Source organism: Fringilla coelebs (genome assembly GCF_963513975.1).
Source record: "Fringilla coelebs genome assembly, chromosome: 1".
NCBI classification, from domain to species: domain Eukaryota; kingdom Metazoa; phylum Chordata; class Aves; order Passeriformes; family Fringillidae; genus Fringilla; species Fringilla coelebs.
In genome coordinates, this window is record NC_140028.1 from 37,902,924 (window position 1) to 38,191,281 (window position 288,358).

At 41.2% G+C, this 288,358-nt stretch overlaps 2 protein-coding genes across 9 annotated transcripts; both read right to left on the reverse strand.

Annotated features, from left to right (window-relative positions):
• Nucleotides 1-81,461: 81,461 nt before the first annotated feature.
• Nucleotides 81,462-214,767, reverse strand: CHD7 (chromodomain helicase DNA binding protein 7). 8 transcript variants are annotated; one of them, XM_084222135.1, is made up of 39 exons: nucleotides 213,779-214,767; nucleotides 211,586-211,690; nucleotides 171,170-173,030; nucleotides 140,663-141,084; nucleotides 131,524-131,659; nucleotides 128,060-128,197; nucleotides 126,922-126,987; nucleotides 121,962-122,017; nucleotides 120,468-120,582; nucleotides 119,008-119,091; nucleotides 117,962-118,099; nucleotides 117,744-117,865; nucleotides 117,084-117,327; nucleotides 112,305-112,481; nucleotides 110,826-110,969; nucleotides 108,345-108,600; nucleotides 103,640-103,850; nucleotides 102,964-103,159; nucleotides 102,567-102,734; nucleotides 101,744-101,923; nucleotides 101,421-101,531; nucleotides 101,119-101,324; nucleotides 100,001-100,200; nucleotides 99,250-99,409; nucleotides 96,112-96,201; nucleotides 95,422-95,525; nucleotides 93,921-94,050; nucleotides 93,569-93,641; nucleotides 93,296-93,350; nucleotides 92,348-92,576; nucleotides 91,971-92,179; nucleotides 91,153-91,830; nucleotides 90,603-90,763; nucleotides 88,731-88,958; nucleotides 88,060-88,503; nucleotides 87,232-87,453; nucleotides 86,685-86,825; nucleotides 86,107-86,211; nucleotides 81,462-85,322 (listed from the first exon to the last, which is right to left on the reverse strand). In XM_084222135.1, exons 3-39 carry the CDS (start codon nucleotides 172,853-172,855, stop codon nucleotides 84,369-84,371), a joined length of 9,039 nt encoding a protein of 3,012 aa, XP_084078261.1. In that variant the 5' UTR covers nucleotides 172,856-173,030; nucleotides 211,586-211,690; nucleotides 213,779-214,767; the 3' UTR covers nucleotides 81,462-84,368. The 8 variants fall into 8 exon arrangements, with proteins under 8 accessions (XP_084078261.1, XP_084078262.1, XP_084078264.1 ...); XM_084222136.1 differs by having other exon boundaries at nucleotides 90,603-90,760; nucleotides 131,524-131,662; XM_084222138.1 differs by having other exon boundaries at nucleotides 86,685-86,792; nucleotides 131,524-131,662.
• Nucleotides 214,768-233,927: 19,160 nt separating this feature from the next.
• On the reverse strand, nucleotides 233,928-276,412 carry RAB2A (RAB2A, member RAS oncogene family). Its single transcript, XM_084201851.1, has 8 exons — nucleotides 276,221-276,412; nucleotides 264,103-264,174; nucleotides 260,006-260,073; nucleotides 250,403-250,485; nucleotides 248,969-249,061; nucleotides 245,365-245,476; nucleotides 236,364-236,432; nucleotides 233,928-234,215 (listed from the first exon to the last, which is right to left on the reverse strand). Exons 1-8 carry the CDS (start codon nucleotides 276,264-276,266, stop codon nucleotides 234,120-234,122), a joined length of 639 nt encoding a protein of 212 aa, XP_084057977.1. The 5' UTR covers nucleotides 276,267-276,412; the 3' UTR covers nucleotides 233,928-234,119.
• Nucleotides 276,413-288,358: the final 11,946 nt, after the last annotated feature.

The window sequence follows — 288,358 nt, forward strand, 5'->3', positions numbered from 1 at the left end:
GTCCCTGGCTGGGGATGGAACATCCAGGCACCCATTGTGAAACTAATTACAATAAAGCTAAGTCAATCTTTTAAATAAATAACTCTTTGTGTCCTAAGGAATAAAGAGAAAAGGCCTCATCTTTCAGTCTCTGACTTTTCATCAGCCCCTTTGGGCAGAACTGGATCCTCACTCTGACCTCCTGCAGATGCCCATGCACATGCCTGAGGCTGTCTGAGAACACGGTTTGGCCTCTGGTGGACTTCAAGCAAAGTTATGTGCATGCAGAGAAAATTCAGACTTACAGAGAGGCTGGAAACTTGCAGAAAACATAAGCCCCAGGAAAAATGAGCGGTCTGAAAACATTGCATACACTCTTCAGAAGATGCAACCTGAAGACTTGTTCTTTGAAGGTGAGATGGCATCCAGGGAAATGTCCTGGAGCTTAAATAACATGTTCCGCTTGGGAGGTTCAGTGTGGAGGGGTGGTGGGTATTCAAAGCATGCTGTTCCTGCTCTATACTTGGCAGTGACCCCAAGCAGAGGCATAGCCACCCTTATCTCCCCTGGTGTGTGTAAAGCCAGAGCCAACATCACCTTCTTTGTTGTCCCATTCCTTCCCACCTCCATCCCCGCACGTCCCTAGAAGAGAGGTGTGGGTCCTGCTGAAAGCCATTTTCCAGGGCTGCTGCAGTACCACGTAGGGTGTCCCTCTGGACTTCTGTGATGTGTGTGGGTGCTGTAAGCAGCCACCTGCAGTCCAGCCTCCTCTCTTACTAGGTTCTGCCCTGGACAAGCAGTACTCCCTCACTGATAAAGAAAATTATCATCAGGAAATTAAATTCCTCAAGCTTCTAGTGCACGTTCAAAAGAATCATTAATCAGCTGTGTGAAGGAAGGATGGATGCTCTGGTCCACTGTAGGCATATATGTAATTTGGAGGTGCAGTGCAACATCACAGATACCATTAATTAGAAGAGCAGCCATTCTCTGAACTTTGAGCTCCTATTTCTTTTAACTGTAGGAAGCCCACTTGGCATATGGCTTACAGATCAGGGTACTTCCCATTCTGATGATTACACCAGGCTTCAACAATTCCACAGAGTTCTCTAGGAACACATGCCTGGGAAACTACAGGGGAGTGTTCAGCAGGTATGAACAAAGCCTCGAAGATAATTCCCTAGAACCAGGGAGGCATCCATCTTTCAATAGGATGAAATTAAATACGGAGCAAATGTCACTAAAACAATCTCAGCCTTTTCAGAAGTTGATCCTCAGCTGTTATCAACTGAGAGAATTGCACCATTTTACAAGGAGCAACCTCAGACCCAGCTGGGTATCTGACTAAAGATTGCAACATATTAAGTACAAGTCAGAGAATTGGAAATAAATTCCTCTCACTGAAAGTGGTGTAAACCTGGAGTAATACCACTGATGTCAGCTGAGTAACACAGACTGCCACCACTGTGCTTTTAAGAACTTGGTATTTGATCTCATTCTTTTTCATGAATTCACCTTAGAAGCCCATCAGGCATAGTCAGTTCTTTTGTCTTTCCTATGCTGCTACTGCTGTAATTAATCTTTTTCCAACCACCCTATTGGCAATTTCCCTAATGCACACATCCTCCCTCTCCCTCCCTCCCTCTCCTTCTCTTTCTCCTCCAATTCCTCTCTGCTGTGCACTTCCTCCCTCACCAGCCTTTTGGGAACACACCATCTTTTCTCTTAGCCTGTGAGCCAGATTGTCTTTAAACTCTTCTTATAAAGGTACAGAAGTCTTTTACTCAGATGTATCTGTGCCCTGAATATGAGCTTGGTTATTGAAATGGTGATTTAAATTAAACTTTCACATTAACATTAGTACTAATATAGCTACTTGGCAGTGTGGGTGTAAGTAAAATCTTGTTAATACACTTTAAGTTCTGACCAGAGGGGAACATGCTATTATTTTAAATAATCTCTTTTTTTTTCCTATCTAAAAATCTTAAAGAAAGTAACTCATTTTGAATCACATGAACTATTTGAAACTACAAATAATTTGTTAGTATATTTTTAGCTATCAAATTGAAGCTTATTTCAAAGCAAAATATTTTCAAGCAAATAAAATCAAGATGGGTTTTTTCCTAAAAAAAAAAAAAAACTGAGATGAAAAACTAATTTTCTAAAAAATACTGAAGTGAAAATTCTGACCAGTAAAACAAAATCAGCATCTGAAATGTAATTTTAGTTATCCCCAAAAAAGAGATTCATTTGGAAAAGCATCTTTCAAATATTCTGCTCTGGGCAGGAAAACAGTCCTTCAATTCTGGTTTGCTTTTATCATGTGCTGTAGGCAAAGCAAGGACTGAGGGCTTTTGCCTGGACTGGTGGGTCAGTGAACTCCTGCGAGGGAAGTGAGTGTGGCCAGGTGACACCTGCTCACCAGTGCCTCGTGCTCTCACAGGTGCTGGAGTCTGGGGGACTTGCCTGCCACTTGCCCTTGCCCATTGGACCTCTTGTTTCTATTAACAGTCTCCCTCCCTATATGACAATGGCAGGGATGTCTTTGTACAACCCACCCAGTTTCACAATCTACTGATGATGTGATTCTTCACCAAAATAAAGAGGCAGGAAATTTAAATGAAAACTTTTAATAAATTCTCATAATAATAATAGTGTATAGACAGATTGATATGTATACTACAGCACTTTCCCAAATTGCTTTTTTCCCTTACCAAGCAACCCCTTTGCTGCCTCTGTGATGATAGGTGTAGTCTCTAATTGCCTCTATCAGGCCTGTGAACCATCTAAATCCTCCTCTTCCTGAAGGAACCCCCCCATCCTTTCTTGATCCAGGTGTCACGCCGTGCACTGCACACCCTAACAGTACAAATAACATTAGAGACACTGGGGTGGAAGTGCACAGGCAGCACATCTCACCCACACAGGTGCACACTCCCTGGACACTGAGGTGACTGCAACCACTTTTTTCCAGGTGCTCTTTCATCCAAGTCCATCTTTAGAAGCCAACAGAAAATGTGGTCACTGATCACTTGAACAGCAGGAAGGCAGACATTCCACTGCTATTTGTGTTACTGTGGGATAACACTGATCCTCATGACCAGAAAGGTTAACTCCAGAAGATTTTACACCACTTTCTGTAATGGGCACTTCCCACATGGATGTTGGTGGCTGTCCAAAGACTGGATAATGACCAAGTAGTATTTTCATAACTTTCAATTCTCACTCACAGGCATTGAACTTATTCCTGACAATGATGTTCCCAGCACAATTTTTATTTCTTCAGTGGTAAGCATGACTTTAGTGGAAAAAGCAGCAATAATAGACCTTGAGCTCTTCTATTACCCCACCACTGACATCTGGTTTGACAATGATAGTCCAGACAGAAACAGATTTGGAATTTGGTATACATTGCAGACAATGATGGAAATTTTCCTCCGGACTTCCTGAAGGTGTCAGGGCTGAACTGTCCTAGTGCTGAACTCCTTGCACAGTTTGTTGGAGGTCCTGGCCCTCCTAGATCCATAGGACAGGGCTTTTTGAGACATTTTGTCCTCATGCTTCTGTTCTGCTGTCAGTGACTGGTGCATAAGGACTCTGAAACCCTCACAGCTGAAGTGAGAGGTCCCCAAGTGGTCTGTACAATCCCCTCATCAGTGTGTGAGATCACCCTCTGAACATCACCAGAAAGTTCTATACCTTGTCCCATGTTATCTTACCATTCCCAGCCTCACACCAGCTTTGGGCTCTCTATCTCATAATCATTGGGTCTGCTGAAGGCAATGATGGGATGATGTTTGCTTTCTGTAGGGTCAGCCCTGTCTGCATTTGCTCCGCAGTTCCCCACAGAGGAGCAGGCAGTCACCATTAGAACCACAGTATGAAAGAGTTCAAAGGTGTGCTTTAGCTTTTCAGAAGCCAAAATACTGTGGCAGTACTTTTTGACATCACTAAATGTGTATAGCTCGAGAGAAGTACAGCAGAGTGGGCACATGCAAACAAGCTTGAATGTCCAGACCCAGGCAAACCCTGTGGTAAAGGGTCAGTGATGCTTTTCCTGCCTTCTATTTGCCTCTTCCCTGCTTTCCAAGTTTCACTGTGCACCTCTCTTTAAATTAATTTCTGCCCAATGTTGGTTTGTTACACTGAGTGGATTTTTTTCTGAGCCTGTTAAGGAAATGCAGAGGCTGCCTTCATTCAGATTGTTCAACAATCTCATCCATAACCTCTCCCTAACAGGTGTTCAACACATCCCAACAGGATACATTTATCCTGAAGCTTCCTTACCGCTTTAAACAAAACCTCATATTCCCTGTGCCTTCCCTTTCTCCTCCCTTTGATCCATCCTTTTTTAAGCCTTGTTTGTGCTATTAATAATCGAGAGTTCAGCGCTGTCAGCACATTCAGCACAGCAGAGAACAAAGGGCAGAAAACAGCCCCACCCAAAATGAGTTTACAGCCTAATGAAGGCAAACAAAACCCTCCACTTGGCTGGCTGCACAGGGCGGCAGGCTGAATGGGAACTCCTGGGCTGGGATGGGGCGGCGGGGGGAGGAGGGGCATGTCCTTCAAAAACCACAATTTTAAGTGGACAAGAGCCTGCTTATTCACAAAAGAAAAGAGTTTAGGGGGAAAGTTCCTGAAAGTGAAAATGAAAGCCTGATGAAGCAATTTTTGGGCAAAGGGACGCCAGACAGATGGAGATAGGGAGATGGGTGGGTGCAAAATGTAAGTGAGGAGAGATATGCAGCCTAAATAGCTAATCAGTAAGAGGGCAAAGGCACCCAGACACCCTGCGAAGACACACTCATAAAGAACCAGGGACAGATGGAGCCAGAGCTGTGCAGAGCCTTTGAAGGAGCAGATAAGCAGGTTGAATTTAATGGGGGAATGTGAGAGGTTGTAACTGAAGAGCTGAGGACACAGAGGATCATTAAGAATTTGCAAGGAGTATTGAGCACTGCATGAGGAGCTCGGAAAATCTCCTGTGTTTGAAGGTTTTAAGGACAAGTTAGATAAACATCTGTTGGGAATGCTGTAGATGTGGCTGATCCTGCCCTGGAGCAAATGATGGGCCTGATGACCTTTTGAGCTCCCTTCCCTTTTCTATGTGGGTGTGGTAGGCCAGGAAGATAATTTGCCAGATGGTAAATACATTTTTGCCCAGATTGCAGCTGAATGAGGAGTACTGATTTGAGGGACGAGGGGGTCCCAGCCCGTACCACTGTGCAAAGGTATCACATGAAAGCTGGAAAGGAGGAGAAGGAATTAGGTTACTGCACAGTCTTTTCTGCTGAGCGTCAGCCAAGTACATCAATGGGAGGGAATGGAAGAAAAGAGGAGATGAAAAATGGGTCAAAGATTGCAAGTGTAAATTCAGTTGTGTTCGATATGATGAAATCGTTCCTATGAAAACTATTGTATCGTTGAATGCCACTGTGTATTCACTCACAAGGCCATAAGTATGTCTTTCCCAGACTAGCTATAATAGAGATCCTCATGTCTCTACTCTAAAGAGACAATGCCAAGGGGGTCAGCAGAAGCAAGGAGAAGCACTCTACTCCAGCTAGTCTGCAGGTGAAGTAGAAAGGCAAGAAGAGTCAGCGGCAAAACAAAGGAATCGGGTATTAGAACACACACACACACAGGAGACACTGAGATGGCAACAAGACAGGTTTAAAGTAGGGAACAGAAAGATAAGCTTTTGTAATAGGAAGATCCTCTTTATTGGCCAGACCAACTATACTAAAGTGAGCTGAATGAAACTTTTGGTTTAAACAATTCGGTGCTGCAGAGAAAATATTTTCTACATTCTTACATTTCAGAGCCATTACATTTTCTACATTTCTACATTCTTAAATGGCTCTGAAAGGAGCTCAAAGACTGCATCCAGAATGAGGAGGAAATCCAGGTAGTGGAAAGGCATCGAGGCACTGTGGTTTTACTTTATTAACCTTCCCTAGATTCCCATGCCTCTTATATTATTTAAAAAGATGAGTCAAATTTTAGACTCTCTAGCAAGCTCTATGTGCACATGCATACGCAGGGAAATTTTTACATTGAGTCCTTGAGGAAACAAAATGTAAACCTGATGAAAACTGTATTCCTCTAGTGGGATACAAGGAGATAGAACAACTATTGAGAACTGGACAGAGAAAGTACCAGAGCTAGACTATTACACTGAGGATTCCCTCCTGGTGTCAGGCATGAGATTTGCTTCTGAAATGCAGGGTAAATCCTCAAAGTCAGGAGCAGGGTTTAGCCCAGGGCTTAGCTGCAGTAAGATAAGGCCTTTGGGCCTCCAGAGTCTGGGCACTATCATAACCATCTGTGAGAGTCCTCTTGTGTCACTCTTGCAGTTCATACTGGTAATGGAGAAGGAAAGAAAATAAAAGAAATTATTAGAATACAGTTGATATAAAGCTGAGTTTGAGTTGATAAGTAGATGACAGCAATGTCAGAGCAATGGAGGAAGACTAGAATCAGAATGGGCAGGCAGTGGGTCAAGGACGAGGAGACGGCCATGAGAGCTATCAGCAAGGACAGGGGAATGGGTTGCCAAGGGATTACCAGGCAATGGAAAAAAAACAGGCTACAAACAGAGCAAAAATAACAAAGAATCCCTGAATGATTAGTCATAAATGAAAGGCTGAGAAGGAAGAAAGCACAATCAAAGATATCTGAGGTAAAAATAATCAATGAGAAATTGATTGTTTGAGTTATCATTGGTGACTTGGTAGTCACAGACTGAGGAAGATGAAAATAGCAAGAAGCCATGGCAGCAGCCAGAAAAGGTCATATTGACCTTGACCAACACCTTGTGGGTTGACGAAGGTGCCTCATTTCAGCCCCATAGCAGACTAATGGATGGAAGATTCAAGGGAAGTCATGTGCACTTTCACAAGGTTTGAAGTCAAAGGTAGATAAAAGTTGTTGAAGAAGAAAAAGTCTAGATTAGATTTTATAAGAAGAGATGAGGGGTGGGTCAGATGACAGAGGGAAAAGAAATTTAAATGTTGGGAAAGTAAACTGTCTGTGACCTGGAAGATAAGAATGAACTCAGCTCTTTCAGGTCTTTGTTCATGGTTATGTATGCTATCTCTTAGCATTTCTAAAACCGAAAACATCTTCACTCGGAAGTAGTGGCAACATTTAGAGGCTGCTGCACTAATGACAAGAGAACTCTAAGCTATTTAGAGAAGTCAGGGAGATTGCTACTGAAAAGAGGCTCCTGGCTCACCAGCCAGTCACCAGCCAGACCTCTGCTGCTAGAGAACAAGCACTGTTTAGGCAGTCAGCTTCCACATCCCATCTGCATAGCTTCAATAAAGTGTCCAAAGTCCATCCAGAGTGGCTTTGAAACAGTATCAAAATTATGTCTCTTCTTCTCTCTCTCTCTATTTATTGCAGAGGAAGCAAGGATCACAGCTTTCTGTCAGTGACTCACCACCTGTACCTGGATGTTATTTCAGCTAGTTTTTCTGCCTCCATTTTGCCCAGCAGTAGGTATAATACAGTGCTAATCTCACTGAAAACCAGTAGGAATTCTCATCCAGAGCTAAAAATCACAGACCTCACTTTTCCATGCAGCAGAAGCAAATCTGCTATCTTTGGTGTGTGTGAATGTGTGTGTGTGCGTGTTTGTGTGTATGTATATGTTGGTGTATATATATAGATATATGCATGAATCATAAGTGATCTATCATCATTAATTCATTAGATATTCATTGTAATTACCTGCTTGTGATGAATTAATTTGTCATTAATTTAGATGTCACATGTACAGTACTTTTTCAAGGATTGCCATATGATTCAACCTTAATTAATGTACCTCTAAAGCAAAATGCTAACAATCAATTCACATTACTGGGATGCTTAGGCTGTCAGCAGGAGCATGTTTATTATGATTATTATTATTTATGGACACAAGGCAGAAGACATTACAATATTTGCAATCATCTGTATGTTCCATACAGTAGGATATTTTAGTCCCAACATAGCTATATATCTGTATGGCCTTCCTTAGCCAATTTGTCTAATCGATTTGTGAATGTCCTTATCTTTAAAGATGTCACCTTGTATTTACAATCATTGGCAGGTCATTATCCATAAAGATACCTCAACTAATTTTTTTCTTCAGTAATGAATCCTATTACTTAGCCAAGGTACACCAGAATCTCTTTTCACTCTCTTATGGTCCTTTTTGGGGGTGGAAGAATTTATAAAGATGTATCAAAGGTTTAAAAACAATCCATGAGATATTTGTATTCCAGAATGGGTCTTATGTGAATAATGAAGTGACACTCAATTTAGAGAAGGCTTTATTACTAAAATAGGAAATCTTATTTCAATCATATCTTGATTCAGTTGAACTCCAGTTCAGTTTTCTCAGTGCTGTAGTAAGAACACCAAGTACAAACATTGATTACAGTAAGATATACAGAAGCATCAAATAAGAACAAGAAATATTTCTGTTCAAACGCACCTCATCCTTCACCATAAGAAAGCACAAAAGCTATCAAACCGGGAGCATTTTGAACTCTATTGGGAACTATGAACTCTATTTAAATTAAATGTAAATAACTAAAACCAACGTGAAGCTGCAATACATAAAGAATGTACTGCAGGATACAATGAGATATGGAATTTCTGCTTTATTTAGGCTTCCATATTATTCCTACAATGATTTTGGATACATCATTATTCCTTGTAGCCCTTTTGGTTCTTCAATTTCCAAATCCTGGGAACAGTATACTTATGCCTGCTGAGTTCTTTTTTCACAAGTTTTGTTTCCATTTTCCTCTGATGCAATGTTGCATTTTGTGTAAAGGCAGTGAATAGTTTATTGTAAAATAGAGGATTAATATTAATGCATACTCGTAACAGCTTTTATCAGGAATACAGTGTGAGCCTCCTTGAAAGATTTTTTTTGTCCTTTTCTTGGGGTATGACAGTATGATGTATATGATCTATCATGCTCATTTCCTTCACGCATTCTTAGCCCTACTGGAGCAGCCTCAGAGTGATGGTAATCTTATGAAAACTCAAAATGATTTGTTTATTACTGAAGGTTTATTTAAGGCTGTCACCATGACCTATATCCATTAGTAACCTCAAGAATTCTTAAAGGGACACAGGTCCCATTACCTGCTATTTTCAGCTGTACTCCATGATAGCAGAAAGCTAAGGCTGTTGCTTCTAAGAGCTTTTGATAAATTATATTGCTATCCTTCCCTCCCCATCAACCTTCTATGTTCTATAGATGTCTTGCCTGGAAAAATGTTTAATCCCTCCCATATCACTCAAGCAGCACATATAGGGGCATTGAAAGAAGGGAAATGAGGTAGCAACATCCGTGTATTCCAGTGTATTGGTTTTCAGCAATTTGACTCCACAGGCGAATTGTTTTGAATAAAAAAGAGCAGGAGCCCAGATTCACTCAGAGGACATGATGACCTAGCTCAGCACCAAGGTCCACTACCTACATGGCCTTCACATTTACAAGTTTACCCCATTTACCACAGCTCCCTTACAGATGAGCCACCTAAGGTACCCCCTTTCTTCCAAGAGGGCTGTGCAGCCACCAGAAAAGCCCCTGTCCTGCTCCCTAAGCTGGTCTTCCAGGCCCAGAGCACGGTCACATGAGGGCTTTATGCAGCAAAGGTGGAAGAGAAAATAGCAGAGTTCCTCACCATCTCTAGGCTTCATATTTAGTACCTTAATTGTCATACAGAAAAGTATAAATATTTTTGCACATTGTTTTGAAGAATTTCATCCCATTTCCCCAGATGAAACCCTAAGTTATGATCTCTTGCCACTGCAGTCAGTCCTGTCAAAGACATTATACTTTGCATTTCACTTACATTCAGATGAGAGCCAGGGCTACATTCTGACTAGCTACTACATGATCCTCCTGGCATACCTTTAGGCTGAATGACTGTTCCAGTTCATGACATCTGAGGTGCAAGTGAGGCAACAGCTTCAGGTTTTGGCAGAAAAGGGCAGGCACTAACCCCAGAGAGGACCTGCAGCCATGAGTTCTGGGTAGCGAGGAGTGGCCACCCCTTCTGCGAGCATAGTCAGGAGCTATTTAGGATCTTCACTAAGGATGGTCAGGGATAGGGCTATCCTATAACATCCCACAGCTATATTATATGGAACTGTACCACAACAAAGTGATGTGGCTGCCACCTGCCCTGCACTGAGTATTTTCTCTATTCTGGGAGTAAAAGACTTGGGTTTAGGCTCTCTTCAGCCTCAGAGGCACAAAACCCATGTCCCAGGTTAAAACCCTGTCCACCAAACTGTGACAAGACAATCTATCCCAAGCCTGCAGCATAAGAATAGTAGGGTTTTCTCCTGGCATTGAGACTCAGTGTTAGGGAATTCCAGAAAGAAACCCCAGTTATATACACACAGGAGCAGAGGATGACTCAGTAAGGGACCTCAGGAAGTCTCTCATCTCAGCTATGAGATCAGAATAGACTGGCCATGCCCTTGTTCATTCTGGTTTTGAGACCCTCCGAAGATGGAGATTACAGCCTCTGAGTGACCACTGCTTGGCTCTTATAATGGGGGGAAAAGGTTTATCTTATACCCACCTGACACTCCTTTATGTCACCCCTTGATTTTCTGACTTGTACCTCTGTGGAGAACCTGGATTTGTCTCCTCAATAACAGGAGGCAGGCTTCTAGGAAAAATAGAGTTTTGCTCCTTAAGTCCTGACTCAGTCCACAGCAGTCAGGGTCCTCTGAAGTAACTGTAGATCCTTCAGTCTGTGTCATTAGGTAGGGTCTTCAGACCTCAACCACCTTAGTGTGCACAGTGATCCAACTTTGAAAGAAAGACAAGAAAACTGGAAAGTGCTGTCACACCAGGTATGCCATGGTGTTTATTATGTCCTTCTAACCCTCAGTCCTCATAAAAGTGGCAATAACTTTCTTGCTATGCCCTTGTGGTAGGAAATTATGTAAAAGACGGGCACCAGCAAAGATAGTCATAGTCACAGTCTTTGGCACACGTAGTTTTCATAATTCTCCATAAATGACTCCTAAGTGGAATGCGCAGACCCATCTAATAGAAAGGTGACTATCTACACAGAACAAACACTTCTGAGGAAATCAGGGAAATCAGAAAACTTCCAGGTTAAGATTAGGCAAAATCGATTGGCATTTTCCACAGATTCACACCCGCAGCTTCCTGTTCAGCATGCTGATTTCTGTATTTCCTATTCTCAGGCATCTAATTCTTCTGCACTAGATAAGCAAGTCTGTCATCTCACCTGGGCTAGAATTCCCCCAAGATGATATGACATAAAAGAGCAAAGGTTTACTGTATGAGTTCACCTTGAGAATGTAGTTCAAAATTACAGGGTTTACCTCCACAGTCCAGACTATCTCAGTTAGCACATATGCTCTTCCTGCCTGGCTAAATCAACTTATTCCCCTCTGAGATCTCATCTCTTGTCTTTTCTGTCTGAAATCTCCTGGTTTATTTTACCTTATTCATGGACCTGGCTACATTGAGCTCTGCATAAATCTGCTGAGGGATTAAAGAAATACTATTAAGCTACATTTAATATTCTAGCATGGGAGAAAACAGAATCCTTCTTCTCCTGTCTTCTTTCCTGTAGAGGGAGAGAAAAATCTGCTGCCCTTTTGTAACCTGACTTCACACAATGCAACTCTTTACCTCTGAGTCCTGGTATAAGGGTTGAGATCACAGGCTTGAATCATCCCTGAGCTTGGTTTGTGAACTTGTATGTCTCATAGAAGACAGGCATGAACAGGCCTGTGACACAAAGTTAATCTCCAGAGTCAAGAGGTTGGATCATTTGAAGTCTGTAGGCTGTAAAGCTGTACATAAGGAAAGTATACACAATGTAACTCTTTACAGTGGTAGCAAGGGGTTACAGATAGACTGGATAATCTTAAAGGTTTCTTCCAAACTCGATTCTGTGTTTCTGTGAATGTCATCCATGCATCCAGCTCAAAACATGGCTCTGCATCCAAGTGGCAGTGGTCACCTGGCCAAAGATACCCATATCCTAGAATTCACTTTAGCTGATCAGCTAGCAAAAAAAAAAAAAAAAAAAAAATACAAACCACTAACTGGAAGGATCAAGGTGCCTGACTCTCATTTCCCTAAGAGTTAGGAATGCCTACAACACAACTTAAAGCCCAAGCTTCAAAGTACCTTTGGGCATGGAGGTCCCTGGATACAGGTGATCAGCAAAGCAAACCACACAGGTTTAGGACTATAGGCCTGTGGCAACACTCTGTAGCCATGCAGAACTATATCATGTCTGCAACAGCTGGGCTAAAGAATTTCATACACAATTACAAACTTTATCCAGACCTTTACAAATATTTTGTGTTAGTCTATAAAATGGAGTTGTTTGCAAAATTCAAGGGGATAATTAAAAAAAAATCTTTTAGAGAATATTTTTATGTAAGAAGGAAAAAGAATTTTTTTCTGTCTTAAGACAAAACACAGGCTAACATAATGACTGTGCTAATAAGGTTCATTGATAGAGTATACAATTAAATGTGTCTACAAATGTCTAAATGTGACAATGATATTAATAAATAATGAGAAGAGGAGTTACTTTCAAATAAATTACTATTTTAGTCATACCAAATTCAGGACCCAAGGGTACAAAGACAAAAATAAGGACTCCTCAAAAATCTCCATTCTTTCTCATTATAAGGGTATGATAGCCCATATGGTGAGAAATGATTTTTAAAGTTTGCAGATTTCACCCTTCAACTGTTGGGAAACATGTTTTCTTTAGCAGCAAGGCAAATTGAGGCATTATTTGAAATTCTTACTGGGTAAGGAAACTTAGACTCACTTTTAGTGATAAGAAAGCGGCCCTTCTTTGGGACACTACAATTCCAATCACAGCAAATGGCCCGCAAGGACCATCTGTTGCTCTGTTGAAATGCCTGAATAAGAGGGTGAAAGAAGAGGAGATAGCTGATAAATTAGACCTTTCCTGAAACATCTATGTGCATAAATGTTACATCTAAAATAGCTTCATGCTGTCAAAAGAGGATAAGCAACTCTTCTGGTATGGCTTGGCAAAGCATGGGTGGAAACTTCTAATGGAGTGCTGTGTTTGAAAGGAAATTTAAAGTCCAGATAGGTTGTTAGGAATGCTACATAGAGCTGTGTGCCTATGTAGCTTTGGACTACCTTTCTATAAGCCCTGATTTAGCTGGGCTGCAAATAAATTGCTTGCATAGATGAAGAAATCACAGTGTGAAATCGTATGCCTGGTGCTATGCAGGAGGTCAGAGCAGATGAACACAACAGCCCTTCTGGCCTCACAATCTATGGAGTCTACCAAATCTTGCAGGAGGTAGTCTCTATGCAGACAAAAAACATAAAAAATCACCTACATTGTTACAGTAACAATATATGAAAAATGAGGAATCTTAAAAAATATGAATTAGTCAGAGGTCATTTTTTATTTAATGAACCACATATATATGTGTAAATGGCAGAGGTAAATTAAACTGATTCTTAGAGTCAATCACCTACCAGCTTTGTCCAAACTATAGAAATTATTTAGTCTAAATTCCTGTATATTTATATATTTTGGAATAAAACTCAAACAGCAGCATTGGTGGGTACTATCACAGAAAGGCCTTTCCAAACCGCCAGCATCTGCCTCTAAACATTAACTGGCTTGCTCACAACTGAAATGCACACAAGAAAGATTGGCACCTGCTAATGAAAATATTGCTTCCTGGCTATGTTGGGTAAACATCAGTTTGATTAAATCATTTTGGGTTTAATAAAGAAGAATGAGTTAGGGTTAGGAGAAACACCGCACAAGTGGCTGGATCCCCATCAGGTGCAAGGGATATGAATATACATATATATATATATGTGTGTGTGTATGTGTGTGTGGACTCTCTAGTGCATGTTTTTGCCTGCCGTGTGCTCGGCGGAGCCCTGGGCGGCCGGGGGGCCGGGGTCGGCGGTGCCGGTGGCAGCGGACGGCCCGGAGCGGGGCCGGGCGGGTCCCCCGCGCTGTGCCCGCACCCCAGTCCCGCCTGGCCGGGCAGAAAGCGGGGCGGCAGCCGGCAGATGGAGCACAAGGCCAGAAACCGGGCTGGGGAACGCGCTGGGGGGAAGGGGGGAGCTGCAAAACTGCCCGGTCCTTTGATTCATAAAATACATAAATCCGCCGGGATGAATAATAACAGGAAAAAGCAGTGACTGTGCGCTTCCCACGAGGGGAAAATACTCAGAAGTCTCAGCACCCGCACGGTGACTGCCTGTCTTTAGCCTGGAATTCATGTTTGGACGGCAGCTCCGCAGGGTGATTGCTGAGATTCGCGCACCTTCTCCGCGTTCCTCTATCTGTTTCACTCGCCTTCGTGGAAAAGTGTGTTCCCATCGCCACCCTGCAAATTAACAGCATAGAATGCCGTGACTGCTGCTCGGTGTTGTAAGACCTACCATGCACAGTCAGTGCAGCAGCTTATAAAGTCCACGAAGTAGACTAGTTCTGTTTTTTAAAAGAGCATAAAAGACAAAAAAAAAAAAAAGGCATTTTCAGGAGCCCTTAAAAAAAAAAAAAGTTTTTAGATAAATGGCCCATAGGCAGAGATAAAGCCCTGAATTTCAAGGTCCTATAACTCTCACAGAAGCTTCATCATCATTGTCACAGCTGACGTACAACATTGATTTTTGTGCTATTATCCAGACCGGCCAGGACATAATGTGTGAACATCTACCACCTATTTTTCCACTGGCTTTTATTTCTAATGTGCCCCAGACTCCGAGCAAATGTGAATCTGAGCCCCTTAGTTCAGTCAAATTTATTATCCTTAAGGGAGGGGGACCGAAATCACAATTGTAAGTGCTCCCTCCACTCACACACGCATGCACGCACACACACACTAGATGTGCTGTCTGTGCACCACTCCCCTATTGTTTTCACTGTAACTGATTTTGGCACCAGCTCTTTAGCACTTTGGAAGGGCCTTCATTAGCACTGGGACACTGTCCAAAAGGAATCCAGAAAAATCAACACATGGCTGCTCTTGTTCTCATGATAAATGACAGCTTTGGCTGAAAAACAACAACAGTAAGGAAGCAAAACAAAACCCAAAAAGCAACAAGGGTAGCCATAATGTGAATAGGAGAAGTCAGACATGACTAACTCAGCCTGGATGAGGGAACGGGCTTGGCTAGGAGGGGGCAGGGGAATTCCTCCCTGGGTACTGTATTAAAAAAGTGGTTTGGTTTGGCCTTTACGCTGACATGGGGGGCTCGTTCTCGGAGGGGAGCGGAAAAACGCTGCCAGACCCGACCACACCACTTCGATGACGTGAAGCAAAGGGCACCAGCACAGTGCACTATGAAATAAAATGTCTGCCATCCTCAGGAGGAGGAAGAGGGACCCATGTCCCCTGTGTAAAGCAGAGCTTACAAATGCAGAGAATGTATTAGGCTGCCGTATTAACCCATTTATTCCCCAATGGCTGTGTTTACACTCAAATCCTGAAGTGCTTACTCAGGCAAAACTCCCAGTTGACCTAGTCCTGAAGGCTTTAATCAGGAAGTATGCCCAATGACTTCAATGGGAGCTTTGTCTCAATAACTATTCAGGATATGGCCCATAGGGATCTTGAAACTAGAACTAATTGAATTTTTTGCACAACATGCCTTTTCACTTGAAAAGAACCCTTTTTATCCAAAAACAGTTCTTCACAAAATGCATCAGTCATTTTTCCTTACTATTGGAAATTTTCTATCATATTTTACCAGAATGCTTGCAAACTTCTTACTTTGTACAGCTTAAAATAAAAAAAAAAGAAATTTAAAAAGCTGTGGAAAAATGAAATCCTTATGGACATTGCTTTTTAGCTAAGAAAACAAAAAGACAGCAAATAGCTTTGAAACAATGTTGATGAAAACTGTGGAAAACACTAGAGAATGTCACAAGAAAAAGTAAAGTCTTTTTTTAAAGCAAGGAAAATTGGCTTAGTGAGTTTATTTTGATGCTAGTGTTAAAAATTCATTCCTTGCATTTTGATTTCTTACATTAAGAGCTACGATACACTACTAGTGAATACACAACTTTGCATACGTAGTTATCTTAAATCACCACAGACAATTTTTAAACTCATTTGTAGCCTTTAAAAACAAAACAAGTGTCAGCCCTGACCTGTGAAATCTTCCATACACTTAAGCATAGGAGCTATAGGGAGTCCTTCCAGTTGTACAAAATTCAACAAATATTTTAGTATAGAATGACATTTAGAACAGAAGATAGATGTGGAAAGAAGCACTGTAAAGAAAATTTTGAGGCAAACATCCACAAACCTGTGAAAAGATGTACAAACCCATCCTAACTGTGACAAAAGTCTCCTGGACTGCTGAAAAAGTAGGGTTTGTGCCTTTATTTTAAAGTCTGAGAATAGCCTGCTTTTCCAAAAATGTATTTCAGGGTCTGGAGTCCAATTCAAAAAAGTTTTTAAATACATTTTGACCTTATCTTTTCAAATGAGAACTTCTATTGAATTTCAGGGGGAAAGGAAACAAAAGAACAAGCTAAAAATCTGCTGCATATAAACCAAAGTAACATTTTCCAAAAATCCTCCTTGAGCTCTGCACACCGCGCATCTCATCCCAACTTGGCACATATCAGATGGCTGGTCAACACCGACCCATGAGAATACACACAGGACCCTCACACATCAGCTGCATTACAACTTGTTCATTACCACGCACAGCATCCCACATTGATCATGAATATATATTATTAGGAAACAGGCTGTACCCTGATGAGAAGGAGTTTGGAAATTGTCCTGCTTGAAATTCACATAAGAAGTACATTTCTGATAGGTGCTTAGCCTGTTGACTTAATATGGTTAAAAGCTAAGCAAGTATTATATTGGAGCTTGCACCTGGATCTCTATCCATTCAAAAATATTTAGAGACAAGTCCTATTAACTGATTTTTATTTTGCTGCAAAACAAAAGGCCTGAGGAGATTTGCTGAAAGATCCCCTCTGGTCTCTGAATTTAAATCAAGTTTGGGTCGGGCATTTGTTCTGAAACAGCATGAAACAGTACACCTCAGTGTTTTCAGATAAGGTTCATGTAAAGCTAGATCTTTGCAGAGCTATAATTCAAACAAAAATCCAGGGACACCAGTAGACTTGAGTTTATGCTTTCCCATATCTCCCTTGTGAAGCTAAATCACTGGGAACAGTCAGTTGAGTGACTTCTAAATTCCCCTTCACACCCACCCAATTAAACTTTTATCATATGGGTTGATCCTGTGATATAAAACACAAGTGTGTCTTAATGCAATTTGAAGTCACAGGCAGCCTTCTGGGAGAAGGGCAGATGCCTGATGTACCTTAAGCTGATGTATTGGATGCTGTTTTTTCCTGCTTTATGCCATTAGTACACTTGTTCACCATCTCCCCTACCACATTGCCATCAGGGAGATCTAAGCTTGGCAGCAGGCTGGGATCCCTGCCTCTAAGCTGAAAGAGGTTGAGCTATTTGCAGAAATAATGCTTTCCAGACGTACTAAACAGCACTCATCTTTCCAGATGGAGGGGCATTAGTGTTGCTTCCAGCCATCTCTTCACCTTCTGGTGTACTTGCCACTCCTCCTGTATGCACCACGAGCCTTATGCTTCAAATACCTCTCCTGCATGCTGAGAAACTCTGCAAGCTGCCTGCACCTTGCAGCCCTTGGAGCCAGCTGGAGGAGGCATATAGCCTATCCCATTTTAGTGTGGGACTCCTGTCAGATGGGAAATGGGGCAGGAGGGAAATGGGGGGCTCTGAAAAGAGCCAGAAGTTCAAGGGCCCTTTTTTTCTCCCGTGATCTGTATTCCTACTTAAAGGATTTAAAAAGGAGAGGATTTGGCAGGTAGAGGATCTGCTGAAGAGAAGCGTTGATAGCAGCCAAGCTAAAGGGGGGAGGAGAGAGAGAGAGGGAGAAAGTCAGTGATGAAGAGGTAACGGCCCCACTGCTAAACCAAAGCTTTTAATGGTCCCACAAGACCTGCTGACTGTCTGGTCCAATGACTAACGGCTAAGAGCCAAGCCTTGAACATGCAGATCTTGGATCTGTGGCACACCAGGCTACATCAACCCCGACGAGGTCATCTGGATCACATGAATGCTTCAAGTCAAACAGCTGAAAAAAAATTTATTTTTTCTTTTTTTTTTTTTTTTCTTTTTTTGTTCTTCATGTGAATCCCCAGTGGAAGAAATCCACCGAACAAGCATGTTGATTTTGGCAAAGGCACACACAGTCACTCTGTTCTAAAGATGAGCTGACACGTGCAGATTCACAGATTAGCCATTTCTAAAGGTTAATTAAATATTGCCATTGTTTTCCAAGCTATTAATGTATGTTATTCTATTTTTCTCTGTTAAAGAACATCTGGGTTTTGGAGCTAAAAAATATGCAACCCTTCGTCCCCCTTCAAAAAAGGTCTTAAAAAACACACACAGAGTGTCTCCTTTCAAAATATGGCATGACCGTCTTCAGAGTCACATTACAAAGTTGAGAAAAAAAATCTTTGAAAAAATATTAGGAAAAATGTTCTTCCATAGATCAAAACATTTGATGTGCATTCTTGTCTACCGAGCATGTCTCAGAACCAGCTCACACAGTAAATGAGCTGTAGAAGAGGCTCCTGGTATTAGTCAGCCCTTCGTTATTTGCTGAAGTTACTCAAAGTGATTATATTCTGATATGTTCCTGCTCCATCCTTTGGTGCCAGGATGTATGACAGCCAGTTTTGTTTACAATGCTGGCACTATTGGGTAAATTAAGTGGATCTGCACAGCTTTCCTTATCCCTGTCCTGTGTCCTTCCTCAGCAGTTTGGGCTCAGTTTGTGAACAGACTTGAGGTGAAAAAAGGAATGAGTAGGATTAAGAGAATGGAAGTACACAAATGCTGATTTGGTAGAGTTTTCTTGGCAGGGATGTAAATGACTACAGAAGACTCAAGTCAGTCCTACCCAAGCGATCAAGCTTGGCAGCAGAAGCAAAAGAAAGCTAAGCTTTGCTTGCAGCTTTATTCTGCTGTTCCTGTGATATGTGAGACAAACCAGCTTCATTCCTTGCACCAAAACTCCTTCATTACATCTCCATGCCTCCACATCTCCATGTGCTATGCAGTCTGAAAAACCAACATGATAACATTTGCCTCCTCTTTGCACAGATAATAATAACTGCTTAAGATGCACTTAAAAAAGGGAATTCAATCCAGTACCTTCTGTACCTCCATTTACCTCTCTGTCGAGAAGTGACAGTCACATGCAGGTAATTTACAGTTGTGTCAGAAAGTTCAAGCTATTAATGCAAAAAAGTGCTTGAAAATTCTTAGTTGTAAGAAACACAGAAACATAAAATATTGTTCTCAGGATGAGAGTGTGATTTTTCATATTCCATGGCTACTTCTCATCAACCAGGCTTTGAACTTCAACTTATGCTGTCTGTAATAACCAAAGTCCCTTGCAAATCCTAAAGAGATTAACCCTCCCTGCTCCTTATTCTGACCCCAACTCTGTTCAGGTCCCAGTCATCACCTAGGGTATAGTCTCACCAACTTATGAATGAACTAAACCTGCTGATGATACAAATCAAAGACCAGTGATGGTCTAACTCACATTCTTCTGCATGACCTTATCATCTTTGCAGCCAAGCTGTAGTACTACCTGACCCCTTTTTCACCCCCTCTCTAGGATGTCAAACTGTGGTGGATCACTTCCCCTGTTTACCTGGCCGCACTAGCAAGAGATGAAGGGAACTCTGTACTGTCTTCTGCAACCCTCTATAGGGATCAAGGGCCAGAAAAACAAGGGCATAGAACTCATGGTGGGAGGTAACCCTGGCTTGGAGCAAGACCAACCAGCATTTGCAGTGTGCCTGCCATATCCTGTGCTGCCATGTACTCTACACCACCATGTGCAGTTGGTTTCCCTACTGCCCAGTGCTATTACATTCCTGCTGGGATCACAATAGTCAGATGAAATGAGAATAACTCTGTTATTTATTTCTGTTGCGTTCTACTTGGAAGGATTGACAATTCCTTCTATCAAGCATTTCACTAGTCGACAAAAAGTTATCCATATTACAGTCCCTCTTCTGACCCACAAGTTAGCAAACAATAAATCTTAATTACACTTAAATGCTAGAAATTTGCAATGAATGGGGCCACATTAGTCAGTTGTGAATTGGTCCTGACTCCTGTCTCTGCTTTGGCTGGAGATGCAGCTGCAGGAATACATAAATTAGTTTTTTATTTGTTTGTGCCAGTAGAATCAGTTGCAGTTGTTTCTTAAGAGCATTTCCAGTATTAGTGGGCTTACTGGCATTCATCCTATTAGCATCTCTGGTGCAGGTGCCATCTGGAAAGTTTTATTTTAAAAGACTTTTAGTATTGTACTTAGGTTAATAAGAAAGCATTATTTTTAAATATCGCGGCAGTTTTCCAGAGTGCAGCTCAGTCTCATGACATCTGCTCAGTGGATACTTGTTACCTTTGGGTTTATTGAAAGAAACCCTCTGAATAACCTTTTTGTTAGCAATCTGCTTTATAGGCCCTGCAATGGAATAGCGCTGGAGTGCAAATGGAGTTGCAAGCAGAAGGGATTTTCTAAGCTGCAACAAGCTCTTTGGTATTCCAGTATTTATGCGTCATAATGTTCAATAAAATCACACAGACCTCCTCCCCACTTCCCTCTTTGTGATATTCTGCCATCTTTATTCAAGAACTGGAGCTCAGTTGACTGCCCAGCCAAGCTCCACGGCTGCCATGCAGTTCCCCCTTTGGAAATGGGGGTCTGGGGAGACTTCACCACAGCAACACAGGCAAATCTATCGTGTCTTGTTTTAAACACTGCAATGAGACCAATCTTAAGTGGCCGCTCCTACTGGTTGGGAGCACTGGCAAATTACACCGAATGAGTAATGGCTTATTCGCAATAAATTAAAAGAATCACGCACTTCATTTCCAAATTTCATCCATTCCAATATTTAGCCTTCAACAGGAAAATGATTCAATGGAAATCCTGTTGGTGAACAGAAGAGTTTCATTTATACTGAGCAAAGTGAGTGCCATTGCCAGAAAAACCCTCATACCCTTCATGAAATTCACCTTTATTAGTAGCTGACAGAGTATGGCTGGCAACCCAAACTAGCTATTCAGCAGCTCCCATTAAAGAAACATCCTTTACAAAAGCATCAGCTGAAGATTGTGCTCCTGTTTGGAGACATCATTCTCAATATACAAAGCCAAATTTTGCAGAGTCAAGAGCAAGAAAGTTGCAACCATAAACCAAAGTGAAGGGATTGAAATGGTCTTTTCCTATGAAACAGTGGTGTAAGAACTAAGTGCCACTCGAAGTCTTAGTCAGGGCCAAAACTTCTGCCTGGGTTGGTTCTGGTGTGGTTCCACAGAAATCAAAACAACAAAAGTGCAGAGGCTCAGCTGGTTCACAATTCCTAGGTGTTTTTTCTACAATTCAGTGTAAGTTCTATTCTGGTATAAGGCCTGGTTCTTTTGAAATATGGTTGAGTAAAAATTAAAGAAATAATATTCTCAGAAGCTGTTTCAGGACTTCTGTAAGCACTAGGAAAATGATTCTAACTGAATGAAGCAGAAACTCTAGATTTGTGAGTGTTCCTAGCATACAAACTGCAGAAAAAAATACAAACTTAGGAGGCTCCTAAAGGTGCACCATCTGTACTAAAATAGCGAATAGTACAGGAGTCGCCATTGGACAGACCACCAAAATAACTGGGTTCTGCTTAAGCTTCAGTCAAAGAACACAGACTGAAGTAATAAAAATTGTGTTTGGGAGTGGTAGTGGATAGTTTTCTATCCAAACCTTGGATTAAGGTTCATTTCTAAAGAAGGCAAAGTTTAGTTAATCTTGGAAGAAAGAATGTCACCAGTCAGCTGACACCAGTGTGATGCTGTCATTCTTTTATATGGTTCTTTTCTTCTGGTGCCATACCTGACTTTATGAATAATTTACTAGATAAAAGTTTATTGACAAAGTCTAGAAGAGAGAGTTGAGTTCAGCTTTGTGGTTTAGACAATAGCTGCTAGAAAGATGGATTTCAAAGTGAGGTAACAAACAAGAGATATAAGAAATATTCTAGGAGATATTTTAGAAGTCTTGAGAATGTTAATTCTGGATGCAAAACCAAAATGTTGTCTCTAGCGACTGGGCAAGGGTGCTCAGAAAGAATAACTAAAAAAGCAGGTGGAATATGCAAATCAATTGAAACCAAGATGAACAAAGGCAGATTGTTTTAAATAGAGAGCAATAACTTTGGTAGCAAGGTCATATTGGTAAATTTTTATACTGCCTGTAAGGAAAACTTTCTCCACTTGGATGAATATATTTCCTCCCATGTTTTTCCACACTGTGTCAGGATCCCTACAGATGTAGGGATCTATGATTCCAAGTGCTACTCAGCCAAGCAACAGCAGTGTCATCAGGTGCAGTGACTCTAGGTCTGCACAGAGTATCTGGCTGCAGGACTGGGAGATCAGGTCCAGGCAGTCCGGGAGCTGGATCAGAGCTGATGACCATCTGTACTAAGTCTGTCAGCCAAAACCGTCTTGGACAGTACAGAGCTGGAGAATGATCATGTCTTTGTCTCTTTTTGATCTTTCAGATTACCCTGGGAATCAGGGGAGCTACTGGAAAGGCACAATACAGGACTCAGAAGGAGAAAAACAATCTGATAAAAATCCTGGACCTGAGCCTCCTTGGAGCAGAAGATCTTATTCTTGGAAACAAATGCATCTGTTCTGGACCCTTCCCACTGTTGCCTTAATATATAAAAGTTAGTATTTACTACTTATGAATTGCCTCTTCCGGAGGATTCTGCATTTTTTTCAGGCTCTTGAAGATGAAGGACCATTTGGATTCTCCCAGTAGATGTCATCCAGGTCTGATTGTGAAGCCTTCATGGAAATGATCTCTCATAATATAAATCAGTCACAACTCTGTGAAGTGTTATCCTGCTGAGGTTTGAGATCAGAATTCTCTTCAGGCCATTTCTCTATCTTCCACCTCCAGGAAATTTGTATCTAATTTCATAACATAGTTCCTGGGCCAAAGTTCTCTGACTACAAAGGTCATAAAAAATTAGTGGCAAAATGTTAGTGATGCGGCTGTGATTAAAGTCCTTATCAAGGAAAAGATTTCCCATGTACTTTTATGTTCGAGCCACTAAACCAGTTCTGCAACATGTGGCACTGAGAGTTTCCTGTATAGTTGATGTCTTATCTGAGAAAAGACTGACTTGACTCAGAGCTAATGAGGCTGCAGACTAAGTCCATAAGGCAAATTCACATATATTAGGCTGGCATGAGATCTAGTAATAGGGTGTTGGAATAATTTTGATACCCACAGGAATTGAAGCACTTGTAATAAAGGAAATATGCCAACAAGGAACTAAGATTTTACTGATCTGGAGGTAGTCATTAGCCCCATAGGCTGAGAAAGAACTAGCAACAGCTAATAGATGCAGAGAGATGTGCATATTTATGTGATCTGAATGCCATGCCTTCTTAGATGGGTACTTGTCACTGCTGGGAATTTTATAACAATATTTTTGTTTAAGAGAGGGCCAAATAGCAGGGGTCTTTGCATACAATCATTTGACCTGCCTCCAATCTACTCCGCTCTTTCTTGTTTTCTTGTCTCTCAGTCAAGAGCTGACAAATCTGGCACTCGGTACAAACAGCAGATGGGACAGCCTCCAGTGTTTGTTTCAATGCCACCAATAGTCATCAAAGGTGAGGAAACTAAGCAAGAACCCCAAACACACACCCTTTCTTTATTCTTTACTAACTACACAGAGAAACATACAACCCAGGGCTGCTGCTGTTTAGTGAAATCCACACTTGAGTACAGACATGGTAAAGTAAGATCCACTCTCCTACAGATCTAAAAAGCAGCAGCATGTTTACAGCTGCTCCTCAAGCTTCTTGGGGGAGGAAAGGTGAGAGGAGAGGTGAGAGGGACAAGTTCTGACCTGCTCCAGGAACAGGGGCTGGAGGCAGTTCACAGGGACACTGACAATGCAAGGTGGAAAGAGAGGAGGAACAAATGAATGCATTTCCAAACGCAGAGTAGCTTTTGCCAAAAGCAAATCCATTAGCAAGATCCTTTGAAGAAAATGTGTAGGTAAGAACCATTAACCACTCCTGGGAGATAAAGCATTGGCATTGAATATTTACTCTACATAGAAATGTATTCCTATATTCCTGACATGGTAAAACAAGCCTAGGACTCCAGCTCACTTATGATCCCCCACTGTTATTCCCTCTTTTCTTATGCTCGCCCAGCTGTGGAAAAAAGAAAAGAAAAAGAAAAAAAACCCCAAACAACTCTATTAATGGAAAACATCTTTACTCCATTGGAACCAAGAGGTGTGCACTGTCCCTGAATATAGCTCCAAGGGATTGAAGAATGCAGGTAATTTCCAGCTGTCCAATACCCATCTAAGTTTCTTTCAGTTTGAGTGTCACAGTGGTGACACCACTCTGACCCTCACCCTGGCACCACTTCTGAGCTGTTCTCCATGTATTAACAGTGGTTTTTGATACAGGATCAAATGCTAATGATTCCACCTAGAGTATGCCAGTAACACCTAACTCTACCAGAAATATATCCAAAGTTACAGGCTCTGACTGCAGATCCCAGTGATCCTACTGAGTGATTTTGAGTGTTTGCCTGAGTTCCCACCATATCTTCAGACTACAAGTCCGTAGGCACATGTCTGGGCATGGCTGGAGCATGTCCTCCAAAGGATGCTGAGATTCAAATATCAGGTAGACACTTGGTCTCAGACTGTCCACAAGACATCTACAAAGAGAGCAAGTGGACAGGGTACATATTTATGAAACCACATATATCTATTTTTCACAGTCCTCTGAAACTGCCTAATCCAAAGGAAGACCCATCAGTGCTCATCTCAAAGTGTTCAGTTAGCACTACGTCTCGGTTTATTTTAGCTCTTCATCTGCAAATCTGCTACAGCACACCACATAAAACACCTTTTTTCCTTTGCAGCCTTTTTCCCCTAGGCTGACCTCCAGATGTGTAGATAGGGGAAACGGTGGCAGAGGAACAACGCTGCGCTTATCCGCTTCCTGCTGCTGACAGGCCTGCATGGCTTTACCTAAGGCTTGACCCCTATCTCTCCTGCACAGCTGCCCCAGCAGATGCTGTGCCCATCGTGGAGATGTGCTACTCATCAAGATAAAAGGAATAAGAATCTATCTCAAAGCACTTAGGTATGATTAAATAAAGGAGGCCATTTCCTGTGCTGCTAATCTGGTGCCTTTCAAAATCACTAACTTCACTTTTTTTTAAAGTTACCATCTTTTAATTCTCCTGGGTCTCCTCTATAGTTCTCCTCCTCCTTCCTGGGAAGGGGTGATCCACTTCATGATACGAGAGTGGCTCACAGGGCTGATTAAACTGAACTCTGTGCAACACAAACAGCAATTTTTCATGTACAAAATGAAAGAATTGTACTGCTCTCTCTTTTGAGTTTTGCCTGGGTCAGGATACCCAATTAACCTGCAGGCTCTTGTACTGGCAGCTACCTGCTCTTCACTTTGAAATCAAGTCACTCTCCTGTTTTGGGAGCTCTGCTGCTCTGGAAGTCTTCCTGTCCTTTAATATGACAGAACAAAGCTGAAGCATCTACTGTGAAAAAGTGAAAAAAACAGACTCATTCAATATGGCCTCTTATTTTTTGTTTGAGTATTGCAGTCTAAAGTTCAATAACATCTTAACTGCTTGGCCACTAAGAGACAAGGTATTTTAGAACTCTAATATCTGATGAGTATGTACAAAGTCAAGTAAACCTCTAGGCTGTATCTTCCCACAAACAAGAAACCTCCATACATGTCTGGGTTTTTGTGTGTGTGTGTGTCATTCACAGATATTCAATCAGATTACAGACCTTGCTGGGCTTTCTTCATCAAATATCAGATCTTACATACAATTTCCCATGGAATGCTCTAACGTTTGGTAGTCCTTTTTTCTTTTTTAATAAAACACCTCAGAATTTGCATATTTATCAACATGCGAGCATGTGAGAGTGAAGCAGTGATTGTGACTAAGCTGACTGTCATCAGCAATAGCCACACCAAATGTGAGGAAGGACTGCATAGGCAGCGAAGTCCAATCTGTTCTAGGCATAATACAACCCCAAAGCTTCAACCATGGGGCTTGACACTTGAAGTGCAACAGACATCTGATTGCAGCGAAGGCATCCCTTGCCTTTGCTTTGGAGTGCTGATCTGTGCATGTGTCTGCTGAGCAAAGACATAGCAAAAAAAGGGTTGACTGTATCTGACAAAGTGTCAGATGCAGGGAGCATGTGCTGCACAGAGCACAATGCATATCTCCATCTCAGCCTAGATGGGAATGTGACTGCCATAACTTGTTCAGAGCCCGTCTTTACTGCGACCTCCTTAGGGTCACCACTCGTATGTGGGTAGTTAAAATCTACAGAAACCATATGCAACTGATATTTCTCTGCTGCAAAGTTTAGCACAGAACACAGTTATTTACACACTGAGTCTGACTTTCCCATATCTTATGCCATGAACAGCCTTTTACATTTGTGCAAAGGATTGATAAGCTACCACCAAGACAGCATGGTAATAAAAGTTGCAAGAAATAGAGATTGAGATTGCTGGCTCACAGAGATCTGTGTCTTTCAAAATTATTTTCTTTTCTATAAATACAGACTTCTAGCCAGAGCTAATTAATGATTTGAAGCTGGAGATTTGGGAAACAAAGGAACAGCTAAACCAATGTTCTTTTCTCTTCCTCTGTCAGACTCTACTCAGTGTGATTTCAAAATACATGCAGTGCTTTGGAGTGGACATTTTTGTCCCAGCTTTTAAATCCACACAGATTGCAAGGCTATGCCATACCTTGAAATGCACTTGTATGTGTGAGAATATCCTGCACTGGCTGCATGGAGGCTGATTGCTAAATTTCCCAGGAACCTTAGTTTTTCTGCAGCCTAGAGCTTCTCATCATTAGAATTCCCCAGGTTTCCACCTCCTTCCTCGACAGCCATCTGTCCTGTCCACACTCCAGCTGCAGTCAGACATCCCTCACCACTTACACCTGATCTTTTGACTCTATGCACCTGAAACAATTCTCGCTCAATCTATCAAGCAACACACATTTAGACAATCAGGGAAGCTCTTCCAAAAGCTATGAACAAATTGCCCAGTTTAAAATCACCACTCCCTTTCCATGATATCCCAGGCAGGGTTAAAATGGAGGGGAAGATTTATTTGAGGAAGAAAATTCCAGTGCATTTCAATACCACAGTGCATCCTGATGGAACTGTGTTTGTAAAGGTTTGAACTTCTCTGACAGTTGTTCCTTTGATGCTTGATGCTTTCTGTTGTGATATTCTCATGGAATTATAGAATCATTAATGTTGGAAAAGACTTCCAAGATCATAGTCTAACCTTTGACCAAACAGCACCACATCAACTAAACTAAAGCACTAAGTGCCATGTCCAGTCACCTCTTAAACACTTTTGAGGATTCCACCACTTCCCTGGGAAGTTTGTTCCAACATTTAGCCACTGTTTTGGTGGGCAAAGTTAGCAGATCAGAGTTTAACATGCAAAGGAAGGTGGTGTCTACACAGAAGGATACTGAAGAAAGGGAGACCAGCACAAGGAGCACTTGTGGCCATCAGAGTGTTGCAGATTGTCACTAAAGAGTTGTGGGATACGAGACTTGGAGAAGAAGCTGCTGTGCTTTGAGCTTACCTTGTCTCAAAGCCTAAGGACCTTATAACATGTCTTTTTTTCCCCCCACCCCCTCCTGTTTCCATCTTTATATTCCATACTGAAATGCATGCTAGATTATTTTCAGTATTTTGCCCACAAAACCTCTTCCAACTTCTTTTTTGACGCAATCCTCTTTAAACCCTTCCAAACAGCAGTCTTTGGTTAGTTTATAGCTCAGGCTAGAACGAGCTGTTCTGTATCAGCAAGAAATCTGTTGCAGGACAGATTCCAGCATGATTACAAGAGATGAGTAAAGCTCAAAAGGCCTAAGATCTGGTTGGGTTTCCATGATGCCAAACCTCTGGGGATCATTTCTTCCTGCTGGAGAATCTGATTTTAGAAATAACAAGAACAGGGAGTATTGTTTTTAATGCTGTTTTCTACTCCTGGTTTTAGACCAAATTTGATAGTGCAGAGGTGTTTAATTACTGTAATGAACAAATAAAACAGTTTTTCAGCCTGGAGATAGATTTGCTTGTGGTTTGTTTTCCATTCTCAATTTTAATTTTATCATTGAATAAGGCGGCCTATCTCTAGAAGTCTGTTGCATCGTAGACATATCAGAGCATGCCAAATTGAGAAAATCTGACTCCTTTTACTAGTTTGGTCACTACCCCAGCAGCCACAGTTTCTATTACACACTTTCTATTAATAATTTTTTTGCTCTCTATTAATATTCTATTAATATTTTATTTGCTTTTTTCACTAAAGGGCAGTGTCTGTTTTTAATTCCTGTTAAACTGCCACCAACTTCCATGGAGCAACTCCAGATTTACATTGGTTGTCATTACGTGCTGTTACAGCACCAAGTTCTTAGCAATAACTTAATTAAAATTAGTTTTGCTGATGTTAGTCCTCATTTTTCTTCCAGTCAAATAAAAGAAATCATAAAGGAGATTTCTTTACTGGTCATCCTGTAGAGCCTGCCTCTGCCTCTCAGATCTTTCCTCTCTCCATCTTTCTTGTGCCCAGTCTTCCCTCATCAGTCCCTCTCACACACATTGTTATGTAGTAACGGGGTCAGTAGGAAACATAGAGTTCAGCACTATAGAAGTGGAAACAGAAAGCAGCCATGGGCAATTAACCAGGGCTGTGACTGCTTATGTTTGGTTCCTGCTTCCATTTCTGTTTCCATGGAAATGGACATCAGATCATTGGAAAGAAAGTAAATTTTCTACTTCTCCTCACCTTCATATCAGCCAAGCTATACAATCCAAATAAATCTAAACTTATCTAATTAAACGTGAATTTAGAAATCTCTTCATTTCATTGAAATAAATTGACAAAACCAGCATTGCTTTTGAAATAGTCAGATGTTGTTGGCCGTCCTTTGGGAAAGGAGTAGGTAAGTTTACCCACCCCTTTTTGCTTTGTAAGGTATGGAAACATGCAAGCATCCATCTTACCCCTTGCTCTGTGCTCCTGCCTGCCCATTAATATTGTTGTGCTGAACAGTACTCATCACTTGCCCATTAGGGGTCATTTAAGCATAAATGACCCCCCTTACAGAGACTGTGTGGGTTAAAGACCTCTTCTTTGTCTGGCTGCTAAAGCTTTGAGGTTCATTTGTATTGCAGAGCAGCTGCATAAAAAAGGTTCAAGCCCACCTTTAAAGGTCATATGGTCTCAGAGGAGGAGCTTTGACCTAGAAGTGTTTCCCAGGTGAAAAGCTCAGGGTTTGGAACAAAGAAAAAAAGTGAGTTTTAAGCTTTCACATTCCTGTGAACGACTCCGAAAGATAAGACCTGTGTCATTTGTAAACAACAATATTGGAGACTGAGCGCTTCATTTCTCCTTTAGAGGTGAAGATGATCTGCAAATCTGCCACACCTGTAAAGGAGTAACAATAATTTTCAGTTTGGCTTCTGGCAGGACAGATCAGTCACACAAAAACAAAAGAAAGGTCCCATGTCACAAGTCCATGTTCATCCAGAAGTAGCAATTGTCTTTACTGGTCAGACAATGAAGGCATACTTTTGTCTTTATACTTTTCATACTTCATACATGCTTCATACTTTTTTCTCAAAGAAGCTCTATAATTCTGTTAAATCCAATGAACTAATGAAAACTTCCTGAGACACAAGAGTACAAAATAACAACTCCGCTTGAATTGGCACCACACTTTGCAATTTGCAGTGATTGAAAGTAGAAATATCATTACGGTATTAATGCAAACTCAATGCCATTAAATTACCTGTTTTCTAATGAGGTTCATTTTACAGCAGGAAGAGGGAAAAGCTGCCATTCCCAGCATCCGCCAAAGTGTTAATTTCTGAAGTCCAGTAACAAGAATAGTAAGAAAGCAAGCAGTCAAAGTGGATCTATATAGGATGGTAGATTTAAACTGTTTAATTACTGTAGCTGTAGCTGGTTATTGCTAATGCATGGATCACAAAAGCGTCACTCCTGCAGAAATCAGTCATGCGAGGGATATCAGGAATTACAGATACTTCACCAATGTGAGGGATTTGGTCTGGTTCTTTAAAGTGATTTCCTCCAGTGACAAAAGCCCCATGCCTGATACAAATGCAGAGTATGTGACAAATTTACTTTAAAGAAAAGCAGCCTGTAACCTAATCATAGTCAGTCCTAAAATATACTTTTTTTAATGGCCTGTATCAAAGTGTTCAGTCATGTAGATTTTTTTAAATTTAAATTCACCTCTGTCAGATGGATAAAGTACTGAAGCTGCATTGTCAGATGCTAGCATGTCTTGGGGATGTGGAGAAAGCCAGATAAAGGCTACCTAAATGTCGTCAACGGTATAAGGTTTGATTTTTCCTCTCTAACCAGAAGGCGAGCTTCAAACTCTTTTTCTGCTATAATCCCAGTCATTATAGTTGCCATCATGAACATGAACACAATCTCTTAGACTGAGCTATCTGTATGAGTTTCTTGCCCCCAAAGGCATTGCACATGCATTTAAAACATAAAACAAACACACAGGCCATTAAAACTGGTATGATCACCCACAAAACAACATGGACTGGGATCTAACTTCACACCACTGGAGTCATTCATAAAGCACTGGAAAATTGGAGCATTACAGAGTGTACGGAGAAGCCTGTTAAGTATTACTTTGGTTTGCACAGAAAGGCAGGGAGCAAGGTGCAAAATATTTAAGGGGCAGATTAAAAGAAAAAAAAATAGCTGGAATTGTGGGTTGTAGTCTAGATTACAGTAGAAGGTTTTCACTGACAGGACTTCCTAGAAGTGATGCAATACATGCTGATGAATAAATAGGTACTGGCCATATTTATTCAACAATAAAGTCATGCAAGACAAATTGTATTTTTCTGACAAAACTGCATCTATACTTTAGCTTTTTTCTTCAGTAGTTTAAAGAAATGATAATACCCTCAATTGCTGTTACAATCAAGCCCCTAGTTTTAGATCCTGTCTAATTGTCATTTTGTAGATTAGATCCCCAGGGACCCTTCTGCTATTGGTTTTGTTCATACCTTAAGAGACTTTTTTCAAGTAATAAGAAAGATTTAAAGTAGATGTCTCTTAAATGATAATAAATACCTGGAGAAGAATGAGGGAATACATTAAAGCTGAATCACTGTTGTGTCACACCAATTTTCCCCTTTTACTCCCGAGATTCCACTGAAATCAATGAAGTTACAGTTACTTAAAGCTGTAGGACTACATGAGGGAGCCAAGTACACCACACTGCAATGATGAGAACTTACTGGCAGACTTGCTTGGAATCAAATATGTCCCCTTAAATTTCCTTCTATTTTCCCAATCTTGTAGCAGCAAAGCAAAACAAGAAGTTCACTGTGCAGTCAAAACAAAATCTTTTTCCTCTGGTCTAAGTATTTAGCCAATACAGTATCACAGAAACATTGATTTCTGTTCCCAGCCTTAGAATCCTCCTGATAGTTTCCTACAGAACCAAAGACCCAGCACAATCTCTTCTTTTATGGCTAAGAAAATGCTAGGAGAATCGTTATCCCTGGGAAAGATTTCTCTGATGGACGAGGAAGGACTGTTCATTAGTGTCATGAATGATGCTGCCTCTTTTTTATGCAACTTGCATTCACTGATGCTGGCACTGTCAGAGCCTCCAACTGTGTGCACAATTCAGTTCATCGAACAAGGCAGCATCCTTTCCAGATACACTCAACGTGCGCTATTATGATGGGGAAATTCATTCCACGGAGGAGAAACATGAATTATTTCAATTCTCACCAAAAAAAAAAAAAGAAAAAAAAAAAGAAAAAAAAAAAGGCACAGTCTGTGCCTTCTTTTTCCATGCTATTAGAGAGATTATCAGGAAAAAATAAACACAGCAGTTGCTCAAGGTCCCACACAAACAAAAACAAGGACTGCAGGCCACTCCATACACAGTGCTGAGCCATTGTTCTTGTTTACTTGTAAGAGGTAAAAAACCCACATTTTTCAATTATTATTTATTTTAATAATTATTCTAAGCTGACAGGGAAATTTTTCAAAATTTTGAGCATGAAAATTGGCCCCAAATATTCTCAGTTCTAAGTATACTCTGTTTTCAGCTCCTTCAGTTCAGCCATTTCCTTTTGGTGTATTTAGTGTGGCAGTGACACACCAATTTGTCTGCAGGGAATGGCTGCCTATCACTAATGCTGAATGTAGGCAGAGGCCAGTCCCACGCTCCTGAGTCACCTGCAGAGCTCAAGGTGCATGAACAAATTACATCTGGTCCCTAAGCACCAAGGACCACATCCAAAAAAAGGAGCTACAACACGCGTCTCTGTGTGTGCCTTGGTGCCTGCCATACGAGAGAGCCTGGAGCTAACGGCAGGGAAGCAGATACATCTACTCGGAGAAGCAGAGAGCCCTGCAGAGATAATAGCTCACATCCCAGAAGCTGGGTAGGTGCTTTACATCAGTAATGCTGACACAGGGCAAAAAGCCCAGTTTTCTCCTTAGGGATGAGACAGTACCCTCCCAGCACGGTGCCTGGTTCCCATTTGGCCAGGAATCTGCTGTTCAGGACAGGCAGGGCTTGAGGATGGGCTGGTTTCTGTACCCCCTTCACCCTTGCCTCCTCCAGAAGACAAGGAAAATGTGCAGCTGGGGCATAGAATTTTTGAGATAGCAGCATTTGGCCCTGGTCCACAGAACTCCATGACTTCACTTTAAAAGCGTTGGACTGAACAAGGAGCCATCATAGCTTACCTCCAGGAAAACCCTGAGGATGTGGGATGGGAATAGATCTGAGTCCCTCTCCTCTCCAGAGCTTAGTTATTTTACTCTATGTATTTTCTCATTTTGGATGCCCCTTTCAGAAAGATGTCTCTTTCCTGCAGAACTGAGCAGTGCCATAGAGGGTGTTGAGAGAAAAAGCCCCATGACACTGAAATCCTCCATCTTTTGCAGCAGTTGAACAGTCCCACCCAAAGTGCTCTGCCCCCTCTTCTGCCTGATGGGATTTCCTTCTCTGTGTGGAGAACTCTCAGTCTCTCTATCGGTAAGGCATTCAGGGTGGAAAAAACACCCTTATCTTCTTTACAAAGCAGCCATGTCTCACAGGAAATACATACATATATATATTTGTTAGCTAAAGTAGACAAAACATGAGAATAAAGAAAAAAACCTTTGGCCTAATGGCCAAAGAAGGATCAGATCTGGCAGAGCACAGCAGGCAGATAGGAAGTGTCCTTGTGAGACTGAGCCCTGCAACAAGATAAGTGGATGAACGCACTGTTCATCATTTCTAATCCAACTTAAATGTCAGATAAGTACCCTGCTGCACAGCCTGGTCAAGGCAGAAGCACTGGTTAGGCATGCTTCAAAATGGCATTAAATGCCTTAGAACTTCAATGGCAAAGTCTGAAGGACTTGCATGGCCCAAGTGCCTCTAAGGCCATACAGGATCTGAACATGAATTTCAGGGAGCTTAATACTCCAGTCTTTAATTTAATTCCAGTTAGTTTTATCATGCCTAATTTTCCCCATTTGTCTGGTGCAAGATGGTGCTACACCTGGGATGGAGAATCTATACAGAGGCACATTCCCCAGCCTTTGCTCACAGGGAGTCTTCCTGAAAAGAGGAGGAATCTCTGATAAACCACTTGAGAACCACCTGATAAGGACTTCTTTGGGTCCTTTGAGACAGCTGCCAGCTTTAAAAAAAAAACAAACAATCCAATGAAAATGCACGGGACCAACAGAGTGGACTGGAATGTGGAGCATTAATTTTTCCACTTATCAGCCATCAAGGTAAAGGGAAGGAAGGGAATAAATTATATGTCTGAAACATTTGTATGGAAACTTTTCCAAGCTAGATAAAAATTCAATTATTTATTACTTCAGGAAATACTCTAACATCAACCAGTGACCCCTAGCTGGTGTCAATGCTTCCCCAAAAGGATTGCCATTCAAAAAGCTTTATGATTACCACATAAAGTTTAATCAGTGCATTAAAAATAAATTAAAGATTTGCTAATTGTAATGTAATTAGCTTAATATAATTACATTGCTCAGTGACTGAGAATTTTATTGTTATTGTGAGATCTTTTCTCATTTGGGGAGCCTGAAGTTAAGTGGCACGATATTGACAACCGTTTCTTCCCTTAATATCCAGTTTCAGGAATGGGCTGAATTTTTTACCTGAATCTTGCAATTTATCACAATCAGTATCATCACAAATTACAGAAAGCATCCAGTTACATGATAACTTCTAAATGAAGTGTCTGCAACCAGGGCAGTAGCAGCCTCGGCTGTTAATTTGTCATATTTCATAGCTAGCCTGACACCCTGTCCAATTTGCTTGTAAGCTTTATCACAAAGACAGCTATGAGAGCTGCCTCTGACTCTGAGCAGGATGGGGGAGATGGACAGAAATTCAGCAGCAGCAGCAGCTTTGCACTTCGAGTTCCCTGGTTTTGCATACAATGCAGATGAAAATAAACATGCCTGTGTCTTGATGATGTTTGTTTTCTCCATTAAAATCTCTCCCTTCTTTTCTCTGCTCCCCCCTTCCTCATTAAGACAAGCAATTTTTTTTCTTTAAGACTCCCTGCTGACCATAATTCGATGGTTATAGTAATTTATTAATAGTTAGAGGAGTTATAAGAAATAAGAGGGATAACAGTACTCAGGGAGCATCATTACCTGTCTCGCACAGGCTCTCAATTTCAATCCAAAGCATGTCCTCCTCTCAAAATCACCTGCAAGTTTTTCCTTTTGGGCAGAAGTTGTGCAGCACTATAAAAATGGCCATGAATATCCCTTCAGGATATTGGTCTCTCCTCTCCTGTTATCTTCCAGATGCTCTGAGGCCCTCAATCAATTTGCATTGATTTAAGCAACATCATTCAATACATATTATCAATCTGATCTGAAGGGAATTGTGCGAAGAGCAGGTCTTCTTTTCTGCTCCTGACATGCCAAACACAACCTAAGATGCTACGAAACACAAAAAATGGTTTCTAACAGACCAACAGGTGTTAAATGATGCCTGGACTTACAAAATGGAAGAAACCACATTTTCATTCGTCTAACACTTTAAAGTCAGGCTGGCCAACTTGGAGTGCAGAGTGAATGTTAGCTTGGATGGATTTTGTTGATAGTATTGGGTCCAGGAACAATTTTTAAGATCCTGGTCTGAGTGCCTGCAACACCAACCACTTCAAACAATTTCAGGGTACAACCAATACCAGCCTGACATCCTTGGGTTTTTCTGCATAATGAAAAATAAGCCTCTCCTTGAGGTAGGAGATATTATTCTCCTTTCTACACTTGCTCCATCAATACCTGTCCTTCTCATCCTGTTACTGGCTGCCCAGCTTTGCTACTGGGCTGAGGACTCCACCAGGATATCTAGCAGACAGGCTCTGCGGAGCTCACCTCTCCCGCCTCTAGGTGGTTTTGCAGATCTGTCCCCTATTACACCAGCAACCAAGAGAGAATGAGTAGGAAATTAGCAGAGAGCATTCCAGTCTTTACAGCTGAGCCTCCAGAGGGGCTATAAAACCTCTCATGCTGTCGGGGAGTCAAGGATAAACAGAGAGCTTGTGGTGCCTGCAATTAAAAGGAGGAATTTGAGAATGGGGACTGCCCAAGGACACAGAGGCTAAAATGAGGCAGAAGAATGACAGGACAGAGAAGAATCAAATAAGGTAGGAATCAGTCATGAAAAGCCACAACTGTAAAAAATGGCAGAAAGAAGGTAAAAATTTGGAGAAATTTTCAAGTTTGAAGGAGCTTATTTGAACCAAGTGACCATATGTCGGTCTCCTGAGGTTTTGCCTTTCATGTTGAACTGCAAGCCCACTGATTCTGTAGGATGCAGTCTTCAGCACATGGCTACCACTGTGAGTGAGTCATTTGGTACAGTTCCTGTGGCAAGAATCCCAAATATGTCAGGCCTGGACTAAAAAGCAAGATGGAGAATGAACACACCTGAAGGCACATTTGGCACTTTAATTCTGAGCAGATATCACTTCTAATTATAGCCAGCCTTATGCCAGCTTACTACCGTTCAAGCGCTTGTGGGTTCGCACATCGAGTGCCAGATTTAATCCATTCAAGGTAAAGCGCAAGAGAACCAATTGCATTTTGCATGCCTTCTACCTGAATGATTTGCTTTGTTGTTCCCAGTTTGCAGTTTGACTTGAAGATTTGCACCCCTCTGGTTAGTTCTGGTCGGCTTCTCTGCAGCCACAGGGGCATATTTTTCAGCTGAATGAAGCCCAGCTGGCAGGCTCAATTTGCCCCACCAATGAGTCATATCTTTCTCTAATTTCACCTGCATGAGAGAATTGCAGCTTCCTCTCCTTATTCCTTGAATTCAAATTCTTCCTGCAAAAAGAAGGTTCAAGCCCACCCTAGCACACGGAGCCGTAACCCTGCTTGGCTGGAGGACAGTGGCAAAGCTGAAGAGACACACACTAGTGAACGTTACTTAAATAGGAAATTTAGTTATGGAAAGCCTTTCCCAGTCTGCTCCTGTATCAGATTTTTATATGATGCCTAGTGTTTCACAAGGACCAATGCTTAGCACTCCACAAGGACACGTTGTTTTCCAGCATGATTTAGGGCTTGGAGCAGAGGGATGGTTTAATACAATCATGCATCAGTTTCCTTTCCAAACAGCACTGTGAAACATAGAACAGAAGGAGGATTGCCTCTTTACCCCATAAATCCACTTAAGCTTGGATTATGAGCCATATTCACCCAATTTTTGCCGGGAGCTTAAGGCAGCACCATGCTTCTGTTGCTCTGAGGGATGATGGGAAGCTGGGGCGGGATTCAGGAGGCTCCAAATTTCCAGAAGTGCAATGGCCACATTCTTCGATGTGCAGGGGTCAGACAGTGTAAGATCAGCCACACTGAAATGGAAATGGATGAAGTGCACAAAGAGCAGGCAGAAGGGTTTGTTTTAGTAACTAGTAGCCTTCAGAGCATGTGTTTTTAGCAGCGCTGCCACACTGAGTTGACAAAGAAATAAAAGGGAATACTTCCCCACACACAAATCTATATTGATCCAAATATGGATCTTGTTTCAGTTTAGAGAACAACTAGCACTGATGCTGTCAAACAGACCCATCTGGAATTATTTCAGAAGCTCCATTTTCCACCCTTATGCACAAAGAGAGAGAGAAATGGAGAAAAGAAAGGAAAGAGGGGAGGAGAAAATAGAAAGAGGAAAAGAAAAAGAAAAGGAGAGGGAAAGGGAAATAAAAGGAAAAAGAAATAGAGCCTGGCCAGTGGCAGGCTGTGTGAAACCTCTGCACATATCACCTGCTCCGAGCACTGTCCTTCCCTTATTCATCCCTAATGAGTCGGTTCAATTGTGCAAGGTAGTTCCTAATTACCTCTCTCTCCTGTTTCTCTCTTTCCCCCCGAGAATGGTCTTTCCAAGAACTTACTTCACATGCACACACCTGGTACTGTGAGATAGGGAGCCTCACCATGGATACCAGCCCCCCATTCCCAGCCCGACCCATGCTCCTGGGATTCGAGCAACTATCTCCAGGAGCTGTAAACTCCAGATGTGCCTTACCTACTGCCTGGAGACACCTGCAGGGTTCTGTGTGTGAACCCTGCTCACAACTATTATTCTGCACTCACACACACACACACACACACACACACAAGAACTGGCTATGCAGATCAAGCTCTGAGAAATGAAATAAAGCAAAATGGTAATCTTAATCTTCCCTTTAATATCCTACCCTGTGCCAGATAAGAGCAGCTGTGCTCACACAATGTGTCCAACTGGACATGATAAATAGCCTGGGAGAAAAGCAAAATACACACAGACACACAAATATATATGTGCATACACACATGCTCTAAGGAATTTAAAATATGTTTGTTCACAGAAGTGGTGGCCTCCAGCTCACAGCTTCCTTGATTAAGAGAAGGGTTTATTAGAAATAAAAATGGCCTGCCAGGGTTGGAATCGTACATAAAATCTTAGAGTAAATATCTGCATGGGTAGCCTGAAGGGTTAAGCTTACCAATGCACAAATACTGACTGGCTCTCCTCCTGTTACAGTGTAAATGCTGATTGGAAGGAAGAGATCATTCTAGGTCAGTATGTCCTTTACATTGTGAATAGCTTGACAGGGGCTAATAAACTCCTCTGCCTGTGGCACCAATAAGTTATTATATATTCCTGGGCATCACATGCAATTTTTTATTTACACATGTTTAATTGTTTGGTTTGATTTTAAAGAGGTGAAGCAGGACGATCCGGGTCAAGAAACATGCTTAAGCCAGAGGATGCCAAAGGCTCCACTCTCCCGGTCTTAGCCTATGGTAGAGAATAACATCCTGGTTGCTGCTCCCTGCACCAGGACTTTACATGGCAGCTGGGCATTGGGTGGGTCAGCACAGCTGACTTCTTCCAGGGACCCAAAGGGTGTATGCATGGCTACCCACTCCTGCTGCAAAGCAATCCCAGCTGCTTTGAGCAATTCTTCGTGAATTGACATGATTGTGAAACTAGCAGATTTCAAGTTTCTTTCCTGAGTGGTCACTGCTCTGCAGCCTGCTGCCGAGTGAGCCATGCCCCAGAGCAGCCTGCTTTGCTGCTGCCTGCACTGCACTGCATTTCACACCGATGAGGTAATTCCACTGCAGATGAGGTAACCCTGCGAGTTGCCCACCAGCTAGAAGAGGCTACCCTATGATTCCTCATGTAACACGCAGCACGGTCCCCCCGGAGGAGAGCTGACAGCTGCGCTCTACCCATGCCGAGCTGGTGGCCAGCAGCGGCCCCGGGGAGCCCCGGCCCGCCCGCGGGGCCTTCGCGCCTCAGCGAGAGCCGCCAGGCGCCTGCCAGGCCTGTGCCACACACCGCTCACCAACACGCTCTCTGACAGGGGTCCCTGCTCCCCCGGAGCTCCTGCCAGGCCTGTGCCACACACCGCTCACCAACACGCTCTCTGACGGGGGTCCCTGCTCCCCTGGCGCTCCTGCAGCCTGTGCCACACACTGCTCACCAACACGCTCTCTGACAGGGTCCCTGCTCCCCCGGAGCTCCTGCAGCCTGTGCCACACACCGCTCACCAACACGCTCTCTGACAGGGTCCCTGCTCCCCCGGCGCTCCTGCAGCCTGTGCCACACACCGCTCACCAACACGCTCTCTGACAGGGTCCCTGCTCCCCCGGCGCTCCTGCAGCCAGGTTCCCCATTCAGACGGCTCTTTGTCTTCCCACACCAGGGTTTCGGGACGCGTGTGCCTTTTCACGCCCTGGTGAGGAGGTGCATCTCTTCGGAACGATTTCCTGCTGCGGCTGCGGGCGTCAGACCTGGGGGAAATCCCTCCTTCCCTTGCACAGGAGGTGCGGGGAGAGATGGGGCAGGGGTGCTGCAGGGCAGCAGCGCGGGGAGCTGCCCTGGCAATCCCCAGTGGTTTGGAGTGCAAGCGCTGCCATTTTGTGTGAGTGCACTTTGCACAGGTGATGTTCCTAGAAAGTCCCCTAATTTGCAAACAGCATGAAAAATTACTTTTGTGGTTAGGCAGTGTTGATGGCTGCAACCCTCTTCCACCTACAAGTGTACATGTCAGAGGATCTGTAAGCCTCTGCTCACCCTGCTGGCAAAAAGCTAAAGCCAAAGCTCCCAAACCCAATACCTTGTCTTCAGAGTCTGGAATCATTGCCATTTACAGTCCTTAGCTAGCCAAGGAACCCTACTAGCTCTTCTGTGTTAAGTATTCCCAGCGCTGTTTCCTGCCTGGGTAGTAGGCAAAGCAGACCTGTGTGATGAATGCATGAGGAGAGGGAGAAATTCTCAAGGAAAAGAGAGCAGGACACAGGCTTGTCAACTCCCTAAGCTCAGAGTTCATCTGCACCCTGCTCAGTGCCAGGAGTTCTCAAAGCCTCCTTGTGACTGACAGGGCAGCTGGGATCAAATCATACCACACCTCCCAGTAAGTACCTGCGTCTCCATGGACTCTACTTAACCACAAAAACTGCGTTTGAGAAGTTTGTTTTAACAAACTTCCTCTCAGCAGTGGCAGTCACTGATCTGGAAATCTGTTCTGCGCAGACCTCGACCCAAACTGCATGTGACAAGTGACCCAGAAGGACCCTGAGGACTAACATGTCATTAGAAGCAGGAAAGCAGCTAGGATGAACATCTCCTGTTCCACTCCTAGGTTACAAACCTCAGGTCCCTTGGTCTGTCCAGTCTGGAGGAGGTCTAACCAAGCACTCCTGGTAAGTACAGCATGCCTGTACCAAGCACCCAAAGGACGCTGTTTCCCTCCACCCTGGGGGTGTGAGGATCAAGGAGCTCCTGGCTAGAGGGAAAGGAATTCCATCACCTTCTGGTGAGTTTATTTTGCCAAAAATGGGAACTACTATGCGCAAACCCTGGAGGAAGTCATCATTCTCTTTCCCCTACCTCCCAGAGCAGCTGCTTACACAAGGAACAGGTCAAAACAAATTACTGTTATAACTGGAGTATATGAAGGGACACAAATCCATTACTGCTGGAGCTGAGCTCACCTCACTTTACAAGGGCTGAGGTCAGGAATCTTCCCTCTCCTCTGAGCTCACAAGATGCCAGAGGGACAGACAGATTTCCTAAAGTCCACCTAAAAGGGATTCAAAAAAGCCTGGGGAGAAGTGGGGCCACATCATATTCCCATCCCCCTCAGCCTGGAGAGCCATCAGGCTCTGCACCAGCAAACCTGCATCACAGCCCCACGGAACTGTGCAGTGGGACATGTGTTGGACTCCAGACACCACAGCTAGATTTTTAAAAGATGTGGCTAACTTCATAAGCTCTAGCAGTTGCTGTCATGCATAATGAGGTACAGTTAATCATTTCTTTGCCTCATGCTGTAGCTGGATCATCTGCTACAGATGACTTTCCCCTTTTGTAGGGAATAGCTAAATGCATCAGGTCTTACACATCCCTCTCTCAGACTGGGTGCTGGTCACTGTTCAGGGAACACCAAGCCCTGCAGAGTCAGAACTTCCCTCTGCTTCAAAGGAACCTGTGAACAGCAGATGGCAGGGGCATGCCTGCCATGACAGACCCCAGGCCCTTGTCTGCATGCCACACACACCTTTCAGATGTGCACTGGTTTAAAAGGCAACACATGGCCTCATCAAGGCTTGTGCTCTCCCAGACTAGTGTGTGAGCAGCTCAGGTGGGATTCGCTGCTCTCACCCCTGCTTGCAGTGTAAATTTTACCATCCAAGCTTGTCATTCTCCCTCACAGTTTGGGAGAGAGATAGGCATCCTGTGGGCACAGCCATTTCAGAAATGGTTATAGCCCAGGATGAACTGCCCTTCAAAGGTGCCATAATGGGTCTCTAAGGTCATTAGCTTGGACCCATCCCCGGAGGAAGCCATGAGTTTGGTCAGATCAGACCCAGCCTTTGAACCTGCTCGGCAGCCAGGTTGGCACCCCCAGCACTGCCCATGTGGAACAGATCCTCAGCCCCAGGGCAGAGATCCCAAACCTCTGCTGCTCTGCTTCAGGACACAACTTCCCCTCTGAAGGCCTGAATACAGGTGCTGTAAGGCAGGCAGGGCATTAATTATGGCAGAAACTGATGGAGAACCAGCAGGAAAAGAGTTAAGAGAGCCAGGGCTTGTTGCTATCCAGGAACCCAGGCTACCTCACCTCCCAGGATAACCATCAGCCAGACCTTTCTCAAGCCTTTTTTGGCAGGCTTCGTTGTCAGAAAACCACCTGTTACTTGGGAGAGATTCAAATGCATAATGAATTAAAAAAGCATATTGTGTGTTACTATCTAGCCCCCAGACAGATGTGTTATTTAAGTGTGGGTATGATCTGTGCTGTTAATTTTAAACAACATATGATCAAAGATCATGTCTGGCTTTGTGCTTTGCTTCCTTTCAGGTTCTGGCTTGTGTGTCCATGCCAGACAGTTGTGGTTTCTGTCATATGGCAGGAAAAGCTTATTTTACATGCTGCCTAAATTTATATTTTATTGCACATTAAAGCAGCCCATTGGAATTAAGTTATCACATTGTTTATAATGGTAAGCGAATCATGGCTGTAAAAAGAGAGTACCACACAAAGTGATTTTTTAGAAATACCTACTCCCTACACTCAGGACTTTCAGCCATTTTAAAGACAACAGCAGAGAGAAGAGCAAGACTGAAATATATAAACCACATCACCGCTCCTATGGGAAGGCTGGAAACTGTTGGAAATGGCAGTACTGCCAACCAATCAGTCCAGAAGCGCCAGTCGGGCCCTTGGCAGACAGGGAGACATGCTTAACAGATCATGAGATTTTTAAAAAAAATAATACAGTTGAGGTTCTTTTATTTGCTTCTCAGCCTGAGCCTTCAGGTTTTGCTGCCCAGGTAAAATAGCTCGACATCTGCCCTGGATGAATAGCTAAGTAAATTAACTGACCAAAATTAGGAAGAGCAGCCCTGTGTGATTGTTCAGCTCCACCTCAGAGGCAATGCATGTTTGAAGATGTCAGGTAAAGCAACAGGAGCTCTGGCACACTCAGAGTGGTACAGGGGTACATTTCTTGGTGGATACCTAACTACACTGCTTTCTAAAAAACCTACACAATTTAGGGCAGATGTAAAGCACAGCAAAAAAAGTCATTCTTGCTGATGAAGAATCACTGTGCAGGTTAGGGGTTTCATCACCAGCATTTGAGGATACAGAGATAATATCAGTTCAGACTTTCTGGATAAATATATGAAGCAAGATTCATCATAAGAGAACTGAAAGTGAGAGTACTGGTTTGACATCAGTAAATAGGGAGGCAGACCCAGCTCTCATCTGCACCAAGGTAAATGCAATGCTGCTGCCATGGCAAGCACACAGGCAGTGAGCAGTCGCTGCCAGTTGCCCACCTCAGAAATGTGTTGGAGTTCCAGCCCTCCTTTCACTAACAGAAGGCAAGCAAAGCTTCTGCTAGGCTGCAGACAGCTGCCAGGCTTTGACCACCCTGCTGGGGAGGCAACAATCCTCTGACACACAAGTTACTCAGGTTTATTACAGGAATCAGTCATCTCTTCTGCCCAGGTGTGCTGGGAGTACTGCTCTGACTAAAGGCTAGGGGTGTTCTGCCCCTGCTCTACCCGGGCCAGGGATTTTGGCCCAGATTTCCTTCCCAGCCTTTTCATCAGCTAAGAAACTGTTCTTTCTCTGTTGCAGGGTTTCATCTCTGCCCACTTCAGGTGCAGAGGAGGCCTCATGGTTCCCCAACATCAGTGTCCTCCCGGTCCCACACAGATGCATGAACAGGGCTAGCCACTGACTGCCACTATCCCTGTGAGAGGCAGGCCAGCCCTCGATCTCAGCTGTCAGAGAAATAAATAAAACAAAAAGACATGAACTCTCCCCTTCCAAGGCTGTATTAAGAGTGGCTCCAGCCAGCCAGCCAGCCCTCAGCTGCAGTGGACTGCTCTCCAGCCACTTGGAAGAGATACTACCCATCCTCCCTGCTGGGGAAAAATCACCCTAAAACATCTCCATGGAGGGGACCCAGAGAGGAGCTATCTGTGATACATCTGTAAAGGCTGTCCCCACCTCTGGGAGCCAGGCTAAAATGCTGTGCAAAGGCACAGAGGTGAAACAGTGAGCATGGGTTAAAGGGATTGCTCTGTGCTGATTTAACATAGAATAATCCTGCTCCGGGGCTGCTACTTTTTGAAGACCTGAAAACACCCTCATCCACACACACAGAGTACTGAACAGGAGAGTATAAGGGGTAAGAAGGGATTGTTTGAGACATGATACCAGAGCTGAGGAGAGGATTTTAAAGAGCACAAACTCATTTCATATGGGTGAGTGCTGGCGACACTAGGAGAAATTCAATGGATTATGTTGCACCAGAGGTCAGAATATAATTGTCCCTTCTGGCCTTTAAAACCTGTGAATGTATAGAGGAACCTTGAAATGACCAGATTCCTCAGGAATTTGATTCCTGGGGTTTATTTATTTATTTTCTTACCAGCTGCCAGACACAGCATGCTCCTAGACAAATAAGGAGTAGTAGCTATGGGGTGACTATATCAGTAGTGCTAATCTCTTGTGGGCCTTCCTGGTAGAATATCTATCTGCCTCAGATGAGACAAGGTTAAGGGATATAAGACAGTTTCATCTTAAAATACTAAGAACTACACTGCTATTTCAGAAGTGACTAGGTGTTAGGGAGAACTAAACAACTTGGAGCACAAGTATTCTCCTAGATTTTTTTTTAAAAAGAACTTTCCCAGCCCCCATATTAAATAGCTCTCTGCTGTCCTAGCAAAGGGCCAAAGACCTAAAGATAGGTCCACTAATTGCTGTTTCCCTTTGTCCCTTAGCTCTAGAGATTCCCAACTTCTACATTATTACTTCATCATTTTAATTGTGCAAGAAGCTTTTCACAGAATAAATTAGAATAAAATAATACTAATACAAAAATAAACAGTTATTAGTATCTAGGTAGCACCATTTTTAGAGCAGGCACTTTGTGAAGGCTTATTAGCCAACACTTCTGTCTGCACATGCTCACGCTGGGCAGCCTCATTCTGCAAACCAGGGACACACCCTGTGACCTGCACTCACACCGAGGAGCCGTGCCAGGAAAGCCCACTGCCGTCTCCTGAGACATGCACTAAAGAAAGGACAGAAAACTAAGTGACTGGGGGCTGTTCCAGCTCTGAAATGGGGAGAGAAAACCAAGAAAGTTTAAGGTGCCTTACAGCTATTGTTGCCTTCTCCGTAACCCTGGAGGTACAGGACCCAATCTACTCTATAGCTGATATCCACACGGGGAAGCAACTTGGAAACAGCTGACCCTCTGATACTATGCAAAGACATTCAGCAGACCAATTTACCAGTGTCATTCATTTGCACCTTTCAACTTAATGATACCTTACAGGGAAGAAAAATTCAAATTAAAAATTGAAGCTATTAATATATCTTTGAAAATGGTAACGGAACAAGATTAAGACCAATAGGAGGCCACTAATCTTGGCATACTTCTGATTTTGTACCCTTTAAATCACTGTAATACCTTGTTCAAATTCCAATATAAATAGGATTTTTTTATGAGGGTGTTACTGTTCCTGGTGCATCAAAAGCCATAATATATTTTACAAGTCCTAGAGCTGAGAATCCTCACTCCCAAAATAGACCTCCTCACCAGATGATATTAACACAGCTGACAAAATAACATTACGTTGAAAAATACATCTGTAGAAAGTAAAATAGAAAAGCTGAAAAACTTTCTCCTATAACTGTTGGAAGGGTTCAAGGGGCTTGCAAGGTAAGTAGAATGCATTTTACAACTTTCTAGCAGAGATACTGCAAGGTAACCATGTCCTCTTCCTTCTGCTACTTCTGCCTTCCTGGTGACTACCGACGGGCAGACTCACATATACACAACAAGCGTCAGTCAAGAGCAGGCAGCAGGAGGGAACTGCTCCTAACCACCTAACTGCATCTTTAAATTTCGCTTCTCCCTGCCCTCCATTATATCTGTCTGCCTTTGGAAATGGTAACAGAATGCGTGTTTCTCTGGAAGGGAGGAGGGGACCCAAACAAACCCTGAAGCAATCCCAAATTTCCTTGGTAGGGGGGAAAAAAAAAATCTATTCTCCGGAGAGCAAACCTTCAGTGAATCATTTTTCCACTGCTCTGACATGTCAAATACTCCAGTGATTCACCAGTCATGGAACTCTGATTCACCTGTAATAAACAGGGCTGATTGCTTCCCAGAAGCACTGAGGTTTGCATCATTCTCTAAAGGCTCCACTTCCTCCACGCAGCTTCTCGCCTCCCTGCCACACACCGAAGCCACAGCAGCAGCCAGGGCAGTGACAGGGAGCAAGAAGTCCAGACTACTGGTTTTTGATCAAGGGGACAAAAGAGAAGACAGTCTTGGATAAATGAACAGCACAAGGAAAAGTTAGGAGGGCCCATGGATCTTCCTTTGTTGCTGTTTAAGCATGAAAATGGGAGGGACAGAAAAGAAAAGGGACAGGAGAAGTTTGGTATTTATTTGTGCCTTTCACTGGGTTCATCTCCCTGCCCGCACAGGACACAGTTTCTCCAAGAGGGAGCACCAGAAATAGAACTGACATTACATCTAATGAGCTTTTTGGTGGCATATTCATTAAGCTTGTAGAAAGGGTAAAGAAATGCAGGAAGCTAAGTCTTGGAAAGGCTCCAACTGGACCCCTTTGACTCATTAAAGGAGGGAGTAAAATGAACCATGCCCCAGGGCAATCGTAAAAGGATAAGTAGGAAAGCAGGAAAGGGTCAATTCATTAAGGACTGTGGGACCCCAGCGGTTCTGGCTGGGCAGTGTGGGGATAGGACCACGGGATGGCTGGGGCACGATGGAGCCCAGCACCAGGGATGTCCACTTGCCCTTGGCATGCTGGAAGAGCCACTGGTGTTTTGTTCTGACTGAGTCTGAAAAGGCAGCCGTGCGGGGATCTCAGAAAGCCCTTGCTCCCCACAATTGCCATGAGTTCCCCATCTACCACCATCAACAGCTTTCCTGCCTTCATCTCTGGCTTGGACTGGCCTTCCTGCCTGCCAAAGGGAGGGGGAAGGGGGGAAAAGTCACGCAGACCCTCCCGAGCCTTGCAGGGGCAGGGGGAGGGAGGAGGAGGCAACTCAATTGAGCAGCTTCGCGGGGGGCCCCAGATTTTCTCAAACCAGTCACGCCAGCTGCAGCCCAGCCATGATGAGAAAGGAGAGGAGACAGTGCGGCAACGGCTCCTACGACCCCGAGGGAGGAGGAGGAGGAGGCGGCCCAGGCTGCTAAACTGACACCAGGCAAAAGTTGGCCACGTTTTCCCCCAGCCACGGAGGAATAGCGCAGGCAAGTCAGATGTGACCGTGCTACAGGAGCCAGGAGAAAATAAAAACAAGTGACAGCTGACTCTTGAGGACTTTTGTAGGGGGTGAAGGGGGAGAGAGGGCGAGGAGGGAGGGAGAGACCTGCAAATACTGGGGGAAGGGCAGAGCGCAGCCCAGGAGCCTTCTGCAGCAGCAGATGGAGAGGGAAGCTACCGCTGATTCCTGCAGAGTCAGGGAAGGAGAGAGACAGCATTGCACCGAGGTGATCACATGAATAGGGAATGAAAGCGCAGAACAAAGAAGGGGTTTTGGGGAGAGGGAGCAGGAATTCTTCACAGGACCCCCAGGGCTGGGGCATCCCAGTGCGGTGCCCTGGAGTGCTGCGGTGGGGGCAAACCTGCAGGGGAGCTTGGGCACAGCCAGCTGAGGCTGCTGGAGAACAGAGTCAGTGCGAGCAGAGGAGCCATAGAGGAGACGTTTGTGCAGTTACCGCGGGCTAATACCCGACAGAAGAGCTAATTCCTCAGATCAGGATGCAAGCACATGGTGGAAAGTCTAAATTCCCTTGCTCTGAGCTCCTCTAACCTGCTGCAGGATGAAGCCGCAGAGGCTGCGAATAAGTGCTGCCTGTCTTTCTGCTGGTCCTGAGGTCCCCGATGTGCCTGCGATGATTGTTATGACAGTCATTCTCGATGTGATTGGCACCTCCCGGTTAGATCAAGGTCACTGTTAGAACACATCTTTTCATTAAAATGGCCGAGAGCCTGTCAATGACCACAGGCCATGGCTAATTAAGGGAGGACCCAACGCCCCCAGAGGGGTCAGTAATCGGGGCTGATGCTGAGCCACCCACCCGAAAGGACCCGGCAGAGCGATCCTGCCCCCAGCGCCCTTGCGCGCAGGGAGGACATACCCACCCCCGGCATGCCGGGCCACCCACCATCCTCTCTGCTGCCTCACCTGAGCAACAGCATCGCCTCCTGTCACACAGCTCACAGGAGCATCCTGGGCACCTGCAGATGGCCCTTGTGTCTACCTAGGTTATGGATCCTTCAGAGGGTAAGGACGGATGACAACAGACTCCTTACAGTGCGATCAGGTGCACATTTGAGGGACTAAGACCCATAAGTAAGCTTTAGATTTGAAGAAAATCCTTTTACAAAAATGTCTAATTATCACCACAGTGTAATAATAGCTAATTCCTGGGACAGTATGAGGTTGTCTCTGTGCAGACCTTAGCAAACATGACAAGGTCTTCTTAGAAAAGGACATGACTGGAATGGGTTCACACTTCTCGGGTAGATTTTCAGGTCGAACTCCAATACAGGTGGGATGCAATACACTCACTAAAGAATTATTTGGTGTCAAACACTATGGTTAAGCCATACTCTGCCAGAAATTCTACAAATAATTTGGATAGTACCTCCCCATTGTCTTAGTTTGGCTAAACAGCTTATCAAAAAAAGTCAGTTTCTTCTCCAGCTAAAAAAAAAATCTATTTCTTGAAAATTGAGGGACAACGTTTTATTCCAAAGGCTGCTGTTTCTTTCAGTTCTGTGTCACAGCACTTCCGTCCAGATTCTTTCCTAGGGCTCTCTTATTTATTTTCCCACCACTAAACCATAGTGGAACAGTTCCTCATCATGGGAAAATGGGACTCTGGGCTGCCTCCAGACTGCCACGAATAACATATATTTACTTTTGCTATCAAGACAAGCCATACTGCCTTGTGTTCTCTTGCTGCCAAATTCCTCCCAGTTCAACACCAGTTGTACCTTACAGACAGGTTGTGCTAATCTCAAGGGAGCTGTGTGAGCCTCTTGGAATGCAGTTCCACACAAGTTTGTTTGATGATGAGCTTTCCCCTATTTTGGCAAAGTATTTCCCCTTTGTGTCCAGCTCAGAACAAAAAGATGTTTTGGAATTATTGCCGCGTCCAGATGTGCCTTCCTTGTTTTGTGTCTGTGGAGGCCCTGCCCAACTTCCATCTAGAGATGAAAGAGAACCAGTTATTGGAATTTGGCAACAGGACAGGGGGGAATGGCTTTAAACTGACAGAGGGCAGGTTTAGATTTGATATTAGGAAAAAAAATCTTCACTGTAAGGGTGTTAAAACACTGGACATGGGTGTCCAGAGAAGTTGTGCATGCCTCATCTCTGGAAGTGTTCAAGGCCAGGTTGGATGGGGCCTTGAGAAACCTGGTCGAGTGGAAGGCTCTTGTCAGGGTCATTCAAACTTGGCAATCTTTAAAGTCCCTTCCAACCCAAGCCATTCTATGATTCCATATGAAGCCTATTCTATGTGGTTCTGTGGCATCACACATTTCTAGCCCACTGAATATGGAAAGGAAGTTTGACTTCCTAAACACCATCTGATATACCTTCAACAGGTTCCTGATTGAGGAGTGGGAAACTCAATCCCCTCCCCCTGCCCCCAACCAACAAATGCTTTTTCAGCCTTCCCTTCAGTTTCTCCCAGCTACCGTGGTTTACTGCTTCCATATTAGGCCCTCCACCTGAAGATAGTTTTGTAGAATATCCAGTCCAGTTGGAACCTGGCCTCGTTGCTTTGCACAAGGTTAATGATGACAATAATGATGTTTAATTTTGACTGTGATTGTGGGTGAATAGCAAAAGACACAGCAGGGACTTACTTACTCCCTTGCTCAGGAGATGTGCTTTCCAATGCAACTTGTTAAAAGTGTGTTTTAAAGAATCTTTTTTTAATTGCTTTGAAAAGAAGGTAAGCCATGTGTAATTCAGTCAGAATCTCACTCTGATCTATAACTGCCTAATCCAGGCCAGGACTTCAAGAAAGCCATTACAGTGACACTAGGCACCTACTGTGAGAGCCAGTCTGGGAGCTAGACAGCTAGGAAAAACTACAGCTTTGGTCTGTGTCCAGCAGCCTAAATAAAAAGTTTCCTTTCCATGCTTTGCATTCATCACAAAAGAGCAGTAGCTATCTCTTTTATACAGTAAATATGTACTGCCACAGAAACATTTCACATTAAAGTCACGCGGGTAAAAGCTCAAGCACGGGATGTTAATAATGAGGTATTGTAATTATGTTATCTCAGATGAATTTCTCCTTTTTAATGACACATGGTATTCATGCAGAAATGTAAATCCCAAACATACAAAGAGTGTTTGTTGCTTTCTCCTCTCCCTCATTAAAGCATCGTAGAATTGGCTTTAGAAAAATAGAGTTTAGAAAAAATTATTTTGGTATAAATATATATGTTCATGTATATAAGTGTGTGTATATAATTGTGATTGTTTATTTACTTTTCATTGTCTGTTTGCACTTTGATGATGTTTTATGATTTTTCACAAAGATGTCAATGCTAAAACTGAGATTTTTCTGTTATTCATGAGACTCCAGAGGCTTGGGCTTAAGTAAAGTACCAAATGTTATGAGTTCATGATGAGGTACAAGACTGGCCAACATTAGTAATATTTTACAAGATAAATTGTAGATACTAAGCCAGCAAAGAAAGAAATACCTTGAAAACACAACTCACCTGAAATGCCTCTGTGTTACCATTACAAGGAATTGAACAGCTGCGCCTTGTGACTTCAGTATTAACAGTGCTTTTCTAATAGTTTGCTATGCACTCAGTCTTTGCGATGATGTTTAAAAAAGAGAGAAAGAAAGAAAATCGAGCACTGAAGTTCAGCAGTCTCAGAGGGGAATACAGTGGGGAGTAGCAAATTTTGAGCAGTGCTAATTCCCATGCTGCTAATTGGACAGAGGCCATTTCCTGCATGCTAAAGTCAAACAGGACAGGAGCATATGGGCTTTCAGAGAGAGAGCTGGGTCTTTGCAATGGAAAAGAAAACACACACTAAAAAACCACCCTAGAAGCCCCACAGAATATTGGTGATTGCAGAGAAATTACAGACAAATTACAAACTTAAAAGCTGTATGCACAGATGCTGCTCCTATTGCTTCTGGGAGAACTGTGCCTTTGAAGAGATGGTACTTGCTCCTTGGGGATATGCCATTTTCAGTGCCCAGTATTCTCTCTTGGCCCTACTGTTAAAGGGAATAGGGTTTGATTTGTTTTCTTTATTAATTTTTAATTATTTTTTCACTTTATCTGCATTTCTTATAGGTTTCAGTGGCAGGATGAGATCCTCATTGCTAAGCTTTCCTGAGAGAAGCCAGTGTAGCTCTCATGGGCTGGAGGGTTACAAGCTCTGTAATGTTGCAGAGGGGACAGACCTGCCCTACAGGGCTGAAAGTCTTAGGACTCCACGTCAGTCAGCCACAGTCTTTTATTCAGCTAGGTCATATTCAGCCAAGCAAAACATTTATTATCAATGGAAACTGTATCAGGACAAGTATCAAACATTACCTGCTCTTCTTTAAACATGTTAAATCCAAGCACAAAAGACTTGAAAAATTATTTTAGGACAGACATAAGGAGGTAACACTTGAGACAGGGCTGGGATCCTAAGGGTGAGAGGAATGCTCTAGGAGGAGATGCTGATGGGGTCTCTTCCCTGTATCTTCCTGCAAAGAAGCTGATGTAGGGCAGGGTCAAAAACGGGGCACTAAAAGAACATCATTCAGATCCATTGTGGCAAGGATGGTGATGGTCCAAAAGAGTTGAATTTCTTCTGTTAGCTGCTAATCAAAGATGCCTCTTTACTTAATTTGACCGTTTATTCTGCCTACATCAGTCTCTCCTACACAACACCCTGCCAAATACAGATGCACAGAAAGTGCTGTGCAGGGACTGAGCATGGAAAATTTCAGCTGCCAGAGTGGGTGTTTTAGAAAGTCAATAGCCACGGAACAGAGGGACACAATGGCTCTCATGACAGAGCCAGTCGCAACGGGCAGCATTGAGCAGCAGCATCCCTGTTAGAGGAGTGAACCTGCTGCATCTCCATCCAGCTTCTGCCTGCAGCCGCAGCTGCCAGCTGACCGCCTGGTTTAGCTGCTGCTGGGACTCCCTCAGTGGCTGTCACACCTGCTCTGCCCTCCCTTGGAAAGCTGCCAGAGGAGAGAGCAGACAAAGGACGAGCAGCACAGCTGGAGCTGCTGGAAGCTGCACGCTACCCGGGTTGGTTCAGCACTCGCCCAACACCCCTCTTCCGTAGGAAGCCTCTTTCCTGACGCTGAGTTCTGCTCTTCAAGCTCCCTCGTGCTTATCCCTTGCCGTCGTTTTTAAGGCATTACTGCAGAATTCCTTTGTGGTTTTCAGGATTATTATCGCTGTTTCTCACTGGTTTAGCTGCTGCACTCGATGCATCCTCATTGCTGGCTGTGCCCACAAAGCCCTCTTAGGTGGCCTGCCTTGGTGCTCGCACTTGTTTCCATGGCCCAGGACAGCAGGGCCCTGCTGGAGCACATGGGCACCAGAGCAGCAGAGAAGGGGTTAATAAAGGGTTTAATACCAAGAGGCCACACAGCAAAGCCCAAGTTAGGGCCAGCAGCACCCCTCCCCCCGGCCTCCATCCTGCTGCAGGAGCCCTGGCAGGGATGCAGCACTCAAGTGCTTCTTTCCCCACTTCCCTCCTGCCCCACTTGTGTGATGTAAAGCAATCCTTTTGTTTCCTCTTTAAGACATTAGCCTCAGGGGCCATTACAGGGAAAAAAAGGTAGCTGAGGCTCTTTTATCTGAAGGAATCCATTAGGAGTGGGGGTCTTTTCCTTCCTGCATGCCCAGGGAGCAGCTCCTGCCTTTGCACTGCTCCGGGGACATCTCCTTGCTTCATGGTCACCTCCTCCCCGCCCCATGGCCATCTCCTCCCTGTTCCAGGGACATCACAGCACTGCTCCAAGGACATCTCCTTCCTGCACCATGGCCTCCTCCTCGCAGTTTATGGCCAGCTGCTCATCCCAATCCAAAATGGGTCAAACGGTGTCACTTTGCAGAAAGGATGAGTCTGCTGTTCAGAGCCCCCTGAAAGCTGAGGCTGAAAGGAGGAGGAGGATGTGTTTTTAAATACACCCCAGTGTAACAGATTGGCTTTCTCTTTGCTGACATTTTGGGTGACTGAGGGGTATTTAGTGCTCTGGCACGTCTTTGTGGCTATAGAAAGCAGAAACTCATTCTTACTCTGTTTATTCTTGCACCAAAAGCAGCAGGCCCTGTGCATTTGCAAGATTCCAGGACCTGAGGCTTTAAATAAAACCCCTGATATTTTGATACTCTTAATAAACTTGAAACCACTGAAATAATAATAAAAAAAGGAAAAAAAAAAAAGGACAGGAAAACTAATTATATAGTGGGGGGGAGGGGCTCTTTTTGAGCATACCCTTAGCACTTCCCCAAATCAGGAATCACAGAACAAACATTTGTGCTGTACAGTGCATGCCAACAGGACCCACAAGGACCTACCTTAGGCTAATATAAATTGCCTGAGTTCCAGGAAGGCATGAGCAACAGATAGGAGCCTGCCCCAACCTCACCGGAGACCAAGCAGCCGTGGTCAGCCCAGAGCCAAAGCAAGCCCGCCTGCCCAAGTGGGTGTATTTACCCAGGCTTGGTGTTAACTGCTAGCACCATTATGTGGCTTTACCGCAGATAGGAGCTGGCTTGCACGGCAGTGATTCAGAAGACAAGCAGGGCGAGGACACCGAAATAATCCTAGCTAAATACAGTGTTCAGCACAAAAGATGCAGATTAGGGTAGAAAAGGTGCCAGCGTGCCTCGCTCCTGTTTAAGTTGTGAGATATTGGATGCAGTTGAAAGGCCTTACTCAGCACCTGCCTGTATCCACGCAAGGGGAAGCACCTCTGGAAGCCTTCCCCATAGGCACAGTCACGATGGGCACCACGGAATAGTTAAAAATAGAGGGAACAAATGAGAGCAGCTGCCAGACCCATGGTGGGAGCATGCGTGTGAGCAGAAATACATGAGAGCCCTCAGCCAGAGCTGGTGTGAGCAGGAGCATATTCATGTCTCCTTGTCAAAGTCATCGGGGAGAGAAATGCCAGTGGGCTGACAGCAGGAGATCACCTCCCTGGGCCCTGCCCTGTCCTGCCCTGCACTGCCCTGCACTGCCCTGCACTGCCCTGCCTTATGGTGGCTTTAGGAGGGAGGTGGAGGGTGAGGGAAGGAAGGAGGTACAGGCTTCCCTCTCCAGTTTTGTTGCTTTAGAAAACGTGGGGTTGTGGGGAAAGCCATAGGGGGGATTCACACTTTGTTCTTCAAAAATCAATGGTTGTACGTGCCTTGAACCCACGTGCTCATTCTCCAGAATATTTCAAGTTCACGCAATAGGCCCAGAGTATAAAAAATAAATGTAGGAGGACTCCTGCCAGGGAGGACACATGGGAGGGCCAGTGTCTCTGCTGCTGCCCATTCTGACAGGTCTCCCTCTGCTGTATCGTAAATGTCCTCCCCACTTGCCATATGTCACACATACCCTCCCTGGGCTCACCAGCACAATTATGCTGGGCCTCAGCACAGCCAGGGGACAACATCACTTTCCCGTCAGTTCAGTGCTGTTGCCGGTGGCTGGGGAAATGAGTGACCCCCAGCTAGCTGTGTCACAGCCAGCAGAGAGTGGGAACAGGGTTGAGTCCAGTTGCTCCAGGCAAGACAAGTAGAAACATAAAGGTAGCAGGAACAGCACTGGTGTGAAAAATATTTAAACATGTATGATATTGCAGAAGCGACCTCTTTTGCTATGGTGATCCTACTTCAGCACAGGCTAGTGCCACAAAACAAGTGGAGATGTGTGTTGTCTGCTGGGAGGACAGCACATGAACACTGACCCAAGCAGCCCCTCTGGTAGGGCTCAGGTGCCAGGATCCACAGCTCAGGTCCGGTGTCCCGCTGTGCAAACTCATCAGCAAAGTGTCTACACCAATCTGAGCAAGTTTACACAGGGAGAGGGTCCTACAGCAAGTGTATGTTTTGTGTTTGGGTTTTGTGCTGAGGAATAAGATGCAGGAAGGGGGAGGTGGGTGCCTCACACACATGCCAGCTGCAGCAACAGCCTGGTGGGAAGCGGGCACCAGCAAGCACGCAGACCTCAGGACAGCCCCTGAGCACGTCCATGGGTGCCTGCGAGGATGTGTTAAAAGCAGCCTGATTTCCAAGCCTGGGCATACCCCTGTGGATTCCCTTCAAAGTAGGAAAGTGACGAGCAAGCCCATAGCTGCCCATTGACTAGACCTCCTGGCCGCACCTTTTCCAGGGCTGTGCTGCCAGCCCCTCAGCACTTCAGGGTGCCGTGGCTGAGCATGACTCCTCCACAGCCATGAAGTGGGTGTCTTCTCTCTTCTGGCATGGCAGAAACTCACCAGTCAGCCACGGAGCTACATCTGGTGCTGGAGGTAGTGTAGGTGTCTTGCTTATCCTAGGCTGATGTTCCCAGCAAGGCTGGTGAGCAAACAGAGGTTTATTGCCTCCAGTCAGGGAGGATGGCTGCTCAGGCCTGCCCGCCATTGTCTCAGCCATGTATGTGCTCCTCCAACCATGTAAGTCAGGCTGATAAGAGCCAGGGAGAACTGCAAGGGATTTTGAAGAGAGTTAATATAAATAAAACAGGTAATCTTTAGGAGAATTGCAAAAAAGGCTTGTCTTTCTCTATCTGGAGAGTTACTGAGAGAAACTGTCCTAGCAAAGAGCTCCCATAAGACATTGGAGGGATGTGATGGAAACCCCACCATTTGAGATGTGATTGACTGGACAAAACATTGAAAATATGACGGCTCCGAAGCTGCCAGAAAAATACATCAGAGCTGATCTCATCTATGACAAGTGTATTATGTACTTATGGATGGATCTATACAATTCCCCACATTTGACCCAGGGTCACAGGCATAAAACAGTGGGAGTCACTATAAACACACTTATAATGATTTGGGAAATTCTTCTCTTCCTTCCATTCATTAAAGAATACTATTTTGTTTCTCTTTCCACTACTTTACTCACAAAGAATTTGAACCTCAGCAGATTAGGGTTTGCAGAACTTTGTGGGGTTTGGAAAAGACTTTAAAATTCAAGCCACTTACTGGAGGAATCTGCTCTGCCAAGATGTGGAGAAAATGTACTCCTTATCCTTGGGAATCGCTTCTATATCTCATTGGTGTGCAAACAATAAACAACACTAAGGGTGATGTTTCTGACAGTCCTTGCAGCCTCATGAGCAGGATTTATGCTGGGTGCCTGTTACACATTGCTGTCACAGTCCTGTTGCTTCATGTGCAATTATACTCAATCTTGGGAAGGTGCACCTGGCATTTTTGCCAAACACTGCTCTGTGCAGAGGCCATATGAAGATGATGCTGTGTGAAGGGATAGAGAACTTTTTTCACCTGCTCTCTGCCCCAGTTACAAGCAATTCCTGGGACAGAGGCCAGACATACTGGGAAAAAGGGCTCAGGGAGTCCAGTTAGCCTAGCTGGTGGGCTTGCACACCTTGGCAAATAGAAAATAGCTAATACCCAGAACTTGTTTAACCCAGCATGTTTTAACCTGTTTGGGTGTCAGCTCTGGAGCCTGACCTTGGGTGCTCCCAACCCTCAGGAGAACATTGTGCTCTTTCTGCAGTGGTGCCCTCAGCTGCAAGTGCCCAGGGCTGAGGTGGCCTGCAAGAAGTAGGTGGGCTTTCCTCAGCCCTTCCTCAGCCACTTCACCCTTGCACTCACAGAGGCAGGAAGGTTGCTGCCAGTCAAATCTCCAGGCACTGCAGCAGCTGGGGCTGGACTGCCTTGACCTAGACTTTGAGCCACTCATTTCTCCTCCACTGGGGAATGGCTCTCTGGGGCCTTTGACATCTGCTGCCTCTTGCCCAGGCTGCAATGCTGATTATTGGAGCTGGCATGGGTTCAAGAAGGGACTGCAATATTTTATTGTGCCAGTGCTGGTTTTCTGAAACCTACCCCAGAGGCTAGGAGGATGGATGGATGGATAGGGAAGAGGTGGACGCGGTTCTCCATATCTCTGTAGCATGGGGAGGCCTCCCATTCCCAAGGGTGTTGCAACCAAAGCACCAGTATCCAGTGGGAAGGGCATTTTGCTTGCACTTGACAAGCAGCTGTGTCAGGAGAACACATCACTATGAAAGGGGAAGAGGATGCTTTCCTTGGCTTGGCTGGGCTGGAGGCAGGATTGGGAAGAAATCCTCCTGACAGACAGAAAAGTAGGCAAGGGAGGGAGATAGGAAAACCAGGAAAGTTCAAACAGGAAGGCAACGTCAACAGGCAAACAGCATAACAGAGGTCACCTGTTGGAAAAGCTCCAGGAAAGTTCCCACTTATTCAGGGAGTCAAGAATGCGTTGAGTCAAAGTCTATTAGGAAATTAATCTGGTGGGCTGAGTGGGAGGTGCCTGCCTCTATTTTACCCTCAAAAATACTTTGGATAGTGTCTCACAGCTACTGCCCTGAAAGGCCAAGAAACCCATTGCAAATTGCTGTATGATCCCCAGGACAGCACTGCCCTCAGCCAGGAGTGATTTGTCAGCAGGAGGACAGGGAACAGTGGAAACAGGAGCCTCGGACTCCTCCCTAATTCAAGAGGGGAGATTTTTCCCAGCAGGATCTTGACAAACCCAGCAAACAACCCAACAGCACACCACTGAGGCCATGTCAGTCCACAGTCTCCCATCCCACACTCACACACCTTGGGGACAGAGCCCTCATCTTTTGTGAGTGCTTTCTCAGCACTGACCAGGGAAAACCTGAGGGACACGAGAGATGGACCTGTAAAGTCATTGCTGGGAGGAAAGTGGCTGCATCTATGAGGAGGGCTGGGGCTATAACAGCTCACCCCATGAATACCATTGCAAACACCACACCAGAGCAGTAAGGTCTCCATTAGATGGTTTCCCAAGGCTTTACAGTTCAGCTATAAAACTGTGTACTGGGACAAAAGTTGGCAGCATGGGAACAAAGTTGTGGAATCATTTTTCCTCTGCAGATTTGCTTCAGCCACTCAGCCCTGACCCTGCTCAAGAACTGAGCTGGAGTGATGACATTTGAGCACTGCATGGCCAAAAAACCTACATGTGCAAGGAGAAGTAGAGAAGAATCCTGTGCAGGATCGACATTACCAAGCTGTCTTGTGCCTCCGGGATAGCTCTGTGCTGAAAGAAGACAATAAATAACAGTGACTGATGGCAGTAGCAGCATGCCCTGTGCAGAGGGCTCTGTGGAGGACACCAGCAGGATCTGCAGGCACAGGGTCCTGAAGGCAGGAGGGTGGCTGGAGGTGCCCAGGTGGTGCCCAGTCCCAGGCACTACCGCCTCCCACAGAAGCAAATTAATGCCTCCCCTCCCTCTCTCCCTCTCTGCTTCCCACCCGCTCCTCGCACCACCTCTGTGGCCACCGGAGAGGGAGCCCGGGGGGCGCCCGGTGGCGCAGGGACACAGGTGCCTGTCACCTGCTCCCGGCGCCAGCTGGGGTAGAGGAGGATGGGGCCAGCAGCCTGGTCTCCCTCATGCCCTTTTCCTGCCTGACTGGGGGAAGAGTCTGAACCCTGCAAGAGGGGAAGTCAGTTTCTAAAAACCACAGCCATTTGCAAGGCGTAGGGGGTGGAGTATTTGAAATTGCTTGAAATAGTTTTTTAAAATAAAAAAGGGGAATGAGTGGAGGGAGAAGAGGGAGAGGGAGAGGGAGAGGGAGAGGGAGAGGGAGAGGGAGAGGGAGAGGGAGAGGGAGAGGGAGAGGGAGAGGGAGAGGGAGAGGGAGAGGGAGAGGGAGAGGGAGAGGGAGAGGGAGAGGGAGAGGGAGCAGAGCTGCTGTGTTCCAGGTGGAAAGCAGCCCCAGGTTCAGTAAATGGCACTGGCAGGAGATAGACCAAACTGCCAAGGTCACATGGTGACCACAGCGGTTTGCACCCTCTGACATCCCCTGGGCTGCAGGGTCCCCACTGTCCCCAAAGCTGTGTCAATTCCAACAGTGCCCCAACACAGGGGCAAGCAGGTCTTCTTGTCCCTGTAATCCATGGGCGGCTGGGAAACCAACACCTCACTGGCACTTCCCCTGGCCTCCTGCTTCTCCCTGTCCAACTTCAGCTCCTTTCCCTTGAAATCGAGTTAAGGGAGGCCTGGGCTTTTCCTTTGCACAGATGAGGTGGGGGGTGCTGCGGGGGAGGGGTTGCTATAATTGGATCACTCACTGTGTGACTAATCACAGTGCCGGTAACCACAGTGACTGTGGTTTTAACCTTACTTGGTCATTCCCAAGCCACCGGATGACCCAGCCATCTGCAGCAGGGCAGGCAGAGCCGTGGTGTGGGGCCGGGGCACGCACCCCACAGCCTCACTGCCAGCCTCTGTGTGGGTAGGGCGGGGGGACATTGGCACCAGTCCTTTTGCCATCCCTGTGCTGGTGGCCTTCTGGGCAGGTGTGGGTAAGTTGGGAGCGTGGCCAGAGAGCAGACAGGACCAGGAGTTTGTGGTGGGGATGGGCTGCAGCCAAAAAATCCAGCTCCAGATGTGAAATTGGAGTGTTCCCCAGAGGAGGGGCTCAGGCTTGGCCCAGGCACAGACCCATAACTCTGCGCTTCTGTGTCTGGATGTGACTGGTGACATCCGTGCTTGCTGCAGCGGTGGCATCTGACTGCCCTCAACTTGCCCTGGTGCATCTATTTCTGGCAAGAGAGAAACAGCTAGATTATGGATGGTAGATCAGATTAAGTTTTGATTCTTATTCATTTGAGTAAGAACAATCCTTAAAAGCCATTATTAACCTCTTTACCTTTAATTACCCAGCCAATTGCTGGGCATCCTGGCAGTCTTGCTTTTACCAGATGACCTGAACTTGAACACGGATAGGGGCAGCACTGCGTGGGCTGCCACTGTTTGTTGGGAAGCAGAGCTGCAGTGAGGTGTGTCAGGGCACTCACTTTTCTCTGTAACAAATACAGGGCAGCAAGATGAGGCCAGGGCACCCCCACCTGCCCCGTGCAAACGCAGCCACACGGGAGAGCCGGGCGGCTGCTGCCACCGTCGCTCCTTTTGAGCCCTGTGTTCAGTTTCTCCAAAGGAGGACGGAAGGAAGCAACAAATGGGAAGGAAACGGGCCTGCTTGTGAAATCCAAAACCGGATCGGTAAGAAAAACATCATAAATTATGGATCCCCTGGAGCCGCCGGCAGCCTGTCACTGTGCATGATCTGTCTCCATTGTACTTTTCTGTGTGGGTGAAACTGTTGTAAACTAACACAGGGCGAGCTTTTTCTGCCGAGGATCGCTGCCCACTGCTGGAAGAGCCCTCTGCCTTCCAGCACAAACAGGCCATTGCAAACCAAATGTTTCGTGTAACCGATAGCAGCCCCAGCGGATAGGCAAGCCCTTGAAGAGGGTGAAGGGGAATGAGGCTTTCAGCTGATCCTGCTCACTGGAGCTTAGCACCGGTGGACGCGCCAGCTGCAAGGACGGGGACGAGCAGCCTGGGCCAGCACAAGGCTGCCCATTGTTCCCCAATACACTGCTGGAAAAGACAACCGGATAAGGGGAGACGAGTGGCAGCACCGCAGTGCGGGACACCCGTGCTGGGGAGCCGAGGGGCCCTGTCCTGACCCCCAGTCCCAGCTCCCAGGGGCGGTGTGGGGGGCGCATGGGGAGCATCCAGTAGATGGTCCTCCCAGAGCAACAGGGGTTATGGGTTGTGGGGAGGGGGATTTTCAGCCCCCCAGCTGCACCAGCCTGTCTCGGATACCAGATGCAAGTGGGCAGGGGGAGGAGGGGAACGGGAGCAGAGAACGAACTCAAGGTCAAATAGCGAGGGGAGGGGAAGGAAGAGGAGGTGGCGGGGAGGGGAGGGGACGGGAGGGGAGGAAGGGTGTCCCCCATGCGGGTGGCGAATCGCTCTTTATCCACCCTCCTTCCCCCCTTTCCACACGCCAACCACAGAGGCAGCCTCTCTCATCAGGATATTTATGAACACAAGCACAAATGGGAGGCTGAGGGGAGGCAAAAAAAAAAAAAAAGAAAAAGAAAAACACCAACAACCACCCAACCCTATTTTGCTCGTTCTCTTTCTTCAAAGAGCAGATGTGCTGTGGCCTGCAAACCGAGAAGGACACTCCCTTGCTGTTAGCTAATTTAGACTGACATGTTAGGGTTTTGTGGTTCGAAACAAGAAGTTTAGTAATCAGCCACTAACATTAACCAACACCTCTCACACAACCGCCCGCACTGGGCTCGAGCATCCTTATACGTAATGGGAAGAAGACAAAAAAAATATTTTTTTTTTTCCCTTTTGCATAAGACAGTGCTGCGGTACTGCTGGCAAGTCCCTGGCCAGGAGCTGATCCAGCAGCCCGCTCTCACGGAAGGCCAAAGAACAGCAGTGGCAAGGAAAAGGCTGTCTCATCACCCTGGTGCTCGCCAAATGCGTGCTCCCCCCAGGGATTCAAAGAAATCAGTCTTTCTAGCAGGTTTATATAATTTTAAGGGGTCTTGTCTCTCCTTCTAAGCCACATTCCTGCTTATTTTCTCTGTTTCTGGCCATGGTTCAGCAGCTCATGAGAAGGTGGGCTAGTCCCTCATTGAAGATTCAAATGCACTTCTCTGCCAAATTGACCTGCTGTTATCCCCCCTTTCAGCTACTGTAACCAACACCACACAAACAATGAATTATGAGATTAGAGTTACAGAAAAATGGCCTCATTCTGCAGATGTTGTGTCTGGAACCGGCTGCTGCGGATTGGTGTTTGTTGTGTCATCTCCTTCACTTCCCTCCCCTCCTCCTCACAGTCCCACCTTCACCAGGTGATGGTGGGAGCCAAGGACCCTGTTATGCAAAGGGTTAATTAGCATCTTCCAACTGTAATACACCTCCCCCAAAAAAGAAGGAAAAAGAGGGGAAATGAGTGAGAGAGAAACACATCATCAATAAGAGGATAGCCATTGTACAGGCAGACAAGCAAATAATTGAGCTGGAATTTTAAATGCTGTAGCAGAATTATTTTAAGAGATGCTGGAGTTTCACATGGAAGCTGCGTGGTGGGGACAGCACAATGCAGGGAGGCTGGAGAGGGCACACAGGGCTCCTTTGTTGTGTGGGTGTCTTTTGGGAGAGGCAGGGGTGTGGGTGTGCATGTGTGTGTGTGTGAGAGTGTGCACCCGTGTGGGGGTGTCACACAGGTGTGTGGGGGTGTCACACAGGTGTGTGGGGGTGTCACACAGGTGTGTGGGGTGTCACACAGCTGTGTGGGGGTGTCACACAGGTGTGTGGGGTGTCACACAGGTGTGTGGGGTGTCACACAGCTGTGTGGGGGTGTCACACAGGTGTGTGGGGTGTCACACAGCTGTGTGGGGGTGTCACACAGGTGTGGCACACTGCTGTTGGTGGCTCGGCATCACAGCACCTGTGGACTGAAAGCCCCATGCCACGGTAGCATCAGGACACAGCCCTGCAGACTCCAAAGGACTTTTGCTACCTGAGGAGCTTCAGGGTGCACTGGTTGGTTTTTTGGGGTATTTTTTTTTCCCACAGTGGATCCAAATTTTCAGGTGCTAAAAAGTGGTGCTTTTAAAGGACATTTGGGGACAAGAAAATTTTACAAAATTAAACAAACGCCTTATACTCCCGATGCTGCTGAGAGTTTTGCTGTTGACTACAGCTGGGAAAGGAATTTGCCTAGGAAGCCAGTGACTGATGTGGATTGAGCCTGGCAGATACACTTCATCATTCTTCTTTTTCCCACTATGCAAGGATTACACAGCTCAATAATTATATTATATGTGCAATTTTTAATGCACATTAGGGAGTGATGAATGGAAATAAAAGCTTCCTGCATGCCGAAGGACCAAAGTTATGCTCTTGGTTAATGGTGGGACAGCTTTGTTTCAAAGTCAGTTGGAGCTATTTGCCAATTTCATCATATTTTAGGGGAATAGCTTTGACAAATAAATAAAACCAAAAAAATCGCCAGGATTTAATTTGGAGTTTTCAAATTAAAGTATCAACAATTTTCAAAATGAAGAAAACTCAATTCTGTGTTTTAAAATTATGTTTCACTTTGGAAATTATTTATGTTTACGGACTTTACAAGGCAAAACAAAATGAAATTATCTTTGTTGGAGTAAAATTATTTTTTACTTATTTCCTATGTTGCCTTTTTTAACAGTACAATGAAACCTCTTTTCTTTGTTGTTGTTGTTTATGTAAGACAGAGTGATGGGTGCCTCAGCCCACCTGGCTCTCTCCCCCAAAGCAGAAGGAGTTGTCACTGCAGGGGAAAGTAATTGTCCACATGATGACAATAACTGTGAGTTCATCAGGATGCAGCCAAGTACCCCTATGAACTCATAGGTCAGGCACCATGGAAGTGGGATGAGTGCAGTGAGGCTAGCAGAGGATGGAGGGCCTCCAAACTTCTCCCTCCTCCACTGCTCACTACCCAGCCTGCATGGAACATCCCCTCTGCCTCTCCAGAAAAAGCCTGGGTGTCATCTTGCATCAGGAAGCTGGGAGTTTCTGCACTGAAGAGCAGATGGCTCCTTGCCCCAAAGTGGGGCAGTCCCATGTCCTCCAGAGAAGACACAAGTGTCTCTCTGAATTGCCTCGGGTTGTATCCATCCTTCCGCTGCCCCCCACGGGCACGCTGTGGTGCTGTGTGTGCCTTTTTAGTAACTGGGACTGCCGTGACACTCCAGAGGATGAGAAAGCACAAGACAGGGACAGGAAAGCGGCTGCAAGAGGAAGCCCCATGGAGATGCTGCATCTGCTCCATCTCTTTCTTTTCTGCTGGTATTTTATTCTCTCAGCTAAAACGAACAGCAAGTTGCAGGATTTAGCTTGATCTTCTGTGTTTTCTGCAGATTTCTCTGCCTATCATCACATCCTGTTGTGCTCCAGGCAATGTGTACTTCTGGGCTTTGTTTGACACCAGGCTGCACAGGCTAGAGCTATAGGTAGGCTCTGGTACATTAAAAATAGGTAGTGTTCCTTGAGGAGAAACACAGTTTTCTGAGAGGCTGCAGTCCTGTTAGGCAGCAGGTTCAAGGTCCTCTTCTCCCTGTGTTTCTGATCTCAACTTCTCAACAGCATCAGTTCTCTTTTCACCCAATGCTTTTGCCCATTGTTTTTATTTCCATTTTCTTAAGGTAAACTCAAATTGACATTCTCATCCCAGTCCTGTGCTGGTAAGACAGGTTATAAGCATCAGCCTCCCTATTAGCAAATTCAACTAATAATATGACAAAGCAACATTTGATAAATACCAGTGTTTAAGACCCAACAGTGACAGAAAAGGACATTAGATTCCAGCAGCCTGAGGTCCTTATCCCCTCTTTAGTTCCTTTGTCTGTATTCACAGGAAGTGTTTTCTCCTGTGCTATTGAGAGGTTTTGTATCCTCCAGAACATTTGCCCTGGACATTTCAGTAGAGCTTAAGTTTATGTATTTCAGTGGAGTTTGAAATCATGCTCAGAGGCAGCCCAGGAGAAAGAGATGAGGAGGAAAAAAATTAGAAAGGTGCTCAGGAGCTTAATATGTTCACAGTTGTATGGTAACTACCCCCCAGCCCATTAATCTGGTATTGCCATGTCTATGCAGAAAGAATTACTTCAGTTTTCTTGGAATTTGGATTGTTCCATAGGGATTTATGAGCTTGTGTTATGGCTGAACAAAATCTATTTGGTTTCATTTGAAATATTCAGGTCAAATGGTTGCATTTGGTTAAACCCCTCTGTAAGAATCAAAAAGGAGGCTGGATTTCTGGTTGCATTCCTGCTTTTCTTCCCCTCCCCCACCCCTTCAAACAACCAGTCACTCATGAGGAAAGCTCCAGCAAGAAAACCTAGAATTAATTTGAGAAAGTTACAGGGAACGATAAAAAGGTCCAGTAATGGAAATTGCATTAACTTGAGTGCTCAAATCCACTATTAATCGCAATCCCCGTGCTAAGAAGATGCCATTTGGTGCTACGATCCTCTCAGCAATACCCACTGATAGGTCAGAGAGGTCATTCCCAGCAAGGGGACTGTTGTGGTCACAAGTGTTTTGGCTGGATGGTGCCAGGACTGCCATGGCATCAACTTGATTCCATCTGCTTTGTGCTGTAGCCGCTTTCCTTCATTCAGGTAATATATGAGCATTCAGGCACCTGGCAGAATCCATTGCTTGACTTTAATCTTTTTTTTTTTTTTAATCTGCATTTGAGTTACAGCTCTAACCTTTGCAGCAGCATATTTTTTAACCCTTTTCAGAATCACCCCATGGCTCACACATGGCATCTCTGCTATTTGGTATTCTGTCTCTTGGTTGCTACCCATATGCATTTTAATCTCTCACTGCTCATATTGTCCTTATATAGATGCCATACTAAACTCCTCCCCATCAACTACAGCAGTGAACACCTGTTCTCACATCATTAACTTTATGTGCTTAAATTCTTCAAGAATATCACTCCTGTCCTGTAGCACTGCTGCGTGTTGAACCCTGATGGATAATCTGTAAAATCTGCAAAATAGGATGTAATATGGAGGATTCTCCATCTAGATTCACCTGCTTGTTCCCAAACTTACTGTTTTAATTTGTAATATATATGCTTGTCTCTTTGGGAATAAGTTTATTAAGCATCTGGGGTAAAAAAAAAAAATTAAAAATCCCAGTTTATCCATCCATTATTCTTCCAGCTCAACTGGTGGTAAATCAACAGCCTTAATAAAGTGTTGAATTTTCCAAATGAACAAAAACCACTTCAGGACTCCTGGAGGACAGCACAAGAGTCTTTCCAAATCTCCATACAGCCAGCATCAACGTCATCACCTTCAAGGCTCCCAATTATTTTTTTTTAACTCGGGTGGCAATTTGCACAGGAGCACCTTGATGTGCAGCCTGGTGCTTGCTGTCCCTCATCCGACATATCTGCTTCCCGTCAGCAGCAGTATCACAGATCCTGGGGCCAGTCCCCTCCCTCCCTCCTTCCCTCCCTCCTCTTTCCTGAGCCTTCCCCAGGAGGTGCCGAGTGGGCTCTCTCCACGTGACGGGAGCAGCTGCACTCTTGCTCAGCCCCCCTCGCTCCCCCTGCGCTGCAGCTGCAGCCCATCCTGCCTACAAAGGACGAGGAGCTAACTTTTTGTGGCATATGCTGCTACAGTCGGCTTTGCTGCATCTTTTGTCTGGATTTGTTGTCTTCAAAATAGCTGAAGCCCCTTTGCTTTCTCAGCATTCACTGAGCCTGAGCACTCAGCCAGCACATACATTAGTATTTTGTCTTTGTAAGCACTCGTGGCTGCTGTGAATGCAGCCGGGAGTTGTTAGATCTGGGACATCCTGGCACCCTCTTCCCTTCTCTCACATCACAACCTGGTGCTTCCTGCTCAGAGAACTGACCTCAGTCAGGCACCTGCTTGACTATCAGGCCCTCCCATGCCACCCCATCTCATCCCATCCTCAGGTCATCACCAGGGGCTTGCACCTTCACCTTTGCTGTGCTGGGGTCCCTGTTCAGCCCTCCAGACCTATGTGATGATTTATGACCTGAGACCCTTCCCTTCCCAGCATCCCCCTGAGCTTTGCCTTTGCAGTGTTGCAAAGATTCCAAGGTTAGCAAGAGCAAACCTTTTTCCTCTCCTTCTGTCTGTAATGCTCCCAGAAAGGTTTTGGAAGACTTGCTTAAGAATTATTTAGGAACGACAGATGTGCCTTCTTCACAGCCTGATGTGCAGGGAGGTTTGCCCATGATGTAAAGGTCACCTTTACAAAGAGGAGTGGTGCTGGCAGCCCTCTGGCATCTTCAACAACGTGTGTGCCTCCCAGGGTTTTGGGCATGTGGGTGTCAGGGCACTCACCAGGAGCCCTGAAAGCAGCACGCCACCTGAGTTGTGCACACAGGGGGATTTGGAAAGCTTCCACAGCCACAAAACTCACTGTGACTTCTGGGGAGAGTATCCGCATATGTGATCCCAAATTTTCTGTGATCTCAAGTATTTTTTAGAATACATAGGAAAATATTGTCCTTTTCTAAACTTCCACGGTGTTCCGAAATGCAACTCTTGCTTTTCTCAGATCTGTCTTTAAAGCCAGAGGGAGTGGGAAGGCTTCCTTACACCCACAGACAAATGTGGCTCATGCGTAGGAAAAGAGAGACTTTACAAAATAACACCAAAACACCTCATGTGGTGTTGTCACATATGAGAATACAAACACAGCTTTGGTGCAAAACTGTTTTATGCCAGGGAGTCTGGAAGTAGCTGGTGTGGATAAATGAGTTTCAGAGGCAGTTAAGTATGTGCATATTAGGTGAGAAGTCTTATGCTCAGGAGAACCTTACAGTGCTGCATTACACACGTTAGCAGCTGCAAAAATCACAAATGTGCATTTAAAAACAAGAATTGGAGGAAACGGTGGGGTTTTTTTGTCAGCATGCACGGAGAAAATGAAATATTTTTCACTCAAACTTTTCATGGTGCCTCGTTTATTCTGCATACTCTGTGCATAATACTAGTCTTATTAACCTCTGCCTCCTGCACTCACCCATCAAGTACAATAAAATGGCTCCTCTGATGTCCTTGGTCTGCAGGGAGTTTTCAGAAATGGCATCTGTGCTGACATTGAAATAATCTGCAGTCTGAGGCAAGTATGCAAGTTATTGACGAGGCTGCCTGGCAGTGGCGGTCAGCTCTGTGAACTGCTCTGTTCTTGTTTACTTAAAATCCTTTTCCTTCCTCTCTTTATTTGAGAACACAGTATGGCATGCCACAATGCTATCTCATAGCAGTCCCACACACAGAAGGGCTGGCCAGGGACCGTGGCCCAATATTCACAGTGTCACAGAGGATTCATTGCTCTCTGCTCCTCCACCAGAGGCTGTGGGCTTTCAGTGCCTCTGAAAATCCGGTTTCTGCTCTTGGTCTCCTGGCATCGGTCCCACGGCAGGGTCACAGTGAGAGCAGATTATACCCACCACATGACAGGAGTCAATTCCTACTGACTCCAGGTAGCCGGCGCTGCCACCGTTTCAATCAGTGTGCTGGTAATTAAAAATTGGGCAAGATCCAGCCCCTTCCACCTGATACATTGGGCAAAAGCGTCTGGATGAGATGGATGAAGGGGTCCCGAGGCACAGATGGCTTTTCACAGGTCCCGCACAGCCTCCATGGGGAGCTGGAGCCCTGTGGAGGCTGTGCACAGCTCAGCCCGTCTCTTCCAGCAGCCTGCAGGGCAGGAATGAACCCAAAAAAATGCACACTGGGGACCGCACCACAGTGGGGGACTGCACGGGCTAGAGCAGAGCAGGACACAAGCAGGCACGTAGGGAGCAGCAAAAAGTCATGGGACTGAATTTGGCCGTCCTTCAGTTGATACAGACCACAGGAAGAACAGCTCTATCTCATAGTAATTCCCTGCACTTTTCAGTACAACAATAAACATGTATTTATACAAAGACATCAGCATGAGACTTTTCTCTGATTGCACTTCCAGTCTGCTGTGGCTGAGAAATACAGAGCATAAAGTTAAACCCCCAGAAACATCATTAGCAAGCCATAGTATCTGGCCTCTCAGCACACCCCTGACTGCTCCCCGCTTACCCCTTACAGAAAGAGGTACAAAACCAGAACAGGGAGCCACTGTTGCCCAGATCCTGTACAGCCACTTCCAGCCTGTCAAAAATTACGGCGCAGTCACAGCATATTGAGATAAACCTGGTGCTCCAGCTTTGAGCCTTTGATCTTCAGCTGGTTTGCAAAGAGAGAAAGAAGAAAAAGGTTAATCACAAACAGCTGATGGCAAAGTTGCTGGTCAGGCAGAAAAATGGCAGATTCCCCTATAACACACCTCCCAGAACAGGAGCTTTCATCAGAAAGCAGTTGCCTCCCCATTGCAGGAAATGGCTGCATGACAGGTATTTCCAGAGAGATGAGCAGATTAAACTAGTTTTCCATTTAATGTGAGCATTGGCTCATTAGGGATACCAAGGAAGGATATTCCTTGGTAGGAGCTCACAAGTCTAGTGGGTGTTTATAACACGAGCTGCGTGATTTTTCCAGCTAAGCTGCAATTTCAGTTTCTACCCTGAGGGTTACACCCGGAGACAAAAAAGGGATGCTGAAAGCTCTCTAACTACCTGTGTGTCTGTGTGTTTGCCCTGGATCTCAACCCCTTTTTGCATAGGCTCATTCACCTCTGGGTAGACGCAGCAGCCTGGCCCTCACTGCTCCTTCCATTAGCTCTTGTCTCAGCCAGCCTGGCCAAACCTCTGCTTGGTGGCATGCCAGTGCTGTCTTCTTTACCATGAAACCCTTCCCCACTGTCTGTGCCAGGGCTTCTTCTCCATTGTATCCTTTTGGGGAAACAGTGACAATTGGAGCTTAGTGGCCTTACAAGAAAAGTGAGGTCGCCCTTGCTCCCAACACGGTGCCCAGCTGCCGGCGCTGGCTCGTCCACTGCCCCATAGGACCTCGAGCTGGTGGCACAGGACACTCACCAAGGAGGTGTTGGTACCACTGCCTCATTTCTCACCAGGCCACTCAGCCACTACTGGAGGCTAAGGCTATCGTGAAGAAGAGGAAGTAAAAGCTGGTCTCTGCTCACTCCAGTGCTCACTAAAAATCCCATAATGAGGAGAAAACCTGGACTTTGCTCCAGGCTCAGGCCTTTCCTGGTTCCATCTCAGTTTGCCGCTGAGATAGGCAGCGCTGGGTGAAACAAAGAGGGAGCAAGAGCAGCTGCGGGAAGATTTCCAGAGAATAAATATTTCTATTATTTCCCAGCCTGACTGGAAGCATTCATGGGCTGTGAGGAGATGGTTACTCCCTCCACTGCCTCACTTATCTCAGCCGCTCTAGGTGGTGGTTGCAGCAAATGGCGCGCGGGCGAGATAACAGCGGCTTTAAAGGGCTGCTGCCTCCCGGGGAAAGGGAGATGCTGACTCAGCTGCTGGAAAAATCAAGCAAAACATGGAAAAGGCACAAAAGTTTGTTCACAGCCTGAAGAGGAGAAAATAAGGGAGGGATTCTGAGAATAGGAAGACGCTGAATTCAGGGTGCATCCGCTGGCGAGGGGAGGGGGGAGGCCGGGCCAGCCAACAATGGAGCAAAACAAAACAACACAAAGGCAGGAAATGCAGAAGTTCAGGTTCATACCAAAGTTCAGGTTCACACAGTGTAGCTGGGGCAGCTGCCCCACGCAAGGCACAAGTACAGCACCTCCTGTGGCCGCTGCACACCACAACACGGCTGTGCCCACCTGGGTTTGGGAGGGAGGGGGGTCTGTCCCCGCACAATTTGGTTGTGTTGGTTTTGTTTTTGTTTTAAATAAGCATGTAGCACCTAGTAAGAGAGCTGTGGAGCTAAGCTGGTGCTGTGAATGGCACAGCATACAAAGTACCCACACAAAGATGGTTTTATAGTACACTGGAGAAGCAGAGTATTTTATTCAAAGACAAAAATTATTAAAACATCAAAACAGTGGATGTCCCCTGTGACTTCTGCTTTCTGAAGATTTGTTAACTCACTAGACAAGATTTGCAGTCCAGCTACTTTAGCTCTGATGAAATAACCAGACTAGTGTAGAAGCTGAAGTCCACGATACTGTGCATATTCAATGCTCATATTTCTATAAGCATTTAGGGAGGTAACATTAGGTACCAAAGCAGGGCCATATTGGCAGTTACTTTTCACTCACTACTAATTGTGTGTGGGGCTTTGGTATAATGTTCATAGTAAATAATATTTGCAGAGGCCTCTTAACCAGAAAGTCTTCCCAGTTTTATTTCCATTGCAGAAACCAGCACCTCTGGCTGCTGAGCAAGGCAGCAGAGAAATGGCTGCTGGCATAAGGGACAAAACCACATGAAGCTCGACTTGGTCAGCAGGTGTAGTTAGAACCAGAGATAAAATTGGGTATGTAGACTTCCAAATAACACATATATGGGAAGTGAACTCATCTGCATGGCTGGGGGCTGAGCTTTGAACAGCTGCTCTTGGCCCTCCAACACAGTGACAGTGGTTCCCAGGGCCGTGCTTTGTGAAACCTCTCCAGTCAGCAGAGGGTTTGGAAAGGACGCTGGATGCTCTCAGCCCACCGGGAACTACTCCTGCGGTGGCATCACCCTTCCTCCTACAGAGGTGAGGTACAGCTCCCAGAGACTGAGCAGGAGAGGGCTGCTTTGCATCCCGGGGCTTCTCTCTGTCCTTTTGGAGATGCCGCTGCCAGTTTTTGGGGCTGCATGCTGCTCGCAGCTGAGCCCCCCCGCCCGGCTTTGCTTCTGCCAGAGCAGCTGAGCTCATTAGCATGTAAAGGAAACGAAACTGCGGCTCCCGCTCTGCTCTGGGTGCAAACCAGGGGACCACAGAGCCGCGTAGGAGACCCGCAGATCCCTGTGCATCTCCGACCCCCGTAGAAAGCAGGAAGCTGTAACCATTTCTGATGGGGAGGCACCATTTGCCGAAAAGACTCTGGCAAGAGAGAGATGCTTTGCTCCCATTTGGCATCCCTCTGCCACTGGAAAAGGAGGAGTAGAGCCCTGTGGAGGGGACCCTCTCACTGGAGCCAAGCAGCCAAAGTCCTCTGGGCAGCCGGGGGTCTTATCCAGTGTCTGTAAATCTCCACATAAATTTGTGGCACAATATAGAAGTTTAAAAAGAAGGAAGAGGCTTCTGTTCTATAAGGAAAGGAAGTGGTGGGGAAAGGAGTAGAGACAGGCTTAATTTGTGCAGTAGCCTGGAAAGAGTCCATAGGGAGTTTAAAAAGCAATTGTATTTTGGATCCTGAAATTAAGCAGCAAGCCGCTCGCTGTTTGGCTGAGGGTGAAGTGGTCAAATGTCATGACATGTGAGGGAAAACAGCAGCTTTCCATCCCCTGTGGGAGTGCTGGAGTGAGGGGTTTGGATGGGGAGGGAGGGTTACTGCACCAGAGGAATAAAAAAAAAAAAACCCAAACCAAACAAAAAAAACCCAACAACAACAACAAAAAAGAGGACAGGAAAGCATGGACGGAAATTTCAGCAGAAGGCCCAAGCCTACCACAGCAGCAACAGAGAGGCTGTAGTGTGGCTGGAGAAAGGAAGAGGATGCATGGGGCAGAGGGGGAAGGGTGAGGGGGAAGGAGGGCTGGGGATTATAAACCACAGTCAGCTTAATTTCATTCCTCAGGAAAATAAAAAAACTGTTAGTAGGCACACAGATGAGAACAAGGAGATGAGATTCAGCCAAGACGGGTTTGTTAAGAACATATTGCCTCCAATCAAATTAATTTCCTTGTGTGGTAAAGTAATAGGCTTTGTGGATATACTTGAGGTTAGCAAGGCTTTTGACAGAGTCTCACAAACATCCTCCTAAGCAAACTGGGGAAGCACACTCTAACTTGAGGTCCTGCGCATGACGGAAAATCAAATTGGAAACTGTATGAAAGGATTTAGCTTATAGTTCAAAGCAGATTCTTCAAGGTCTCTCCCAGGACCTGGCACAAACAGCATTCAGCAAGGAACAGAGGCCACGCCTTCATGGAGATGCTTAAAATATTTTAAACAGCAATGTTCATGTTTGAAAAAGGTCTTCATTCAAAGTAATGCAGCGGAGAGACATCCTTGCGATCTGGTGAGAAGCAGAACAAGACTGGAATCAGGCAGAAATAAGACATGGAGGTGTGACCAGCCAGGGGGCCACTGAGAGGACATTCTGGGAAACAGGACCACAAAATGACAGAACATCATGGCAAAAGAGGAGAGCTGGTTAACAGGAGGCATGAATGGGAAGAGCTGAAGCCCCAGATGAAGCGACCTGGCTACATGAACTGTCCTAGCCCCAGCACGGGGCCAGCGCCGGGATGTGCCTGGAGACTGACTAAGGGAGAAGTCTGGAAGGGACAACCTGTAGAGGGAGACTGGGCCAATCATGGAGCATTCTGAGGACAATGGACTGAAGGGAAACACAGCCCATTTCCAAACTAGAGCGTGCTGCTGCCAAAGAAAAGGGATTGTTTGGTTCTCCGTGTTCACAGAGAACAAGAGCAATGCAAAAAGCAAAAACTGCAGCAAGGAGAGTAAGGTAAAATGCAAGGGAAGCACAGCATGGTTTGTGGGACCTTTGTCTCTCAAGGTCTTTAAGAACTGGTTAAGTGAATATGAACAGAAGAGCATGAAGGGTGGTTGGCCCTCTTTTAGGCCATTGGGTTGGTTCCAAAGGCCCCTGCCAGGCCAATGAGAGGCCAACACACTTTGACATAGTAGTGAAACAAAATGGTTGAGCACAAGCCCTTCAATAATAACTCCAGGTATACAGTCTAATAGCGTAATAGGATGGTTTAGGTTATTTTGTTTAGGACCTGGATGCTGTAATCCATTGTCAGGATTAGCTTTACTACTACCTTCACTATGGGTGAATTTTCACCCTGGGTTTCCAGCTCCCTCTGCCATCTTCTGCAACTTTCAATAAAATGTTTATATCACCCATTTTTATTGTCTTTTTCTCTCCTTCTTTGTCAGCTGCTCTGTGAAATGCCCAAGAGAGCCTGGCCCTCTTAAAATCACACACAAACACATAAGGGCTCAAACAGCTTTTCCTGTACCCATAGGCACCACTGCCTACACTCAGGTCAACAAATCCTATTATCTTCATGTTTTGCTTTGCTGACATTTATGAATGCCATTGCTTAGTTAAAGAAAATTTTATTGGGCTAAGAAAGCATGATATGGTGATGTTCATTACTGATATAACTTCTCCTTTCATTCATCATAGCCATAATTAATTTTCTAGCTTGGATATAGGCTGAGATTTAAAGCCATCCTTGTGAAATGAATTAGCCCCTTTTCTCATCTTATTTGGAGTTCCCTATTGTGAATATACTCCAAGTGTAATAGAGAAGCAATTTATGAGAATGAAATCTCATCTGTGTCCTATTCCTTGCCCTCTCTCTGGTGATTTTAATTTGCTGGGGTGCCTCTTGCCATTTGTTTAGAGGCCGGGCTGCATTTGTTATTATAAGTTCAACAGGTTGTTTTGCATACATTAATGCACAGCAGGGAGCAGAGACAGACCTTGGATGCGTGACTTCAAACAGCCAAGGCACGCAGTTGGGGTCTGTGGGTGAGGGGTGCTGCTGCACGTAACCTTCAGCACCAAGGAAATCCTTACTGAAGGCCCACAGTAGTCCAAAACTCAAATCCCAGTAAGCCACAGATCAGTCCTTGAGGAAGAGGTGGACACAGCAACTTGTGGGCATGAAGCTTGAGCTGACCCTGGCACCAGCACACCTCCTGTCATGCCCAGATGGGTGAGTTCACACAGCTGAAAATGCAAAGATGGGATGGATCAACTATTTTCATCCAAAGTCTGCTATTAGTGCATCTGGTAAGATTTCAAGACATCTCTCTGAAATGAATTAGCCCCATTCCTTATCTTATTTGGAGCTCCCTTTTGTGACTATAAATCCCGGCAGTATGTGGAGAAAGCTGCCGAATTCCCGGGCATGAGCAGGCAGCTTCAAGGGAGCTCAGGAAAACTGAAGGGAAGAAGTAAAGGTGTTTGCAAAGCAGTGCCCTGCAGTGGCAATTCTCTGAGGCACTGCTCAGGGACTCTGGTGTCTGCAAGCAGCTACAGCTCCTCAGGCCTCAGCAGAAGAACTTGCACCTTTGGCTTGTGTCAGGAAGTTCCAATTCCCTTGGTGTACCAAGGGGTAACTATTCAGCAATATTAAAAAGGCCCATGGCATCAAATGGTGGCTTCAAGCCTTCAAACAACAAAAACCATCTTCCATAGAAGAGCAGATCCTGGCAATCACAGTTACAAGGGTCCTCTTGCAGCAGGACATGTGGATGTAGCTGGATCCAGGGAGGAAATAACCATGGCCACCAGCAGTGTTCCTGCCAGTGGCTGGAACTGCTGCACAGGGTCATGTTTTGTGACTGCCATGCTGAATTGAAAATAAAAATTAGCCTCGGTAACTTTTCACATGATTTTTGCCTTTGGAAAGTGGCTGCATTTGATTTTCCAGAAAACTGGCATATAGCTAATTAAAACTGCACATATCATCCTAACATTATATCCTCACTACTGAACTTCTAACCTGACATAAATGCATTGCATACTATAACCTGTTTCTCCTGATTATTAACCTTGAACATGGCAACCTATAAATCATCAGTGAAACAGCTGGTGCTCAGCATTGCCCCAAAGGTGTATGATTACGATCATTTTATATATATCTTGCTATGCAGACATGAAAAATTCATTGAAGAGCTTGGTATTGTAGGACTTATTGTAATGAATTTTCTTTAAAACATAGATCATACTTAAAATAGGTGTCTGCTCATTATAATGTAGCCATTTATATCTTCTTAAATTACTTGTGTGGAGCTTGGCTGATTTCTAAAATTTAAATGTAATTCCTAAACAAATTCAGAGTGGTCAGTTTGCCTGTACTTCAGGTTGACATTTTCATTTTTAGTTTTATGCTTTATTTCTATGAGGGTAAGGACTTACACCTGCAAAAACATTGAGAGGATTACAGATTTTTTTCCCTGCAATACTTGGTGTTACATCCATCACTACTGGGATTTCAGCAGCTGCCGTTGGCATTTTAGCTGTGGGGACAGTAGCGCAAGATTCACCTGAGGTTTGGTGCCAGCAAGCACACGAATTGTACAATTGTAAGTCAGTAATAGAACCAAAGGGAATAAACATAACATAAAACAGATATAAAGCCACAACCTGAAAATAAAGTTTTAAAAGCCACGAAATCTGATGGCCAGGAACTCAAGGAACATGCGGAGGTAGTCCAGAGGTAGCAGGTCGTCCGGTGACATTTTGGTTTTTGGGATGGCATCCTCACCTTTTCCATCCTCCCAACAGCCATGTGCATAAACACAGCCTGTGTCAGCTAAAAATGTGCTCAGTGATTTAAAGCTACCCAGCACCCATCTAGTGAGCACTGAGAAGCCTGTGCCACGTGTTCCCATCCTACACACATTTTACAGAGAGGCTCTAACTGTTTGTGTTTAAACTTGAGTGGTTGTTGGCAGGTGACGGGAATCATGAGAGAGGCACTGCATTTTGCTACTGAATCATACCATCAGTTTATCATCTTGCAGAAGAAACCATTCTTTATCATAAAATTATGAGAGGATTTTATCACTTGTGGCTCCCCTCCCTCCTGCAGCTGCTCAGCCAGAAACCCTGCCTAGGATGGGATGGTGCGAGAGCCGCTTTGCACCAGCTCTTCCCATGCATTTTGCTCAACATAACAGTGTCAATTGAGGGAGACTCTCCCTGCCCTTGCTGCAGCCTCCATTGACAAAGTTCACCAATACCTGCAGAGCTCCACCAAGGACTCTTGTACTATATCAGCCACAGACCCCTTCAGTCTTCACCTTGCACCCCAGGGACATCACTGCCACCTTAAACCTGGCAGAAAAACCACAGTATTCCACAGAAACCTCTACGTTCCTCCTTGAACTCCTGGTTCTGATTTTCCCTGTGACAATTTTTGTTTACTGCAAGCAGCAGACACAAAGACATTTGCGTGCAACCTTATTGCACATTGGTCATCAAAGAGATCTGTGCAGATTTAATTTGCTTTTGCCTGCTCACAACATATTCTCCCTTACCTCTCAGAAAGAGTGAAGACAAGCATAAAAACCAGCTCCACAATTGCTTGCAGATTATTTCAGTAGTGCAAACAGTAAAGGCTCAACAAGAAAACCTGATACCACTGCACGCAAATGTTGCTTGGGTCATCAGAGGCATGAGGCCTAAGAAGAGATCTAAAAAGCCACCTCTCCATGAGGAATAAGTGAAGCACATGGCAGAGAAGCATAATTTGTTCCAATTTTGTTAAGATTCTCTTGGCATGTGAACTCACAACTGCTTAAGGAAGACTTCATTAAATGGTGTGCAAGGAAGCCCAGTCATCCTTTAACTTGTTTATAATGAAATTCACTGATAGAAACAGTTTTGCAAATCCCAGTCCAAATCCAGGTTAAAAGAAGCCACCTCTGAAATGGTTGTGGTGAAATGCTGCCCACATTGCAGTGCTGTTACTGAATGGCGTGATCCCTACTAGCCATCAGCAGCAGAGAAGCCGATCCAAAATCATTGGAGACTGTTACATAGGAAGGGTGCCAAGAAGAGCTGACAAACATGAGGTATTTAGCAGCACGTACTGAAAACAGGCTGAAAGACATTTTGGAGCTTTCCTCTCATGGTTTCTAGAAAATTGCTGTTTTCCTTTGGATTAAATATAAGTATACAGTAGGCAAGAAATTATGGCAGTTTTTCACATGGCAAGGGAAACTAATAGAGCAATGAAAAGCCTGCTCAATTCAAACACTGAGTGTTAAAGCGAGCAGATATCTTTTTCTTTTCCTGAATGATCCTTTTCAGTGCAGTTGTATAGAGCCAATGAGAGGTGCTCCTTGGTAGAAACTGGTACTTGGAAAGCTAGACTTTAGGCCTTTTCAAAACTACCAATTTCTGCTAGAAGACCAGTAGACACTAGAAGCCTCATCTAACCATTTCTTGCTATCTGATAGAAAGTGGACAAGGATGGAAAATCCAGGAAATTATCTTCTCTCTGCCTGTCCTCGATGTATCCACAAGCTCCCTTACTGAGTCAGCTGTAAGCAAAGCCAAGGAAGCACAAAGGAAGGGCTTTTCAGCACACCTGCATGACCAGGGAGAAAGAGAAGCTGTTAGCTTAAGAGTATACTAAAGTTTTAGCAATCTACCATCTTAATTTCAGATCTACCCTACCAGCAGAGCAATGTGTGCAGCAGAAGACTTTTGAAGAGAACACAGAGCTGTAATGATGCAAATCTTGCCTCTTAGCCTAAGCCTGCAGCTTTACTAACTGTATTAGTCAGATGAAGCGGCTGCACCATCATATCCAGGGATGACCAAAGGAATATTAAAGAAACATGAACTACCACCATCCTGAAGAAGTCAGCATACTGATTTATGTTCCCATTTCTGTGATGTACTATGCAGTCAGAACAAAAAGCGGCCCCAAGGTCAAGTGGTAGCAAGTTGTGCAGCGAAAGCAATAGCCACGGCCCTGCCTTGACAGTGGGCACTCAATGGGATAATAAGAAGCGAGACCCACAGCTTGGCACGCAGTTTTCCATGGAAGTTGGAGACAGAGGAGAGAAGGCGGCAGATTCGGTACCTCACAGCCGGGTATCAGGTTTGCCATCGTACTGTGGCAGCCACTGATTGAGGGGGGCCGTACCAGGACAGCCCAAGATGTAATGAAGACTGTCATGTTCAAGGATGAGCTGGAGTTCTACCCAGGCAGTCCTAATCAGGGTGGTTTGAGTGCTGCATGATTGTTGCTAACATTAGCCTCACAACATCTCTGTGAAGAAGGCAAGTGTCATTCTCCATTCGGAAGATTGGAAACCGCAATTAAAGCAACCGCCTCAGGGAAGCAGACAGAATTAGAAATTGAATCTGGAGTCCTGGTCTGCTGATTCGCCCACGGGTTCACCTTTCAAACTTGGGAGCGGGCAAGGTAAAACAGTCAGAGGGCACCTTTTACCTGCAGCCCCAGAGACGCTCCCTCAGACTCCAGCCATAGCTCCAGCCTAATCAAACAGGCACAAAAGAGCAAACGCTGCTTGCAAAACAAAGCGCGTACCCCACTGGTCACTAGAGTGCTACAAGCTGGAATCAATGCGATGATTGTGACAGCTGAGAACAAATTCAGCTATGTTTGACAACTTCCAGAAAATATTGGCAGAGGACAGGGAGTCTGCACTGCCCAGCAGCACCTTTGTGAATTGATTAGCCATATAGCAGATGGCAAGCCTGCTGCAGACTGAGACAGCAGAAGATGGCCAGTCTGGTTGAGAAGAACTTGAAGACGACTGGGAAGAAAAAGCATGTCCTTACAGTGACAGCCCAAAATGATATTTCAGAAATGTCACATACATGGCAGATGAGGAACAGGACTGATTTTTAACATTTTCTTCAGCTATTTATTACCAGCACCTGTCTGGCTCATAAAACAAAATTACATAGCTTAGTTTAAACCCTTCAGTTTCAGCTCTTTCCTTCACAAAAAATCCTTAATATTAATTTTTTTTCTTTTAAAATATTCTTCTAAACAGGACTCAAGTAACTCTTCCCAGAATCAACTGATATGTTTGAGAGAACGTCTACGCTTTCTCTGAAAGCAGGCAAGCCTTGAAAGTTTCATTTTAGGAAAATATATTCTGGACAAAGAGCAAAGACTTTGCTGTCCTCCTCCTGCCACATATTTTTGGGAGGGGTTTGGCACATGTTTGGGGAAAATTAATATTTTTTAATGGTTTTAGGAAATGCCTTAGGCAATTCAGAGTCTGCACAGCTGCTCATCAGTAGCCAGCCATGGCTGAAAGAGCAGAAACTATGGTTCAGAAAAATATGCTATCTTTGTCTGGTGCAGAACAATGCTGCTGCAGTGAGATACAATGGCCGTCTCTTATTTTCTACTAGCCCTTAGAAGGGTGGAGGGAGGGGGGAAGATGGGAAAAAAAAAGGGGAAGGATCATGGAGTTTCCTTGCAGGGCCTCTGAGCGGAGGGAGGGAACATCAGCTCTGCACTCACAGATATGCAAATCCTTCCCCAGGCCCAACAATAGCAGAAACCCTGTGGGAGGAGGAGACCATGGCACTGCTGCTCCCAACTCCTTTGCCTGCAAAGCCCACAGGTTCCTGGCAGTTCCCGAGAACTGGAAGGCCAATGGATCATCCAGGAAGAGGAGAGCTGTAAAGCTGTGGTATCAGAGTTGGCCGCTCTTTCCCCATGGAGCCGTGCACCATCGCCAGACACTTTAAAGCTTACAGTTTGCCTGCCATTCAGTTCATGGGTGGGTGCAACAGCTGCAACAGCCCAGAAGATTGATGAATCCATGGTTAGCGTCTCTATATTGCCCCTTAGGTTAACAAGGAACATGTATAAAAAGCTAGAACTAAAAGAAGAAAACACTTTCTGTGGCGAGACCCCAGTTAACAGTATTTGCATCAGCATACTCCAAGCAAACTTTCTAAATGGAGGGATGGGGGTTTTGTTTCTAATGTAACTACAATTACAGGACTTAATGAAGTTTCTGACTTCCAGCTATCACCAATGTCTAAATTTCTTAAGCAAAGACTGAGGGAGGACAAGTAACAGATTGGAAACTACCTGCACTAAGCTACTGCAACAGAAATAGCTCAAATGATTAAGTTCTGGTGGTTTTACCAGTGCTGTTAGCAATCCATAGGACCTGGAAAAATAAAAACATCCAGTGACATGGATTTATCTCCTTCTAGAAAATATGTATTTTACACTATAGTTCCTTATACTAGTAAGTGTTTGCTCTTTTGCACCAAATCTATTATCTAAAACTGCATGCAGACTGAGCTGGGACATTTACCCTGCATTCCAAGAGAGGTCTTCATAAGTCCCATCAAACCTTGATCATAACAACTGTCAGTCATACAACTGAATTTCCTTCACACATTCTCCTCAGAACAGCTGGCTCAAGCTACTAATTAGACTAGATGCCTAAAACATCACCTGTCTATGTAAGAAGCCATCTCCAGGTCTCTGCAAGGCATCACTTGAAGCCAAAAGGGTACAAGAGGTTATATGCACAGCACAGAAGCAAAAGCTGTAGCCAGCACTCTTTCCCGCTGAGGAGTCAGAAACATTCATGGGCTGGCACCTTTCAGGTGCCCAGAAAACAGTGTGGAGGCAGCGGGTCTGAGGACACTCACGTATCCTGACACTTCCTGACCCCAGCCCTGATGTTAAGGATTCAGAGGTAGCGGAAACGTGAGGTGTAGAAGCAACAGAAGTCTTAAATGTCCCAAGCAGTTTTGTTCACAAAAGTCAATGGGAAGCTTAATACAGAAAATACAATTGCATACCCCTCCCTCCCCTCCATCTTAAGCCCTTCTCAAATGAGGAAGTGCTCAGTGGCAAAGGTCCTCAAGAGAAGTGTGCAATTCCAATAAGCAATACACTTTGATATTTGACATCAATACAAGAGACTGAAGCTGGCTGAAAAAACCTGGGACTAGTTCAGGAATTTGTCCACTATTTCATCAGCAACAGTTTTCAAGACTCACACTTGAACTAGTTCTCCTTTATAGTTCCCTTATTAAAAATCACATCTGTAGTAGCCTGAGCAGATTTGTTGCTGTTTGGTCCTTTCCCTTGGCAGGGTTGTACACCACGCACACAGAATAGGCTGTGTAGGCATGCAAACCGCTGCTGTACTTTGACACAGGTACTTTCTTTTTGAAAGCAACACAGAAAGTAATTTATATTCCTTGATAACCCCATTAACATTTCCACAGCCATTAGGAGATCCAGCAAAAAATGGTTGGTGGCAAACGAAAGGCTCCTCATCATGAGAGACAGAAAGGGTGCTCCAAATGCGAATCAAGTGCAGAATAGTTTCTGATCTATGCATCTTACTCACGTAAGCTTTTATTCATTTAGACACACTTTTAAAACTCCGTAAGAATCTTTGCAATAATTAACATGTAAAAACTCTGTCAAATCAAAGAAAAACCTTCATATTTTCATGTAATACATTTCTCGGACATTAGATGGCAATCCCCCCACTTCATTTTTCATACTGGGGCCCATATCTCTTCCAAAAATCAAATGTCACCACCTTTCCAACAAGCGAAGGGTCTGTTTGGCTTCTAGGAAGCAAGGCTGTTTGGGAAGCACAGAGCATGTAGGCTCTCCCACTCCCATGGCATTTGCTCTGTTCCAACAGTTCTCCAATTTTACTTTTTTTTTTTTTTTTCTTTTTCTTTGAGTAGGAAAGGCAGATGAGTCATGCCATCATGGAAGATGCTTGTACTAGAGATAAGAGTCACTCATTTGTCACTTGGGCACCCTACATCACGAGTTTGATGTTTCCACGTCAAAAACCTATAGGCAAAAAATAGAAGTTACCAGAACTTCCCTATTTTGACAGAGGAGAAAGGGATTAAGTACGGCATTTAACAATATAATTTCTAGTCTTGCCAATTAAAAAGGGTTCTCCCAAGGGATATCATTAGTCTCCGTTAATGTCTTCTGGAAATTAAAAAATTGAACTGAAAAAAAACCCCCTACTATTTGGTACCACATGTGGAATACACACAATGGGAAGCACCTACAAGCTCTTACAGTGGGAATTTTATAGGTAGAAAACAAAAATAAGACAAGGCATTTAATAACAACTTAAAAAACAGCTCAAATGAATTCAAGAGAGTATGTAACACGCCTGCCCAAGTCAATGTGCCTTTGCTTTCAGCCTCTCACTTTTTGCTGTGGTCTACATGTGATGTTTTAGAAAGAGGCAGGAATAACACACCTCATCAACCATTCAGTGATGTCCATGCAGGGGGAATCCTTCCTGACCTTCATTAACTCCCTATGATCTATTTAAGTGGCAGTACAAGACATCCTGACATCTATTCATTTCAACAGTGTGTGCCTGTGATTCATTCACACAAAAATCACTTCCTAAGCCTTCATTTCTCATCTACTTTCGTCGCCCATGAAATATCCTTTTCAAGCCAAGTTCACCCCTTTTTATATATCCCCCTCGGGACCAAATTTCAGCCTTGCAGTACTTGCCCGTTTGAGCTCTCGTGTAAATTCACAGTGTACATGAGAGTGAGGGTTTGCGGCTCTCCAGCATTCCAAAAGCACAGATAATATTAGTCCTAAAGACAGGGGTCCACCCACAGCTGGCTACTGAAATAGCTAATTTTTCATGTACTCACTGAAAATCTAACCTTTTATCCTCACTCTGGAGCTTGTTGTGTATGTGTGTGTCAAGGTGACAACACCATGAAAACAGAAGTTCTCAAATGGTACATTATCTCGAATATCAAAAGGTCACAAAAGGGTACAAATCGGTAGCTCTCCAGAAGAGACACTGGTTTTTATAAAAAGTGGGTCAGTTTTAGTTTCATGTAGGTTGTTTGACACAGTGGTTTCTGGCATCACAAGCTCTGGTCTACAGGATACCACAGAGCCTTTGTATCCCTTGCTGTCACTACAGCATTGTGTTTTTCTACCCATTAACCAAGGATAAATGACCTAGATATTGTGCCTATTAAAGCCTCATTTTTCTTTTGCCCTTTTGTTCTTTAGTGTACCACATTATCACATGCTGAACACATTTAAAGTATTCTCAGTCTCTCATGCCCCTTTGAAGGAGTAAAGTAGGGATTTTAGCGTGCCTTTCTGTAGAGTTACTCAGAGTGGAAAATATGAAGGCAATTCAAGGTTTCTCTTCCTGCCTAGTCCCCTGAAGACGATCAGTTCAGCATTTACAGCCACTAATCTATAAAGAATATAGCAGGAAAATGCTATAAAAAAGCCACAAATACAAATACAAAAAGTGAACACCAGTTTGGTTGTCCCTAAACACTACATTCTATAATTACATCTCTGCATATCATGGGTCACTTTTATTAAAAGCATCATTACTACAGTTGGCAGCAATTTACATCTTATCTTACATGATAGCAGTTTCCAAAGAAAAAAAAAAATAAAAAGACATCACAACAAAGAAAAACAATACATTTACAAAGTCATGTCTGTAAACTTCAAGGCTAGTTTAGAGTTGAGGTAATGCTGTTTAGCTTTGTGGCTAAAGTAACAAAGTCCTTTAATTTAAAAAAGGTACCTGATTTTTTTCTTTTTTGTTTATACCAGTGCATTACAAGATCACGAGACGATTAAACTGTAGCTTTATCCTGTAAGAACCTTCTCCGCGAGTTAATTTCCAAAAGGTACTCTTCACATTCAACAGCTGCCTTATTATTGCTGCGTCTCAAGACAGAGACATTCACACTATCATGAAGATTGTCAGAGAGAGAGTGTGTGTGTGGGTGTGTGCGCGCATGTGAGCGGGTGAACTCCCATACAGTCAAAATGAAGCACAAGTACGATATGTATGGTAAATTTCATCTTGACCTTCACAGCAAAATTAAAAAAAAAAAAAAAAGGAAAAAAAAAAAGAAAAAAGAAAAAAAATTAAATATATAACTTCATCCTTCCTTTAAGCAGCACTTCCTTCTATTAGTGCCACTTGATTACAAATTGCTGCTTAATTCATAATACCAATGGTACCAAAAGAAAAAAAAAAGCAGAGCATTATGTCAATTTCCTTAAAAAGACATGATCACCTCTCAAATTTCATCTCTCCTAGGGATAATAAATAATGCACTGCACAATACTTAATGACCAAGATACCTTTTGACACATCTGTATAACATGACTTGAACTTTTTTTTTTTTTTGCTACACTATGTTACAGAACAGCTTATAAAAACTAAGTATGGACATTAACTGTGAGTGTAAACAGTAGGACTACCACTTGTCAAAAGTTTAAAACACTTTAACTGTAACTGGTACTGGTTATTCATCGTTTTCATTGTTTTCTATTTCTTCCCCCCCATCAAGTGAGTCTAATTCTTCACCCTGTGCTATTTCATCTTCTAAAACGGAGGAATCTGCAGTTTTATCAAGGCTCTCCTCTGCATCACTGCCTTCGAGATTTTCTTCATCTTTAAAGGCAGCTCCTTCAGTTTTGTCAGTAGCCTTCTCTTCATTGGAGCCCACTGCATTCTGAAGTCCTGCTAGTGCTGGGAAACCGGGCAGAGTCAATCCTCCCAGTCCTGGAGGTAGAAACATAGATGGATAGAAGAGGCCAGGAGCCATGGTAGACAGCAGGAAAGGATTGAAGGCCAGAGGGTTTGTGGGCAATCCAGTGTTGGTGGTGGTGGTAGTGGTGGCAGTGGCGGTAGTCGCCGCAGTAGCAGCACTGACAGATCCATTCGCAGAGTCAGTAGCAGAAACAGTGTCTGTGCTTTTCTCAGAGTCTTTGTTCTCCTCTTCATTCTCATTTTTCTTCTCTTCAGCTTTTGAAGCGCCATCCTCAGTCTCTCCTTGACCGGAAGCAGTAGTGGCATTTCCAGTAGTAGCCGTGATCGGGTTATTCAACAATCCGCTTAGTCCAAACATGTTGGGCAGTCCTGCCATCCCTGGCAACATCAGAGGCAACATGGCAGCCGGATTTTTAGCGTCCCCCCCAGCAGCAGCAGCTGTTGCTAGCCCTGGTGGAAAGCCCATGAGGCCTGCGAGCTGGAGAGACTGCAGGTTCTGTAGGTTCTGGAGGCTTGTGAGGTCCATTCCAGCAAACAGACTGTTCATTAGTAGTGGGTTGATTCCCGAAGTTGATGCTACAGCAGCAGCTGCTGCAGCTGCTTTGGCAATTTCACTTTTTGGCCTTCTTCCTCTTCTGCTTGCTCCTTCCTCCCTCACAACAGGTCCAGTGAGAAGACGGTCAAACATGGACTCTGGAACAAAACCCTAAATAGAGAAGGTGAAAAAACAAGATTTATCCTCAACTGGCTTTTTTAGCTTTTAGCAGTTAACTGATAATGATAGAAGAAACAGAAGGCATTTCAGCATACTCCAAAAGTGATTTGTTTTTTCACCCTGGCAAATGGTGAGTAGCTTAGTACTACAGTGAAGGGCAGTAGAACAAGTAAAGAAAGCTTAAAGAATCAAGATCACAGATTTTATTATATTTAAATACAACAGCAAAATAATACATGCTGAAAACTCTGTAACTTCATTTAAAAACCCCACCCTGATATGTTGCAGTTACAAGTTTGTATCTTCATAATTTGTACTGAATTTCAGAATAGCAAGATTCTATTAAATTGAGTACTTGAAGAATTTTATCCTTTCTTTTCAAACAAGTGTTATAAAATAAAAGAGAGAAAACCTATTCCGTTGATCCTGCCTGTTACTGAGACAATGAAGTTATTTCTGTTATGAATATGACAAATATTTTCTTAGTAGTTCCTAAGGTACAAATACCTGTGCTTTTTAAGGATTGTTACTTCTAAGAAAAAAAATGCAAAACAAATGCTGAAGGCTGCCTTAACTGTAGCTGATTTTTTGAGTGTATTTCAATCCCATTCTGCAGCAGCCTTCTATGACCACTCCTATCGAGTTGGGTAACTCCTACACAGACACCATGATTTTCTAAAAACCAGCTATGAGATAAAGACTTAATCAATTTACACAGCCTTCAACTTTTCTGTACTATAACCTGCAGCGATGCATGGAAGAAAGTTTCACTTACAGACTGTTTAACAATGTCAGTCCAATCTGGAGCAACAGCAAACTCAGGATTTTCTTCCAGCCATCTTGGCAAGTCCTTCATTGGAGGGGCCATAGCTCCACCCATCTAATGCAAAAGACAAGATTATGACTTTAACAAAAATCCACCAACAAAACCAAACAACTACTTATATGGGCATTTTCTATCTTTCTTTCTATTTTATCTCTGAAGGACAGCAGCAAAGACTTTCAGTTTACTGTGAGAAAATACTTGGAAACCAGCTAGTGATACCTCAATTGACAAAATCATGTTTTAAAAAAACAGTAAAGTGCTGCAGCTTAGGCAGGTCAGGTAATAAATTTTGTATCTAAGAACAAAATGTGCTATATAGGTTCAAAAAATGGAGTTCTTCATGCAAGTGATTAATATCAATGCAACAGAAGAGCAAAGAATTAAAGGAACCAGGTGGCACAGTCCGGTAAGAAAAACTGCTGGTACCAAATTATTAAACTTTTAAAGAGAAAGCTTGGAGTAGAAAACCTGCTTTCCACATGCAAAGACATTATTAAAGACCTTGACTGAAGTAACTTAGTTTTTACCTTCTTTCCATTTCGTTTATTTACAACAGGTACCCTTTCTTCTCCTGTCAAGGTGTTTATATCCAGTTTATTAGGGTTTCGACATCTGTGTCGTTTTTGTTTCGGCTTCTGAAATGGGGAAAACAGCACATCTGCACTCTTCTAGAAAGAAGAGAAATTTATTGCTTTTCATTTAATTTCTTGACAAAAATCACCAATCACGGTACCCCTTCTCATAACAATTTTAAGAAGGGATCCATTACTTTACTCTCAGATTACAGGAAAAGAAATTTTTTTTGCATTGGATGAAGAAATTCTGCAGACCTTGACAAATGTGGTTCTAACATGCTGTTACATACAATGTTAAGAAAGGAAAAGCAAATCAAACACCCCAGTGTCACTTGGGTGTGGATAAAACAAGAATGGTGGATAAAGAGAAAACTTCTGTTGAAATGCAAGCTACAAAATCAAATGACTGTGCCCAGTGTGAGGGAATTCAGTCTGACGTCCATAAAACTAACTTTTGCATTTATTTAATAGAACAACCCTTTTAGAATCACATACTTACTGGTACATAACTTGGCATATCTACAGTGTAAGTAGGATGCAACTTAAGCCATTCAACTAGATCCTTGTTTTTCGGGGCATCCTCTCCCACCAGCCTGGTCCCATCCTCTAGATTGATTACAGGGATGCGAGTGTCTGGGTCTAATTGACCAGGAGATGGAATGTTCCTTGCTGGTAGGGCTTCCATATCTTCTTCAAAAGCTTTGGTCACTTCTGCATCCTCCTGAAAACAATCAAATCTGTATTAGTCTTCCCTTTACAGAAACACCTGGAGAAATAATTTCAGGAACTGACTGAAGTGAAATGTTCAAGATTTTGCATACACAAGAGTTAATGGGGTTAAATACTCATACTACATAAAGCAGTATCATTGCATCAGGGAATTTTGAAAATTTTACATCCTTGAACAATAAAGAACATAGTGCTAAAGGCAAAGCAGTTTTTTTGCATTTCCAGTACATGTTCTCCAAGATTCCTCAAGACCCTCCCTTTTCACCTTTTCAACACATCAAGACAGACATACTTAAGCCTCAAAATGTATATTGTTAGAAATATATTTTGTAAAACCAAAAAAAAAACCCCAAAAAAAAAAACAAAACCCAAGTAATTTTGAAAGTACAAGCTACCTAAAACTCAGAGTAAAATCTTGATGTGCACATTTTGTTTGGTTCAAAAAGAATTAACAGCTCTAAACAAAGAAAAAAAACCTGGTTGGGCAAAAACTGTATGTTTCTATTAAAGAGAGTATAATAAGACTTGAAACACATTCAGGAAGTACCACAGACAGAAGAACAAATATGAGACAAAAGGAAAAAGGTTGTGGTCTTACTACAGTCAATGATGTCCGTTTGTTGCTCATAAATAACAGATCAAGCCCTTCTACATTTTTCCTCCTTCCTCTCCTCCTCTTCATGGGTGGTTCTCCATCTATTAAAGAGCCATTTAGTAGATGCCTTGTGGGTGTGCGTGAAAGACCTGCTTGCAGCAGCTCCATTTGAGTTTTAAAGGCATCAGACACAGGTGTGGAGACATTAGGCAAGATAAACTTTGAAGTAACAGATGAAAAATTTGAGGTAGAACTTGTTGCCTCTCGTGAGGCCTTTGATAAATCTACAACCTTTTCTTGTCCATTTTCTGAGACCACCTGAGACTCACGTAACTGGGCAACCATTTCCATAAGATTTCTCCTCTTGGCAGCTCTCTCAGCCTCAATTTCAATCTTTCTTCGTCTCCTCCTCCTCTGACGTGGAACTGATAAATTGAGTGCATCTTCCTAATAAAAAACCAAGCATTTCCAAACATTAGCAAAGCTCTGTTTGCTATGCTGAGTTAAAAACAAAACTCCAAACATATAACTCTGAAAACAAAGCCCTCATTTTATTCAAAGAAACACTTTCATGTTTTTCCTATTTTATTCACTAGGGTTTATTTTCTATTATGCAAGAGAAGCTCATGCAAGATAAAATGTTTTATGTAAAAAAGAGAATGCTGTAGCCTTGCCTTTGATAACTGAGGAGAAGCAGTGAGATCTTCGCTGCCACTGACGCTGGCTTGACCAACCATGGAGAGCTCTGCAAAGCTCCTTTTCTGTAGAGGGCTGTCCACAGCTGTTGGAGTGTACCCAGGTATGAGCCCCTGGAAATCAAACATCTGGCGCCTATTTACTGGCCACTTCCCTTTCAGCACTGCCTCACAGATGTTGTCTAATCGGTTGATCATTACTCGGTCCTGCATAAAGGAAAAGTACGTAATGAACCCTCAGTGTAAACGTCACCTTTTAAACTCAAATGAGCCTTATGACACAGTCCAGTTTCCATAGCTTAAGGAAGACATTCAGAAACAACTATTCTCGCATGCTAGGAATAAACTGATCACCTTGCAAGATGCTAACACAATTTTGTAGAATAACAGGTTTTAAAAGCTGCATTTATATTGTGAGGGGAAGGAGAAAAGACAAAGTTTTCTGTATGACAATGCACTAATTGAAACATTTAATAGAAACTCACTGTTGTTTTACAAAACTTCAGTAGTTAGAAACATCAACAGTTAGGAAGGGAAAATAAACACATCTGCAATCAGTATCATAAAGCTGCAGTTCTCAAGATCCAAGAGGCTGGATCTGCAATTCTGTCCTAGGAAGTGGATCCTCATTAGCGTCACTATTAATAAAGTTCAACATTATGAAACGGGCACCAACCTAGGGACATCTAATGAATGTCAATTTTCATTCCACGCCCATTATCACTTCAAATTTCACTGAAGCGTGTACACTAAAAATCTCTAATTATGTTTATTAGTCTACTTATGCTGAACCTATACAGATGAAGGATTTTCTGTTCTACTTTCACACTATGAGTGGAATAAGATTTTAGCCCCTGTTTCCAAAATACTTGCTGAAAGCAGAGAAGATGAGCATTATTTGATTTTTTTTCCATTTCGGTATTTAAGCACATTCCAGACTAGCCTATCTGAAGTAGTAGAAACTTTGGGACTCTAAGAAATACTGCTGGTTAGGGAATGTGAGCATCAGTTAGCTTCCTGAAAAGCAAAACAGTGCAAAAGCCACTAGCAAATCTCAGCAGCTGCAACAGACTGCTTGCTTTCCCCAGAAATAAGCCTATTAAGAGCAAGGTCCTCTTGCCCTGCTACCCCCTTCCCCCCTCCCTGCCCCAACCAGATGGCTCTGTTATGGTGATTAGTAAGCTTAAGACTATTACTACTTTATTTTTCTCTCTCCCCTTACTGCAAAGGAGAGTACTAAATTAAGTTTGGCTTTATTACAAGGTTATAGTTTTGTATTTTTAATAGTGTTTTATATTAGATAATTTTCTGCACTGTTACCAAAATAAGATACAGCTTTATTCTACCTAAAACTGCTGCTTATGTTTGCAGGATACCTTAATACAATTACATCTGTCAATATTACATAATGGCTTAGATCATGTAGGTCACCAAAACTTTTCCCTACAATCTCCTCACCCCAAAATAAAAAGGTGATCTTTTAAAGTCTCTGCAGATTGCTCTGCAGGAAAAATGCCTAATTCAAAACTGTACAGTGGTGCAAGAGGTGGGACTCTGCTGACAAAAAGTTATGTACCCAATGAAGAGTTCATGTCTGCCAGCAGTCCATTGTTTTACTAAATGACACTATTTTACAAAAAAAAAAAAAAAAAAAAAAAGCAATTTCTTTCATTTCCACTGCTAGTTTGTATGAGCTTAAAGAAAATAGTGCCATCCCACAAATCATTCACAGAAAAAGGTCTCTTGCCTGCCAGAAGTACAGTACCACACAAAGCTCACTGTTACTTTTCAAGCACATTTCCCATATTTTACTGAAATTAAAAGAGACACGTCTTTCCATCCCTAACCAACCTTAGGCCAGAATGAGAAGGCAAATGTTCTCTCATGAAGCAGCTGAACCACAGAGGGATCCCCGTCTTCGATGTAGAATCCATCGCGTGTTTCATCCCTTGCGGTACTCATAGAGGCATTGCTTTCTTCATCAAAATTCTTACCCTGAGAAACTGCTCCTGCTGAACAACAATCATGACCAGGCATTAACATCCAGTGTCTACCCAGCTAGATAAGCTAAGGCAACCAGGCTTGACACAACATTTCTAACTCGGGCTTTTGTTCAGTAATTACTACAGCAGAGCCCCAGCCTTCCACATTTGGCACACAGACCATGCTTATTGACTCAATGAGCTTTCCCGGAAATCATCCCTTGTGGGGGAATACCCTGCTGATGCTGGATGGTTCTTATGAAAGCTTATTTAGCCACCTGATATGTGGAAGGGCACAAGAACTGCTACATGTAGCCCATCCCATACTCCATAATGGCACCCTGTGCGCCACTTACCAGCTGGCAGGAGCTACAACAGCTGTGGGGCTTGTGCTAAGCACACAGAACTGATCTGATTACCTTCAGGTTGGGAGGATTCTTCTGATTTATCATCATCTTCCAGTTTCTCCTCTTCATCTTCTTCTGAACCTTTCTCAGAAATAGATTTCGGATCTACATCTGTATTCATTTCTATGTCTTTCAATTCACATTTAACAGAGCCAGGCTCAGCCTCAGCATCACAGTCTGGTTTAGTGTCCTTATCTGTAGTATCTGTCTCCTCTTTGATTTCAGACTTTTCTTTGGCTGCTGGATTTTCAGACCCTTCAACTTTAGACTCTGTTGGTTCTGTAGTCTTTTCTTCTTGTACTGGTGTGGATGGAACAATTGGGGGTGTTTGACTGCAGCCAGCGCCCAGAGGGTTTACAGAAGAGACAGTATTTGCATTAACCGTCCCTCTGTTTTGAGCAAAGTTTTTGTGAGCCTCAAGAAAAGAGAGTTCAGGATCATTCAGAATGTGATAATCTGTCCTACTGACTCCATGTTTAGCAGCACCAATCAGTAAGTCTTTATCATGTTTACCACACTCCCACCACTCTGGCAGGTCCAGACTTGGCTGGCAAAGCTTTAGCCTCTCCCCCAGCTGCGGGTGATGGAGAACCTGTTCGCGGATCTTGCGCAGCAGCTCGATGCGATATAAAGTTCTAGAAGCACGCTCCTCTGTGATCGGCTCAATCAGTGTGGAAAGATCAGGAGGTTCTGCAAGGACACCAAGTTGTGCTGTTTAACATGGATTGAATGCACACCCATTTCAAAATCATTACACCTGGGCATGAAGTTTCAACAGTCCCATGGTCTCACAATATTCATGTTGATTGCCAGAGTCAGTTTAAACTTACCATCATCTGGTTTGACTGGCATTCGGCACACTCGTCTACACATATTCACAAAGCCATTAAAATACTTTTCCAAGCTTTCATCGGACTTTTTGTCAAGTCTGGCAAATGCTCTGAATTGATTCCACTCAAACTGATGTTTTACAGGATCAAAAATAACTCCAAAAGTAGACACCACACGATAAAAATCGGCTTCTTCTCTTCTTGTCCATCTAGTGAAGGAAGAAGCAAGAGAAGTGAGGCCACTGGATAGATAAGATTCCGAACACTTTTAGAAGCCCCAAAACCCCCTTGGATTATTCTTTCAAAACAAAGGAGCTGTATGGGTGACACACAAGCTCAAATAAGATTTAAAGAAAGATTATCACCAGGAAACTCACTTTTGTCGTTTCTCAGTTATTATGGCTTCCCTTTCTGCCTCCAGTGCCCTCACTTCTTCTCGAGGCCGACGTCTCCTGCGGTCAGTCTTCATTAGTGCCTCTTGCCTCATTTGTTGCCTTTTATAGCTGCGCTGATAGGCAGTAATGAGGCGACGCAGACGGGTAGTCAGGGTTGAAGTGTTGGGCCAGTAGAGTTGCCCTAACTCAGCATTGCTTTCACTGTGCTTGCCTAGAGAACAGAGAAGTATTTGCACTGCAAAACCAACACCACACATTTCGAAGTTTCTATGGCTATAACTGGATTCCTGTTTTATCAGATAAGAACATGTGCCTCTAATACTGGTGCATAATGAATTAGAAACAGGATAACTATTGGTAAGAGATAGAAAACAGAATCAAACCATCCAACTCTAAGAACTCAGAAATGCTTGTGAGGCATTTAGAGATAACCATCAAGCACTATGATTCAATGTTACGCATGCAAACATATTATGAACACTGCAAGTATTTAAATTAATGCAATGCATCTTTAAATACATTACTAAGAAGATCATTCTGCCTCTGAGGAAACACCTATGCTTATCATTTCCCACTTTATTATTCTCACTTAAACTTGGCAATTTTCCTCCATACTGAGGAAACAACGTATTTGTAACTTCCAAGATTATATCGGCAAAACCATCAACGGCTGCATTATGAAACATCCGGTCTTTATCATCACGGTTTCTACTATGTAATTAGAAATCCAGAGAACCATAATGTGGATTATTCAAAGACAGTATGTAATTGTTTTGAAAAATGCGAAGCATGAAGAGATTTGGCAGCAAAAAGCTTTCCCTGGTATTGTCCCAAAACATCTCCTATCCCCTCATGTGGTAATATAAACAGTCCACCTTTCACTAAATTATCCCTTTTTGCTTTTTTAATTTTTTTTTTCTCTAGACTTACTTGGGTGTAATTCTATGGACTCCTCTTTGTCTTCTGGAGGTGAGTTTGCGAATTCCTTGGGGAGAAGACAGAAGTTATTTTAGTTTTCAGTTTTGACCATATGTCATAATTTGAGAAGAAAAATATGTCATCTCTCAAACACAGCAGCAAACAATCTTTGTAAGGAGTGTTTATCCGGTAGCTCTCAAACTTAAAAAACACACATTAAAATAAATATGGAGAATCAGTTGTAATTGTACATATTTGTAATTACAGAAAATTGGGAGTTCTTACATCAATTTCATCCTTGAAGGGAGTTCTGGTTGGCTTATATTCTGGATCTTCATCCTCTCTGTCAAATTCACCCCTATAAAATATTTTAAAAATATTTTCAAGAAAAATACTGGATTTGAGAGGGGGCTGGTTTTCTGGACAAAAGCAAAAAAAGCTACAAAAGCAATCAGTATGGTGTACCAAGTTATACATTTGTATTTCATGCTCAACTGTGTAAACAAATCTATGTACTTTGTACATCATACGATCACTTCATATCCTCAGGCAACATGTAAGTATAATATGACATATGAACCCATGCCAACATATACAATGCTGATAAAGTTTATTAATTTTTTCATGTCCTCCTTACCCATCACCGCCATCTGCTAACATGTCTGTCCCTCTCTGTTCAGCAGCTATGGCCTTTGCATCAGGCATGCCAACCCGTTCCAGAAAGCACAGTGCTGGATCAGCTCTCATAGAATTGTACTTCTCATAACCTGTGTGCAGAGTGGGAGACAAATGCCTTTTTAAAAGCTATGACCAGCTGTGAATAGAACAGGTCTAGACAGTAGAAGGACAATTTTCTAGATTCATTAATTTATTATTAAATAATAAAATGCTGGAAACATTTAATTAATATTAAAAAATCATTCATGTTGGTGAATTCCAACAGCACAGAGACATTTTCCCATCAATAACATTAACACACATAAGATAGTGAAGAAAGCATCAAATTTCATGCTGTTAAAAAGTAAAGTAAAAATCTTTCACAAGTGAAAAACTTCTTTAAGTTTCCTTTATGACTTTCACAGTGGTTCTTGACATTCAATACTCGCCAGTGGAAACACACAGATGCAAACAGGAGCGCACAGACACACACACACACACACACACACACACACACACGTATTTTCAATAGCTCCAGCCCTGCTGGAACCCTCAATATAGGCTGCAAAAATGCTGCATACATGGGTTATACGTAAGGCCAGCGAACCTGTCTTATTAGGTTTAGGATGATGCATGTCAGTAAGATGACACTGTTCTCTCTATGGTTTTCAAACTGCTGTTTGCTTTTTTACTGCCCAAGTTGACTAGATGGAAAATGGCAGATCCCAACAGTGCACTGCAGGAAAATGATTTTTAGACTAGACTTGCCTCAGCTGAGCCCACAACACAGAGCTGCTGTACATAGGCAGAACAGCACAATTCAATTAGGATTTGTACTACAACACACTGCTCCTAACTGCTGTAGAGCCTCAAGCCAAACTGTAATCATGAAAGGTTTTATAAGCCATCATTCTCCCCTTTAGTCAGGCTGGGCTGCTGAGAATACCTCTGCGACCTCCAGAGAATTGGGATTATAATCAGGAATCGCTCACTGTATATATCATGCCAGCTCTGCATCCCCAGCCTTTCAAAGTTAACAAGGCTGCATCCCACTCAAGGGAGCCGGGAGTTCTCAACACTGACATTTGTGAAATATTGCTTGGAACAAAGCCCAGGAGGCACTTGTACAGATTAATAGCAGAGGTTAAGCCCACCGTCCACTTTGACACTGGTTGGCAGAGTTAGCAAGTGAAGCAGTGCTGGAAGCAAAGTTTATGGAGATCTATCTTACTATTTGGCTATTATTTAAACAAATATGGCTTTGTTTTATTTACAGCCAAGAAAGTAATGTTTTCTTCTCAAATGTTCTGCAAACATTTAAAAACAGCATCTGATATTTACAGCTCATATTAGGTTTTTAATGCAGGCAAGAAAAAAGGGAGATACAAGCCAACAGTTCTTTGGAACAATACTTGTTAATATTATGACTGAACACTGAAAGCTTTACAACTGAGTTTTGTTGAGAGTGAGACGCCACTTACCGTGTTTAAATACTCCAATTAAAAGGGATTTATCTGCCTCCTTATCCCACCAGTCTGCAGGAACTTCGGCATGGAATGGCTCAGGTATCCATACATCTACTTCACTGTGAAGACAGCGTTATACACGTTCTCAAAGATATTACTTGACAAAGATTTAAACAAAACAAAACTAAACAAACCATCCTAAAAAAACCCAAGTGTTTTACGCTGCTCTGTAAATATAAATTTTGAGCTGGAAAACCACCCCAAAACCCAATGCAGAAATTGAAATACCCTTAAAAATAATTAGGATGGTTAAACAAACAAACAACAAAAAATAATTAATCAACCCAAAAAAACCAACAAAAAATACTCCCCCCGCCCCCCCCCCCCCCCCCCCCAAATTAGGCTATTTTGGGAGTCAAATGGTTATCTAAATATGATTCATTTAAGGTCTTAGTATATTTTTAATTTTTTTAAATTGAGACAGAATAATCCCTCAATATCAGCAGAGCTGCAAATCCACTTCTGTCATTTCCCACATCGTTTCCTCCCCCAGGAAAATGACCCACTGCACTTCATAAAATAATACGGTTGCTTGAGAACAGACAGATAAAGTGTGACCACCTTTAAACGCTGCATTATGATAGTATGTGTACTTTACAAAAGCCAGAGTCATAAAGCAAAAAATAAACCTGCACTTGCACTAACCTTGAGTCAGCACCCTCTAAGATCTTGTCTGCTTGGTCCCCTATAACTTCTTGTCGTAGATAGTAGAGCATGCGGACACGCAGCAGGACCCTGGAGAGGAAGGCAGAGGGGGGAAAAAGTTCTTAACTTCAGGACTGTTTGCCAACAGTGGCTTTTGGCAGCTGCTGCTGTTCATCCATCATCCTGCCAAGGCTGATTAGCCATGCTGTATGGTAGGCTTGAAGCGTGACAGATGGTGGCACATAATCACCTCTGTGTGGTGCTTTCTGCTGGCTTCCAACAGGCCTGCCTGGCAACTGCTTACACTGCACAGAGAGGGACCCAGCTCAGCCCGGCCCCGGCGCATTTCATTTAGTTCTACCTAGTGCAGCTTGTGAAGTTTAGACACGTACTCTACCACTGCCTCTGAAGTATTGAAGCAAGTTTGTAAACAACTGAGCAGATGGCTTTCAGTAACTGTTCTGCTTCATTATCTCATAAAATTTCCTCAGCTGCTGCCTTAATACCATTTTTGGAAGCACATCAGAAGTTGTAGGAATAAACGAGATATAAAATCTGGTTTTACTACCTTACAATAAACCCTCAATATGGAATGTCAGGTTTTTCAGATTATACAACTTTTTGCTTCTGAGAATGGAGGGGGAAAATAATCCCCCGTTTCCCTTGGGAGATATTAACTATTTTTACTCTTTATAGTTCAAACTGCTATTAAATTTTACCTACGCATAACCTAACTATTACAAGGAAGTGAAAAATCTTCGTTGCCAAGTTTATTTTTTCCCATTTCTGCAATACTGCAGTAGCTTTTGGAAGCCCTGTCAGGTGTTGTGGTCACACTCAAAGCTGGCAGGAGAGAGAATGGCAGACTGGCTTTTCAAGGAGACTAGAAAAGAGGTCATTTCTGTAGAAAAAGTATCTACCTGAAAATAATCCTGCTCTCCTATGTTTACCCAATTCAGGGCACCCCCTGCTGCCTAGTTCATGAAGTAAAACCAGTACCAGCTAAGATGGAGATTATTCAACCTGCCCTCTCACTGTACCCAAATTCATCACAGCAACTGTTGAATTACTGCTGCTCCTGAACAGCAAGGGTGACCAGGGAAGCAGTAATCTGATCACCCACTTGCATGAAAAATTTAGACCACCACCAGTTTTGAGAGGTCCTTGTTAGAGATCAGATGCAACTAGAGCAATACCCGGGTTCACACGTGTTATTCAATCAAACCTCGGAAGAGCAGGGATGTGAATGAAGGTCATGTCTGCAATTCATAACATGTCAGACATGCTTCTTTCTGTATGCACAGTAACTGGGACCAGTAAGGTGTCCCTGCTCCCTGTGTGGCTATGTAAATAAGCTGTTGAGGGTCTCTATCATCTTAGTATTAAGCAATAACAGCTGTTACATCAAGCCAAAGAGGAGAAGCACGAAATAAAACCCAAGATAAACCAAAAGCCAGAGGCTCTTTGCACCTTCCAGGAGTCCTATGCATTAAACCAGCATACACAGTACTTAAGGAAAGGTAAGGAAAGGACACCAACTCTTAAAAAGCCAACTTCAACTGGCACCTTTTCAAGAAAATTACTCAGATTATTAACTGGCTCCACCTCTGTTTAATTTTACCTGCGCTAAAAACATGTGGCTTCTACAATTCATTTAGTCCTGGTGAATCTGGGAAGTGAAGGAAAAAGATAGCAACTGAAAACATTCTTGCATATTTACCAATCTTCCCAGTCCTTGTAATTGTTCTATTGTATTATTAAAGAAGCAGTATTTAAAAAATTAAGTCAGATCTGCAAACTGATATAGCAAGTAAAGAAGATATGTTACCTGAGAGATTAAAATAATGTTACAGGAAAGAATTTCATTACTTTAGGAGCAAGTGAAATGTAATAACAGACCTGAGTAACAGTTCAGAAAAATCAGAAAGCAGTTTATTTGGAAGTGCACTCACTAATGTAATTCTATGAGTATCTGTTGTCATCAGCTAAGAATTAAGCTTGGTTAGCATCTGGAAATGAGCTAATAAACCCCTTAAATGCCTTTCCTCCTTCACATCACACCCCCTATTGACAGCCCACAGGTACTTTTCAAATCAATAGTATCTTTCCACTAAACAGCATTAATGAGATGCAATACATATTCAAACCACAAAAGTAATGATGACCTTTCAGTAACACTGCATTACAACTGCATGATATATATATAGTGAAGAGTAGAAATTTAAAAACAAAGGCAAACATCCTAAAATCCCCAAATCAATCAACCACATCCCCAGCTCTAAACCAAGGTATTTTTAGGACAAGGTTCAGTGTCTATATGGAGAATATAGTAAGCAAAACTGAGATGGCATCAAAGAAAGCTGACACAAAAATAAGATATTATAAAACAAAAGCCAGAAAATTTGTAAGGAAGACTCTTAAGGGACATTCATAAAACAATAAAACATTATATACAGTGACCTTTATTCCCAAAAGCTTTTGGTTTAGTAACATGCTTATAATTTCAAAAATCAAGTCAGGACAAATTAATTCAGGTAAAAGAGTTTGGTGAGAAATTTCATCTCAAAGGAGAAAGAATAAATATTCTGTATATTTATTACATATTATATTCTTGTCTATTTATATAGATAATTTATATATATTTATATACATAAATATTCTCTGAGGAGAGCAAGAGAGGAAGGGAGAGAAAGAATGAAGAGAAAAGATAAGCCCACATATAGGCAAACTACATTAAACTCCTGAAACTAGGAACTGGATATATGAGTTTAACAACTATGGAACAGAATTTTAAATCAGCCCCCACAAGAAGGTAAGAAACAAACAGTTTTTGTTTGAAGATAGCCAATTGTCAAATGAAATAGACTTAGTGTAGGACTATAGTCTTTACTTTTCCATTCTTATTTAATAAGAAGAGAATAATTTTCTTCAGAACTGTGCTGATTTGTCACAAAGAGCTTACAGAAGCATCCAGATATTTGTTTAGATGATTATCCCCAAATTAAAAAGTAATAATAGCCTTTACATCCTATTAAATGTCCCTGTGTTCTATCAATATATCCAAAGTTGTGGACTTTTCAAAAGCATGTAGTTAAAAAAAATCCCAAACCTCTAAATAAAACATTTATTAGTACTTACTTATTACAGTGATGTTTAAGATGTTTCCTATAGCTGTCTTCTTGAAATAATACATCTGGATTACAGGTTGTAAGCCAATCAGCATCTTGCAGCATTGGCTGTGAACTCTGGGCTTTTACTTTCTTCCCTTTCCTCCCTCTGGGCACTGGTGCAGACAAACCTAGAAAACCCCCAATATTTCTTACACAATCAGAATAGAAAAACTCTCACCCCAAACAACATTACAAACATACGTTTAAAGCTCAGTATTCATTACTTTGAGGGCAACGCAACCACCAAAAACTGAACAGCAACATGACTCAGTACAGAAAATTGCAAGTAACAAAATCAACCAAAACTTTCATGCAAATTTAGGTGTGAAGATTTCAAAAATTCAGAGTGCTAGCCAGAAAATGGTGTTATATAAATATTTCTTGTAAAAACTCTCATGAATCTAAATGGCCGTAAGGAAACAAGCTTTCTCATTAATGGCAATTCAAAAGAGATTAAATCCAGCAGTAGGTGCCAGCGAAAAATAATGCTGGAATATTTGTTTAAAACCAATTTTAAAGGAAAGAGCACTGCATTCTACAAAGTGTCTGAGGGAGACTTCCCCTTTAAGTACAGACCAAGTCAAAGCCCACCTTACTCATAAAATCTGACAAGATCCTACGACATGTCAGAATGGCTATAGTTTAAACCAAATACATAGCACGACTGAAGCAATTCTTTCCTATTTACTAGCATCATTATTTGATTGTGGTAGACATACCGGAATGATTAACCAAAGCTCGAGTTTGCCCATCTGCAGTTGGAGTGATCAGATCCCAGATGAAACTTTTGATATTTTCATCCCCTTTGTAATGATTAAGACAATACACCAGGATAGTCCGGCAGATGGTTTCCACATCTTGCTCCGTTAGCTGACGTTTATAGCGCCCATGTGAGAGGATGTCAGTCCACCGACCCCAGCTACAAGAAAAATATGTTCAATACAACAGCCAGGGTACTGGTATTTTAATTTGTGAGTTTCAATTTAACTCCTGGTATCAAGCAACTTGGGACCTCCTGTGTTAGTGCTAATGCATTTTGCATTTGCACGCTATGTCAGGGAATCCAACTTCCAGCACCAAAGAGTTAAGAATGTTTATTTTACAGAACAGGCAATAAGTTCACTGCTCGTAAAGCTGCAATTGAACTACACTCAAATTAATAAAGTACATATGTTTAACTCTAAAGGTCCCAGTAACCTACAAATAAGAAACTCAACCAATTCCTACAATCATGGGATTTGAGGAAAAATTCCTATTTTGAACCAGAAACCTATTACTAGCAACTGTTGCACGCTAAATTTAATTAAATTTCTAAAATAAAGACAGTCATTCTCAAGGCCACCATGTTAGAAGTCAAATATAGCTACCTGCTTGCAAAGAGATAAAATTCAAATTAGCACACTGAATGGGGAAAATATCAAGTATCTGAATGCAAGCGGTGACAAAGTCTAGATTGACTGTTGATTTCAAAACCACTTTGTTCTTCACAAATACACTATTACTCTCTTCAACACTTAGAAAAGAGAGGTTGAAACTCATTAACTCAAGAATTCTTTACACTGAGAAACCAGAAACAAATATTCTGTCATCACAAAACCACTTATCTTACCAGTGAGCTCATAACCATCTGTAACACACTCAGATACTTTAAACTAAGTAACACATATAAGTGCAATTTATATATATAGCAACCAAAACCAAATCTGACTGGCATGTATAAGCCTTATACAGTATGATAGTATGTGAATGTGTCCAAGAGAAGGATGAGTTATTTACTATATATAATTTATTTTCAGATCTTTAGCCACAATTAGTATATCCTATTTGCATATCTTACCCATAAACCAACAAGTTCTTCTCCACCCTGAAACATTCACTTCTTGCATAACCTTGTGATTTGTCCTGAGGCCTACGGGGCTTTGTGCTAGGCTTTTCCTCAGAATCACTTTCCAGGTCTGAAAACTCCATCAGCTCGTCCTCTTTGACTGCACTGTAGAGTCTGGTTTGCTTCCTTACTCTTGGTGTATCAATAACTAGGTTGTTCTAAAATGATAGGGAAAATGTATAAATTTAGGAAGGGGTGGAGGGGGAGGAGAAAATCTTCAATTTACTTGTACTAGAAAGAGTTACAAAGCTTACCCTTCCATTTAGAGCATCGATATCCAGCTCAGCTTTCTTTGCCCACTTCTGCCAGAAATTAGGGTCATCCAAAGAAATATCTGTCCTGTTCCCAGATGCAACAAAACTAGCCTAGTAAAAGTAAAAGCAAGAAGATTGATTGCTACGAAGAATACCTGTTTTTCACTAGCAAATACAATACTTAGGAAGAGGTAGTATCAAGAAAGAAAGAAAGAAAGAAGACAAGTACACAAAAAAAATAAATTGACATAGAAGGCAATTTAATATACTTCCATCTATTCTGGTCACGTTTTATTCATTTTCCTCTGAATGTCAATGCATACCTTTGCAAATGTTGAGCCTTTTCCTTCAGATTCAATAGTAATTGTGTGTGTTCGCCTTAAGAGAATCTGATCAATATCCTCTTCACAAAACTTAGACCCTTCATCTTCCTCATCCATCAGAGCACCATATGCCCCCTTTCGAAGAAGATCTTCTATTTCTTTTTTAGACAGCTGTTGCACCTGTAACACATAAGAGGGGTTACGGTTTTGGGGTTTTTTGACACCAGCCAATGTGTTCATCTGACAGCACAATCAGATAGATCATCCTCATATTTGGCATTTTAAGAACTGAAATTCTACAATAATGTGGTGGTGGTCAATTAAACATTCATGCTGAAATCACCTTTAAAAGAAGATTACAAACAACAAAATTCTCAGGGTGGAGTTATGTGATTGGTTTAAACGACTTAATAATTCATTGTCACTGAATCCCTTTAGCTTTGATGACTGCTAAACTCCTCCTGGGAGCAGATTTAACTTACTAACCTGACAAAAAAGCTAAAGCAAAGTAAGTCCCCAAGCAAAAAGACTACACCAGCAAAAGCTAACTAGAAGAACTCCATAAAGTGCCAGGATCAAGATAATGTAAAGGGTGGAATGATGAGAATGGATCAGGATTGAAGGAACATGACTCCACTTGCCCCCTCCTTTTGGCAATAAGTGAGCCATTAGATGTTTGTGTAGCCAATGCCCTTATTTAACCCGACTAAATGATCACTCTATCTGAAAACCACTGTTCCCCAGCTATAACACAAACAGGCAAGCAAAGTATAACACATTCATAGCATTTGTTGATAATGCACCTTAAAAAACTAATTCTTACCCCATTTGTGGCATTTTCTCTTCCACTCATAGATTGTAGCACAGCCTTATCAAGGCCCAGCTTCAGGCTAGCTTTGTCAAACATTTCCCTTTCATAAGAATTCCTTGTTATCAACCTGTAAATTTTCACTGATTTGCTCTGCCCTATTCTGTGACATCGTGCTTGAGCCTGAAAAAACAAAGGCAGATATTCAGTTACAGGTTACAAATGGAAGAAAAAAGAATTTGAAATAACCAGTACAGAGAACCTACTTTAAAAGGTTTTTTTTTTCAATATAAATAATATTGTTTATGCTTTCAAGAGAGCAACAACAGATAATTTCTCTTGTAAGTGAAGAAAATTTCACAGTAAAAAGGCAAATAAAAATTTTCAATAAAATCATCTCTTGTAATATTACCTGGAGGTCATTTTGGGGATTCCAGTCTGAATCAAAAATGATGCAGGTATCAGCAGCAGTAAGATTAATGCCCAAACCTCCTGCCCTTGTACACAGCAGGAAAACAAACCTATCAGAATCAGGTCTTGAAAACCTGTCAATAGCTGCCTGACGCAAGTTGCCTCTCACTCGACCATCAATTCGTTCATATGGGTACCTGAAAAAAGAGATGCATTATAGGGACAGCTTCACTGCAATGGCACTGCTTCTTTAAAAGAATATGCAATTAAAAACAACAAAGACAAATATGCTTCTATGGGGTAAGAAGTACTACAACAAACTAAGATACTAACTTTACTAGAAAAGACATACTACTTTGTCTCTTTCTTTGGTAAAGAACAGACTTTCACCCCAAGGAATTCAATAAAAATTTAGGCCTGAACTAAAAAACTCTAGAGCCACCAAAACATTTAACTGAGAGGTTTAAAGCTCTCCATATGAGGTCATTTTGTATTCACTCAAAAGAAAGGGCTCAGTACTTGCAACCTCCAGGTTTGCCTTTTCCCGTAAGTCAGATCACTATAGAAAACACTGTTTTAATTTCTTTCCTTTCTGTATGGATTACTCACAGGTTAAATGCAGTGGTCATTGAGGAAGGCACAGTTTATTTATAATTGTATTATATTGTTGCTCTCACCGTCTTTGAATGAGGTAGTCTTCCAGTATGTCCAAGCAGCGCACCATCTGGGAAAAGATAAGCACCCTGTGGCCACCAGCCTTCAGTTTTGGCAGCAGCTTGTCAATCAGTACGAGCTTGCCAGCAGCCTGGATCATTGCCTGGAGCTGAAAATCTGGAGAGTCGGCATTGTGTGTTTCTTTAAACTCTTCCAAAATTTTCTCTTCAGCACCTGCAAAGATTGGACAGCAATACATGAACACTGCAAAGGGTTTTATTAATAAACAATGAGCTCGCCTTCAATACCCTATAGAAACTGCAGGAATGTTTTAAGCACCATGTGAACAAACATTTATAAAAAAAATAAACATTTATAAAAAATATTAAGCTTAAATTTGAAGCAAACATCTACACAAATACAGCACAAATAAAAAATAGCTCTGAGAATACATTCTTTTTTTCCTCTTTTGAGCAACACTAAACTCTTTCCTAAATAAATTCATAGAACTATTGACACATAATTCAATTTTTAAAAAATGAAAAAAGGTGAAAAAAATTAAACATATTTCAACTGATAAAATGGATTTTTTTCCTTTTAAAAATGTAACATGAAAGAAAGCATTATCTTGTTTCTACTGGAAAATACAAGGGACAAAAATCACATTTAATATCTGCCTCTAAAATCAGCTTTAAACAGCCACATTACCTGAACCTGCTCCTTTCATTATTAATTCTAAAATAAAAATCCAAACAAAAAACAGGGGAGAAGCAGCTATGAAATTATTTTACCTTCTATTTAGTTTTTTCTCACTGAATGTATTTTTTTTGCTTCAGTTTGATGAAGCTATCCAACATATTTATTCCTTCCAGCATTAGTCAAAAGTTCTCTCTTGCTACTTGCTTCGCTTATGAATGATATGCACAGCAGCAACTATTTTCTTGTTCTGCTTACTATTGGAAGACTACAGACCAAGTTCAAGCTTTCTCTTCAACCTCTCCTATGCTTTTATTCCATTTTTACGTGACTTCTACAAAGCGGGCAATTCCAAGAACTATCAGATTGCCAATCTTGGCATGTAAAATGTTAGGAATCTTTGTTCTAAGCTTATTTTACTTCCAAAGAAGCCCTTTTTTTGAGCCATCTTATTTTCCCCTCTGCATTTTTTTTTTGCAACAAAATGTCATTTTAAAAAATATTTCTAATTTGTCTTATATTCAGCTCCAATACTGCTTTTGAATAGCGCAAGGCAAGATGGAAGGGTTGGGGGAGGGGGAAGAACAGCTTACTGCCAGGCTTCTGCTGAGCATCCCTCTCTCAAATCCCAGCTCTAAGGAGATGCCTGTAAACAAACACGGAACGCGCCCTCCCTGAGCGCTGGCTGGTTCAGTGCCTGCTGTAACGCCGTGCCTGCAGCAGATCCCACCCGGGGCAGGCTGCCTGACAGCTCCGTGCTGCTCCATGCGCTCACACTGCTCGCTTTTACAGAGCCCCACGGGCTCAAGATGTGACCGCATTTCATGATAGTTTTACGTCCCTGGATTTTCCTGATCCGGACTCCCTGGATCATCTTAATGGTTTGCACATAAGGAAAGTAAGCCCAAATGAAATGAGTGTAAGCAGACACTCAAAGTTCCCTTCAATCATATCACCGCCCGTCTTTGTAAAACAGGCAGAATTTTGGGCAGTACATCTCCGATTCTGTACTGAACTTTGGCAATTCCAGAATACAGCAGGCTGTCAAGCAGTTCCTATACAGTAATTTCAGTCATCTTTCCAGGTTACAGCAATTATTTCTGACTCAACTGCAATATCCAGATTTAAGTTTCACTACTGTGAAGCAACCCAATATGCAACAGCATCTGCAAAAGCAAACCACACCACAACAAACCCACAGTCTGGTCTATTGAAGGGTGAATTTACAGTATCAGAGCTTGGTCTCATCAAGACCCAAATCCAGTACAGATAACTCCAAAAATCTGTTCTTTCAATAACTCTGTCCTAGCTAAATCCTGTAGAAGGATCAACCTTTTTTTTTTAACTCCTACTTCAATTGCAATTACGTCATGTCCACTGAGCAGCCTGTTACCCAAAAGTTACTTGATGCAGTACTTGCTGCTTTGTAAAATTACTTCCTATTCTAGCTGATATTTAGCAGGGGATGAAAGGAAGGTATTTGAATGTGGGGTTGGTCAATCAGGGAAACCTCCACTTCTACTCTTCATTAGGAGAGGCTTCCAGGGCTCAAGAGGGCACAACAAACAGAGTAAGGAGCCTTTCTGGTGGTCAGCGCTAAGATGTGTAACTATAGAGGCATTCCCCACTGCTGGTTCTTGGAGATAGAGAGAGGAACGATGTACAAATACTTGAGAATGGTTGCTATGGAGAAAACAAGGAGTCCAGCCCTAAGAAAAATGACAGACAGTGTTTTACCCAAAACTGACTGGGGAATACCCAACATGCTGTAACTACCACTAGAAGCCTACTCCTAGTCTCAGCATAACACATCTATCAACCAAGAAAGAAACAAAAGCTCCACTTTACATTCAACTCCTACCATACTACTTCCATCATATAGCCTTAACTGAAGTTGTATAGAAGACTTGTTTGCAAATCTTACACAAAACAGATTCAAATGTTCAAATAAAAATGCTTGCTCACAAACCCCACAAACTGGGAAGAAAATGAGGATTCAGAGACACTTTTATAAAAGCAGTTAAGGTTAGAAAACAGAACTTGTTACTGCAAGAAATTATTCATCAGGAGAATACTAGGCAACCTTAAGTACTTGCACTGCAAAAACTCTGAGCAGAAATAAAATAAACTTGTGCCATTACACTAACTACAAAGTTGTTAAATATCAATCAGCAAAATAAAACCTTGGGCTCAGATGACAACAGCACGTAGGAGTATTTTCTGTCCTAGAATTACAAAGGATGTATTTGTTTAGTTCCATCTCCACACTAACACATCAGGATTTCTTTTTCCTGTCAAATCTGAAGGTTCAACCCACCTGACATGTTGCTGAATGATACCAAGCAAGTCCAAAGGTTCCAAACATCACAAAAATGTTTGATAAAGGCAAATGTATTTGAGAGACAAACCCACCTCTCTTTATTAAGATTAAGATACAGTAATCAAAAATATTTGAGGTTTTCTAAATTAACACCTGAACTTTATTAGTCTCTTAATTATATTAAATGATACAAGACTTCTGAGGAAAAAAACCACTGCAGGCAATGCTGCAATCGCTGCTCATAAACTCTATTTGACAAAATAAAGCAGCAACAAAATATTCTCTTTTTTTCTTTCAACAAATATGAAGGAAAAATAATAGCAAGGTTAAAAACCAGCTGAAAGCCAAGAAGCATCAATTCAGACAGACACCCATAACCTGAACAGCCTAAACTATTCTGATAAACTCATTTATACAATGGATTAACTTAAGCAAAAAAAAAATCAAGTAAAAAACCCCAACAAACCCTGCACCAGAACCACAAAACTACTTTACTGTATGTCATATGAGTTTAGAAACTCAATAGCCACCAGCATGGACAAGCTCAAGTACTTTGGAGTAAGCCTATATTATGTCTTTGGAATAATTACTTGTGCATGAAATGTAATTAGATGTAATTTCATCAATCAGTTTAAGCATTCCCCCCCCCCCCATTTAAACAAAAAGTGTCAAGGAAAAAAAACCTTAAGTACTGCAATATGGAAGTCATACAATAAAAAACCTGAAAACACATATGGCTCTGGAACAAAACAGTCTTTCATCATGAAGCCTATAACCAGAATAAACCAACCATAAATCATATCTAGTAAGAAACAGGAGCTGGGAAACAAAAAAACAGTAGAATGCAACCCTGTATGGAGGCTTGTTTTACACCCTCAAAGGGAAGAACTGACCAGCACATACAAGTTTAGCATATTTCAGACAGAACTGGCTGGCTCATCACAGGGTTGGTCACTGTAACAGCCTCCCCAGGGAAGTGGTCATGGCACCACAAGTAGAGTTCAAGAACTATCTGGCCCTTAAGTGATATGATTTAGTTTTGGGTAGTTCTCTGAGGAGCAGAGAGTTGGACTGAATAATCCCTACAGCTCCCTTTCAACTTCAGATATTTTATGATTCCATACTACCTGCCAAAGATAATTCTGATCTAAACCCAATACTATCACACAGAAAAAGCCTCTGAAGTCTAGTATGACATTCACCCTAATCTTTCTCTTACTAGTCAAATTAAGTAAAGTAACTGACAACAGGTGGTCATAAAATGAGGCTTGATCACGATTTCTTACTCCACAATTTTTATTCAGAAAATTTAAGTTACTACCTTATGATGTCTGACAGCAAGAAAGTAAGTAGCAGCTAACTATAAGTGAAGAAAAAATTACCATATTCATGCTAGCATCCAACAACCTGCATGATAACTGAAGTCTTGTTTTTCACAACTACGATAAAGGAAAACTTTATAATATCAACAGTAACTCAGTCAGGGCTAAGTCTGTCAGGAAGCCTTAGAAAAAAGCAGCACAGAAAAAAGCAGCTGCAACAGCAGCACTGTCCTGCCTAGTAGATATCCATACCTGTGAGAATCTAAAAGGTTATCTCACTTTTCTACTTAAAATAAATGAATAAATAAAAAGACACACTAAAATAGAATTTATACCTAGTGAACATTTTCATAACCATTTTTCAAATGAGGAGAAAAGTAGGCAGCCTACCATTAATAAGGTATGGATGATTGCAGCATTTTCTTAGTTCCATCATAGTGTTCAAAAGATTAGGTACATTTGCCTGACCTCCGCCCTTGGAAAGAAATGTGAAATTCTTTTCAAGAATAGCACGATAGTATTTCTTCTGAATATTTGTCAGCTCAACCTCAATGATGGTTTCCTCTTTGGGGGCCAGGTTCTTTTCTACATCCTCCTTGAGACGTCTCAGCATCATCGGCTTCAAAATAGCTTGCAGTTTTTGCACCTGGAAAACAGATGTTTAATAAAATAACTGAATTAAAACTGCTAGAAATCAAATATGCATTTTTCAATTTCCTTAATTCTAAAAACCTTGTTTTCTACCTCAAAAGCCAAGTAGAGAGCATTGTTAAAAAAAAAAAAAATCTTTCGTCAGTGACTCAGCAGCAAGTTCTCCTTGTTAACTCAGTGACATACACATTTCTAAAGTCTATTTTTGGTGTGTAGCTCTTCTGTTTAGTGATGTCTGTTATTAAATAGATCTCACTCAGAACTGTCATTCTAGACATGGACAGTACTGCACACAAATCATACAGAGTAACCCTTCATTAAATTAGCAAATCTGACACTTTTAAGATAACTTTTGCAGTTCAGTTCTAATTACTAATCAGTATTTAATGCTATTTTCCCACTTTATGTATCTGCTTCTAATTATTTTCTTATTTCCCTAGTTTTGACATCCATTGAAGTAGAATACTATTTAGGACTGGTCTAAAAATGAAAATATTGTATTTCTGTTACCACTTATGACACTGATAATTTTTAGTGTCCCCAGGTTTTGTGGAATATTTGTTAAGACACATCCTAAAGGGTAGGAGGGGCAAAGAAGAAAATGTCAGTTTTACCAAAAAAAAAAAAGCTAAGTTTAAGTTTTTGTAAAGTCTCTTACACAAAAAGCTCAAATGTATTCCATATTAAAAAAAAACCCAAAACACCTGGCATTTAGATTGTTTTAGGCCATGCTTCAAAGTACAAACCATCTCAGTGCTGAAGAGCTAATAATTCACCCTGAAACTGGTCATCATCTCCTGATGCAGAGCTGCACAGCAGAAATATGAACAAAAAACACTTTCTCCTGAATTTACATAATTCCCTTAGTAATAAACCAACTTCAGAACAGAAAAGGTCATTAGCAGAGAGGAATGAACAATTGCGAAAATATATGGAATACAACTGCAAGGAATGGAGAGGAAACCCCAAGCCATTAACACATAACCTGTCCCACCACTTAAACCCAATTCCAAAACATCAGAGTGTCAACAGATAAAGAAGTTCTCCTGAACTTGTTGAACCAATCCAATTCTCATCTGCTATTGGCATTATTTTAGTAATAGTTCCATGTATGGATTCAAAAGCTTCCAGTCATTTTGGGCTGGCCATACAAAAGCTATGTTGGGAGTTAGGATATATTAGCTGAAGTTCAAACACTTCATTAACAGGACAATATGGCTTCTGCATCAGAGCTGGCTCCCTTTCAGTCAGGTCAGTGTCCATTCTGACTGACATGTAATAGCATGCACAACCTATGGAAACATATCCTATTTTGCCAGGAGGCCAGGGGCTAGAGGAAGAGCTATTTTGTAATTTAGACTGTGATGTGTGAAAGAGTTGTTCTCAAAGAAAGTCAACAAATTCAAGCGGTCAAAAGTTGAAAGATATCAAAAATTGCATTTTCAGACAAAGCCAACAAAGTTACACACAAAAATACATGCAGTTATTACCACAGGAAGCAAAGGGCCAAATTAAGATGCCATGCTTCAGTTAACTCCTAATATTAAGGTGGTTTGGCCTTTTAAAACATTTTGATACATACAAAGAAACCTTTTACATTTGAGATATAAAACATGTTGCACCTAGGGTCTTTCATTTTGTATGGATTTATGCATTTCTTCTCTTGGACAGCTCGAGAAATCTATTTCTGAGTTAAAAAAACACCTCTATCCATTTGGTTACCTCTTATTAAACTGGGTTTCTGGTATGTTCCTGTTTGCACTTAAGTCGCTGAGAAAACTCTCAGATATTAATTCCACAGAAGTTACAGGGAGAGTCCCTTCACTCTGATGCTTAAGGAAGAATGTCAATTGACAAGTTAATTCTCATAGAAGTATTTTTATCCAGAAACCATTACAAGACACCCCACCTCTATTTTTAAACACTACATTTTAATAAAGGGAATGTCTTCCTGTTTCTGCAAGACCAATGGACAAAGGACTAAAAAAAAAACCACAAAAAAAAACCCCCAGAACAGTGAAAAGGTTTTTTTCACCAAAAGCAAAAAACCCTCAACTAAATGAAAATAAACAAAGAAAAAAAAAAAAGGATAAACCCATTATGGCATTCCAGAAAAAAAATAGGTATTATTTTAAAAAGCAAATAATGAAGTTCATATACAACAAAATGGATAAATTCACAATATCTAAATAGAAAAGTAAGTGTGCAAGATAAGTTTACCTGCTCTTCAGTTTTAAGATCCCCAAATTCTTGCATGAATGTGGTTTCTGATGGAAAGCGACCTGGTTCCAAGAAGTGAAGCAAACTAAACAGCTCTTCTACTGTGTTTTGCAAAGGGGTTCCAGTAAGCAGCACTTTATGCTCCTGAAAGGTCAAGAAACAGTTGCCTAGGAATCCATCACTTTAATTTCCAATGGAAAAATACACAAAATTCTTTCCCCTTGTCACCATATGTCTGTCTCACCTTTGCTTCCTTTCCCCTTCCCTAGCTACTTACATAACACTGTTCTCAGGACATTTCTAACTGGCACTCTGGTGTTCCTTCAGTGATAGCCCAGAAAAACACTTCTCTACTTAAGCTGCTTCAAAAGTCCTCCAAGATACAAGAACAGATTTTACTGGTCCACAATGTCCCATCCCTTTCACAAGTACGATGAGCTTTAGATGGTAAACAGTTGAACCTAATCCATAATTTCCAGTAAAAATTCATTTATTTACCACACCTCCAAATGACCTCAGAGCACTGATCTCAGGCCAGGAGATCAACACAGGATCTAACAGGAAACCTGAAGCAGATTTCTACCTTCCTACCACATGCTAAAGAGCATGAGAGTGGCAGAGACTAAAGTAGCATAATGCTTTAGAGAAGGAGCCCAGACAGGTTCAGCAACTAGCCCAGAGCCAAACATAAATTTAGCAGTGTAACAAGAACTAATGTGAAAAGTCCCATATCTCTATCTGTAGTCTGTAAGACTATAAGCTCTGCTTTCCTCTAACAGCAACCACAATAAGTAAAACGCATTTTTAAAAACCAAATTACAGTTTAGTTTAGCATGACTGCATTGTTCTCACATTTTAAAAGAATATTCTGTCTAAAACAAAGTAATTATTGTGTGTTTTAAATGGTAAATATCTTCACATTGTCTTATTTTTCTTTATGAGTTTAATGCACCTATTTTGTACACATAACATAATACATATTTATGAAAGCATCAGAAACCAACTCACTTGCCCTTCCTTAGTCAATATGAAAGAATATCCTCATGGCCACACAACAAATTAACATTAGAGCTGATATTAATGCAGAACCGTTTAATTCTCATGGCCAAACTGGGCCACCTGACCACATTACACTTTTAAATAAATGTCTATATGAAGAAGTGACTATAGATTAACTCACATGAAGGAAGAGAAAGGAAAGAATAAGTTTATTTTTATTGTCTTAGGACAATATTCTACATTATTCTACATTATTCTACATCTAAATCAATGAAAAATCTTATTAAATCAGCACTCCAAAACTGAAGGTATGCATATGCTTCCAGGTATTTTATACTTTCTCATCTGCATTCTCTTATTGTTCTTAACACCTGATGATTTACTTGAGAAAAAACCCTTTTAGTTTGCTTTTTGATTAAACCGTAAATCAGAAGTAATAAAACTACAGAAGACTCAAAGATAAGAGAGATTCACACTGACCAGATCCATCATCTTGAGTCCTTCCAAAAGCTTACAGTTCCTGTTTTTCAGCCTGTGGGCCTCATCAATGACCACGCAACGCCATGGAATGTTACGCAGCTCTGGGCAGTCAGTCAAGATCATTTCAAATGTTGTGATAATGGCATGGAACTTGTAGGACCCCTTTATCACACGACCCTAAAAAGAACAGCAAATGTTAAAAATAAACTCTCTGGCAAAGAAAGGAAGCAATTTGTTTCACCTTCAAATTTTGTTTTTTTAAAAATACAAAACAGTAGAAATGGAAAAGACATTTAAAGCAAATTAAGTCATTGTTCCTGACTAAATGGGGAAATACAATTCTCTAAGCTTGCTACTGGCTTCATGATAGCTGTTTTTAATCCTGTAAATAGACCCACAGAATCACTGCACATTGATTACCAAGAAGTTATACAAGTATTTCAGTTGTAATTCATATGGATTATACTAATGCCTCGAGGCATTAATGTATTGCTGCAATACTGAAATAAGGTTTTCAGACTCCATCAAGAGAATTCTCTTTTTACTTGAATTGAAGGTACGTGAAGGTCCTCCCAAACAATCCAAATACAGCAAAAGTGCATTAAGGTTTTCTTTTTATGACTATTTGAATATTGTGCTGACTTATTTTTTTTTCCCCAATAGACACCCAGGATTCAAAACACTGACAGTTCATAGAACGGCTTGGGTTGGAAAGGACCTTGAAGACCATCTAGTTCCAACACCCCTGCCATGAGCAGGGATGCCTTCCACTAGACCAGGTTGCTTAAAGCTCTGTTCCATCTGGCCTTGAACACTTCCAGGGATGGGGAATCTACAACAGCTCTAGTGAACAGCTTTGGCAGAAGCAAATATCTGAGCTTTTAAATGCAGAATGTGTATCTGCATACAATTCCATAATATTTTTGTAAGTCTGTGTTAAGAAAAGTTCAACAGGACAATTAACCTGATGTCTGACACCATATTCACTGGTTCATTAGTTCAGTCTTATTTTCAGCACTGATATAAAGACCGTTTAAAAAAAAGCCCTGAATAAACTTTATTCAGGAGCATGAAATGAGCATCTTTCTGACACTATGCTATGCTTCTTGCCAATGCTGTTCAAAGAAAAATGTAATTTGGTACCTCCAGTGTCACTGGGTCTGTGCAGAAAAACTGTCTCTGTAAGGATGAGCATTACACAAGTTCAAAGCTATTCCACATTTTCAAAGGACTCTGTCATGGGTTGTATATTGAATACATTTCAAAAGAAACACATATTTTACAGTAAGGTGACCATATCTTCCCTTAGACCTGTGCAAGACTGAATCCTTTTATAAGCGACCTGCCTATAATCCTCTCCAAACCATGGGGATCAGAAGTGGCTACTGACCCAATGAAATGATGGAAAACATGATATCCTGAACTCAGCATTAAATCTGCCTACTCAAATCAAGAACATTTCAGAGAGAGTAATGACCTGCTCAACAATGCTTTCTCGTGGCATAGTCCAGAAATATTTATCTTGTTAGGGGCAAAAAAAGCTGTTACTTAACAAACAGCAGATGAAGATACACTAAGTGGGCAGCTTTGAAAGCCAGCAAACTGAAATGCTGTTACCATTTCATGAGCCAAGTAAATTTCCACCACAAACCAAGTCAGCTCTTTTCCAAGTCTCCATCATTAGCTGTATTTGGCACATACAGGTTTTGTAATCTTAAAGCAGAACTCCTTCTCAGAGGTGGGACAATACAGTAAAACACATGGTTTGTTTGATATTCCAACCAGGGAAGGGCCCCTAGGAAGACCTTTCAGTTATATTGCTCAAGAACACCAGAACAAGCTTCTCTATGTGAACCTCGCAGCAGAACGTCTCTGATAACACCAGGTCCTTACTGTTGAAGTCACACCACTGCAGAATTTTATTACTGACTACACTTTAGCATTTCACAACAACTTGACTCTGGTAACTCGGACTGACCCTGAAAAATCACACAACTGCAGATGGGGTAGGTGCTTCTTATGCACCTTCTCTGTTGTTACTGCCCTTCAAAAGCTGCTCACACACTCTCAATGTTCAATTGTCTATTTGAGAAATGGCTCAGATTGAGAAGCCTCTTTTCATATTAAGACCTAAAAAGCCAGAGATGCCTGATGTCTGGGTTGACGTGTCTGGCAAGGGAACTAGAAATTATGCTGCTAAATCATGTCTACTTTCGCCCCCTTTTTGTCTCCCATCCTATTCCCAGTGATGGTACTTCAGAGAATGACAGAGTGAACACTACATGGGGACTCTTTTCCAGAACATGAAGAGATTTTTTTTCCCTGTTTTTGGTTTCTACCACGTGTTTCACAGCTGACACTCTTAGAAAGAATGGAACACAGAAGGTGACTTTGTGATACATCTAAGCTAGCTGCCACCAGAAGGATGAGTTTTTTCCATTTCTCCTTTATCCCTAAATGCAGTAATTGTCTGATTCAACTCTTAAGACAGTTCAGGAAGCAAAGCCAGCAGAAAATCATTCGTTTTACTGTGCCATGAGTGCTTTGTCATTACTCGCTATGGGGTAAAATGACTGCCATGCTCACGGCAAGAACTGATTTAAGAATATGGCAATGGGGGAACAAAACTCTCTGCTGCATCTTACTGTAGATCCCTTTAGTTACCTTTAAATCAATGAAACAACATTGCCAAAATAACTAAGAATCTGCACAGTAAGTGGGATTTTTAAGATGACATTCCTTCAGGCTTCATGCTAAGTAACTGCTAAGGGAAAGAACATGCTGAGAACAAGCACCACTCAAATAGCAAACAAATATGATTTTTAACATAGGAAACAATTCAGCAGAGACAGTATTCGTATAAACCCAAATTTTTAAATTATATAAAATACCAACCTCTGCTAAGAAATTATTTTAAAATCAGAAAAACTGATTTCAATCCCACTTCATTTGTGTATTATACATCTAGGTAAGAAGCTAAATGTGAGAATTATTATAAAGAATATTAGAGATTAACAGAATGGCCTGGATTGGGACCTTAAAGATCATCTAGCTCCACCACTCCTGTTGTGGACTGGGACATACACAACTTCTCTGGCCCACCAGACCTCAATAAAGCAACTGTTATTCAAATAAATCTTCAACAAACACAGATATGATTTTCATTTAAAAGTTTCTTTGATAAATTGCTGAGAAAACAGTAATTTTCTAGACCACACAGCTGTAACTTCTAACTAATATAAATTACTATGTGTTTCTCTACTATGTTTAAATACACAGTTCTTTCCATTTGCCCTAATGGCATGTCAAGTTGTGCCACAGTCATCACCTTCAAAACAGTTTTTAATCAGTTTTTTACCTGTGAGAGCATATTTTCTATCTTGCAATCTCTCTCATAGCTTTGCTCTAAGACTCTGGTTTTTCAACGTGCTTTGAGGACATGAAGTGAGAACTAAGCAGAACTGGACCACTCATCACATCACTGACAAAGAGGAGAATGCTTTTCTCATCTTCACACTAAAGATTTGTTTCCTCCCATGCACTTCCACTACACTAGCCTCTTTAACCACTGTGTCACAGTGGTTTAACTGGTCATATGCCATGATAAAAAAAGATCTGCTTCTGTCTTACAGCCTTCCCAGAGCTGAGCTCTCCCTATGGTAAGAATCATCTTCCTTCCTGTCCACAGACAGCCCTGTATTTAGCTATTCTGAGTGTTGCTAGATTGGATCCAATTTATTAACTAATACAGCTTACTCTGTATCCATGAACTGTCTTAATCATTTACTACTCTCCACATCTTTGTGTCATTTGAAAACTTCCTCAGTAATGATTTTATGTTTTCTTTCAGGTCATTGCTAAGTTATATAGCTCATGGACACGAACCGATCCCTGAAGAACTATGCTGGAAATGCAAATCACTTCTCATTAACAATTACATCAAGAAATATCAGCTAGCCAGTTTTAAATCCACTTAATGTGTGCCATATTGATTTTATATCCTTCTAGTTTATTAATCAAAATGTCCAGTGGTGTAAAATAAAATGCTTTAAAGAAAATCTGAATGTATGAATTCACCACTATCACTTTTTAAAGCTCAGTTGAAAATAGTACTCCATAGGTTGAACTTCTACCCTTTTTCTCTCTTATGCGAGGCAGATTTTATTGTATTTTATTGTATTGTATTTATTGTTCAATGTATGAACATTTTATTTCCCCCAATTCTGTTAACTCTGGGAAAAGCCATGCACTTAGGAGTAGGGATCTGCTGCTCTTCTTAGCTTCTGCTTCCCAAATAGTTTTTTGTTTCTACCCCTAGTGATTTCTGCTTTCCTTCACTCAAAACTATTCAACCTAAGCGCAGTAACACACATTCAAAATATATCTGACTTACAAAATTTGATAAAGAGGCATTGAAAAGTTTAATTTCTGCAAGCAGGTCTTTCCTGGAATGATAGGCAAAGATTGATTTTTAAGCTTAGTTCCACTTAAAGGAGTTTCTCCATTAAGTATCTCTTCTGCCAGCTCCCCTCAGAAACACAAAATGACAAAAACCTTGCATGAAAGAATAAACTCTAAACAACAGTTGCACCATTTCATGGTGCCCCTTTATTCCCAGAGAGATACTGGCCACTATTAAAAAACATTCTTAATACATGTATCTGTATTTCTAACCGAAACCTAACATACCAGTACTGAAAAACTACTTGATGCTTAAGTTAATAAACAACTGTAAAGCATATACAAAAAAAGAGAAAAAGAAAAGTGAGGAGCTTTTACCTGTGGATCTTTGAAATACATTTCATACAACTGAATGGTCCGCCGACTCGCCTGACTCCCATGATACACAACCACATTCAACTCTGTCCAGGTGCGGAACTCCCTTTCCCAGTTGGGAATTGTGGACAATGGTGCAATAACCAAGAAAGGACCATGGATTCCTTTCAAATATATCTCATAGAGAAACGTAATGGACTGGATAGTCTTTCCCAACCCCATTTCATCTGCTAAAATGCAGTTTCGTCTGAAAACAAGAATAAAAATAGGCTGAATGATTTATTCCCAACTTAAAACATAGAAAATCAGTAAGGCAACAATCTGAATAAACCAGATATTTCTAGAATGAAAAGGCATCATAACATTTTGCATCTTAAATAAATGTTATAATTTGTGATGCAGTCAGCATGGATATATCCCTTCTATCTACCTCTCAAGTACCCAAGGGGAAGGAGTAGCAGAGGCATGCATGAACCCAAAGCACTTGCCACAAGAATCTATCTGAAATATTCATGTTCCACCCCAAATTAGTTAGCAAAAAATGAGCCACGTAAATGATTCTAAAATCTCACTTTAGCAGGTTACTGTAAAAGGCTGCTATTTTAAATAAGCCATAAAAGCTTTTCCAAAGCAGGATTCAGCAGTAAGCTATGTTTTACGTACGTGTTGTACCAATTGAAAAGAAGCCAGTTTACTCCCTCCAACTGGTATTCCCTGAGTTTGTTATTGTTTTTATACTCCCTGGAACTCTCCGATTTCTTCCAGTCATCGGCAGGAGGTCGCTCCTGTTTCAAATACAGCAAATCCCATTAGTGGTTTCTAAAAGACCACATTACTTTACTATTTTCAAATAAAATCCTCTATATAGAGCCAATTCTTACCACACGCTCCATTTCTGGCTCCCTAGACATCAGTTTCTCAAATTCTTCGATCTTGGCTTGGTCGATGTCTTGCTTGAGCTCCCAAGTGCTGTCTTCGTAAGGAAGCGAACACCACTTCACCAGATAATGTGTGACAGGCTTTGTTAAGACAAAAATTACATTATCTCACAATACAGAAAGAATAAAAGTGTACCCTTTCCTAAAGATCTGCAGGCTAGATGAAATTCAAAAAGCTTGATCAGACCTGAATGCCTGACTCAGCCAGAAGGATAAGCAAACAGCTGGCTGACACCTTGACAACCTAACCAAGTAAGATGAGAACCTGGAGAATGCAGGCTTACCACCAAAATGAGCATAACACATTTGAAATCAGTAAGGTTAGACTAAAATTTAGAAGCAAAACAATATTCCCATTTCAGCCCTTACAATTCTATGCTTTACTACATATTTAAAATTTGACTTTTATCAGCATCATCAGAAACTTCATTACAGACAAGTCAACCATCACCATTCACTGACAGAGCAACATGGAAACAGTGACACTGCCAGTGAAGCTTCCTATTGTCCCAGGACCAAAAAGGTATCTCCTGGAAGACAAAATCATCTTCTTTGCAGAATAAGTCATTAAAAATGAAGAAACAGTGAGTTCAGGACTTCTTCTGTAACAGGTAGTCTAAACCATTACGACATTTAGCTGAGACTCTTTCTTGCAATTTTCATTTAAATTCTGCATTACAAGCATGAACACCATATTTCTACAATATTAAGTATCACTTCATTGTTGTTGCCTTTTGGTTGGTTGTTTTGTGCTTTTTTAAAAAATAGGTAACATAAAAATAGTTTGGAATTCTCAATTAACCCCCTTTATTTAAGGGAAACTGCTATGTTAGTCAATGTTTTCTCTAACATGTTCCTATTTTTTACACACATACACCGTGGTAGTTTCTGTAAATGATTAATATATTCTAATTAATACATTTCTAAACAATAAATTCTAAACACAATGTCTGTATGACTAGACATGCACTAGACAAAGTTTTGTTTACCTCTCCATTATCATCTGTGCTACGTGAAAAATCCATGATTCTATCAACTTCCACATAATCTGGATTAAAAAGCTCATCATCAATCTGTTCAAGGAGAGAGGCAAAAATATAAAAGATATCTCTATTAGCCCTTCCTGAGAGGAAAAATGATTATATATTTCACAAGGCAATAATATTTTGGGTCACGGTGACACAGAATTTATATTTGGCAAACTTCAACATGTTAATTGAAATGCTACAATTCAGCAAGATCATTCCCCGTGAGGGAATCAGACTTCTCAGACTTTGTTAACTGGGCCTCTTAATTACTGTGTGAAACCTTTTACTGTGAGAGAATGTTTAAGAATATTTTAAATGAAGTGTGAAATTACAATTCACTAATGAGCAATCGAAAAGGCTTATGGTATGCAATGCATTTAGCATTCTTGAAAACTACAGCTTGCAATAAAGAAATTAGAGCCTTGTACACTAAGTGCCTTTGGATTATTTTAACTACAGAAATTGTCTAACACTTTACAAGCAAGATTTAAAGATTATTATTTCAAAAGCAGAGAAAACAGAATGCATGCATACACAGTTTCTCTAAAAGTCATAATTTGTCAGGTTCGTTCCAATGCCTTAACTTAACGGATTCTCTTCCATACTAATGCATTGCATTTCATTTTATAGTTTTAAGATCCACTTCAACCGAAGACACAGCCAAAAGGACTAAAGACCGTATATTTTAAAAGCTTTTCCTGAAACAATGACAAATTCCAAGTATTTACAGTAACTTGTGATCCCCTTGGAAACATACTAAAAAGAGAAAATGGAAACAATTCCAGCTATCTTCACTTAGAACAGGTGAAATTTTCAATTTGCAACAGGTTTTTTGTTTCAGCTTGAATGATATAGTAAAAATAAATATAAATAAATAAACACAGTAGCTCATGAAGACAATTTTTTTTTTCTTAAAAGACAGCATTTTTCTAAAAGGTAATCTTTCAGAGACACAAATCAGCAGATCTGGTCTTTTATTGACAGGACCCCTGCTACATTACTGCTTATGGCTCTAAGTGAAATTAAATTGATGATAAAAAGCTTTGAATCCCTAGTGAGCAGCAGTCCATAACATAGAAAAAAAGCATGCATTTCTTTTGGGATAATCAGCTCCTGAGAAAAAAGACATGGGTACTGATTCAGTCAGGCTTACAAGGCTAATAACTAGCCACTCACTTCAAGGAAAAATTAAAAAAAAAAAAAACCAACCAAAATTATAGGAAAAAGCATATACAGTCAGGATAGATGACTTTCATAAACTTGAAAGACTTGCATCCAGAATGCTTTATGCTTTATACCAGAATAGGTGGTACTGATATATCACAGAGTTATTCAAAATATTCTTCTTGCATACAGAACAAGAATTCCTAAGAATATTCCTTAAACACCCAAAAGAAACAAACAAACAAAAAAAATCTTACTTCAGAAAGGAATTTATTCTGGCCCTGTTTTGCCTTAAACCGCTTAATCTTCTGCTGAATTCTCTTGTCTTTGTCCAGCTCTTCCACAGACGCCCACTGACAGTGAAGGTAAGAACTAGAAGATGAAACAAAAATCTTACTCAAAACTCTGCTTCCATTGCACTCCTGATTTAATCCACTAGTATAACTAGATTTTCCAGCACGGCATGGCGCTATGCTTGGAACTTGACACTATTTCTTTACCATACAGGTTATTAACCAATCATCTTTACTCAAATTGTACTTACTAATAGAGAAACTTGTCAGGAAATAGAAAGTCAAAATTTGAATACATACCCTCTATACTTAGTTTGGAACAAAACTAGGATGATTTTTATTAGACATACTTAAAACATAATTACTATACAAGACACTTATAGTAAAGTCACTATTTAATACCATATTCTAGCAAAGAGTAGGATTTTCATACGTTAATCAAAGGATGTAAATATTTTAAGTATTACCATCCTATATAATTTTTTTTGTGAGAACAGCATTGTAACTCAAAATTACTTGTGAGTCTTTGAAGACTGACAGAGAGAAAAGAAAACCCCCTTGTAAATGCAGTTGCACAGTAACAATATAGAAGATGACACAGTATCTCTACCACAGTGACTCGTCCCACTCCGTAAATTTAGTCCGTCAAAAGCTCTAGTGCTTAGACAGCACAGTTAACACAAAAATGATGTCTATGTAGCAGAACTAAGCAAATCACAATTAAGCAGTGAAACATTATACAATAAACAATATAGTGCAAAGGATACAAAAATGACAGCATATTTAAAGTGAAGTCAACTACGTGCAGTTAGCTGCCATGAGCGCCCTTAAAGCACATTTTTGTCTCTCAGGAAGAAAATTTGGTAAAAATACACAAGGTGTGCTATTTTCCTACAAGAAAAGTGAACTTATCCAGCTATGAAGTGTTTTATTTTAAATACTGATTGTATTGCAGTGTCAGAATCCAGAAGTGAAACAACATCCTGCTCTCACCAAGATTACATTCCTCTCATGAAGGGGTAACGATCTGCTGGAATACTGAAAGCCATCTCATTTGTTTGTTATCTTAGACTTTTTGTTCAACATAAATCTTGATTTTGATACAACATCAAGGGTTATTTTTGAGTAGCTTGCACACACTCTACAGTTACAGTTAGACCTATACAACAGAGGTGTGAGCTCATGAGCTTGCATGCATAATGAGTCCTAAAGTATTTAATAACAAAGCAATTTTACCTATGGATTTAATTTTGGAGAGAACACAAATTAAAACAACACTGGCAACCCCTGTACCACAAATGTAAGGTATTCCCCTGTTTATCTGTCACTGTTTTGGATTAAACATTAGATATGTGTAAAGTTTGATAATAATTTGTATCAGTTACAAAACCAGTTTTGAATGCTATTTGGAAGTTATATGAACTTAAGAAGAGCAATCAAACCCATAACTTTACTTACAAATTTTTGTACTTTACATAGAATTCCTCTACTTCTACTTCCTCTCCATTCTCCATCTAAAAGAAAAGAAATGTTGAAACATGAGTTAAATCTCTAAACAGCCCAAATTAGTAAACAATTTAAAAACTATCTGAGATATGGACTATGGTCCCCGCACAGAGACACAAGTGGAAGTGTAGGAAAAGGTTTGTGGGGGAGGACATGGGTGAGGAGTTTCCTCCAGCTGCTTACCCAAGTACATACTGCACTGCTTACTACAACTTCCAAGACATGAATCATTTGAACTCCTCCCTAACCACATGCAGCTTCATTCACAACCTCACCCCAAATCTGGCTTTCTGCCAAACCCACAGTGTTAAGTAGAAGCCAAGTGTACCATTTTCTCAGGCAGCAGCCAATTAGCAACTGCACTCCTGAATGCCATATGTATTATTTTTGGCTGGCTCATGGCAACTTTACATTGTGGGTTTTGTAATGTTTTAAAAAAGAGTTTTAAAGGGGGTTTATTCCTCCATATAGTTAATAACTCCAAACAAGAAGCCATATAAAACTAAACCTTATACCTCTGCTAGAATTGTAGTGCATCAGTGTTCATGGCTTTAGTTTTACTCAATGGTGCAATTAAATTCACTCAGGCAAGATGTCTCACATACAGAGCAGCCAAATTAAATTAACACCCAAAAACTACATTTAAAGCAAGGTTAAAGTTGTGACATAAACCAGCAAAACCAAGGGCATTCAGTGCTAAGAGTTGAGCTACCCTTAACTTATCCCTGGTGCCAAAGTATTGCATAACATATGGCATGTAATACTTTGTTGAATTACTCCTTAACCCAGCCATAGGACAAACTAAGGACAGTGCACCAGGCACACATTTAGAATTCAGATTATGTCACAACATTAACTGTTTGTTTTTACTAATGAACTTTAGGAAAATTTTAAACAGAGCAGCATTTTCTGGTTCAAACATTTCATCAGGGACAATATAATCTGTAATAAATACTGTATATGCAGCATTAAACAGGCAAAACTGTTGACTGCTGTAGAAATCAACAACTTTTGCATTTTTCTATATATATTTAAAAAATACAAACACACACACACACACAAGAGGGACTACTCTAAAACTTGAATTGTCATTTTTAGTTGCTGGCTAGATTTCACCTCCACAGCAGTGCAATTAAAGAACAACAGTAGCAGCTGCATTAAACTGTGTTCTAGCACAGTGAAGTTCATGCATTCCCAGTCCCTGATTCACACAGTATTCCTTTACTTCCTGAGTAGCAAGGGAGTTTCAGTTTAGCATTTACATCACTCCAGTACAGTCTGTTTGTATTCCTTCCTAGAGAGAGAAACAATATACCAGATTCTGCCTATTTCTCCCTAAAGAAATGGAAGAAGATTCCTGGTGCTACTTCTTGATCTTGAATCTTCCATCAAAGAAGATACACTCTCCAAACCGTCCTTTAAACCCAAACACAGGGGAGAAATTCTCTGACACTCACAAAGACGCTATCAAAGGAAAGGAATCTGAAGATCACCAAAATTCTTTTTAAAACAAAAAAATTCAGAAGAGTCTCTCTCAAGATGATACTAATATTTAGAGATCAAAACTGCATTGAAAAAAGAAGCTGGAGATCACATTATTGGAACCTATTCACCGCCCTGAGGCAAAAACCAGTCTTTAAGAAGTCAACCCTAATTTTAAGACATTAACTTCTTTTATTATCTAAAATGTATTACAGCCAAGTCTCTTTGATTACTCTTAAACCAGAATCCTTTGAGATCCATCAGTATTACAATGACAACATCATTAAACACCTTTATACAGAGGTTTCATATTAACCAACTTCACTCCCCTCAGTAGCATTTCAGTCAAACATATTTTCTGTCAGCTGCCAACTTAATAACAATAATTTACAATGCACATCTTGATAAATCCTGTAACTCTCATGAGTAAAACACAATTTTGTATTGTCTAATAGGTAATAACTGGTCTATGTTATTAGAGTTCCATGAGAGTGCATAGAAGATTCACCTAAGCAAAGAGTACTTCAGAAAAAATATTTTTAAAATCTAGGTCTGCCATTCAGCACTTACGCCCTCCTCCAAAAATTTAATCAAATTAAAACTGTCAGCACCCAAGCAGAGGTTAACAACTTTAGGGTATATGAGACAGCAGCTTATGCCTCTGATGTCACTGTGCACTCCTCAATACCTGTATGCATATATTAACCAGGCAAAGAGGTGAGATAGAACATTTATGCAAAATTCTCCCCAAACTGATTACACAGACATCCTAAAATAATACATGACAGACTTGGGGAATGCAGGACACTTCAAATTATCATTTCCAGGTGTGGCCAGGATCGGAGTCACAGTCTCTGCAGATAATTGAAGAAATAAATGACCCCTTCAGTCAAGCAAATACTTAAAAGCACATAATCTTGCATGCCATTGCCACAGAGGTGATACGGTAACACTGCTAATGCAAAAATGGTGCATAAGCCACTCAGGTATAGAGACAAAAAGAGGGAAAAAAAGCCAAAAAAACAACCAACCAACCAATCAACCAACAAAACCTAAGAAAAAACAAACCATGAAAAACCCCAAACCACCACAACTATCAACTACCAGAAAAATAGCAGATAGCACTCATTAATAACAGATGCAAAGCAACACACAAAACCCAACCATTTCAATTGATACACAGCCCAAAATTGTAAACTGATTTGAGGAAGAGATGTAGGTATCATACACATCCCAATTAGTTCTAATTCTTACACGTACTAGTAGGCAAAAAGAGACATTCACATGCCTAACATGCAGGTATAGGGTTCTGCAAACTCCCTGTCTTTCCAAAATATGTGCTATTTCTGCTGGATAGCATAATCAGTTCTAGCTATTCCTTTTCAAAGTTAAGAAGCAGGAATTCAAAGGGGACTGAATGAAAAATTTCAACATCCAAACTCATCAGGTTTGGAAAGAGAGTGATACACATACTTCATGCTTTCTGCAAGAAGAAAGAGTATTCAAGGCAATTCAACATTCCACATTAGGAGGACCTGTGAAAAACACCATCTTTTTTACTTCAAACAGGAACTCAGTTCTACCTTTTACTCTGTACGTTTCAAAAATGGCTGCAGGAAGAGTGCTGCATCCTATCTGGTAACTCCAGAGCTAGACTAAGGCTATTTCTCAGAAAACCAGCATGATTTTATGATAAGAATACTGCTCCAAAAGCGTACTCATTATCTAATGTCCTTTACTTGAATGCAACATCTTTGTTACAACCTAATCCACTGAAAGGTTTCCTAGTGAAGCCTCAACTCGTGTTTATTTTATGCACTGGTCCTGATCGCAGCAATTTCACTTTGATTAGTAATCTAACAACCAGGGTTTTGATGACGTTCGTAAGAGTGTAAAAGACCTTTAATAAAAGCACAGTTGGATACTTCAGATGTTAAATATTAACATCCTGAAATCTTTTTTTTTTTTTTTTTTTATTTGGAGAAGAGGGTTGGGGAGAAGAGCAGGGAAAGAAGAGACACCCCTCAAACCTGCAAATACAATCCATAAAAAACATTAAAGAAAAAGCTCAAAATAGAGCTTGCCTCCAGCAGAGCTTGCAATCAAAGACATGTAGGCAGCAGACCAACTACTTCCCACAAACTGCAGCAAAATACACACTCCCCATGAGTAATCACACCTTTGTTTGCAGGGGAGAGGAAGAAGGGAAGAATAATTGGTGAAAAACAGCTTCCCCTGTAAAGACATTTATGAAAGGACCACATCCTCCTCTCCTGCCTAGAAGACCATCAGGACAAGTAAATACTCACTTTATATTGCCTCAAGTTTATCTGAAAAATAAGCCTATGATTTGAAACACAAAATACAGCTCTAGACTAAAAAAAAAAAAAAAAGAAAAAACTAAGAGAAAAAACAGTTCAAAAAGCCTTAGAAGTTTATGCTGTAAGAGGCATAAACAGGTCAGATTGAATCACAGGAATGCATGACATTAAATGAATGTAGGTTTACAAAATTGTTAATGATGTTAGGACAGTAGTAATAAAATTGAACACACATACCCCACCCTGTCCAAGAAAAACAAACAAAAACCCAAAAACAAACCACAAGAACATTGAAAAAAAAATCCATTAATAACGGAAAATTTCTTTTCTCCAATTTGAAAATTAACACTGAGGCAAAGACGAATTGCAGGTTAACAAAGATGAACATGATCCTGTATCGGTGTAAGTCAAACAGTTTTCTGTCCAATTGTAGTACAAGTCAGAGAATTAGCTCCACAAAAGGGTCTATAAATATAATCATGCTCTTTTTGGAATAAGTTCTTTTCTACTTCCTTCTCAGAGTTCTAATAGGTGCAAAGGCCAATCAAGCTGAGAAGCAGATAAGAAAAATCTGTAAGCAAAATAAGAGCTTAACTACAAGGCAGGGCAGAATTATAAGGAAACCACACTGAACTTGTGTATTTCTTTGTGTATTTCTTAGCACAGTGACAAGGAAAATATTCATCACCTGTGTATACATCATACTTGGTCACACGTAAATTTGTTTCAGTTGCTAAGCACAACTGCCATCAAAAGATGCAAAAATTATGGGCAAGGGTTTTTGAGTTCTCTCATTCCTCAGACTCCTATGGAATATCACTCTGAAGTGAAGAGCGCCACAGATTTCATTCAAGCATGTATATTTGCAAAAATCAAATTTTTCATCCAAAAAAAGCAAGAAATGAGTAAAAGATTACACAACCTGTTTTGTGTATGTCTATTGAAAAACATGTTGCATACCATTTGAATACACTTTCAGGGTACCTCCTCTGTTCAACAGAAAAGTTTTTTGATTTGGAATATCCAAGGCATTTTAAGAACTCAGTAAGGGCTTCAGCAGAAATATGCTTAGCCTATTCAAAATAGGGGGGGAAGGGGATTGGTTTTACCTTTTTCTTGACTAAACGGCTACTCATGATTTTCTCCACAATAGGACCTTCAGCATCAGCAGATTCCTACATCATAAATAGCATACAAGAGTTATGGGAGTGCATCTCTGTTAAAGACTTTATTACAAAACTTTCAAGTAATTTTTTGTAACAGAAGTTTAATACCAAGAGGACATTCTCCCTCTAGCATAAGAACTTTGAGGTTTCAAAGACATTTAATACAATAGAAAACGATTGAAGGATACTTGTTTAAGCCCATTTTTAAGACTTAGTGCAACTCCAGCTCTCTCAGTTAAGAAGGCTGACGTGCACAGATAAACAGATATAACATGAGCAGTTCCCCTGTCCTAAAATAATACATGCTTTCAGCACCATACAGTCTAAACAGCAGATGATGTTCAGAAGCTCTAGTTGGCAGTGCAGGTGTGGACACGATCGCTCTCAAAACTGCCTTCAACTCTCTATTACGTTAATTCACTATTACAACGGGAGGCAAACCATCCCAACTGTCCTTCTGATAAGACACAATTAACAATGGAGATCACATACAATATTTCACAAGGCTTAACAAATTGCCAAATGAAATACCAAAGAACATGGATATATTCTCCAATAGGTCATCAGTTAAATGAAGTAGTTCTTTGAAAAAGCACTACAAAACAATGAGATTGTTACAACAGTCATTCCTACAGTATTACCCCTCATCTTATTCAAACTATTTTATCCATCATTTACATTGCACAGAGAATAAAGTGTACCCTGCTGGGTACTACAAGGCAGTAATTTCATAAAGGAGTTCTTATGGTGCCTAGCAGCAGGGGACAAGCTTGAGTGGTTTATTAAAGTCACAGAAGCCAGACCACTGCATTCACAAGTACATTCTAGATTTCTAGCAGTACAGTTTAGGTTTCCTTTAGCTAGGGACCACTAATTTCAAAGAACTCAGCTTGAACTTTCAAGCTATATATCATTAGCTTGCAAACAAAGCCATGAGTTGAGATATTCTTTAAGAATGTAAAAACTAATGCCTTCTGGCACATTCTATCAATCACATATGAATACCATTCAGGAAAAGGGCCCATATTTGATCTCTGAATGCTGCAGTTATGGCCACCTTTCCAGCCTGTTCATATCTGACCTGTTGCTCTGACTGAGAAGTATTTGAAGGAGAGTCTCTTCCAGCAGCATCAGCATCATCAGCCTCCTCATCTGAAATCTTGAACTCCAGGTCTTCAGTATAACGCTTCCTCTTCACCTGCCTGCTGGAGCGTCGTTTCTGCACAGAAAGCATTCATATTTTTCATGAGAAACAAAACTGATGAGAAGCAGAATAACCAAGAAAACTTCTCTGTGTGTCTCAAATACATTAGTGTGCAGTAAATGCTATAATTTCTACAACACCCTGGCTGAAAGAGTGGACTCAGGGCACTACTATTCTGAATCCTGCCTGTTAGCCATTCTTAAATTCTGGAAGCAAAAAACAACAGAAACCTAAAATGAAACAAAAAACCAACCACAAATAAAAAATTGACTTTATGCTTGTTCCAAGTGGGAAAGTAGGGTGGAATTTTTTCACTTTTTTAACATTACTAAAACAACCTTAAAAAATTAGGAAGTCTATCTCAGAAAGCAATTAAAACCCAAGAAGCTGCACCTCTCCATTCACGTCTGTAACAAACTTTGACAGATGGCCAATGAAGGAGCCAAACACCACCTTTCCACAGCATGGCCCACTTGTTGCTAAGCAGTGACAACACACTTTCTTCCTCTCCCCATCCACCCGGTTGTACCGGGATTATCTTGTAGGGGAAACACAATGAAATACGATTTCCTCACTTCACTGACCCAGCACTGTTCAGAAAGGCATCCTGCAGCACAGCATGGGAAAAGACCCCAAACTAATAGAGGAGAATGGAAAACTTGAACCACCCCAAATTGAAAACATGATTTCTGTGCTCCCGTAGCCTCACCACCAGGATGAGATAAAACTTCAGCAGTATTGCACAAAACAACCTGTAAAATACGGAAGCATGCATTTGACAGAATTTGCAACTTGATGTTCAGTGCTGGGTATTGTTTTTACAACAATAAAATTCAACTTCCAAGATAGTCTGCATCAGGTTATATATTTGAAAAGCTGTAAGCATATGTTGCTGAACAAAACTGTCAACTGAGCTTCAAATATCTTAATGGAGTAATGTATACATTAAAATTATGTTGACTATCAAATGTTAAAAAACCCCCACCTAAATTACTTGATACACTATTTATTTATATATTTTACAGTTTTTATATTTTACATCTTTCTCAGCCACTGCACATCTTCACTGATACATGCAAATACTTATGTAGCTTGTTTAACAGACTTACACACCTGAGTCTCTCAATATACATAGACAAAGTCAAATATTTACTTTTAGATAGCTAATCATTCTTTCTAAAGCATAAATACTTGGCGCACTTCACAAAAATAGAAATTCTTTATTTAACTGAAAATGAAAATTTTGAGCAAAGGTTAAACTTACATCACCCTTTTAAATAATGGTGATGTGACTTCTACCTTTAATGCAGTAACTCATGGGGTTTTCCAGAAAACAATATTTTTATACTTCAAAATAGTAACACTTGACAAATTTGCATCTTGATTTACATGATCACTGATGGGAAAAGACCAATTTTCTTCTGACTCTGTAGGTAAGTCTTACCATAATTTTTGGTGCAAAAAATCTTTTCTTCCATTTCCCTAACAGAAAGAATACTAAAACATAATGGTAGCCTTTATTTGATATTTTTTGACTTGATGAATTTCCTATTTCCTCTTACATTCATATGTGGTTTTGCAATTGTTATGTGCTGTTTACAGAAACTGTGCGCGTATTTACCTGCACCAGATTATCTTTAACTCATTAACTGATCTACAGGTAGGAAGGTGAGTAATAGGTTTGATAATGGAATATTAAAAACCTGCATAACACACAAATAGTTCTGCTCTTTAAAGAAAACAATGCATCACTGTGCATTACTACATAATATCTCTACAGAAGGCTCAGGATTTAACACTAAGAATGCAACTGTGTCTCAGACAACTGAGTAACATCAATTTCAGTTGAGAAATACATAACAAGTTTATTAACTGCAGCTGTCCCAGGAAACATGGTTGGAATCCTTTCCTAAGTTCATGCAAAGAAGTTCATTATAGCATGCACAGTGCAAGATAGTATTAAGAAAACAGAAAATTTCCTGAAATACTTTGCTACATTTAATTAAAAAGTGATGCAAGTGCCCTAGCACTTCTATTCCCCCAAAAAAAGAAAAAAATATTAAAAATAAAACATAACGTTTATCACCCAATTGTGTTTGACAAAACAAAAGTTTTTTTGAAAACAAGCAAACCATGCAGAAATGTTGAACTGTAAATTGAATATAATCACCTACAAACTAACCCAAAAAATCCCATCTGAAGCCCTGAAGTTTCTTCATCTTTTGCCAGTGTCATCAATCAGGCTGGCAGAGATTTGCAGCACAGAACAGAAAACTTAATCCTTCAAACACTTTAATATCTGCATGGTTTAATTCATCTTCTCTAGTTCAGAATACAGAGTCTGAAGAAGTCAGGAAGAACACACTCTCATACTGCTGCTTCTGTTTTTAACTACAATATACTAGATCATTCACATTTCATTATTTACTATATTTTTCTTGAAAATAGTGGAAGTAAGAGCATAAACCATGCTTTTGTAGGACAACTGTTTGCCAAAGTCTTCACCAGGCTACTTTGACCATTCCCAATTGATCATTGGTCTGAACATCTCTCATAACCAGAAGCAACCCATCCACAACCTGATGTGCAAAGGACAAATGCAGTGGATTTCATGTACACTGGTATGACTGAATAGGAGTCTCATACTTTCCCCATCACAATTTGCCCCTACCTCTTCATGAGGGGATTCTTATTTTTAGTGCCCACTCTAAACACTGCCAGCAAAAGCAAGCCAGGAGCTGACCACTTCTTAACATGTCAAATGACAGAGCACACAGAACTTGTACTACTCTATTTTCATATTAGCTTTACGTGAAACAAAGCTTGGACAGAAGGTGATAGGTATGCAGTGGTCAAGAGAAATTAATCAATGTGAACTCTGCAAAAAAAGCCCTTCATCCACTAAAGCAGTATAGCTACAAGTGCTTGACATGCATGTTGCCAATACTCCGCCCTGTCATGTCTTGTTCTTGGTTTCAGAAAGTTTGCAAACCCAATGCAAGAATAAACACCAAGCTTATAAGCAAGACTTTGTAATAGTGCATTAAGTCTAGAGAACAGAACATTCAGCATCATAACTGCAACAGCAATCAAAGAAAATGTGTGAAAACTCAGCTGCACCATACACATATCTGCAAGCAACAAGACTCTGAAACAAAATTATGATGAAAAATACTTGTTTTTGTAAAATATTCACCACAGTGATTTTCATTTCCCACCTTATTTGTAAACAACACAGAAATTATCCAAATACCTGTATCTCTGTAACCAAGACCATAAGAACTATTGTTTTATGCTTCTAAGTCGTCAAAGCCCACAATGAACTTCAACAATAGCATTACCTGAACCCCTGGATCATCTTCATCTTCAGGATGAGGTGATGGTGGTGGAGTTTTTTCCAAATCTGAGTTTTCAGAACCTTCCTTTCCCTTGTTAACCTTTTTCTTTGCAGCACTGGCTTCAGAATCTTGCTTCTTGCTACTGAAACAGAGGTATTTTTAATCAGTATTTGTAGAAAAATATAAGCAAGAGGTGCTGAAAAAACAGTTGATCCATGAGATGCTTGTTTTGAGTGACTTCATTATTTTCAACTGCCTTTCTTAAGTATTTCAAAGTAACTGCAAAATCAGTGATGCACAGGTCATCACTACACATGCCTTAACAACAGACACCTCGCTTCTTTCCTTCAAGACCTTAGACAGCGACACTCGATGTGTACTCAACAAGAAACTAAAAATGAGATGGGAAAGGAAGAGCTGCTCTCCTCAGAACCTGCACTTTCTGAAAGCAGTGTTTGGACAACCTGACACATGAGAAGAGAAACAGGATTACACATGTGCTTGTCTTGTATTAACCATGCAGCCCAGGTAAGCAGAACCAGAGCAAGCGTTATCAAAACAAAGGACTGAATTCATCTGCTTCTACAATCCCTGCTATTTCCAAGCAGGAAATGCACTTTAGTGTCAATGCTGAGGGCACCCAAACAGCTTCAATACATGCAATTGCAGCTTGTACAGGGGGAAAAAACACCATACTAGCATCTCAGCATCAACACAATACCAGAAAGCTATATCCACTGACAATGATGTCTGGAGGGTCGTTCCTTCCCTTCCTCCCCCATGAAAACGTTCATCACCTGAAGAGCTGGGACTGTCTCCAGCTGCACTCAGTGGCTTGAAAATGGGTGAAGACATATGTATTAAAATACAGCTTTAAATACACCGTCACCAAATCACAAACTGAGATGATCTGCAGCATGGTGGGGGGGAAATTTTTATATTGCAACAAAAAATCAGTGGTAGAAGGTAGTATTTTAAAGCACATCTAGCCTTTGCATCTGAGGCAGATTTTTACTAGATTTTTGTGGTCAGCTCCCAGCAGCCCATTCCCAATGTGAGGGGCTTACTATGGGAAGTTGCTGAGATGGCTGACAGCAGAGCAGAGCTGTGTGCTGGTACCTGACACATGGCAAGCAGAGCTCACCAAGCACTATATAAGACACTTTTACATGGCTTCTACATTCTCATCACTTTACTTCCATACCTGGGAAACTGCCCGGGGTTTGTTTTTTCTTCATGATCCTCACATTTGTAATTTCTCATTTAAACATCAGGTTTAAGTTTGTTCATTTTGATCAGCACATTAGCCCACCAACAGTGTATTTTGGAGGTGTAATTTAAAATTTTCCAATACAGTCACATTTCTCTTCAGGACTCCGACAACTCTTCTACAGCGTTATTTTCTCCTTGCAGCCTATGTGTAAACTAGCACTGATTACCAAGTTGAAAAAAAAAAATTAAAAAATTCACATATGAAAAGACTGAGTTTTGAACATGGATTTGTATTATTTGCAAAATTGACTCTACTTAGCCTGACTGAGGCCATATCTGAAGTACTGTGTCCAGTTCTGGACTCCTCGGTGAAACAAAGACAAGGAGCTAGTGAATAGGATACAGAAGAGGGGCACAGTGATGATTACTGGTCTGGAGCATCTCTCTTAAGAGGAGAGACTGTGGGAGCTGGGCCTATCTAAAGAGAAGACTGAGACTAGATGATCTACAGAGGTGGCTTCCATTCCTAACAATTCTGTCATTCATTAATGCATCTAAGTATCTCAATAGCAGGTGTCAAGAGGATGGTGCCAGATTCTCTTCAGTGGTGCACAGTGACAGGACAAGGAGCAATGGCCAGAAACAAAAACAGAAGTTCCACCTCAACATGAGGAAGAACTTCCTTACATTGAGGGTGGCAGAGCACTGAAACAGGCTGCCCAGGGAGGTTGTGGAGTCTCCTCCTCTGAAGACATTCAAAATCCACCTGGACACCTTCCTGTGTCACCTGCTCTAGCTGACCTTTACTTGGCAGGGGTCTTGGATAAGATGATCTCCAGAGGTGCCTTCCAACCCTAACAATCCTGTGAAGTTAATAGGACACGACACAGCTCATAAAAGCCTACCTTAAACTGCGACAATTTTAAAAAAGAATTAAAAATGAAAGGGGATGTGGGGGGAAGAGTTCGACACGGCGCAAAGAGCAGCGGGGGCAGAGTTTGGCACGGCGGGAGGAGCGCGGGCAGAGGGCGAGCCCCGAGAGGCGGCGGAGCCGGGCAGCGCGCGTCCCTCCCTCCCTCCCTTCGTCGCTCGGTGCCCGGCGGGCTCCCCTCCCTCCCCGCCGGCGCTTGTTTCCGCTCTGGCTGCCACCAATGGCACAAAAAGCCGCAGCTGAAGCGGGGCCCCCTTCGCCTTTTCATCCGCACGCCGAGAGCGCTGGCGTCGCCCCGGCAACCCGCGGCCACGTGACCAGCACCTGCTCCGCTGGCCGGCGGCCACCGAGCGCTGCCATCTGCTTCCCTCAATCAGCGCCCGCCCGCTCCCGGCACCTGCGCGGCCGCGGCACGGGAACCCCCGCCGCACACACACCGGCTTCCAGCAAATCACCGCCAAACCGCTTCCAAAAACACCGACTCAAAACTGAACACCAAACAGCGACAAAGCAAAACAAACACAAAACGCCGCTATACGCATTTCTCGAACTTGTTTAAATGGAAGGTGACGATCGCCGCCAGGTGAAGCGCGCTGACAGCCCGGAGCTTTTCCCCCCGACCCCCGTAAATCGGAGCGGGGCGCGCAATTAAAGCTCAGCCGTCGTGCCGTGCCCCCGGTGCACGGCCGCCTGTGAATAACAGGCTTAAAGCCGGGAAGAATAGCGTGGGCTAGGCGGGATAAAACACCAGCCTGCTGAAAGGCCGGGCAGCGCTAACGAGGGCCCGCCGACTCGCCGACCGCGCTGCGCTCCCGGCCGGCCGGGCGCAGACAAAGAGCCCGGCGCTGCGGGCAGGTCCGCCCCGACACGGGTTCCGCTGTGGCCTCTGAGAGAGCTTTCTCTCTCCGAGCCATGACTACTTCATGACCTATATCTACCCCCGAGCCGAGCGCCTCGGTGTACACAGGCACCCGCGGCAACGGAGACGCGGTCGAAGCGATTCGGACAAAGTTTCAAATCACTTCCCTTTCCAGACCACTTATAAACACAAACGTGAAAGAGCGACCAGCTTGCAGAGAACAAAGCCCTTGAGCAGCCCCACCGGGAATTTTAAGTTCTAAATTCAGCAACAGAACTGCTCTTTTTAAATGCACAGCTACAACTTCTTTGAAGGAAAGGGAAAGGGAAAGAAAGGGGAAAAAAAAAGAAGTAGAAATAGAACAGCACCACCCCTCTAAACGCAGGGACACACTGCTTCCCAGTGCATCACACATGCAGGAGCTTCATCTGGCCAGTGAAAGCATCAGCTTCCTTGCACTGCCAGCAACTGTTCTTCCTCTTCCCACGGAGCCAGTGTGATTTGCTCCTGACTGAATGTACCCACTTTTGACTCAGCCTTTGCACTTTCCAGCAGATCACACTCAGCAATAGCCTGGAACAGAATTACCTTTACACATGAAGAGCAGGCAAGTACTCAGAGATTGTTCTCAATTAGGACTCCCTGTGAGTGGTCAACACTGGGTACACACGATTAGTACTTTTCAAGTCTGGCAACAAGGAATGTAAACTGTAACATACACATTTAGACAACTATCTCTCATACTTGTTTTACACATGCATGAATGCAAATTTTAGCCAAGGCCCACTAGAGACAAAGCGTCCAGTCTCAAAACAAGAACTATAAATCTAGGACAAACTGGAGCAGTATTTGCCACACACAAAACTTTGAAGTATTTAAAAACCATCAGTTCATCCCTCAATTCAAGTTATATAAATACAGACATTTCAGATTACATGTTTTACAATCTTGCTGTCCAATATCACTTTCTGGTTTCATTCTCTTACCCGCAAGGACTGTGCATCATACTGACCAAAAAGGATCAGTAAGAATACAACCTGCAGAAGGTCAAACACACAGACAACATGAAGAAAAAGAGGCTGAATAGGAAAACAGTAAGTAGGACAACTAAATCAAGAGCTAGATTTACAATTTGAGAAAGATATCCAAACTCCAGCAAAGTGTATTATATCAGCTCAGCAGCCCCCAAGAGAGCTAAATGAAACTCCAGAAACTTACAAGGGCAAACCATCCCATCTGACTCAAAAATGACCCCAAAATCACAACATGCTTTGCAGGATTAAGGGGGGAATTAGCCCATATGTTTAACCTGTGTAACTACTTCACCTGATCTGAGTAACTGATAGATCTGTTTATTAGTATAATTTCTGACAACTATCATGACTTGGATGATGTTTTTTTTCTATAATTCTATGATCTAAAGAAAGTCAGATGCATTACTGATTTTTATTTTACCATTTGGGAACATTGTCCTGTAACAGATTCATGACTGGAACCTAGCTTAGACAGACTTTATACATTCACTGTGGAGCATAAAAACATTGAAAACCAAAGACGTGAGACTTATACTTCACTGCCTTACCCAAGGAAAACAATTATTTTTTAAAGCTCCTAGTGTAATCAAAACTTCTTTTAAAATCAATTTTTACACATCACAAAAGTAGGAAAAACAATACACAACAAGGTTTTTTCCAGCCTGAAAAGTCAGCCAAATTACTAAAAGGCTTTGATAACAGTGAAGCCTACAAGGCCTGCCCTGCAGCACAAGCAAAGGTAAATATCAGGCAGCTGGGCTGGTTCAAAAGGGAGATGAGGACAGGTGTGAACAGGAACAGCCTCAGCAGACACATGCATGGAAATCTCGCACAATTTCCTGTTCTCTCCCAAAGGCAGCCCCTTCCTGCCTCGCTCAGGATGATCTGACCTTGGGAGTGGAATCTACCACCACTGCCTCAGGACCTCTCTTCCTGTCCTACAGCTCCCCAGGGTGCTGTGTCCTGCTGTCCGCACCGCTCCCCCATGCAGCAGCCTCTTCCCACTTCCGTGGCCAGGAGCCATCCCCTTTCCGATACAACAAACAGCCAAACCATGTGCCAAAAAAGCTTTTCTCCACCTCCCTCTAAAAACTTTAATTATGCTCATGTTTAGCACTCCCCTTGTGAGCAACAACCCACTTGCCCTACACTGTGTCCCAGGCTGCTGCTCAGTCTGTGGGGAAGATGAAGCTTTCCCTGCCACAGGGAGGGGAGGAAGCAGATATGAGCAGCCTTGCAGAGCACAGCACACTGCTTTGAGGAGATGGGACGAGGCAAGAGCTCCTGCAAATAGCTGCCATTTGGCCCTTGCAAATAGTTACTGCTCCTGCCACCATAATCAGTGGCCAGTCTCTAGGGTTTCATAGGAAGCGGCAGGAGAGATATCAGCTGTGCTGCAGCGTGATCTTCTCAAACAGGTGGTCCTCATCTCCTCCAGGGACAGGCACAGGAGGACAGACATCTGAGCCATGACTTTGCAATTCAGTAGGATTACTTGCCTTTCCCTGTCCCTCTACTTTTGGAAAAATCTGCCTGCTTTGCATGTGCCTGAAGCTGGCTTCATAAAGTTTAGAGCCCACATAATACTCAGTACCCACTCAATTTAATGAAAACACTTCACTCGTGATCCTAGTTTGCTTTCAACCTTGACTAGTTTGGTCCACAAGAGATTTGTTTTGCCAGTGTTATTTTTTTTAGCGACCATTGTATTTGTCTTTCAGTATTGGTAGGATTGGGCAAATATCCATTAAATGTTACTAGTGCAATATTAATGTGTGATCTTTCTTTCACTAAGCAGTGTAACATACTAGCAGAAAATTTGGGCATTTTCTTTCTTTTTGAGATCCCATGACACAATTCAAACCACCATTAAACCAATCAGGTTCTTCTGTTTTCCAATCTGACTTGTCCCTCACATGAAGGTGCATTTCAGTGAGGCAGGCCGCTCATTTTGTTGCAACTTGCACCAAAGATAACACAGACGTGAAGGATAGAGTTTCTGGGGTTTTGTTTTTATTTGTTACATAAAAGGATTATACTTTTAGTTGAAATTGGAACTAAAATAATAGGGTTATGAGCTATATTAAATTACCAAATGGTTAAGATAATTAAACATCAGATTTTTTCATCCATGTGTATGCTCTCATACAGCCTGTGCCAAACTTAACTATTAAGGACTCATTATGCTCTATCCAAAAAATATTGCTCTTCAATAAATATCTAACTTTATTTACCTTAATTCTACTCAATTGCAAAACTCTTCTATTGAAGCTGATCTTACTCAGGAATGAGGACCATTAGTTACACACAGCATTTTTATATTTCTAAACCACACCTATTCCTTTCAATGCTTAGAAGCAAAATACTGAGCATTATAAGCAGCAACAGTAAAGACATGCCCGACACTAACTTTATAAAAATATTTTACTTTACATAATCATCTATAATCTGTATTAACATGCATTAATCTCACTCATCTAAGCTACTGTAATATCTCCTTTCTGGAGTTAGTGCTGCTGAAATACTGTGACTTACACTGTTGATTTATTTAAAAAACTTGATTCAGTGATCTGTCACTGGGCAGGTTCTCAAGTCTTTGTTGTTGCTAAAGTAAGCAAGTTTCCCCACACAGTCTCTGCGTTCTTTAAAGAAGCTTAATACTGAAGCCAACAAGACCACAAAATGAGAACAACCTTGTTTTCAGGAGAGCATTTGGTAACAAGAGACACAAACCCATTACAAAAGTAGGCAAAAGTAGGACTTGGTCCACATCCCTGAGCAAGCACAAGGAACACCCAATGCTCTTGCTGTTGTTCCAAATGTGTTTCTCTCACAGGTAAAAGAACAGAGCTTACTACTTACTAGAATACATTAAGTCACCCAGCCAGCCAGGGACAAGAGTCATTGCATGGGAAAGCAGATAAAGACTCGCCTACAAACACAATTAAGCAAGCAGTGTTTAGTTCCTTCAGAGGAAACACTGCTCCTTTAATCTGCACTGCGTGTCCCAAGATTTAGAGAAGATGTGCATAGAGGTATCAGGATTGAGTGGACAGGACAGAGCAGCTCTGAGCTCTGATGTCCAGACCATCAGGGTGTTTTTGAGGCAGACTCCTTCTAACTATGGTTTATCAAACAAGGTTTCAATGCAGTCAATTGTAAAGTCCTGCAGTAAACAGTTTTTACTTTTTGGCAGCAAAAATCTGATAACATTTATGATGTAGCCTGGTCAGCCTTTAAACCTGTGACTCTAGGGAACTGGAGTACCTATCTTTACAGGAAAGTCTGAAGAAGCTTTGCCTGTTAAGCCTGGAGATGACTGGGAAGAAATCTTACCAATGCATACAAGTGTCTTAAGGATGGGTGTGGAAACAGTGGGGCCAGACACTGCTCAGAGGTGTTCACTGACAGGACGTGGGACAGTGGGTACAAACTGAAACACAGGAAGTTCCATCTGTCTAAAAAGAAAACCTTTACACAGAGGGTGACAGAGCACTGGAACAGGCTACCCACGGGGGCTGTGGAGTCTCCTTCCCTGGAGATACTAAAAACCTGGTCCTGGATGGACCTCACGTAACTGGCTATAGGTTAGCCTGCTTTAGCAAGGGCATTGAACTACATGATCTCCAGGGGCCCCTTTCAACCCCAACCATTTTGTGATTCTATCAAAAGGCTATTTTAGCGGATACAGTACTTCCATTTCAAAAAAGACACGTTGGATGATATATAACTTAAGAGATTTTCTAAGCTGTGAATTGCTGCTGTGTATGTAAAATCCAATCCTTAGGACAGTCTGGTACACAGCCAAAGTAAATGCAGCAATAGGGATATGCTGATCAACTGTAATTTACTGATCAGTTAATATAACCTGTACACAACAACACTTGATTTTACCATCCAATGTTTATAAATTCTTCAGGAAACATCATCTCTGCTAGTACAGAAACTTTTTTATTTTGTTAAAGCATCAAATGACATCTTACTGTCCATCCTCATTTAGCTACAGAGCTGTATCAAACCTAACCAATAAATAGTCTTGCAGAATATATGCAAAGCTGATTCATTAAGTGCAATTTTTAAACCCTAATACAAATGGATTTTGCAAACTGATTTGGATTAACCAAGTCTGGCTGTGCTTCCATCTGGAAGTTATATTTTATAACTCTAGCCACATCTTGAAAAACAGATTCAGATGTTTGGAACAAATTCAGAACAGTTGTAAGAAATTCTAAGTACAAATGAAAAAAAAATATTGAGCTTTAATGTCTTTGTGGTCTCAGTTTTCTTCCAAGTAGGCATTTATAACGACGGTGTTTAGGGACTTGAGGGACAAGGAAAGAATCTGTGTTATTACCTATGACATATTTACTCATGTGTAATGACAGTTTATGCTTTCTCGTACTACTCTGGAACATTTTAAGCCTATCCTGATAAAGGTACACGATGCTGAATGGCAAGTTAAGAAACCCAGTTAAGAAACATGGTTGAACCATCTGGTCTAACCACAAAGATTTTACGTGAAACAGGAAAATTAATATCATCCTTAAGGTGAGGACACATCAATATCCGTATAAAAATGCCTTTTTAACAGCAGAGCTTAGAGCCCATGAGTTGTGTTAGTATAAAACAGTGTCTGTAAGGGTTGTACAGTGTACAACAATGTGAAGTACCTAACTTCTTTGTTTAGGGAAAAATAGAATCAAACCATTTTGCTCTCAGCCTTCATCTCTGAAACCCTACTGAAACCCTAATATTGAAGCGGTTTAATTCCTCAACACAAAAATTCCACCACACACAAAGAGAGATGAGCATTAGAGGAGAAAGAGTTACTTTTGAAATCTAACACATCCAGAAACTTTTCTGCCTTGAAAGGAAAAACTAACCTTCTGCCTTTCCAGCTTGCTTAAAATAACTGCGAAGCCATAAACAGGAAAGTCAAACAAGAGAAATGTGCCCAAGCTTCTCAAAAACATGATGTTGTAGATGGTATAAGGCAAACGACAAAACAAGATTTCCTCTCCACCCACGCCATTTAGCACAGATGCTCTAGAAATCCCACAAACACACTGTTTATCTCTTACTGCATATACAAGTTTCCTGACTTACCTAGCCTTTTTGCTGGTCTTGGGTTTTGGCGTGGTATTTTTTGCTTTCTTTTCCTTTGGCTCTTTAGGGGTCTTAGGGACTTTGGGGGTCTTGGGTTCCTTCTTTTCCTTGGGTTCTTTAGGATCCTTCGGTTCTTTTTTTGCCTTGGGCTTTTTCTTTTTCTTCTTGTCTTCTTGGGAGCAATCCACTGAGTTTCTGCTTAGATTCTGGCTGTCAAGTCCCCCAGGAAAGTCTTCCTTACCAAAACCTTTACTGGGACCTTCTGCAGCAATGTGATTGTTTTTCTTTTTCTTTTTCTTTTGCTGTGGCTGCGGCTCAATTGACGGCAGATAATCATCGCTTTTCACTAGCTGGGTATTCGGTCCACTAACCTGAGTCATATCCGGCACTGGTTTCTCTAAAAAGGGTTCCGACGGAGAATGCTGAGAGAGATAAATAGAAATAAAAATTGGAGATCTGCAACTTTGATTTCTAAAACTTTGCTCTTTTGGAGCATGAGGTAACAGAGGGAGAAAATATTAAGCACAAGATTAACCTATTAGCAAGAGTCAGCATATCTGAAACACTGTGCAGAATTACAGTAAAGAAAAATGCTTTTTGCAGTCAGAACAGTAGCAAAATGACCGGAGATTCTTGATATATCAAGGCTAAAAATATTCTAAAGCTTGTATAACGTGGAAATATAGAAAATATTTAGTCTTTAACATGTCAATGCAAAAATTAAAGCAATTGTTGTTTCAGACATTTCAAAATAGTTGTTAGTAGAATTATTAACTTATTAAAAATTATCAAGCTACACTGGAATTTTGTCCTTTGGGGAGAAAATTGTTAAACTTTGTTTCTAGACATTTGAAGGAGAATAAAAGTGTATTCACAGGCTATATTGACAAAAAATTAATTAAGGCAATTTACATTGGTTCATCCGTGACAGGAGGTATTTTGATCAGCAAGTGAAGGATTAAGCCACTTGAAAATGTAATACAAGGTTAAGTTTTATATCAAAGATCCACTGCTTCCAGCTTGTACTCAAAACAGATTTGCTCCTGCTCCAGACTGGACAGAGAACTACAATAAGTGCATATCAGGTTTATACCAAACTTACAAACTACAGGAAAACCTACGTGTAATTACACAAATGTTAAATACCTACACTAAAATATATTGGATATATTGACAACTATTTTGACTTCAATGGTTCTGTTCTACACAAAGATCCATGAGTCTGCAGTCAAAAGATATCTAAGCTCCACCATGACTTTGCAGCCTATCAAAGCTCTGACCTGCTTCTCTCTGCCTGCCCATGGTTATAAATGCAGGACGACAGTGCTTTTCTAGAAGAAAAGTAATAGCATGACACTGTACTGATGCCTTTCTTGCATCTACATATATGGTCAGATCATTTTACCCACCCTCTTTCTCTCTCTGTTTCTCCTACTTTTCTGTTCCCTAAAAATTAAGTCAGGATGACTCTAGGTGGATTAATCATGGTATAAAAGGACAGTCATTTGAGATATTTGATCTGCTGAACTGCGGAGAAGAAAAGTTAATAACATAAGAATTTTATTTCTATGAAAAGCAGTGCCAGTGTAGCTGCAATGTTTTTTGCATTTCCTTTTCTCCACTTTTTTTTTTCCAATGGCACTTACCAAAAAGTGGCAAGCGTGCAAATTAATGACTACAAAACCAATCCCTAAGCATGAGGAGAACTGATTGGCATACACTGATAATCAACTTCAGCCATCTAGAACTAAATAAAAATGCACTTAAGATTTAGGAAACAAAATTCTTGACAATATTACATGAGAAAGTGAATGCATGTGTATATTTCCAAATATATTAATACAATTTTCTGAATGTAAACAAACTGAACCAGTGCAGTCCCAACTACTTCTGCCATTTCTTCACAATAACGTAAACCCACTGTGCACTGAGCACACGCAAATACTCAGAAGCAAAAGGAGCAAGGTTATCAGGAAGGTACGACAGGAATTTTTTCTGCTGTCTGAGAGGTCTGAATGGTACATGCTACACACTACAGTTCTTCATGGAAGAGACAGAACAAGAGGGAAGGCCTGAGTCACAGACTGACGGTCTGTGTCTCTTGGCTTAACCAAGGACTTCCAAGGGTGACTTCTGCATGTTTCCGTCCTCCACGTGTATATTAAGATCCTTTTTAGAGCAAAAGGGCTTAAGTTGCAATGGAAATCCAGGTCTAATGAAAACCCCATGCATTCATTGCATTAGCACTGCATCTGTCAGCCCCACTTCAAGACCACCACATGCTATAGGCATCGTGAGGTATCAATCAAGACCTGTTCTAGAAATCTGCAGTCACCACTGGCACGTACAGCTCTGTGCTGGAAAGTTGACAAAAACTGGGTATCTATATAGAAAACACTACCCCACAAAGTCAGTGGTAACAATGAGTTTTGCAGTCCAATTACGCAATTACATGAAATGGAAACCTTTTAAAATGTTCTGATTGGTTGTGAATTTGGTTGACTGAATTAAGTGTGTCAGATTTGTTATATGACACAGAATAAAACTGTCTTCTCTGTACCTCAGACTGTTATGTGCTTGCACTAACCATAATTTTTAGGTAGGAAAACACAGGAATATTACTGAGATCATCTGTAAATACTTCTCATCTCTGAGTTTTCAGAGCAGTACTTTAAACCTCTCTTTTTGAAAGATAGTCAATATATTTCTGCATTACCTGCTATCTTGTATCTCATGCATCCTACATTTTGCAGAAATTCCAAGGGCAAGTTTCACCAATTTTTTCACTGATCTGTCCCCTACCATACTCAATCCTGTTTTAAAATACTACTCACCTGCTATATATAACATACAACAACTCCAGAGTTTTCTTTCCCTTATTTGTAGATTTTGTATTGAGCAAATACGTTGAATTTGGCACTACCTTATTAGTTTGCCATATTAACAGAGACTTTTACAATTACCTAGAAGCTTATGTATAAGGCACAACTTCCTAGAACAGGTCAGAATCAGTAGTTTTATTTTCTTCCTCTTATGCATACAAAACAGCCAAGCCAACAAATATTAAAAACCACAAGAAATCCAGTAATGCCGTGTACATTTAATTTTACAAAATTTTCAACATTGCAACTTCATTAGTGGTATGACCATCACTGAATCAATATTATATTTTATAAATGCTTCAGTATTCAAAAAAATAAATCCTTGCTGCCTTTGAAAGACGTGTGGGTTGTTTTTGTTTGTTTAAGTCTGATCAACAACTTTCAGCAGAGTCAAAAGCAAATCTTTCCAATCTCCACAACAGCAGTGTCAGCTTTTCATGACTTGACATTTCCAACTTTAAGGTAAGGTCTGGCCAGAATGCAAGGCCCTGAGAATGGCAGCAATTGCTGCCCCACTGTAGTACCCCGTGAAATTTCAGATTCTTACTTTTCAGAAACCTTATCCACAAGAGTCATCCTCAGGCTCTAGAACAACTATACATTAGACTAAAACATTATGCCTGAAACAAATACTAAAAAAACCCCAAGCTTACTGCCTTTTATTTAAAGGATCAAGTTATGTGCATTACCAAGCATAAAAATACTATGGTTTTGGTTCATATAATTCAGAATGTCTGGAACTACAGCTACATTGCTGGAATTGCAGCTACAAAAAGACAATTCTGCCCTAATTAGGCTTTGTAGGCTGTATTTGCTATTAGTTGAAAATATATTACTTTTGCCACGTGCCACTCCCCTTGCAGTTTGGCAGGTTTTGTAATCCACTTACACATGATTTTCTAAATTATAGCACTTTCAAAGAAAGAGCTGTGAATACTTTTATTTTTCTAGGAAGTCTGTGGCTGTACGCCTGCAATATGCTAAAACCGTTTATCCCTAACTGACAACCCCACATTGCTCCCTAGTGTGAAGCTGTGTAGAAGCAGCACAAATCTACTGACAAGAGACTGGAAGCAGCTTGAAAGATGCATTTTCTTACCCCAAACCAGTTGTCTGCTCTTTCTTAAGTAGGGAGAAAAGGACGAACAACAGGCTTTCGCTATAAATATTAGATTAAGCCTACCACAGGGAATTATTTCAAATAGTTCTACTTCTTTAAATCTAGAAAGGATTAGCTCTAGTTACAGGGTCACAATTTCTAATGAAAGAACCCCATTTTCCATTTATATATTTATATTTTTAAAAATATGTATATTACAAATTTTTTATCAAAAGATGGAAAAAAATTATCTGCATACTTCACAGAAATTGCTTCTCCTGCTGCTTTTAGTAGTAACAAAGCCATAATTTACAATGTTAGTACAGAATTTAATCTTCCATGGGAAAGAAACCAGTGGAGATTAAACACAAATAGCTATTCATCCTATTTGATATTGCGGCAGAATTATTTTTGGTATTATTTGAAATAAGGTGAAAAAGGTGCTCAAAAATATTGGTGTGTTTACTAGACCCACATCTCTTTAAATCTTTTAGAGAAAAGCTGTTTTTGTAAACATTTAACAAAGAACAGATGGCCTGTTTTAATCATGTGAAAAAACCTGGAGCTCACATTAATACTCCTACCAGCGACTACTGGGGCTAGTCACCTCCCTAACCAGCAGCATGGCACAGTCTTCAGTAATTCCATTTAATTTTACAATGGACATTTTCTCATCAATTCCCACTGCTCGACAGTTAATCAATGCTATTAACATGCAATATCACAATGCAGGACACTCCTAAAGATTGCAGCTTATTAGAGAAAAACAGAGATTCTTCAAGAACTCCAAAGTGTTAAAACAATTTGTGGCACAACAGGCTATACAGCATTATCAGTAAGAGCCAACAACACCCAAGGAAATTAAAAATGAAAACACTATTAGAGAAATAGAATTGTCTGATTCTAGACTCCAAAATTTCTGGAATTCAAATCTATTTTTGAGCTTCCAAACAGGTATCACCAAGACTTGAAAAATTAAAACAAATTTGCCTGTGTTTCACAGCTGCTTACATTTTTAGAGCTCATTTTCCCCAGCCCAAAGCACAGAGAGCTGTCTCAAACCAGGCCTGTTACAAGATGGACAAGACGTAGGATTAGTCCAATGAGGGTGAGTGGCAGGGAGGGAGGTTAAGGAGGAGTCTTTCTGATGCTTGAACAAGGACTGAACCACAATCAACTGTACTGAAAGCAGCTGAGTGTCACTTCCCTAACAGAGCAGCAGCTTGAGCCAACATTGAGCTTTACAAAGCATGAAGCAAGAGCAGCAAAGTATGTGATGTGACTCAGCTAACTTTGTGAAACTTAAACATCAGCCCCAAACAACAAACAATTTTTTAAAACCCCAACTTTTTACTAGGACTACACTTTCATTTCCCTTTTAAGTATTATTTCCAGATTCCATGGTCTTTTCCATATTTAAATAAAGATCTACAACAACAACACTTCATTTAAATTTTCTTGAATGTTGGTTTACTAAGTTGTCTAACAGTAAAGCAAGTGCTCAGTCAGTACTGACTTCATAATACAAACCACTGTGGTATGCTCTCCATGCAACGGATAATTTCACTTTAGGTAAATCATTGCAGAACATTCTCAACTGCAAGCCTGTTCAATTACCACCTTCACTTTGCAGAAGTTAAAATAGCAATCTGTACAAATTCTTTGAAAACCTAACACACACTACAGGATGCTTCCAGCATCAGCTCTACCTAGTGCCACACAGATCATTCATTTTGAATTTGTATCCCTCCTCATGGGACAGCCCAAAAGGTGTTAAAAGCCATCACATAACCAAACTGCTCCGGGATTCTTCCTTTCAAAGGTTAATGATAGGATTCATCCTCTCTCTGGATTATTTAGAATGAACTACTCATCTTGACTAATTTGGAAAGTTTCTGAGTCATGCCTCTATACACTGCTTTGGCCCTGCAATTCTCAACTCGTCTCATGAATACTTTCAGAATTAGGCCTCTCTTAGTGCCACCTCAGTGTGAAACATGTGTCACCCTTTCTAGACCTCCATAAATACTTTCCTGACATTGTCCATATGCAGAGCTCACATATCAGTAAAAACCTTAGAGTAAACAGAAATCAACACCACCACCAAAACTCCAGCCAAATGCCAGTACCTGCATTCAGCAAAAGCTGTACAGTATTTTTTCTATACTAGGTGAAGTTCAGAAAGATCCTCAAGACTACATTTGCACCTTGTTTCAAAAATATGTTTTACTGATCAGTTTCTTCTCCTTTATTGTGAATGATGATCCCTCCCCTTTTCTGTGAAACTACTACCTTGAAGATGTGTACGTTTCTTTTACTGTACTATATGAAAATACTTAATATTAAACTTAAAATATTTTGGTAAAAATGATTCTGCTTAGAAACAACCAGTAACTCAGTAATTCAGAAACCCTCCTAAGAAAATTGTAGTTCCAAAGTGACAACTGGGATTTATAAACCAACAAGTGCTGTCAGTGATCTCTGCAATAAAAAGGGAAAGACATCACCCCACATGAGAGTGAAAGTCTATTTTGCAAATAGGCTTGAAAGGAATTTAAATTTCTTGACATACCTCTTCAGGACACAGATGAAAGTGTACAGAAAACAGAAGTTCTAGTAATACCTTTCTAGAAACACAAAACTACTGTGCATTAAAAGAGTTAATGTTTTAACAAAGTGCTGCTGCAATACCATTTCTTAATCAAGTCTTAGGAGAAAACAGAATAATCTAAGACTATTCTAAGTCATCCCACTCTCTTACTGCTCCTGGGAACCTGTTAAAAACAGTACGATTACAAACAAGTTATAACTTGCTGATTCAGATTTTTTTTAAAACTCTGGTTTAAAAAAAAAAATAAATCTGATGCCAATAGCATCCTAACAGTTGAGTGGAAGTGATTAAACCCAATATTAGTGCCCTCTGCTACCACTGTAAAACTGCTATAATTTCTAATTTGGTGGAGCTGAAAATATCACCCAATTACACTATTTGGAGGAATAAAATCATGTTATGCAAAGTACAGAGTTTCTTAATCGAGTCTCAGCACTGCTACAGTAATAGAATTATTTATTTACTGGTCATGTACTCTGTGAAGAAACACAGATTAAAAAAGACAAATGATACTAATGTGGCCATCCAAAAAGCAAACATCCCATTATAATTCTACAGCAATTATATGTAGTGTTTTGTGCTCACAGAAAAAGTGAGACCCATTACTAAGCTATGAAATATCAGCCAGCACAATGAGTGCTGACAGTTTGTTCACAGCTCAAGAAACAACTAACTTGTCCCATAAGAGATATCCTAAGTTGCTGTCCATTGATCAGAATTGATCAGAATCAGTGTTGACCAGGCAATCTCAGACAACTGCCATCCCTACAGTAAAGAAGCATGCATGCTCCAAATTGGCTTTACATGTAAGACATTGCAACAGCTACCACAAGGATTGTATGTAACTGGTGATATGATAGTCAACAAGACAAATGTTTTATTAATACTTTTTTTGCTAGGGATTGCTTTGCAATATTGACTGACTTAGCAGTATAAAGTTACCCCTAATGCAAGCAGGGCAGGTCCTAAGTATTACACAACAGCAGCCTGACTCTCTGCTCTCCATCATCACTATGTAGACTGGTTGAGGACTCATGATTTCGGCAAGTTTTTACTAGCTCTAGTTGCAGAGACATATAAAAAGGGTGGGACAATTAGGTACTGAATTCTACTGGTGAAAGCTTATTGCTCATGTTGACAGCCTGTCCACCTCAAGCCTGCCCTCTGCGTATGGCCCCAGCAAAAGGGGACTTCACTTTGCGCGTGCTCCATTATCGAGCAGAAGACATGCCAGAACATGCCAACGTGTTTTACCACAGAAGTTTTCCAACCTTAATGGTTCTTTGATTCTGCCATGTAACATTTGTACTAAAAAATGTGTGTATTCTCTTTGTGAAGTTGTGTCTGTGAAGTTATTCCCAGGCACAGCTATCAAGTGCTTACGATTCTCTAGTGCTTACTAGAGAATTCCTTGGATTAGAGAATATCCAGGAGATTTACCATTAGTCTTTTCCAACCCCTCTAAGACAAGACTGCTCATCACCAGGCAAGATAGGGAAGTCACACAGTAAAGTAAGAATGTGTCAGGATGAAAGAGTCTCCAGAGAATATAGTACAATACTTCAACTTCTCCAGTAAAGGGGAAGAAACATCTGCACATACTCAACCAAAACAGTAATAATGAAACTCTTATGATTAAATAAATTAGCATTACAAAAGACTACCCCAACATTTTAGCCTCTATACAGGCCGAATTGTTGCTCTTGGGCTTGCATCCATGTTCCCCACAGCCGCTTTGCTTCACTGTAGAGGCAAAACAGCTCCTCCAAAACAGACAAATGCAAACACCCTCCTCTTGGGCACAGCCATGCCTTGGAATTCCAGGTCCTGAGGGGAGAGACAAAACTGTACTGCCCTGTACATGGAGCCTCCTCTCCCTCCACCAGCAGAATTCTCTCCATTCAGCTACTGAACGTCAAATGCATGGAGATGCATCCTCTCTGAAGGGCAACCTGCTCATACATCACATTGTATTGCCATCACCATAGCTCATGTTCACCACTAAACACCCTATACACCACTAAACACCCAGAAAAAGAAAATGCAACAAAACAGTCCTGGCTGACTTGGTATATTAAACACTTAGGGCCTGCCCACAGTAATAAAAGCAATAAATGCCCTCTAAAACTTAGCTTTTTCTGCAGAAGACTAAAGTTGCTCAGAGAACCATGTTCAGAGGGACCTTAAACAGATCATATCTACTCATATCAATAATCTTTCATATCATATCAATAATCTTTCTGTTATCAAGTTTACATCACAGTGACATGCAGCACACGGCACCAGGTTTAGGAGAAAATCAAAGACAAGCATACATGGCACAAGTGCTGGTCTTCTGACCACAGAAAACTGAAAAAGTTCCATCTGTGCTTTCACTGCTGCAAGTAATAGTAGCAGTAATAGCATTACCACAACATGAAGAGCGTTTCTATTCTGGTACTTTTTTCCCCCACCCCTTCTAACACCCAAGAGTTACAGAAAATCTTACTTAACAGGCTATAAATGTAAAAAATATAAGGTGATGGGTAATAAGATACTATATTGTATGTTTACTTGATAAATACATACTATTAAAAAACTTACAATACAAGGTGTATGTGTTAAGTCAGAAGCAATACCTCTTTTTTGATTTGCCAAAGATCTAATAAAGTATTCTCTATCTGAATTCAGAATAAGTACACTTCATCTTTTTGTCATTTATAATAAAAAAGTTTATTTTAGTCTAAGGAAAGGAGAACAACTATAGAGAGAAGGGCAGTATGTTTGGGATGGGTTTTTTCATTAGCTTAAGATGAAGACTTGCAGGCCAGGAAACATTTTTCTCCTGCCTCCTCTGCAGCACTTAAGGATAAGTAAATACAAAAGAGAGAAATGTCCACCTGTCTGACAAACATCCTGTGAGCTCCAGTTCATTACTTGTAAGGACAATACTAATTCTTTTTAACAGTGAATCACTGAATCATAGTGATTCAGTGATTCTTGCAGGAGACCCACAAGGATCACCAAAATCCAACTCTCGACCCTACACAGGACACCCCAAGAGTCACATCATGTCCCTGAAAACATCCAAATGCTTCTCTGTCAGGCTTGCAGCTGTGACCACTTCTCTGGGGAGCCTGTTCCAGTGCCCAACCACCTCTGGGGAAAAACCTTTTTCCAAACCAAACCTTTCCTGACACAACTTCATACCTTTCCCTCAAGTTCTCCTATCGGCCACCAGGGAGGAGAGGATTGGTGAGTGCCCCTCCCTACACTTCCCTTCATGAGGAAGTTATAGACTGCAAAAGGACCAAACTGCAATAGAATGCAAGGAAAACCACTAGGAGCAGATGGGCATCATGTGGCTACAACTGCATACTGCCCCAATCTGATTACTTGGCATCACTACATGCCTCTGTACTTTATTACAATATGCCTGCACCAGGAAGTCCTCAAACTCGACCTTCAGGGTGTCCTCCTTGCACCCAGCTTGTGTATGCACACCTGAGTGGCCTTTCTTCTGGGCTTCCAGTCTTGGGAAGTTTTAGAAAGACACCAGTCACAGCCAGTCCTTTCAGCTTTTCTGATGTAATTCACACTCTGTTTTGCCATTCTTACCTGCCCTAGGGCAACCTCTCACACCTCTGAGGGCACTCTAATGCAAGGGTCTTCAACAGGACTAGCCCACCTCTGAGAAAGCCATCCCAGAGACAGCCTAGGGACCACAGCTGCCCAATAAGTCCTCACTCACAGACGTGACTGAGCTGCTCTTCAGCAACTGAAGAGCACAACACCAAACATTCATAAACAGTAAGATACAGCAACCACCAGTAAAATGCTTTCAAATGTATTTTTAGGCCATTACATTTATTATCGTACGATGTTTGTTCCAATAGAGTAGGAATAGATATAACTTCTCTATCACTTTCCTACCTCCTTCCTTATATACTTAGGAAAACAAAAGCCCAGCAATTTTCTTTTTAGAGTTCCCTACCATCAGCTTCTTGTTAAAGATCCATGTTTAAGAAGACTGCATGTATAAAAAACCATACCAGTCATAATTTAATGACAAACATGCATCAGATGACAAGGCTGGTGAAAAGAGGATGCAATTCATAGAGAGTCTTTACTAAGAACTTTATCACTTCCCCTATCTGCACACCCCAAGAAATAACAAGTTTTCCCCAAAGGTATAAATATGTATGGCATGTTCAAGGAAAGGCCAATGGGGTTAGATGTTAAAGATTTCAACTGATTTAAAAAGGACTAGAACTCCTGAGTTTTTACTCCTGACCATAGAAAGGAGTAGTCTACTGAAGTCCCAAGATACTTCCACAATACTACCCCTAAGTATTTTTATTAAATCAGAGTACTCAATGTTCTGTGGTTCGCAATAAGGTATTTTTATAATTTCACAAGATATCTTACAGTTAAGAGTGTACCAGATCAAGAAAAATTAGCTGAAACGTTAGAAGAAACACTACTAGCACAGATGGTTTGGTTTGGTTGGAGGTTTTGATGGTCCACACTTTGGTTTCAGTTTGGAGCTGACAAACGTTCACTTCAACGATATTTTATCTGGATGACTGGAAGAGACCCACTAGGCAAATAATGCAATACTCTTTTTCTTCCCTTGCCATCTTCCCTCTCTGCAAGGTGAAGTTCTACAGTATCCACAAGCAAAAGATGAAATCCTTTTCATTCATTACTTGTGCTGGTGCCCTTTTTTTTTTTTTTTAACTGTAACTTGCACTCAAGTCTTTTCTGCTACATATTTTAAAAAGCACACAGAATTCTCTGATCACATGGACCTCTAATACTGTAAAATACTAAGGTACCACAAAAGAAAGAAAGTTAAACCATTCTAAACCAATTATTATTATTATTTAATGATTCTAATCTTTACATTTGCTAACTTGCTCTGATTAAAAGAGCCTCATCTCAGAATTTTCTCCCAAAAGACCATATTTGATAAATGTTTTCTGATACCATAAGATTACATCCAAAGTATTCCAATCAAGCTGTCTCTACTGTTTATGTCTACTCCAAATCTCAAAGTGTTTAATTGCTGCTGTTTCAATCTCATAGTAAAGGTGAGCACATTTAGTACTAGGATATTCATAATTTAAAACTGTAGCTTTCTGTTTTGACATTCTAAATGCCATTTCCTTAATCACAAAGAAATACCACATCATGAGAGAAAAAGAAACTCCAAAATCCCACTGCCACCATCACTTTTACTTCTATTAGATGTCTCAAATAATTTGGAATTACTTTGCTAACCCTTTTTTATCCAATATTAAACTGTTCTTGTCCAGCAAAAATTCAAAACCTTTTTTTCAGGCACTGACCAATGAATCAACCTGCGAATGAAACAGCAAACATGCAATGCTGTCTTGAAAAGATTACTTAAAGTTCATTGTAACCCTAAGAAAACACACTGTAAATTATAAACATATTGTTATTTTTTTAAATTACAATCTTAATCATTAAAATAGTTCAGATATTAGAAAACAAAGAATAACTGTTGTTACTAAATGGATTTTTATGCCCTATTGCTTAACTTTCTACAAGAATAACTCTAACCTACAGCGTGTCTTCCCTAGTTTACTCTACAACTGCTGCCTCATGCAGATCACAGGATGGATGAGACTTCTAGATTAAATCAGATCTAAATGATTAACCTGAAGACAAGAATCATGTTACCTTAGGAAGGACTACAAGGAGTGATGAAAGCAGTGAACATCAGGAAAGATAAGTTACTTCTTCCTACCAGCCTCAACTCATTGCAATACTTTTATTTTTTTCCCCTAGATGGGCTTTTGTTTTGTTGGGTTTTGTTTTTTCCTTTTCTTTTAAATTACATACTCATTTCTTACTAAGAGGGTTTTCCAGCAAAGAACTTGCAATGGGTCTTCTTGAAAACTGCTCAGTGATGACTGCAAGAAAGCACCTACTTCAGCTTCAGGGCAATACAGCCCAGCATAACACACACAAAGAAGCCCCAAATCCCATTACTATCACTCTTGCCTCAGGCAATTCCCTATTCCTCTGTACTGGTTTACTCATATGTAAAATGGAGAATACACTCTATGGAGGACTTAATATGATGAATGAATCAGTGGTTGGTGAAGTTTTGATGCTGCGTGAAGGCTGACCTAGAACAGAGGCTGGGGAGAGTTAAAGAATAAAGTAAGTATTTATTAGAAGGCTTTAATGGATACACCTTGGGCAGTACAAGAGCCCAGCCAGGGCTACACCCAAGATGAACCCAAAATGGTCTCAAAATGGATGACTGGTCATGGGGTTTCACGCTTTTATAAGTTCCGGTCCATTCGCATATTGGACTTAATTGTCCAATTATAGCTTTAGATTATGAAGTCCCATCCTTCTTGTTTTTCTCTCTTCAGTCCACTGTTGTTTATACTCTTGGGCCTGAAATTTGCATCATTTGTCCTTGGTCCCAAGCTAGAGAAGGAATTGTTTTGTCTACCTACTCTGTGAAGACAGCTTACTATCCCCCCTGATATGAAGCTCAGAACTACACACTAAAGCAGTACAGAATGTGAAAAATATAAAAGCTAAAACCTGAGGCATCACTTTAGCTATTTTTACAAAGATATAAAGAGAGGCACTGTATGTAGGAAGAGTCTGCCTGGTTCAAGGGATTCAGTGATATTCATGATGGGGTTTACTGGATAATATACAGTCAACAAATTATCAAGCCATACCTCAAACAATAAAACCAAAGTCATTAAAAAGCTAGTTCTATCACAGAAAGTTACATACACAGATTACATTCTATTTTATAGGCATGAGGAACATGTAGTGTCAGTCCTACTTCAGATCTTTTTTAACTACAGCTTAGCAGCTTGCCCTCACTCTGTAAACACAATCAGGTAAATTTTGTGTTAAGTAACATAGTTAAACATTTTCTGTCACTTACTTGATACTTACTTTCAAAAAGCATACATAAATGTTACAAGCAAACCATCTTGCCAACTGGAGATACAACAAGGCAGACTCCTCAGATGTAAGAAACAATTACAGTTTTCCAGAGCCCTCATCACACACCTCTTTCAGAGGCACTAATTCTTACACCAACATAAATACTGAAAAGTTTTAAGTGTCCCATATTTAGTATTTGGAGAAAAGAAAAAACAAAAGAAGAGTTAAAAGCTGCATTGTTCCTCGTATACAGGCATTTACTAAAACATAAATATGTATTCAAACATTTAACTTTTAGTGTTTAAATTGTTTCTCATTATGTCTGACTCCCTTCCCAAATTACAGCTGTTTCCACATTCACTTTCCAATATAGTACAAAAAAACAACACACAATCAAAAACCTGCCAAAGCAACCCCAAAAGCAGCCTGCAACAGGGGAAAAAAATCAACTACATCAAGCCAGTTCTCCCCTGGTCAAGAATTAAATTCTCCTATCTTGTCACGTAGAAGATACCCAGTCTTCAAGTTAAATAACTTCTATGAGGATAAAACACAATGCAAAGACAGGTTTTTCCTTTTTCCTCTCCTGTGTCTAAACAGAAAAGGAAAATAACCTGGAAAGTAACTATTTGGGCAATGGCTCTCTTACATTTTGTTTTCAATACACTCCCAAATAGTTAAGCAGTAATTCTAAAAAAGTCTGATTAACCAACCTATGCTTGATCAAGTCACAGAAATCAAAGAGCAAAAGGTACAATATATCTTCAGCAGTGATGCATTTTATACCAATGACACCTATATATTATGAGAGAAAAACCACTAAAGATTTAATGGTGCCAATTAAAGAAGCCAAGAGTTTGCATGGCTCAATGGCTGAGTCATAGACCTTTTCCCCATAATAGGTTCCATTATAGTCCTGAACTCAAGCTGCTGGAAGAGGATTACAGATGAGTAAGAGAATTAGTATTTTTAAATGTTATTGCCAAGGAAGGTGTCCTTTAAGCATTACACAGCTGAATGTCTCTCCTAGCAGTAGAGCAGCTTGTGCTTACTCACCATCCTAGTATTAAGTGAGAAGCTCAGGACTCCCTTCAAAACACTAGCACAGAAATTAAGCCCATCAGTGCAGAGCCCTCTCAAATTTAATCAGTATTTCATATATATTTTCAAATTTGAAGTATTTTAGTACTTGTAATTTTTGTGCCATTCTATTACCCCTGATTTTTTAAAATCCATATATCCTTACATAAAACAATGTAAGACGGCATAGCTAAAGACCAAAATAGTTTGTACTTAAACCATAAGATTGTCTGTAAACAACTGGCATGATGTAGAATGAGGAAAAGAAAATTAAAATGTTCAACTGCCTTTTAAGATTGCTTCCAGTAAACCTAGGGAAGTATTTGTGCCAGAGTACAACATTGCACAAAATTCTGATCATCCACATCAACAACAATCACACCTCAGGTACAACTACAGATTATCCTGAAGGAGTCCAAGGGGAATTTAACTTACTTTTGATAGATTGCTATTTATCAAAACACTGACAGATCCTAATACAGTAAATGAAAATTATTAAGATGGGTAAAATCGACACCAGAGCAAATTCAGTATGAAACCGGCATCTAATAAATTTCGGACAGTCAGATTTCTGTTACAACATTCAAACTGATCTAGGTAAGAATTTCAAAAAGCAAGAATACTGGAAGCAAAAGCCAAGTGCTCTTTGAACTTAATAAGGTTTAGAAAGCTAGTTCATAAGATGGCAGATGTGACAACCAGAAGCTCAACTCAGTGGCCCAGACAGCCAGCCTTTACAAGTACTTTGTTTCTAATGACTGGGAACAGTAAAAATCAACATCAAAATCTTGTTTACATTTAAAAATAAATACATTTTAACAAACCCAATTTGGAATATGACAAACATCAAACATGCTTGTAAGTTAGAATATTTAACTAGAAAAGAGTTAAATATGCTTAGAAATAACATTTATGTTTAATTTTCTTTAAAGAAAGCATGTATTAAGCAGACTAATAGGGCTGGTAAAACAAGCTCCTGCTCACAGGAATTTTATCTTCAAACCTGAGAAAAGGGGTTGGCTATCCAAAAAGCTTTTCTAACTACACTGCCAAAACAGTCAGAAAAAACCCTGCAGTATTATCTATTTTATAAGCCTTATATCACACACATCCTCCTTAAGTCGTCACAGCCATGAATGTGACTGCTCAGACACCCCAAAGAAAATCTCTGCAATTTCAAACGTCTGTTTTTATAAAATTTTTTCTTTGGCAAGTAATTGTCAATGTATCATGACTATTATATGCAACATTGCAACAATGGTGTTTAAAATATAAAGGGCTGCTTATTAAATAAAGATGCCACAGTACCAGTGTTCTTTTGCAATAACTTTTCTATTCCCTGGTTTCGACAATTTTCCCCAAATGTTGCAGAAGTCATTTTTATTTTCAAGTACTCCAGATAACAGAGACTTGAGAAAAGCAGAAGTACGCAATTTATTAAATTACTGGTCACCCATCATTTGTTCATTTACGCAGTTACATCATTTCAGTATTAGGGATGTACTTGTAAGGAGTGGGTTACTGCAGGAGGGAGCCAGTATCCAATTGCTGGGCCTGTGTCTTAACCTGCCAACCAGAATTTTGCAACTAAAAAGACTCCTGAGAGGATTTCATCTCTTTCTAATGCTATCTTGGAAAACTTGTTTTTCCTCAAGAGCTTCCTACACACATCCCTAATACAAGAGATCAGAATCAATGAGGATAAATGAAGGTAGAACAAATTCTTCCCTCAGAAAAAGAGGAATTTTTTCCATAGAAATTACCCCATAGCTCCCAGCCCAGAAGTCCACGGCCTGTTTTGAGGGCTCTCCAGACTAGTTAATCAATAATCTAAAAACCCTTCTTCTATCCCCACCCATTGGGGAATTGAGTGGTTTATAGAACTGTGTTGTTTTAGGCTAAGTTTGATACAAACCGACATAGATACACTTAGAAGAGACAGAGAGGAGCAAAAACTTCCATCTTTTACACCTATTAGTAAGTCTTACACAGTTGATAACTGAAAAAGCATGACAACCTGCAGATGATACTTCAACTACTTACAAGCCAAGTTTTCTTAGATATTTATTTTCTGCCCCACAATGTTTTCTTTGCTTCACTTATGAATACAAGCATCTGCCTCTTCAGTAGCTACAACTCACAGACCATATTTCTGAGTTAAAAGGAAAAGACGCTGATCAAGATTTAAGTAATTCTGTGTTTTTAACTTGCAAGAAATAAACAGGTGGTTTTCTAGCACTGAAGCAAGGTAGGCATTTTCACATGCACTGCTAGTATGTTTTTTCTGTACCAGTCGCCACAGTTTCTGCATGAGAATTTTTGATTATCCGATTAGACATAGTCAGTAAAAACCCTTTAAATGCAGGAAGTCACATACTGAAGCTGCAGAGGTTATATTCTAGATCTATTAGAAGACAAAGTAACACAGAAGACACCCAAAGGCTTTTTTGAGAACTTGTAAATCCACAGGAGAAGTCAAGCTGACATTTGAGAAAGTGTGCAGGAGCTGACAAACAAGCAGTGCTAACTCAAGGTAGGGCTTCTGAGGCAGGCACCCCTCAGAGCAGAGCTCCAGGCAGACGTGGAGGACCTCACCCAGGATGGTGGGGGTGGAAGACAGAGGAGGTTTGTGGTCACCTCCATAACCCCAGGCATGTTACCATCTACATAGTTCCACCCTTTGAAATGGAAACAGTGATCGTGTTTGTGTGACCTACCAACAAATTCTCTCTGATTCAAGTTACACAAAGGTTATCTGATGGAAGAAGTTAACAGATATGGAGGGTATATATCACAGGCTAAAGCCATGTTTTTCTAGGTAGCTTACTAATACTGACCTGTCAAACTCAGGTAACTTTGGTTTCATGCTGACACTTCCCACTACAAATCTTACAATTGCCCAGAAAAGGCTCAGCTATGTCCAGATCCCTTCAAAGTGAAAGGCAAATACAACACATAACAAATATAACACTGGTCCTTTCATGGCCTTTCCAAAAACAGCGGCACTACGCAATCCATAATTTTCAGGTGAGGTGTGGATACACCATCAGGAGCCAAGGGGGAACACCCTCCTGGAGAGATAATAGAATGGTTCAGATCAGAAAAGACCTTAAAGGCAATCTAGTCCAATCCCCCTGCAATAAGCAGGGACATCTTCAACTCAATCAGGTTGCCCATTCAACCTGACATTGAACGTTTCCAGGGACAGGGCACCTACCACCTCTCTGGGGAACCTGTTACATTGCTTCATCACCCTTACCATGAAAAAAAGTCTCTTATATCTAATCTAGACCAGTCCTCTTTCAGTTTAAAATCATTACCCCTTGTCCTATCACAACAAGACCTCCTAAAATGTCTGTACCCATCTTTCTTATAAGCCCCTCCTTAGGTACAGAAAGACTGCAATAACATCTCTACAGAGCCTTCTCTTCTCTGGGCTGAACAACCCCAACTCTCTCAGCTTCTCCTCATAGGAGAGGAATTCCAGACCTCTGATAATCTTCGTGCTCTTCTCTGAACTCACTCCAAGAGATCTATGCCTCCCCTATGCTGCAGACCCCAGAGCTGGATGCTGCACTCCAGGTGGGGTCTCACAAGAGCAAAGCAGAACAACAGAATCACCTCCCTTGACCTGCTGGCCTCATGGCTTTTGGTGCAGCCCAGGATACGATTGGCTTTCTGTGGTGCCAGCACATTTTGGCAGGTCACGTGCAGTCTTTCACCCACCAGCACCTTCAAGTCCTTCTCAGCAGGGCTGCTCTCCATCCCTTGAACCCTCAGTCTGTAATTGATACCCTGATGGAAGTGTAACAGCTCACACTTGGACTTGCTGAACCTCAGGAGGTTCACACTGATCCACTCCTCTGGCTTGTCCAGTTCTCTCTGGACAGCATCCTGGACCTCAGGTACATCAACCTCCACACCCCGCCTGGTGTCATCTACAAACTTGGGGAGGTTGCACTTGATCTCCCTGTCAGAGTCATTGGTGAAGGCATTGAGCAGTACTGGTCACAAAACACTTTCTGGGACAGGTGGCCTCTGCACTTTGCTTTACACTGAGATGCAACCATTGTCATTTCAGACACCAGCCTGAGCAGATCCCATCAGAAGTGTGATTTATGTTGCACCATAGAATTCTGTTCTGTCTTTCCCTCTTCCCCCTTTTTTTTTTTTTTTTTTTTTTTTTGTTGCCAAAATCTGCAAGCTTCTAGTAGTGGACATGTAATTCTCCTAATAAACTTCCCACATGTATATTGCTGCTTATCATATAAACCTGCTCTCCTTAATCAACTTTCCCAGGCCACATAAAAATAGTCTGCAAGTGACTTCAAAGGTATAACAGACCATGGTTTGGAAATATCAACTTAAAAAAATCTTAACAGATACACATGTGACACAAAACCAGAAGTAACCAGCAGTAATCAATTCTATTTTGCTTTTGTGGTGGGAAGACAGCAGTTCTCCATATGGCCTTTTCATTGCAGTATTTCACTAACTTCAATATGACAAAATGGACTTGAAATCACAGACTTGCTAAAAATCCACTGATGTTATATTTGCTGCTAAGAGCCATTTATGTCAAAGAGCCCAAGATATTTCTCAGACTCTATAGTCACAGCAACAAATGAAAATAGCCTTTGAATATGTTAGCTATGGCATGTCAAAGGTAGGCCTTTCCCCCAACTCCTCTAGTAACTGAACTAAACTGACAAATCAGAACTGGAGGGAAGATGGGGAGGATGGAAAACAAAGTGCAAAATAAAAAACAAACAAAAATTCCAAACAAAAAACCAAACACACCCCCCCCAAACACACACACACAAAATAAATAAAACAAGAAAAAAAAAATCGCAAAAAATCCCACACTTCATTTTCTGTGGACAAACACCTACTTCATTTACCAAGGTAACTCTTAATTTAGATTCTCCAACCAGTTTGATTAACATTGTTCTATAAGACACCTTATCTTTAGTGCAAATATCTTTAGTATCTTTGCTCCAGACATTCTTAACACAACCTATACCTATAGTAAAATGTAGAAATCCCTATAGGCAGATCTTAAATCAGACATGCCTACAGCAATACCACATCTGGATTTGGGGTTATATCATAATGTTATATTACAGTTTCAGAGTTGGGTCTAAAGCAACACTTTTAACTTACCCCTGGCTGCCATAAGAGTGTCTGAGTTACATTTTTGGGTGCTGCTGTACAGAGCAGCAGGAACTGCAGAAACTCACCACTGCTGAAGGGCACCTCAAGCACACCCACCAGGAACACTGAAATACTGACACCAAACAACCAACCTGTGTCAGTCAACAAAAATTCTTCCAGTCCCAATCTAATACCCTAGGTACAGCATTATTTAGTTTTCAACAAGTTTCCCTGAAGTATTTCAAAGGAGGCCTACAGAGAGAAACACAGCCAAGCAGTATTCCAGGGTTGGAGGCATGTGTCCCTACATCCATCTCTGACAACGCTTGCCCCAGTGGACATCTGCAAGATCCCATTAACAAACAGACACAAATAACCACCACAATGTCCAAAAGTTTTAGACCAGTTTTAATGACTCTGTATTTCATACACAGCTGCACAAGTAAACTGTGATGTCAACTTTTTAGGGTAAGGTGTTGCTTTAAATTCCAACATGCACTGTGTATTATAAGCCTCTCACTATATTTAGCAACAATTGGCTGGTATAGAAAGATTTCTTCCAAAAATAAAATTAAGGACATCATATCATCCAGTGCTCACATGTAAGGAAAATTACAGTATTATCAAACTTATCAGCATCTTGCAGGGCCAAAAAAGATACCAAGTACCAGAATGCAAGTGGATGGAGGGCCATCTGGAGAGAAAGGAGATGTAAAAGCAGAGTGGAAAAAACAAGAGTTCATATTGACTACTAGACGTTAGAAAGTTTGTTATGAAGCTTGTTATGAGTCCTCTCTCCTCTTCCAGGAATATTACATCCAAAAATCTGTGGAACTATTAACTACTCAGTTACTGTAGTCATGTTATTTTGTTTGTGGGAGTTACAGAGACATAACAGAACACAATTTAACTAGCACAATTAACATTTTTTTCTGATTCAACCAATTAAATTATTCAGTCTGTTGTAAGAAAAGTCTACTTTAAGTGGGCATACATTGGGAACTCAAGTATAACATGAAAATTTCCTCTACAACTACAATAACAAGAGATTACATTTAAGAAAATATAAACAAATTCATATTTTAATATAAATATTAAAAAAGTGGAAGTTGAAACCTAAATAAATGTTTGGCACTTCCTACAATGTTATAACAATATATCAGTGGCACATTTGGTTTTGCATACTATAGAATAAGTGTTACATTCATGAAGACAAATAATTGCAGTTTTCCAAAATGAAAAGATTAATAATATGCCATAGAAACCTGCCAAGATTCAGAAATCATGACTTTAGAAAGGTGAGATTAAGGACTTTCAGTACTTAAAAGGGGCTTATAAAAAAAGCAGAAGAGCAACTTTTTAGATAGGCAGATAGGGACAGGGCAAAGAGGAATTGTTTTAACTATAAGAGAGGATTTAGATTAGATGTTAAGAAGAAATTCTTTCCTCAAGACAGTACAGAGACACTGAACAGGTTGCACAGAGAACTTGTGCATGCCCCACCCACAGAAACATTCAAGGCCAGTTTGGATGGGGACCTGAGGAACCTGATCCAGTGGGTGGCATCCACCCAGGGTTAACCTACTCCAGCATCCCTCCTTGTGGTGGGGTGGTTGGAACTAGATTCTCTTTAAGGTCACTTCCAATGGAAGTCATTCTATCAGCCTGCGATTTCTTAACATTTAATTTCTACAGCAGCAAACCATGAACCCATTCCCAGAAGTTCTTAATACTTTGCTTGCTCAGCCTAACACAAGAGCTGCTCTATCCTAAGCTTGGCTAACACAGTAAAATGACTGAGGAGGAGTACAGGAAAGAGCTGCATCCCAATCCTTGGTACTGAGGAACCACAAAAGCAAACGAACCAAGATTCCTCCCAGCCCAACAGTGAAAAATCAGAGATCCACATTTTTCTTCCACATCTTTTATAACTGCACTACTCTCACATTAACCTCTACAACTACCAAATTCCTACACAAGAAGTGGGATTTTCTGCTTTTAACTGTCAAGACTGGTCTCAGTCTTCTTGAGCTGCACTCTAATGCAAGAGTAATACTGGAAGGAGTGACAGAGAGCAAAGAGGTGGCACATTTCAGAGTAACAGGTACCTGAGTAAGAATTTAAATTGGGGGTTTTATGAATTTTAGTTTTGAATAAATAACAAAATTTAAAGCCATCATCTCTATGTTCCTCTTCATAAACAGAGGCAACACTATTGGCTACACCAATCTTGCCAGGAAGAGAGAAGATTCTAACTAAGTAGGTAATATATAAAGTACAGTAAAATCAAAAAGAATGATTTATAAACTCTGGAAAGAGCAAACACATATTCAGATCACTTAGTCATTGAATCTCTCAGTTCTGTTTCCTCATAAAGATGACTAAAAAAATTAATCTGAGTTTTATTGCTAACTTGCCATGCTTTTAAACAATTCTGTATGCTAGGAAAAAAAAATCCCATTCAGTACTCAAAGAAGACAATTCACTAACTGGCACTGGAAGTATCCTCAATATAAAACACAGCAAATGAAATTGTGCCAAGCTCTTTGGTAGAAAGGGGATATTCTTTCACCTCTTCAACAACAAAACAGTTGCAAATACTTTAGTTGGAAAACAGCCCCACTTTTCTAAAAAAGAAAACACTCCTGAAATCAAATTAGTCATTAATATTTGTGTGGAGTAAGAGGGAAGTTGGGAGAAGCTGGAATGTGGCCTGTTTGTCACTAATTCAATAAAGATAAAGCTTTCTAAGACTTCTAATGAAAGTTTTCATTTATCAAAATATGAGGGAGGACTCAAGGACTGGTTACTGAGGGCAGGTACTATTAAAAAAACCAAGCTGTGTAAAGGTATTAAAGGGCCTGAAAGCTCACTGCCAGAGGAAGGGGCAGTCCCAATTCTGCCCCAGCAAGCATTTCCACTCCTACACCACCTACTTGGGTGATCCCGTGGTCACACAATGGATTGCTGCCAGGAACGTGACCTGGCCAGATAAGCCCATTCACCAGATGATCAGGCAGGTGCAAGGAAGCAACAAAGGTTCTGTATCCCAGACCATAGCCACCTTCATCTGCACATTTTTGGGGTTTTTTCCTAAAGCAGATTAGATACTGGGAGTTACTGAGCTCACGCAGCTATGCTGGGAAGCTGTCAGTGGGCTGCGTGCCCACAGCAGGGTGACACAAAGGTACACCCTGAAGCAGTGAGAAGAGCAGTACCAGGCACCACTGTACCAAATGGCTGCCTCTGGCAAGGGCTCAAGAGGCAGGTGACTCAAGCAGAGAGAGGTGGAGTGACTCCCTCAACTTCTCTGGCCCCATTTTAACACAGACATTGGCCATTTCCTCGCCACTCCTACTGTTCAGCACTGCTCTGTCAGATCAGCTCAGCCTTTCCCTGCCCCTTCCCTGATCATTGCTTCCTGCCATGACTTCCTACTCTGCTCCCAAGAAGCAGCTTCACAATCTTTAAACCACACTGGCAAATTTGAGAATATTTAAAAAGAACAGATGTACAAATAGATTTAACCACTCACGGGTGTCAAAACCTTGCTCTTTAGCTACCACACTTTACAACTCTTTTGAGAAGTCTATAAATATTTACAGATAGCTTCTCTAAAAAAAACCAAACAAGAGTTTTGTTTTGAGGTTTTTTCCCCAAATCCAGACTACATTATCACCAGTAAAATACATGTATCATCATACAGTTAAAAAGAGCTGAAAACTTAAAACTCCAAAGTGAAAAGCGCTGGCTTACTGAACTGAGAGAGAAAACAACTTCTACAGACAAAAGTTACAAATTACACTTCAAAGTGATGGTGTCCCATCATAGCGGGAATTGACACTCCACAGTGTCAATTTACTCCACAGAGGAAATAAGAACACTTCTGCAAGTTTGTGACACTTTCATTCAAGATACAAGCAAGGACAGGATAGCTTAAAATAAATGGATGCCTCAGATTCCATGAGAAAGGGCAGGACAGAATCCCACAACAAGGATCCACAGTAAAAATATAGGAAATTATTTCTTCACCTGCAACTTGTTCCTTATTAAGGCTGCTGCTGTATTTAATGAAATTAAAAAAAAAAAAAATTAAGCATTTTCTTTTCATTTGCCCTGATTTTTTATTAGACTATCAGCTTTCAATCATGAAAAAAAGTTTCTCTGAAACAACAGATTTAAATTTGTTCAAAGAAATATAAAGTAGGAAAACATCTTCAACCATGGGAAAGCAAGACAGCTGTCAAGTCCCACTGGAAGTGACTATCAGCAGCAGATAAGAACACAATACTGAAGTACTGAACAAGCAGCATAAATTTAAAAACTTTTCTAGTTGGGTGATTCCTCAGAAAATGCTAATGATTTCAGGAAACAATACATTCAGGTCATCTACATCTCACAGAAACTTTCAAAATACCCACGCTGAAGAACAAGTTGGGTAACTCTTAAACCTACAAATCACTATTCTGATTCAGACTTTTCATGTTAATGCTTCAAACTGGCTTTACCCAAAACTTCAGAGAAGACAATTTAATGGCACAAATTATTTTCATCACAGTCAAATCATGGCACCTGAGGGAAGAAGTATTCTTGAAGTAACTTGTGCCTCCTCGACAGTAAAAAAAAGACCAATAAGTTCATAGCAAAACCACCTCAAAAATACAAATCTTTGGCCCAAAGGCCTATTCACTGAAAAATCACTGCAAGCACTTTATTAAGAAAGCACAAACAGCCTTTTCAAGGGTGAGGAAGAAATAAGCCTTTGGATATGTTAATAGTAACTTAGATTGGAACACAACTGCAAAGTTTTAGAATATGAACTTTTGTTCGACACAGTACTTCATAATATTATATCCTTTGAGAGACCTGCATGGAAACTTACTCACAGATGGATCAAGTTATCAGTGTAACAGAAAATTCTACTCCACAGGGGTGAAATAACTTCAACACTTCTGACCAAAGGTAGATTTTACGGTCTGTTTTTCTTTTAGTTGGAAAATTTTAGTTAATTACATTGCTTACATAGCTAAAATACAAGAATTCTTCAGAGCCCCAACAAAATACAGCCAGTAAACTTTTAAGACAAAAATACTGCTATCAACCTTTAATATGAATACTATGGATTTTCTTCCCTTTTTCTCTCCCATTACTATCAAAAACCTCTTATTTTGCCTACATTTTCTCCATATATATTATAGAAATACACACACACTCATGCTTATCTATACAAAAACTTAATATACAATTGTAGCTAATAAAAGTTCAGTATTAGTGGGTTCTTAATTCCATTTAGTCTGGCAGTCTCAAAAATCTTGCCAACATACACTGTTTTGCTGGTCTGTGAATACTTGAAAAAGGAAACTAGAATTTCCAGGGGCAGGCAACCACGAGACTTTGCTGAACATGCAGCATACACAGTACCCCAAAAGACCAGCTAGCAGTCATGTGAAATAGCCTCTGCATCAAAACAAAAAGTACCCAGTAGCATTTCTAGGGGTTTTTTAAAAGAAATTTGATTTGTTCTACTTATCAACAGGAAAATAATTCAAAAGTTAAATACTCGAGGGATTAAAAAGCCAGTAACTCTCTCTGGAGATGTGGGAAATTGCTTATGAATATATTTATGGGAATAATCCTAACTATTCAAGTGGCATCATTTGTTACTACATAAAGTTACAGGAAACACTGAAAGATAATTCATGGGAAGACAGTAAGGAGTCAATCACTTCTTATTACTCATAGCCATTAAAACAAAAACCCAGGAGAGAATCAACTTCATTTTAGTGTGCTAGCAGAAACTGATTTAACCTCTACTTTCTGCCAGGTTAGAATATTGCATTAAACCAATACAGCTGATTATAGTTTTCACTAACATCCCTTTCCATTCAGGTATATCCAAGTATAAATTAAACTGAGGCAGCAACACAGAGTTTGAAATTGCAGGAAGGGCCTGTGAAAGGGGTGACCCAGCTGGTGACTCAGCAGGACTTTCCCTGCCTCCTCCCCTGCAAGGGAGGGCAGGAAATTTCAAAAGAATGTGTTCATACCAAACACAGCTATGAGTTATGATTTAAAGCAAAGTCACATGCCCACAGATAATAAGGCCAGCAGAACAAACCTGGCAGTGAACCGGTAACACACACAAAATTAGTTCCTTCTCCACCAGAATCTGGATACTGCAACCCAGAATCCTTCAACACTGTTTGTGCCCATTGTGGAGCTCTCCCATTTAGTCGGGCATGGAGGCTATACCATACTTGTTTGTCATTTAAATACTCCTGTGTTTGACTATAAATAATGTAGATTGCATTTGTGGAACATGATTAATGAACACGACTCGAAACTTCAGCCCACACAGTAGCTGTGGGTAAATAAGTTGTGTGTAACAACACACCCAGGACAGCCTATTCTTGGCAAAGAAAACTCCTACACTTCCTCTATCACCAATAAAATGCTCTGAAAATAACGATATGTAAGAACAACTGCATAGCATTAGGCCTCCAAAGGCCTGTCTAACCTGATATCACCTCTGATAAAGTGTGTGGAAGAGGACGAGAACCAGACATGCATACAGGAGATGCAACCCAGTAATAAATTCTCAGTCACTTATGCATGGCACAGATCTGCTGAGCCAAATGTGGGGCCTTTGTGTTTATCAAATGATAATGCATTTTTCTGTGAAACATCTCAGAGATCAGCATCTTATTGTTCAGTTCTGAACTCACCACTGGACAACTTGCTGAATACCTAAAAAGAATTCAAGGAGACAAAACAGGTGACAAACAACCCTTACTTTACATTCATCCTCTTCACGCACCTGTATCACTGACAATTTAGAGGCTCTCACCATCTCTCTCCTTCCTTCCCCCACTAAAACACCCCCAGCCTGTGTGCAACCCCCCCTTCCCCACCGGCTTTTTCAAGCGCTGCTGTATTTTCTGAGGTCAGAGGAAGAAACACAGAATTTCACAGCATTTGCCTCACCAGCATACCATACACACAGGTAATAATCTTTGTTTTGTTCTCTACTACTTTCATTACAATTCCTACTGATTTATTTCTTTAACTGTTATAGCTCATTTTCAGACAGCCATTTAACACCAAGACCTGCTCCTAAAAAGATGGTTTTGCCTGCCATTTCACTGCTCAAGCACCACAGAACCATAAAATCATTTAGGTTGGAAATGACCTTTAAGATCAAAAAGTCCGACTGTAAACCCAGCACTGTCAGGTCCACCACTACAGCATGTTCTTAAGCATGTCCACACGGGCAGGCACCACATTTATACATCTTTTAAATACCTTCACAAATGGCAACTTTATACCTTCCCTGGGCAGCCTGTTTCAGTGCTTGATAACCCCTTCTGTGACAAAAATGTTCCTAATATCCAATCTAAACCTCCTCGGCCATGTCTTGTTAGTGGCCAAGTACTTGACTCTTCTATTATATTTCTAATCATTTTATTTCATTCTTATTAGGTTCTTCACCACATCTGCATTTGGTACTCTGCTTTGGGTACATCAACAGCAGCAGCAAATTTTGCCATCTGACTTTTCACTCTTCTCCAGATCATTTATGAGTATTATGGAGAACACAAGCTCACAAGCCCCACACAGATGCCTCCACTGTGAAAACAGGCAAGCTACTCCTGATCCCTGATTTGCCCCTTGGTGGATGGCTCTGCCAAAGCAGAACCAGCCTTCCCAACCCATGGCCACCAGGCTCTTCCAAAAACCTTTAGTGAAAAGTGTTTCAAAGGAGTGCCTGACAAACCAAGCACACTGACTGAACATCCCAACACTGCAGTGGTTCTTATGGGTCTATCAAACTCCACTGAAGCCAGCAACCCACTGCTAACACACTCCTAATAACCATGTCTAGTTTTCAGCTATTAATCAAAACCAGATGAATTGTCAATCACCAGCTCCATCTCACAGCCAAAATAATTTGCAGTTTTCCACACAAAAAAAGAAATAACAAGCCTTGGAATCAACACAGCAATTTCTTTCAACTTAAAAGCAAAAGAACTTCACTTTCCTTCCAACATATCTAACTACAAAAGAGTAATTTGGTTAACCACAAGTATTACAGCCTTCCCATGATAAGTCTAGCTTCAAATCACTGAAAAATAATTACCAACATGACTTCAGTTGATTTTAAAGTACATAGTGATTTCCATTTTCACTGACTATATTAATTTTGTTGATTCATTTTATACAAGATTCATTTTATAAAAACAAACCAGTCATTTAAATAACTGCTCTTCAGTGAACAGTTTTCTGCCTACCGACATGAAAGGAAAACCATGACACATGAGAGCTACCAACTCTGTATTCAGGCTTAAGAGCAGGGGTTTCACACATCTGCATTTTTTCCCCAGGGGGTGGGGAGGGGTTCAGTTTTCATTGATTTGAACAACACTCATTTCATCCAGTTTTCAAGGGGGAAACGCCTGCCTGTTAAGAGTTTCATTACTACAGTCAGGGCTCAGACTAATTACTTAATGGGAAGGTACATGAACAGTAACTTTTACCAGATAAAAACTTCACAGAAATAAGCTAACAGGGAAGTTACTTGGCTTGCTACAACTGTCTGAATTACTGATTTTAATCAAATAACTGGAGTTATCATGTGGTTTTCCTCTAATTATTTCATTTCAGCACTTACCTTTCTTCAAGCTATTCATTTGCAGTTCAGCATTCTGTAATAGGTTGCTTAGCTTATTTAAGGGTTGAGCTGTCTGTGTTTAACCTTTCACTGATTAAAGGGAAAAAAATGTCCCAAGAACATTTAACAAGCTTGTACATTTTTCAAGTAAACTTTCTTCTCCCAAACCACCTTTTAATGCCAAAAATAGGCTTACTGGATGGGCAGATGAAAATAAGGAATTCATGCTGGTGAAGAATACCACTGCTTTAGGGTACAGTCCACCTCAAGTATTTCCTCCCACATCTCCACCATCATGGGTTATGAAAGATCCTAGTGACACTGGTTTTTGTTCCTTTACTGCCTTAAAAGTCTTACATTACTACTTCTATAATTTTCTTTCAAGTTTTTTCTACTAGATGCTTCAGCTTTTATCTTTAGAGTAAAAAATGTGTCTTATGCTTCTTTCTCTCATTCCTACCCTTTCTGTACTGATTTTTCTGTGCTGTCATTTCCCCTTCCCAAATAGTCACTCATTTTTTAATTTTTTTCCCTATAGTCTTGAGCTCTCGCCTTTTCATCCTGCTTCCCCACACAGTTGGTAACAGGAGGCCAATATTGGCAAGAGCTGCTGTCTCAGACAGGAACACACAACTCCACGTGCATACAAGAACTATAATTTAAGTTCTCCAAACAAAGTCTGTGTGTGGAGATGCAGAGAGAGGAAGGGCCAACACAGGCATCTAAAACTTCAAACTAACTTTGAGGTAGGCAGGGAAGAGAAAGATGGTCTTGAAGATAAACTTTGCCTCTTCAAGAAAGCCTCCTCCTCCCTCAAGAGAAAGACAGTGCACTTTTCCCCTTGCCCAGCTTAGCCCCCCGCACCTCCTCTCTTCCACGGGGAATGTGGAAGCCTGTCCCAGCTGCTGAGCTGCTCCATCTACCACTCCTTGTCAGCTGCCTCTCCGCAGAGCATGCATCTGACTCCCAGCGCCGGCTCACGCTGTGCGGAGCAGCGAACGGGAGCAGCCGGCAGGCAGCGGCGGAGGGGACGGCCGAGCAGCTGCTCTGCGCACAGGGCCGGGACACTGCCCAGGACAGCTGGGTTTATGATTTATTGAGCACATTGTACCATCGTGTCGCATTCCAACAATTGTCTCCAAATATTTATGGGCAGAGCTACTTGGCATTAACTACTGACTGATAGGAAAAAAATAAAATAAAATTAGTAAATCTTTGATATCTTGACCACTAATTCATCTGGTACCAAAACCTCTTGAATTCTGACTGACTTAGTCAAAGGCAAACAACGGCAAATGTGAAGATTTTAAAAAGCTTTTTTTCGGCTGAAGCTTAACATACTAGCATGTAGCCAAACCTGTTAAGCTACAGAGGATCAAGATGTTTTACTGTTTTTAGCTTTTAATTGAAAAACGACATAGAAGCAATACATGGTCATCGAAACCTGGCAGATCAAAGCCTCAGTAAAATAAAACTTGTGTTCTATTTAACATTTCATTTGAGCCTCAGAAGATTTAATTTCAGACTGATTCACATTGTTGTCTTCTCCTTGTATAAACTGTTTCCCCATCACTTCTCTGTTTCATTACTTGGTGCTAAAGAAGTTCATGCCAGAATTTTTTTTCACGTGTAACAATTTAAGCTTTAATTTAAAACCACAGAACATTCCCTTAGGATTTAAAAAAAAGATCTTGGTTTGGCCAAAACAAACACATTATAACACACGCATCTTCCTCCAAGTTGCAAATACAAAAATTGAATAATTAAATGACAATTCTCACACATGCTTTCCATCTTCTCCCCAAAGGAACCAACACGAAAAAAATAGTACGTATTCTGCTTGTCCTGTTGTTGTATCACATTTTGGTCTATCCACAATGTTATCCTATAACAACTACCATGAGGATATTAGAAAGATACCTGAACATCATTTTACCTTCAGCCTCTGTACACCAAAAAAGCCATATAACCAACAACAAACAAGGGAGTTGAACAGGGGCTACAGTTTTGAAACCATAGTTCTTGTGTATCCTGAAAGGCATTTACAGTCATTTAAAACATTTTCTACTAATTGGAAGTAGCTTACCTGAAGGACAGGCACTTTTTGTGGTGTGTTTTGTGGTGACTGGTGAAGCTGTGCCCAAGGCTGATGATGAGGATGTGGGGGTGGTGAAGACTGGTGATGTATCCCTGGGTGAGGCTGCATGGGAGGACAGGTTGGCATTTGCTGTTGAAAAGACTGCTGTTGACTAGGAAGCTGCTGGCCAGATATTAGTCGCTCTTGTATTGCTTGTGGATCTGCAAGGCCAACACCTGGACAACCATTTGGTCTCATGTGCCCACCCATCTCCCGTGGTGTTGAAGACATACCCATAAACGGACGATTCTGTTGCATGTTTCTGGGGCCCATATTCCTTTGTCCAATTCCCATGGCACCAGGGGGCTGGTGTGACGGCTGAGGATGGGGTATATTTGGGTAACTGCCAACTTCCATTGGTATTCCAGCGCTACCGGGTCTAACCTGTGGAGGAGGTGTACCTGCTGGATTACTCATTGCTTTCATAGGTGACATGGGAGGTGGAGAGGCATAAGTTCCCTGAGGCTGTGAAGGGTGCATAGTTTGCGTGTTCATTTGGTTAAGTGAGCCACTAGGGTGGATGGGCTGCTGGTGCATTAGTCCTTGACCACTGTTTGATGGAAATCCGACAGCATTTGGGTATCTTGGTACAGATTGATTCATTGGAGTGTTATTTGTAAGGCCTAAATTCTGATTCATCCCTGTATTATTAACTAATCCCTGATTAAGGTTACTGTAAGGATATCGAGAATACTGCCCTGAGTTGTTTATAGTAGGTGAGGGTACCGTCTGGCTCCGAGAACTAAAATTAAGTGTTTGCGGCCTAACAGCACCCTGCTGGGGAGGATTAGGGGAGAATCTGGGACTGTGGGCTACTGATTCCCCATGGAGAGCAGTAGGGGGATGGTGGTGAAATTGCTGGACTGAGTGTCGCAAAGAAGGTGCCATACTGGGATTCTGCTGGGGCACATGAGACAAGTGGCCAGGTCCTGAGGTGGCAATGAAAGGGTTTCCCTGATTGAGGCCTTCTTGGCCTTGAGAAAACTGGTTCATCCTCTGCTGCTGCGGCTGACCGTGCTGCTGCATTGAAAAATCACCACGAGCCATGTAGTTTCCCATCTGCTGCATGTGCTGAGGATGGCCCTGCCCAGGGGGTCCGGAGGGTGCCTGTGGCGGCTGCGTGGGTTGCGGCTGCTGCTGCTGCTGTTGCTGCTGGTATGGTGCTCTTATCTGGTCTGGCACTTGGACTGCCCGTGGTCCCCACATGGAGCCACTGTCTACGAAGGGTTGGCCGTGTCTTTCATTCTGCATGCCGGGATAGACTCCCATCTGACCACCAGCACCACTGCTGTGAGGAACCTGAGGAACTGGAGGGTTGTGATACTGCGAATGAGGAGACGCTATACCATTCCCAGGGGCATTGCTTATCATCCTGTTCGGCTGATCCATCAGGTGCATTTTCTGCTGTTCGTATTGATTATAGTGATCAAAATGGGTCAACTTGGCTTGGTTTTGATTTGCAGGAGGATGATGAAGAGATGACTGTAAAGCGGGAAATCCTTGATCCATGGGCATTTGCTGACCCATAGGATTTACTGTATTTTCAGGATATCCACATTCTCCAAGACCTTCCAACCCTTCACTGAAAATATTCCCATCTTCTCCAAACAGACTCATCATTCCTGGATCTGCCATCTTTTTTCAGCACACAGCTCCTTGGAGCTACAACCAGAATGTTAGTCTGTGCTTCACCTCGGTGAGGTGTTTTGTCCTCAAAGCCTTTAATCCTCAACTAATCTCCTTCATGTCATTCCATATTTCCTTAATTCTTTTGGACCACGCAGTGTCAGGCAAAGTCTGGTTACTGCTCCTAGAAAAAGTAGGGGAAGGGGGAGAAAGAGAAGAAAATATTAAAATAAATAGCATCGGGCAACATAGAGAAAACATACTTGACTGTTTTTTAAATGCTAGCTACTTTCAGCCCCCTGAAATACATCTTAAAAATCTATTTCACATTACGAAGGACTCATTAGCTTTATCCAAAGCTTTATTATGATAGAGAGTTAGGAAGCAAGCAAAACACTAGTCTTAACCTTAAATTAATCCATTCACTACACTTCCTAGTGCTCCTTTCTTGGGTGGAACAGAACAAAAGAACACAACACGCAGCAGCAGCTGCCACAGCAGGTAGGCAGATGTATGAATATAGCTGAGCAGCCCATCTGCTGAACTAAAGCCCTGAAAACGCTCTAGTTACCAACAGCATGTCCTTAACCTTATTCCCCTGAGCTGCGTAATCAGATGAGCAAGCAGAAGCACCAGGTCCTACGATGAAGTTAGTTATACACACAACAGATTTTTCAAATGCATACAGAGATGACTCACTAAACACAGACCAAACTCCAAGACTTAGCCTTTAAGAAGGGATTTTTTAAATTTTTTTTTAAACACGCAGTTTAGTCTAATTTAATGAATTTGTACACTGAAGGACACAATATTTCTCCCCCTTTCTGCAAAGCTATATGCTCAATTTGCGTAAGAAAATCAAATTTACAAGCTTCATCATATGATAGTGTGGATTTCTCAATCCTTCTCCTAATTTCCTTTAAGATGGTTACACAGAATAGTATCAATGAAGTTCATTACTCATCTTCAGGTTATCGTGCTACTACTGCAACTACAGCACTTTGCAAGACCACACTGAAGTTCTGTTGTCTCCAGAACTTGAATACACACTCAAGAGAATCAGTAATGGCAAAATGACTTAACAAAAAGCTAGCTTAACAAGGTACACATTTGGACTTGGGGAATAAAAAGCAGAAAGCTTTTTATTCACAGTAACAACAGATTCAGAAAAGTTCTCATTCAGGTTTTCCACAGGGAAGACTGATCTATTCTGAAATGCATCCCCTATCCTCTTCCCACAAGAACTCCAAAGATTTGTTTGGATCCATTCTTTATGAGCAAAGGTAGTCTAATGCTGTCTTTTTCTTCTTAAAAATCAAAATTTTGAACACTGTGTATTACATGCAAAATAAACTTTAAGACAATGGTCAGGGGAGCCCATACACTTAGCAAGTAAAACTATTTTTATATCTTGGTTGTAATTCAGTGGCCACTCTGCTTGCAGACACCAACTGCCCTTAACCAGCAACCAAAGTAAAGAAGATTTACAAGTTTATGCTTTCACATCTTGCATTCTTTTGTGGAGGAGAGATGTTTTCAGTCACTTTGGACACAAAATGCCAGGCCAGACTGTTTGACTGAAGGTGATTTGTCCCAAACAAGTTTTAGGGAGAAAAATATCAGCACATTTATAACCCTTCTTGTAGCCACTGTCAAGAGGACCTTCTACAGCATGAAGCAGAGGGCAAGAGGAAAGGCACAAGCATTTATCACTTCTCTTAAAATAGCATTTGAATGTCACCTTTAAAACCACACACTTAAATCTCTTTAGTGCTCGGCTGGGATATTAACACTTCCTAAATCACTTGGAGGTAAACTCCTATGAGCCGTCTTCATATCTCTAATATCTATTTGGTTTTATTTAATTTCAGTTATTAGGCAGAAGCCATCTGTAATATTTACCACCTCATTCAGTTTATTAGAGCACAACATAAGGAAGTTTCAACAAGGTGAGAAGGAACCCCCTTCACCAAAAGAAGCTTTTGCTATTAGACTGCTCCAGAGCAGACTGCAGTCATGGTGAAGATCCCTGATGGCTCAAGGACGTCTGGCACTGCGACTACTGATGCTCACTGCCATCAGGAGCTGTTAAAGCTGGACTTCAGTGTATACTGACAGTCTCCAACAGAACAGTCTCTTTGCCTGGAAATGCTAAAAAGCAGAGCACACAGATACTGTTACCTCCCAAGCACTGATGTAATCTGGGCAATATCAAACTGGAGCCGAGTCAGTCTCATGCATCCACTAGAAACAGCCACACAGTTATGAACATGTATGAATTTCCACTCATTTTATTATATAAATCATGCCTGCTAAAAGAACCATTTTTTAAGACAAGGCGGCTCTACTCTCCTGAAGCACTAATGAAACTTTATGACAGAGTATCTCCAGAAACAAGGTTACAAGCATCAAGCAGGCGTTTGAACCGGCTTTGTTTACTGTTTTTCAGCTGACAAGCGTCCAATAAAATTCAGGCACATCAGCCACGGATAACTGTCAACATCAGCTCACAGTAGCTTGGATCTGCTATTATATCCAGAGAACCAAATTAAAATAGGGTAAGGGTTTTGCTTTACTAAACACACTTTGCTCAACTCAAATCATTCCAATTTGCAGGTTTGTACTACTGTCCCTCACAATGCAGGCGATGTGCTAGGGAACCTAGCACTTCCCCTGCTTCCTGAGCACACACTCTTTCAAAAGAAAAGTAACCTTTAAGTTTATGATGCAGCTTGTAAACAAACAAATCCATCATCTAAATTAAGAGCAAAACACTGCTTGCCATTACGTGATTTTAGATCTGCATTTTTATCTGAGGCATGAATCAACTTCACGTTTGAGCTCTGGATGCTAAAGTTACTATGTCTGAAACACAGTGTAAGTCCATGGTAAAGAACTCTTAGAGTTTAGAAGTATTTCTTCAGATTTAAGTCCAGCCTCAAATTTAACGACCACAGCCCTTAACAGTCAGTTGTGCTCTCACCAAACCTTATTCTACTTTCCCCAATAAAAGTCACACCTCTGATGTGATATATGGCTAACAGCAGCTGTTGAAGCATGAAAGACAGTAGCAGCTACAGCCTGATCAAAATAAATTAACCAATGTTTTGATAAGGAAATAGTCAATACTGGAATTACCTACTAACCTCTCAACCTTCTATTCCAACAGGGTAGACATTTAGGTAGTTAAGCAAGTCACAAGAGCCACAGCCTTATTTTAAGTTGCAACTATGTCTGCTTCTTTCAAAACAAAAGAATGCCAACACGTAAATAAAAGTAGAACCTGCATCAAGCAATAATTCTAGTTAAAATACTCATTCAGCACCACTGTTCACTTCCCCTCCCCATAAAGGCAGATATAATAACAGAAAGACTAACAGTGATAAACTCAGCTTATAGTCTTTTTTTTTTATTAAATAGTTTAAAATAAGGGATGGTGCACCTTCTCTACATTCCTGCAATTTAAAATCAACATACACAGAAGCAGTGTTTGTTGGGTACAAAGTGAAGAGTATCTAAACCCTTAGAAAGGTGGATAGCTGAAACAAAGTATGAATGTATGAAAAGACAGTGAATTTTTTTTATTACCATCTTAAACTATACAGGTTCTGCTATAAAATTCTATCACTTTTCTGTTCCTGAACATGAAAGATGGCTCCAAGAAGACTGACCTAAAGAGTCAATGAATATGTTTTGTTAAGGCTGCCTAGGCAGCCTATTTCTGTTCAAAGCAGTGGTGTGATCCCAACCACCAGGACACAGACAATTGCTTAACAACCCCTGTTGTCTCAACAGACAAAGCTTACATTTACTCCAGTTTGCAACATTCCAGTCTTAAACAGCTAAATCTCAAATTTAAGTAGTAGTTAACCATTGTCCAGCTTAATATTCCAAAACTGCACGCACTCGGTTGTCTTCAGCAGCTTCCCACTTTTATAAGTTGAACTGAACTGGCTGCTGTATACACATAACTTATCTAGGGCTGCAGACACTAAAAACCTGAACTTCATTAGTTTTGCTCCCAAAGCAGCAGATCCAGGCAGTCAAGACCAGGAAGCAGCAAGGGCAGCACACAGATGCCCATGCCCTCCACACCATCCTCACATTCTGCTGTTCAAAAGAACATTTTGTAAATCAACAGGTTTCTTGATTCAGCTATAAACCCTTCTACAGAAAAAATTCAGCAGCATTTGTCTGTGCAGCAAATAAACTGAATAAACAGAAGGTGAGAAGGCAACTAATACTGACTGCTCCAAGCTTGAAATGACATATGTCATGCAGAGTTATATTTTTACAGCTATTAGTTGATATCTCTGACAAAACTCTGAAGTACTTGACAGACACAAACAAACCAGCTACTCACATAATGGAAGTATGCCCTTACATACAATGCAATAAACACCACAAATACCATGCTATTTTGAAGAACTAGGCTAAAAAGACCTCTCCTGCTAAAAAAAACACCATGCCAAAGGTCATTTTGAGACCAGAGCCTCAAAATGTAGGATTAAACGTTAGGCTACTAAATCTGCATTTAAACATTGCACATTTAAACTGCTTTTCAAAACTGCTAAGCTCCTGCTGGCTGTTAGGGGTAGTAATTTAAGCATTTGCCGCATGGAAGGACATGACATAAATGACAGCAATGAAAGTCACATTCTTATTTTACTCACAAAGTTGAAGGAAAACATTCACTAAAAACTTCATAAACACATGTAACACCATGACAACATAGAAAAAGTCACAACAAGACATTCAAATTGAGCAAGACGGCTGGTGAGGCTTCTACATTTCACCTCATTCACCTACTGAGCACACAGCACTGCTGATGCCAGGACAGTTATGCAAGTGCCTGACCATGTCTGTGGGAAGCATGCCTCGTCTCCTACGTGCTTAATGCTTACTATTCATTGCTGTCACAGATGCCACGCATGGTACGTTCCTTCTGCATATAGATTAGCCAAAATATAAGACCAGACCTGTAAAGTGATTGCAACATCATTTCTGACTGCAGGCTCCAAAGAAACTTGGTTTCCTGAATGCCTGAAGACCTTTTTTTTTTTTTAATTCACTTAGAATGCTTTCCTACTATGCACTTCACACAGCACAGCTGTGTTAAAAATTAAGTTCGTACAGTTCAGACATCAAAGGATGGCAGGAATCTCGTTACCCCTTGTCCCAGGAAAGGAAGACAGGACTTGCAAAGATGAAAAGAATGACCTGATGCACTTCAGGAGTATTCTGACTTAGTGGGAAGCATCAGCAAATATTACTTAAGCATTTCTTAAAAGTTTGGTTTCACCTGTATCTTCGTAGAATTGCATTAGTTCTTCACAGAAATACATCCTTACAAGAATTTGCAGTAGCAAATTAAAGGCTGTCAATGTCTCTTGTTAAATAAAGAAAAGGGGGAAGGGAGGGGGGAGAGAAAACCTTAGGTGCCTTTCCTCAAAGGTCACAGGTTTTGCCAAAGTGCAATCAGCTCAAATGCCATGAATTATATTCAGTAACATTTTTTTGCCAAGAAATCCACAAAATCCTACATTTCTCATAAAATCATTCCGCAAAAGCCAGATTGGATTTTATTTCCCTAATGTATGATGTTCGTTGGCAAAAACAGGCTTTCACCGAGGCAACTGAGGGCACTACAGCCTTCGAATATTTGGCAGCTTGCTGCTGTCAAGCAGCTGATGCAGGAATGACCAGCCCAGAGTTCAGCCTGTGCCACACATTTGGAAACAATATCCTACGTCATTCAAGTTCACAGGAGCTCTGATAGGAGACCACAAAAGCGTCACTTAGGAGGACTCTGATGCAAACCCACTGAGCCTTGCTGTTACATCACACGAAGGCATTCGCCACACCAGTTGGGCAGCAAACTCTTCACCCTAACATGGGAGCACTGGTAATTTCGAGCCAGCCCCTATAATATCACAGAAGAAGCTCCAGCATGTCTTTTCTTTCCTGATAAGAAGAAAAAGAGGAAAGTTTAGAGCCATTTATTAGAGGATGTACTTGGAGACCTTCAATGAGGTAACCAGAGGAATAAAAAAAGAAAAATTAAATTAAATTACAAAAAAAAATTTTAAACAAAAAAAAGAAAAAAGAAAAAAGAACAGCATTTTTTTACATTTAAGTACATTACAAACACGAGGTGAGCAAAGAGGGAACAAGCCTAATCTAGAAATACTTCACTTCTAGCGTTACGTAACCTGGAATTTTAAGAGGCCTTTTTCACTGCATGACCACCCTCTCTCCCAAGCTAACTTTAAAACACAGATGTGAGACGGTTCATCCAAAAATAGTCCCAGATAAGTAACAGAAACAATTGCGGTCACAAAAATATTTCAGGAATACTCTTTAAAACATTTGACAGAGGTGCTAACCTCACAAATAACTCCATAAAGGGGAGCAGTAACACGCTTATCGTGAGCCCTTAATGAGGTTTGACCATGACAAGGCAGCAGTATAGCCAACATTAAAAAAAAAAAAAAAAAAAAAACAAAAAAAGGAAAATTGTATGGGCTGCACGGCTGCCTTATTTCGGTGGGCTGGGGAGGCTGAGCTCAGCGCTCCGCGGCCGTGCGATGGCCAGGCGAACACAAAGCGCCAGCAGGGCCAGCGGGGCGGCGGTGTCACGGAGAAGACCTATATTGTCGCCATCAGTCACCCAGAAATCTCCCCGCAATTACATTCCCTTCTCAAGCTGACACTAAACCGGCCCGGGTGTTCAAGAGGTGGGGCCAGCGGCGACCCCGCTGGGGCGCTGAAAAAACACCCCGTGCAAGCGATGGCTCCGGGCTTTTTGTGCACCTACTGCAGTTGTCACTGATTAACCAACTGATCTGGCAATTTCCTACATTCTTTTGCATTTAAAAAGGATCTGAGAGGCCCGAGAGTCATCCCCTTGCATATTCCCGGGAGAGTGGGAGGCTGCGCCCCGTCCTGCTGGGCCAGGGCGCGGAGGGGCCCCGCCACCCTCCTGCCCTCCTCCCCCAGCCAGGGCCTGCAGCTGAAAATAATTTATCTGCTCGCTCCGCCGGGCTCCCGGCATATGCGATTGGGAGGGAAACGTATCCATCACGGATAAACTTGAGCACAAAGACAGGCTGAGTGTCACAGGATACAAAAGGGCAGAGGTCGCCGCGGCGAGCGGGAGGGTTTGCGCAGGGCAGGGCAGGGCGGCATGGCCGCCGCACCACAGCGCCGGGCCGGGCCTGGCCGGGCACGGCCCCGGAGTAAACAAAGCCCGAGCCACCAAAACCGGAAAAAACCGCTGAAAACAACGGAATAACCGGAGGGGTGACGGAGCTGTGAGCAACACGGGGCCTTTCCCCGCTCCTTTCGCCGAAAGCAGCTCGTGGTGTTTACACCCAGAAAGTTGGGAACTGTAAAAATTCATGAGGTGGAGACTCAGATGTTTCCCAGAGTTTCTGAACATGTGATTTTCACCGAAATGTATTTTTTTAATCACAGTCAGGTTTTAAGACTTAATCGTATCCCAAAAGGCTATTTCCAGCCATAGAATTATGAGCGCTTTAAAGTAGCCAGACCCTATATTTTACTTTACCTGTTACAAGGCCAATACAATCATGTTTCATTCATAGTTTATGAAGTCTGAAAAACCACTTGATGAAATTACAGTCTACCGATACCACACATGGTATATTTGTCCACGTATATTCTATAATCATTTCAATTTATGACTTGTACTTAAGAGTCATTTTCCTGTACATGTGTTCTTCATAAATAGTGGTAGATCGCAGTCTGCGCTCGTACGGGAACCACATATCCACACTCATTTCTGTGAAGATAAATACACCCTGTGCACCCAAAGTGAAAGGCCAGTTTTCACATGACTGAGGAGAACACACTTCAGGACTCAGGAACAAAATGGTAGTTCCCCCCTTACATTCTCTTTACATGTGGCAAGATGAATCATCCTACATCTGAATTTAAGCTCTCACTCAACTTCCAGTATTGATGATCCTTTTTTCCTCATACACTTAAGCATACTGTCTTGACCCTTTCAGCAAAGAAAAAAATTATTACGTACTACACCAGGAAAATATTACAAATTGTCTCTTTTAGAAAAAGATAACATCAGCATTTCCTAATGTCTTTTAAATGAAATCACACAGTGAATGGCTTGGGTTGGAAGGGACCTTAGAGACCATCCCAAGATGCAAACACTGGATTTTACAAATTTAATTTTTTTTTTTTTTTACAGATTTTAACCTAAGTTACAAAAAAGACCTGTAGCATCAAACTAATCGTGTAGTTTATCATATGCTATAGACTATTTTAAAGAAATGTTAAATTATTTCACTAACCTAAAATCAGCCACAAAGAAAAAGGTTTGGGGAGGGAGGGTGTGAAGACAGAATACAGTACATGGAGTAAATGGATTTCAGAAACCTTCATAGGTGGGTCCAGTAGTGTCCCACAGAATACAGGGGACAGCTGAGATACAGGACAGATACCCAAATTAACTTTTACAACTACTTTTAATTGGACTACTACTTAAATTTGAGAGGTTTGTTTGTTTTAACAAAATCAACATATGCACCTTGAACATTCTATTGGTTTTTTGGAAAAGGATATGTCAAAAAAAGAGGTTTCTTCTTGGTCAGTGCAATGGAAGCAGGCTCTTGCACATACAAATGAAGTCTGAAATATTTTTTGTGTGTGTGTGTGTGTGTTTTTTTGGGTTTTTTTGGTTTGTTTTTTTTTTTTAATATAACACCTGGCTCACAGTGATCATCAGTATTTAAACCACAACATAAACAGCTATACCAAGCTGTTCTCCCCAGTGGACAATGCCAAAGGAGGAGCTCTCAACAGCTTCTAGTGCATAAGACTAAGATACTTCAGAGTAAGCTCAAGTTCACTTGGACAGGGAAAAGGGGTGCCCAGACAGCATAAACAATAGTGCCAGAAATTTAAAAATTGCACTGGGGACTGTCAGTTGAGTGTAACCCTTGTGCAGTGTGGCCCTTCTGTCCAAGCAGGACTGAGCTCAATGTTTCTCCTCTATAAAAGCAGGTTCAAAGGGAAGACAACCAAATTTTCTTGTGCAAAACTTTAATGAGACATCAGTTTTTTCTTCACACAGAAGAAAACCAACTGGGGTGTCTTCAAGCATTTTGCTTAATCAATTTGCAGTTCTAAAATTATTGCAGGATAGTTAAGTTCAAATGAAAAAAAGAGCCTTCCGGGGAAAATTTGTCATGTGAAATTCTAGAAGTATGCAATTTCACTCCCTTCTCATCAAGATTTTGAAGAACTTGGAAGTAACCGTCTTTTGATGTGCAGACTGCTGACCCAGAACCCAGAGCCAGTCATTCAAACTACTGCAACCAACAGGAGCAGCTGACATTCATCTACCACATTTTTTTACACCCAACAGGGAAGTTCTTGAGCTATCTTCAACTCCCCACAAGCTCTGCAGAGATAAATTATGAACATATGAGATCAATGCTGCATTCACAGATTAGATGTGAAAGGAAATTTTTACTCATCTAGAACTGAACTTAGAAACCTTCTCTCAAAAAGCAGGGCTAAACTTAATTTTTGAATAGAAAGCACTATCTTCACTGTTCCTAATGATTCACAGCCTATAAATTACCTGTTAAGCTTATCAATTTTACTGCAGCATCTGCAGAGAATTAGAACTTTCCCCACCCTTTTCAGTTAAAATAAACTTTAAAAAAACCTAAAGCCCCCAAAACCCAAACAAACAAACCCAAACCAAAACTTGCCACATTGTCATTCCTTCAACAAACCAAAAAATTTATTTCAACTCAGAAAAAACGGAGGTTAAAATTTAGGGCAGAGGGCTGGGGGGGTTTTGTGTGTTTTGTGCTATTTTGTGGGGGTTTTTTTTTGTTATTGTCTTTGCTTTTGTTGTGGTTTTTGAAGTAGGAAAAGCAAGAAAATTAAAGGAGTGGGCAGGCTGCCTAAAAGATTAGAGTATTATTTTACAAGCATAGTAAATAGGAAGGCTTATTTTGATAATTTTGGAAGAGTTTGATTGCAAACTTTGCTTAACTAGCAATTTCGTTCCTGTTTGTAAATACCTGGAAAAGTGAAAGTATGACCAAGAAAATGGCTCATTAAAAAAAATCCAAGCAAACCCAGTTAAGTAACAAGGATCCCAGAAAAAAGAGAATTGAGGACTCTTTACCAAGTACTACATGAAGGCTACTACAATACAGATTTTTGTAACACTACTAGGAAAAGCTTTTTCTATCAAGAGTAAAAAACCTGTAGTTAAAGGTGAATAAACTCCAACACCTAAAAGTGTATTTCTTTGCTTATCAACTATGTAATGAGGACAATTAGAACAGGTACAAAGAACTCTGAATTAACAGTGGTAAACATTTCCAAAGTTACTTTAGCTCTACAAAAAAAAAAAGCCTCATCCAGAATAAGATAGACACCAAAAGACTGAAAGATTATACTACATTTTACTTAAGCTTTATAAATGGCATTATTGTAGTATAGACTTAGATCTGAACCCAATAATCAAGTGCACAGCTGAAGAAAAAGCATGGATGAGGCTCTGCTAGAGATCAATTGATTTAGAAGTCACAGGAATTAGTGGCAGATTAAATACTTACGCTGTATTAGCAAATATTATTTGGATCTACAGCTGAGACTCCAGTAACTGTTTAATTAATTATGCTTGCAAAGCAATAAAATCTAGCTCCTTGTCCCTCCAATTAAATTTACTATATAAAACTAGTTATGAAAGTAGAAGTACATAAGGCTACTTGAAAGGAAGGATGAACTGCCTTGCTGCCACTACACAATGAGCTTTCCTCACCAACATTTTACAGTACCTTTTAAATTACTGTATCTGATCCCAAAGCATCATCCAAAAATCTGAAACATATAAAAGCATGATTCTTCCTTTCCTATCCTGCTCAGCACCTGAAATCCACATACCTGTGTTTTCAGACAACAGCTATTCCGAAGTTTAGAGATGAAATAGAAGCAAGAGAGATCACCTCAGAGAAGCCCATGTTATGTCCTCAAGTGAGACTGCAGCTTCAAAGCAAAGCAAGCAATGAACCAGCACACCTCAGTAACAGCCAGACCTAACAGCCTGATCAGAATCAGGCTCCTCTGGACACTGTATACCAGTGTGCCCAGCTTGGACAGGAATAAATTGTTCAGGAAGAAAATGCTATTTGAGAAACTTCAGTGCTTAACACTCACAAATAAATGAAGACTTAATAGACTGATCTTCTACCACTTGGTCTTTATATGAACTGTAAAAGAGGCTCTTTTGCCTACATTTCCCTCAAAGCCAGGTCTTACTTCCCAGAGCAATGGACATCAACACCAACTGCACCTATCTTATCTCCACAGCACTCAATACATTCTGCACAGCTCAAAAACCAAAAGTGAAGAGTCAAGCAAAAGGTACTGGAACCAGCTTCATTGAGATGTCTACAAGGCAGTAGCAATAGCAACAGCTGTCAACAAGATTTGCTCATCAGGATTGTCAGGAGTTCCAGCCTCCTTCTGAGCATCCAGGTAAGCCAGCTGCCACCTTCCCTTTCACATGCACTCCTCACTAGTCAGCCAAGCCTCTCACAGCATCACAGTTACACAACAGGCTGCACTGTGATCCTATTCAAAACCTGTTGCTAACAAAAACTAGAAGTATTTATTTAAAATTAGGACTTCTTTGTGTCTGTGTGTCTTTTTCTTTTCTCTGGGGAAGGCTGCATTTGTGTTCGATTTGTGGCTGCTTATAAATTAACTTTCTAGGAGCAGGCTAAGTGAAGGTTTTATTGAACAAATTGTAAGCTTTAGACTTGACAATATTGACAGTCTCTTATCAACAAAGAGAGTATCTATACTTATATGCAAAACAATAAATGGCAGCAGACCTTTTTCTGATTATTTAATAGCTACATTTTTAGGCACCTGCATTTATAAGTGCACTGGTTAGGTGTTAGTAACACTAAATGCTAAATGGTGTATGTATTCTAGTAACTCCTCCTGATGCCTCCATATTAAATGGATTCTTTAGAATGAATGGAAGATGCTATGAAAGAAGAATTACTGTGTATTTATAACCTTTTCAGTAATCAGTAATTGAAGCATTAGGTAAAAAGAAAAATCATCAAGAAAACCCAAACCAAACCACTTCAACATCTGTGTGCTTAAAAGGAAAAATTCCCCTATTCTTTAGGGAATCTCAAGATTGTAAACAGCATCGCATACAGGAAGGATTATTACATTTTTCACAACATCATGATGCTCTACAAAGAAACAGGCGAAATCACTTTTTCTGTCTGCAATAAACATGTAATTCAATTTAGTTCATTTAAACCAGAGGAGTCAGCTCCACAGTATCAGCCTGGTCCACCAATAGCCCTTGTTGATAATCTGAGAATTTGAGATTGTTGCCATGGCCATGACATGCTACTTTACCTGAGGATCAACAGTCAATTTTTCATGTCTCACACCTATGCCCTATGTCTTCTTCACAACAAGGACAAAACTGAGCTCTCTCTCACACCTTCTAAAACACTGAATGAGGTACCAGCATTAAAGCTGGTGTAGATTTACAGTAAGGTCCAGAGGAGTACCAAAAAAGTCTTTTTCTGCAGAGTTGGAGCCATCTAAAACAAGTTTAAACCAAAGTTTCATTTGAGAGGCAAGGAGAAAGTATACATCAACAAAGCAGTGATGCAAGGAACATCTACAAGACAGACATCTGTGGAGCGCCTCTATTTCAAACCTGTGATGGCAATACTGTCCAATCATTTATACTTTGTTGGAAAAGCAGTGTCCATCTTATTTCACCAGAGACATGTCGCCTTTTAAGGTAACTGATACAAATTAAACTGTGCTATAGAACACACTGAAATCTTTTTACAGTTTTGAGAACTAGATAGAAGATTTCAGCATTTATCACAAACTTCAAATTTCACAGGAGCCAGAGACCATCCAGCCAGTTTCCCCTACTTTTCTGACCTAGGCATCTGCTGTTTTGAATGAATTAAAACCCAGATCACTACTAAAGCATCCATTTAAATTCATTTCCTATTTCTGCTGCACCATACTGTAGCTACTTAATCTGAGAGCCTTATAGCCAGACAGACTAGCATACCAAATAACCAAACTCCTTGAACCATCTGTAGATATTCACTCCACTGTTTGTTGTTTCCAAACTTCAGAAATCACAAGCTGGATTCCCCTTGACCCTGACCTTGTGTCTTTCCTAGTAATGCTCCAAGTGCAGAACACAGGGTGGGGAAGATTCTCTCCAAAACACTGCAGAGCCTTTTCCCTGACTTCTCCATACAAACTCTTACTGTTCAGCTGAACTTCCAAACTATTAACATGGTAACTGCTCATGACCGAGCACAGCTGAGACACTGAGTTGTGCAAATATTGTGCAAATCAATAAAAACACTTCTTCTCACCAAGTCCTCCCCTTCTTGGTCAGTGTTTCATCTGTTCCATGTTTTTCAAGACAGCAACACATCTCATGAGCATAGAGCTTCTCAGGGAGCTTCTGTTCTCACTCTGCCAATGTGTGGCAGCTGCACTTGCACAGAAAACCATCCAGAAGTATATTACACTTCTGTTAATGCAATACATCTATCATCCCAAAATGCAAACATTTGCTTCTATCAGCAACTCTATAATATTTTATTTCTTCAATATCAGTTTCTGCCAACATGAAGCTAATAAATGCATGATCCCTAGTTAGAAATCAGTGGTTAAGTTAAATATACTGTATTAGCCAGGATGTGGGGGGCAGAGGGGGGGCTAATTTGAGAAATACATAGAACCTGGCTTTCAGGAGAATGAAAATTAGCACTTTTAATGTGCTCTGGGATTTCAAGTTGAATGTCTGAACCACTTTAAAAAAATCACTTTACAGTAATTTCCAACTGGTTGCCTAACACCCATCTCCTAAGTGACTATCATCAAAACATAACCATAACACTAGCAATGAATTAATATTAAAACCCTTCAGTGAGATCACAGAAGTCCTCAAAAAACAACCCAAGTTGTCAGAGCACACTTTTCCCACACACTGAGTAGTAGTCAGGTTCTGGAAATAAAAGCTTTGTTCAATTACTAAAGTGGGTGCTAGGTACACGTCTCATTTACACATATAATTTTGAAATCCAAATCAATTTGGTGATGTCTAAACAGATTTTAAAAGCCAAGAACAGCTACTTCCAAAAATAAGATGATGCAGTAGTCAGAAAAAGGGAAGCTACGTTCACCCACCAGTACAACTTGACTAGCAAGGGACTACTCTCTGACAGTTTCATATACTTTGGCAGGGATAATTAATGAAGTTTTGTAGGGTTTCTGCATACTAGCAAGTCAGAAAGTGGCTACAGTTCTTCAGTTATGAAATGGACATTTTGTAATCCATCTATTTTGCTTTACAGAAATACTCTGTTGCAGGCTTGCATTGCCACTCACTCTCTGCTGATGTTGGTAACTCACTAGTGTCACTCACAGGAGAGCAACCCCAGCGATCTGTGGAAAGCATAATCTAAGCTACTGCAAAATGGAAGTGCTAAAGACAAAAGCAGCCTAAAATAGCAGTCTGAGGATGGGCAGCAGGCATCTGCCTGCCAAAAGCAAAACACCTCAGAGGGTAAAGTTCCCCAGCTCCTGGGCCAAGAAGGTGATGGCCACTCCAAGGTTTCTTAACACCTCCCTTGGCTCCCTGCTACTTCTCACTAGTTGCATATTTTTGTCTTCACAAATAAAGCTTCTGCTATTTCTCTTGTCTGTGTGCTGCAAGTTAACATTTACCATTGCTGGACATTGTGAGCCCAGCAGACAGAAGCACAGTGACCCTCCCAGGGCAGGGGGCAGCTGCCATGTCGGGCAGATCTACAGCATCACATACACAACTAAGATGAGCAAACATATTTGCTACAAAAAAATGAAAATGCACCTAACAAAGTTTTTCAAAATATTAAATGTGCATGTGTTGCATGCCAGGTTTCCGAGAAAAAAGGAAAATAAGTATGCAAGCCATTTTCTCCAAAACCACAACCCCTTAATTCCCCAGGTCAGCGCAGTGTCTGGTCCCTCAACATTGCACTCGGCTCAGCAGATGAGGAAACAGTCGCACCAGAAGGCCCTGTAACAGATGGAAACCAGAGCAGCTGGAGAGCAGGGAAATGTCTGTGCGGGTGAGGGGGTGGGGGCAGAAAGCCCATCCCCACTCCCGAGCTTTAAAGCTGCGTACAGCCATCACGCCCTACTGCAAACTCAGCCCACGGATCTGCTGGGGAGAAAGTTGAAGGAAGCAGTATGTGGCTGGATGATTTAGTGCTTCCCAGACTTCCCATCGGGAGAGCAGCATTGAGCCATGAACACAGGGCGCAAGCACTGGGTGTGAGCCCCTCAGTGATGCAGGAGATAGTGGAAAAGAGCAAGCTGAGCATTTGCCTTCTTCATGGAAAGCACAGCAGATGAAGAACTGCCAGCTGGAGAAAGCCTAGAACTGGAGCAGTAAGGAAGGAAACAAAACTACAAATGCATACTGGAGAAATGAGTAAGGAAACAGTGATATCCAAACCTGTCAAGGTTTGAGGGATCTTTTTTAAGTAAGAGGTATTACCAAAATGGCACAGAGATATATTTTTATGGAGGAAAAAACATGGTAAATGTGGAAGAATTGAAGATAAAGCTCCTGCCATATGGTACAATTATTCCACTACAGTTTAGATTCACAGCTTTACAACACCTGCACAGTTAATAACCATATTAAGTCATACATGATGTCACCAGTATTTCCTTTCTTTCTCAACTTGGTTAACTATTAGGGAAATACATCTAACAGGGGTTTCTATACTTTCGGAAAGACAAATGACTGTCCATTATTAAGATGCCCATCCCCTGACACAGTTTGGAAAGCAGCCTACCCCCAGTTCTCAGATGAGGGAGGGAAAGGGACCAAGCCTTGTGAGGGAAACCCAGCCATTAAGCAGGGATAGTTTATTATAAACAGGATGAGTGAGGTGGGATTTTTTTCTTCTTTCTTTGTTTCTTTTAATTTTGGTTGGAACTACCTTCTGCAATCCTTTTGGTTCCTCAAGTCAGGAGACAAGAAACTAAACTGATCAACTTGTAAGACGGAAGTCCTCATATTAGAGCTGGAGATTAGAGCGTTAACCCAGATAACACAAACAAGGTCAGTCAACGCTTGTAAAAGGCACACAGAAATACTCCATTATATTTATACACACATATAAAACTGTTCGTTACCTGGCCTGCCACGTAGAATTAGACTTTGAACATTGATTTCCAGCAGCTGTGAGCAACTGCAAAATTGACAGGGCAGTGGAAAGTTTTCATGACGATTTTTCCTCCTTAGTTATTCCTCTTCCTAACCACAAGCATGATGCTTTTGTTCTACTATTACCCCAGACAAGAAACTGTTCAGGTGCAGTCTGGCACCAGAGGTAAGCTGATCTAACCATTAGCTGCCATCAGAAGATCATTACCACAGGGGTAGCTGAACAGCAATGACAGCACAAGGGAAGAAGCAAGAGTGGTACGGCTGATTTCAAGCATCACAACCCATTGGATCAGCTTATTACTATACCATGCATTCAAACTGCCTTCAGGCCACAGCCAGGTGGTTCAACAACTTAAACTGAAAAGCACAGCAGTAAAAAGAGCCAGACATTTGCTATACAGAAAGATAGGAGAAAACAGTATCTGCTGATATGACTTGCAGGAAAAAAAAAGGAATTCCAATGTGGTCAAATATGTGAAAAAATATTTTTCATCCAACTGATGAAACACACAAATCAACACCGAAGACTACACAAAGTATGGGAAACCTTGCAGTTACCTCTAGCTACTCCTGCTGACTGGAAGACTGCTGACTTTAGAGCTATTATACCAATGTACAACTCCAGTGGAGGATGTGCAAATGCTCTGGGATCTGGCATTAGAATTTCTTTTAGACAAAAAATGTTGTATCTCGTTGTGATTTACAAAAATAAAGGCCATTTGTGAATACTAAGGATATTTGTCAAGAGAGTCAAATAACGGGTTTTAGTTAAGACATCCAAAAGCAATTAATCCATGGGTGCTCAGAGGACAGTCTCCAGCAGTTCAAGCCAAGCACACACACAGTCCCTCAGTGAATGGCTATGATGGATAAACACACTACTTAAAGGAAGAATATTTCATTGACATCCATTCAACACCTAAGAAGCCTTCTGGACAGAGAGGTAAAACTTTCTTAGATTTTTCATTACACTTCTCTTGCTCACATTGTACTTGTCTGCAGTCTTTCCTAAATCCCCATACTAGAAGTCCATTAGCATAAGATTGGATTTTACATATTCAGGGGGGTTTTAAAACATATTCACCACAAGAATTTTTAAATATATCCCACTATTTGAAACACTTTTGTTCCAAGAGCTGACCATTACAGACTATTTTCTAGATATGGCAGGACAAATTCCTTCCTGTCTGAGAGTTTCCATGGTAATAAAAGTCCCCTTTAAACACATTCACGGTGGTTTGGGCAGGCCAAACAGGCAGCCTTTGTACTGAAAAGCTCCCTCTTTGTACTCCTCTGTGCTGATCCTGCACAAACTACCGTAAAAGTGTATTTTAGTGGAGGCAGAGTAAAACTAAGGCTCACATCAGTTTCACACGACAACTGTTTATTCCACAGCACACATACAATCCTCTGGAAGATTCCCTTCCCCAAAAATTCTGAGTGGTTGGAGAAAACAATCTGCAGGACAGTCTAGGGAATATTTCAAGCAGACCTAAACCCAGGAACTTTGCCACTTCCACTATTAAAAAAGATGAACTGAAATAACCACCCTCCTTTTCCCATCCCCCCCTCCCCACCATGTAGTCTCACTGGTATTTGGAGATGGTGTATTTACACCAGCACTTGCATCTCTAGTTAAACCACGTACTGGTCTCAATTGACACCTCCACATCAGCACAGAGATCTGTCACGGAAAGGAACTGGAAGAATGACCTAATGTGGCTCAGAATGTTTGGAGGAATATATGGAAACAAAAGAAAAATACATTTTTCTAATGTTCAACCAAGCACCTCTCTCTAAATTTCTATCTATTCATATTCACATTTGTGTTTCAGCACCTTTGAGTACTAGCAAAAATTTCAGCACATTTAGGTCTTGTTACAAATGAAACTTGTTTTTATTAGGAGTTTACATTTCTGTAAATCTCACAGTACTAAAAATTTAGAAATACTTTTTTTTCTGCTACCATTACAGCTGACCTTCTACAGATGCCAGATCAACTCCACAGACAACGATTTTCTTAAATCTTAAGCAAAAACATGCAACTTGGATTCACTAAGAAGGGTTTCATAGCCACCCCTTGGATTCTTCTTTTATTAATTTTCAAAAATTTGCATGGAGATCATTTTAGATAAAAGATCTCCATATCCTGGTCAAGTTTGTTCAGTAGAGTTTTCATTGTTGCAGACGTCTCAAACTCTTAAGTGCAGCTCAGTTCCCAAGCCTTTCCTTGCTTATAACAAGAGAGAGGAAATTTAAGCATCTAATTTGCACTGTGAGCTTTTCTCCAGTGCTACCATAAAAATTTGTGGGGTTATTTTCCTACCTCATCTAGTGGAAATTTCAGCATAGCACAGTCAGTGTAGCACAGAACTCTCTTATCCTGGCTTTTGAGAAAATGTATGAAGAAAGAAGACAGAACAGCAGGATAGCTCCAAGAAACCAATGTAATGTTTCATTACCTCTCATCTCCACAGTTCAAAACACCCCTCACACACATGCACATCCCCTTTCTCAGCTCCCATCCCTGCCATGTAGCTCATGCCCTACTGGGTGCCACTGCTCCAGAGAAGTCCGATCTTGACTGTGGACTGTCTCTGCTTCCCAAAAACTGAAGCAGTTTGTATGGAAAGCATTATCCAGATGAGTGAAAAAAATCAGTCTTGAGATCACTTTCACATGCATAAGGATGAAAATACCTGATCTTTGTCAGATCCAATTTAGAGGCATTTAGAGTTGCTTTTTGGCAATAGAGGAAACAGCCCTAAAATTACAGCAAATTTAAAATTGTGGGAGGCAATGCAGTAACATTTAAGGCAAGCAGACAGAATAGAAGGTGTGAGAAAGGCACGTTATGCAGAACTATGTGACCCATAAACCCAAGCTATAGCTGCAACTTTCTGGAGAAGCTTTTTGGTAGGCAAATTTTAAGAACAAGATCAGACCAGATACAGGAAAACCAGGTGACAGCAAAGTATTCATTAAATGCTTCTCAAAATAACAGGCCTAGTAGCTCACTGACTACTGGCAACTGAAAAATTATGGGTTCAGCTTCAGCAGAGCTAACAGCATTTATTTTTTTCCAATACAAAGTTTCAACTTGGGAAAAGAAACTGAACAGAATTTGTTTTGGTTGCCAGCAAAACCTGGTCTATCGCTTTCCTTGAAACTAGTCCAATTTAAACAAACATCAATGTAACATCCCACATTTCTCATGCTAGCAAATCTTACCAGGAAGACTTTCCACAAACACATGGTATTGATCAATTATCAACAACAAAATATTCATATGCAGTCCTTAAGGATCATTTGTAGTAAATCCATCTACTTCAGCAATCTAGCCATAAATCTATCTCCATAAACAGACGCAACACATTAGATGATTTTCACTGTAGGTTGTAATATTTTTGAGTATGTTTAAATTGCTCTCAAATTATGCTTTATCAAGCCATCATGCTGATTGTAAGATAAGTGAATATAATCAGAAAAGGTAAACTCTAGCTTCTATTTCTTATGCACCCTCTTCTTAAAATCAGAGTCATTGTACGACAGAGATTTCATTACCACCCTGTTCTGACAGAAACCAATATTAATTATTATTTGAATTAACCTTTGAGCCATAGTTTTCATCAGTACCCGGTAAAGACACGGACAATTTCTAATTACATTCTACTCTCATTATAAGTCACTAGGCTGTAAAGCTGCATCTGACAAGAGTGCTATAGCTGGCCTTGAAATGCTTTGGACTTCACTATAAATCTTTCAGAAACATCCAAGAACTCATTGAATACGAGAGCTATCACACAGGATGCTTCTCCAACAATTTAGAGGCTGTTTTAAAGGGATAGCAAGTGTAATTTGACTGGATTGCAATACTATTCCTGAAGGAAAATAAATTAGCATTAGAATGTCTTTATCATTGAGCATCACTACATAGATGATCTTTTACCAAAAGTTAGATACAGTGGATTCACTCAGTCTATCAAGTGCAATTATTCAGTGATCATCAACTAACTCATAATTATATTCAACAAATAGTATAAGAAAATTAAAAATTTGTAGACTGAGAGAAATCTGATTCTAAAGCTTACAGCAAGTATCTACAACATAAGCCATATTTATAACAGACCAGAGAGAAAGGTTTGATCTGCTAAAGAGTTATTAGTTCTCTAGCAGGAAATATGGATTTTAAAGGTCATAAATGAAGAATAACCTGTAATTAATATACAAAAATTAGTGCAAGTGGGCAATTTTTCTTTTGTAATTTTTCAGCTTTCCCTCACATAATCACTTTGCTGCAGTCAGTTATCTAGCCAGGAAAAAGTGAAATATACACACGGATTTAGGGAAAGTGAATGCTATTCTGGAGAACAGGTTTCTACCCTCAACTATGCCAAATCTCTTGAACGAACAAATTAAACTTCTAACAGAGTGATTTCTGGCTCTGTAACCCGAGCCTCACTTTTGCAACTTCACAAAGCTCACATCTATGACTAACTCCAAATGTCCACTCTCTAAGCAAAAGACAGTTTTATTTGAAGGAATACCAGAGGCTGGGATCTATCAGGTTTCAAAACCAGAACTTGACTTAGCTGCTGACTCAAGACATATTTCAAGATAACAGAAGCATATTTCAAGATACCATTTTTAACCTTCCACTGTTGAAAATACCTATATCTTAAAACAGAAGCTTGAGTACGTAATCAGTTTAATTCCAGTGAATGACATTTCATATTAAAGAAACCTTGACTTGGACTAAGTTTCGCAACATGTATTACTTTATATTTTGTTCATCTCAAAAAAAAAAAAAAACCAACAAAACCCCAACCAATGATCTTGCCTTCACAGATCACTTTTATGGATGCTGTTAATTACACCAAAGATCCAAGGTACTAATTCCACAAACATTTTAAAGAGATATTACAAGACATGAGAGAATCTAATATGAAGTTGTCAGGTTTTGACAAGCAAAATGCCAGCTGTGTATGTATTTAAACATATTATGGATTCCATTAGGTAATGCACAGCGACTTTGTAATCTCACAGGGTAATGATGTCCCAAGACTAGAAGAATAGCTAGATTTAATCAAATTTATCACAAATTTATCTGGTAAGAGAATTCAGATCTCTTGATTTTTGGAAATGGCTAGAGATGATGGATGGGATTCCAGTCTATAAAAATGCAGTGTTTGTAGCACTGGTGTCAACAGTGTTACCAATTCTAAACATGCCTCCATTAATCCTGTCCACATATTCTGAAATTTTCCAGGCCCTTCACCTTAAGGCCCCAACTTGCTTACCCACTCAAATTTGCCATACTGTTTTGTTGCCTTTTTCTTTTCCTTGCAGTTATATGCTTTTCAGAAGTTACTCCAACATACAACTTCTCTGTATTACATTAGAATCTACCTGAATATTCAGATAATCATTTTTATTTTATGCCAAATACATTAAACACCCAGATTATTCTTCTACTTCTCTATGAAAACCATTAAATTAGTAGTTTGGCTATTTCTTTTCTAGACATACATGGGTAAAAGGAGACTGGAGGAAAGAAAAATCATCATTCATGACCATATAGAAACCGTGCTTACACAGAAACAGGCAATTTAATTCCTACTTCTTATCCTTACCTATCTCATTACTAAGAACATGTGGCCAAGTGATGGGCAAATGTCTGATTCAGATCAATAATCCCATAGAGAAGGTGAAAAGGAGTCATCAGACCCATGGTAGGATTGTCCATCTTTATGAACATTTTAAAGTATTTTCCACATAAAATTTCCAAGAGTTTGCTACTGTAGTTAAACTTAAGGGTAGAGCAGAATGACAAATATGTATCCAGGCCTTTAAAAAAGCAAAAGGAAAGAAAAGGAAAACTGACAACTTTCTGTCAAAGAGTAAATAATTTCATCCTACAAAAAACCCTACATTGCAACTCTATTCTGCCAAGGCATAACTGTTTCACAGATCACAGAACCATAGAATAGTTTGGGTTGAAAGGGACCTTAAAGATCATTTAGTTCCAGTCCTCTAAAACAAAGCACATGATTTCATCTCATGCCACTCATCAGCACATCCATCCTTTTGATTAAAATGAAGGTAGTACTAAAATATCAACATCACCAACATCAACACGAAGCTTATTTGAAAGATGCATTTGGTGAACAGAAAGGTGGCATTTCAAAAGCCCCCAAAAGATGATACTGCCTTATTACTGGGGGTAGAGGGAACACAAGTGATATATGCCTTTGAGAAGGATCAAAGAAATAGGGGCAAAAAATCAAGATCCATAGCTCTGTTCATGCTACTAGATTAAGACCTTCTTCCACTTCCCAGTGCCACTTTCAAAACCCTGTGTGTGGGGAAGGATAAGAGACAAGGAGGTTAAGAGAGAAAACAACAGCATTACAGCACCTCATTTTGCTTATCAGCTATTCAAAGCCCATGACAAAATCCCCAACAGTGCTCATACCATTTTTTCACATCAAATTTGCTAGTGACATTTTTCAACAAGCCTATAAGCAATGCATTCTAATAAATCAGCCTATAAAAGCACCTATTCCATTTAAAACTCAGTGCTGAATGACTGATAGCTTGTGATCTTCCAATAGCAGAGATACATCCTACTATTGCACAACTACTCAGCTTTTACACAAATTCTGGATTTTCCCTCTATTCTTCATTACAGTTACTTAGGAGGCAAAATTCAAAATATATTAGTAGGGAAGAGATACAAAAATGAATGGCAAGAGCAGCCATTCACTAAACACCACATAAGAGAATTTACCATGCCAGAACATGCTGCTTTTAACTAGGCTGGATTAGTTTCAACTCTTGTTACTTCAAATTCTGTTACCAACCTTTTCTATGCAACAGAAAACCACCTCTCCACCTTCTTTGAGGTCCTTTGCTTGTATTAGTTGAACTAAGAAATGACCACATCCTAAAATTCCTCTAAGTTTTTTCTTAAAACAAGCCCTGTATTTTTGCACAGTTCCTTTTCCTGTTACCCTCAGCAAATTTACCTGTAAAGACATTGATCGCAATTTAACTTTTAAGTAGATAACAAAACAACTGATTAATTTGTTTTGTACATATGGCATGCTATCTAGAAGCTGTAGTAGGTTTCATGAGAAAGCTTAAATATTAACTTAGCAAAGCAGGATCATGACTCCTCAACAATTGAAAAGGCACATGCCTTTCATGACACCTGCATTCCTGTTAAAGAAAAAATTAATTTTCTAAGATCTCTTTTAAAATTCTGTTTATTTCTTCATCTTATGAACTCATACTTGGCACCCTTCAGAGCATCTATTTTGAAAATGTAACTGCTGCTTCTCTATAAAACCAGTTTGCCTACTTTCATGACCATGAATTCTTAAACATTTCATGTTCTTAATACAGCAAACAATTTTCCCCATTACTTTAGTATAAAATTCCTCAAATTTCAGTCGCTTGTGCTAAAATACTGTGTGAGTGCATGTTACAAACTACTTTGAAAGAGCAAGTAACTTTCAGGAGAGGCTCTTCCCTAACACAAGAATGAAAAGAAACACAGAAGTAACAGCGATGCCCATGGCTTCGGATTTACAGACTTAATGTCTTTCCAAGTCATTCTCAGCTAAGCAAAGCAACAAAATTCTCAAAAATCTTGCAGTACGAAGTGGATATTATTTGTGCAAAAGTTCTTCTAAATATGGTGCTCACACATCTATACATGAAGACATGAATAAACTCTTACTGTTCTACCACTGCTTCAAGCACCAAAGGCTTTTATACAGGGTGGTACTGTAGCATATGATAAAACTATGATAAAACAGAGAAACCTTAGTACTAAACAATTAAATAATATACTACAGTACAGTTTTTTACACAGAGAGCCAAGAAAAAGAAAAGTAGAAGTTATGGCTCCCATGATAACTGCAGCTTGATTGTAATACTGTTTTACACTGTATATTTGAACAAATGCATCAATTTACAATTGATGGGGAATTATAACTGAAGGACACAGTCACATACTTTGTCTCACTCCTAAATAAATCAGTGGCATTCAGAATAAATTTCCATCCCATTTGTACAACTTGGTAAGGTGACTGGTTTGCTGGCAAGAAGAATTTACAGTATAAAAGCATTTAAACTGTATGTATCAAAGTATTTATATGAAGTTACATTGAAGCACACAGGGCAACACTGCCACATTTTAACTAGAACATGGACTATTTAAATATCCACAAAATTTGATTATGATTCAGATTTGTTCCTGTCATATTTGACTTAACTTTATCATGATTCATGGCTACTGCTAATGAAATCCATTAAGTATATTTAAGCTCAGCATTCCTAAAACAGGAATAAACAAAAATGCATCATTGGAGTGCTTACTTTCAAAGAGAAAAAAGCATTAAAATGAGGAAGAGCTTGGTAAGAGAAACAAAATCAGGGAGTTTGTCAAAACGTTTACAGACAACAGACAAAAAATACTATATTGAAAATGCAGAGATAAGGAAAAAAATGCATCAAAGTTAAACCTCAAGCTGGGAAGGCTATCAGAACATTTCTCAAGAAGAGGGGACCAAAGGAACTAGCAAAAAATTGCAAACAAAGATCTGTTCCTAGAGGAGCAAAGTCATAAAAGGTCCTTTCGCAAATGCCCGGTATAGGGATCCTCCTAGAGAATTCACTAGACTAACATGTACCCAAGATAGGAAAGAATTATTCCAAGAAAATAAAAATGACAAGTTTTCTACATCTGCTGTCATTGAAGAAGCTAAGGCAAGCTTTCATCTTTTTTGGCACATTAATCTTCAGAGGCAGTTTTGGTCAAGCCAAAGCAAACAGCAGCAGCCACCAATGTACTCACCAACAGCTGGATGGCATTCACCAAGCTGAAGGATAAAATAGCCTATCTGTCCACTATGCCATTTAATATCTCTGGTTCCAACATCAGTTTTGAAAGGTGGTCATACCTTTAGCCTGCCCAGAACTCAAACCAGCAAGTCTATGTCCCAGCAGGGCAAGTAAGTTGAAAATAGAAGAAACACAGGCACATACCAAAGTACAGGCTGCAAAGGGACACTGATGCTTTCCCACAGCAAAGTCCTGTCTCACCAGTACAGGAGATTTCACTGAAGCAATTGATAAGTGGCCAAAGCCTGAGCTAATCTGGATGACCAAAACACAAGCCAGCTGCTGAACAAAGGTCTTCCAGCAGTGGTTCCTAAGGAACCTAAGCTACAACAGCAAAGGAGGGAAGATCCTCACATGGATGAAAGTAACTAGTTCAAATCAGGAAATGAACATTGGAAAACATTACCCAGCCCTTTTCCAGACCTGCACTGACAGTATGCACATAAAAGATCTAGAAACAGGTGAACTTTGAAGTGAGTTTGCTAATTGTAATAACAAGTTCATTTTGCTAAAAATTGAAATCAACTATGCAGGAAGCAGCAGACCTTCATCACACCCACTGAAGGTGTAATAAACTGCAGAGGAGATGCAGTGAAAGGAAATAGATAGCAATACACATGAGAAAATACAATCTGACTGTTTTATATACATTTTACTGAGCCCTGACATGATTTGGAAGCTAGAATAAATAGTCTAGGAAAACAAGATTTGTAAGGAGAGTAAACAGAACACTAAGAATGTTTAAAGAAAAAGAGATGAGGAAAAAAAAAAGCAGCACAGAATTGCACAAGAAATGGGATGCCTAAGTCTGTGAGGAGCTTATAGTGACCATGTTTGCTCTTCTCACCTCCACTTCAAAATTAAAATTACTGATGGATTAGAATACCCTTCAGAATCTCCAGCCTCAAGAAGGACCAACCAGGGAGAGAATAAAAATGTATACTAAATCAAGCAGCATGGAACAGGTACACAGTGAACCACTGTTCTCCTCTTTTAACAAGGAAACTAGAGAACAAACAAAACTAGCAGCTGGTAGGTTCAAAATAAAACAAATAGAAGGAAGCAGTTCTTCATACAATGTGTACTTAAGCTGCAGAACTCTGCCACAGTCCCAATGGAAGCCAAGAGTTTACACAGACCAAGAGAAAACTAGATGAATTCATGCAAGAGTAATTCATTAAGCATTACCTATCACTTTTTCCAAGACAATTCTGAGCAGCAGAGCTGTGGAGGCTAAGGGGTTTGCTCTGTTTCTGGATAGCCTCCACCCTGGTCACTTTGAAATAGGATTCAGACCTCTGGTACTATAAAAGAAAGATGATATTCACAACATGGTTTTAATAGGTGCTGACAACTATGCTACTTCAATAATACACCATTTCCAGTATAACATTTCACCTCCTTTCATGAAGATACTGTGTTTCAGTCCATGTTACCAGTACTTCAAGAATGTAAGTGAGATTACAACACTTTAGAGGACCACAACACGAGAGAGACAAGGACGCCCAAAACTGTATTAGAATCTGCTGAAATTCTACTGATCCTATATAAAAGATTATCCCTATTCCAATAACAGGAAATTTAGAGAGAGTATATGATCTGGTTGTAACCCCTTAAAGGAGTAAAAAAAAGAAACAGAAACTGATAATACAAAATACTGTAGCACATACAGTACATCTCTGGACGTACTCAGTACCTACAGTGGATTTTAAGTTCATTTTTTTAACAATTGAAAAAGGTGTGATTTTAATAAATCAAAGTTGTGCTATACACTGAAATATTAGGAATACTGAACATTGATTACAACAATCTTTTCATGTTTGAAGGAAAAAGACTCAAAAACAGCACTAAGTGGTGAAAAAATTAAGATATTCATACTTTTCCTGATTTAAACAGCAGTTGTAAAAGATAATATCAGCTCAAAGCACTGGCCTGAAGCTTTACAACTGTTATAAAAAGGTACTTAAAATAACTACAACATATTTAGGTTAAGCACTTAAAGGAATTACTGGAAGACTGAATTCAATCCTTGGTTCCAATCCACAAGTCATTGTGCAACATCTTAGCTGCTGAAATCAAGCCCTCTCTATTACCTATAAAGTGGGGACCATGCCCATCTCCTGAACCGGGGGCACAGAATTTTCCCTCTGCAAATACAGAAGGCAGAGCAATTGCTTCTGTAAACAATGGAAGAACCCAGTCTCTCTGTACCTTCCAGCCTACCCCTGCTCCCTCCAGCCCATGGAAGGTGCTGCTGCCATTCTGTGCTGAGCACAGCCCAAGCTTGGAGGCAGCAGCATATTCCCAATGTAGAACAGACCTTCTGCTAGACCTCTGTCAGAGACAGAGCAGAACATGCCAGTGGTTTATTTTCAAGGACTCTAAATTATTCGTTTTCACAGGTACAGTAAAACTCCCCATAACCCCCAGATCACAGCCAACAGATAATCTGCTTGGCTTCAGTTTAGTTCAGTCAGGTTAAATACCTGACTTGATATGGAAGAAAAACCTGACAGAAAATGTGAGTCAAAATGGCTACTAGCACAGAGTAGACAGTACACTCTCTGAACTCTTCTACTGCTAAGCCAAAGCTCAAGACATTATGGCAAACTATTTTGCAGAGTTTAAGAAACTGTATAGGACAAGGAGGAAGCTTATGGTCCCTAAACTCAATACAAAAAAAAAATTATTTAGAATTTACCCCTAAGAAAAATATTTAAAGGAAGAAGATAAATTCTGAAAAATAGCAGGCTGTTCAAACACAGACTCTAAACACTTAGGACAGATTTTTCTTTTTTTTTTTTTTAAGTGCTGAATGTCAGACCAACTCTCCTTTTAAGGATGGCATTTATCTACTTCACAAGAGCAGTAGCAAGACAGAATTAACACTTGGTAAAGAACCAAGATCCTCTGCAGAGTGCTGCTTGGTAATCAGCAACTATTACACATCCCAATATGGCAGACACAAGCAAATCACTATGAACCTGGCACACCAGTTTGGAGCAGCACTTGGGGTCCTGCCTTCCAACCACCTGGCTCAGGTCACTGGCCTTGAAAGGAAGAAAAACCATCCAAGCACTCAGAAATGCATGAACTAAACAGATATTTTGCCTTCTAACGCTTCCATGTGTAATCAAGACAGGGAGCATCACATTCACTGGAAGTGAATGTACTTTTTCTCATGGTACAGCAGAACTATATGCCCAAAATTTCTCCCACTCTTTCAGAGCAAGCCTTGTCCATATACCAGCAACAGCAAGCATCCCAAAGTGGAAAAATACCCTCCCTGCTCCTATTCCAACACCTTGGGTTGTTTTTTTTCTGAGGCAACGCTTAAGTTCCTTTTAAGCCCTTCCTGTAGCAATGCCTACCACACCAGACACCTCCAAATGTAATCCACTGGAATAAGCAGCCTTTAAATTAAGGTGTTGTAAGGTCATATAGCAACAAGATGATCGGATTAAAGAGGAAGTGGAGTTAAGTTAATACTGAGTCACTATTTTAAGTTCTGTGTTCAAGACAACAGCATGATAGCCCTTCAAGTACAAACCAGTCTTCAAGCAGGGTGGCTGAAGAACTTTTCCATTAAAAAAAAAAAAAGTTTTATTTCTTGTGTAAATCTGAACATGAAATGAAGGACAACAACTCATCAGACAGACAAGATCTGGTCCCAGAGACAGATGTTTTACAGCTGTGCTTTGGGCTTCCTAAAGCCCATTAGAGCTAGCACATACAATTCCTAATGTAAACAAGCTGCTTTTAGTAACTACTATATTCACTCTGAACACACACAACGCTAGTCAGGGCCACCGCTCCTCACAGTTTGCACCAAATGCAGCTTACAATGCCCATAAAATAGAATCTGTAAATCCCCTCTCCTGCGCCTCCTGCCATCCCCTGTAGACACTGAAAAAGAATTTTTTAGATGTAAAACCCAAGGAAAGGGATCTAGAAGGTGCACTACGTGAAGGTTTGGGTTTTTTGCAACTATGGCAAGAATTTACCTTCTATTAACACGCATACAATTGACCAAATCTTGAGAAAAACAGGAAGGACAGCATAAGCTTCCACTCTTCCACCTGCCAAGAAGTCCCTTTCTGTCCCACTGCAGGCAATATACACAAAAAAGCCAGGGCTCTTCAGAAAGCAAGCAGCTTCTAGTGGCACATTGCTGCTATGCTGAAAGAGTCACCTCAAGCTGACAGGTGGATTGAGCAGAAGCTGCAGTCAGAATCCCTGACTTTTCGTAAAGTGTTCATTCTTTTGCTAAGCCACACAATGTAAACTGCCCGTTTCTCTCTCTGGAGAGCAGCAAGAGCACAGTATTACAGAAGTGACTAAGCAGCTTGTTATTTGACTTGCAATGTACTTTTTTTCACCAATTTTAACAAGGAGGAGTGCATTCATTTCACTATCAGAAAGCCTAAGACTATGATAGGAAGTAACAGCTAACAGCCTCAGCCACCTACTAGGACCAAGCACTCATTCCACCTCAAACCAGCAGGAAAATGTAAATACTTGGGAATACTCTGAATAATGGAATCTGCTGAATTACTGACTGATGAAACTTGATGACACTGAAACAACACTGACTTGATAAAATTTGAGACAGACAAATTGACTCAAAGCTGATGAACCTAATGGAGGATTTCAATCTTGAAAAAAAAAAAAACCAAAAACAAACAAAAAACACCAAACAAACAAACAAACAAAAAAAAACCAACCTAAAACCAACAGCCCCCTCTTTCTTGTGAATAAATTGTTTCAAAGATTAAATACTTCACATTTAAAAGAGCAAACAGGTTATTTATACATTAGTAAATCTTTTAGGCTTTTGTTTTCCTACCTGAAAATGAAAACTGATTTCTGGTCAGTGGATTATTAATTCTAACCAATTTATAGCATACAATCCATAGCATCAATGGAATAAACAAATTTTAATATCCATTTTAACTCAGGCCAGCACATTTTTCTTTCTGTGTCCTTTGCTTCACAGATGATTACTCTATTTCTCTTTCTCCCATGAAGGTTCCCAGGCAACTGATCCAATCCACTTGCTCACTGCCACCAAAATGAAAAGATGAAAAGGGCTTGCTGCTCTCCAAGCCAGCGGCCCCCCTCGTCCTTAGTACCAGCTCTGGTGTTCATCAGATCCTTTTATGAGCTAGTTTGATTCATTACAACAGCAAAATGCTCTCCATTTTACAGAGTTATTTTTCTGCCATTTTGGTGAACTAAAGTGGCTCACAGAAGGACCTGACAAGCACTGCTGCCAGAAAAAAGTAGCGGAGCCATGTGGTTGTGCGTTGGGGTGCAGGGGGACAAAGGCAGAGAGGAAACTTCTCCTTTCAGAACAATGTCTGGTTAAATTAGCTCACTGCATTTCTCAAACCATACCCTGGCTTACAAATGATTAGAGGGACCACAGGACAACATTCAACAGCTTCCAGCTATCTTCAGAGCTACAAAAAATTTATCATACTGAAAAAAGTACTCTTACACAGATTTAAGTATACTACTCTATCAGAAGAAAAAAAGTTTTTACAAACATAATATCAAGACAAGGATACCCTAGACAAGGAGGGCAAAGAAAGCTTGGCAGATTTCACTCTAGTTTTTTAATTTAAAAAAATGAACAAACAAAAATCAAAAACCAAAAAAACCCTGGGAATAGCCACCCATCTCAATAAACACTATGATGGAGAAACAAGTATTTTGGATAATCAGAAAAGAGCAAAAAATTTTGTCCCCAGTATCCAAAATAAACCTACCAGAGGACAGCTTATGCACCTAAGAGAAAGCACCTTGAGGAAAGGAGGCAGTCAAGCCAACATGGTGGAAGCAGGTGCTACAGCTGCCTAGTCCCCAGGTTTTCTGCCCAGAAATTTCTGTCCATGGATCAATCTGCCTCATTAGGATGGACTGCCTCCTGCAGATGTGCTGTTTCACTCCAGAAGAGAGAAGTCAAGGTGTATCAAAGGTATCACTCCCACAGCCACATTGAATCGATCTCGCTATTCCGAGTTCATTGCCTGCCTGGACGCTCCTCAACACAGACACAGCTGCTTTCAGCACATGCTGAAGAGAAAAGGCACCCTGCCCCAAAACACCACCATTGTCACACCTTGTCAAATTACAGAAGGGGTTTTTAGCTTTCCTGACCCTACCAGCTTCCCACCAAAAGTCTTAATGTTGGGCAGCCACAGAACACACCACCAAACTCCAAGTGACACACAGGCACACACAGGAAAACAGCAGCAGATCCCAGAAGCCCCACCAGGGGACAAGTTCAGGCCCACAGCCTGCATCCCAGCTGACACCAATATCCACCTCTAAGAACCCCTCCTAGTCCAGTTGCTCAGACAGCCAAAACCTGCGTTGCCCAACCAGCCCCTACTGCACAGTCCAGCTGTGCCACTGGTCACGCGACAATCTCAGGGAAGTCACGTGTGAGCCAGTGACAAGCCAGAGGCTGTCCACCCCGAGAGGCAGGCAGAAAGGTAAGCATCCTGGTTTCTTTTGAGAGAGGAGACAGAGGAAGGTGAAGAAGAGAAAGAGATAAGGAGATTAATCTTTTAAATCACACCGTTAGGGAAATTTCTTATGAGAAGAGCTATGGAAACAATTGCTTTCACCTGCCATCTTTTCTGTAGCCAAGGTTTTATTAACTTTATTACAAAATTAAGTAGTCATGGTTGGGGCAGGGGGTAGCAAGGGGATGCGAGGCCTTAACTTGCTTCCCTGAGAACTCACCGTTCAAGACTTCAGTCACCTTAACCACAGCAAAGCCACACAAACACCCTCCTTCCATTTTTCTTTTTTTTTTTTTAATAGTTTCAGTGCATCATCTAATATGCTCAACGTCTAAGACTACCATGTAGTACAAAGATTCCCGGACCCAAGCTGTAAGCCATGTTTCTGTCCTAGTGCTGCCTGTAACAAGCTGATTCTTCCAACAGCCGTGCCATTTCTACAAAACAACCCCTTCCTTCAGCATGGCTGCCACGAGGTTCAAATCCTGTTTGAACTGTGAAAGTATGTTCACTAAGAATCACTTCTGTGAGAGAAAACAGTAAGGGCTTGGGGAATACTGCAGAACTGTAGTAAGGAGAAATGCAGGTGACACAGGCAAATTTTTTTCAGTAACCTCTGTAAAGATTACAACAGAAATAAAGTAGCACATTTCACTTACTTCTGTACAAAAAAAGAACAAAAAATGAAAATGACAATGTACCTTTGTAGAGATCAATACAGAAATAAGAGGAAAGTGAAGCTGAAGCCTGCTTATTCACTTCCCCCCAATGAAACAGTGATGATTAAAGATGAGTGAGGCTGTACTCCACTTACAGAGCAGAGTGAATGCAAAGCACAGCAGACACCTCACAATGTTACTGATAAATAAACTGAATTACTTAGCAGTTCTCTACCAGACTAACATCCTGAGGCAGTCCAGAAATCCCTATTTAACTCACTTTCTGAATGATTCCTTCCTAAATCAAGAGAGATAGTAAACTGCTCACTATAAACTCTCAGTTTAATTCTTCTTAAAACAACTCAAGGCAAGAATTATACTCTTAGTGAGAGTCCCCTCATCAGAGTTTAAAGGAATCTGAACTCACACAGGCACTGGCTACTACATCAGAGGGCCTTCCTTTAAGCCATCCTGACACAACTACACCACCCTGTGCAGCTGTCTGGTCTTTCCAGGAACTAGCAACACAGTCCCGGAACCTTTCAAACTAAGAACTGGAGATGATGAGCTGTCTGCTTTTTGCCTTGCAATAAACCACCAAATCCAACAAGCAGCTACTTCAGTCCAGAAGCTGCAAAAACCAGAGCTCATTCTCAAAAATCCACAGGGCTTGCCTAGATATATACCAGACAGTTGAGCCAAAAATATAAAATCATCATCTTAGATCTCTTGTCGAGACAGCAACTGCAGTTATGGTTGTTTCAGTATTTCTTATCCCACATGAGAAAACAATACACATTCAAATACAGAACTTCAAGCAGCAGGATACTTGGGATGCTTGATTCCTGGATTTCAGATAGGCTCTCCTGTCCAGGAACAGGTAAGGTTTTGAAAACATTTGTTATACCCTGAATAAGTAATTAAGATGCATCCTTGAAATTCACCAGTCTCTCACTGTCATGCACTTTTATCTCAGCCTTATCAGAATTATTTTTGAACATCTGCTAGCCTCATCATTACTCTCCTTCTCTCAATCCTCCTTCTATTGAGCATTACAAACCAGGTCAGTTGTATTGCCTTTCTGGCTGTTAATCTTCAACTTGAAGAAATACTAAACTGCCTTTCTCTACAGTACAGACTGACACGTGCTTTCCTGCAAGACCCTTTACCAAGTAGCATTTCAGCTTTGGATTTCAATCTCAACAGCTACATTGATGGATCCTCTTTGAAGCAAAGAATATTTTCTCATAACTTGTCATCAACTCAGACTTCCCACTTACTAGCTCATCCAAGTTAATACCAAAGACTTGAACTGAGTTTCTCAGTTTCTATTACGTAAGAGCTTGTTTCACATTTCTCCCAGAACAGCACTACCTACCTCAATGCTTTCTGTGATGAAGACTTTCTCCATGTTTTGTCTACTGGTGTCTAAACTTCAAAAATTCCAGTTTTCAGCTCAGCTTTAGTCTTCACCTGAATTCTTTCACAAAGAATGACCAGTACTCCTTCTCACATAGCGACTACCCGCTTAACAAATCCTGTTTACCCTGTAAATAAATCCATAGGCTTCCTATTTTAAGATCGAGGACAAAAGTGCCTTTATTAAAGTCTTCCTTGGCCTTGCTCCATGTTCTGATCTGCTTTACCACTGGTCACATAGTTCCTGGTCTCCAAAGCTCTCCTATTTCTTTCAGAAATATCACAATCCCATCAGGAGCTCCTCCCCACACCCCAAACTTCTCTGCTTGGCAAAGGATAGCCCACAATGGCTATGTCCATTTCAGAATTGTCATGGGACTAGACCCTCCCGATTCACAGCTACTTAAGAGTACAGAGCAAGAGAAACCACTACAGCTCTATCTATCCACTATTAAAAGACGGGGGAATGTCACTTTCATGAAAACAAAACTTGAAACAAGAGGATTTTCCTCTTCAAAGGGTCATGAAGAACCTTTGGGAAGCTGCCAGGACACTGCAGCAGCCCCCTGCTCTGGCTGTCTGCTGCCACCCATCCCCTTGCCATGCCAGCATCCAGGGGCTAACATGAGACTTCATCAAGCTTTGGTGCAGCCAGCCAGCCCTCCCCACACCAGCTTAGGCATTCTCCTTAGGTTTTGGTAGAAAGCAGCATTATTAGGAGCTGAAATGCGTGTTTATTTTGCCACATATCCTCATTATCTAGGGCTGGCAAGAAAACAAAACTCCATTAAGCAAACAGAAAGCAGCATGAATTGGAAAAAAGATTAAAAACCCAACAGGAAAGGAACTTGAAGAGGAACAAAATCTATGGGAAAGCTGGGGGGAGGGGAGTAGAAAGGGCAGGAAGGAGAAAAGAAAGTTTTGTTTTCAGAGCAGGACTGCCTCTGCTGCACAGAAGGAATCCTACTTTGTACATCTGATGTACACCTCCACAAAATGTTTTAAGTGACACTTGCTTTGTAGATAGAGATCAAAATAAACTGTGGGGAGGTCAATTGCTTTCAAAATCACCAAGAAATGTTAAAACCAGCTACCTGTTGAAGTTCTAGCAGTAAGCAGAAAGCTCAGCTGAACAGCTTAAAAAGTGGCTCAAGGACATCAAAATAAAGTGCTTGCAAAACGATCCAGCACTGGATTTGCCATATGTCAGCTACTCCCAGGCAGGTAAGTTGCTGCATTGCTCTCGCCAAACACAAGTTCATATTTAAATGAAACCTGAACAGAATAACCTCTAGGATCAGGAGCATATAAGTGAAATTTTATTTTCCCCTCAGAACCATTAGGAAGAGGGCAGACATTTTGGCTGCAATGACTTTTTCCAGACAATTGATTCCCAAAGTTATTTATTCCCCACCATTCCCCTCAAGGCCCTCTCGTCACAGCAATTGTCTATGTCAGAGGAAGGTTGGACTCAGCTCCCATGAAAGCCAAGCAAAACCACACCCAAAATAGCTATATAGGTCACTACAGAGCAAAGCGAGCCCTACATCATGCCAGCAAGGGCTTCTGGTTAGTTCCCACATGCCAATAAGCTTTCAAAGTCATGTGTTACAATGTTCTACTAAAACAGTAGCTTACATGGTAACTAGCACTCTTTTATTGAATCCCAACTTTTAAAAGAAAATGCTCCCTTTTTTTTTTTTAAGGAGAATGCATTTAGCATGAGGGCAGCAAAACAACCAGAGTGCTTAGAAACAGCTATGGAACAGCATCCAGAGAAGAACCCAAGCGGCAGCACAAAGATCCTTGGTTTTGGCTTGGCTTCTTCTAGGTGCATGTTTACATCTCAGAAAAGTCACAATGTTGGAAGCTAAGAGCTAATCAGCTTTTATATACTTAAGAATACCCTTAAGAGCTTTGTTGTCATATTTGGGCTCTTGGAATGTGTCCTTTAGGTCATAACCTCCTTTTTTATTTTTTGCATCGTGCCTTCCAACCTCATTTTCCAAGACAGATTTTAGTGCACAATTATGACGTGGCATTTCCATGACTGCTGATCTTGGCTAAGATACGAATCACTGAAAGTTAGTCAGATTGTGCGCGCAGAAAGAAATCAGGAGGAAATCTTCCATCAGGTTTCAGTATCTCATCAGCACCCTAATAAAAACATGGGATGTTTCTGCATATTATACCTCACTCCTTCCTCTGGAAGAGTTTTAAAAATTAAATCATAGTTGGAGTTTCCCTTTGCCTTTTTATCACTGCTACAATAGAGACAGTATTTAAAACTTTCTTGCATTAAAATCCAGTAGTATTTGTGCTAAAAAGCCATTCATGGAAATATAAATGATGAGAAACGATGGAGTTAATGTCTGTCTTAATGATGAAGCTAAATGTTGAAGCTAAATTAATACAGTAACTTTTCTGTTGGAAAAGTGAAGGCAAAAGCCTCACCTACACACAAAAGAGTCATTTGTCAGAAAGACAGTTTAATTATTTACTAAAATTCCCAGTTTTCTCTTGTATAGAGGGAACATTAAAGTAACATAAAAGTATCACCCGTGTTACTTATGGGCATCAGTTAACCAGCTCATAAATCTGAGCAGTTAGTGATTTGCTCCCAGCAGACAAATACATAAGGGTTTGGAAGTAAGGATTTAAGGGAACTGGGGGAAGGAAGACCTTCAGACACACACACCACTTGTCTCACAGTTGCCTGTACCCTTGGTAGTCACACACATTTCTTTGAATTACACCAGATTCACAAGAGCAAATACCGACCAGCACATTCTAAAGGCTATCCATCTGAAACTTAATGTAAAAATGAATGGGAAATAAGGGATGGAGGTAAGGCAGAGGATTCAGGGAGACAATTGCATTTATTTCCACCTTCCTTCTTTCTGGTTACTTTCTTCCACCTCTTCCCACCTTAGCAACCTCTACCTATCACACCATAGGCTACAAACAAAACCAAACCCCAAACAGCCAGCTGCTATAGCATGCCTTGGCCATGGCAAAGCGCAGCCTCACTGCCACACTTCAGCAGCTCTGAGAAAACCTGAGAAGCCTCTATTACTCAGGCCTTTCCAGCTTGACAGAAAATCATGTCTGGGTTGCCTTTGTTTAGGTTTTGCTGTATCCTCACACTGCAGGTTCACCTGCTCGCAGAGCCGCCATCCATGGGGCACAGACCTGGCACGGAGCCTCTCTGTGTGCCTGGGCAGGACAGGCCCACTGAGCACGACACCCACCCATGCCAAGTCCAGACTGAGCAGCAGTTCCTTCTTCAGTACCTGCTTGCAGCTTTGCTATCGGCCTGACCCACCTGGACTCGCCAACAACTCGTTTTACGTCTTATAAAAGTCCTAATATTATTTGAGTGTTACTGGGAAATACTGTGAGCATTCATCAGAAGCTTTTCAGTTCAAAACAGCAAATAACTCGCGTGGGAAAGAAACTACAAACCGGTTAACTGACCCCTCTACACGGACAGGGAAACCTTTACAGTGCTCCTTTGACAAAATCCTCAGGCTTCTGCATTAACCAAACCCAAAAGGAACTGGTCACAACTGAAATCTCCCATCACTGCACAGAGTTTTGATTGCAATAGAAAGTGTTCCACTAAACCTCATTTTTACTAACATTGTTACAGTGCAAAATCCCTAGAAATTTTTATTTTCCTAAAAGGACTGTGTGATCCTTGCCTGTTATTGAAACTTTCCTTCATTACTGAAGAGGCGATAAAATAATTTTGGGTTGCAAATATGAGGCTTTTCCTCCTGTTTAAATAACTTAACCATGATTTACAAGCAATAACAGAAATGTCATCACATTGTTAAATATTTAGTAAGATATTTGGTCAAATATGATTATCCAATTAGTATCAGTGAATTAGTAATTCAGTTACACTTGCAATCACAAGTATTTAATACTCTTAGAAGAGCCTGCGTAATGGCTTTAATAATGATCTTTATAAAGTTTGTAAAACAGCTCAAAAGAGATTGAAAATAAGCAGTTCAGGTTAACAGAAATACAGGACAAGATGCGTGAATCTCTGGCATTCACCATTACTTTAGTAGGGGAAATTTTGTTTTGTAAAACTGTTTCAAACTTCATATTATGTCTAAGACCAAAAATAATTACTTTTTCTAAGCAGCTGTGGTTTGAACCTAGAGGAAAATAGTACAATATCATAAGGATCTCTGCAAAACCCTGAGCACATTTACAACACCAAAAAAGAAGAAACAAGCCATACTCCCCACTTTTGGTAACTGGAGATAGGAAAATATACAGAATGTAATTGTTCTGATCACCTGTTACAAACCTTAGAAAGAAATGGTTAATTTTCCCCCAGACTGCATCTTATTTTAGCAGTGATTACTAGAATTTTTCTGCTGGTGTTATAAAAGCAGACCTCTTCAAAGGAGCTCTCTCTAACTGTCACCTCACCGTTAAGTTTGTAAGCAACCTGGACATCTAAAATATGGTCTATGCTGAGCAATGTGGGTTTTTTATTATTATCTTTATTTTGTTAATAAGAAAAAAAAAGTGTTGGAAACTTTCACGGTGGAAACTAGAGAGCTTGGAAGTTCCTCTCTTAGCAGTGCCCAGCAATGGAGAGGAAAGTGTTCTGCATACGTGCCCCAAGCATCCAGCTACATTTAGCTTTCAGCCTTTTTATTATCATTGTCAATGAATGGGCCCCAGTCAAATTAAAGCTGCCATTTTAGGTTAAAGACTGGAGAGCCTCTGTTGTGCAACAGCGAGACAAAAACACTCCAAGCGACAGATGCAGCACTCTCATTGGAAAATGATAGATTTCAACTTTTATAAAAAAAAAAAAAAACAAAAAACAAAAAGAATAATAATTATGGATCATGCTTTTTAATATGAATTATATATTGATACTCACACATTACCGCAAACTAACGGGATTTATAATTGGGAAAAATCAGCTACCCATGCTGCTAAGGTCATAGTCATTAAGATTTTTTTTGCCGTCGTTAGAATGGATGATCTGTGAGGAAATGAACAGAAACATTTTTTGTTCAACTTGCTTGTTTGTACCTCCGCAAGTCCCGTATAACACGAGAAAATAAAAAAAGGAAAAGGGGAAAAAAAAAAAAAAAAGGCTAACACATTCTCCCGAAAGCCATCTTCCAGGATAAACACTGCCCGCGATCTGCTTTGATGAGAGTAAAAATCGAGACGAACATCGACACAGAAACAAACTTATCCCACCGAGGTTATTCTGATATTCCCCAAGCCAAACATCCGCGGAAGCCCAAGTGACACGGGAAATTAAAAAAAAAAAAAAAATAAATAAAAAAAATAAAAGGCTTCTCGCGAATGAAAAAAATCGCCCTTTTCTGTAGTGGGGAGGCACGCTCGGCCCCTTCCCAAACGAAAACAAAGGCAGAAAGTGGGTAAGTGCGGGAGAGTTGCGCGGCGCCGCGCGGCCCCGCAGCGGACAGGGAGCTCCCGGGCATCCATCGCTACTTTCCTTTTGTCCATTGTCTGTTTAAAAAACAACTACTTTAAACCCGGGCGTGAGCGGGCTGTCGGGGGGAGCCGGGGAAACCGGCTCCATTTCCAGCCCGTGCCCACGGCCACCCCCTTCCCCAGCACCCCGACCCGCCCCCCCGGACACCCACCCGCGAAGACCGGCCCGGCAGCGCGGGGCGCGCCCGGAGGGGCTCCCCCGGCGTGGGAGCGCGTCCCCTGATTTAGCGCTACCGGGATAAATGAAGGCAACGTAATGATGGCTGCTCATTGCCTGCAGCGCCTTCTCCCTGAGACTCACTAACAACCCTGCCCCCCTCCCCCCGCCACCGCTCTCTCACACACACCCGCGCACACGCACAGGCGCTGCCCGCTCCCCGCCGCCCCGCACGCAGCGCCCGCCGCCGGCCCCGCTCCGCTCCGCTCCCCACCGCGCCCCGCGGACCGAGCGCGGCTGGGCCCCCCCTCGCTCCGCGCCCTGACCGCTTTGGCCTCAAACCACCTTTTTCCGCTCACCCTCAAAATGGCCCGGAACGGGGTGGGGGAAAGAGCGACGAGGGGAGCGCCCCGGCCCCGACCCCATGTGCGCGGCGGCGGCGGCAGCGCCTCCCGCCCGCCCCGGCTCCGCGCCGGCGGAGCGAAGGTACTCGGCGGGGTGAAACCCCTATTATGCGGCGTCCGCCGGCACCGCTCCGGCTGCCTCGGGTAGCGTTCTCCCTTCTCTTCCCGTCCCCTCCCTCTTTCCCCCGCTCCCCTTTCTTCTCCGGCCGCCGGGGAGCGCCGGCCGCCCCCTGCCCCCTCCCGGTGTCGCCGGGGCAGGACGATCCCCCCGCCGCGCGCACCGGCGGCCGGAGCGGCACCTCGTGCTCCCGCCTCCCTCCTCCTTCTCCTCCCTCCCCGCCCGCCTTCCTGCCGCCCGCCGCCACCCACCGCCCGGCCTCCGCTGGGGGTGCCCCCGCTGCGGCCCGGGCCCCGGCCCCGGCGACCCATGTGCCTGCGCGGAGCGGGGCGGTGCCGGGCCGAGCCGGGCCGGGCCGTGCACGGCAGGGAAGCGCCCTCACTTTGTTAGCGCTTGTTGTGCCGACGCGGCCGCCGGGAGCCGTCAGCGTGGTCAGCGGGGGAAGCGCTCCCGCGGCCATCCCGGCCGGCGCTGGGCCCCGCCGCCCCCGCCGCGCAGTTTCGCTCAACTTTTCCCGGATTTTTAGTCACCCTCCAAACTTGCGGAGAGGAGCGCAGAGGAGAGAAGAAGGGAAGGGGAAGGGGCGCCGGCGCTCTGGCTCCCCGGTGCCCTCCCCTCCCCCGAGGCGAGGCAGGCGGCCGGCCGGCCGGCCGCAGCACAACAAAAAGCCATTTACACCCGGGGAAGTGCCCCGCTGAGACACCCCCCTCAACACACACACCCCCCCCGCCCCGCCTCGCCCGGAGCCGCGGCAGGGCTCAGCATCCCCCACCCCCCCGGACCGCCGCCGGCAGCGAGCACCCCCGCGCCGCTCCGCTCAGCCGGGGACAGAGACCTGCCGCGGGTCCCCTGCTCCATGGCCGGCGCCCGCCCTCCCTCTCTCCCTCCCTCCGTCCGCGCCCAGTGAGGTGCGGGGTCACTCACCGGGCCGGTGCGTGGCCGTCGGGGACCGGTGTCCCCCGCTCGCTCCCTCGCTGCCCTCCGCCGAAGGGCCGGGGAGGAGGAGGGGACACGCTCCGGAGTTGGTGCCGTCGGCCGGGGGGGGCAAGGCGGGGTGCGGGTCTCGCACACAACACACACGCACACAACACACACGCACGGAGTTGCTCGCTCGCACCGGGGCTGGGCTAAGAGGGGAGGAGGGGGATCCCTGACCGGGGCGGGCAGGCGAAGGAGGGGTGGAAGGGAGGGGAGGGAGAGGAAGGGTCAGCGCGGGTCTCGGGTAGTTTCGGGGTCTCCGCCGGCTCCGCTTCGCTCCTTTGTGTAATTTCACTCGATTCAAGTTTAATCCGATAGTTCCCGAGCGAGCGAGCGCGCCCGCCGGAGCCGAGCCGAGCGCGACACCAGCCAGCCAGGCGGCTGCCGCCCCCTGCGCCCGCCCGCCCCCGCCGCCTCCCTCCCTCCTTCCTCCCTCCCTCCGCCGCCACAAGGCGCGCCCCCGACACCGCCCCCTCCCCGGGGGCGAGCGCCGCCGCGCGCCCCGCCCCCGCGACGTCACCGCCCCGCCCGGCATAATTTATGCAACGAGGAGAGAAGGGGGAAAAAGGAAGAAAAAAAAAAAAAAAAAAAAAAGAGGAGGGGAAAAAAAAAAAATAGGAAACCCCCCCCGCGCCCCGGGCGGGGGAAGGGCGGGGGTCACTAACCTGCCTGCGCGCGGCCCGCCAGCGCCCCGCCGGGGCTCCGGCCGCCCGCCGGCCGAGGGTGCGCTGCCGCGGGGCACGGCGGGGCGCGGCGTCTTCCGTGCGCTCCCCGCCACTCCGCTCCGCCCCGCCGCACTGACCGGGCCGAAGGGGGGGCCGCTCCGCACCGCTCCGCACCTCGGGGTCAGCGCCGCGCCCGCCCGCCCGCTCTGGCGCTTCCCGTCCCGGGAAACTCCCGGTGAAGCCCGGGGGGTGTGTTGTGTGTGAGGTGTCACTGTGTCACTGCCGCTCTTCAAACTTCCCAACCGCGGCGGCGAAACGAAACCGAGAGGCGTCCCGGGAGGCTGCCCGGCCCCCCGCCGCCTGCCCCGGCCCCGGCCTCTGCCCCCGGACGGGCAGCGGGCACCGCACCCCCGCCCGCCTCTCTCATCCCGGCCACCGAGGCGGGGTGGGGCGGGGCGCGGGTAGGATCGCCCGAGACCGCGGTTTAGGGTGGACTTTGTCCCGAGCGGGTCGGGCTTTCAAAGGCAAGCGGCCATTAAGCGCTGCCCGCCCGCCCGCTGGCGGCAGCGCCCCCGTCCCGGCGGGGCCGCGCTCCCCCGGCACCGCACCGGCACCGGCTCCGGCTCCTCCGCTGCCGAGTTTGTAAGGGGTGCATTCGAATTCGTGATACAAAGCGAAACAAACTCATTCCGTAAGTAAATTAGACAAATCCCACCCAATAGTGATTACCAGTAGCGCGCTTAGCGGTCCTCCTCGCACTGCTCTGGAAACTAAATAAGCGTCTTAAAAGTATAAAGAGATTAAAGCGTAAACCCAGTGCAAAGATACTCGGCATTACAGGAATTTTCAGCGAGTCATTTGACGAGATAACTTTTTACCATCATTGTTAGTGGCAGGCTGGAGAAGGAAAAACAGTCATGTACTCCTGAGCAGGGACACCCTCCCCCTCCAGCTCCTGCCGCTCCTTTTAGGGGGCTGTTCGCTGCACCCACCCTCGTATCTTTTCCGTGGGAGAGAGAGAGAAGGCGTCCTGTCCTCGCAGGATCTCACACAGCTTTTCCTCTACGCTCTTTTAACACACAGTTAGTCAGCTGGGAGCTGGATCCAGACAACGTGAATGTCAAAAGCTCCTCTGGTTGTTGGCTCCCTCAGTCCAGGTGTCCATGTTGATTCCACAGCCATGAGGGGCACTAAGCTGCAAAAATATTTCAGGCTCCTCCAGAGGAAGTATGACACTCTTCCACATTGTGTCATTCGTGTCTGGCCTACTCAGTCTCTCTTGGGTTTAGGGGAAGGCACCTTTTGGGAGAAGGGGAGGTTAGCACTTTGAGAGGCATCACCATCTTCCGTGCAGCTGGGCCCGTGCAATCACCCAGAAAGGGGCCAGCAGCTGGGGTGGTGTTGCTCTCCCAGGTTTTCAGCTGAAAAATGCAGTGAAAAGCTGATAGCACGTGATGGTGCAGTAGAATACACTCCCTGTTCTTCGCCAAGGTCTTCTGTGAAGTTAAAAATAGCAAGTGGAAATAGTATTTAAAAACAAAACGCTTTGAAGCAGCACACGCCCCAAGTATACCTTCACTAAATTTGCCCAGTTTACCATCATTCTATTTTTATTTGCAATTCTGTACCCTTTGAAAAAAACAAATGACAAAACAACAAACCTACACAGAGGTATTTTCGCAAGTTACTAAATGTGATCGGTTTCAGCTTTCTCTTGCAGTATTTTGACAGACCAGAGAGAAAACAGCTCAGAAACATTTACCCCAAGTCTGTTTTTCTGCGTGCATCATTTAAGTGTGCCCCTAGTCTGACGGCCAAGCACCCTGGTGTAGCATAAGCCTGCCTGGAACTCCCCTTGCTTTCAAAGATTTAAGTTCTCCAAGATTTAGGGGCGCGAGAAACTCATTCTGAGACCAACTGCCAGCAGTCTCAGTGCTCCCTCTAGAACTTGTTTCAGTTTCTCGTTGAGCAGAAATCAGAGCGAGAAGCTACCAAGCATGAAAAGTGTTCAAAGCATATCGTGGTGCCAGGGTGAGCCAATCAAAGAAATGCTGAACTTCTTTCAAAAAAGAAATATATGAGCATGGCAGGAGCAGTGAGGGGGGGGCATGGACAGGTACTCGGTTAAATGTTTGTTCCACGGGAAAACAAATGCCCCAGTCTCGACTGTGTCTTGTAGAAGGCACAGAACCAGCTCCTCAGGTGCCATAAATCCTCCTCAGGCCGTGGCCTATGGAATCAGCTGGCTTAGTGCTCGGGTCATAAAAATGTGCAGAGAGTGTCCCAACGCTTTCCAACATCAGAAGAAACAGAATCTGCAAATAGCACTTTCACAGAAGGGGGAGAATTACAGCCATTCTCTAACTCCTCAATAACAGGAAATAGAGAGTAAGGAAAAGTGCTGCAGTGGTTTCACCGCTCCAGGGTGGGACACTGTCACAGTGTGGCACAAGTTCATACACAAACACACTCAGTGGTAGTATCAGACGTGGACAAAATACATCACTGTGCAGCTGCTACAGAGGAAAGGTTTTTGAAACCTTAACTTGTGCTTCAGCCAGTCCCCAAAGAGAAAGCTGTAACTCCGTGAGTTACCAACGAGGCAGCTTCACAGGAGAGTAAGGAAACAGCAACACAGCATCTTCATGATTAACCTTATTGGTAACAGCTTATTAAAATACCCAAGAGATGACAGGGATGAAAATTCACTTGTAGCCAGCCACCCAGCCCTTTGTGTGCTGTTGGGAAGAAGTAATCCAGCTGATGTAGGCAGCCATTTGGCTCACAGATTAGAAAGAATTTGCATTAATGGCTGAGAATTTCAACAGCAGTTGCAGAGCAAGGGTATGTGTACCAACAGAACCCCAGCGAATTGCTACACTTTACCTAACCAGGTAAACTCTCAAGTTCGTGGGGATAGTTTGTACCAAGCTGAGCAAGTCACTGTGTATGACAGGCATAGCTGTGCAGAGATAAGTTAATGTACTCCCTAAGAAGTAGAGCACTGAGATTACTAGGCAGCATTTAAACCTGTTTTAAAATATCAGAATTACAAAATGCAAATGATTTAGCATCACATGAAAATACAAAGGCAGGTTACTTATTCAGTAGACTTTGAAGAACCAGCATCTGTTTTAACAGCCATGTACAGCAAAATGTGATCTTAAGATCTAGACATTGTCACTTCTGCAGGTAGCAGATGACACCTCACAAAGTCCTGAGTCCCCAGACAGGCTGGGCACAGGGAGGCCTTCAGGCTACAAGGGCCAAGCAGTCTGTGCCTTATTCCTGACAACCCAGTCCAGGTATTGAGCTTGTTTGAGAGCTGCTGAGGGCTGTGCACAGGGCTCAGAGCAGCCCTCCCTGCTGGAGAACAGCTCTGTTAGGCACATCTGGTTCCTCACCTGCTCAGCACTGTGAAGGTCCAAGCCATGCATCAGTTCCGACAGAAAGTACTTGTGCTGCTGCCATGCCCTCCAGGTGGCTTCCTCTAAAAAGCTTTTTTGCTTTGGTGAAGGAAGTTGCATCTCCCGAGGAAATTCTGTACAGATGTACCCAAAACTCAAAAACTTCTCCTCTCACAGGCTTGCTTTTACTTTTATTCATGCGAGGAGAGATGTGAAACCATACAGTGAGCCCAAGCTTGTGCTTGGAGTATCTGCCTTCTGAGCACTTCGGGCTCAGCATTCAGGATGCCATTTCAGAGCCTCAGACCAGCAAAGGCATCGTGTTCTGTCCTGTGGTTGCTGGGAAGTCGCTCCAACGTCACACAGCCGTGACACACACTTATGTTTTATTAATATTTGAACATTGTTTCAGTCAAATGAAGTGAAAAAAGTCAAATGGTTTCTTTTTCTTTCGCAAGTGAAAGTTTTACTCAAAGTTTCTTAAAATTTACAGAGCAATGGAAGCACATGAGACAGAGTGTGTAGTGGCCAACAGAGCACAGGTGATAGTGATATGCCATAAGCTGAAGGAAAACAATATTTTTTCAGAAGAAGTCGTTGACTAACCCATATCATGTTGAAATACCAAGAGCACGTGGATTTTGGCAGGTACCAGGAAGCAACAGACTCATATCAGAAAGAACAACTTCAGCTGAAGAGCTAAAAGTGCTGGAAATATAAGTGCTACAAGGAGCCACCCTGTGGCACCAGCAAGCTAAAGGAACAGAGGGCAAGCCAGGGTAGACACTTGTGTGGGTTGGTCGGGTTTTTTTTTTTTGAAACTCAAGCCAGCCATAGTGACAAAAGCTGGAACTGGCCCAAAGAGCCACTTCTGTGGCAGGGAACTCTTTAACCGAGCAACTGAACCAGAAAAGCAGAGGGGCAGCGAGCTCCAGCAGCTCTTGCCCACATGCCACTCACCTGTCAGGCCTCTCAGGGGCAGAGCTCTCCCAGGGGCATCAGCATTCCCTGATGCCTCATCCTTGGGAATCCAGCAACAAGAGGGAAATACTCCCAAAATTTATTCTTTTATGTGGAAGGGTTCTGATACAGCAGTATCTCTCACATAACAACAAAGAGCTCTCTCAAGGCGAACTGAAGGGCGTAACCAAAGACTTTTAGGGGGGAATAGGTGAAAAGGCTGTCTGACACAGCACGCTGTGACACGTCACTGTGGGTGGCGTGGGTGCACACGCAGCTGTGGGCAGCTGTCCCCAGCCTGTTTGCACTGTCCCACTCAATCTCTCCAAAATGCTGCCCAGGTACTGCCACTTACTTTTGATGATCTGGACGGCTGGAAGGCAGCACCCAGCCAAGTGCCAGCGGCACAGAGGTGACAACTCGCTGTCCCTCCCAAACAGACTCATCCCTTAGTTCGCTGGCGTATGAGGCAGGATCACCTTGCTTTCCATCTAAATTCTGATTTAACAGGCCAGTGCATGGCTGCTCACCTCAGGCTCCTGGCTCCCACTACTACTGGAGACAAGACCAGGCCACCTCTTTAATCACGAACAGTAGTGAGTTCTTATAAAAATGGAGCAATGCCACAGAACTGACCTACTCCACATCATCCCTGCCGGTGAGGACGTTTGCTCTTGGTCCGTGACATGAACCGACAGCTTCACGGTCGGTTTTGTTTTCACCGTGCAGGAGCAGCGTTAAGGACTCCCATTTCCATCTTTGAGGGCTCAGCAGAACATGCCTCTTCTTATATGGAGAGCCACAGCTATCGCAGCACTGGCAATTCCTGACCTTTGTCCTTAATAAATGGAAGGCATCATATCTAAGAATGAAGTCACACCCCCGCCAAAAGTATCAGCTGAAATAAAAACACTGCAACTCATCTGCTTAGCAACACGGGCTGCCACCAACATCACTTCCTCCTGAAATACAAAGTTCAGTGCGCGGGCTCCACCCTGACTCAGAGCCGCCCGTAAAATTGGATCTGACTCGCTGAGAGGTCACGTCTCCTCGCTGTGAACAGGACTTTCCACAGCAGCAGTATTTCACTGGAACTTCCCAACACACAGGCAGGGAGAGAGGGAGGGAGGAAACGCTGCCGCAGTCACGGAGTTCACCTGCCGAGGAGGCAAGGCACTGACTTTCACATTTCCATTCGTCTGTCCTGCCAGACAGATTTTTCAGAGCAGGTACTGAATAACTTGTTCCTTCTGTGGACTGGGGAGCAAGAGTGATTTCTCACCATTATTTCCTGGGTTTGCATATGCAAGGAGCACCTAGGTGTGACGTCCTCAGATGCAACTACGGATGTTGTCATAGCTTGTTTTGAAATGGGAAGCAATGTAAAACCTATGGCCAAACACACACAATGTCCTCAAAAAATATTTACAAACTATCCTTGAAAAATGCTTATAAACTATTTTTCCTACTTATGTTCATTGACAAAAAGATGCATTTAAAATTGTTCAATTTTATAACTTTTTAAAAACTTTTTTCTATAACCATGTGTTTATTTTCCTAGATACTTCATAAAACTGCAAGTCCACAACAATTAAAAAATCCATTTACTTATATAGTTAAATGTGGTTTCTTATAAGTTAAATGTGGTTTCTTTCTGATTCTTCTTCTATTCTGAAAGAGGATCAACTAATAGGATGATACTGTTTTCTCATTAAACTCAGGTCTACTCCCCTCCCCACTTGGTAAACTTATAGGAAGGGGGCTGAGAGGGATCTGAAGAGACCATCTGGTCCCCCCAGGCTGCACAAAGATAGGATAAAGTAGCCCCAGACAATCCCCAACAGATGTTTGTCTAACCTGTTCTTAGAAACCCTCCGCGGAGCAGAGACCCGAACTTCCTAGGCAGCCTGTTCTGGTATTTCACCAGCATACAAAAACAATTGATCAAACCTCTCTTAACCTTTTACACATTGGAAAATTTATCTGATTCCCTCTAAAAGTTTTTTTTAAGGCACAATATCCTTCCTTCTTTCACCACTTCCTTGTGGATTCTACATATCTTATTGGCTTTCTCTCCCTGTTCTGTACTTTATTTTTCAGCACCATGAAACCAAGGACATTGTGCCAGTTGGGAACTTACTGGCACTCAGTGGAGTCATCTTGATATTGTTCTTGATGACTTACATATGCCACCTATTGATAAATCCTAAGAGAGCATTTTGCAGGAGCACTGCATTGTCCACTGCAATTTTGTTAGTGATGCTCTACAAACTCCCAATAACCATCTACCCTGACTTCTCCATGAAATTGATGATTTATTTTTCCTATATGAAGTTCATTTTGATTTCTGTACTGATCATCTACAGTGGTCGCTGTCTTCCTAGCTTGGTGCAATTGAGACATTTCACAAACACACTCTGCATTACACCAGTTCAGTTTATCCTTTGTCTTTTTGTACACTGGCTTTATCATGGGACTATGCTGGTGCCTAACAGCAGAGTAATTTGCGACATCTCTCCTGTCTCTTTCCTTCTCTGCCTTCTCCTTTCTCTCTCTAGAATGGCATGCATGGAAAATTTGGTTTCAGAAGGATATAGGGACATAAATAAAGTCATTGTATGTTTATATAGGGAAAAAAAGTATAATAAATTTCTCCTTCTGCTATTTCAGACCTAGCTCTGAGACATCAGTCTCATACACGGTGAAGTTGATGAAACAGTCTCATACATAGCTAAGTATAAAGCTTATGGAAATGTTTTTCTGTTACAGAGTAGCAAAGATGCCAGCTGGGGTCTTCATTTCACTGACACAAAACAGTTTAAGGGAAGAAAATTTAAATATGAATCAATACTTAGTTATGAAAACAGCACAATTTGGAGGAAAAGGAGAACGCCCCCGCACTTATTATTAATTATTGTGGGTATAGGGACATTTAGAAAGTGTGAGATATATTCAGCAAGTGTGTAAGGACTTAAACTTGCTTGTACAATCTTCACAGTTGCTCACAGTCCAGGCTAGCATGTATCCTTTGCGGAGCACTTCACTGCAAGAAGGGAAATGACTGATTGCCTAGACAGAGTTTGATCACAGAACCAATGAACAGTTTGTGTCAGAAGGGACCTCTAAGAGCCATCTGGTCCAACCATCCTGCAATGTCCAGGGACATCTTCAACTCAGTCAGGTTGTTCAGTGCCCAATCCAACCTGACCTTGAATATTTCCAGGGATGGGGCATTGACCACCTCTGGGCAACATGTGCCAGTACTTCACCACCTTCATTGTAAAAAGAACCTTCTAATCAGTGAAGCATTTAATAGAACACACCATTAATTGAAGCTTTAAGAAAAAGGTACTCTGGCAATACAAACTCACATGTAAAGGAGTACCTCACTTCATAGGAGACATGTAAGGTCTGATTCCATGAGGTGCTGCATACTCATCACTCATGCTGACATGATTTGAAAGCAGAGATGTTCTCTGATGTGCCAAACATGAAGAAATAAAGCTGGAGCTACAACTCAGTGTTTAAAGCACCATTCTGCATGTTCTCTGTTTCTGTTTTGCCTAAATATCTAAAATTTGCTTTATCCTTTAAGAGGAACACCTTGGCTTTGCAGCACTGAGGGAACTCCCCTGAAAGCTGTCCAGAAAATCACCACTCCTGTGCACAGGTTTGTTTATACTTTGGGTATGACAAGCAACTTACACAATCATTGTATTTGCTGGTTCGTTGTATTTGCTGGTACACTCTGATGAACAGAACAGAACCTTGTTTCAGTTAAGGCAGGAAGATCTCGTGTCTTCATCCAGTGGTGGCCGAGAAGGGAGGGGATTTGAGGCACATCTTAATGCCACAGGTCCCACTCCCCAGTGCCCACTTTGGCAGTGCTGCACAGAACAGCACAGCTCAGCAGCAATGGACCAATTGTTTTCTCTCTTAAAAAACACAAGTCAGAACACGCCAAATATTCCGCACTGAGCGCACAGATTGTATCACAGCTTCCAAGGCAGCAGGTTTTTACCTGGAGCTTGTCTATAACTTAACAGAAAAGCTGTAAAGTAGTTGCTAAAAGATAAAGATAACAGATGCAGTGCTGGCCTGAACATTAATCTTTGGTGCAGCAGGTTACTTGCATGACTTTTGAGTCAGAACACTGCACATGCTCTCGGGCTTTTTTATTAAATAAGTAACATACCCCACACCATGTCCACCTTGCAATCTGTTGGGAAATAAGAAACGTTGACATGGGAGAAAAAAAATCCCAAGTGTGATGGCAGTCATGTTGATGCCAACTTCTTGAAAACCAAGTTTCATGATGTATAAAAGCTGCTTGCTTTCTTCAGAGGTAGGCTTAGCTTTTTGAGTTGTATTTGCTGTTGTACAACCACCAGAAGTTGACACAGTACATTGTATACAACAAAACTCCCCAGGACATTAACAAATCAACATAACTGAAGATAGACACTCTTAATATCTCAGTCAAGGGAGTATGCCTGTCTTAGTTTTGTACCTTAGTCTGAATGGCAGGCAGGTCTCAGGGCTTGGATGAAAGGGAATGGCAGCAGGATGAAGGGAGGAGCAGGAAAAGGCCCACTTCCACCTGGAGTTGCTTTTTATAAGCCTCCCTGCTACTAAACAGGCAATCCCAGTGCTTACAATGATTGTCCCATGGGAACCTTGCTGACAAAGGCCCAAATACACAGTTTATTCTTGATCCAGGAAAAAACCAAAAGGAGAGCCTTCAGAGAAATAAGGAAAGGGATCATCAGTTCAATAAGCTGGAAAGACCTGTCTTTGTCACTACCCTCCACAGAGATTTAAGGCTAGTAAGACACAGATTCCCAAATAGAAGGAGCAACAGCAGTTATTGTAATAAAAGGATCAGTGTACCCAGGCCTTGGATTTTTTCAAGCAGAAAATATTATTAGAAGTTCTCCAGCGCCAAAGACAGCAGCACATCGAACACTTTGCTGTCCTGGGTCTTCTGTGCATGTTTATACAAAAGCACAACGGTATTGTAAGGGTTATCATCAAAGCCAGCAAGTCCTTCAACCCTCCTACCAATCCCTAGAAACAATCTTCTGAAAAACAGAGATACCACCACGCATGCAGACACACAACTGAAAAAAAATTATAGGCAATGCATGTTTTTAAACCCTCCCTGTTCTTTCCCCTGGTCTAAATGCCATAAAATCCCAGTAGCTTAAACTGCTCTGAGAATTTTAAACCTATCATTCACCACAAATCGTAAGTTTCACTACACATTTTTCACCGCCTTTAAAAATGAAAACCCAGATCCAGCTTTCAGCAGAAGTGAGACTATTGCTTTGCCATGATTAGATATAAGCAAGGGGAAACAAACCAGGCAGTGCTGGGGCCTAACGCTGTCAGCATTCGTTCTGAACGCAGCGCTTTGCTGGGCACCTCTCAGCTCCAGCACACATGGTAGTTTTTGCAAGATCATGGCCTTGTTTTAGTATAACACAATCAAGATAATTTTTACAAGGTCAGAAAGTTGGAATAAGAGGAAACAAAATCCAGGCCGGTTGTGTCTGGAATCAATTAGGCTTATGTGCTTTTCAGATGCTGCTTGTCTTTCTATTAAATAGTATTTCAATGTATACTTTCTATTAGTATGTACATAAAAGCATGCATTGCATAAAATGTGTTTCTCCATTTATTTAAACCCACCTAAACTACGGATGTCAAAAAGGAAGAAGTTTTCTTCTGTGAGTGTTGAAATTGTTCTTTTGGCATTTACAGTTTAGTTATCTGCCTCCTCAATGACAAACTGCTCAGAAGGGCCAAATGTCCAGGCGTGTCTGTGGTGTACTCTTACCTGTCCAAAAAGCAAATTAAAGCTGAAGCATTCAATGAGGTGAATAACAGCTATGCCCGCTGTCAGCTTTTAAGCATTTTGTTGAGTTGTAAGATTTAGAGGAAAAAAACCAAAACAAATTGTTTTGCCTTTGCACAATAAAATTTTCTGTCTAATCATTACATTCAGTACTAAATTGTCCTCAGAAAACTTCAGTTAAGGAAAAGCTGACTTTATAAGGAATTTCCATTTTCTCTACATGAAGCCAGTCTGACTTATACTAAAATGAAACCCCGTGCCTGTACAGTAGGAATGCACAGGGGCACAGAATCCAGAGAGATTTCTGCTGCATTTGCAAGTAAAACAGGTGACAGGGAAAATATTGATTTGTTGCTCATGTTGTAAAAAATATTTACCAACATAAAAATTCTATTGTCAAACCACTTAAAGATCAAAATATTTACTTTCATTGCTTTTTTTCTCACCTTCATTTTGCCAAGTATGAAAATAAAGTGAATTTATTCTTCCTCCACTCCAGTAACTTTTTAATGTAAAAGTTGGAATTATTTTGGATAGCACTACAAAATAATAATATACAGTGAAAGAAGTAAAACCCATCAGTTTTCCTAGTATTTTTCTAAGCAGAACAGTCCTGTTCTGTGTTTACAGTTATGAACCGGGCTCAGAGCCGGCCCGGTACCGCAACACGCGGGTCATCACCGCCGCCGCTGGAGCTGGGTCAGAGGAGGAACTCGGGGACGGGCTCCAGGCAGCTTCTGCCAGGTCAGGGAGGCGCGACAGGCCGGGTTGCCCTTGGAGTGACACAGAAACCCATTGCCTGGTCGCAGGGAATGATTTTCCTCATGCGCTCACCCCTCCCACGCTTCCGTGCAGTCGCACAATGGTGCGGCTCCACACGCGGGCGGCGAGGGGAGGACGCGGCCGCCTGCAAGGGCGTAGGTCGAGCAGGCAAACGCATCCCGGAGGGAAGCCCCGGGAGGGCTGGAGAAGCGGCCTGGCTTCCGCACGGCCATTGTTCTTTCCGGGAACGGGACGCCGCGTATCCCGCGCCCCTGTCCGCCGGGCGGGGCGGGCTCCCCGCGCCTGTGCGCGCTCCCGCTTCGGGAGGGCTTCGCTCCTTTGAAAGGTCCCGCTGCTTTGCGGCTCTGATCCCCGGGCCACAGCGGGGCGGGAGCACTGTGCCCCCTCCCTCCCGACAAGCTCGCATCCCGCCCTTGCGCGTCCCCAGGGACTCGCAGGGAGCCCCGGGACACCGCCTCAGGATCGCGGCCGGGATGGGGAGGGGCCCAGAGGCGTGCCCCCCTCGCAGGGCTGCCTCGCAGGGAAGATAAGCCGGGCGCCTCCCGGGGCGATGGGGGGAGCCCCGCGGGGATGGCGGGACCGACCCTGCCACCGCCGCCCTCTACCTGCGCCCCCTCCCCCAGCGGGTCGGAGTTGCCGTGGAGACGGATCAACACCATCCCCCGGGACAGGGCTCCGCGGGAGCCACGGGCACGGCGCGCTTCTCTCCCGCCTCCCATGGGGAACCCCGTCCCGCCCCCTCCCGCGGCGACAGCGCGGCCGCCCCCGCGCAGCGACGTCAGCCCGGACCGGCTTTCCTGCCCCGGCGGCGCCCGCCCGCCGCCATCGGTCACGGCCACCGGTCACCGCCCGGGCACCCGCACCGGGGCCGTGTGCCCAGACCCGTCGGGGCCGCCGTGTGCGGCGCCCGCCGCCAGCTCCGCGCCCTCCGTGCAGGCAAAGCTGCACCCGTTTAAGCTAAGCCCCCTGTAGACGTATTTATTTCGGTTTAATAGGTGTTTATGGTATGTTAGCCCGGACCTGTTCCTAATCAATCCGAGCTTAATCAAAATAACGCAGATTTATACCGGCCCCGGTGCCAACCGAGCAGGTGCTACCTCGCACCTGTGGCTAAGCCGGCGGTGAGGCGGCCGGGGAGCGACCGCCTACGGTGCCCGGGGCAGCTGGGAGGGCGATGGCTCTGCCGGGCCAGCTCTGCTTTGCCCCCCCTCCCTCCCTTCCCGGCCGGACCGACCGACAGCTGCCGCGATGGTCAGAGCCGAAGCCCGCGAAGCTCAACAGCCGTGCCCGGCAGGATGGAGAAAGAGGAAGTTACGGCACAGGGACGTCGGGGTAGCTTTTTTCATTTTCTGTCCTGGCTCACGCTAGGAGCACATGGTCGTGTTAACAAGCCGCAGCGCTGGGAGGAGGAATTACCTCATGGAATTGCAAGCACTTTCCAAGTAAAGGTGGAGTCTGGAGCAAACAGGAGATCCAGCTGATAGTGGTTGATAAGCCTAGGGAGTATCGCATTGCTGCTTTGCTTACCTCAGAGACGCCTCAGTCCTTGTGGAGCAGGAAGAGGAGACTCCAACACACTGGCTCCCAGCACCCAGATAATGAGCCGTCTCCTCCTTCCTGCAACAAGCAAGCCGATGCCTTGGCTCACAAAGCAGCAGTTTCAGTGGAGGCTTCTCCTCTCATGGATCCTCTTTTCGATTGGTTGAGCAACAACCCCACAACTTCAGAATTTCAGAGCTCATTGAAGGAAAGCTGCTTTTCAACTCGCATAGCAATTGAATTAAACTGGAAAGCCAGAACGAAATGAAGTTACACACACCTTCAAAACAAAGCCCAAACCAAACAAAACTCCACCATTCAGATGGTGCTTGGCCAAAAACAGGATTAACAGGCAACTGCATTTTTCTTCTGTGATCCTACTGAAGCCTTCTACTACTGGTGGATGGTCCAGGAGCTGGGATTTAGCAGTTAAATAGGTGGGTCTGTGACCAACTATGTCTCTAAATTTACAGAGTGACATCGTTAAAAGCAATCATCACTTCATCCTAAGCAGATGAAAGTGTTTTGTTTTACCAGTGATAGTTAAAACAGGTCTTCCAGAAGAATAGGGAACTGTAAGTATGCTACTTTTTCTTGAATCATTTCCTTTAAACAGACACCCTAACTCCAAGAAGGAAAAGAAAAAAGGTAGGAGAAGTAACAAAAAGGAAGAGAAATAAACTGGAAAGAAAATAGAATTGGACTTGGATAGGAATGCAGGGAAAAGCCAAAGCACTTAATTTATGATGCACAGTGGTCAGTCCTGCACATGAGGATGCCTCTTTCTCTGGAGTTATGTTGCTTTTTAGAAAAACTTCCCAGGCAGAATTACAACATTGCACACGAGTTCACAAACTTAATTTCTGCTTCATAGCAGTAACTATGGGAGATGCCATATGTGCTTTTGTTCCTCTGCAGGAACGTTTTACTTCTGAAAGTTGAAAAACACTGGGCAAGGAGGAGTAGCAGAGCCCATCCACTGATTTTTGGGCACCACTGATGGCTGACAGACCTTCATCAGTGACCAGTTTGCTTAGGTCACTCAGTCACCTTTTGCTTAGAAGTGGCTGAATTGACTCTCAAGGGCACCAGACACAGGAATTCTTTTGTGTTCTGATATTCTCTGTCTTAAGTACTTTAGACATGACATTAACCAGCAACCCAGGGTCTAGTCATCCCCATAAATTAAAATGGATTTTAAAAAACCCATAAGGACAATCTGTTTCTAACTACATTCAAGACAAAGCTTTGCTGCATTTGTATAAAACAATCACAGAGAGATGGAGAGGTGTTGTACATTGATTCAGGGCTTTTTTTGAGCGAAGAGCTGACAAGTAAATTTGCCCATCTCTGCTGTTGTCTCTGTACCCGTCCCTCCTCCTAAAAATCATTCATTCATGCGTGTCCTGCAAATTCTGGACACTGCCTCAGCTCCAGTCTCAGTGCTGTTAAATGTGCACCTCTCACCAATGTCCATATTTAAAAGCTCCTTCCTCACAGCTGTTCCAGTCCTCACGTAGCAGCACTGGCCCAGGCGTGGGTGTCAGCGCTCAGGTGCTGGGCAATGCCTCAGTCTGACAGCCTTTCCTGCCTCATCTGGACAGAGAGCAAGCAACCCCGTGGACTTCTGTTTTCCCAAGTATCCTTGCTGTTTAAACTGGTTTTAAAGTCACATTCTTTCAGACATTTCCTGCATCTGAAAATGTTTTCCCATGCCAAAATCAGAATATGCAGTGTTTACTTGACTGTTTTAACCCAGACAATGTTAAATTGACAACTGTTAGCATAGTACATTGATCTCTTTTGAACTGTCCTCACACTATAAGATGTTCCTCCCTCCTAGTATTTTATACCTAAATCTAGGAAAAGTAATGGAACTGGGCTTCACTAAAGAAAAGCTAATTAGATCCTGCTGTAATTTACAGCAAATGTACCATAGACTCAACCATCAACAAGAGTCTGCCCAATATAAACATTTATATCTCTGACTCTTTAATGAAGGAATTCTAAAAATCATAACTATGCTGGGGGGAGGAGGTGGGGAGGAACTCCAACAAACATACTGATGCATCTATTCATCTACATTCATGCTGCCATGGATAATTTTACAAGGACTGTAATTTGGGAGAGGAGAACAAATGGATGTGCAGACTTCTAAATAAACTTTGAAGTAGGTTTTTCCTATACCTTATTTCACCTTTGTGTCACAGAGGCACGGGATGTTGCAGTTAAACCCCATGTCTAAATATCAAATGCGTTCCAGTTTATATGTCGAGTCGAATGCCTATCACCACAACAGAGATTTGCAACCAAACACAAGCTCTTAAATTTTTAACTGAACAGTATACCTGATGCCACAGAATAGCCATTTCTTAACTCAGCACTCTCATAACAGTGTGCTTTTTCGGGCTGGGGTATAACTGACTGTGGAGCACACTGGGTTTGCCTTCTCCACCTTAGATTGCCTGTGGTAAGATTGCTACAGCAACAATCTCTTTCCTCAAGCCAATGCTAAAGCAGCAACATTCCCCCCACCCCAGCTGCTAAGCCAAGAATAAACTTTTAGCTTTGCCCCTCCTTTATTGGAAGGGGAATAGGGTAATATGCCGTAATTGGTTTTCCATGTTTGCCAAGAGTCTGTTTCCTCTTATCATCCACAATATTTAACATAAGTCTTGTAATAGTTCCAAAAATAATAAAATCTGTCCCAAGAATAAAAATGATAGATCCACAACATGCTGCTTTTTTTGTCATGGTCTTGGTTTCGTAACATTCTGTTAGTAGTTTTTATTGCCTAATGTTGTGGTTTCTTTCATAGGCGGCAGACCCAGTAAAGACATTTCATCAGCTACTTACACAGCAGCAGCCTGGATTATTTACAAATGGAGATTTCAGTAGTGTATTACAATAAATCACCACTGCATACTGTTAAAGCTATATTGCAGCAATGTGGCAGAAGAGAACCCAGAGATTCTAGGGGGAGGAACATTAACTATACACAAATCATACATATGATCTCAGCAAACAAATTTATTAAGATATCCAAATAAAACCTGTTAGTCTTCCTCTGTCTCCCCTATCTCCTCCCATGCAATAGTGGAAGAGGACTAGGCAAATTATATACCCCCACACATGCAAACCAGTACACACAGTAGGTGTAACAAGTAACAGAGCCTGTGCAATACTGCCTTCATGATTTTATATCATGCAGCCAGATAGCACACATATCCCTCTCTCCCTCTGCCCCACCCTTCCACCCCTAAAACAAATGCCCCATACTGGGCAAATTCCTGTAAGTGTGGGAGTTACGGATGTAGAGCAAGTAAAGACAGAGAGCAGCATTTTGCTCACAGGATTTAGTTTGAACGAAATAATACAAAAACAGAAAAGACAAAAAGGAGATAATACACAGTAGAAACTTGATTTAGAACAAAAAAACCCCAAAAAAACAACAAAACCCAACCAAACCCAAAATAAACAAATCAACCAAAAAAAAACCCAAGATGAAAGTTGTAGGACAGCAGCATCAAAAGAGCAGTCTGTTAAGAGGAATCACCACCTCAGGCCTAAGCATTGACAAAAGCAATACCCTGCTGGTAACAACTAAGAGAAAAATACAGGCACATTGGGGTATCCTCTTAAGAAAGACTGCTTAAAAAAAAAAATTGTCTTCTGATATTTCCAAGTTAGTTTAATATACTTTTAATTCCAATTCAGTTTATCTGTATTCTTGAGCCTGAAAAGAACTTTCAATTTCTTCCCAAGAACAGATTTAGCGCCCTAGCATAGTCACAGGTAAACTCTTCAGGCAGAAAAAACTTTCATCAAGTAGTGCGTGCCCCTCTAAACCAAACAACATATAAATGTTGCAGCTAAAGGCTCTTCAAAGGCCACCACAAGAAACTAAGTGTCACAAAAGGTGTAACACAGCAGAAAGGATACAAAGGAAAGAAAGGAGCAGGGGATGGAGCTCTCACTTCTTGCCAGGGGCTTCAGACACTTGCTACTTTAGTTTATCAGCAAGAGTTTTGGCAGGTGTTTTACCTTAACTCACTGCTGAGTCTGATCTGCACAAGAGTAAATCAGAATGACTGAAGCCAAGAGAGACGCACAGGTCTAAGACTGAGGGGGAGTTGTTAATCTTTCTTCAATGACTGCCAAAATTCCTGGAGCATTTAATTTTTAGTAGAAATGGGAGAGACAAGTTTTTAGTCATGCTTGGAGGGCTTATCACCCCAATCACCGCCTTTTTTTTAAAATTAACTATGCTTTCTACCATATTCTAAATTGGGATTAAGGGAAAAATTGCACCTTGGTATGATTGTTTTGTATCGATGGTTTCACATTACATGTAACAGCTGTACAAGTTGCTGGGAAACAATTACATGTTTTGGTTTTTTGGTTGTGAAAATGTAACCAACAAAAGCAACTGGAATTCAACATGGAATCTCAGCAAGTTATCAGTCACTCATGTACAACTGAAACCTGTGAAAGAATCATCTTGTTAAAGAAAATGTTTTAGAAGTAAACCCTCCTTCAAAGTTCTGTGCTATAAAATTTTCAAATGCTAATTGGATAAAATAGCATCAGGACTTCTCAAAAAGAATCCCTACAAAAATACAGATATTTCTGTAGCAACAAAAAGTTTACTGTAGCAACATAAAGTTTGTGACAAAAAGCCCAAAAAGCCAGCCAGAATGCATGGAAATTTCAGTTTTGTTCTAGCTACTCTGAAAGTACCATGGTCTTAGCATAATGTACAGTCTAAGACTGGCGTGTGAGCCAGGACTAAACCAGCAGGATCAGCATTTGATTGCAGACATGACTTTAGTAAGTCACAACATATTCCCCCTGCCCCTCTCACCCCCCAAAAAGCAGCACTGGTGTTTCTTTACTATAGTAGCCTTGGATTTCTGGGCAATTCTATACCTCTTCCATGTTTTCACAAAATGAGACTGTCAGAAGCTTTCAGTTTGTTAAATCATCACTGCTGTAACAGCATGAACTTTTTTTCTCCTCAGGGCAGGGTACAAATCTCCCCCCCCCCCCCGCTCCCTTAATGGACAGTTTTTATGGTTAACTTTATTCCCCTTTGTAATGAAACTCAGGCTGCTATGTAAGAGCACATTTTTCTCTCATCTCAAGCAACTGAATTCTACAACACTGCCAAGTGAAAAAAACTTCAAGTAGTTAATCCAAGCTAATAGTCTTGTTTGTTCACTCCTTCTTGTAAACAGCTAGTTAGGACATGCCAGTTTTCCTGTGTCATCCACGCAGTTCAGTCCTATGGTTTTACTGTCGTGCAATGCAATTTTCAAACTTCAACTGAAACAGTAAGTGTGCACTATAAGTGGAAACTCTGTATAATAAACAGGTAACAGTTGAAAGTATGTAAATGGAGTAACTTCTTAATAATTTGAAAGTTGAAAATAATTATATTACATTGCTGAAAACGTTACTAAGTTGTAAAAGAAGTGAGCAACTAACATAAATCCATACTGGTTCCCCCTTCCCCGAGATTCCAACAAAAGGTTCCACACCATTTTTTCAAATTTTATTTAATCTCAGAACCACTGCTATGTTACACCCGTCAGGCTGAAATTTATTCACTCTGGATGTTCAAGTTCTGACAATTAGAATGGGTGACATGAGGATCCCTTTCCTCCAGTGTTGTGTTGCAGTCAATATTGGTCCAGTAAGACAAAAGTTTTGCAGTCATTGCCTGCCCCCACCCCTTTATTTCCCCCAATACATGAAGCATGGCCTACCATTAGCATCACCCTTTTATATGCAATTATTTAAATAGGATGAGATGGAAACTCAGTTGTTTGCACATTTGTATGAAAGGTGACATGAACATTCTGTATTTAACAAATAAACACTTAAACACAGGATTTTGTTTTGCCGTGTTGCAACCCTTTCATTTAAGGAAAAATATGCCCCCTCCCCCCAGCCATCACCATAATAAGTAACAAAACATTTGTAGTTTTGATTTTCAGCAAGATTTCCAAACTGGCAGATTTTATTTTCACACCCTCTTCACAATAGACAAGATGCTTACCATATATTTAGGATTACAAGTTGTCACTAAAAGAAAACTTTACACGACCACTATACATTTAGGTTGAAAAACTGTCCTTGCATGAAAAATATACCTAGAAATCAAGTGGCAAACAAGAAAAAAACCATTGAGAAGATTAACGTTTTTAAAATGTGCCATTTTAAATTTATCAACTCCTCCTCTACTTTTCATCCATACTCTGTTTTCACCTACAGTATTTGTTAAGGCAAACAGCTAATCCATTTCTGAAGAGGTGTTGTGGAAATTGTGGATAAACAGCAAACATTTGGCATTAAAATAGATAGCACATATGTAGCCTCTAGTAATATACATTAAGCATCTCTCTTGGACTTCAGGATAATGACAGGGGAGCATGAACATGCTAACAATGTCAAAAAGGCTTAAAATTTAGCATCCAAGCAATTCCTATTAATGCTTTTGTAGTTTTCAAGCTCTAAGTAGTATAGATTTTATGCAAATGCATTAAAGAATTCTAGCTTGGCAAGTACACCCAAGCAGGTTATTAAACTATATATACAGAAAGTGATAAATACAGAATTAAAAGAGTCCTTCTGCTTCTCTTCATAGCCTTGAAAATTGACAAAAAACTTGAGGACAGCTCTACAATATTAAACATTAGGTAACCTCAGGAGCTGGGAAACCTAACTACACAAACTGATTAAAATACTCAGATGACTTTGTAGTGTTTAATACAATTCAGTTCGTAGTCAAGGGCACAAGACAACATTTAACAAAAATAATCACATCAATTGACCTAGAAATCAAATGTAAATAGATATGAATACAATCTCCAAAATCTGTCTTGAAGTGAACATTAACCATTTATTCAAAGTTATACAAGAATTTGAAGGATAAAGTCTTCTGCAACAGGAAACCAACTTACAAGTTTCATGTCTCAGTTGAATTGAAGTGGAGGCGAGCGGGGCAGGGGGAGGGAAGGGTGAACAAACAAGTAAGTAGGCCTCATCCAGGCAGCTAGAAAGTAAAAACAGGCTCAACAGCAGCCTCCTCCAGCTTGTTGTCCTCCCTGATTGCCTGCAAGTGTTGCATTGGTGGCAGCATGTTGAGGGCCAATTTTTATGCCATTTGCCTGAAATGAAGTTTAATACACAGTGTAAATATTTCAGAATACACTTGAAAAGCTACTTTTTCTATTTACAAGATCATATAACAAGTTTTTCCTAATGTATGCAATAAATACATCAAAGTTTGTAATTTTTCCCAGCATGTTCTTAGCAATTAAATATTATTTAAAGTAAGATGCCTTCCTTCTCATTTAAATTTTATCTCCATGCTACACTCTGTAGCTTAAACTCCTATTAAAAAAAACAAAAAACACAGAGCAAGAATTGTATTTGAATACTACTTGGCATATAGCTTAAAAATACACAACATTTGCTAAGAATGTATAACCTCTCCCCTCTTGCCAAAATCTCCACTAGTTTAATAGTTTAATATAAAACTTTTCCTCTCTAGACAGCATTTCTGTGTTGAATCAGCTGTAGAGGCTAAGGGCATACGAGTGTTCTGTGTCATCAATAATTTCTGTGATCCCAAAAGACATGGCTACTTGCCAAGAACCCACACACAGCGTAGCTCTTTCATTCATCAAAATCACACTTATATCTTAACCCTCACTCCCTCAAGTGGATTTTACATAAAAATACACCACTTTGAGAAAAGTAATACAGTAGCTTCAGAAATTAAGCTCTTAAGGAAACTTTGCGTCACAGCAAATCTCAGATTTATAGTGCTTGGCAGTTGTTCTGCAGCAGTGGTAGCCTTCGGGTTTCTGGCACTCGCTTAGTATTGACAGCAGCTGATGTGGTTTCTTTTCGCTCTTTGACTCCCCTTTAATAAAAAGCATGCCCTATGGCTCATTGGTTTTGCCCCCTCTGGGCTGATAGCAACTTCTTGAGGAATCAAGAAGCCAGACCTGGCATAAAGCCAAATAAGTAGCACGGACTGTTGGCTCTTGACAGCATATTGCAATCAAAGCTCGGTAAGGCACGGTAAAGCAGTCAGCTACTATATGAAACTCGACAGATACAACAAGCATGCTTTTTCAGACACTCAGCTCTCCAATTTATATTGCACTACCAACTGCATTTCCTTCAGGAAAGATGTGAAAGATGATCTTAAATTTTTCATCAGTGAACCGAATTTAAGAAGTGTTTCACCAACATGTGCACACACTTTCCAGTCAGAATTAGTTTAGAGGATTACTATTCACGTCTTATTTAGCTACAAGTTTCCTGAGGCATTACTTTGCATACTACTGAAGTTTCTGATTTTTTTTCTCTCTGAAGTCATGAGTAATACTTTCAATAGGCTCAATTTTCTCATGTTGAAATGTATTGAGTGTAAAGAGATGAAGCTACTTAATTTGAGTCCTGCCAATTCCCTCCCTACTCTGAACAATCCTGCAAGGACAGTAATGTTTAAGAGAAGCATCACACTGACAGTCTGGACATGGCTCTCCACAGAGCACAAACAGAACAGAGTGGTGGTGTGGATTTTCACGTGTGGTTTCACTAAGCACCTCAGCAACAATATTCAGGGACACGTGGGATAAAAAACCCAACCTGATGTTCAGAAAAGACCGATCATGTCACATTGTCAAATTTTTTATGAGACTGTTAACAGAGAGCTTATATAATACTAGGGTTACAAAGCAAAATTTTCAACAGCACGGTCATTTCAAAAATTCGAGAGACATTATCTATCTTTCTAGCTCTTGTTCCCCTTTCTCCAGCTCTCCACCCCTACCCCAAACAAGCAAAGGCACAGGCCCTAATAATCTCTAATTTCACTAATGTGCATAAGCAAAATGGCTAATCTTTTATTCCCTACAGCATCCAGCCACCTAAACCAGGAACATTTCAAAAGTCTTTTATGTAACTCTCAAAGCAATCCCTCCCCTACACTGGACAGCTCATGGAGTGCATCTGGCATATCAACATGGTCCTCCATTTACATAGTGGAAAATTATCTTTGAAAACAGATGACACCATATGGAGAAGTGGATGAAAGTGGATTTTCTTCTCTTTTGGGGATTTATATTATTTTGCAATGCTTCATGGATGGATAGGGTCACTTATTTTAATCCATTTTTATCACAATGGCCGACAATTCTACAGCCAAATGGAACAGACAAATCTTTTACTGTCCAGCTTTCTAGGGAAGGTGAACTCTGTATTTTAAAAAAGCAGAGAGTGTACAGAGTACTAAAAGTTACCTCATTATTAATGTCAAAAACTCCTTCCTGGATTTTCTCGTAGATCTCCTTTGCAGTGTTAATAAATGCCTAAAACAGAGGAAAAAAGACCACAGACACAATGAATGTGATATCCTTCAGTGTAGGATGCACTAATTGGAATTCAATCTCATGTGCAGTTGCTTCAGTGAGACTTTCCTTCCTGACCTCTGCAGAAACAGGTATGACAACAGAATCCCATAACCCACCCTGAAGCAGCAATGGATCACATGCTGTTTACAAAAACAGTGGCATTTTCATAACATCTGTATTCTACAATCTGTTGTCCAGTAATTACAGGGAAAAAGTGGTTTTTAAGATATATAAATTACTTTTAAATTATTTATTTCTGACCCTTATGGATAGATTGTGTGGCAGATGGTTTCCCCTACCCTTAATATCTTTGTAATAGGCCACTCTAGATTAGAGTGCTTAGCAACATAAAACCACAGGGTACTTACAATGATGATGTAAGGATGCTGTCTGCTGGCTGAAACCTTACGCTATCATTTAATATTCACCTAATTTTAAGAACGCATTCTCTTTAATTAATCTTGCACACAATGGGTAACAGACATCTTAATAGTAGAAAGGAGAGGCTCTAGGTTTTGTAATGACTTCTAAAAATCTATTGTTTTAATTCAGAGAAAATACTTTGACACTCAGGTCTGAACAAGTGATATAGATGTTTTTGGTTAAAGTTTACAATCAATGATTCCATTTTCATCTCTCATTTAGCTTTATAGGTCAAGTAACACCTAAAATAATGCATAATTTAGGAGGTGATTAAAAGCAGCTCGTAATTACAATAAACATACAGTTCTTTTTGTTTTAAAATATCAACACCTTGCAATCATACAAGACATGCTACCTTCTCCACAAGCCTATTACAGCAAATACAGATCTAATTCAAATATAAAAAAGTAAACAGGATTCATGGAGAGGAACAAATCATACCTTTCCTCATTTCTACACTGGAAGCATTTGACTGCTGAACTTGCCACCAGAGCTTTGTTTCCTAATTAACAGGACTGATATGTTTTCACCTTTAAAGGCCTTACAGCTCCCCAGAGTAATCAATCTACTGCAGCTCAATTACTGCACCAAGCACACACCACAGCCAGTGAAGGAGACTTGAACGACTGCAGCAGGAGCAGAGAGATATGAATATGCATAAACTCTAAGTGGGTGATCGAATCATCACAGAGGGTCATGAGAATTTGCAGCAAAATAATGAGAAGAATTAATCATTGCAGATTCACAAGGCACTTAGGAAGTGAGTTCGTTTTTCAAACACGTGTTACAGTTGAGAAGAAAAATTGGCTTTTGGCCAACTATGAATTGATTCAAATACCTCAGAAACTGAAGTTTTCTATGTAAGGAAAAAAATTCAAACTTATCTTTGCTTCTGATAACATACTAATTATTGTAATGGCCTCATACATGTGCCCACTGAAAGGTGTAAGTCAACTTTGAAAATTCACACAGCTGGATTCTGTGAGGATCCTTACTTCTACTTCAGTGGGACATTAAACAGAACTTGAAGTCTTAAAAAAGTGTTATGATAACTTCATGTAAACAAGCACTTAACAATTGGCACTTCTAACTCTTCCAGAAGATGTTGGCTAAGTACACCAAGACTCTTAGAATTAATTTCGTGAGAATTACATTAAATCTATAAAAATTGCTTTAGAGCAACAAACCAGAATTTTAACAGACTCCAAACTGATACAACTGAGAATAAATTAACTTTTGGATACTACACTCAAGAGCAGTCATTGTCGCAATGCATCTATCCTCACAAAACCCAGTAAAACACACTGGAAAAAAGCATTGCACAAACATAAAATTACTTCAGTTACTACACATGTATCATACAAAGCAAAAGAGCATAGTGAGTTCAGTACAGTATATTTTATTATTAAACATATTGGCCAAGAAACTGCTGATCTGAAAAAATCAAATATTCCAATAATCTCAGTTCTATCATTTCCATTCTCTTCAAGTCATAATCTGACTACCCCATTCCATCAGTGATTCTGGTGCATGACAAACAGTGTTAAAACAGCACATACTGTTACTTTGCATAGCAAAATGCCAGGTTGCACTGGGCCACCGAAATAATTCCTATTTGAAAACAAATTATAAGAACATAGCACATAAAAGTCTACCTCACATTCTCCTCTTCGTATGTATTTTTAAAAACTGCTACTAACCACCCTTGAAAAGAGACTTGAATCCCTTGATACTTCCATTCATTTCTCAGATCCATATATCTTAACTTATGATTCAAAGTGTAAGCAGACTCAATCACCTGAGAACATCACTAAAACAGCAGTCTCCCTGCTTTAAGATTATCTCATCAGATTTTGGCATTACATGCTAGTGCCCCAATTATCAAGGACAAGAAGGTGGACTTGGTAGAATTGACTTCTTCCAAAAATCTCTTTTAATACTGCATGTTCTCACTCTTATCTGGAACATGCAGAATACTATAAACTCTTAATTATTTATGGGCAGTTTATCCTATTTTCAGATTAAGTGAGCCATAAATGCAGAAAGACAGAACGATTTCCCCTTAAATCCAGTTTAGATTTATTAGACCACATGCAGGGGACTGCAAGAATACAGCTGTAGACCTCACACGCCAGCTTGGATCCAGGTGCAGTTTAGACACTTCCAGAGAAGACCTCACCAGCAAGCCCACAAGGACTCAGCTGGCTGCCTACCAAGCCTACTGCAGTTGCACTGTACGTTCCTATAATGCTGCTGATACTAAAACCCTAGACAAAAGATACTCATGCTTTTCCATCCCAAATCAGGTCCAGGCTCATTTTCACCACTGCAGGGAGGCAGTACCAGACTCACCCTGCATTTATACATAATGACCTGAAAGATGGCAATGCCCTAGTACATAGTACCTCTATTACTCATAAAAGGAAGTAGAGACTTTTGCAAAATCAGTATGTTAGACTTCCAAATATAAAAATCCTTGACTACATTTTGGGAAAATTCAAGAAAACAATGTACCTTCAGGAAAACATCTACATTTAATGTTTACTTCTGTTTATTTTCTAAACCCCAACTTACTGATGCTTTTTGCATGAAACCACTGAATACAATTGTACCACAGCATTAAAAAAAGGTTGTATACAAGTTATTCAGTGACTTCTTTTAATGTAATGTGTTTTCCAATTGTGTGCTCATTATCACCAGGTTTCCAAATAATAGCAATATCCCTTAGAGGAAAAGCGCATTACTGTACAAGTGGGAAAGTGAGTCTTGCAAGATGTGATCTGCCTGTTGTGTCATGCCTGCACCTACTCCAAAGCCAACAAAAGAGGCCTTTAAATCACAATGTATCAGTATATTATCACTTGAGATTATTTGTATAAGGAGTTTCCCTGATTATATAGCAAAATGAGACTCAAGAAGTCACGTCTCACAAAGCTTGCCCCAAAAAACTCCCCAAACAACCCAAAACAGCAACTACAAAACACTACAGAGACTGCATTTAAGGTAAATTAATCCTACAAATACTAAATGTAGAATGAAATCAACTTCAACATTCATATCATCACACAAATAAACAAGTAATACAGTTTTACCACCCTTGAGACAAATCCAGGAAGAATTAATTCTGTAAATGGTAAAAACAGTGCAAGAAACAGGTAAGGGAGTAAGTTCCTGATACCTCTGTCTCATGGAAGCTGTATGCAGGAGTAATAATAAGCTAGGGGCACCAGAGTAGTAGAGCAGCTACATTTAGTTTTTACTTGCAGATGTCAATAATGTCACTTGTCATTCTCAGAAAGCTATTGTCAGGACAAAAATCTTAGGATTTGCTATAAGCTTAGCATAGCAGGAAAAAACTTGTAAATGAATCACTCATACGTTTCAAAACCCAAGACTTTTCAAGTTCATCTTTGCCTATAAACCGGTACGAGATCCCGTTCAGCACTGCTAGTTCGTGGAACATGCTGCCCTCTGGTGGCAATGTTAAAATTAAATTTAATGCCTGGAAATAAAAAATTGGACAATCATTATTTCCTGGATTCTTTCTTACAATTACATGAGGAATGCTTAAAGGTTAAATGTACCACAAATTCTAAAGCATGACCTAGCCAACACCTAGAATTTTTCTCCTCCTCTCCAACTTCCTATCTTATCTTTTAGCAGTAAGATATGATACAGTTAAATTACTCTTTAAGAATGCATTTGGAAACAGTAACAATGTAGACAACAAACGGATTTATGCCTAAAGTATTCACCATCTCAGGGTCTAAGTGGTGCTGCATGGCCACTTAATAAAGTGAGATTCCAAAGTTCTGAGCAGCTCTTTTATGCACCCACAGTGAGGCAATGCTTTTTACAGGTAAATTATCTTTCAGGAAGAAGCCTAGCACACTAAAAGGGATGCAGAGGGGTTAATATGCATAATAAGGTGCTATATAATGAACCCACACCCAAAAAGCACCCCAACACAGCTGTAACCTTATATTTGAAGTATAGGTGCAAAGACACAAACCAGAAGTTCACAGCAATTTCTTTATGACCCCATTGAGGCACAAGCTTTCTGACAGACTTATTGGGCTGATACATATTACTAAAGCTCAAACAGATGTAAAAAGTCCTGTAACTGTTGTTGAACAGTTACACAGGACAGAATACTTGAGGGAAAACAAAAAAGATAGACCCTCCCCCCAGAACTAAGAATCCATTTCTCCAGGAATCTATAGGTCAGGCAGGCAGTATCATATATTTCATGCTCTCCTATAAAGACTGAAACACTCAGTTAACTGAGACCTTTTATTCTCATCATACCATGAGACACCCCAAAGCCCCAAGAACCAAGGCAGATCTAGTGTTCCTTACTGTGAAGCTGGGGCACAATCCAAGGATTTGCCACAAGCAGCTAAAAGCTGTGTATCCTCATTACAGCCAGGTGTCCTGCCCCTTCTTCCTTCCTCAGCTGAACTGACAGAAGCTTCAGCCCCATTTTCTCATGGGAGAAACTGGCTAAAATGTCAGCTTCACACAGCTGAAAGGTGACAGAACTTTGATTTCCAGGAACTTGAAGGAATACTGGTTTTGATACAAATTAAGATAAACCTAACTTTTGGGTGGGTGTTTTTTGGTTTTTTTTTTAAGACTCATGACCTAGCAATCCTTCTCTTTTGCAAGTCCTATTCAGATTACCTTGCTACAAAAATTATTAACATCCTACGATTTTTAAGTTTTATTAACTAAATTCCTGCTTACTATATTACCATGTCAAACAACTGTTTGTTTCCCAGCTGTTAGTTGTGTTCAAGGAGGGTTGGAAGGGAAATAAACCACACTCTAAAAATCAGTTCAACTTTAGATGCTTCTAAGAGTCTAATCTTTCCATGAGACTTTCACTTTCACCCTTCAGAGACTATTACAAAAGGGCATCTCCTTTTGGTTATCTGTGCCACTATTGAAACTACAGGAGCTTTTAATATTTGTTATTCATTTAAGCAAAAGCATGAAAGAAGCAGCCTGAAGAGAAAATTAGGTTACAACTGAAACAGAACCACCGAATGACCATCAAGCTCCATGTAGCAGAAGTGCTCCATTGCTCAGTTAAAACCATGAGTCTATTCAGATTTAATCCTAAGTAATGAATTCATTATTGCATTCTATTTATGTACAGACAACTTGGAATAACACAAACAATGCTTTCAAGTTTGGCAGAGGCACCCCTCCATATGGGAAACAACTTACTAAAACCAACTCCCACACCAACAGTCAGTGATACACAGGCACAACTCAAGTGAGACAGTTTCTGCACAGTGATGTTCAGCACTGCTTTGACCAGCGTCCAGAAAACTTTCTTTAGGATTGGTCACATCATTAATCATTATTAAAAGTAGCAGTCTGGAATGAAATAATGCACTAAGTTACTGTAGCTTCCCAAATACAGCTAGGTATCCTTACTTCTTGAGAATGAGTGCACATAGATTCAAACCATTGATATGCCAGGGACAAAGAGTTAAACACCATGTGCTGGAGGGGACTTCGTGGTCACCCTGAGGTCATGCTGGTAATTCTACTCTGCCCTTGCCCAAGCAGTAAGCTCTCAGCAAACTCTGTGACAATTAATTCTGCTCTTACCTGCAACCTGCAGTTCAATCTACTGCTGAACTACCAATGAAAGTAACTAATGTGATAAAATCGCTAATTTCTCTTGCAAATGAGACAAAAAAATGCTTATGTATTATGTGTTGGTTTAATGAGAGGTCCGAAAGCAATGATTAAAACAAGCGCAAACGTGCCTGGGGTTCAGACTTACGTGTGTACAAGTAAAAAGCCTCCCAATGGACATCACAGTGTTTTCTTAGAAAAAGTAAATAAGCAACACTGAAGTCTGAAAACAGAATTTCAGAGTGCACATCACCCATCCACAGTACAGCAAATATGTTAACCAAGATTCTAAAAGTTAACAAGACTCTACCACGAGAAAGCCCACAGCCATTCATGACAAAGTGTACACTGCTCTAACTGCAATCACCTTAGAAATCACTGAGGAGAAAAAAAGAGAAGCACAAAAAGTCAGTAATATTTTGATAGCTGGTTACCTGTACAGCTTTAGACAGAGGCTAAAAGGAAATCAACAACAACCTCCTGTTCAAATAAATATGATACTGCTGAAGAGACTAGCATCAACTGTCCTTGCACTGCAGTCAGATTATAAGCCTGTGCCTAACCTCCCTCCACTAACTATTCTATCTTCTCAGTGACGCAGATGCTCTTTTTACACGATCCCATTCCACATGAAATACGATGATTTAACCATGTGGTCACAGCGAATTCTTAGAAATCTCCAAAGTAACTATGAAGGATCTACTTCCCACTCACTACCATCTATTACTTATTATGCAAACAGGGTGGAAACTTCTCCAACAGCCTTGCACAAAACAAACAGCCAGCAGGATGTTTTCCACTCCTTATCATCCATTTCTATTCAAGACATAGGTAAGGGACAAAATCCTGAAGAATATAATGAACAATTTTAAACTCTTTTAAGATCAAAGCACCAAAAAGGTCAGTCTACTGCTCCACCTACAGATTTACTAAAGTATTCGACAGTGGTGGAAATCAGGATTGAACAAGGGAAACAGCTTAAAAAAACATTACCAACAGAAGCTGATTTGTTCATATAAAGAAACTGGTTAGCATTTTGCTTCTGTAGCTGTTAACTATTCTACATCATGCCACTTTGTGTTTACTGAGAGCACCATTTAAGGTATGCACTTGACTGTCACTGGAAAGGATTATATCCTGAAGCTTTTCCACCAGAATTAGAAAGTTAGTACACACACACATCACTCACACAAGGAGAGGATTCTAGGTGACTTTTTGATAAAGAACTTCATGCTCATTTGCCTCCTGATAATCAGAGATGCATTAGATACTGGACAATTTATTCACTAGGATGTATTTTTTGATGCAAAATGAGGTGATAATTTTAGAATCAGGTGAAAGTCATCTGTAGCTTACTGCAACTTTTCAAAAAACTTAAATATTTTATAACTAAAAGGCTCTACCACTAAAAGAATACCTCATTGGTCACACACCATTTTGATCTTAGGATAGTTTTGGAAATGAATAGGGATGGATTATGTAGTATAAGAAACGATGTCATTATAAGGTCAGTGTGGATAAACCCAGTATGGGCTTTAAAGACATGTGAAGCAATCTTTCTGCTGTATATAGCACTAGCATCTCAGCTGGAGCTCTGGGTCCACCATTGTACTTGTCTGGCTACAACACAGTTAGTTTTCTTTACAGCAGCCTGCATGGTGCTGTGTTTTGGATTTATGACTAAAACAGTGTTGATAGCACACTGATGTTTTAGCTACAGCTGAGTGTCAAGGTTTTCTATTTCTTACACTGCCCTCTCCTGATAGTGATTAGGCTTAGGGTAGGCAAAATCATGGGGGCACATAAACCAGCCAGGACAGCTGACCAGAACTGGCCTAAGGGGTATTTCATATTATATGATATAATGCTCAAGAATAAAAACCAAAGGGTAGTCAAAGTCATTGGTTCTCAGAGAAATTAGATTCAATTTGAAATTCAATTTGTTTGTAGGAATTTGTGACTGCCTTTCTGTCACTCTTCGTCTGTCTCTTTGCTTAATATTTAAAACTATCTCAGGCCCTGAGTTTTATCTTGCCTTGGCTCTTCTGGTTCTCTCCCCTATCCAGCTGGACAGAAACACTGAATGAGCAACTTGGTGGGTACTGAGTTGCAGCTGAGCTCAGTCCACCATGACTACCCTTCAAGAAAGGAAAGCAGTAAACCAAGGTGAGAGATGCAAGAACTCACATGTGTCCAGAAATGTGAACTATAAGCCAAACTTCAAAGACCTGATTTCTTTAAAGTAGCAAGAACTGAAAAACTTATTCAAATACAGAGCAGAGTACAGTAACCAACCAAGGCAATGATCCTTTCAGCAGCTCTGTAGAGGACAGAAAATAGAAGCTGTGTGCAAATTGAAGTAGATTCCTACTAAGTAGTATACAGGAAAGATGATGACAGTACAAATAGCAACCCACTGCAAGAGATTGCTGTGAAGAACTCGTGATATACCAAGAGCCTTTAGAACAGGTTACAGTGACATCTGCCAAGAATACCAATAGCTTGGCTTGCTTTGGACTAGCAAATCTATTCTAGCCTTACTTCTTAGATTTCATAGCAGACAGAAGTTGGCCATTTCTCTGATCAAATACTTCAAAAAAACCCACAAGTACATTAATTAGGAAGTCTCAACAATATAATTAATGCTGTGTAATCAATTACAACATGGAATAATATATAATATATATTATTCTCATAATATAAAGAGTAGCTAATTCAAGTTAAGGAAACCAAAATCTAGAGGAATAGTATCTATACAAACAAGTGTAATTTAAATCAACTGTTTTAGTAAAAAGACAGCGTTGAGCAACGTTACCTCCTCTACATTGGAAGCAGTTTTGGCAGATGTCTCCATAAAGATAAGTCCATGTTCTCGTGCAAATGCTTCACCCTCCTCTTTCTTAACTTCTCGTCTAGATTCTAAATCACTAAGATACAAGAAAAAAGATAAGTTAAATTACATGGTCTAACATGTCCATATAAAGATTGTTCTTCACAGACATGCTTATAAGCCTGAGAAGCCAAGAGCCCCCATGAGAACCTGGGTATATAACTTGTCAAGCCCTTAAATTAAGCAGAATTATAGTAAGTCCTGCACTTACAGTACATGGAATAGTCACAGGCAAGACACTTGAGCTATAAACCCTAGCTGACAAAAATCTTATCAAAGACTTCATGAAATAACTTTCTACAGGATGAGTGTGTATTTATCTAGGTATTCCTTCAATAAGAACTTTAGACATTGTACTTTGAGTATATATCACTCTCTTCTATTATATTATTATCTACCAATTCAATACTATAAAGCTGAGCTGATAAAGGAGCTTTACAAATGAGTTATTTATATTAAACATAATTTAAAATATAAAGGGTTTTTTTTCCTATTCAGTAGCAAAACTTCATACAGTCAATTTCTTCTCTGATAAAAAACCCCTTAAAAGCAGAATTAAGTTCTTTTGAATTACATTAGCTGTTCTCTCCCAGTAAGTTAGCACTTAGGTTGTGAAACTCCTGGCCCTCCAACAGCAAAAGAAATTGAAGTGACGGTTAGACAAGTTCTTGCTTCCTGCTTTCCAAGCAATTTAATTCAAAATTATTACTCCAAAAAGCGGAAAAAAATCCCCTCTTGGACTTGACAACTAGAGACAAATCAATTTCTCTAAGTCATACAGACACAAGTGTTTCACCCTTACTTTTTAAAGCTGCTTTACTAACAAGGAATTCACAGTTTGTCCTTCTTTGCAAGTATATTATATCTTGAGCAATAAAAATTATATACTTATTACTCACGCATAAGTGTAAGAGATATATTTCAATGAATTTTCGTCTAAGTTGTACATGCATAAATATCGTTTTAGATACAAATTTTTAACTAAACAGCATACAAATAGATACATTTAATGTGCAGGCAGTATACAAATATAATGTATCATGCTAGACTTCAGTATTTGCCAACTTTGTAATTACACATATAGTAAAAATATGTAATACTCACTGTGGCATCTATTTTGCAGCAAAGCAGGGTTTTCTAATTTTTAACTAAATGCTAGCTTAGATGAGTTACAGAGTCAATACAATTCAGCACATTATTTAAATATTTAAAAAATTTGAAGATAAGGATACAAGAATATCTTCTCAAAACAATTTTGAAGTTGATGTTCATTGTATTTAAGCACTCCCAGTATTAGCTGACATTATCTTTTTCAACCTGAGCAATGTCATTATCTGTTACTACCATGCTACTCTCAAAAACACCTTATTTAAAACCTTGATTCACTCCAGTGTTATCTCCATGACAGAACATAAACAAGTAACTTTTTAGTTGAAATAATGCAGTTGTATCAAAAACTGCAATGACAGCCCAATCAAAACTCAATACTGATACCTAAACATATTCTTAAAGATCTTTAACTGCTTCTACTAACCACAGTTGTCTTCCTCTCTCCATTCCAATAATTCGAAGCATTTGGTCTTACTAGATCAATATAGCTATGCTTTGTTCTGGAAAGAAGATTAAGTACAGTATTTGTAATGTTTTAACACTAGTATTTGTAATGTTTTCAACAAACAGCCATTATATTTCAAATTAAACTCTCAACACTCTTCAAATCCAGCAATAAGTCAGTAGTACAAACTTATGTCAAGTGCACTTTTGGGAGTCATAAGAGCAGTATTTATTTCTTCAAAACTACTATGCTAGCATACACATTCTTCCTTCCACCCACCTCCAGCAGTATGCACTACCATAAGAACTCTTTCAGGATAATGCAATAAAATTGAAGGAGTTTTCTTCCTGCCCTACTTGAAAACAATATCCTTTAAAAAGCTTAAAATCTTAACTCTTAATACTTTTAGTTCATGTGGCACCTTAATCTGTAACAATTTACAGTGCACATTTTAAGCATATTTATTGTTTGAATAAAACCTAGTTGTAACTGGGAATTACTGGGTTAGCTGAAAATAGCAAATGAGTCTGTATCCACAGAATACAAGACATGAAAATTTAGTTTAACAGCTAAGAATAATCAGAAGGAGTTACAGATGTCAATTAAGTATGCAAACTTATCTCAAGTAAACAGTACACTTTACTGTTTTTCTCAGTGCCATATTTTTACTCACACAAGTAATAAAAACAGTTGGTCAGGGCCATCACGGGTTTACCAAAGCTTCATTTAATAAAACAGGATTACATTTTTTATATTAATTTGTCAAGATTATGCTTGACACATTCCTCAATTAAAAAGAAAGTTGTTAGCCATTTACCAGATGATGTAAAAAGAAGTTGACAAACTTCACAATTACTTAATATGTACCATGGTTTTCAGGAGGAGGTAGAGGGTAGTGGGGCAATGGGGGAAAACAGAAGGGACAAGAGGGGGAAGAAGAAAAGAATAAAAGTTCAACAGGCCCAAACAGCAAACCCAGACTCACTATCACAAAGCTGCTTATCAGTAGTATTTTAAGAAACGATGTGTCTGCTCGTGAAATTTTCAGGGGCATGTGTACACACTATTATTTCAAATGGCACCTTTACCTTCAAGAATTACTGAGGCATGGACACAAGTTCCAGTCAATTACACAAGGGGCCATAATTAATGGATTATTAAATTCTGAGCTGATGCTTTTGATATTTTGAAAAAGGTCTACTTCCAGCAAAAAAAAATAAATCCAGATATGATGCTATAATTTGCTGGATCAAGAACTAGAAGAATTACTGATAATATATTCAATGATGTGTTTTTAATAAGACTTTCACTACCAAGCTGCAGCATCAACAGGGAATAATTTTATAATTTTAGACAGTGTAGCTGATGAGAAGACCAAGTGAATTTGCCAGGAAACAGTGAAAACATTCTCTGACCCCGACCCCAGCTAAAAGATACCAAATAGGGAAGAGGCTTGTAAATCAGAAATGTCTCAATCATTGAGGTATGCACTTCTTACATTTGAGAGAAGTTTTTGATCTGAATCCTGTACTATGGGCTTTTGTTTTTGAAATTACATTTTCTCTGATGTGATACTTAACCAAAAACTAAAGCACTTTAGAACACCTCAAACTAGGTATCATATTCTCTTTATAAGGAAGAGATCTAGGTGTTCCTGACTGGTGATTTCAGAAACAAAAAAGCATAATAGAAAATAACTCCTATAATCCATTGCTTCAAGCATTTGCAATCAATCCCTTGGAATAAAATTACTTCTAAAATAGATATTCAGAACATAACGTAGCTGATCATGTGCCGCACATTGTATTAGTCTAAGTAGAATAAGAAAGATTTTAGGCTCACCACAAAACTATGCACAGTGACAGAAGGGAATTTGAAGTTAACATATTCCCTACAAATTAGAAAACTCAAAAGATGAAATATAGGGAAGTGAAATATTTCCCTCTTACAAAATAACAGCTAATAAAATTTTACCTTTTGTTTCCAATAAGCATTATAACCATGTTGGAATTGGAATGCTGACGAGCATCTTCTAACCAAGTTGTCAAGTGGTTGAAAGTGTCCCTCCTAAGTATAGAAGAGAATGAACATTAAAAGCAGTGTTTTAAGAAATCTTTCCCCTGTTAGTCCACTATTCTACTTGAATAACCAACTCATTTATTAGTGCACATGCTCTAGGGATAAAAGCTAGTAATCCCTTTGTGAGAGGGAGAATGGGCAAACAAAAATTTAGCAAACAAGCAGTGTTAATGAACTCTGCCTAAAAAGTAATTGAAAACATGTTTGCTACAAAGAGTAAAGAGGATTCTTAGAGTTGTAAGAATCTGTAATTTTATATACATTTAAAAAATCGAACAGAATTTTAAAAGTACCCATCAGCTTCACCCAAGCCAAACAACAGTACAAATAAATACATACTCATATAGTAATATTTGTTTTACTGAAAGCAGAAAATGGTTGATAATTTTAATGTGAGTTTAAAAGCTGAATAATAAATTCAGCAGTAAAATCTTTTAAAGTGAGGTACGTGGATGTGACACATTACAGTTTTTACAGAAGGTGTAAACTAAGTAATAAATCCCATGCTTGTAGAGTGGCTTTAAGATATTGTATTTTATTTATTAATCAAAGATTAATTTACTGGAAATCCAAAGGAAAAAATATGTTGCTTCCTGATATTTAAACGTAAAAAGGGAACGAAAGGAAAAATATCTAGGAAATCTCTAGTACAAGTGGTTGCTCGGGGCAACAACAGCCAAGACCCACAAAAGGAGGCACACAACTTAATAGGACTTTGGAGCCTGAACATTTTTATAAACCAGCCAGAGTACCCACAGTTTTACAGATAAACTGCATATAGGTACTTTATTTAATATAGCAGGGAAACTTTAGTAACTTCTACCTACTAAAAAAGTATCAGATTAAGACCTGTATTTTCCAAACCTCATAAACACAGCAATGGTACAAGTTTCTTGGTATTCTTTATGTAACCAAACTTCTATGTTTTACTATTTCATTCGTTTGTAGAACAGAACTTGAGTAAAAGTAATCTGCTATAATTAAAGAAAAAATATCCCTCATGATAATAAAATACTAGAAAGGAATTAATATTTTCAGGTATTATTCCATAAAGGTAAGACAGAGGTTAATGGTCAATAGGTTATAAAAATCTTTTATTTCATTCTTTCTGAGATTTTATGCATGCTTTCTCAACTACCATACAGAGAAAACTGAAAGTATATAGGTTACATATGCTGTATCTTTTTAGAGCACTTAAAGAAAGTTGATACAGTGTTAGATTACCAGTATCTATAAAAAAAGCCAAATTAGATGAGACACTTAGCACTACTGTACACCACAGCACAATCCTACAAAGACATATCATTGTAATCCAGTTGGTATTCTCACCTTGTAATGTCATACACTAGCAAAGCCCCTGCAGCCCCTCTGTAGTACGATCTTGTGATGGAACGGAAGGACTCCTGCCCTGCCTGCAGAACACAAAGTTTCATTACTTCATATCTAATATTTATTTTTTGTTCCTCAAAACCATGAACTTAGAATCACAGGATCATAGAATTCTACTTTTGAGAGAAGGGATAAGAAGAGTATGGATGGGAAATCAGAAAGGAGACAACTAGGACAAAGTCACCAACAGCAGCAAGATAAGGCACATAGGGAGAAGACACCAACTACAGCACAGTGCTGTTAAAAAGAAAAAAAAAAAATCGGAACAAGACCTCTAAACCTTTTTTGGCAATCCCTGACAACCCAATTTACTGAATGGCTTCACAATACATGAATCATTATTAGAGCACAGAATGGACTCCTAGCAACTAAGCTCCGAAGACAAATTTGAAAGGAAGCAAATAACCCAGAGCTTCACATTTGAATTCAATAACCCGCTCCCTGGGGCAGCTGTTGACACTAGAATAAATAAAGTCCATTGTAAATAAATGATGAATGACATCTTTACGCCCACCATCTGCTGGTGTAAAGGTTGTTGGAAGGCCAAGGATGCAGATTTTATCCGTTATATCATAAACTGCAGCCAGCTTTCAACAGTCTTCAGATGGAATTCTTTCAGTAATCATTTTATTAAGAAAAAACAGAAAATGGTTGGGAATTCAATTTTACACTATTCTGCTCCACAGCTAATCAATTTCCTCTGTACTTGACAAATAATGCTTGTCAAAGCAGCTACAGGATGCAAGAGTCATCTTCATATACACTGTGAAAAACTTCACAGAGTCTACATAAATTAGATAGTTCTCACAGAGAAGTATTCTGTAAAAATCTGAGCACCTAAAAGAACGTGTTCAAAAGAATACAGTCCTGAAAAATAAATATTCATGGTTGCAGATCTTGAGCTCTTCAGGCTCATGTTTTCCAGAAGAGCTATCTAGCACTTGACACTTGGTAGAAGAAATATTTACTTCTAATATTTAACAATAACAGATGTTTTAGCATAATTCAAAGATAACATAAAACATGCTTAAGAAATACTAATGCTGTAAAAAACTCTACGTGCAGTAGATCTGTAGAACTATAGAAAATTGCCCTGATTTAAAAACATTAAACACAAGAATGAAATATTTATCAAATACAAGGAACCCTTCAGGCATGCCTACAGAATTAGTATATGGATAACTTTTTCTTCTCATAGTTACTGTACTTTTCTTAATACTACATCTTCTTAAATTCAAAGAGAATTTGATCTAGACACTGTCACTCAACAAGAACAGTGGCTCAAACAAGTTTAGATGGGTTCAGTCTTCAGAAAGCATTCTTCTCTTCCAGAATAAATAATAACTTCTATTTAAGAAAACATTTTATCTTAGCCATTCCAGTGGAAACAGTTATAAAATACAGTATAACACAACAGTTTCAACACCATTAGAATACACTCACATATGCTCTTGGCCAAGAATCCAAGTACACCTTCATGTAAACTTTGGTAATAGAACACAGACAATGAGTAAAATACACCAAAAAATAGTAAAAAACAAATAACCAACAGTTTTTTAGTGTAGGAAACCTGGTTTCCTACATAAAAATTCAAGTAAGCTTTACCACCTTTTTTTGGTGTTGTGAGTAACTCAAGTGGATGGTAGACAAATGAAACATTTCCCTGCTGAACAGAGAACTTACTGTTACCAGGGTATTCCATACATTGCCTAAAATTACACATGACCTGGACTTCACCTGACATATTAAGACTGCCTGCTACACCTTCATAAATTCCATCCTGACATGTGGAATTGTTCATCTCCCCGAGTAAATTAATCATGATCAAGCAACATTGTCAGAGATTCTAGCAGATCTCACAAAAATGTATGAATAGTGAATTATTAAAAGAATCACTTACAAAAGTTCAGTATATAAATACTGCAACTACTGTAATCATTTTAATTGTGTCTTACTTGACAATGGTGAAATTTAAATATCACTGCTTCCTTAAGGAAAGGGTGGAAAACGGTACCTTCCTTTGGTGAAGGGATCACATTTTCCACATAGCAATAAAGAATTTATGCTTACATATATTGATGGACAACACAAACTCAATTCCCTGTCATTCTAGGCAAAAGAAAACTGAGTTTCTGGACAGAAGCTCCATAATACTAATTTTTGTTTTATCTACAACATAAAAATGTATTATATAATAGAAACCCCTTATATATAAAATTTACTGGCTGCTTTAACAGTACCATTCTGAATGAGATCTAGGTCAATATAGAGTCAATATAGAAGGTCAAACATAGGCTTAGACATGCAGCATACATTCCACAGCTTTTTTTTTTTTTTTTTAAGAATCATTGTTACTTTATTTCTTCATCTGACAGTTTTCTCTGTCCACTTCCCTTTCTTTCCAAGGGGGACAAGCTATTTCAAAAGTCAAAAGAAGTCACAACTGAAAGAAAGTCTAGGCTAATAGCCAAAACTGACTTAAAAAACCACAAGCGTACTATAGGTATACTTTATCAGTCTTACAAAGAAGGACCTACCCAAGTTTAGCTGCTTGTTACAAGGAGCAACAGATAGAAGCAGCAGTATAGAAGCTCAGTATAAATTAGCTTCAACATCAGATAAGAGGCCTTTATCTTAAGTATAATTTTGTTACTACCATCCCCTCCCTCCTTCTGCAAAATCCAGCACTTACTTGTTTTTATCTCTCTTTCATATTAAAAAGTTTTTTCTCACACAACAGTTGAGGTGGGAAAGGGACCTCTGGAGGTCCCCTATTCCAACCTCCCTGGCTCAGGCAGGGCCATTTGAAGCAGATTGCTGACTTCCACATCCAGATGGTGGGGGAGGCAGGGGGCTGTGGTGTTAGGAAGAGTAGGGGCAATAGTCAGGAAACAAATGTTAAACAGGGTGTTTGCCAAGGCCATATTACATCCAGTACAGGTGACACGAGCTTTTGCTCCATGACAATTCCAGGATATACCCACTGTCAGTTACACTGCAGTGGAAATGGGAAGATGGAGGATGTTTCTGGTAACAGCCAGACCTGACAGCTACTTCACACACAGAAACTCCAGCTCAGACATGGCTGCCTGCAGGAACCTAGAACATGCATCCTCTCTCTTCAGAGAAACAGGTGCTAGGTCTGACATGAGTAGTGCACAAATCATGAAAAAACGTGAGGCTCTGATAAACAAGAAATGTGAGTAGTAAATAACATTCTTTTCTGGCTGTTTTCTACTCTGTAAGCTTTTACAATTTATACCACAATGGTTCACAGAAACAAGCAAACTTTCTGATAGCAGAGACTTGTCTATATAGACAGTTCTAGAAGTCATAGGTCTTCAAGCAAGTACAAAAATCTTCATCTCTGCTTCAATGGCACAGACATATATCCCATGTGCTTTTCAAAGTATACTTCAGTATAGAGACCAAAACATAACTTGTAAGTAGCAATGTAAGCAGAACACAAAGCATTATCAATCACCTCAGCTCACTAAGATACAAGGAGATTTAGGACCTATACTAGAATTTTCAGTAACATTTAAGCTACATAACTGTTATCATGGACAACAGTATCTCTGGCATATTTAAAAAAATACTCCAAGTGTTACTATTCCCACAGGAAAACTCAGTGTCATTTCCAAGTATGTGGTATAGTTGCATCAGTTGCAAAATACACAAGCAAGCCTTTGCTTTCAAAGAGTTACTTTCAAGTGCCTTAACTGTATACTTTTGAATCTATAAAGTAAGGGGAAAAATGAAAAGAGCCAAAATGCAGGACAAAAAAGTAGCTAAAAAACCAGCACCCACAACAGTATCTCCCTAGAAAACAGTTCATTAATTTTGCTGAATTCTCCATTCTCAATGCTGAAGAACTCAAAGTTTCTTCAAGGACCAAGTTATCTGAGAACGTCCCAGCAGGCCTTCAGCACCCAAGCTGACCAACAGTTTTTTATTAGCAGGGAATGTTACAGGACACATCCACATGCAATATGAGAACTACAGCACACCTAGCTAGTGGCTCTAGATTCCCGCACTGAAAACAGACATACACATGCAGTATGTTCAAAACTGGTGATAGAACATTCCATTCATGTAGGGAATTATTATTTACATGTTTACACTTTCCTAGTTACAAAGAAGACTAAAAAGACATCTAAGAAATAAGCAACTCGCAAGTGTCACACTACCTGTGACAGCTGCCAGCTGGGAACTACTCCACAAAGTTGATCCCTAGAATAAAATGTTCCAGAAAGAGGAGCAATACATACCTTTAAATATAGTTTTGGAAGTTATAAATACATTACCAGCCTCTAAGTCACATGTCAACTTGTTTATACAAATGCATTAATCTTTCTTGCAGTCATGTCTCCAATCCAGAAAAGAAAGAATTTTAAGGTGATTTACTAGCATGTAGCACAAACAGACATAGAAGCAGTGTAAAAATAAAAAACAACCCCTGCTGTTTCCAGCAAAGAGATTCCCAAACAAAAACAGAACTAAAAAATGCTTATGAAGATGAATCTATTGTAATATATAAAAGTCTCAGAATTTATGTGATGGCTTTAGACAAGTTACATGTTGCTTGAGAATAGCCCTGTAAGCATACAGTAAGAACTGAAATTTCAAGAGGACTAAAGATCTCCAAAGATTACACTGTACATATGTCCAAATACAGGTAGCTTGTACATCTGCTTTGTCTTCTGTTGGTGTTGAATAAATGCCACTTAGATAGCAAAAGCAATTCCCAACACATCACAGAAACAAAGCTTTAGCTTCCCATTATCAGAAATACACTTATAACTTGAAAGAAACTGTATTTGAAACCTTTAGGTTTTAAGTAGCAACCCACACTAAAATAGTTTTACTGTGCAAAAAAGTGATTCACGTGCTTCCCATTTAAGGCCTTATCCTAAGCAAGAGCTTGCTCTTGTAGAAATCTTGTAATTATTGTAGAAAGCATGGATATATCAAAAAACAATTCAGAAATAACATGCCAATACTATAGTATTTCAATAACCAAATACATTTAAGCATGACAAAGGTTTATGAACACTAAGCTAGAAAGCATATCAAGTTGCCTCAGCTTCCTAAAGTGACATCACGGGTGTGAAGAGTAGCTTAAGCTACTGGCACTGAAGCTCAGATGATGGTCATATTAAACAAACAGCAACAGGAGTAACTATTAAACAGACAGATCTCCCTGCCTCACCTTTCAATCCATGGATCCAGAAATAAGTTAATCCTCCCACCTGGCAGCAAACACAGTCTGATGATCAGACTAGGTTCAGAAACTAAAGTAGATTCTAAGTTCTTCCTGCAACTTCACAGCAGTAGTGTAATAGAGGGCCATGAGATGCAGCAATATGCATGCAGGTACCATGACATGCAGCAATATGCATGCATGGTTAAAGAGTCAAATTAGTAAAAATGTAGTAAAAGAATACACCAACTGCCCACAAACATATGAATACGCTCTGAATACTAAAGCAAGTAGAAAACATCACGAAGTCAACAGCTAGTAAAGACTCTTGGGTGTGGACCCTATATCGTAGCAATTATCAGAGACACGAGGATGAATATTCATTTAATGAATAAAGAGAACTTTATTTGATTCTAATAGATCCAAATCAATTGCAAACGCAAGAAAAAAAATCTTGATTTCCAAGAAAAATTAGTATATTCAGAATACCTGAAAGGGAAATACACCTTTAACAATTATGCCTCCAGTCTTCCACAAACATGCTTTTTTATAAAAGCTCTCAACCACTAAAAACCCTATCAATTCAACTAGAAAGTACACTTGTAGGGAAATAATGAAACTACTTGAAATTGGTTTATAAAAACCAATTATTTCAGATATTTAGTCTGTCTAAGCAGGACTAAGGTACCACATGAATTAACATTTTTAAATAATGAATTTCCATGAAATAAAGCTGAAATAGATACTAAAAATATAGTATTCAAGTACACAGGAGAAGTTTGTATTCATACCAATTTAGAGAACATCAGCATTACTTAGTGTCATCACAGATTTTTCCTACTGCAGTGTCTGACAGAAATATCCTCTTTCAATTACTGCTTATTTTTTCTCATCAACAATGACTTGTTAGTAACAGTCAATGCAATACAGAACATCCCACTCAGCAACAAAACCAAGGCCACTGACTCAGCCTGGTAACAAGCCCAGTTATCTTTCTACAACAATGAACTTTTTCTGAGGAGAAGCAATTTTAATATTTCTCACTGTTATGCTGCTGCCACAAGACAACCACACTTATCTACACAGCTTATTTAAACTCAAATAGCTTAAGAGCTTCCAGAACAGTCATTTTAATCCTTACTAGCTGCTGTAAAACCACTTCTAGTTCTCTAAAAGTTACATGTGCAGCTGACACTAGCTCAAATACCACACTTCCACATAAGAGTTGCTTAACTTATCATAATAGGCAATTACCAACTAAGCAGTTTGGACAAAAGTATTTCTCAGTCCATCCAGCTACTGGAAGCCATTACTAAGACTAAAGATGCAAGAGAAGAAATAATCTAAAGACACACAAACAAACAATTTAGTCCAACACCTCACCTTTACAGACCTAAAAACATTGAAAAAGAATATTGAAACCCAAAGACTCACAGAACTAAACACCTGGGCGTGCCACAGCACACACAGCAGCAAGCTTGCAGAGCCCAGCACTGGGGAGATCCAGAACAGCCTGCAGCTGGGAGAGAACAACAGGACACTATTTGCTTGTGCAGACATGAACAGCAGTAGAGCTGAGACTGCTACACAACATTAAGAATGCAAAGGCCACATTGAGTATCTTTCATGGAATGCAGATTTTTGTTTGTGGGGTTTTTGGGGGAGGAGGGGGCTGGGGCTAGGTGTGTCTTTCCATCAGACTAGTTTTACTAGACTACCAGCTCACAGGACCAAATACTGGACTACAATTTTTAACAGGCACACGTGCATTCCTTAAGCATATCTTCCAGTCTGGCCTCATTCAAAAGGAATTCAGTTTGTGCACTCCCACATGGAAAACAGACTGCAGTAAATAGAATTAACTTCTGTAACATGCTCCTAATCCAAACTAGGATGATAATGAAGAAGTAAAATATTACTGAGTTATCATACAAGAAGGACACACAAACGGATCTCACAGACACGCAACAGTGTTAGCTGCAGCTGTCCCTGTAAGGTGCAACATTACTCCCACAGCGACGTATGCTGCAGCTTCCATGTGTTCCCATTACTACAACAGGGCTTTCCTTGGGGCTGCAGTGATCTGCTGAAGACAACACAAAATGAACACTGTTGCACAGAAATATCTGGCCAGAAAAACCTGAATTTTAGAGTTTGATTCTCTTAAACAAGCAAGTTCATTGTTAAACAATCCAAACAAATTTTATTGAGTTTTCTACTTCTTATGCCTCTGCTCAGGATGCATCCTATTCAGTGATGGATTAAGAGCAGATGTATAAGGCTAGCACCAAACAAGAGAAGGGCTAGTGCTGTGACTCAGTAATCACCAACTAAAACCATAAATAGTTCATGTGTTTCCTTAGCAACAGGTGTAAAATGAACCTTCTCTCATCAAACAGAAGTTTTTACAGCTTAATAAATATAGAGATAGCATGAGTAACACCTACCAGTTTTGGCTAACTGAAAACAAAAAAATGCTCAATGCAGATAGAACACAGTAACCTTACTCATTATGGATATTTGTGTACTTTAACACTCATAAGTAAAATATCTCATAGAATTACCTCATCATGTTTCTTATTTTTGCTATTCCTTCAACACCTTTGTACCCAAGATCAGAAATGATACAGCGGAATTCAGATATGCTGACAAACCAAGACTGGATTAGAACAGAAATATTCTGTGTTTTAGAAATCACACTGCATATAGTTAAACTTTTAAGTAAGGCCAGTATACTGTCATTCACTGCATACAATTTATAAAGTATTAAGTACAACATTGGCATACAGTGTACTCAGTGTATAAAAGCTTTCAATTAATATTTTTTTAAGTTATATATGATATACTTAAGAAGCTAGCCAGAAAAAACTCCCTGCTCAAATAAAGTTTATAAGCTATGGTCAAAAGCATTTGGGTTGCAATTTTGGCTGGACAATTTGCATGCATTCAAAACAACAACCAGACTGCAAAGAGCCACTGAGTCAGAGGCACCAGTAAAAGCATGATCTACTGAAACACACTTGAAGTTCATTCGTTATCTAAGGAGATTAACAGAATCAGTTCCAAAGCCAGTATTAAAATTAGTATTTTTGCCTACAGACAATCTGCCTCAATTTTAGAAAACAAGGACTAATATAGGTATGCAGTCACATGGTCACACTAGATACTAAGGGTTTGATTATAAAGTTTTTTTTCTATGTAGAGATTTGCTTGCTTATTGAACTTAAAAATACTCAGCTACCTTGGTAATCTGCAATCCACAATTATAATAGTAAAAATGCCCAGAGCTGAAAAAGCCTAAAGCAAGCTGGTCATACCTTTCTATGCCTTTTTATTAGAACTTCCAACAAGGCACAGGTGTTAAGTGCCATTTCAAGTGAAGAACCAGTAAAATAAGATCTTACCTATGAAGTTCACTGAAATATTAAATTTATTTACATTTTTATATACACATACACATATGTAGGCATGCATATATGAATGTATGTCCCTCCACTAATTTGCTGTACCAAAAAAAAGCACATACATGAGGCTAGGGATCATGTACCTGTCAGTTTCTAAAGGTATCCTAAAATTGTTTTAGAAAAGGAAACAGGCAACTCTGTCTTAGGGAAGAGTAAAATACATTCAAAAGATATAGCTACTGGTATGCACATCTTAAACCTTCTTCATCACAAGTGTAGACAGCGATGCTGACTGCTTTATAGTGAAGTGACTGACAACACAAGAATAGCCAATGTATGTTCTTAACCTGAACCCCCTCAAAAGTCAAAGTCTGAATTTTGGAAGGTGCTCCAAAACGTAAAACATTTACCAGTCCCTTCTTGACTGAAATATTTACTGTCTTGAACTTGTGTTTTTAAGTTTTCTATGAAAAGTGAGCCATGTGTTTTCTTCTGCCTTGGAAATGCAAACATTTCCGCTAGAGAACTCTTGATTAAAGGTAGCAGACACAGAACAATTTCACAACAGGATTTTGTCTTTACCAAATCTTGCATGAATGCACAAAGAAAGATTTAGAGAAATGGAAGTTTAAAAAAAGATTTAGAGAAAAGGAAGTTCTTGGTAATATAGAAGACTTTCACCTAATATGTGATGCAGTATGAATTCCAGTCTTATAAATCTGACAAAGCTTAAGGAAGTTACAGTGCAAATGCCAAACAATACATCACAACAAGAAAGGGATATATTAGCAAATTTTTAACTTCATAGAAACCAAAGAAAGCCGCAAGACAAAGTACATAGTCTATGAATGCTGATAGTAGAGAGCTTAGCCAGAATAAAGGAAAAGTGAAAAGTTATTGGAATAATATATTTAAACAATTTTTATGATTACTTACCGTATCCCATATCTGAAGCTTTATCTGTTTTCCATCAATAGTGATCATTCGAGCCCCAAATTCTACACCTGAACAGATTTTACAAAACATTACATTATTAGCACATATCAGAAAGAAGAATGTCAAGTACTACAAAAGCAAGAACATAAGTTTAAGTTCAGTCAACATTGTAGGAAAATAATCTCTTTCACAACCTGCTTTTAGCTAATTTTCCAGCAGCTTGAAAGAGCTTTCTAGAAGAAAGGTAACTGTTATTGTCCAAGTGTCTGGGAGGTATTTCCAACAAAGTTTTCCAAACCACTTAGTAGCTCTAGATTAGAGGGAGAAACACACCCCTTTGAACGTAAACAGGAAATTGAAGAGTCACAGTTATTTCAACACTGTACCAGCCACAGATTGCTGGGGCCAGTTTAGAAGAAATTCAACCTACCATTCCTTATCAATAAAAATGATCACCTTTGACCAGATAAATTTTATTACTGTATTAATTAAAATCCACCTGTCTCTATGAAAAAAAATGCTTCCAAAATTCTAGCTGGTTAAAAATCAAGTTTTATAACTGAGGAAAAAAAAAGTGTGTTCCAAATAAAAAAAAGTAACTTCTTCAGTGAAAAATTCAGCCTTCTATACCATTTTTTAAAGCACTTCTGAGAGCATTAACAAAATCAAGTATTAATTGAGGCCATTTATGCAGCAGTTAAAATCCAAAAAATGGCTAGAGATAGTGGACATATTTAAATACTATCAAGTTTCCATTAATCTATAACCATTATTTTAAAAAAAAGCAACTGATCTGCTAGCTGAAGTTTCGCTAAAATTGGTCATTGTCTAGATGTGGACCCAAGACTTTCAATTATGCAGCTCTGAGTTGAAATATTCCAAATAGCTCTTCAAGAGATTGCTTAGAATATTTGAGGGTGCAGTGTTGCTTCCTGTGGAATGACTTTTGGGGAAAGGGGCAGAGATCCCCAACAGAATATTGGAGCCAAATAAAAGCCATTGGCCAAAGACAACTGTGCTCTTCAGCAACCAAATAATTTGCAGCAACTGTATGCAAAGAAATTGAAAGAATGGAGGTGGAGAGGCAGCGAGGAGGAAACAGGTGAATGACACTGCTCTCCCCGAAGTTCACTCCAAAGCCAGGGGAAGGTCCTTGGACTACTACACATCTACACATGTAAACACTGAAGGTTTTATCTGATCTCAAAATGTGACTATAGAGCTGCTGATTTAAAACCAATGATCATTTAAATGTTTAGTTTCTGCAAACAACCCCATAAAAAATTAAAAAGATATTTATCTTAGTCCATCAAAATACATGCCAGGAAAAAATACTGAATCTGAAAAAACACAAACAGTCTGACAGCAAGTTTGTTCTCAAAGAAGGAATAGAAGCTGATCATGTTTACAATAAGGGCATGTCCTACAGGCAGCGGGCAAAACAGCTAGAATGTTTACAATGGTTTATTTAATCAACCCATTTTCGGGACTTTTAATACAACCATTAGGACATTTATTAGTTAAATTCAACCCACCCCATTTCCCCCACAGGGGTATTCATATGACTTTGAACTCATGTTTTTTATTTATCTGTCTTTCCAAATCTGTTTGGGTAATTGGGAGAACATGACCAAAATGCACACATGCCCCCACAGTTAAGGAGGAATTCCAGTCTCTTCTGATGCCTTTAGGGACTATCTAAAAACAGAGGGCAGACAAAATCAATAAATAAAAAGCAGTTATATTTATGGAAGGGCCGTTAGGTACATTTTGGGCAGATGATGTCCCTCCCAGGGGCTACACCCAAAAGTGGATGACCAGTCACAGGTTTTCATACTTTTCTAAGTTTGGTCCATTTGCATATTGGGGGTTAATCTTCCAATTACAGCTTCAGGTAATGAACTCATTTACCCCAAGTTTGCTCCCCTCCCCAAATCACCTGTGTTTACATTTTCAGGGCCTGAGACAGTAAGGTGTCTTTGATTTCCAGACCTAGAGAGGAATTGTTTTGTCTGACCAAAATTTGAACACAGTAGCTAACACTCTATGTAAGAGTTTAGAGTTACACACTAAAGAATTGCAGGATTACAAATACATGAAAAATATATAAGCTAAAATCCTTCTTCCCTCCTTTTCAAGCTGCATCACAGGCTCTATTACTACATCCCTCATTATGTTGCTTCTAGGTTCACCACCTCATCTTACTAGCTTCAATTTCTGCCCTGCTGCCAGATTTCAGCTAACTGTATGCCAAGCAAAGAACTGGCACTACAACCACCCTGCTGAGGTGAAGCTGCTCCCCAGTGCCAATCAGTCTGAGGTGACAGGGCTGCCAAACGTATGAGCGATATATAAGGTGTCATATATTTGGCAGGCCTAAAGAAGAAAATATGATAATAAGTCATGCCTCCCTAAAGTACTCAGGCTCTTTATTCAGCCAGCCTATCTGCTGCCAAGACCTCACAAATATCTAAAAACTCATGTTAGCCAAAGAATTTGAACTATACAACAGGCACACACAAGGTGTGGAAGGACTATCAAGAGAAAGAGAATTCATAATCAAACCACCTGACACATTCTGTTACATGAAGAAAATCTGTTTATATTTCAAGCAGCTATTTCAGTACTCCCAAACATAAGAAGCCTACCTATTCCAGGGCACAAACTATAAAAATAGAGACTAGGATACACTTTGTGCAAGGCTCATGATTAAAGCTGATAGATTCCTTGAAAGAACATGAACAAGTTGAAAGGTTCTGCAACCTCCTCTGAGACTAGCATCTGTTATGCTTAACAGCAAAACTGATCTGCAGAAGAAACCTGCCCTCAGAAGAATTTACTACATAATTCTCTCGGAAGATCGCAGGGCTTTGCGACCCCGAGATGTGTTACAAGTCTCTGCTTCAGCCCGCGCATTCAAAGGATGAGTCGAAGCTCTTCAGTTTTCAGTCTTGGAGTTGTTTATTAATCTTATCTATAAAATTTTCCTCCTGCCCAGCCGAGGTCCACTCAGCAGGACAGTTCCAGGCACTCTGCCTGCCCCCAGGGCAGTGTTATCTTTATATATTAAAAACTACGTGTACCATGTTTACAATTATTTTCCAATACCTATCACCTATGTCAGACAGTGAGCTTCTACTCTAAACCAATCTAATAGTTTCAACATCACTGCTGAAGAGGGAGGTAGAGAAGGAGGAGAAAAAACGCTAGACACGCCCAGGTCCCTCCATCTTGTCCCCAAAAACCCCTATATTAAAAATCCCAAAACCTACATTTACACCCTGTGATAACTTTATTATTACACTATTTAAATTGCTGTGGCTTTTAGGTTTTCATGTAAAGCTGGCAACTTGCTCCACGGTTCATAATCGAACCCAATGGTGTTCTGGGCTGTGTGCCAGGGTCTCTTAGGCCCCTGGCGGGGGTCCCGGCAACTCCGGACTCCCAAAGAGATGTCCTGAGTTCCGACATCATTCCTCTTATTTTGCATGGAAAGATAAATAAAAGTTTGTATTATTTACTGTAGTTAGATCAGAGGCAATAGGTCAACATGTATTCAATTTCCCCGGTATCAAATCATACCTAACACAAATGGTCCACATCCAGCTGAAGAGTTGGGAAAGAAAATCCCTATCCCTTCCAAAAGCAAATACATTCACACTTCAGCCCTCTATTAAAAAGTTAGTCTTCCCAAATAAACTTTTTTATTCATCTGTAAGGGTAACTTTGCTACAATTTATCGTAATTTGTCTTCAAGGTTTTCTCCTTAGGGTAGTATTACGTTCCCTAGTGAAAAAATACCACTTCCATCACCAGCAGTGCATTTCAAGCTTGTACAAGTCTTCTGTGCATGCTTTTCTGAAGAAACAGTTTAGATACTGCAGCTATGAACTTTTTAAATTGTTTCATATTGCATCCTCCCAATAAAAAACCCCAAACTGACTTTACGAGCTAAAAAATACTCATTAGCTAGAGATTCACTGCCACCTTAATACAGCACAAATCCTACACTTCTGCAGCAGAACAAACTCACAAATGCATGTTGAGGTACCCCAACCACTTAACTACTAATAGTGGGCAGCACAAAAAGGACCTACCAATAGTGAGATCGTGGACTGGTTGAAACCGCTTGTCTGTGAACTGTAACAATAAACATGATTTCCCAACACCTAAAAGAAAGAAAAGAAATAAGTGTTAAACAAATTTTTAAAGAAGTCTGTGAAGGACTAATAGAAATTAATTCAAGGAAATATTACACGTTGCTTAAAATTAATTACTAGAACTGAAGGTATTAGATTTCACACACTTTGAAGTGTATTAAACTTTTTAATTACAGCTTTTAAAGTTCTAGAAACATTATAGTCAAAGCAGTTATTTTCAAAAATTGAACAAAAATTAATTATTCTTTTGAAAAAGTAGTTCTGCTTTAAAATTAAGTGGAAAACAAGTTTTCTAACAGACCTTCAAAGTACCATTTTACATCCCCTCTCCTCAATAACTACAGGGCTTGCTACTCCTCACAATCCTTTATCTGCTTCTTCTTCAGTACTTTCAGCTTTTCTCCAAGCTAACTACTTCGTCAATAGCATCAGTCTCCCAACTATCTCTGTATTTATCCACTGAGGTAACCACAGAAGGTCTGTGGCTGCTTACAACCACTATATGCTGCTGCCCACTGGTCCCCCACAGGCCAAAAAGCACTCCAAGAATTGGCAGCAGCTGAATTTACATTACAGTCAGACAGGTAACACAAACATCGACCCCCTCAGACAACTCATCATAACTATTTCCCATTACATGGACACTGGTCAGCAAATGGGCAATTTCTTCTGTATGTGAAAGTACAGAAAAGTAGAAGTTAATGCAGTCAGCAGGAGTACTCAAACTACCTAGGTTTGTAAATATACTACTTTTTACAGGTAATTTTTCCTTCTTTTACTTGGAGGGGTTATTCTTCCTGTTCTGTGCAGTCAAACTTCATCTTTTCAGCCCTTAAAATTTGACAGCAATATTTTTGGTTTAAACTCTGAGCTATAATCACATAACATACTATACTGTAGCGTCCAAGTTCCTGCTGTACTTTGTTTTATCTGCCCAGCAAGATAAAGCTATTCTACCCACATACTAGAGGTCAGCAGCAACTCATCATAAGAGACATATCTAGTAATAAAAGATAGGAAACAAAGAGATAAGGAAAAGAGCCACACTACTGACAAAAAATACACATACCAGAGGTTTGCATATAGCGACACTGGTCTTTCTAGTACCAAATTCAGCAAAGTTTTTTAGTATGGTTTAATGAGGAAACAAAGCCTACACAAATATAATCGCTGCATATCTTATTTTGGACTTTAAGAACAGTAGTCAGTTTCAACCAAATCTAAAAGAAACAGGAAACCTGCATTTTGTTTTGTCAAAAAATGAGCTGTGGCCGACTGACAGCACTCAGATTAATATCCCAAACAAGGTAGCAATTCCAACAGCCTAAGCCAATTGCTAGTGCTGCTGTCTCTACTTTCTAACCTTCAGTATGCTCCTGTCCATTTCTCCACACAGCTTAGATAAGTTCTGAAGCAATTTCAGTCATCCACTGGGTTAGCATGCTAATCTGACAAGAGGAGTGACAAAGCAAACAGAAACAGCTTAATGCAGGGTCAGACAAGCCCAAGAGTTAGTTCAAATGAGGGAAAAGAAATGCAGCAGCCAGCAGATCAATAGAAGAGTGGCATGGAACTGTAGTCCAAGGCAAAATTTGCAGCATCTGCCTTACGAGATTTCTTTTCTTATGCTTTCTGGCAAGCTGTCAGAGCACAAGCAGCTTTGAAGCAGGTATAGATTCTGTCCCTAAAAAATTAGTTAACATAAGAAGTTGAGGAGGAGTGGGAGAAAGCAAAAAAGAAACAGAAAGGCAGAGTATGGGGAGCTGTAGGGACAGAACACAAAACTGTATAAATTTTAAAATATTAATAATTCTACTCAGAGAACAGCTCTTGTCACAGCTGGTGAGTGAGCCTACCAGAGGAGGGACTATGCTAGATTTGCTGTTTGCAAACAGAGATCGGCTGGTGGGAGATGTGATGGCTGGAGGCCATCTGGAGCACAGTGATTGTGAAATTATAGTATTTTCAATATTTGGTGAAACAAGGAAGGGCATCAATAAAACTTCCACAATGGACTTCCAGAGGGCAGATTTTGGCCTAGTCAAGAGACTTATTCAGAGAGTTCCTTGGGAAGCAGTCCTTAAAATGAAAGGAGTCTGGGAAGGACAGGCATGCTTCAAAACAAAAATGTTGAAGGCACAGGAACATTCTGTCCCTGTATGCTGAAGGATGAGCCAACAAGGCAAATGACCAGCCTGTATTAGTAAGGAGCTCTTGAAGAAACTAAGGAAAAAAAAGAGGCTGCATCACTTTTGGAAGGAGGGTCAGGTATCTCTGGAAATGCTTAAGGGAATTGCTAGGTCAGGTAGGAAAAAAATTAGGGAGGCAAAAGTCCAGATAGAACTCAATCTGGCCACTTCTCTAAAGGATAATAAAAAAATATTTTTATAAATACACTAATGGCAAAAGGAAGGGCAAGGGTAGTCTCTATTCTCTATTAGATGTGAGACGGAATTTAGTAACTGAAGATGACAAAAGGGAAGAGGTACTTAACACCTTCTTTGCCTCAGTTTTCAAGAGAAAGACAGGCTGTCCTCAGGACAACTGTCCTCCTAGGCTGGTACATGGTATCAGGGAACAGAACAGTCCCCCTATTACCCATGACAAAGCAGTCAAAGACCTGCTGAGCCACTAAGATGCTCACAGATCTATGGGACCAGATGGGATCCATCCCAGGGTGATGAGGGAAATGGCACATGAGCTGCTCTCCATCATTTACCATCAGTCCTAGCTCAGCTGGGAGGTCCCAGATGACTGCAAGCCCTTCCACAGGAAGGGCTGGAAAGGAGGATCTAGGAAACCACAGGCCAGTCAGCATGACCTCGGTGCCCAGAAAGATTATGGGACAGAGTGCCAGACAGCACCTACAGGATGGCTGGGGGATCAGACCCAGCCAGCATGGATTTAGGAGGGGCAGGTTGTGCTTGATGAACTTGATCTCCTATGACCAGGTGACCCACCTGGTTGATGTGCAAAAGGCTGTAGGTGTTGTCTACCTGGACTTCAGCAAGGCCTTTGACACTGTCTCTCACAGTATCCTCCTGGAAAATCTGGTAGTCTACAGCTCTGACAGGTGCTCTCTTCACTGGGTCAACTACTAGCTGGATGGCTGGGCCCAGAGAGTGGTGGTGAATGGTGCTGTGGCCAGTCATTAGTAGTGTACCCAGAGATCAGTACTAGAGCCAGTCCTGTTTAATATCTTCACTGATGATCTGGATGAGGGAATGAGTCCAACATCAGTAAATCTGCAAATAACACTAAGCTGGGAGCATTTGCCAATCTGTTGGAGGGTAGGAGGGCTCATCAAAGGGACCTGGGATGGTTGGATAGATGGGCAGAGTCCAATAAGATGAAGTTTAACAAGTCTAAGTGCTGAGTCCTGCATTTTGGCCACAATAACCCCCTGCAACATTACAGGCTGGGGATGGTGTGGCTGGACAGTGCCCAGGCAGAAAGGAACCTGGGGGTCCTGGTCAAGAGCTCACTGAATATGAGCCAGCAGTGTGCCCTGGTGGCCAAGAAGGCCAAGGGCATCCTGGCCTGGATCAGGAACAGTGTGGTCAGCAGGAGCAGGGAGGTCATTCTTCCCCTGTACTTGGCACTGGTGAGGTCCCACCTTGAGTGCTGTGTCCAGTTCTGGCCCCTCAGTTTGGGAAGGACGTTGAGAAATTTGAGTGTGTCCAGAGGAGGCAACAAGGCTGGTGAGGGGCTGGGAACACAAACCCTGTGAGGAACCACTGAGGGAGCTGGGGGTGTTCATCCTGGAGAAAAGGAGACTCAGAGGTGACCTTATCACTCTCAACAACATTCTGAAAGGTGCTTGTAGTCAGGTGGGGGTTGGTCTCTTTCTCCAGGCAACCGGTGACAGAATGACAGCACACAGTCTTAAGCTGCATCAGGAGAAGTTTAGGTTAGACATCTGAAAAAAATTCTTCAGTGAGGGATTGGGCAATGGAATTGTCTGCCCAGGGAGGTGGTGGAGTCACTATCCCTGGATGTGCTAAAAAAAGACTGGATGCAGGACTCAGTGCCATGGTTTAGCTCATGAGGAGGTGTTAGGTTAGGTCACAGGCTGGACTTAATGATCTCAAAGGTCTTTTCCAACCTAGGTCACTCTGTGAACAGTGTTTATATACAAAGATAACTTTTATATCACCAATTAAATAAAAATGCCCCATTGGAGAACATAATCACCACCTCACTTACAAAAAACCTGCAAGTCACATCAGAAATAGCTTTTGCCGTTAACCTTGCCAAGTGATTTCAGTTTCAATGGATAAACTAAAACCTTAAGCCAATCCAATATTCCTGCACAAATCCCACAAATGTTGGAACAGTATTTCAAAATCTAATCAACAAAATGACATTTTATTAGGTATTCCAGCACTAGTTCTCAAGTGGCAATCTGATATTTCTTCTCCTTCTAAGGCTGGTGACCAAGTCGGTTGAATTGAGCATACAACCACCAGCTTCAACAGAGTGAAGATAGCAGACAAGCACAGCCCCTTTCATGCAGTCACAAGATGACTGCACTTCTGGACACTCCTCCATAGCAGTCCTTCTAGGAGCAGACTGCAGACTGATGGGCTCACACAGAGAAACAGAAGAAATAACTAGCTTCTCTTTAATGCCATTCCTGCTGGTTCAGAACCTTCCAACAAAAAAACCCCCACCTGAAAGTCCCTAAGTTTTGTACTGAAAGTCCCTAAGTTGACTGAAAGAGAGGTTTCATTTTAATTTTATGGTTTTCAGATATTGCACATTTGTATCACAAAAGTTCTTATGAAAATAGTTTGTAGCCCAAATCACTTCCAAGGCTTGAGCTAACTCCCCTATCATAGACAGGAACATGTATGAGAGACAGGAGCTCTATATGAATGCTTGAGTAGTTTACCACTTTGTGACATAAACAGATGCTGCAAAGATCAGTTAACAGCTGCAGGCAGCTAATCCTATGGCATGCAGGTGGTTTAAAATAACTACACCAGTTAACTCTAGGAACAGAGTGGCAGCTTACCAGGTATCTTGCTCACTTAGCACTGTAAATATTACACCTGAAATGAGGCAGACACTGTGAGAGGTAGCTGAGAACATCTTGATGACAGTCAATTGCAGAATGTAAAAGGGATAGGTTCAGTTATTTATTAACCCATTCTCCATTTTACTGCCACAATTATTTCAATATAGCTTCAGATAAACCACCCCAGAAAAAAAAATCTAGCGTTTTCATATGAGAGAGCTTGGATACACTTCAACAACCACAGTAAACAAAAGCTCTTGCTTAGGAACAAATGAAAACAATGCATTATGTGCTCAGAGGGAAGGCTTGCTTCTTTGCAAGTGCCTGTTTTAGGACCCCTTCATTGCTTCTTAGCACTCAAACAATGATAGGAGTAGAACTTGTGCTACAGTAATTTTACCCTCCAGCTCTAAATTCTGAACCAGCAGACTGAGTTGATTCTCTAAATTCCTCTACCTCCCTTAACCCCTTCCTCTTAATCTGGGTGCAACTCTGCAGTCAGTTTCCTTAAACAAAGCATTGCCAGAACTTTGCTGTTGTCCACTTTGGCCCAGCTTCAACACAGCCCTTCCTTATATACTTGTGTTTATTTCACAGCTCAGCAGTACAGCTACCCTTCTCACTCATATGCAACAAGAAACGGATCCAGCACAGTACTACACTCATCCAAAACACCAGTACATGCATGAGACTAGGGCTACGGAAGACACAGCAAAGGGAATGGTTATTCTTTTCAGTAATAGGCTGCACTTGTAGCACTTAAAAAAAAGGCAAGCAGCTCTGGAATCACAGCACAGGTGATGGTACAGCTGAGCAAGTCTTTGGCTAAGAGAGCTGACTTGCTTCCTTCTCCCCTTTTTGATTCCCTGTGAATAGGGCAAAGAAAGTTCAATTACTGGCTGCAGAGTCAGGTGTGTACTACTGAATATGAGAAAAGCTTTAGGCTTTTCTTACCTCTAGACAAAACTCATCAATGTTCCTTGCAGTGATGTTTGCCTTGAAAAGCTGACCCAGTTCAAAACCAAAAATGTGTCAAGAAAGAGGGCAGGGGGAGGTTAAGAGTTTCCTTACTTGCTCACCTAGGCACCAGTATAGCCCCAGAAAGGTGACAGAGGAAAAGAACTGCACTAGTAGTCCTCTCAACCATGGAATAAAAACTGAATGCTAAAGAAAAATCTATGTTAATCAGCCTGCTGTCTGTGGTGAGTAGACTCACTCCTTCCCACACACCTCCACCTCCTTACCCAAAAGGGCTCTTGCACTCTTTTAAGCATACCTACTACTTGTTTAGTTTTGTTTTTCAAATCATCTTCATGAGCTGAGCTGGCTCTTTGAAGGATGACACAAGAAGTGATGCTGAGAGCTAAGAAGTAGCAGAGCTCATAGCTGAGACAAGAAGTGGTAACAAGGTCTACCTGTTTTGGCAGCATATAAACTCTGGATTAATTCAACAGTCTCACAGAACTGTTTTTCTTGTACTTGATGGTGATCAATCAGTCCACCACACACAGAGATGAATACCTACTTCCCTTTGATATCTTGCTCTCACTAATCTTTCTAGATCCAGTTTCCTTCCTTCCAGACTGTGGAAAGCACAACCACAAGACCAAATCACCTGGTTCAGCCCCTAAGTGAAAAGCTAACCTAGAAAGAAGGTACTTTTCTACTGCATTAGTGGGTGGATCCAGATCATGGCAGACTAGCAAAATCACCACAAGGTAAGGGGAGCAAGAAGTCCTTCTTTCACATGTAACCAACTATGTCAGCTTGGATGTCCATGAAACCAGCGCCATAATACTAACTGAGGTGAAAACAAGCTTCTTGCTTTCTTACCTTCCTTTAGAAAAACAGACAAAAATAAATCTTAAAAATAGGGTGACAGTTTCAAATAAGGGGCAAGATTATATATATTATATATATACATATTATACATAAAAATAGGTTATTATCTAGATGATACATATAAGGACCCAGATTTTAAAACTAACTTTGATTTTAACCAGGTAATTACACATTACAAATGTCACAAGATATATACCTTTAACCTGGTTTATGAGATACTTTTAGTTCTTTCCAGTAGTCTGCAGAGCTTCCAGCTGTTTCATAAGCCCCTTTCTTATCACAGGCTGCAATTTATTCCCCCTCTCCTCCCTTTCCAACCACAGCAGCTTTATCAAACTCTGGAAAGTGCAGTATTACCTTTTCATGGGCCTAGGCATAACAAGACATGAACCTAAAGCAAAGATTTTTCTTAACCTCTTCTCAGTCAGTTACGTCTTAGTCAGAACTCTACCATCAAGTGGGAAAGCTTTATTTAAATTTATTTGAAGGACAAACTAAAACATTTTGAACTGTCACGTACAGACGTACAGAGCAAAGGGAGTTCACATACAAACGTAAGCATGGACAAGAACAGTAGAAAAACAACCTCCAAAATCCTTCATGCTGCCTATGTAATTTCAGGAAAAGTAAAAAAAAAAGCTCTTTTAAAGCTGATTTAGCTTCAACATGTAAACATTTTCAATAGCATATTTAAAGCCAATGATGGAAATTTTTCCTTTCTACATAACAATTAGCACAAGCATACAAAGTTAAAGGAGCTGTTCAGCTTTACCATATTTCAGTCTGTATGGCACTACACCACTGCTTACTATATGTTTTAAAAGCAAGTAAAAATTATTTCCAAATAAAATCAAGCTACATTTGAGTCTATAAAAAAACTTCATGTTCTGCATGGTCACAAACCACTTAGAAACTGCCAGCATTCATAATAACATGGTTCTAGATGAAATTGGAGGTGGGGTTGGGTTAGATTTTTTTTGAGTGGCAAGGTGTCTGGGGTTTCTTTTAAAGAAAGCATTAAGAATTAGTACGAGTGTGCACACTAGCAGCCTCATGAAACCATTTGTATGGACATATAGTTTGTTAATTCTAGTTAACTTGTAAGAGGCTAAGAGGATGTTATACAACACCTAATATCTGCTCTTTTGGGATTAAGCATAATTGAAAGGGTCTCAAAGCAAGATGTAAGTAGTACAGACCAGTACTCTGGTTTTCAGCACAAACAAGTTCTCGAGCTATCAAAGGATATTAACACCAGCTCTAGTGAGATGAAAACCAGTTTAGTCAAGAAGTATTTAGAGAAAATAAGGGCAAAAGACTCTAATCATACACATTACTAGCTAATAACAGCTGCTGTTCCAGAGCAAAGTGCAAAGACACTAGAAGTATTTCACAAAGAAGATTGAAAAATAAAGTAAATTTGACTGCTTAATTTCAACATTTGAAAGTCTCCTAGACAAGTGAAATGGTTGACTAGACAGCTTACTTTACTCTAGAGAGTGAGAATTAGATCACCAAGCAACTACATTTTCTTTCATCATCACCTCCTAATAGGAATAACTTAGAGACACTCTTGGTCTAGGAGCAGCAACTGTCTGCTGAAATTGAAAGGCAAGTGAAAGTCCATTATGCAAAAAGCTCACAGAGTTCTGCAGCAACACATTTAAGAAAAGCAGGTGGACCTGCTCATGGAAAATGCAGCAACACTGATCCTAAAAAGACACTGAGATAGGCTACATCTGACAAGTTATGTTGGTGGCAAGAAATTTGACCATTGCAAAACTAGTACTTGAGGTATCCTAAAGTTCAGGAGCATTCTCTGTTGGAATCTAGCAAACACACTCTAATATAAGAAAATTCTGGTTAATGTGTATTACTCTGAAAAAACACCAACTCCAGCTCTCATCTTCACAGAAATCTTGTTATCATTCCCAGTTTATTACCACATGGTACATTGCTGATAACAAACATATAAGTAAAGATTTTACCATTACACAGAAAAAAATCTAAAAGAAAAAAAATGACAGCCTTTCAGTCACCAACTGCACAAACAAGACAATTCTCATATGCTAACAATATTTATCCTAGCCAAAGACCATCTCAACTTCAACTGGTGGCCAAAGGCAAATGTATAGGGAAGAGCGGATGAAGACACTAACTCCTACTGGCAATCAAAATCAAAGACACCATCAACCATAAAGGCAAAGGTCTCAGAGGTACAGCCCTATGCAGCATGCATCACTCATGCTTCTAAATTCATTTGCAAACTCCTATAATGCTTTGGAAATAGCCAGATCAAAGGATTTTTCCTGGTAAACTCTCACAATAGTCAGTGTTATCCAGTACTTGTATTTTTCTCTTATAACTCCACAGCTACAGTCCCATTGCTACAATGTAAAAACCACACAGATTTATGGCAATGTTTTTTAGTATCTGGAATACAGCCATGCCCTTTCAGGTCTCTCCCATAACAGAAAACTAACTAGATCCTAAACCAGTTCCAATTATACAGAACACCATTTTTATATATTAAAAAACTCAGTTAAGAACCAGATTAGAAGCAATCTCATGTTCATAAAGCTACCACACCTGAAGTACCAGAGAAAGAAAAAAAGTCAGTGAATGACAATGACCAATGAAACAGGGAATGCAAAGGAACAAGAACTGTTGAGCACGAGGCAGTCTTGCACAGTCAGTCTCTGTGGCTGTCATTTTAAGAGACTGAGATCATCCTGAATTCCTGTGTTTAAGCAAATGAAAGCATGTGGAATCACAATTCAGAGAAGGCACATACAGGTGTCTTGGATAACTCCAGAGGGGTTTCACTGGTTTGCTTATGGATCGCACAACCTACTTTGTTTTTCAGTGCTGAAAGAGAAGCTAAATGTTAACATCAGTCCTCAGCTGAGTCTCTTAGTTTTCTCCTACAGTTTGTTTACAACTATCTGCTGAGTCACCAGGCAGCTGAGGCATTTCCAAAGACTAAATCAAATACCAGAAACAAATTTCTTGATTGCTATGAAATCTACATGGTCTGCAAAGCCAGTGACATATCTTCACTGGCTCGAATGCTGTGGGAAACCGCCACGGGAACTGAAGAGGACAGTCATCATCCACTCTTAATTTCCATTGTCAGAACTTTGAGTTCAATTGCCTTCATCTGAGGAAGAGCAGTAATACCTAGACTACCACCATCATCTTGGCAACTGTGCACAACATAAATTGGCTCTTCAGTACTAGCTCTATTAGAATACTTAAAAGGCTTACAGGAGATCTAAATAAAAGCAAAACCAACTTACCACTACTGACATATTCAATTCATTTAAAAAATAATCATTGCAGTAGTTTTAATTAGCTTCCTGTAGCAACTCAAGAATACAAGCCATGAGAATTAGAAAAAAAACACCGACCAAAAAGCCAACAGCAAATCTGTGAGCCATTTTCCTCTCTGTGTTTCTTCTTCTGATATTTGGCTCTTAAGCAGCTGCAACAACTTCAGAAATGACATCCATTCTGTATTTCACATTTCAAACAACTCAAATTCAAGAGTAGAGCACAGACCATTACACTGAGGATATTTCTTTGTAAAAATTTAATCAGTATACAATCAATATACCAAAGCAACTGAAAGCTGATGTCTACCACTTTAGTAACTACAGTTTTTAGAGATACACCTGAATTGGCCACCTGTTCTGAACTGTGCACTACCATCTTGCATCACCCCAGCCTGACAAACCTCTTCTTACTTCTCCTGAATTTGGACATCCTGTCCTCCTGTCCTGGCTTGATGAACTGTCACTCAAGTAAACACTCCACAAAACTCAGAATTTTCAGTTATCACCCACAACTGAAGGCTTCCAACATAGTCATTATAGCTGTGATGTATTTCTAACGATTCACCTCTACTACAGCTACTACTGCAGAAGCCTAAAAAAAGCTTTCAGAGTTTAAACGTACATTTAAAAAGCAGATAAAAGTCACATAATAGTTGCACCCAGTGTATTTAACAACCTCATGTGTAATACAACTACAATGCATAATTATACTCCACCAACAGATAATTTGGTTCATAGGTATGAAGTACAATTATGAAGGCCTCAGAGTAGCACCTAAAAAAACAGGTGTGTCATCAAACTCAGTAAGAAGGCATTTAGACAGGTATGAGGAAAACAACAAGGAAAACACACAGGCACAATGGTTAACTAAGTTAGCTACCCTGTCCTGACAATAGTTTGATCAAAGTATGCTACTCCCATCCACACTAGGCCGAAGAAGCATAAAACATATTGGCAAAGGGGCTTCAAGCAGCAATTCCTACCTATCAGCATATGGCTCTGCCAACAGCATCTGTAAGCATTATTATTTGTCGCACAGCAGCCAGTTACAAATAGAATGGACTAAGTTTTTGAGAAGCGTTCAAGGCCAGGTTGGATGGGGCCTTGAGCAAAGTGGTCTAGTGGAAGTGTCCCTACTCACACTGGGTGGGGGGGGGGGGGGGGAGGGGGTGGTTGTGACTAGATTATCTTTAAGCCCCAGTCCAACCCCTTGACATTCTATGATTCAACACGTTTTTAAAAAGTGACAAGGCGTAAGAAACATCTGAAAAAGCAGTGGTGTGTGTACATGTATACACATAAAAAAGAGGTCCCTTAAACTAGACTGGAAGAGCCAGGGCCTTTAAGTTTCGTTTGACAGCGTGTCTTCCCACAGTTTGCTACAGCAGCTCCAGCCGACATGGAAAAGAGCATCCTTGCAGCCTGAGCTGAAGGTAACTCGCAGCAATGAGACAGAAACTCATCACAAAACTGCGGAGAGGAGTGCGGCCTCGCTACCACAAGGCTGCAAGCCACGGGCACTACCCAGGTCTAGGTTTCGTTGTGATTTCGTTGTGACAGTGCCTTCTCCCTCTCGGCTGGCCCGCTCTGCCGCCGCAGCCAAGGCCGTGACACAGCCCGAGCTGCCCCGCGGCCCGTCAGCCAGGCCCGGAGGCGGCTGCCAGCGGCCCAAGGCCGTCGGGAGACAAGGCCGAGGCCGCGGGCGGGGCCCGGCGCAGAGGCGGGGGGGAGACACCGCCTCTTCCTCGCGCGGAGCCACCACGTCGGCGGCACTGCCAACACTGCGGAAATGGGCGCGGGGAGCCGGGCCTTCCTCTCCCTCTCCCGCCCCGCTGCGGCCCGGCCCGGGCTCACCCACCTGTGTCTCCGATGATGATGTACTTGAAGAGGTACGCGTAGGCCATGGCCGCTCCCGGGCTGCCGCTCCCGGGCTGTCCCGCTTTCGCTCCGGCGTGACGCGCGCGCTCGCCGCCCGGGCTCGCGCTGCGGAGAGGCGGAAACGGGTTAACGGCCCCCGGGCGGCGCCTCCGCCCGCTCGCTCCCTCCTACCTCCGCCCCCGCGCCGCCGCTGGCGGAGGGGCTGTGCTCGCCCGGTCCTGCTGTCCGCCCTCCCTCGCTCCCTCCCACCACGGCCCCGCAGGCGCCGGGAAAGCCAGAACGCGGCGGCGGCGGAGAGAACAATAAACAGGCGCCGAGCGGCCCCCGGACCCTCCGGCGACGTCAGCGCCCGCCCCCTCACGCTGCCCCGCCTCCGACCCGGAAATGCTGAGGCGCGAGGCCGCCTCCCGCCGCGCGCGGGGCGGAGCCTCGGCCCCAGCCCCATGGGACTGAGGGCGGCGGCAGCGCCGGGGAGCTGCTGTCCCTGAGTCCAGAACCCATCAGGCTGGGAAAGATCTCTGGGGTTCATCGAGGCCAACCCGTGACCAGACACCACCTTGTCAACTAGACCGGGCCGCTGAGTGCTACATCCAGTCTTTCCTTACCAGGGACGTTGACTCCACCACCTCCCTTGGCAGCCCATCCCAAAGTCTAAGCGCCCTTTCCGTGAGAAAGTTCTTCCTAATCTCCAACCTAACTCTCCCCTGGAACAGCTTGACATTCTGTCCTGTCATACTGTCGCTGGTCGCCTGGGAGAGGCAGCCGACCCTCAGCTGGTTGTAACCTCCTTTCAGGGAGTTGTAAAGAGTGATGTCAGCCCTGAGCCTCTTTTCGTCCAGGCTAAACCCCGGCTCCCTCAGCCGCTCCTCACGGGATTGGTAGTCCAGACTCGTAGCCCTTCCTTGGATCAGCTCCAGGACTTCAATGTCCTTCCTAAATTGAGAGGCCCAAAGCATAAGCCCTCCAAGAATAGCCATCAATGAGCTGTTTGGTAGAAGTTTATCTTCATCACATGAGTTCTGGCCTGAAAGGATTTTTTCCCTTTCTGTTTCTGTCTTACCTCACTGAACTGAAAGCAATGAGCCAGGGGAGTAACCTAAATTCACAGCTGGTGTTTAGGGCTTGAATTTCTTAGAGTTCATATGGGATTGGTGAGCTGGAAGAAGCTTCAAGGTCTTCCATAGTCTCAGCTGCTTCATGAAGCGTCCAGTGTACCCTGACCTTGGGACCTGGAGCAGTCAAAGGCAGTCCATACTGAGGCTACACCAGATGCCTGGCAAGGGTAAATGTGGCAGGACACTCCAGTCAGGTCATGCTGGTGATGCTTTGGGATTTCTTTCAGCTCAGCTGTTTGTGGGCTGGGGGTACTGTTCAAGAGCCAGTGGCACATTCTTCATATAAACTGACATTTTACTCCCCTTCTGGCTCTCTGGTAGAATGGGAGTAAAAGGTGTCTGTCTTTTAACTTTATAGAGGTTTTTGTGGTCAACAGCTTGGACAATATTGACGTACGCGGCTTCTAACAGGTGTGCATCCAACTTGTAAAAACTTTCAATAAAGCTTATTGTGCCAAATCCTGTTGTCATATTTCATGACCTGAAACCCAAAATGAAGCTTTTTTTAAAAAATCAAAAATCTTGTGTACTGTGGATTTGCAACCCCCCCCCGCCCCACACAACCCTAGAAAGTGGAAGGAGCTTCTTTATATATTCTGAACATATTTACCTTTTCCACATGAAAAACTCTCAGATGTTTGCCATTGTCAAAAGTTGGCCTCCTATTTTTTTTCTCCTCTGTGCTTCCCCTAACTTCTCAACACTATTTATTAAGTGTAGAGCCCAAAACAGCAGTTCTCACGTGTCTCTAACCAGCCTCATCACCTCAAAACTTGCAAACAAGTATCTCCAGTCTTACCCCTCTTTGAATGTGTTTTTTTTTTAATCAACAACATCTGAATTTCATTTTTGATACTAGATCTCTATTCTAGGCAGTTACTATTCAAATGTATCCATACATTTGGTATTTCCCTATTAGCACTCTTTTTCCCTGTGCTAAATTTCAATAATTTTGATCATGGCCAGTCAGTTTAGCAAAAATATTTGATTTTTTTCTCTTTTAATATTATCTCTGCCATTTTGTTACCCAGGCTGTTCATGACAATATTGAATAGGTCTTGCATGGACAGGACAGGACATTGAGAAGTGGCATGTGAAATTTTCTCCTAGTTTAAAAACGCTCTCCACACTGAAAAGAGCCATTTCTCTATTATTTTATTTGCAAGTAGTTTTGATATACATTTTTGTTAATAAATAATTCCTAGCCAGAATGAGTTTTCTCAGAGAAGAGGGTTTTTGCCTTGCTTCCTATGAAAGCTAGGCTTCTGTTTTCACATATCCCTGTGTGTCTCTGTTTCCTGCCCTAATAATGATCATGAAATCTGGCATCTGGATGGAGCAGGGTGCCTCAGCTGAAGGAAAGGCTGCAGTTGGGGTCAGCTGTCAAACCCAATCAAGAATTCACACTAAAACAAGTCTTCTCAAGTGCTCTCTCAGCAGCTAAGCCCTTCAGCTGGCATTCTGAATCCATGCTGTTGGCATGGGTTTGTGTGACCTCAACCACTGGAGACAAAGCTGTGGGAGATCAGGCCATAAGCAGATAAGATCTCATCCAGTATAAGTAAATGTTGCTCTGCTAGGGATGGGGCAGCTCTGCTCCTCCTAATCTGCTTGTGGACCCTACGTTGTTCTAGCACTGCCAGAGTCATCTGCTGAATTGAAGTGGCTTTCATTTTTTCATATTAGCTTTCAGGCAAAATCATCCTGAGTCCCACAGCTACATCAACAAACTGAATAGCCTCATCAGCTGGATCCCACCTCTGTCCATGCATCCTCACTGCTCACAAAGGGTCCTGTGATCGTCAAGGCTAAAGCTCGCTCTATGAGGTCAGTCATGCAGACAGGTATCAACTCTCAGGAGGAGCTCTCTCCTGTAGCTGCCTCCCCTGTGACTGGCAGGATGAGGTAGAACTGTGTGGCCTTCCATGTCCTTCACCTTTCCTTCAGGGCTCTGTTTTTGTTCATGACATGCTCCAAGTCTCCATTACTACTACTGGGGATTCCTACATGATTGAGCCATGAAGGGTATTACCCTGAGCGTTGTTCAAGTCTTGGCACTCTGTCCTCAACATCCCAGGGTGTTAAGTTTCAAGTGTGTTTGCTGGTGACAGATTTTTAATAAGACTGTAGTGATAGGATAAGGGGCAATGGTTTTAAACTAAGAGAAGGGAGATTTAGACTAGATATGTGGAAGAATTTTTTTTTAGTGTGAGACTGGTGAAGCACTGGAAAAGATCACCCAGAGGTGGTAGAAGTCACATCCCTGGCTGGAGAGGGCTCTGAGCAACCTGATTAGGCTGAAGATGTCTCTGCTTACTGCAGGGAGGTTTGGGATCAATGGTCTTTAAAGGTTCTTTCCAACCCAAACTATTTTATCATTGTATGAGTACATGATTCTGTTTACTTCACTGATGGGATTTGGTCTCATAGTTCCCAAATCATGCAATCTGCTAGGCTTTTAGACAAGCCCAATTGGCCTGATGTGATTGAATGAGATCTGGAAAGAAAAGGAAATTCTGTTTTGTAAAACTGAGATTTGTTGATGTGGGAAAAGTACAGACAATGCAGAATGCCCAGTGAGACGGAAGGTGCCTCTGACATCACGGCTGAGCTGTCTGACAGCCGACAGGTGGGTTCAGTTCAGAGGGAAGGCAGCCCTACCTGTTTGTGCTTTGGCAGCCTGGTGAGCCAGGCAGTAACCAGCTTACAGTTGACTCACATGGCAGGGCAGTGCCCCACTGACTTGCGTGGCTGCTCAGCTTCGGCCAACAGCTGCACTGGGGACAGATAATCAGGCCTTTGCTGGTTAGCCAGGCAGCCAGGCTGCTCTGTGGAGTGCTTCAGTCATTTGTGATGGTTAGGATCACTGATGATCACTGACGATCAGTGTTAGGGTGTTAGGGGTAGTTATTGCATCAGTGTTAGGGGTAGTTTTTGAATCAGTATTTGGTAGAGGCTTGCAAGGAAAATGTGCAAGAATTTGTTCCTTATGCTATCCCATGGTAAATACAAGCTAATTTGCTGCTGGAGAAGAGACTGTTCCTTATTGAATATTATCAGTTGTTCTACAAATCTGAGATGCCTCCAACTAGAGATTAATGCCAAATTGATTTTCTCCAAGTTATGTGTACCATATATCATGTTAAGTACTAGTAAGAGGCATGCAAATAGCTACTGTAATCCTTTTCATTTTTTTACTTCTCACCTGCTAAATTTACCTTTACCAGAGAAATTAATATCTTCTTTTGTTAAGCATCTATACTTTGATAGAAGGCTACCATGTAGTCAGACTCACATATTAAAAAAAAATATCAGCCAGTTGATATAAAAAAGCATTGGTAATTCTGTATTGAAGAATTGCAGAGGATTGTTTTTCTTTTCTTTACTTTCTTTTTTTTTTTTTGTTAATGTTATCATGACTGCTCATCTGTTAATCATTTTACATCACATGATGAAATATTTCACAGTGATGACTGTGTCAGGATTATATTCTGGCAAATTTGAGAAAGTTTCTGGATATACTTTGGAAAACTATAACTTACTGTTTATTCTGTGTCACTCAGTTTTTTCCTGAATTTTCCACTTAGCAAACTCACTTGGGGTTTATAGAAAAGCCTTAGGCTTTGCAGAATCCTTTCCACTAAAAATACTATTTAGGGAAGACGCTTAGAGTCATCCAAAGCTCGACATACTCTCCCAGAGCAAAGCATTAGACTGGATTTTTTGAATGGAAATTAAAACACAAAAGCAGAACTCTGTCATACCATTTGAATACAACCACTTTAATTATATTTTGTACAGTAGTATCATTTAACTGTTAGAAGTATATCTCTACCCATACTTCAGTCTTGCTTAAAATTTTTAAATCATTCAGTTGTACAGTTATAATAAATTTTCTATACAGGTGCTGAGTAGGAAATGTTATTTTCTGGTGCCTGTCATTTAATTTGTCTGCATGTACTTCTTCTTAACATTAAGTGTATGCTATAATTTTTCTTATTTGTGAATTTTAAGATTAGATTTGTATTATACTTAGAGAAACAAGGCAATATACAAACAAGACAATATTTTATTTATTATAAATGTTGAGAATGAGACCCTACTTCATATGGAAATAAATATAGAGAGCAGATCCTGCAAGAAGACAAATATAGCTAAATCTCAATGAAGATCTGCCTTTGTAAAGATAATTTTTAAATACATGTTAAGCCTGTAAAGGGGAACTAGAGACAACTTCTGAGTCAAGTAGATAGAAATCCATGTCTATGAGTGATGTGTGGCTTGGGTTTTGCAGGTCCTACATCAGGCAGCTTTGGCTGAGATTTCAGCTAACAGCTGGATTATGTGTGCACAGTTTACATTGGTACTTTTGATCTGGTGGAAAAAGAGGCTTGGAAATTAGTTTTTTTTTTTTTTTTAAAAACCCATTCCTTTACAATAGTGTAGTATTTAACTAACAGCTTAAATTAAATGTTCTTGACTAAACATTGAAAATAAAATGCCACATTTGTCCGGTCACTGTAATTATAGAATGCTTTATTATAGTTCAATTACATTGATAGGTAATTTTAGGAAAAATTCAGTTCTAATAGCATTTTTTTGTTTTCAAAATATAATCTTGAGACTAAAGGCAGTGCAACAAAAACTGAAGTATAGTTTTAGAGTTTCCAAATGTATTCATATTTTAGGTTCTTTTCCCCCTGGAAATATTTGCATGACCTCTGCTTTATCCCTGTTTATTTATTAATGGCCTTTGCCACTGTTATAATTTCACCCTGTTTTTCCTTGCAAATAACCTTGTTTTTCACTGCCTCGATGTAATAATAAGCAGTTTGATAAGACAGCATGTGATAAATTTTAATACACTTTTCCCATTAAAACAGGGAAAAAATAGGATCCTTGAAATAACCTTGAAATGACTAAAAAACTAACTGAAAAGATATGTTGGTTTTTCAAAAAATTGTTCTCAAACACTCTCAGGAGTGTTTGAAAATATGTGCTTATGTAACAAGATTCACAAAAGCATGGAGTAGTCATGGTAAACAATGTCAGAGATGCATTCAGAAGCCTGCTTAAACTGCCATCAAGGTAAATTTTCAGTATTATTTTTACTTTAGAGACAGTTTTTTTCTTAATTTTTTAAGATGTCTTTTAAAAGTTGTTTTGGCGATGCTTTCAGAAAGAGAAAGTGGAAACTAAAGTTACCACACAGACTCACAGAAGTGAAAATAGTCATGAAGACTTCCTGTTTACTCACAGCATGAAATGAGAAAACTTTAGGGAAACTGGTTTGCTTGAAAAGGAATAGGAGCAGGCAAGCTTAGTTACACTTTTCTAGTCAGATATATTTAATGGTTAAAAAGAAAATTTTAAATTTCTTTTCATCTTCTCTTCTACCAGTAATCACTTTTTTTCTTTTCCATACACCCCTATTGATGTTTTTGATGGCTGTAGAACGTATGGAACTGTCTAAGACTCTGGAAGTTAGCAGAGTTGCTAAAGGATCTGAGCTGAGGATGCATTAGGGACAGTGTTGCAGAAGTGATCTTTTTCCAACAAGATATTAGCAGATAACCTACCCTACAATTTTTTCTAGAAGGTATAATAGCAATTTCTGGTAATTCTAACAAAACTGTTTGTATATAAACCATATCTAGAATTATGTTAAAGGCTTTACGTTTCTATTGAAACTGCTTAAAATTAAACAAAACAAGATAGCATGAAACTAGAGTTATTTCTCGTTTAAGTACTACTTCATTATGCATTCCACTGAATAAGCTTCGTCATAAATATTTTTAATCAGAAGATGTTTTACTTTAAAAATACGTGTGTATGCTCCCTTGATATTCAACCACTGTTGATGTAGAGAGCAGCATTGCTTCTGCATGTATTTTCCTTAATTTGATTGACTTATTTTTAAAACTCCAGCCATCAAAAGGTTATTTCAGCCCAATTTCCCTCATTTGTCTTCAGGCTCCGAAGGTCACACCAAAGCTGTTATAGCCCACATGAGCTGTGTCATTGTAGCCTTCCATTGTAGGCTAGGGAGTCTTTGATTCCATAGATCAGAAGTTGGGCAAGTATTGACTTTTTTCTCAGATGCCTCTATTCATTCATAGTTTGAGAAAAGTAAACAGTACCTCCTAGAATGGAAAAAAACCCCAAGAGAATGAATTGCAATGGAGCACACCCCACCATCCCCAGCCATCAGTTTCCATTCATTTTAGATGTCAAATGGGTGTAGGTGCTCATTCCTACCTGTTTATTTGGAACACCTTGTTGCTATGGTCATGAGATGTAAAGGAGTACGAAATTTTGGATGTCAAGTATTCTTCTTATGTTTCATGGCAAAAACTGCAGCAGAAAACAATTTTCCTGGCTTCAAGGCAAAGTTGATTTTCATCTTATTTCTCTTTGGCAGACAGTCTTTTACAGTTCTGTACTTCACCACGTTAAAAGTGGGATTTTTCAATTCTGATTTCCAGTTCATAATGGAAAGAAGGGTTGTACCACATCTTTACTTAAGGAAGGTCTTGTCTGCTAAAACTTAAACTCAGATTATATCAATAACCACTGCAATTCCATCTTTTTTAACAGTGAAGCTTGTTTAGTTATCACAACCTTCATGTCATCATAATTACTTAGCATAGAAAATGGTTGCAGTTTGTGGCAGTGCCAAGCCCTCATCATCATAAATCTTGTCCTGTGGTATGTTGACAGTCCTCCAAGGCCTACCCCTATTTACCTTTTTTTCCCCTTGCTATGTGTCTTGATCCTATTTTCTTATTTTTCTTCAGAATGACTTTAATTTCAGTTCTGTAATCAAAAATTACATGAAAATGGTCAAAGTGGCTCTCTGGATAACAATTTCAAGTCATGGTATTCTCTTCCCATGTTTTCAAAAGGTATGATGACCAGTCTTTTAGAGAACTTCTTGGTGCCGTAGGAAATAAATGCACAGTATATAGTACTTTAGGAAGTATGAGCACAGAGTAGTCTACAGACTATGAAAAGTAACCTAGTGTTTCAGAAATAAACCCCAACTTCCTCCTTTTAGAAAATCAGCCATCTAACAACTGGCTAAGGCCATAAAACAATGGACCCAGCATGCTGCCTTACGTCCTGTAGGGACTGGGAGCCTACTCCTAGTACTCCTAGTAGTGGTTTTCTTTGACAGAGGCAGTAGGGGTTTACAGGCAAGAGCCTAAATTAATTTTTCCATAATCAGCAGTTTTGTGGAAATTTTCCATAGTTTTTCTCGCCATGCACATGAATCAGCCACACCAAGGGGAAAAGCAGAGCTGTTGCTGACAAAAAGAGTGACTATGGCCATACTTGATAAATTCTTTCGGCAGTAGCAGTCAGGCCATAGCCATCCTCTCCCCTCTCATGTGTAACACGGAGCTAATTGGTTTTTATCTACTCAGTAAATGTGGTGCTGCCATGTTGCATCAGACTTACCATGCTGAAGGGATGCAATAAAATTCTGCCATGTCTTGGGAATGCAACTTGGCACAGAAAGGAATGAAACAGCCAACTTCCCCAGAAAGGTATGGCAGCACTAATCTAATTCATGTGACTTAGTAGAAATCAAGATATTTATATCCTAATGACTCAAATCAAGGTATTAAAGCTGTTGCCTCAATTGAAAGCAATGAAAATGTATAGTTCCTCTAGTATAATGTCTGGTGAAGCAGAGAAAATGCATAGAAAGGCTTAGAACAATGGTAATATTTATGGCAAATGTAAATTGAGAAAGTGATGCAATGCTCAATTTAAGCAGTATAATGTAATGCATAAAATAAAAACAACTGCTTTGGAAAAAAGATGTTGATTACACTGGACACTGAAAGGAAGAAGAGAAGAAAAAGGAAAGATAACTACAGATCAATTATACAAATAGGCCAGTTTCCAAAACAAAGGGGCCATACAGAGATTCACAGTCTTAGTACCATTTCCCAGTAAATTATTGCCTAATTTGTCTGAATTAAGCCTGCTTCTTGTTCCACTTTTATTGGGAAAAAACTGTAATTGGGATCTTTTTGAACATTAACTGGATGGCTTACTGAATATTCCATTCATTCTGTGTCTCCTTCTTTCACATTTCATCTTAATAAGTTGATTTTTCTGGCAGTAATTTTCATTTAAATTATGAAAAAATAATGAAGATTTTATCTGCATGTACTTTCTTAGATGAAAATTTTGCTGTAATAACAATGGAAAGATTTATTTCATGTAAGTAATTTTGAAACACGGATTTGTCTCATTGTTTGCAATAGTTCAGTAGTTCAGCTTTACAAGCTCTAAGTTTGTGAATGTCTTAAACAGGCAAACATTTTATCCTACACCTCACATACAGATAGGTTTAAATAGCAGACTTGCAGTAAGCAGATATTTGACCATATGTTCTGAAGTGAGTAATTTTTATACATTTTTGTATTAAAAAGTTGGGCTCTGTCTTTTCTGCAAAAGAGAATCACATGTCTAGCTGATGCTTAGTAATGTGTGTGATCTAGCTGAGTTTTAGAGAAAAATAGACTTGAAGTGGCAAACTGACCAGTAAGAAAGAGTACTTTGCTGAGCCTTATTTTAAAGTAATTACCCACAACTTCTCTACCCAACCTGTTTTGTGTAAATATATATAGAAATGCAGCTGTTTGCAATTAAGGATCCATGACATAAATTTTTTCATGTTTATTATCTTTATTTATGGGAAAATCTTTTCTTCCGTCAGAAAAAAAAAAATATTCCTTATCCTACTCTTTTGAAAATACCCGTTTTTTGTGTTTCCATTAATCCTGAATCTAATTTTCAAACTATTTAATAACAGGTACTTTAAGTACTTTTTGCAGCATGTAATATTTGTACAATACTTTTTACAAACTACTGCTTCTTCGTGGAGGAAATAATTATTGCAGTAAAAATAAACTTAGCATCACAGAGAGTACATTGAGGACACCAAGGGTGCACATTGTGAATTAAATGCCTTAAAAAGTAACCAAGGAGCATCAGCCCAAGGACTTCAGATTTCAGTTGCAGGTGATGAGCATGGCTCAGAGTGTATTTAGCATGTCTTGAACTTAGACTACTGACTAAGCATCTAAATCTGTCAAAGTAAATCAGGTAAGCCCCTGGCAAATTTCCCCAGATGCTGAGGCAAAACCAGATTTTAGACTTGAGTAGAGCTGTTTAAATTCTTCACGAAACAATAATGGTCTTTTTATCTGACTTTGACTAGGGATCCATTGCTGAAAGGAAGGAGGTACAAGGGCAAGCATAATCCCTCATCAGAGAAGGCTGACTTGTGGAAGCTCTGGATTAAAGGGGCAGTGAGCTCTCCAGAGCCTTCCTCCAGCGGTGGAACAAGGTCAATGAGAGCTTCTCAGTCTTTTTTCTTCAAGACAGAACTGTGGAAGGGGAATGGAAGCCTGGTACAATACTTTTTGATATGAATGAGAAATGAAAAATATGGAAGTAAGGAGACTGTAGGAATTACTTAAGCTAGTAAGAAATTGCAAATCTGAGAAAGAACCTTTTTCTAGAGAGTTACTAGTAACCACAGGAAAGAGGAGCTGCTGGAACCAGAGTGCAAAGGTCTGTTTTAGAGAATCTGCTTCTAAAGTAGCAGGCTTTAACAAGATTTGAATATGGAAAAGATACTTCACTGAATAATTTATCTCCTTTAACCACATGGATTGTGGCAGCATGCAAACGTTTCCTAGAGCTGCAGTTACTCCAGAAAGGTTAAGAATAGGCTGTGGAGTAGTTTGCATATAGCAGCCTCCAGAGGATAAAAAACTACTTAAAATTTACCAATAGCTCCTTTTTTTAAAATGGACTGAACATACCCTCAAGACGTCACTGATCCTGAAGGTTTACATGTCTTCTGTAATGACAGAACCATAAATTCTAAATGTTGGAACAGTCAAGTGTTCAGGCAGCATAACACCTCCCTGAAGATGCATTTTGGTTCATGTACTTTTCCAGGCATGTTAAGTGATCCTGGAGCTGGGAAGGAGGAATTCATGAGAGTTTAAATGGCAATAAACCTATCTGTGAACATCAAGGGAAAAAACAGGTCTTTATGTATACTGAAGAGTGATGTCTGTCTCCCAACTAACAACTTTATGTATTGTTTTTTCAATTTGCAATATCTTTTTTTCCAGTTAAATAATTTAAAAAATGTGTATTGAAGCACACATATATTCCCATAGTTATACTGCCAGGAATTTGAATTAAAAGAGACAAGAAATAGATAGTTTAGATTTATATAACTGACTCAGGAATAAACATTGCAACTCCAACACCATTCAGGAAGCTGAGAGGATCATATATGTGAATAATAGCTACATAAAATCTTTTAAGACTTTGTCTCTGTAAATAGCAGCTATAGTAACCCCGTCATTTAGTCTTCTGTGAAGATTATTCCTGCTTTACTGTAATTATTTTATTGCCAGTGAAAGTGATCTGAATAACATGATTGGCTTTTAAAACCTATCTTCACTGCCATTGTTTCCTACTAGCTACCATTTCAGTCTTTGGATGCTCTTGCTAATGGCAAAAAGAAATTCTGAGATAACCATTAACAACGTCCCCAACACCACTACAATTGAATAACTATGGTGATTTGGTACTTCAGGATGCAGATCTACTTTCTCCAAACCATGATTTACAGTTAATATTGGCAATGCCTCAGATATGAAATCTTAAAACCGAAACAACTGATGTTTCATTTAACACAGTATTGGCTTTTCATTGTTTCCATGGACCAAAGCTGACTGCTGACCACTGATTTTAAAGATCTTTATATTTGTGTCCTCCTTCCCAAGTCCATAGAAATTATCAAGGTTATTTTGGCGATGTTCCCTGTAAAAATACAAGGACTTATATGCATCTCAGAACAACGATGTTTACTCTTTGGTGCAGGTTAATTTAATTTAGTCATACATGTTGACAGTTATTCTGAAGCACACTGTTTTGACATTGTATTTTTTCTAGATATT

Coding starts and splice junctions, on each gene's coding strand:
- RAB2A (XM_084201851.1), bottom strand. CDS start 276,266: ATGGCCTACGCGTACCTCTTCAAGTACATCATCATCGGAGACACAG. Junction 260,074..264,102: donor AGTCCACGATCTCACTATTG/GTAGGTCCTTTT, acceptor AAATCTGTTCAG/GTGTAGAATTTGGGGCTCGA. Junction 234,216..236,363: donor TTTTTGACATTAATAATGAG/GTAACTTTTAGT, acceptor ACTTCATTTCAG/GCAAATGGCATAAAAATTGG.
- CHD7 (XM_084222133.1), bottom strand. CDS start 172,855: ATGGCAGATCCAGGAATGATGAGTCTGTTTGGAGAAGATGGGAATATT. Junction 141,085..171,169: donor AAAAAGTGCCTGTCCTTCAG/GTAAGCTACTTC, acceptor TATCTCTCTCAG/CATTCTCCGTCGGAACCCTT. Junction 118,100..119,007: donor GCACAGATGATAATGGAGAG/GTAAACAAAACT, acceptor GTCTTAACAAAG/CCTGTCACACATTATCTGGT.